Here is a 213,949-nt window from a genome sequence, read left to right as displayed (position 1 = left end):
TATAATACATACTTGGCAGATGCAGAAACCACAGTAAGCTTGTCTATTGGTAGCTAGAGTCAAGGAGGAAATACAGCCTCTTCTGGAGAAGCCCTCCAAGAAGAGAGAGCGAAAAGAAGAGAGAGAGAGGGAGAACTATGCTGGCTTCTCCCTTCCTCACACCCTCCTGTCTCCTGAGGTTCCCATTCACTGAACCCAGCCAGAAGTCCTCTGACACAGCAGCCTGAGAACCGTAGTCCACAGGCTGCCATGCCCCTGCACAAGGAGAGGAAAGGTAAACTGGGTAGGATGGCAATGTGGTAGTTTGTATTGAAGTTTGAGATACCCACTGCCCATCCTTTTCGGTGGGAGGATTTTACATTTCTGCCCCATTGGTTTTATGCTTGGGCAAATTGACTTGCCTTGGCCAATTAAATGTGAGTAAAAATGAAGTGTGCTACTTCTGAGGAGAAAGAGGAGTGAGAGGATGGTCACTAATCTTTCTCCTTCTGCCACAAGACTGGCAATCTCACAGGACTCTTCCTGCAACCTGGATACTAAGGAGAAGATATGGAACAGAACTGCAATTAATCAAGGATGGATGAGTAGAGTACATGAAAAATAAATCTTTGTTTCTATATGCCAGTGGTATTTGGTCCAGGAGTTTCTTACCACAGCATAATTTAGTCCAAGCTGACTGATACATATGAGCCCAAGACTAGTATGTCAAGTCACCCAGTTATACCTTTTACCTCTCTTATCAAGTACTCTTAGGTTCTGGGGATACAAAGATGAATAAGACCCAGTTTTCACCATTGAGTTCCTCCTGGTCTCCTGGAGGAGATGGACGTGTGATTAGTAACTCTGTACATAACTATTGGAATTAATCACTGAATTATTATTGAGATAACAGAAGTAGTGACTCTTTTGGCTAGCCAAAAAGAGACCAAGGAGAAACTAATATTTGAGCTGAGAAGTTGGGCAAGAAGGTACCCAAGCAGAAGGAACGGTACAAACTCAGAAATATAAGCATGTATTGCTAAATGGAGGCCAAAGCAGTGTAAGGCAGAACTGGAGAGATACAGGTAAGATGGAATTATATTGGGAAGAGCCTAGTCTTAACTTTGTAGTAGACAGTGCATAGTCTGTCCCAGAAAGTGACATCATCGGATTTGTATGATAAAAATGTAACCCTGGTACAGATCTGAACTTCAACAAACCTAGAAGGCCTCCCATGGAGAGATTATATCTCATGACTCATCATGCCTTCATTCTTGGGCCATGTACCCTGACAGAGGAGTAAGATTTCCTGATAAGGAAGAATCAGGGAGACATTAAAGAATGGCCTATATCCAGATCAGTCAGGGCAGACCAACCGCTCTTTGCATTAATGGCCCAGAAACACGGAGCCCTTTACGTCCACTGACTTTCATATGTACCAACCATCCTAGGTGCCCTGACCGTATCAAACAGATTACTGTGGACATATTGACCATCCCGACATAGCAACCACCCTGGACACACTGATCATGTGCTTTCATTACAATATAGAAGTCTTCTATCCAACAATCTCAAGGAGAAGAGAGGCAGGCTAAAATTGCTTTGGAACCTGAACCATTTTCTGTATTTTCTCTGTATAAAATACTTCTTTAAAAAATTTATTTTTTGATTTTTTAAAAAAAATATTTTCCTTTTCATTTCTCCTCCCTCCTCCAACTGCCCCCCCCCCCCCCCCCCCCGTTGTCCACGCTCTGTGTCCATTCGCTGTGTGTTCCTCTTTCTGTTGTATTCTCATTAGGTGACTCTGGGAACCCATGCTGGGACCTTCTGTAGTAGGGGAAAGGTAATCATTCTCTTGCTCCACCTCAGCTCCCTAGTTCACTGCATCTCATATTGTCTCTTCCCTGGGTCTCTTTTTTGTTGCGTCATCTTGCTGCATCAGCTCTCCATGTGGGTGGCACCACTCCTGAGCGGTCTGCATTCCTGTGTGTGGGCTGCACTCCTTGCTTGGGGGCCACTCCTTGCATGCGGCAGCACTCTATGTGGGCCAGCTTGCCACACAAGCCAGGAAGCCATGGGTATTGAACCCTGGACCTCCTATATGGTAGGCAAAAGCTCTACCATATATTTGTCTATTTGTTGAGCCATATCCACTTCCCTGTAAAAATACTTTGATGGGTTTCCCTAGTGTGCAGCCAATAAAACAGCCCTATTATATATAGCGCTCTTATGAAAGCCATACCTAAAATCCCTAAGTCTTGACATTTATAAAATGAGGCTAGACATAGAATACTCCTTGAAGATAATAACTGGTGATGCCTAAATATCAGTCTTTTCCCCACATCCTCCAAAACCATTCAGATCAGCAATGATAGCACACGAAGTCACAATTGACTCATCCTTAGAGCATAACTGAGAAAGAATAAAGCAAACTTTCATTTTCATTTCAGTGGAGAGAGATCTGGAAGCAGCACTAGCTACAGAGCCAGTGCAAAAGTGCAGTCAGGCAGGAACTATTTGGAAAAAGAAGCATGCAGTGGGATCTCAGTCCCGTCTTAAGTGGAGAAATACTGAGAACAGCCGTGTGGTCATGTAAGATCAGAGCACTTGCTACTGGGAAATTAAAAATAAGGAGCTTCAAAGTGCATGGGCCTAGAAGCATAGGTTTTGAGAGGGCAAAGCTTCTGGGTGAGTGCAAGGGAACTTGGAAGGAGAAGGTATCTTTTTGAGATTTGGTGATGATAAAGTAAGAAAAGATGGTGAAAATTTAAAAGTCCTACAGAAACGAGTTTCATGATATCTAAGACTTCCTAAATTCTCCCCAGTGCGCCCTGCCCAAACCCTGTAAAAGTTGGTCTTCATTAAAGAAATTGCAATTCTCAGTACCAACTAAAGAGGATGCTTTTGATCGAAGAAAACTAGTAAACTGCTCAAATCCTTCCACCCCATCTGTAGTAATACCTGGTCCAGAAGAAAAAGTCTTGAAAGTGTACAGAAATACACAAACAACAGTGATACAAAGTTATTTAGAAAAGAAAAATTGAGAAAGTTCTTTAGCAGATGAAAACACTCAAGACAACATAGAAGCAGGGAAAACTAGCACAGTCCTCTAATACGAATCGAATATTATCAGACAAGCAATAGCAGATATGGGAAAACACAAATCAGAAATTCAAAAATGAAGAAGAGAAGTGAGCAAAAAACTGAACTGTGAAACGAGTGAACTGACCACAGAAAAGAAAGTGAAGGAAAAGATCATCTCTAAAATTAGGACTAATTACAAGGTGTACAAGTGGGAAGAGAATGAATAAAGAGACATAGAAAGGAGGAATGAAAATTTTCAAGAGAATTAAGTAAAATTAAGAAGCTCAGAAAGAATGTCTGAAAATATCTATAGAAGACAAAGAAGACGTAACACATATAATTGAATTCCCTGTAGAAGGAAAAGATAAAATTTCAAAACCATGTAAAACTATAATCCAATACAATTTACAAGTCTATCAATAAAAGAAATCCTGAATCTACGTATTTAAAGGGACCACTATGAAACTAAAAATTCACGCAGAATGGTCAACTTTAAGACATATTCTATTATGCTCGTGAAAACTCATCTGGGACTTAAGTAAAAAGACTGAGTGATTCAATATACAAATCAAAACAACAATGGAGTAACATTTTCAACTTAAGAAAATATGAACCAAGGATGGAGGCATGAACTTCCTTTATCGAAGTTATGGATAAACAGTTTTAAATTGTAAGAGTCTAGGTATGCTTCTACTTACTAATCCTTACTTAGAAATGTTTTGATACTAGAGGACAAGCTTCATTAAATCAAGCAATGACTGGGGGAAATATAGTAAAGGACTGTCATGAGAATGTACTTACTATATTTAATGGAAGAGACTAAAATAAAGCTTGTGACAAGATGTAAGAATAAGATGCAAGTGTTATAAGTTCAAAGGTAAAAACAGCACAGCTAAAAAAATTAAAAGTAGGAGAAAGGAGAGACGCAAGGGCAAAATAAGCTGCTTGATTGCCATATAGGTAATATGTAGAAATCAAAGGGGGATGCGGATTTGGCTCAACTGATAGAGTGTCTGCCTACCATATGGGAAGTCCAGGGTTCAAACCCAGGGCCTCCTGACCTGTGGTGAGATGGCCCATGCGTAGAGCTGATGTGTGCAAGGAGTGCCATGCCATGCAAGGAATGCCGTGCCATGCAAGGGTGTCCCTGCGTAGGAGAGCCACACACGCAAGGAGTGCACCCCGCAAGGAGAGACGCCCCACGTGAAAAAAGTGCAGCCTGCCCAGGAGTGGCGCTGCACACACGGAGAGCTGACGCAGCAAGATGGCGCAACAAAAAGATACAGATTCCCGGTGCCTCTGACAAGAATGCAAGTGGGGAAGCAGACTTGGTCCAATGGAGAGGGCATCTGCCTACCACATGGGAGGTCCGCAGTTCAAACCCTGGGCCTCCTTGACCGTGTGGAGCTGGCCCATGCGCAGTGCTGATGAGCGCAATGAGTGCCCTGCCATGCAAGGGTGTCCCCCGCGTAGGGAGGCCCCACGTGCAAGGAGTGCACCCCATAAGGAGAGCTGCCCAGCGCAAAAGAAAGTGCAGCCTGCCCAAGAACGGCGCTGCACACAAGGAGAGCTAATACAGCAAGATGACACAATAACAACAAAAAAGAAACAGATTCCTGGTGCCGCTGATAAGGATAGAAGCGGTCACAGAAGAACACGCAGCAAATGGATACAGAGAGCAGACAACTGGGGATAGAAGCGGTCACAGAAGAGCACAGCAAATGGAAAAAAGAGAGCAGACAACTGGGGGAGAGAAATAAATAAAATAAATAATAAGAATGCAAGTGGACACAGAAGAACACACAGTGAATGGGCACAGCAGACAACGGGGGGAGGGGAGAAGGGGAGAGAAATAAATTTAAAAAAAAAGGAATCAAAGGGCATCACTTAAAGCTGATGAACCAACAATTAGATGCTTAACTAAAGAAAAGGAGAAGTGGACTTAGCCCAATAGAGAGGGCGTCCACCTACCAAATGGGAGATCCAAAGTTCAAACCCTGGGCCTCCTTGACCCATGTGAAGCTGGCCCATGCACAGTGCTGATGTACGCAAGGAGTCCTGTGCCATGCAGGGGTGTCCCCCGCGTAGGTGAGCCCCACGCGCAAGGAGTGTGCCCCATATGGAGAGCTACCCCGTTCAATAAAAGTGCAGCCTGCCCAGGAGTGGTGCCACACACACAGCTGACGCAGCAAGATGATGCAACAAAAGAGACACAGATTCCTGGTGCCTCTGACTTGAATACAAGAAGACACAGAAGAACCTACAGCGAATGGACACAAAGCAGACAACTGAGGGGAGGGATAGGGGAGAGATAAAAAATAAATCTTAATAAGAGTTTCCCATATACCCCCCTTGCCACACCCCCTACTCCTCCCACATCGACAACTTTTTCATTACTGTGGCACATTCATTGCACTTGGTGAATACATTTGGAGCACTGCTGTACCGCATGGATTATACTTTACATTATAGTTGACACTCTCTCCCAGTCCATTCAGTGGGTTATGGCAGGATATATAATGTCCTGCATCTGTCCCTGCAATATCATTCAGGAGAACTCCAAGTCCCAAAAATGTTTCCATATCACACCTCTTTTTCCTTCTCCCTGCCATCAGTAACTCTTGTGGTCACTGTCTCCACATCAATGATACAATTTCTTCCATTGCTAGAGTCACAATAATGCAATAGTAGAATACCAGTAAGCCCACTGTAATCCATATTTTATTCTTCCATCCCGAGGACCCTGGGGTGGTGATGCTCACTCCACTTCTTATACCCATTAGACTGGCGCTATTAAAAAATCAGAGGACTACAAGTGTTGGAAAGGATGTGGAGGAATGGGAACCCTCATCCACTGCTGGTGGGAATGTAGAAGGATCCAGCCATTCTGGAGGACAGTTTGGCGGTGCCTCAAAAAACTAGCTATAGATCTGCCATATGATCCAGCAATTCCACTGCTGGGTATATACCCAGAAGAACTGAAAACAAGGACACAAACCGATGTATGCACACCAATGTTCATAGTGGCATTATCACTATTGCCAAAAGTTGGAATTAACGCAAATGCACGTTAACAGATGAATGGATAAACAAAATGTGGCATATACAAACAACAGAATACTACTCAGCTGTAAGAAGGAATACAGTACTAACACATGGGATAACATGGATGAATCTTGAGGCCTTATGTTGAGTGAATCAAGCCAGGCATTGAAAGACAAATACTACAAGACTGCTCTGATACGAATTAAGCAAATCAAGCTGTCTCAGCTCAAGACTGGAAGACAGGCTTACAGGAATGGGGGTTGGAGAAGAAGCTTGTGAGCTAATGCCCACATGGGTGAAATCTATACTTAACTTTTTGAGGAACCACAAAACTGTTTTTCATAGTGGCAGAACCATTTTACATTCCCACCAATAATGAACCAGTGTTCCTATTTCTCCACATCCTTTCCAAAACTTATTTTCTGTGTGTGTGTTTTTAATAGTAGCAATTTTAGTGGGTGTGAAATGGTATCTTACTGTGTTTTTGATTTGCATTTCTATAATGGCTAATGATTTTGAATTTATTTTCATGTGCTTATTGGCCAGGTGTATACCTTCTTTGTTCTTATTATATTCTAAATAAGTTCATTTTTGGATTGTTCATTGTTATTGTTTAGAAATACAAATGATTTTTGTATATTGATCTTGGTTCCTGACACCTTGCCAAACTCCTTTATTAGCTGTAATTATTATTCTTTTATTCATCTCCTTCAGATTGTTCTTGTTTCTTTTTTATATGGCTCCATCAGTCTTGGAGCGCTTCCTTGATTTATGGCATAAGATCTCACAGAGCCATCTTGTACTTTCCTGTCCAAATAAGAATTAACCATTTCTCCAAAGAGCCCTTGTTTCTTTAAGTGGGGAATGGTATTTTAAATCTCTGAGGTCTTGGCACAAATGAGGTGTGCTCATTAGAATTGTAGTGACATTGGATAGACTTTAGAAAGATATATTTTTAACTTAAGCTTATACTGATATTTTATTTTATTTTTTTAAAAAGATTTTATTTATTTCTCCCCCCCCACCCCAGCCCTCCACCCTAGTTGTCTGTTCTCTGTGTCTATTTGCTGCATCTTCTTTGTCCACTTCTGTTTTCAGTGGCACGGGAATCTGTGTTTCTTTTTGTTGCATCATGTTGTTGTGTCAGCTCTCCGTGTGTGTGGTGCCATTCTTGGGCAGGCTGCACTTTCGCACTGGGCAGCTCTCCTTGCGAGGTGCACTCCTTGCGTGTGGGGCTCTCCTACACGGGGGACACCCCTGCGTGGCAGGGCATTCCTTGTGCACATCAGCACTGCGCATGGGCCAGCTCCACACGGGTCAAGGAGGCCCAAGGTTTGAACCGTGGACCTCCCATGTGGTAGATGGACGCCCTAACCACTGGGCCAAGTCCACTGCCCTTGTACTGATATTCTAAATTCATCCTTAACACTACGTAACTTTTCCTTTCTTTCTTTTGCTTTATCATTCTTCTCACACTGAAAATCTTGGTTACTATTAACATGAATATACACTTATTTTCTTCATTCCTATGCTACTTCCAGTGTCAGAATGTAAATCAACTGACTGCTTTCTTCAGAAAGAAGGAATTCTTGCTTTTATAAAAATTATCAGTTTATCAGAGTGTATAGTGGTCTAGTTGATATACCTACTAGTACTAGCTTCTTACGTTCTTGAAGACCAGTAGCAGTTGCTGGCTGGCAGTTGGCTATTTATCTTTATAAGCCAGTTTTATTTTCTGCTATGTTATGGAATTCTTTTTTTATTTCTTTGTTATAGCATCAATTGGTTTTTCCATTTATAATATCTGTACATTGAAATAACTTTACTTATTTTCCACTTCTTGATTCTAATTGTTTTCTCTTGTCTGACTGCACTGCCTAATATTTCCAACACACTTTAAACAGCAGCAGAGACAATGGGCATCCTTCCCTCCTTCCTGACCTTAGAACAAATGTCCCTAATGTTTCTCCATTAAGTAAGAATTCTTAAATTTCCTCAGTTTCAAAAGTTTGCTATGACTCTTTCATTGATTTTTTTCTATGAAGTTAGGAAGAGTTTTTAGCAAAATGATAGTTTGGCCTATTCTGATCTATAGCACAGGGTCTGACACACAGTAGGTGTTCAGTGTACCTTTGTTCAATGAGAAAGAATAATCTATGAATATGAAACACAGTGAAAGAAGAATGGGCTTTGGAATAAAATGTACCTGGAACTCTTCCATTACAATTAAAGATCTTGATCTATGTGCCAAGGAGCATAAGGCGAAGAGCAGCGCTGTCCAATATGGTAGCCACTGGTCATATTTGACTATTAAGCACTTGAAATATGGCTAGTTCAACTGAGGAGATGGATTTTTAACTTAATTTAAATTTTATCTATTCAATTTAAATTTAAATAGCCGCAGAAGGCTGGTAGATTCTGTATTGGACAGCAAAGCTCTAGAGGCTTTGATCTTGCATTTCCTGCACATGACTGCAAAAAGGGTAACAAGCCTTGTTAACTGCATGAGGAGGACACACAAGGGTAATGACTGTGCTGATGGAGTTAGATATAGTCAGCTCACTCTGGGTTCATCTGGCAGATGTAGCAGGCTGGCCGACGGGTCAGAGACGGCATCAGCAAAATTCACGTGTGGGGGTTGCGGGAACGTTGAACTTGTAACCTCAGGGGGTCAGCAGGATGCCCAGGTCCTTCCTGAGGCAAGTTAGCTAGAAGGGGAATGGCTAAACTCCTTAGGGAACTACTTGGGGCTGTGAGACTGTGCAAGCTGTTAACAGTGCAAGACCACCTCTCCATAACCCAGTGGTCATGGCTTCCTAGAATTGCCAAGGTCATGTGAAGAAAACAGGTATCAAGAAGGCTTATGGAATTTTAGGAGGCTTACTGACTGTAGCAGTTTGGCATTGTTTATGAATTCCAAAAATAGATATTGTATTCTGTTTGTAAACTAGTCTGTTCTTCTGGGCTTGTTCCCCTTTGTATTCCATTCAGAGGTTCCACTTTTACTTGATTAAATTAAAATTAGGGATTTGATTCAGCCACATCAGTAGGACATTGAGTTTCTGCCCTCTCAGTGGACAGGGACTCACAAAGAAAACAGCACAGCAGAGGAGACAGTTGGAGTTTCGATGCTGAAGTAAACACATGGGAGAAGAACACAGAGGAATAGAGATGGCTCCATAGACACAGCAGAGGCTCTGGGAAAAGATCCTGATTGTCTACTGCTGACCTTGGGAAGAGAGCAGAGCTGCTGAGCCTGGAAAGAAACAAGCTTGGGGGAGAGACAAGCCTTACACCAGCCTACAACTGAGACCAGAAGAAGCTGGGACCACGGAGCCTGAAGAGGAAAAGGAAGGCTGAACCCTTGCGGAGACCAGCAGCCATCTTGCTCCAATATGTGGCAACAGACTTTGGTGAGGGAGAAAACTTATGCTTTATGGCCTTGTGACTGTAAGCTTCTATTCCAAATGAATACCCCTCATAAAAGCTAACAGTTTTTTGGAATTTTGTATCAGCACCCTTTAGCTGACTAATACACTGACTTGATATATGCCACAGCTTCCCCTCACCCTATCGATAAGAGGAGTCCCAAATCTGTGTCTTTCTTGCTTCACCTTGTGCCTCCTCCATTGCTCACCAAGCTCACCCATACAGCTCTTCTCTGTTCCTGCCTACAATTCACCAAATCTCAGGAGAACATTGTGACTAAGAGTATGAGTTCTGGACCCAGGTGGTGGGGGTTCTCATCCTTCCTCTGCCATTTATTAGCAACTTACTAACATTTCTATGCCTCCATTTCCTCACTTATAAAATAAGAATGACAATAGTATTTACCTCATAGGATTGCTAAAAAGATTAAATGCATTACTACATGTGAAGAACATAGAATAGTGCCTGATACATAATATGAAAGTGTTAGCTATTATTGGAAGTAGTCATACTAGTCCTTATTAAGCATTAGGATTTGTTTTCTCTATCTAGAATAATTTTCCCATGGATAACACCTTATCATCCTGCAGGTCTCAAAGTAAAATGTCATTTTCTCAGGGAGACTTTTCTGCCTCTCAGTGAACTTAGTCGTCACTCTCCCACTGCCCACCCTTCAGTTATGTTCTAACAGCACTCTGTGCTTTTCTTTCATAGCACTTAATGGGGAGATTGGTTATTTATGTCTTTCTCCTCCATTCAACTACAAGCTCCCAGAGTGAAAGGATCACAGTTGTTTATAATTGTTAAGAGTTGTATCCCAGGGACTGGTGGAGTATCTGTACGAAGTAGTTAATGAAAGAAAGAATTCATGCATCCCATGTCGGTATCATGGGATATTCAATACAGTATTTCCAGCCCAGCCCACAGAAGCAAGTTTTCTCAAATACCCTTATTCTCAAAATTTTTTTCCACGTTGTAACACACTTTACTTTATCTTCCCATTTCAGGTCTTTCCATCATCATTAGCAACCCACATTTGACCAGAAGAAGTGGCAGTATTTACTCATAGAAGTGGGAAGCATAAACCAGCAAATGTAATTCAGGGAAATTTGTCCTCAGATATCCTATCAAATACTCTTATTTGGTTTTGGGGGTCTTTCAGGACATGTTGATGGGCAGCTCCAGCTAGTCTTCCTTGAAGTGTCCATCTGAGCAGTTTCAGAAGCCAGGTCACAATTTCTCCTCCCTTTCTTTAACCAGGCACAGCCACATGGCCATGGTCAATTACAGAGTGGGCTGGGAAAGTGGTCTAGCTGTGTGTTTAGGAAGAAGAGCAGCATGGATATCATTGAGCACTACCTGTTTTTGACACAAAAGCAAATTAATTCCCTGATAACGAAGATACATAGCAAATGTGGGGGAAGTAAAAATTCCAATTTTCACTATAATTATATCTCAATCCAAAATGGAGTGTGTACACATTCTAAGATTTAAAAGCATGCAGGCTTTCCCTGAAGGAATGAAGGTTTTACACCATGATCCTAACTTTTGCAAAAGGCACAATCCGGTGGGACAAAAGAGGCAAGACCCATATGTCCAGGGGTGAAACCAGTGTGATATGGCCACCCCCACCTCTGTAGGGGAGCTGAGTCCATAATAGAGCCCACCCCATTTCCATTGAACTGTCACTGCTTATTTTAAGCTTCCCCCGTAAAGTTATCTTTTTGCACGGGCCTGATTCTTAACCCATAGTTTTATCTTTCTTATAAAGAAGTATTCACTCATCATACAATGTTTGAAAAATGTAGAAAGCCATGAAGAAAAAATTAATTTATAATCACACAACTGGGTTGTCATTTTCCAAAAGGACTCTGACAAGAGGAGAGACCCCCAAATCTCCTTCCCTCGGCCCCTCAGCTGTTCCCACAGCCCTTTCCTCGCGCCTCTTGAAAACCTCCCCCTAAACGTTTATAGATAACCATTCACCCGGTATTTCATTTCTTATCAAGCAAAGCGTACATTTAAATGATGAGTCAAGGGGCAAAACTTTCTCGAAGCCCTTTGATAGATTTTCTGGTCTCCACATAAACACACATCTCTAATAGAAAAGAGTTGAATACAGGGACCTTTTGTTAGAGCATGTTCTGTAACTACTAGGGTGGGGGTTAGTATGATTTGAACATGTAATTGAAGCCCGACAAGCTAGGTGCTTTGTAAATGTAATATCACATTTCATCTTCACAATAACACTGTAAGACAAATATTATCTCAATTTTACAGGAGAAAACTAAGACACAGAGAGGTAAAGTAACTTGCGCAAGTTTGCACAACTCAGAAGTGATCAAGTCTTTTCCTGTAATCACTACTCCACTGTCTCTAAGCTCTAGATATGATGGGGAAAATAGGGAAGGAGAATTTCTGGAAAGGCTTTTGGAAGTAAGGATGCATGGGCAATGTTGGGCTGTTCATTAAAAGTTATAGGTCAGAAAATATTTCTTGAACATCTCTGACAGAGATTGTGTCTTCTCTGAAAACCTACCCTAGCTTCACCTGGTGAGCCCAGCACCATACATTCTCCTTCTATTATTCCAGCCTAGGAATGCAAAGACTTTCTATTGCTGCTATTCTCTGGGCTATCTCATGACCACTGCTCTCCTGCAATAAAGTCCCTTTGTTCTGATGCAAAATGAAACTAGAATAAATATACTTTTCTTGAGAACCTTTTGTGTGCCAAACCTGAAGCTGACTGAGTGCAGAGAATTGTGTGATTATTATTAAGTATGCCAGGTGACAGATGCAAAAATGGGGATCTTAGTCAACAGAGGAAAAACAGGTTTTTAACACATATTTTCAATATATTATGGAAAGAGCTACAACAGAGCTCTCTTGGGAACACAAGATCAGGGTCCCTCGATAATGTAAAATGAAATGTGACATTTCAAAGAGCTAGATAAATTAGTGAACTAATATTTTCCAAATGATCAGTGCATGATGTTGCAAAATCACTCATGGGTAAAGATCCATTCAAAGTACAGGATAGCCCAATAGATTTTTTTTTGCAATTAGTCATAACCATTTTATTAATTTTAAAATAATTATTCTCATTATTTATCTTGAAAATTTTAAAGTTTTTATTGTGATAACATATAAACAACATATCATTCCCCATTTTAACCACTTTCAAGCATACATTTCAGTGGTGTTCATTTCTGTTTGGGGTGATGGAAAAGTTTTGAAAATGGATGATGGTGATGGAGGAATGACCAATATTCTTATTCAGTGCTGTGTTTACATATAATAACTCATTCAGTCCTTACAACATCCCTAAGAGGTGGGCACTTTTATCTTCAATTACACATGAGAATCTGAAGTGCAGACATGTTAATGCAATTTCCTAATACCTCTCTGCTAGTAAACTGTATAGCCAGGTTTGAACCCAGGTAGTGTGGCACCAGAATCTGCTTTGAACTACGCCAATACTGTCTCTCCCCATAAACATCATTTTTTTTAGGTCAATTAAAAATGAATCAGCAACACACACACACAAAAGATAAAAGCAAAACAACACAAAATGAATTGGCAATCAGCATTTTTGAAAAGCTGACTTGGTATTGTAACAAGGTTCTTTTATAATACCATTATATTGCATGATGTAGTCACATGAACTCCCTATTCGCCTTGCCACTTCTTCCATTTTCCCATCTTGCCCACCTTTGTTCCTGCCACCTGCCATGGCAAGTCTGCATTCCTGGTGATGGGCTCAGTCCAGCCCCGTTATCCCTTCCAGCTGGCTTCAGGCACAGATTTGGCAGAAGACGAGTGTCAGGAATTTTATTTCCTTTTAAGTTCTATGATCTTAAAAGTTACTGCATCATTTTTTAATAAAACATTTGCAAAGTAGTTTTTTGGATTATTGTCAACCAAATACATTCACACTTGCTTTTACTGGAATCTCTCTGCATTCTGTTAACAGGAGAAGGTAAATATTACTATTAACAACTTGCAGATGAGTGAAGTGAGGCTCAGAGAGATTACGTGACTTGTCCCAGGATATTAAAATGACAAGTAAACAAGACTCAATCTAGGTCTTTGATGCCAAGTCTGGTGCTCTTTTCATTTCATTCAGAGGGGGAGAGGGGCACACTGCTTAGTTTGAGCACAGTATATGCTCAAAAAATGTTTTTCACTTATGGTAGTATAATTCTACCTTTAAATGATTGTTCCCTTACTGTGTCTATTTTCGTGTTTAATGGGCTTCTTCTGGAATTCCTCTTTCCTTAGGACGAGGAATGTTCAGTGACAACAAAGTTCCTGCTCTTTAATTATGAAAATCTGGGCCTTTAACTGCTCTATTAGTTTATTTTTTATTTTTAAAGAAGCTTTAGGTTACAGAAATGTTACACAAAAAATGTAGGGGATTCCTATATGCCCCCCCCCTTCCCCACATTAACATCTTTCATTAGTGTGGTACATTTGTTACAATTGATGAACACATATTGAAGCATTGCTACTAACTGTGGGCTGTAGTTTACATTATAGTTTACTTTCTGTCCTTCACAGTTTTGTAAGTTATGGCAAAATATATAATGGCCTGTATTGGAGGTTGTTTTGTGACTGGTGGGTGCCTATGGCAACTAGTGTCTGAAAATGGTCCCAAACAATTCTGCTCTTCTTGCATGTGTATGCTGTTCCTGTGACTGAGAGGCTGAGCTTTTGACGTCTCCCTTGAACAGCAAGCCTATGACTGTTTTCACCAACGGAATGTGCAGGAAATAACTTTTGGGGACTTTTGAGCCAAGGTATTAAGAAAGCCTAGCAGCTTTAGCTTCTCCCTTTAGAACCAAGCCTCCAGTTGTGCACAGGTCCAGCAAATGCATGGAGAAAAATCAGGGCCCTTGGTGGATCTCCCAGCTGACAACCAGCACCACGTTGTTAGATGTGTACCTGAGCCATCTCTTGGAAGTGGATCTTCAAGCCCTTAGCCACCCCAGCTGATGTCATGTGGGACAGAAACGAACTATCCTTTCTGAGTTCTACCCAAATTGTAAATCATTAACAAATGATTGTTGTTTTAGGTCCTTAGGTTTTCAGGTGATTCATTGTGCAACCAGTAGATTATTGAAAGAGAAATCTCTTAGAAGACTTGAAAGCATTTTACACAGCACTCTTCCCTCCTCTCACACCAAGTACCACTTTTGAAAATGTCAGGGTTGGAGGCTTTAGGTAGGAATTGATCTTTAAATCTTGACTGTATCATAATTTTGTAAACTCGGAAAACTTCAGGTTGAAAAATAAGTTTAATGTGGAGACTGCTCTTATGGTATTCCTGTTCTACTATTGTCATTGCCATTGGGGCAACTGCTACATGAAACATTGTTATTGGTTCCAGTGGCTCCAAAATCTGACTTTATATTCTGGAACTGTCTGTATGGAAGGATGGATAATAGGGCATCTAAGGAATAACAGAACAGAGACACAAAAATAAATCATGATATTTGAAGGATACAACCATCTCCAAAAATCAGGACCTTCTCATTTCTCATTCTCTCTTCATTGCAAAAGATGTCAATCTTTTTATTTTTTACCTGCCATTGCCTCTCTATAAGGGCATAGTATTACAATAAGTGTCAATTTATTAAGTCTATTTGAACCTTTACATACAATAGTAAAACTTGCCTCAACCCTGTGAGATAGGTACTATTTACTATTTCCATTTTACAGATGTGTAAACTGAGGCTTAGAGAAGTTAGGCAAGTTGGCCAAGGTCACACAGCTATTAAGTGGCTGAGACAGACTCACGCAGCTCTACCTAGCTGTAAAGTTAAACATATTGGAGAACCTTGTATTTCCCTGGCTTTGAGGACTGTCATTTTCCTGTCTCTGGACTTAGCTTTGTAAATTCAATGACATGAATGGAATTCAGTGTTTTCTTTTTTCTTTTCTCTTATGCCCAATGAGCCAGATGTGCAAATAAGAGGGCTTATTTGTTTTGCATTTTTGAAATTTGAAAAGAAATTTCTTGTTGCTAATGCTTATAAATGTGCCCGAGGGCACTTGGGGCTTATTACTTTGGTGGAAGATCTTCTCTCAGGCTGCACTCTTTCTCCCTTGGACTCCAGAAATTGTAGCAAGGACTCCCAACTGGACCTGCTTAGAGCCAGCTGTGACTGAGGGAGGTAGAGGCTGTGGCCTTGTTATAGCTCCGAGCTGAAGGAGTGCCAAGAAATCACATGATGTTTGGAATAAAAGGGCAAGCCAAAGAATGTCCCTTTCATCCTGTCCTGACCAATGATGGGTAAGAGGTGAGCAAGTAGGCCCCTCAAAGGAGTTGTTTCAATCCACTGGCAGTGCCAGGACAATGGAAAGAAAGATGAGTCTCTAAACCAGCCCCTGGGGCTACTAATATTTAGCAATATTTTAAAACCAGTTAGTAGAGTCAGAACAAAACAGGGTGGTTGGAGACCTTGGAAAGGAATTTCTAGTTCCATTAATGGAGGCAGGGTGGGATGGGGTTGTGGTAGTAAAAAGAGTAAGCCCTGAGGGGAAGGGACATAAGCAGGACTTTGGAGATGTTTGGACGAAGACTAGATTCTATGTGTCTTAACTCCAAGGCCAAGTAAGAAGTCCTAGGAGCAGAGTACAGCTTTGTTAATTAGGGGTCAGTTTCTTCAGACTTAAGCCTGGATGCCCTAGAGCAGGCTTAAATTCTTTTATTCCACAGACCCCTTTGCCAGTCAGGTGAAAACCACAGACCCCTTACTAAATCCACACTGTACTGTGTATTGTTTAATAAATGATATCACACTTGCACAAGAACAAGGTTTTTTTAAAAATTTCCATTCAAGTTCACTGACTCCTTGTTAAGAACCCTTGCCCTAGAGAATGAAGGTTGGGTAGGAAAAAACTTGGCTTATTGCTCATACAGAAAGAGGACAACTCTCAATTTCTACCCCCTTTCCCACTTCTCTTCCTTGCTCCATACTTATGTCTCCTTATTCTTCTGAATTAGAAAAAGAATAAAATAGAGCTGTTCCATAATTATTTTTGGAGTGTAACTTTTCTAGACTACTAAGGGCCTTGTTCTAAACTGGGAGTTATTTAATGGGCTTTGGTGCTCTTGCAACTGTTAGCAGAATGCTCTGGGTTCTGGGTTCTAGGCTCTTGGCTATGTAGCATAAAAGAATTTAAGGACGTGCCATAGGGTAGGCAAGGGAGTAAAGAGTTTTTTGAGAGACAAGGAAAGAGATAAGTACACAATCCAAGTCATTGATTGCAGGCCTGCTGCAGGATGAGTGGCACCCGTGGGGTCCCAGGTTAGGCCTTTAAGACCTTTCCTCCTCCCCCTTCCTAATGTTGGGGAGGGACCCCAGCTGTTTGCTATTTTGATTGGTTGCCTTAGGTCCCCACCTGTTAGCTCTCAGGGGCCCAATGAGGAGGCCTTTTGTTTGGCGGTATCTGTTGAGTGATCAGTAGTTTGCTCCGGGAAGCAGACTTGGCCCAATGGATAGGGCATCCGCCTACCACATGGGAGGTCCGCAGTTCAAACCCCAGGCCTCCTTGACCCATGTGGAGCTAGCCCATGCGCAGTGCTGATGCGCAAGGAGTGCCCTGCCACGCAGGGGTGTCCCCGCGTGGGGGAGCCCCACATGCAAGGAGTGTGCCCCATAAGGAGAACCGCCCAGCGTGAAAGAAGGGGCAGCCTGCCCAGGAATGGTGCCGCACACATGGAGAGCTGACACAACAAGATGACGCAACAAAAAGAAACACAGATTCCAGGTGCCGCTGATAAAGATAGAAGTGGTCACAGAAGAACACACAGCGAATGGACACAGAGAGCAGACAACTGGGGGGGTGGGGGGAGAGAAATAAATAAAAAATAAGTCTTTAAAAAAAATAGTTTGGTCCTTTTTATTGGTGAGGAGTAGTGCATGGTATGGATATACCACAGTTTGTTTAACCATTCATCCATCCACCCATTTAAGGACATCTGCATTAGTTTTTGAATATAGTTTTTGAATATTACCAATAAAGCTGACATGAACAGGCTCTTGTGTCAACGTAAGTTTTAATTTCTCTAGGAAAACTGTGCAACAGTGTAATTGCTGGGCCATAGAGTAGTTAAATAAGAAACTGCTAAATTGTTTTTCAGAGTGACCATACTATTTTATATTTGCACCAGCAATGTATGAGTAATTCAGCTTTTCCTTATGTATCCTTGACAGCATTTGGTGTTGTCACTTTTTTTCACTTTAGCCATTCTGAGAGGTGAATAGTGATGTCTCATCGTGGATTTAATTTGTATTTCTCTAATGGCTAAGGATGTTGAACATCTTTTCATATGCTTCTTTGTGTTCTGTGTATACTCTTTGGTGAAATGTTTGTATCTCTTGCCCATTTTCTAATTGGGTTTTTCTTTTCTACCCTTTTTTTAATTCTTTATATATTCTAGATACTGGTTCTTATTCAGATATGTGGCTTGTACGTATTACTCCCAGTCTATATCTTTCTTTCCATCCTCTTAACAGAATCTTTTGCAGAGCAAGAGTTATTTTGATAAGGTCCAATTGATCAATTTTCCTCTAATGGATCGTGCTTCGGTGTCAAGTTTAAGAACTTTTTGCCTAGCCCTAGATCCTAGAATATTTTCTCCAAGTTTTTTCCCTAAAAGTTTTATAATTTTAGGTTTTACATTGAAGTCTGTAATCCATTTTGAATTAATTCTTGCATGAGGTACATTATTATTATTATTATTTTTCCTATGGATGTCCAGTTGCTCCAGCACCATTTGTTGAAGGAACCATTTGTCTATTGAATTGCTTCTGCACCCTTGTAAAAAATCAGTTGGGCATATTTATGTGGGTTTATGTCTGGGTGGGTCCTTTATTCTGCTCCATTGATCTGTCTATCCCTTTGCCAGTACCACAATATCTTGATCACTGTAGCTTTATTGTATGCCTTAAAATTGAATACAGTGATTCTTCTCACTTCATTCTTTCTTTTCACTTTATTCTTCTTTTTCTATGCAACCTAAATTTTTCTTTTTTATTCTACCTTTTTTCTTGTGTGTGGTGGTTGGTGTAATGTGTCAACTTGGTAAGGTAATGGTGCCCAGTTGTTTGGTCAAGCATGCACTGTACTAATAGTACTGCAAGGACATTTCGTGGACTTAAATAATGAATGAGTCAATTGCATCTATGGCTGATAACATCTACAATCAACTGAGGAGATTGTCATCAGCAATGAGTGATGTCTCATCCAACCAGTTGAAGGCCTTAAAGTGAGAAGTGATTTCAGTATTCAGAGGGAGAATTTCCACCTCTACTTCAGATAATCAGCTTCTCCTGGATAACTCATCCAGGACCTTCAGTAAAGTTTCTGGCTTGCAGCCTGCCCTATGGAATTTGGACTTGTGTACTGCCATGGTCACATGAGATAATTTTATAAAATCTCATAATATTTATAGATGTCCTCTGTTGGTTCTGTTCCCTAGAGACCCCTGACTAATACAACTTGGAAATAAATGTACAACTTTCAGAAAAGTGGCAAGAATAAGAATAGTATAAAGAAATATTCATTATGCTTTTTATCCAGATTCACCTATTGTTTACAGTTTGCTGCATTTGTTTTTGTCATTTTCCATATGTACATGCATTTTTTTCCTGAACTATTTGAAGGTAAGTTATATACATCATGGCCCCTTACTACTAAGTACCTCTATATGATTTCCTAAAAATAGGGATGTTTTATTACGTAAGCACAGTATAGTTATAAATTTCAGTACATTTTACATTCATATTTCAATGCTTTGGAAAATTGACCCAGGAATGTCCTTTAGAGCCTTTAAAAAAAAATACCTCTAAAATAGGATCCAGTCTAGAGTCAGTGCGTTTAGTTGCATGTCTCTTCGGCCTTCTTTAATCTAGAACATCTCCACAGCCATTCTTCATCTTTTATGGCATTGGTTCTGGAAGAATATAGTCCCCCTCCTCTTTAACAGTACAGCCGTCATTTTAGTTTATTCACTGTTTCTCCATGATTAGATTCAGTTTGTGCTTTTTTGACTCTAATACTACACAGGTGATATGTCTTTCTCTGGAGATCACATCTGGAGTTACTTCCATCTGCCTCCATTGGTATTTAAATTTGGTCACCCAGTCAAGTTCCTGCCTGATATTTGACTATTTCAACCTACAAAAATGGCAATGTTTTAAGTCACCTTAACATAGGCCTTGTATTGAGGTTTTACATGTGTAACCTGACCTCTCTGAGCTTTAGTCTCCCCGTCTGCTAAGCACGGGTATTAATAGGTTCTCCACCATGAGTGTCATTGAGAAGGTCAAATGAGGTAATTTATGTAAAATGCTTTGCACTGAATATACTATAGGAAAAGCACTCCATAAATATTAGCTATTATTATTATTGTAACCAGACAGTGTTAAGGGAACTTGGTTTTGATCTTCCTCTCAGTCTACCAATTACAAACAAAATTCTGACCAAGTGGTGGTAGTGGGGCAGCCTCAGCTCTGCCATTTCAGTTTCCTGATCTGGAAAACGGACCTGTGCTACCCACTCTGGCAGGGTTGCTGAGGTTTAGCCAAATGCGTATGTAAAAGTGCCTGGACACATAATAGGTCCTCAAAAAATCAAGGGTGATTCAGACTCTGTTGTAAGAGTAAAACAGGACGATCTGTCATACTCGTGTTTGTTTTTTAATTTCCAACATAAGTCGAATCAGTCTGAGACAGTAGCAAGGTATGAAAAAATACAGAGTCCAGGATTTAGGAATCTGTCCGATTTACTCTCTGTGTGATCTCTGGGCAGATTACTTAATCTCTCTGACCTTCAATTTTCTCATTTGTAATATGTAATATGGGGATAAAATTAGTACACACCTCGTAGGATTACTATGTTAATTAATGACGCCTAGCAGTACCGAGACACTCCGTAGACACCTCTGAATGAACGGAGGAATGAATGAATATAAAGTACTGATCCGCGGAGCCCGCCTGGCGCTGAGCGCTCGCTCCACCTTGCGCCTCCCAGCACCGTCCACCGCCTTGGCCCGCAGCACCCCGATGGCCCCGCCGAGCAGCATTTCCACCCCGGCCGCAAGCTCCTCCCCCGGTGCCCCGCGTCCACCCCGGCGGCGGGGCGCCTCGCAGACGCGCGGCGGCGGGGGAAGCGAGAGGCGACGGCGGGCCGAGGCGGGAGGCCGCGGGGAGGGGCGCGGGCGCACAGATGGGAGCGACTGAGAAAGGAGGCAAGAAGAGCCGGAGGTTGTTTTCTTCGCTGCGGCCGTGGAAGGCGACCCGGCGGCTGTGGAGGACGCGCTCGGCTTCCAAGGCGGCGCAGGGTGAGTGTGGGCGCGGCCGGCCGGGACCTGTTACCCGCCAGCGGCGGCGCCTCGGCGGCAGGGCGCGCAGAGCTGCAGGCGGGCGCCGCGGGGTCCGGCGAGGTAGGCTGCTCGTCGGGCCGTGCTCTCCGCCCCGGAGACCCGCAGGCGGGCTTGTCCGGGTCGAGCGCTGCGGGGACGGGGGACGGCGCGGCTTGGACGTGGGGCTGGCCTAGCCGACCCTCATCCTGGCCCGCGGGGATAAAACCGGTCCTTGGGCTCCTCCGGGCCCTCCCGGGGAAGCGCAGGCACAGTCGGCCCTCCCTCTCCGTACCGCGGCCCCAGGAGCATCACCTGTTGGGCTAGGTGTCTGCAGCTTATTTATTTTTCGCAAAAGCCCCTTCTTGTCCCTTTGGCTGTGGGCAGAGGGGATCCAGGTTGCCGCCGGGGCACAGTCTTACTTAGCTCTGCACACCCCCCACACCTGACCTGACACCTGCAATGCAGAACCCGTTGGGGAATTAATTTGGACCCAAGACTTCCTTCCAAGCCCCCCGCCCCCACCGGACCCACTCTGTCTGGCCCATCCGTCTTTCCAACCTGTCTGCTATGACTCCTCTTCACACTAAGCTCTACCTACGATAAACTCTTTTCCAGGCACCTTCTACCGTGGCCTAACCAGGGCTTTCACTCACATTCAACCATTGTCTCACTCCCTTCATTTATTCCACAATTCTTATTGAGCTCTTCTGTGTGTCAAGGCCTAGAGTGAACAAAATAGGCAAGTGCTCTGCTCTTGGAGACACACGTTACACACATAAAACAGGTAAATTGCTGTTTCACATTGCTGTGTGTGCTTTGAAGGACTCAGATCGTAAGCTGGAAGAGAGAGAGAGAGAAAAAAAAGGGAGTGGGCCCTAGTTTCCACGGCAGGTGGCCGGGGAAGGTCTCTGAGGCAATGCGGTGGAAGCTGGGACCTGAAGACTGACTAGGAGTTCCTCCAGCATGGGGTAGGGGAGAGCTCTCCTAGCAGAGGGAATGACAGTTGGGAAGCATGTGCTTGAAGCTTAGCAGGTGGGAAAGTGGTGACAGAAGAGGTGGGCAAGGGAAGCAGGGACCAGATCATGGTCTGGCCATGACAGGAGCTTCGATTGTATTCCAGGTGAGCTGAGAAGCCACTAAAAGAGTCTAAGCAGGGCCGTGACATGATCCGCTGGCTCACTGCATTCTCTGAGTGTGCAGTGCCCATGCTCTCATCTCTGAGCCCAGCCAATTCCTACCCATCCGTCAAGATTAGTACAGATGCCAGCTCCTCTGTGAGGCCTTTCCTGGAGTTTCTGCCACCTGTATCCTCTCCTTTATTAATTCTTCACCCGTAGGGCATTTGTCACTTTTCATCTGGTATTGTAGATTTCAGGTTCTCACCCACTTCATTTTTGCACCCCCCCCCCCCACCGGGGTAAGTGCGGGGTGTGGCTCTTTGTAGATACCCATTTGCTGCCTGAATGCATGATTTGCTGGCCCATGTGCCTCTGTGTGTCTTGTTCTTTTTTTCTGTTCCTCTCATTTGAAGATTTTTCTGAGAGGCTGACATGTCTTGATTTCTAAAATGGCTGACATGATCCAGAGAAGCTAGGGCCCTGTCATTGATACAGTTCCTCCCTCACAAGGCTGTCTTGAGAATTAAACCAGTGAATAATTATTAAGTGCTGGCACATAGTAAGCATTATAAAATTAAATTTGACAAAGAGCAACAATAATTATCTTTCAAATATGTATTTATTACATTAGAAACAAGCTTTTCTAGGTTGGCAGTTATGGAGACTATAGCTTGGCATTGATATATTGTTGGCTTTCAAATGAGGCATTACTGCTTTTAGTCCCTACATCAATAAATTCTTTCCCCACTGGCATCAAGAATTGTAGGTGCAAGGGACTGTAGGCTGAAGACTGACTGCCCATTTGCTTTGGTTGGCCTGAGCAGTTGAATGAGACTGGTGGTTGCAACAAGTATTCCTTGAGTGATATTTATGTGCGTAGTGTAATTCCAGGTGTTGTGTGAATATTTACAAAAGAGGAATAAATGCATATTGCCATTTTAGTAACTTGTGTTAGAATAAGTTTTCTAGCTTTATGATTTTTAAAACCAGGTCTGTGCTGGATACACCACCATCCTCTTCTCTCTTCTTGTCTCGTTTCGGCCCTGGAGTTCACCGGCTACTTCCTGGGGCCTGTTGCCATCCTACACCTTATCTTTGTAGGATCTTAGTGCTCACTACTTTTCTCTACTTCCCCTTCTCCCATATACCCCAGGGATTGGTCATTAATATCTTATGTGTTATGTGATACTTTAAATGATCCTTGACAGTTTATAGAACAGTAACTCACAAGATTTCCTCTCAGATTTTAACAATACCCCTTGAAGGAGGGAGGTGTTATTTATTTTCTCCATTTCATATATGAGGAAGGTGAAGCAAGAGACACTGAGTGACTTGCAACAGGTCATGTGACTGATGAGTGGCAGACTCAGGTCTGTCTCACAGTATAGCACCCATGGTATAGCACCCTTTCTGCCACATTCCCTGCAGCATTATATACATATCGATGTCTACACCTGTGGAAGGGAGAAGTAAAATTAAGTCATTCATTTAAGGAAATCCATATCCCAATTTAATTAATTAATTTATTTATTTTTAAAGATTTATTTTTTATTTATTTCTCTCCTTCCCCCCCCGCCCCGTTGTCTGCTCTCTGTGTCCATTTGCTGGGTGTTCTTCTGTGACCGATTCTATCCTTATCAGTGGCACCGGGAATCTGTGTCTCTTTTTGTTGCATCATCTGGTTGTGTCAGCTCTCTGTGTGTGCGGCACTATTCCTGGGCAGGCTGCCCTTTCTTTCGCGCTGGGCAGCTCTCCTTACAGGGCGCACTCCTTGCGCGTGGGGCTCCCCTACGCGGGGGACACACCTGCATGGTGCGGCACTCCTTGCGCACATCAGCACTGCACATGGGCCAGCTCCACACAAGTCAAGGAGGCCCGGGGTTTGAACTGCGGACCTCCCATGTGGTAGGCAGATGCCCTATCCATTGGGCCAAGTTCGCTTCCCCCAATGTTATTTGATTTTTTAAAATGTGGCCAGAATTTCTCAGAATGATGTCATCATCCCTTTGGGCATCTTGAATCAGAGGTTTTAGAATTAGACAAACTAGGATTTGAACCTGTTACTTGGGTGTGTGATCTTAAGCAAGGTGTTTACTCTTTATGAAACTCAGTTATATATTATCTATAAAATGGGGATGATAATTCTTATATCATAATGCTATTGTGAGGATTAAGTGAGTCTGTATGTAAAGTGCCTGGTACATAGTGGCTCATAATATTATTATTAATATTAGTCTAGTTAATAACCAGTTAATAACACCACCAGTTAATAACACCAGTTAATAACACCCCTAACAAGGTCCATCATGTGGCTGAAAAATTCAGTGAACTGTGGGAAAAAACCACGACTGGAGGCTCTTTCTGGGCAGCTGTCCCTTCTAGGTCAGCCAGAAGATCCTCCCTACCAGCACTTTTCTCATTCCCACCCTTTTCACCAGGAGACTGCAGGTGAGAAGCAGCCTAACTTATGGAGACTCCTGGCTTCTTTCCTGCCTAACACTGTTTCCTAAACATAGTGGACAGTCAATGAATATATTGAGAATGAATGAATTCTCTAGCATGTATTTAAATCCAATTAGGAAGTATCTGAATTTTACAGTCTGAATCCTTGTGTGAAAATAACCATAGGATAAATAAAGGACAATGAATTGGTCAAAGGGTGTGTGTGTGTGTGTGTGTGTGTGTATATTATATTATATTAATTTTGAAAGATATTGCCAAATTGACCTATATATTTGTGCTAATTTATACTCCTCCCCACCCCCCAGTAGTGTGAGAAGATTCCTGATTTCCAGCTTCCTTGCCAATACTTAATATGGTCAGACTTCTGGAAAATACCTGTTCATGTCTTTTCTCATTTTTTAAATTAATGGTTTGTCTTTTTCTTACCCATTTACAGGAGTTCTTAAATATTCTGATGCTAATTGTTTGTTAGTTATATGGCTTAACAACTTTTAAAAATATACCTAACTGCAGTTCTAGGCCTAGTTCATATTTCCAGCACACAGGCTTATAAGCATAGTCATCAGTATCAAGGGCTCATTGTTGGACCATCCTTCTTTATTGGTCTTTGCCATCACACTTGGGGGATTGTTGCTATTCCATTGGGGAAATGTGATAGAGCTCCCCTGGCTAGGAACTCAGCACTCCCTCAGTTGTCCTTTGTAACTGTAACTACTATGAAAATACACAGCATGTATCCAAACATTTTTATGTACCCTATATAGTGCTCTGGAGAACTCCCTCCCAACCATGTGCCCCTATCAATAACACCCCACACCAGTGTTCCTCCCCTGCCAAATTTGAATCTCTCTGTGGTCCAAAACTTCTTCAAAACAATGAAGCCTAATATATTGCCAAATTCAATTAATAGGAAAATGAAATATAGTGATGGGTTTAAAGATTAGAATTAGAATACATACTAATTTAAAAACCTTAAAGTAAAGTAAAAATAAATTAGGGTATTAAAAAGTGAAAAATATTATAAAGCTTTGTTTTTGACATTTTGCCTTTCATTACTGCAATAGGTATTGCCCTGTATGTACAGTGGCAAGGCAATTTCTTTCATTTCTTCCTCAATGTCTACATCCTTTCTTTTTTCTTTTTTTCTCTAATTTTTAATTTTGTCTTCACAAAAGTTTTAGATCATTGTAGTTCACATATGCAATATAGGGGACTCCCACATATTCAACATCAAACCCTTTTCCCCCTTCCCCAGCAATGATCTTTTTACATGTTCATGTTATATTTGCTGCAGCTGATGTACAGATATTGAAACATAGCTTTCAAACATAGTTCCATTTTGGTTTATGTTATGGTTTATATTTTAGACTGTACAGTGTTGCTCAAATGTGGCCACTCTCTAAGCCAAACTCAGCACGTAAGTGTATTACCTTCCCACCAGTGTGCGACATGACTCCTGGGGATAAGCCTCCCTGGTGCTGAGGGATTACTATCAAGCACCCGCTGGTGATGTAATTAGAAAAAGACCTTCATTAAAAGCATCAACTCAGACCATTAGAATATCTCAGCCTACATGTAGGATCATGTGTTAAAAACTACTTTTTACCTTGAATAAAAGGGGGAAATGGCAAAGACAAATGAGTTTATATGGCTGAGAGTCTTCAAAGACGTGTTGGGAGGTCATCAGAGGGGTTGCACTTATGCACGCCTCAGCAGGACCCCAGAGACAGCCAAAGTAGATACAACCCCAGGTACTGGTTCTCTTGAGGGCTGTGGAGACCCACAGGTTCTATGGTCATGGCACATGGCTCTGGAATTCAGTGCCATGTCAGTTGGCTCTACTTTGGAATTTGTGTTCCTGAGTTCCTGATAGAGTTGGACTCAAATGATATCTTTCTACACATGCCTCTTCTGTCACTTTTACTGAACCTGTGGTTGGCACTAGGGTTGGTGTATACCCAGAAGACTTGAAACTCTGGACTGGCCATGTGCCAGCTGGGCCCTGAGCCTCAGCAGAATTGCAACTCCTACCCTCTGGTGTGTTGGACTTACCCAGGTCAGCTAACAGGGAGGTGAAGATGGTCAACCACCACACCAGGGAACTGAGAATGCCTACAACTGCAAGTAGGAGAACTGCATCCATCATCCATGTGGAATCTAAGCCCCATCTCGATATAGAGGTGGAGTGGACATCACCATCCCAGGATCCACAGGATGGAGGAATAAAATATGGATTAGAGTGGACTTACTGATATTCTACTATGAAACTATTGTAACTAGTAATGGAAGAAATTGTAGCATTGATGTGGAGAAAGTGGCCATGGTTGTTGCTAAGGGCAGGGAGAAGGAAGAAGAGATGTGATGTGGGGGCATTTCTGGGACTTGGGGTTGTCCTAAATGATATTGCAGGGACAGATACTGGACATTGTATATCCTGCCATAACCCACTGAATGTACTGGGGGAGAGTGTAAATTACAATGTAAACTATTATCAAGTGGTGCAGCAGTGTTCCAAATTGTATTCACCAAATGCAATGAATGTGCCACAATGATAAAAGAGGTTGTTGATGTGGGAGGAGTGGGGTGAGGGGGGTGTAGGGTGTAGGGGAATCTCTTATATTATTTGAATGTAACGTTAAAAATAAATAAGGGGCATTACAGAAAAAAAAATATATATATATATATACCTGACTGTTCACATGGTTCTAAATGGGAATATGAATGAGCTGTACCGAGTAGAAATCACCCCCAAATGCTTCCATTCTTTCTGTTAATAGAACATCTATTTTAATAAAATATCAAAGCTTTCAGTTACAAAGGGAGCCCAGAGCTGGTAGAAGTATTTGGTGAACTTCTCTAGCCCTTGAAATTGTGGTTAAAAAAAAACTGGCCCTGATTTCCTCCCAACAGAAATAATCTCCCCACAGACTTGGTGAGGTCAGGAGCCCTTCCTGAGCTGTGGTATTTCCTGGGAAGCACAGGTTGGAACCAGAGTCAGACTCCATCAGTGGATGAAGCTTTCCAGGACAGATATTGGAGAAGAGGACAGAACATTTCACCGGTGATCTGTGTTCGAGTCCCAAATTGCCATTTCTAGTCATCTGCCTCCTAAAATCACTTTGAATGGAGATAATAATCACTATCTAGTCTATTCCTGGGGCTATTGAAAAGATCAAATGAGATCACAGATATGAGAGGGCTATGTTAATGCAAGGTATGTTAACTAGTCACTCTGAAGCAACTAACACTACGCCAGAGCGGGAAAACCTTATTAACCTACAGTCTTTTGCCCCTGTCCATTCTCCTGCCACCTGTTCTGCAAATGGGTGTGTGATCGTAGCTTAGTGGTTTTCCAAGTGTTGTCTCCAGACCAGCAGCACCATGTCACCCGGGAACTTGTTAGAAATACAAGTTACTGGTCCCTACACCAGAGCTACCAAATCAGAAACTCTGGGCTAGAAGCCCAGCAATCTGTTTTAATGATTCCTAGTAATTTTGGTGCACATTACAGATTGAGAATCACTGGTCTAGTGGGGTGAGCAGGGGCTTTAAAATCGGCATGTGTGGGTTCAAATCTCAGCTCACTCATTTGCCAGCCTGTGATGTGAGCTAGTTGTTAGATGCTTCTGGGGCTTCCAAGTGCCTATCAAGAAAAGGAGGATGATCTCACTTCCCTCCTGGGATTATTGTGAGGAGTAAGACATGAATTATCCTGACTTCACTACTAATTAGTGCTGTGCCCTTTGGAAAATCACCTTGCCTTTTTCTTCCTCATTTTTTCTCATCTAAAAAAAGGGGGGGGGGGGAATAAAAAAAAAAAAAGAAAATTTGGAACTGTTGCCAAAAAAAGTGAATGGCAAGGGTCAGCTCTTATATACTGCTTATTGTGTGCCTATTTTTATTTGATTTGATCTTTACAGTAAGCCTGTTTTACAATCTCCATTTAAAAACTAAAGCACAGAGAGGTTAAGAAATGTCTCCAAAATTATGCAACTAGTAAGCTGGGATTCAAATTCAGGTAGTAGTTCAAGTGGTTGAGCACCTGTTCCTGGGTTTAATCCCCAATACCTCCAAAAAAAATGGACTGACAACCATGTCATCTGGTTAACAATGCTTGGCAGGTAATACATACTCAATAAATGTATGATGCGAATGATATGAAAGCTGCCTGGCACACAGTAGGTACTTCATACATTAATTCCCGTCTCCTTTCCTGGTAGCTTGGCTTCATGGGAATTTACCCAGTTTTCCTTGTTTTCGTCATGTTGCTGTTTTCTGTGGTTGACTCTAATTACAAATCACCATCCCCAAAGTCATCAGTTTTTCTCTCTCCATCTTACTATTTTATGACCTCTTGGATGCTCTGAGCAAACCAAACAGAGGTGTGGCTGGATGGAGGAAACCCAGAGGTGCAGAGGAAGCCACCTTCTTCCCCATCCTGCTTTGGAAATGGCTATACTAGAAGAGGCTCTAGGCAAGTCACTGAAAGAGCTATAGGTCTGCCTAATTTGGGACGTATTCTCTGGAGTCTTTTTTTTGCTTCTCTATCTGTTAACCAAGAAATAAAACACCTCAAACAGTTCCAAGGAACGTAAAAGCAGTTTTTGTTCAGTTTTCCCTCAGGATAAAATTTATAACTGGAAAGTTTAACCTACAATGTTACAGCAGTGTTTTTTCTTTCATTTTTGTTTCATTAGAACAATAAAAAGCCTTACACCCTTTCAATTCTGGTCTCTTTTATTGTTCTTGAAAATTCTCTTCAGTTTTGCTGTCAAGATGGCCTCCCTAGCTGGGCATGACTCATTGGTCTAGTGACTCAGAAGTGGCATCTAACAAGACAAGGACTGTACAGAGTTGTGAAGGGACTTTCTGGCCAGTGGAACCTGCCAGAAGCTTTCTCTAAACCTATTTAGGTGGAGCATCATTTCCATTAACCGGTATTGAGAGTAGTCCTTGTCATTAGTTTATTTGAAGCTTTGGGTCTACCAGAATCTCTGCCTTGTTCTGAAAAGCTCCCAGGCTTGAGTCCATCCTTACTCCTCACCTGGATGTGGCTTTGAGGTTTACTGAAGGGCAAGAAGAGGCTTTGAAATTTCACCTGCTCCTGCTTGGAATGACTACAGAATCAGGTGGTCTAAGGGTTCTGTAAGGATTGTGTCAGGAGGGAACCTAAAGGCTCTTTTTATTTGATGAGGGCTTCAAACCTCTTTCAACTCAAATTTTTTTTAAAAGTTCACATAAGGGTGAATAGAGGAATGGCAAGATATGTGATGAAGCAAATACAGCAAAATGTACGTATAGATGTAGTTCACCATACGATTCTTTCAACTTTGTATATTTGCAAAATACTTTTCAAAATCAAATGCTGGGTAAAATGCAGATGCCCCAAGAAATCACCACACTCAAAAACAACAATAAGAACCACTTTCTTTTAAAATGGGCCTGGAGCTGGGCTGGCAGGTAGTTAGCTACTGCTCTATGCCAAGACCTTTACATTCTTCCTGATGTATAATTTTCACAATATCCCTTCAAGCTAGTTATTATTATCCACATTTTATAAGGAAATTGAGGCTTAGAGAGGTAAACTTGACTGAGGTCACAAGCTAATGATAATATATTATAGTATTTATGGAGCCATTACATAATGTGTTAAACTTTGTGCCATGCACTTCATATGTTTTAACTTGTTAGAGCCTCACCCAACCCTAGAAGGTAGGTACCATTATGATTTTCTTCTTACTGACTGGGTAACTAAGACTTGGAGGGATGCAGTAACTTGTCCCACGTTTCTCCAGGACCTAGTAATTGGCAGAGTCCCTGTTTGAACCTAGTCTCTCCTGCTTTTGAGTCTTTACTGTGTTGTTTGTCACCAGCATTCCTCTGCCTAACCCAGTAAATGGGCACACCTTGTGGAAATTGTTTCCGCTGATGACCTAAGCTCCTTGAAGCTAAGGACGGTTCTGTTCAGCACTGGGTCATTCCTGGTGTGTTCACAGCAACAGCTGGCACAGGGAATATTTGTGAATGAAGCATGAGTGAATGGTGGCTCCTTACAACCTACTCCCTCCCCTTCTCTACCAGGAGAAGTGCTCCTCATGCACACATGTTGGCTGTCCTGGACTGAGTCCTTGGGGCCAGAGAGGCCTGTCTCTTCAACATGGGTTATGGGCCAACGTGGTTTATTTGATGGTCAGTGAGGAGTTCTCAGGAAGGCAGATTTTCCTCCTTGGTCTTTCTTAAGTTATCAAAGAGGAGTAGAAAGATGTTATCTATTTCCAAGAAGAGCTGGAAAGAAAAACAAAGAAAAAGCCACAAATGCTTAAAAGTTTCCAAAACTTTCAGGGAGTCTCCAAATTATGGCAGTTAGAAATCAATCCAAAGCCAGAAACAAAAAACCAAAAAAGATAAAAGAAACAAAATCAAAACAAGACAAAGACAAAGTGGCCCAGACAGCTATCACTCACAGCCATACTTGATTCTTGGACTGTAGTAGTGAGCAGGTGAATAATGGTAATTAGTTTTCTAAATATATGTGTCCAAGCATGTTGATAATTATATAGCTCTTAGTTTTTTAGTACTAGATCTGTTCTCCCCTTTGATCTTCTATATAGCATATACAGGGCAGGTATGATTAGCCCCATTTTACAGATGAGGAAACTGATGCCAGAGAGGTATGAGTCATCTGCCTTATAGCACTTAGTTAATAAGCAGTAGAGATAGATCTACAGTCTTATTTCAATTCCGAGCCCAGATAATTTTCCATGTCAATATCCTATTTAATCTAATAAGTGCTGGGGATGATAGCAACAGGTAGCTTTGTTTCTTTTTATTGCTTTTCTCGAAGTGAGGTAGTGGGTTGGGTCAGTTAACCTTTCTGAGTGTCAGTTTATGCATATGTATAAGAGGGGGAAAAATACCAGTCAACAGTGCAGGTTGTAAGGGTTCAGGGCTTTAAAAACAGTCAGGTCTCTTTGCAATGCAATCTTTGAGTAAAGGTGTTTGGAAGTGACTGTGATGACTTTGACCTATTTTCCAGGATAGACCACTCTATTTTAAATGGCATTCCTGCTTCATTTTCCTTTGCAGCATCTTTTATATATTTATATTTGTTTGTTTCTTGCCTGTCAAAATCCTCCCATCATAATGTAATAACCATGAAAGCAGGGACTTAGTCTCTTTTCTGCACCCCTGAATCCTTAGCCAGTGGAATAGTGTCTAGCACAGATAACCATTTGTTGAATGAATGAGTGAATGAATGACTGATAAATGAATCTGAGATGTGTTATGATTGCAAATAAGCCAAGGTTTTCCTTGAGTGTTCCTTGTTCTCACTAACTCAGAGGGATTTCAGGGTCTGACTACCTCATATTCATTTCTGGCTCAGACACTGAATGACTTAAAACAAATCACTAAAGCCTCCTGGAATGGGTTAAATAACCTCTGTCGATGTTGCAGACAGGTTGTTGTAAGGATTGTAGGCCTTTGTATTGTAACAGCTTGTGAGTAGCTTGAGGACCCAGGCTAGTCCTGTTCACTGTTGTATCCCCAGCACTTAGTGAGAGCCTGGTACACAGAGAAGGTAAAAGAAATGTTTGTTGAGTGAACGAATGAATATGTAAGAGGAAACAGCACAGGATTCTTAATCTGCATCCAAAATTGAGGCCTCCATTTGAAATGAAGTGGACACATAGCACAGACATTTCCCTTTCAACTAGAACCAGATCTCTCCAGACACAAAGAGGAGTTAAAACCTTTGGTTCCCTAACCTAAAGGAAGGAAAGTCTTGCTTAGGCTCCAGATCCGGTTCCGTGCCATGTTTTGGAATTTGTGTTTACGTCTGCCTTCATCCCCATCCTTTCCGCTCCAGCATAAGCTCAGTTATAACCTCCGCACACCGACTTGCAGGCAGTTATCATAGCCTGCGTGCTCCTTGGTTGAGGGACTTCGCCCCCGACACAGCTGACTGTGAATGACAAATCAAAAGTCAGGGTTGCAGAATCAGTGGGACTTTCCTGCTCTTTTGCAGCAGAAGGAGGAAGGAGAGAATGAAAGATTCTGAAAATAAAGGTAAGGAGCCCACTGTAGAGGGGGAGGCTAAAAGATGCTAGGGATGAGATGTCACTTCACAAATACATTTAGTTTGTTTTAATGACTGATTTAAATTACTGTGCATATATTATCTTAAAATTCTAGTTATATAATAAATATGACTTTTAAAATAACTGGTGTTTGGTTTCTAAATATTGTGCCATTCAATTTTCCATTTTGTGGTACTAAATATAACAGTTTTTTTGCATTCCTCATTTTATCTTGGCAAAGTAACACTATTTCCATTTCACAGATCTCCTTGTAATAGCTTACAGAATTTTGGTAAATGGTTATATTTGGGGAATGTTAACAACAGTTAATTATTAATGTTAGGTTTTCGACGCATTATTGTAATTGGGATATCTGAATTTCTACAGCTTGGGTTCTCAAGACAAACGTTGACCGAGAAGCTTTTAATGAACATTTATCTTTTCGGGAGTGCCTGCTGGGGAACCGTCACTGACCTTCAGAACTGTTTATCTTGCAGAAAGAGATTCCGATGCAAACTCCCCCACCCCACCCCCACCCCCACCCCCCTCCACCAGCTTCCACCCCTAAACTCTCTGGTACATTAACATACCCCAAACAAACTCTCGAATTCTCTTGCAGAGATGGGGAGGAGAAAAAAGGGTTTTAATGAAAACTCAGGAAAGAGGGTCACTGAAATGAGCCAACAAAAATTTAAACCCAACAAGAAGGATTCTGGAGGATTCTGGGATTTCAAATTCCGAGGCTCTTTAAATTTTCTGCCGCATTTGGGGGAGGAGCGGTAGACCCCAAGTCTCGGGAGGCTACTCGGGTCCCAATCCTGCCTCCAGCTGGGAGCTCTTCCTTCCTACCGCATTGGTGGTGCGCCGAGTCCGGGTGCCCGCAGAAGGCGCGGAGGGGCCGGGCGCTCTGGGGAAGCGCTCTGCGCTCCGGCGTCCGCTCTCCCGAGCGTTAATTTTGGGGCTTGTCTGCCTCGTTTTCCCCGCAGCTCTCCACATTTTCGCGCCGGAGCCGCTGCGTAGCAGTTTGCACCCCACCCTTTCCTGCCGGTGCGCTCGGGCTTCAGGAGGCTCGGGCTCTTTGCCTTGGGGCGCGGGGGTTTGGGCGAGCAGGTGGAGGCTGGCACGCAGCGCCCGGAGCACTTTACACGCTGCTCGGTCGGCGCTTGGCGCCCTTCTGAACCTCCCCCGCGCCCAAGGGAAGTTGTTTGGAATCGGTGAGAAGGCACAGGCCCTAAGCCTTCTTCTTGCGCACAGGGCGCCGGATCTGGCCTATGGTGCCCAGGAGCCTGCCAGGCTTTCTGGCTTGTTATTAGATGCCCACCTTCTGATGGGCAATGGTATTTACTCGATATTAGAAAAAGAGGAAAAGGGGGAAAAATCACCCTCATCCAACAGGAGACGAGTGGAGAGACTGGTGTTTTAATCTACCAAAGCAGCTTGTAATGAAGGCCCTTAAACAAACCCACTCTATAGTTGAGGCGTTAAAAGGGTCATGGGGTAGCCGGTGTTGATAGTATTAGCATCTAATAGGCTCTGGATCATTCACATCTTCGGTATAGATCTATGTGGTTTTGATGTTTAAATTTTAATTAAGCAACCCTAGTGGGGAAGAAAACAGCTATGGAATGAGCCTAAGTGGAAATAGAACCTATCCACTGCTGTTTCTAAGCTAGTCTGTCATGTAAAAATAGTATCATTGTGCGGGTGTGTAATCAAATTATTTAAAATTAACTCTAAGGAGAATGTTGGCTTTTTCTGCATTGTTTTCAGTGACTGTAGAAAGGGTTTCTGGAATGAATAACAAAACAAAACAAACCATGCTTTATTTGCCAAGTCATGCTAGGCCATGGACATGATTTAGAAATAAAGCTGACTTAGGTTGAGGTTAATTTTCACCATTGTTTGGAATTGAAACACTCGCCAGTTCTCACTGTATAAGCATGTTGGAAGGATCAGATCCTAGTTGCTTTTTCAGGAGAGTCGGTATTTAGATTTTTTTTTTTTTTTTTTTTTTACTTTGTATTGTAAAGACCTTGGGACTGGAAGTCAGGATAACTGGGTTCTGGTTTGTTCATGCACTTACTCATTAGTAACCTGGAACAGGTCCCTTTATTTAATTTCTTTAAGTCTCAGTTTTCTTATCTCTAAAATGGAGAGATGTTAGACTAGGTCAGTTTCTGGGTGTTGCTAAAGAAATTTAGTAAGTTTCAACTAGCAGCTTAGTTGAAACAGGATAGAAAGTGTCAGAAATCATGCACACGGTAAGGTTAAGTATTGGTTCCTGAAACTTATGCTTTGGATACTTATGTTTATTTATGTATGTTGGTATGGATTAGATTGTAACTTCATATCTCTTTCTTACTGTGAGTCCTAATCAGAAAAGTTTGAGAAACACTGAAATAGATCATAGCTTCTTAATTTGGTCTTCAATGCATGCCCATTTATAGATATGTGGGAAAGTATTATTCCTCAGATTTTCACAGGGTTCTGAGACCCCAAGCAAGTTCTGAATTGCTGTTTGCTGTATTTCTAAGGTCCCCTAAGCCTATTACAAGCCAATTTTCTAGTCATCAAAGAATTCTTTCAGGGTTCGGAGATTGGTATGTGCTGACAGTGACCATCAGAGAGTGTGAAGTGAGGTGTGTGTGTGTTGATGTGTGTGTTGAAGACAGGGTGTGTCCATGGCAATCAGGCCATGAGAGTAATTTGTGAATACCAGTTGGTAACCTGAATGTGAGACATAAACTAAAAATTAGAGTCTGCGTGCTGAAAGGGTCCATAGAAAAACAGTTAAAATGTTGTCAATTGTTCTGAAGTCAACTATCTTTGCAAAAATTGAGATAGAGAACCAGGTAAAGTTTAAAGAGTTGGGGCAAATAAATCATTAGTATGCTGGGAAGCAGAAACTGAATTTTTATAAGCTACTATCACATGAGCCTTGTTCAGTAAATGTTGAACTGTGTTTTAATAACTGACTTCCTTTCTTTCCTTCTTTTTGTTACATCCTGTCTTAAGGCAGTCCGTTGAGGCTTTTAAATATGAAAAGGCATTGTATAACATTTACCCAGCATAACACAAAATGCTTTCCAGGCCAGAAAAAAAATAAATTATGTATGAGGCAACTAAGGAGAAAATAGTTGAATGAATAAATAAGTAGATTTTGACAAACATGACAGCTAATGATAATAATCACATCTATTTAATGAACAACTAGTATGTGGAAAGCGCTCTGCGAGGTGCTTTACATGTTGTCACAACACTGCAAGATAGGTGGTATTTACATGTAGTAAGGAAATGGAAAGTTGGATTAAGAATTTTGTACAGGGACACATAGCTAATAAGTGACAGAGCCAAAATTTAAACCCATGTCATTTTACCTTACAGACAATTACAGTGGTAGACAAGTGCTTGCGAATAATAAGGTAACATTTAAGAGTTTTAAGTAAAATTGGCAACGTCATTCACTGTTAGAATTAATTTACTTATTCTTTGGGAAATGTGAGCTTTAAAGAATGATGGCTTCTGACTACTTTCCTGAAGTTGCATTTATTTGGAAAACAGATATTTCAGTTCTTTTAGTTCAGTTTCAGATTTCCTTTTTATTTAGTCAGTTCTTTGAGTATTTTATGCAACAAGACCTTGGAGCTAAAGATATGAAGGGATAGCAATTGAGAATTTGAAATTTGGGTAGAAAAATTTTTTTTTTTTTGTCTACAAGAAGTCAGGGAAAATACTTCTACTCCTTCCAATTTTTTCTGTTATTTTTCTAGATTTTATCTCAGTAATAACATGATGTTTTGTGAGGACAGCTATGCATGATATATTTTAATGTGGCAAAACTAAAATTAGAACATTTTCTCTGCTGGTGGTTTCTGAAAGAATTTGATTTTTTACTGAAAGTTATCACAAAATCTGATTGGGGATTTGAACAGGGTCAGATCCAGACTTTTAGGCCCTAAATATTAAAAAGATCATGATGCCTATCCCTCAATTTTTGATTAAAAGCAAAATAAGTACCAGGAAATCCAAAAACATTGTGATAAAAAAAAAAACAACATGCCTAATTTTAGAGAAAATTAAAAGATGAGAATTTTTAAAGAAAAATTCTTTCAGGAGTTTTTGGCAATCATGCTTGTGACTGGTAGGGGAGCAATATTTTAGCTGGAATGGTTGGTAAATGGCTGAATAATCTCTTTAGGATTTCAGAGCTAGCATGTGGTAAAACTGGGGTTAAAACCTAGTCTATGCCAGTGGTTTGCAGTAGGCATGGTGCTGCTTCCTGGGGAAGATAGAAATTTGCAAAAGTGGCAAGAAACCAGAAATGCTAGATATCTTGCAGTGTTCTGGACTATTCTGCATGATTACAAACTATCTTGTGTCCTTTGTTAACTTTAAAATGTTTTGCTGAAGAGGTAGGTGAAGAATTTATACTTTTTTGAGGTTAGAGCATAAATTGGTTTTACATGTACATTGACATTTTCAGGGTTGAAAATACAATGTAAGTTGAGGTAAGATTATACTTCGTTTTGTTTAGGAAATCACTTATCCAAAGCAATACCACCGGTAGTTGAGACATTAATACAACACACCTGCTCATCCTTTCTGTGTACAGGTGCTGGCATCTGATTACTGTCTTTAATATGGTTATGCCTGAGCATTTACATATTACATCATATTTTATCATAAATAACTTTTTTCACTTCTCCTTTATATTACATTTGGAACATTATATAAATTGTTTTGAATAATTGTGCATTAGGTGACTTATTTTATCTATGAATTTCAGTTTTGGATACTAAACTGGGAAATACAAAGTAATTTTATAAAAAAGATACATTGGGTCTGACAGGGTTAAGAACCACTGGTCTGTGTTTCTTATGTTATACTATGTTACTCTCAGAGTTTATTAGATGACCTTATTTTGGCCCCCTTAATGTTTTAAAATAACTTGAGCCAACATTAAAAATTTTGGAGATTTTATATATGTATATGACTCTCTCTTTCTGGTTCCTTTAAAAATTTTAGAGCAATCTAGAACAATGGGATTGAGTTGAGCCCAAGCTACCTTCTTTAAAGAGCAGAGATACTAGGATAGGGGAGCTACAGATCCTCTAAAAAGCGATGTCACTGGTAATTGATACTTTTTATGCTATTGTAACTGGCATTTAAAATTTTCATTTTCTAATTGTTCTGTGATATAGAAATATTTTATATTGACCTTATTAATTTTAATAATTTTTAGATTCTATATTATTGAGCTTATTATGGAGGCAGTTAGGTGTTCTGGGAATAATGACCGCTTTATTTCTTCCTTCCCAATCCTTATACTTTATTTCCCCTGCCTTTTTGCACTAGGTAAGATCTCTCTTACAATGTTGAATGGAAATGGTCATGGTGGGTATCCTAATCTTTTTTCTGCTCTCAGGGAGAAAAGCAATCAGTCTTTCACCAGTAAGTATAATATTTGAGGTGGGATTTATACACAGACATTTAAAAAAAGAATCAGATGAAGAAAGTTACTGTGAATTGGTGCTTAGTGTTATCAAATGTTTTTCTGTATTATGTTGAACCATTTGATTGCTCTATATTTCTGTTAATACGGTGAATTACATTGATTTTTGAATGTTATATCAGCTTTGCATTTATGGAGTAAATTCAACTTGGTTTTTCTATGTCATCCTTTTATAGATGCTGGGTTTGCTAATATGCTGAAGAATTTTCTATCATGAGAGAGATTAACCTGTGATTTTCCTTTGTTGTGGTCTCCTTGTCAGGTTTTAGTATTAGGATTATTCGTTCTTTCCTTCTGGATCAAGTTAGGAAGTATTCTCTATTTTTCTATTTCCTGAAAGAATTTTGTAGAATTGGAGTTATTTTGAAATGACTGGAAGAATTCACTGGTGAAGCCATTTGGGCCTAGAAATTCTGTTGTTGGAAGGTTTTTAAAATATTGTTATAATAGAGAATTTTTCAGATTTTCTGTTTCTTGTGTTACTCTTGATAAGTTGTGTTTTTCTATGAACTTGTCCATGTCACCTGAATTTTCAAATTTATTGATATAAAGTTTTTAAAATATCTTATGATCTTTCTCATGTCTGTAGGTTGTGTGGTGGTGTCTCTATTTCTTATTTCTGATATTGATATTTTTCTTCATTTTTTAATATTAGTAATTCTCATTTTCTGGGTGAATATTGCCAAGGTTTTATCAGTTTTAGTAATCTTTGCAAATAACTAACTTTTATACGTGGTTCATTTCTGTAATATATATATTTGCTTTCTATTTCATGAGTGTCTGCTTTTATTATCATTATTTCCCTTTACATTCTTTAGTTGTAATTTTCCAAAAAAATTTCTAGCTTTTTGGGATGGAAGCTTATACCTTTGATGTTCAGCTTTTCAAAAAATTATTTTTATTTAGCCTATAACTTTCCTTTAAGCATAGTTCTAGTTGTGTCCTGCAAGTTTTGCTATGTCATATTCTCATCATTTAGTTAAAAATATTTTATAATTTCTGTGGTTTATCCTTTTTGACTCACAGAGTCACCAAGTGTACTTAATTTCTAAGCAATTGGGAGTTTTTAATTATCTATTTGCTACTGATTTCTAGCTTAATTTCACTGTGGTCGGAGTAATACTTTGCATGATTTTAGTTCTTTGAATTTTCTTGAGACTTGCTTTGTGACCCAGTATATGGTCAATTTTTATATGTGTATGTATGTCCTGTGTGTACTTTAAAAAATGTGCATAATGAGGTTATTTGGTTTCATGTTCTACATATGTCAATTATGATACGTTAATCTTGTAATATAGACCTTCTATATCCTTACTAATTAATTTTCTTATTCTGTTGATTATTCTGTTGACTTCTCCCATTATGATTTGGATATGCGAATTTCTCCTTTTATATCATGAAATTTTATTTACTTTTGAGGTAATTATTAGGTGCATAACATATTAGTTTAAGTTTTATCTTCATTATGAATGTATCACCTTATCTCTAGTAATGCTCCTTTCCTTAATGCCCATCTTTCTAATATTATTTTAAATATACCATCTTTCTTTGAGTTATTTTATGCATGGTGTATCTTTTTCCATCTTTATACTTCACTCTCTTCCTCTCTCCCTCCCTCCCTTCCTCATATACAACACAAACTTTCCCCTTTTAACCACTAACATATATACAATTAATGATATTACTTAACTTTCATGACAATATTGTCCTGTCATCACCTCCATTTATTACCAAAACTTGTTGTTACTCCAAACAGAAACTCTGTAGCCATTAAACAGTAACTCCCTATTCTCTATCTCATCTGCAGGCCCTGGTAACTTGTAATTTACTTTGTCTTTTTGAAGTTTCTTATTTTAGGTAGCTCATTTGAGTGAAGTCATACAACATTTTTCCTTTTGTGTCTGGTTTATTTCACTCAACATGATGTATTCAAGGCCCATCCATGCTGTAGGATGCATCAGGACTTCATTCCTTTTATGGGTGAAAAATATTCCATTATGTGGATATAACCATTTTGTTTAGCCATTTATCTATTGATGGATGTTTGGGTTTTCCCCATCTTTTTGCTGTTGTGAATAATGGTGCTGTGAACACCAGTGTACAAATATCCGTTCTAGTCCCTGTTTTCAACTTCCCTGGGTATGTACCTCAAAGTGGAATTGCTGGGTCATATGGTAATTATACATTTAACGCTCTGAGTAACTGTCAAACTATTTAACACAGCAGCTGCACTATTTTATGTTCCTATGAACATTGATTGTATGAGGGTTCCTATTTCTCCATATCTTCTCCAACCCTTGATATTTAAAAAAAATAGTAGCCATCATAGTGGGTGTGAAGTTTATCATTGTGGTTTTGATATGTACTTCCCTAATTGCTAATGATTTTGAGCATCTTTTCAATTGTTCTTTGGCCATTTGTATATCTTCTTTGGAGAAATGTCTATTCAGTTCCTTTGACCATTTTAAAATCGGATTGTTCATCTTTTTCTTATTGAGTTGTAGGATTTCTTTATATATTCTGACCAGATATATGATTTCCAAATATTTTTCGCATTTTGTAGGTTGTCTTTTCACTTTCTTGATAATGCCCTTTGATACACAAACATTTTTAATTTTGATAAAGTTTGTTTTATCTATTTTTTCTTTTGTTTCTTGTGATTTTGATGTAAAGTCTAAGACACCATTGCCTCAAACAAGGTCCTGAAGATGCCTCCCTATGCTTTTATTTAGGAGTTTTATAGTCCTGGTTCTTATATTTAAGATCTTTTATCCATCCTGTGTTCATTTTTTATATGGTGTATGGGCATTCACTTTCATTCTTTTTTTGTGTGGACATCCAGTTTTCCCACCACCATTTGTTGAAAAGACTGTTCTTTCCCCATTAAGTGGACTTGTCACCCTTGTCAAAAATCAATTGACCATAGATGTGCAGGTTTCTTTCTGACCTCTCAGTTCTATTCCATTGTCTGTTTGTCCTAATGCCAGTACCACAGTGTTTAGATTACAGTAGCTTTGTAGTAAATTTTGAAACCAGACAGATTGAGTCCTTCAAGTTTGTTCTTTTTTCAAGATGTTTTTGTCTGCTTGGTACCCCTGGACATTCCATAAGTATTTAATAATTGTTTTTTTCATTTCTGCCAACAACAACAACAACCACAAAAACAACAATGACAACATTGCTCGAATTTTGACCAGGATTGCATTGAAATTGTAAATCATTTTGGGTAGTATTGACATTTTAACAATATTAAATCTTCCAATTCATGAGCATGGGATGTATTTCCATTTATTTCAGTCTTCTGTAATTTCTTTCAGCAATGTTTTGTAGTTTCCCATGTACAAGTCTTTTCTATCCTTGGTTATTTATTCCTAGGTATTGTGTTCTTTTTGATGCTACTATAATTTGAATACTTTTATTTTCTTTTTCGTATTGTTCCTTGCTGCTTTATAGAAACAGAACAGATTTTTGAATGTTGATCTTATACCTTGCCACTTAGCTGAATTAGTTTCTTATGGTTTCTTTGGAATTTTCTATATATAGGATCATGTCACCTGTGAAAAGATGTGCCCTTATATTTAATCTGTGTTTTATTTTTTTTAAAGATTTATCTTTTATTTATTTTCTTTCCTCCCTCCCAACCCCGTTGTCTGCTCTCTGTGTCCATTAGCTGTGTGTTCTTTTGTGTCCACTTGCATTCTTGTCAGCAGCACAGGGAATCTGTGTCTCTTTTTGTTGTGTCAGCTTTCTGTGTGTGTGGCGTCACTCCTGGGCAGGCTGTGCTTTTTTTTTTTGCATGGGGCAACTCTCCTTGCAGGGCACACTCCTTGTGTGTGGGACTCCCCTACACGGGGGACACCTCTGCGTGGTACAGTACTCAGCACTGTGCATGGGCCAGCTCATCACACAGGGCAGGAGGCCCTGGATTTGAACCCTGAACCTCCTATATGGTAGGCAGAAGCTCTATCAGTTGAGCCAAATCTGCTTTCCTGATCTGTGTGTTTTATAAGCAGAATATAAAAATGAGGTTTCTTTTAAAATTCAGTCTGATAATTTGATCTTTAGATGGATTATTTAAGCCATTCAATTGTAATTTTTCATATAGTTAGGCCTATAGCTGCCATCTTACTATTTCCTCTTTGTGTTTCACCTGTTTTGTCTACATCTTTCTTTTAATAAAGAATTATTTATTTTCCCTTTTTCCTGTCTTTTAACATGTTATAAATTTGTTTTCTTTTTACTTTTCTTTCTTTTTTGTTGCCATGTGATTACTCCTGCTACTTTTACTTAATCATGGCCCAGACAATGTTAAGATTTTAGAATACTTTTAAATTCCATTTGCCCTATCTTCTCCTCTACCTTTACCTTCTGCCTTTTGTGTTATTATTGTAATTTATTTTAAGTATACACACACATAGCCCTCCCCATAAGACATTGACACTATTGTTTTGTAGAATCAGTATTCAATTTAGTTTTACACACATATTTACCCTATTCATTCCTTCTCATTTCTTACCGAATTTCTGTGTTTCCCATCTGGGATCTTTTCTTCTGCATTTAAAAACTCCCATTAGTATTTCTTGTAGTGCATATCTACTAGAAAAGAGTATTCCCAGTTTTTCTGGCATGGAAATGAATTAATTTTGCCTTTGTTTTTCTCTTTTTTTAAAAAAATATTTTATTAGAGAAGTTTTGAATTTACGAAACTGTCACGCGTAACGTGCAGAATTCCTATAAATCACCCCTCCACCAATGCTTTGCATTATTGTGGAATATTTATTACAATTGATAAAAGTACATCCAAATATTACTATTACCTATAGTCTATAGTTTACATTAGGTGTATTTTTCCCATTAACTACTCCATCATTAACACCTTGTATTAATGTTATACATTTGTTATAGTTCATGAGAGAATGCACTCGTATTTGAACTGTTAATCATAGTCCATCGTCCAGAACATGGAAAAGAAAAAATCTCATACCTCCTATTATTGATCATTAGAGTTGATATATTAATCATACCTTCTTTGACATTGATGCAAGAATACTACAATATTACTGTCAACTAAAGTTCATAAGTTACATTAATTGTATTTTTCCAATGTATCACCATATCCCACCGTCTTATAATAGTGATGTACATTTGTTCTATTTCATAGAAGAACATTCTTGTATTTGTACTATTAACCACAATCCTCATCCATTACCAGGTTCACTATGTTATTCAGTCCCTAGATTATTCTCTAGCTTTCCTTCATTTGACATTTATATCCCTAGACTACCCCTCTGCCTTTGTTTTTCGAGGATATTTTCAAGGATATAGAGTTTTGGATAGGCAGACAGTTTTCCCCGTACTTTAAGATGCTATTCTACTTTTTTCTGGCTTTCATCCTTTCTTTGTGAAGTTAGCCATCATTTTTATTGTTGCTATTTGTTGTTGCATCTTTTTTCTTTGGCTGCTTTAAGAATTTTTCTTTATATATTTGTTTTTTAGTGACTTTGTATGTATGATTTTCCTTGTAGTTATCCTGCTTGGGGTTTGTAGCCTTTTTTGAACCTGTGTAAGGCTGTTGTTATTTATCATTCTTAAAATTCTCTGCCATTATCTCTTCAAATTTTGTTTCTGCTCCTTTCTCTCCTTTCTTTCTAGGACTTCAGTTATTTTTACATTAGAAATTTTTACCTTTTTTATGTCTCTTCAGTCCTGAATACTCTTTTTTTCTCTGCTGACCCATAGAGTGTCTAAAGTTCTCCAGGTTTATTTGCTTCTTTGCAGTTCCCATCCGCTTGACTTTTTGGCTTCTTGCCCCATGCCAAGAACAGGCAAATGCCCTACAGGGAAAAATGGATGTGCAGAAAATTCGACTAACCTCAGTGAGCCTCCTTTCTCCACAATCTGGCTTCTCAAATCCTGGCCAGTCAGTAGATCTCTTAAACTTCAATTAGATGTTTTTGTATGTTATCTAGCTTTTCTCATTGTTCTCAGCAGAACTGTTGGTCTGCTACAAGCTACTCTATAATAGCTAGAAGTAGAACTAGTTCATGTGTTATTTTAATATGGACCAGAGTAAAAAATAAAAGTAGCCGACCAAGAAAACTGACATAGCCAGATGTTTTAAGCATCTTATGTTAAGGGTATATACTGTTGATTTCTATCTAGTTCTACTCCCTTGCTTATTAAAAGTTTGTTGGTGTCTTATTTCCCCACACTTTCTCTAAAATGCTTAGAAATTTGTATTGTTTTGTTTCAGAGAATATGCATGCTAAAGGACACTCATTTTCCTGAGTCTCCATCTTAAGGTTTAATACTGTTACAATTTTATGATTTGGAGTTGTCAACTCTTATCTCCTAAGTTCAATATGATTTTAAAATTTACAAAATAATTTGAATGATTGAATTTTAAGAAGTTTTTTGAAAACTTGATCCAAACTCTATACAGTAGATGAGTAGGTGTTTTTTCAGTACCCTTCCCAGGACGCATGGTGATGTGTAGTGCTGATCGCATCCATGGACCTCCCGCCACTGCCCATGTCCTCGGCTTGTTGAACACAAGCAAGTTCTTTTGCTAATTCATCTTATTTTTTGAACACTTATATACTAGGCTCTCCTTCCTTCCCAGATACACCTTAGGGTTGTTCTAGGGATTGGTCTAGGTATTAAATAGCTCCCCTCAAATATGAAGAGCTGAAGAGTCACCAAATAGTGGTAGGTTACCCAATTGTGGGAATGCATTTTATGTTTTCCCAGGTTTCTGTTAAACAAACTGATGCTTATTTTTCAATCCTTTCAGATGTGTTTTCCCACCCCAATTCTAGTATTAAAAATATGCTAAGCAAGGGACTCTGGGAAGCTGGTAATGTCATGTTTTTTAATCTGGTTTCTAGTTTTTTGGGCACATTCAGTTTATGAAAATTCATTGAGCTGAACGCATGATTTTGTTCACTTTTCTGTATGTCTGTTACACTTCAATAATAGTAAAAAAGGAGTTAACTTTTTAATGTTAAAAAACAAATGCCAGAAAAACAAACAAAATACAAATACTGGGAGTGACTGTGGCTCAAGCAGTTGAGGGCCTGCCTCCCACACGGGAGGTCCTGGGTTCAGTTTCCTGTGCCTCCTGAAGGGACAAAAAGCAAACAACAAGTGCAGCAAACAAAAGGGCCAACTCAGGGAAGCCAGTGTGGCTTAGTGGTTGAGTACCAGCTTCCCACATACGAGGTCCCAGTTCAATCCCCGGCCTTGGTACCTAAAAAACAAAACAAAACAAATGCCAAGGACAAAAAGAGCTTGAGAACCACTGATCTAGTTCAGCCCCCTCTTTTTAACAGATGATGAAACTGAAGGGGCTGGGGAGTGTCTCATATAACCGGGACTGGCAGTCAGACCTTCTCATTCCCAGTTCTGTCTTAGTTTTCAAACTCATTCACTCAGAAAGGAGATGAGGAAAAGTCCAGCATGCATTAACATTGGAGCTGGATGACATTCTCAGAACCCTTGCTGCATCTTGCATGAGTCAGCACTTAACTCCTTACTCTTTTACTGCCCTCCTCCAACTTCTTTCCTGGGAATTTTAAAAACAGACACTTTCATCTCATGTGGTCTTGGAGATAGTTGTTTTATCACCTAAGAATCATTTGACCACATATGCTTGCATAAATGGATAATTCGTGCCTGTGAAATCTAACAAGAGCCCAGCTATAAGTTATGTTCATTCCCCTTTCTAAGCCATTTTTAGTTTTGGTGCTGTGTGGTTTAAATTTAGAGTCCTTTTTTCAGCTTGGTGTGGGGATGGGGGCAGAGATTGAATCCAGCTGTGACTCCTGCTACTGTGACATAAATGGGAAACTCTGGGAACCAGTTTTAAAAGGAGAAGACTCTCAAGAGAGGTCTGCAGGGAGGGGACTTACCTGATGGGGGGTGGGTAGGAAGACAAGCAGTTGGAGCTACCTCCTTTTCTTTCCTGCCTCTGCAGAATTGGCCCACTGGGGATATGGTGAGAGTATTTCTGATTTGGTTTGGGAATCCAGAACTTAAATATTAAGGTAAACATACATAGATGTTATACATATATAGTATACATGCATATATATGCATGTGTATGTGTATACCCACATACTCAAATAGAGCCTGGAATTTGTAGTAAGTCATCCTGGATTTCCCTTCTTCAAAGGCCAGATTTTAAGTTGCCAATTTGCTCTTCCTTCTGCCTGGAATTTACATACGCCTTCTTGCCTGGCTCAGTTCTACTCTGGTCTCACATAGTAGCTTCACCTGGAAGACTTTCTCCAACTCCAGGTCCTTCTCTGTAAACTCCATTACACACTCCCAGAGCATCTGTGTTTTCCCTTTCATGTCACTTCCAATACTTATATTTACTAGATTAAATTCTGGCATGTTGTAGGCCCTCAATACATAAGCTTACATGTACAAGGGAAGGAGAAGAGAAAAAAGGAAGGAAGGAAGGGAGGGAGGGAAAGAGGAAAGGAGAGAGGGAAAACAAAAGAAAGTCAAATTTGGATTCTGACTCTTAAACTTACTAAGGCAGACAGATTCTCTACCTTCTGTAAACCTTGTTTCCTCATTTTCAAAATGGAAATAGTAATTCTAACTCATAGTTATTTTCTGAGATTAGAAATAATTCATAAAAAGCACTTAGCATAGGGCTTCACATATAATAGGAACTCAGTACAATGTAGTAAAAAATGTATATATGTTCCCAACAGGAAATTATGAAAATTCAGGAAAGCACAGAGAATACTAGAGATAATTGCTTTTAAAAATTTGAGTATATCCCCTATCTGTGCATATCTTTATATATCTATATATGAACTTAGTTGAGATATTTTTTCACTTAACATGACAGTCCAAACGTTTTTCTTATTTTGACTGTCAGTATAATACTGTTAAATTCATACTAACTCACAATAATAATTCTACCTTCAGTTATTAAAAGAAGTGTTAGAAATTGACACTTTAACCATTCAACCTTTACTTAAAAAAATTTTTTTTAATTGTATTTTTTTGGAAGATACATAGATCACAAAAATGTGACATTATCAAACTCTGCTTTAAACCTAGCAATATGTTTATGAGTTAGGATGATTTAAATTCCTGGGTAAATAAATGATACAGTGGAGAAGTTGCAAATTGATTAAAAAAAAAAACAACCTGCACTGCTACTTTCTGCAGATTGAAGAGCTGTTTTAGATTAAAAAAAAAATGGGTTAGCCAGGTAGAATGAAAAAAATCATTGAGTGGCGCCTGTATCCAGCTTCTGTACCAAGCAATGGTGGTATAGTTGCAACAAAACACAGTCTGCCCTCAAGAAGTTTGTAACTTGGGTAGGGAGACTGACAAAAAGCAGAAGTGATATAGTGCATTGTTGTTCTTTTCAGTCTTTTAAGTATTAGAGAATTCAGCCTTCACAGGTGTAAACAGCATTCCCTGCAAACTGCAGCTGTCCCCTTTACACCCTTAGGAATACCAGAAGACAGATGGGGGAAGGGATGAGGTCACCACAGCCCAGCAGATAAAGCCCAGCTCCATTATGTATACCTGACATCTGTTGTTTCCAGCTGCTTACCAACCATTGTTACCCTTTTTTCTTGTGACATAGTAACACTTTGGTTTTTCCACTGAGGACCTAACAATCCCCCCATCCCCAGTCCCCCACATCATCCCCCTCATCCAGTGGAGGACTGATCCAAATCCACCGGTCCAGAGGAGGAAAAGACGACTGGTAATCAGTATGTTAGTCTCCTGATTTTAAGGAATGGCAGCTTAAAAAGTTTTCACCTGCGGAAGCGGGTGTGGTTCGAGAAGTTGACTGCCTGCTTCCCCCATGGGAGGTCCCAGATGCAGTTTCTTGTGCCTCCTAAAAAAACACACAACAAAAACAACAAGTAAGCAAACAGAAAAACCAACTTAGGGGAGCCAATGTGGCTCAGCGGTTGATCGCCGCATGTGGGAAACCACATGCGAGGTCATGAGTTAAAAAAAAGTTTTCACATTCAGTAAACAGAATCTTTTATTTAAAAGCTTTGTCTGCTCCAGGTGTTTCCAACTATCTTTGGCTTGTCTCAACCTTCATAGCACTCCCCCCCCATGCCTTGTGATATTTACCTTATTCTGTGCTCTATTTTAAGTTTTTGTAGGGAATTTGTCTCATTCAGAGCCTAGCAGTAAGCCTATTACAAAGTCGATGCCCAGGATGCAGTTATGGAGTAACTTAATGTATCCTCTCCTTGCTTCTCCAGCTGTGTGGGGGAGATCAGTGAACATGTCCTGAATTAAACTGGCTCATAACTGTGTTTGCATTCTTCTCTCTTACAACTAACTGTTTGCTTTGTTAACTTGTGTTCTGAATTTGTCATTTGAATAGCAGAATTCCAAGTTATACAGAACAGTGTCCATTGTTTCCCCTTCCCCCAAGTCTACAGATCATTTTTTAGGGTTTAAAAGTCCTTGGGCTGTCTCTTTCATCTTGTTTGATAAATGCAGAAAACCACATCAAAGTGATCAGAGGATTGTATGTGTCATTGTGTTACTCAGGTGATGCATGCAGTTTAAATTCTTAGACCAAGAAAGTAGATTATTAATACATTTAAGAAACAAAGTTGCTGTTAACCTGACCATTTATTATGTGCTAGCACTATTCTAAGTGCTTAGCATATATTTTCTCTTTTAAACCTGGCAATCACCATGAGAAGTAGGTATTAATCTGCCCCTTTTATAGACTGAAGATTAAAATTATAAAAGGCCGGTGGGTGGTGGGTCCAGGATTGCAATGTAGTCTATGTTCTCTATGCTGTTCTGCCTCCCTAGAGAAAAGCAGACACTGTCACACTGCAAGGATTAATGCCCACCTGAAAAGTCATGTTTTGAAAGTTATCTTTAAATTATTCCTGGCCCATGTAAAAATGCATAAATGAATGAGTGAGTGAGTGAAAGAGTGAAAAAAAGAATGAGGTAGAGTGAAGGTATCATATGTATTTTTCTGCCAGATACACTCTTTTATTTGAAATCAGATAGTCATGATGGTAGATTTGCAGGGAGAGCATCTTTAAAAGAATTAAAAGCCTTTTTAGAAAATGCAAGCAGGGAAACGGACTTGGCCCAGTGGTTAGGGCGTCTGTCTACCACATGGGAGGTCCGCGGTTCAAACCCAGGGCCTCCTTGACCCGTGTGGAGCTGGCCCATGCGCAGTGCTGATGTGCGCAAGGAGTGCCTTGCCACGCAGGGTGTCCCCCGTGTAGGGGAGCCCCACGCGCAAGGAGTGCGCCCCGTAAGGAGAGCCGCCCAGCGCGAAAGAAAGTGCAGCCTGCCCAAGAATGGCGCCACCCACACTTCCCATGCCGCTGATGACAACAGAAGCGGACAAACAAGACGCAGCAAATAGACACAGAGAACAGACAACCGGGGAGGGGGGGGGGGAATTAAACAAATAAATCTTTAAAAAAAAAAAGAAAATGCAAGCAAATGGGGGAGTGTGATGTAAAATATGGAGAAGTTGATAAGTCTATATGCAAAATACTTAAAGATTGATGTAACGTTGGCAAGGATGCCAGAAATGGGAACCATTGTACATTGTGGGAATATAAAACAAGGCAACCACTGTGATAAACATTTTGGCGATTCCTCAAAAAGTTAAACATAGAATTATCACATGACCTGGCAATTCCACTTCTAGGCACATATACCCAGAAAAAATGAAAATAAAGACTTGAACGGCTATTTGTACACAAGTGTTCATAGCACCATTTTCACAACCAAAAGGCAGAAACGACTGAAGTGTCTATCAACAGATGAATGAGTAAACAAAATGTAGTATATCCATATAATGGAGTATTATTCAGCCATGAAAGGAATGAAGTTCTGATACCATGCTATGACATGGATGAACCTTAAAGACATTAGGCTGTGTGAAAGAAGCACACACAAAAGACCACATATTGTATAATTCCATTTATATGAAATAACTGGAATATGCAAATTTAGAGACATAAGGTAGATTCCAGCTTAGGTGGGGATGGGGGAGGGGAAATGGGCGCAGAGTTTCTCTTTGGAGTGATGGTAATGTTTTTGTGATGCATGGTGGTGATGGTAGCATGACACTGTGAGTGTAATTAATGCCACAGCATGTTTGAAACTGGTTAAAATGGAAAGTTTTAGGTTTTATATATGTTACCAAAATTTTAAAAATAAAAAAAATTGATACAGTAAGTCCATGAATGAGTTAGGGTAGTGAGATATAGTTGCAGTTGATTTTAGACTCACTTCCCCTATGTTTTTAAAGGTCCTCAGTGACTCTTGAATGGTGGTTATTTATTCTGATTACAGTGTATTTTGTTTCATTCCTTTTATCTTGTTAGTCTTTGGAGAAGAGGCTCATTTTATTAAGCTTCATAGATTGAATGAAGGATAATCACTTCCCATTTGCTTGCCTCCATTTGTTCTACCATTTAATTTCTTCTTGGTGGATGTGAGTACATTCCATGCGGTGTTGGGAGGGGGGTGGGTTAGCATTCAGAATGTAAATGTTTATTTTATCTCCCTATTTTCAGCACAGTACCTCAGCCTTTAACTTGCTTAGTGTTTCCCCAATCCAGTAACCCTATCTAAAGCCCTCTGCAGAGAATAAACCTATAGTTGTCTTCTGGGGTTGGAGAATGGCAGCTGCCCAGCTACATGAAATGAGGGAAGGGATGAGGAATAGTCTGTTTCTTAAAAAGACTTTTCAGTCAATCCTTCTTTTGTTTTTTTAAAAATATATTTTTATTGAAGTGTATCATTCATACATGAGCATGCATAAACACTAAGTGTATAGTAAAGATTGCGAACTTAAAAAATAAACATGTATAATATCATACAGGGGTCTCATATATCACCCTTTCACCAACACTTGCATTGTTGTGAAACATTTGTTACAAACTATGCAAGAGCATCATCAAAATATTACTACTAACTATAGTCCCTATCTTACATTTGGTGTATTTTCACCCTAACTCACCCTATTTTAAAAAAATATACTTTTATTACAGAGGTTGTGAACTTGCAAAACAATCATATATGTGTGTAAAATTCTCATCCAACACCCCTTCACCAACACATCACACGGTGGTGGAACACTTGTTACAGATTATGAGATAATATCATCAGACCACCAAGCATACATTTGGCACACTTTCCCACATACCTCCATAATCAACATAGTACATCTTTGGCAATGATGCAAGAATATTACAGTATTGCTGTTAACCACAGTCTATAGGTCATACAAATCATAGTTTTCCCATGCTTCTCCACATTCCCACCACCCTGCAATAGTGATGGACATCTGCTCTACTCACTTAACGTCACACTTGCATTTGTACCCTCAACTACAATTCTCATCCACCTCTGGGGTCACTGTATTATTCAGTCACTAGGTATTCTTTAGCTTTCTTTAAATTGACATTTACTTCCCCAGATTACCCTTTTTCAGCCACAGTCCTATTTATAAACCAGTTTCTCCTCCCTTTGTTACCATCAACTCTATTCAGTTTCACACTTTTACAGTCAAGTTAAACTTCTGCATACATTAAGCATCAGGAGTTCTTCTCAACCCTCCTTTTATCTCCTAATAACCTATACTCTAGGTTTTAACTTCATGTGTTTATTCTTCATATTTAGTTTATTAATGAGACCATGCAATATTTGTCCTTTTGTGTCAGGCTTACTTCGCTTGGATTAATGTCATCAAGATTCATCCATGTTATCATATGTGTCCCAAATTCATTTCTTCTTACTGTAGCATAGTATTCCATTGTATGTATATACCACATTTTGTTTATTGGTTGATAGACACTTGGATTGTTTCCATCTTTTGGCAATTGTGAACAATGCTGCTATGAACATTGGTGTGCAGATATTTGTTTTTTTTTTATTTTTTTTTATTTTTTTATTTTTTATTGACTTTGTAATAATATTACATTAAAAATATATATGTGAGGTCCCATTCAACCCCACCCCCCCACCCCCCCTCTCCCCCCCCCCCAACAACACTCGTTCCCATCATCATGACACATCCATTGGATTTGGTAAGTACATCTTTGGGCACCTCTGCACCTCATATACATTGGTTCACATCATGGCCCATACTCTCCTCTATTCCATCATGTAGGCCCTGTGAGGATTTACAATGTCCGGTGATTACCTCTGAAGCACCATCCAGGGCAGCTCCATGTCCCGAAGACGCCTCCACCTCTCATCTCTTCCTGCCTTTCCCCATACCCTTTGTCCATTATGTCCACTTTTCCCAATCCAATGCCACCTCTTCTATGTGGACACTGGATTGGTTGTGTCCATTGCACCTTTATGTCAAGAGGAGGCTCAGATTCCACCTGGATGCTGGATGCAATCCTCCCATTTTCAGTTGTAATCACTCTAGGCTCCATGGTGTGGTGGTTGTCCTTCTTCACCTCCATCTTAGCTGAGTGTGGTAAGTCCAATAAATCAGATTGTAGGTGCTGGAGTCTGTTGAGGCTCAGGATCTGGCTATCACATTGTCAGTCCAGAGATTCAAATCCCCTAAATATATCTTAAACCCCAACATTAACTGCACCTCCAGCACAATAGCATGAAAGTCTTATGAAGGGAGATCCCATCTGAGTCCAGATTCATCACACATAAACACCATTTCCAAAGAGGGGCCATCTGCCCTGGTAGTTAACCCCATCGGCCATGACCATAACTCCCATGGGTCTCTTTAGCCCTCAAAGGAACCAATATCTGGGGGTTGTATCTGCTTTATCTGTCTCTCTGACTCTGCTCAGTTGTGCATGAGGGCAAACCTTCTGCCAGGCTCCAGACTCTTTTTTAGAAACTCGTAGCCATATAAACTCATTTCTCCTTTCCATTTCCCCCTTACTTTAGGTCAAACAGCATTTTAAAGTCATGGTATTTTATGTAGACATGGATATTCTGCTGATCCGCATTGAACCTTCCGTATAAGGTCATTTTCCAGTTGCATCATCAGTTGGTAGTTGATAGTGGTCCCTCGTTGCCAGGGAGGCTCATCCCCGGGTGTCATGTCCCACGCTGGGGGGAAGGCATTGCATTTACATGCTGAGTTTGGCTTCGAGACTGGCCACATTTGAGTAACATGAAGGCTGACAGAAGGAAATTCCCAGGCACAAAGTTGCTCTAGGCCTTGTTATTATTTTGGGTTTATCAGCTCACAAGCATAGTCATTAGTATCAGGGGCTCACTGTTGAATCCTCACTCCCTCCCGGTCCCCACCACTGTACCTGGGAGACTGTCGCTGCTCCCCTAGGGACCACGACAGAGCACCACTGGCCAGGAACCCAGTACCCCCCCTACTGTGGTTTTTAATTGTTGCCACTATGAGTATATCCAAACATTACCATGCACCCTGGACATATGTTCTGTACAGCTCCCTGTCAGTCATATATCACCTGTCATTGGTATCCCATACCAGTATCCCTCCATTGCCATTGTTGAAACACTCTATGATCCAGAACTCCCCGAAATTTGAAGCCCAATATAATGTCATGGTCCCTTACTAGGGAATGGCATATAGCGATGAGTTTAAAGGATAGATAAAGAACTTGGATAAAGTTAGATAAAGAACTTAGATAAAGAATGTTGACTTGAAAAAATTCCACATCCTATTTTTTTCTTTTCTTTTTTTTTTTTCCCCCCCCCCCCTAATTATTCAGCTTTTCTTCACAGGAGTCCTAGACCACAGCAATGTATATATATAATATACAGCACTCCCACACATCCACCAGAAAACCTTTTCCCTTCCACAGTGATACTCTTACGCCCTATTCATATCATATTTACTTAAAGTGATGTACAGAGTCTGAGACATTAGCTTTCTAACAAGGTGACATCTGTGTTTACATTATGGTGCATACTTTAGGATACACAGTTCTTTACATTTTTAGTTATCCTATGTTTTACATTATGGTTTACATTATCAGTCTGTCATCTCCTATATGTTATGGTGTAATATTACATGTTTTATATCCATCCTTGTGTACTCTCAAGAAACTCCTCTCTTACCCCCCATTTACTTTGGTTCCACACATTTAACGTCCATTTTCCCTTCCACCTTGGTGCCCTCAGTGATAGCCAACCTCCGTTTCCTGAGGAGCCACTTCCAGAGATAGATGGAATAGTGTTCAGGGCCTAACTTGCTCAACTGCCCCAATGCCCTGGGAGCCACCCTTTCTCTCGAGGGATACAGTTCCCTCTATTGGATGGCATTAGTCCTCCCCAGGATGTGGGTCCACCCCCACTCTCACTACTTGGGTTTCTACCCCATGGTGTCACCCACTCTGGCAGAATGAGCATTTAGACATTCCCCAGGAGCCCGTCCTGCATCAGACCCTCCCCTCCGAGCATTCTAAACAGGTAACCCTCTTTATTATATTTTGATATGATTTTCTCGGCATTTTACTCTCCACCAACACCTGACCCTCTCCTGGTTCGTATGCTACCCCTCCCTCCCCCCACTTTTGGGCAACGTTACCCACCCGTCCCTCCCCAGCCACCCTCAAACCCGCAAAGCCCCAAGCAAAGGCAACCCCTTGCCCCCCTTTTATCTCTTCTTTGTGTTCATACTTACCACCATCTCGTCTTAAATTCCACCCCTGCAGACATCGGCTCATATCCTTCCTCCACCCTCCGATTTCCTGCAAGCCTATCGTTCAGTCTCTTGCTATCTAGGGCAGCTTGTTTATTTCATATCATTGAGGTCATGTAGTATTTGTCCTTCAATGTCTGGGTTGCTTCACTCAACATAAGGTTCTCAAGATTCATCCATGTTATCACATGTGTTTGTAGTGTGTTTGTTCTTACAGCCGAGTAGTATTCCATTGTGTGTATATACCACATTTTATTGATCCACTCGTCTGTTGATGGGCATTTGGGTTGATTCCAACCTTTGGCAATAGTGAACAATGCTGCTATGAACATTGGTGTACATATATTGGTTTGTGTTCTTGTTTTCAGTTCTGCTGGGTATATTCCCAGCAGTGGTATTGCTGGGTCATATGGCAAATCTATGGCTAGTTTTTTGAGAAACCGCCATACTGTTCTCCAGAATGGTTGGATCCTTCTGCATTCCCACCAGCAGTGGATGAGTGTTCCCCTTCCTTCACATCCTCTCCAGCACTTGTATTCTTCTGTTTTTTTCATAGCTGCCAATCTTATGGGTGTAAGATGGTATCTCATTGTGGTTTTGATTTGCATTTCCCTGATAGCTAGAGATTTGGAACATTTTTTCATGTGCTTTCTTGCCATTTGTATTTCTTCTTCGGAGAAGTGTCTGTTTAAGTCTTTTTCCCATTTTTTAAATGGATTGTTTATCTTTTTATTTTCAAGATGTAGGAGTTCTTTATATATGCAAGTTATAAGTTTCTTATCAGATATATGATTGCCAAATATTTTCTCCCACTGTGTGGGCTCCCTTTTTACTTTCTTGACAAACTCCTTTGAGGTGCAGAAGGCTTTAATTTTGAGGAAGTCCCATTTATCTATTAGTTCTTTTGCTGCTCGTGCTTTTGGTGAGATATTCATAAATCCATTTCCTATTACAAGGTCCTGTAGATGTTTCCCTACACTGCTTTCTAAGGTTTTTATGGTCTTGGCTCTTATATTTAGGTCTTTGATCCATCTTGAGTTGATCTTTGTATAAGGTGTGAGATGGTAATCCTCTTTCATTCTTCTACATATGGCTATCCAGTTCTCCAGACACCATTTGTTGAATAGGCCACTCTCTCCCAGTTGAGAGGGTTTGGTGGCTTTATCGAATATTATGTGGTTGTATATGTGAGGTTCTATATCAGAGCTTTCAATTCGATTCCATTGGTCTATATGTCTCTCCTTATGCCAATACCATGCTGTTTTCACCACCGTAGCTTTATAGTATGTTTTGAAGTCAGGTAGTGTGATTCCTCCAATTTCGTTTTTCTTTTTCAGTATGTCTTTGGCTATTCGGGGTCTCTTTCCTTTCCAAATAAATTTCATAGTTAGTTTTTCTAGTTCCTTAAAGAAGGCTGCATTGATTTTTATTGGGATTGCATTGAATGTGTAGATCAATTTTGGTAGGATAGACATCTTAATAATGTTCAGTCTTCCTATCCATGAACAAGGAATAGTCTTCCATTTATTTAGGTCTTCTTTGATTTCCTTGAACAATCTTGTATAGTTCTCAGTGTATAAGTTCTTTACCTCTTTAGTTAAATTTATTCCTAAGTATTTGATTTTTTTATTTACTATTGTGAATGGTATTTGTTTCTTGATTTCCTCCTGATCTTGCTCATTATTGGTGTACAGAAATGCTACTGATTTTTGCGCATTGATCTTATAACCTGCGACTTTACTAAACTCATTTATGAGTTCTAGAATCTTCGTTGTAGATCTCTCAGGGTTTTCTATGTATAGGATCATGTCATCTGCAAATAATGAAATTTTGACTTCTTCCTTTCCAATTTGAATGCCTTTTATTTCTGGTTCTTGCCTCAGTGCTCGAGCAAGTACTTCTAAGACAATGTTAAATAGGAGCGGCGACAGTGGGCATCCTTGTCTTGTTCCTGAGTTTAGAGGGAAGGAGTCTAGGATTTCTCCATTGTAAACAATATTGGCTTTAGGTTTTTCATATATACTCTTTATCATGTTCAAAAAATTTCCTTGTATTCCAATCATTTGGAGTGTTTTTATCAAGAAAGGGTGCTGTATTTTGTCAAATGCTTTTTCTGCATCAATAGATATAATCATGTGATTTTTTTCCTTCAATCTGTTTATATGGTGTATTACGCTGATTGATTTTCTTATGTTGAACCATCCTTGCATACCTGGGATGAATCCCACTTGGTCGTGGTGTATAATTCGTTTAATGTGTTGTTGAATACGATTAGCAAGTATTTTGTTAAGTATTTTTGCGTCTAGGTTCATTAGAGAAATTGGTCTGTAATTTTCCTTTCTTGTGATGTCTTTGTTTGGCTTTGGTACTAGGGTAATGTTGGCATCATAGAAGGAGTTGGGTAATGTTCTTTCTGTTTCGATGGTTTGGAATAGTTTCAGCAGGATTGGTGTCAGTTCTTTCCGGAATGTTTTATAGAATTCACCTGTGAAGCCATCTGGCCCTGGGCTCTTCTTAGTTGGGAGATTTTTAATAACTGATTCTATCTCTCTGCTTGTGATTGGTTTGTTAAGATCATCAATTTCTTCTTTTGTCAATATGGGCTGTTTATGTGTTTCTAGGAATTTGTCCATTTCCTCTAGATTGTCATTTTTGTTGGAATATAGTTTTTCAAAATATCCTCTTATGATAGTCTTTATTTCTGTGGGGTCAGTGGTGATACCGCCTTTCTCATTTCTTATTTTGTGTATTTGCATCTTCTCTCTTTTTTTCTTTGTTAGTGTTGCTAAAGGTTTGTCAATTTTGTTAATCTTCTCAAAAAACCAGCTCTTGGTCTTGTTTATCTGTTCAAGTGCTTTCTTATTTTCTATTTCATTTAGTTCTGCTCTTATCTTTGTTATTTCCTTCCTTCTTCTTCCTGTTGGGTTACTTTGTTGTTGTTTTTCTAATTCCTTCAAATGTGCAGTTAGTTCTTCAATTTTTGCTCTTTCTTCTTTTTTGATATATGAATTTATGGCTATAAACTTCCCTCTCAGTACTGCTTTTGCTGCATCCCATAAATTTTGGTATGTTGTGTTATCATTATCATTTGTTTCAAGGTAGTCATTGATTTCTTTTGAGATTTCCTCTTTGACCCACTGTTTTTCTAAGAGTGTGTTGTTTAATTTCCAAATCGTGGTGTGAAATCTGGGCTTCTTTCCCTTGCAAATCTCCAGCTTGACTCCACTGTGGTCAGAGATAATGTTTTGTATGATTTCAATCTTTCTGAATTCGTTCAGCCTTTCTTTGTGGCCTAGCATATGATCTATCTTGGAGAATGATCCATGTGCACTTGAGAAAAATGTATATCCTGCTGTGTTTGGGTGTAGCGATCTATATATGTCTATTAGATCGAGCTCCTCTAATATACTATTCAGATGTTTTGTTTCTTTGGTGATTCTCTTTTGAGATGTTCTGTCCAGAGTTGATAGTGGTGTATTAAAATCCCCCACTATAATTGTAGATGTATCTATTCTTTCACTTAGTTTTTCCAGCGTTTGCCTGACGTATTTAGAGGCACCCTTGTTAGGGGCATAGATATTTATGATTGTTCGATCTTCTTGACAGATTTTCCCTTTGACTAAAATGTAGTATCCTTCTTTGTCTCTCACAATTGTTTCACATTTAAAGTCTATTTTGTCTGATATTAATATAGCTACTCCTGCCTTTTTTTGGTTATTGTTAGCTTGTATGATTGTTTTCCAGCCTTTCACTTTCAATCTCCATGCGTCTCTGGGTCTAAGATGTGTCTCTTGTAGACAGCATATGGATGGGTCATATTTCCTTATCCAGTGTCCCAGTCTGAATCTTTTGATAGGTGAGTTTAATCCATTGACATTCAGTGTTATTACTATCAAGGAATTATTTGTGTTAGCCATATTTTGATTGGATTTGTGTTTGTCATATTTTGTTTGTATATTTTTTTTTTGTCTTTTTTGTTGTTGTTGTTGGTCTTATACTCTCCTCCAACTTTGCCTTTCCTGTTTTTTCCTTTCTTCCTGCAGCACTCCCTTTAGAATTTCTTGAAGGGGAGGTTTCTTGTTGGTATACTCTTTCAGTTTCTGTTTGTCTGCGAATATTTTGAACTCTCCATCATGTTTGAATGCTAGTTTAGCTGGATAGAGTATTCTTGGTTGGAAATTTTTTTCCTTTAGTACCTTGACTATATCATACCACTGTCTTCTTGCCTCCATGGTTTCAGAAGAGAAATCAGCACTTAATCTAATTGAGCTTCCCTTGTATGTGATGGTTTTCTTTTCTCTTGCTGCTTTTAGGATTTTCTCTTTGTCTTGAGCATTGGATAATTTGACAAGTATATGTCTTGGGGTGGGCCTGTTGGGGTTTATGACTTGTGGAGTGCGCTGTGCTTCTTGGATATGTACATCTGTCTCTTTCAGTAGATTTGGGAAGTTTTCAGCCATTATTTCCTGCAACACTCTTTCTGACCCCTTTCCCTTCTCTTCACCTTCTGGAATGCCTATAATACATATGTTTGAGCGTTTTGCATTGTCATTCAGGTCCCTAAATCCTAATTGGATTTTTTCTATCTTCTTATTGACCCCTTCTACTATCTGTTTGATTTCTGATGTACTGTCTTCCACATCACTAATTCTCTGCTCTGTCTCTTCTAGTCTGCTGATATTTGCTGCAAGTGTATTTTTGATTTCTTGAACTGTGGTGTTCATTCCCATCATATCTGTTATGTTTTTGCGTATGTCTGCAATTTCCCCTCCAAGTGATGTCTTCATGTTGTTAACCTCTTTCATTACTGCATCAAATTTGTCGGTGATAAATGTTCTGAGATCTTTCATTGCTTGTGCCAAGTTTTGCTCCCCTTCGTGATTATTGGTTTGTTGATTGGATTCAGCCATGTTTTCCTGATTATTGGTTTGGTTCATAGATTTTTGTTGCTTTCTGGTCATCTCTTTATTTTGACGAATTTAATCAGTTCCTTAGCTTCTTTGTCTGCTCTTGGAGGTTAATTAGTTGTTATTTTTGCACAGGTGTTATATCTTCTCTTTGTCACTTTTTTCTTCTTATTCTAGTTACTTGTTGTTGGTTAAGTTCACTTTAGAGGAAAGTATTAGTGTTGGGGAAAGGCAATTGTGTAAGCAAGGGAAAAGTGTAAAGTTGTATTGGTGATGTATGTTAATAAAGCAGGAATATGAGATCTGGAAGGATGGAGGTTAGATTCATGTAGATTGTATAGAGTTATAGCTGTAGGTAGAGTACCTTTTATGAAGTTGATGACTGAATTTGGGAGGAATATGGTATGAACTACACAGCTATTGTTTTCATGAGAGAGGGAAAAAGAAAAGAAAGGTAATAGTTTCAAGAGTGGATAATAGACAGAAAACAGAACAAAGGTATTAGAAATTAAGAGTTAGACACTTTGTGGATCAAAGAACGGGAGGTGGGGGGTGGAATATAGGAGAGACAGTAGATGATAGTGGATATCAAGATGCAGGGGAAGGGGGATAGTGTAGGTAGCCTAAATCAGTTCACACAGAAATGAGGCAGTGGAGGATGGGAAAACCCAGCAAATGTGAGGTGTTCCCTGTAGCACCTATTGTATACTTGAATTAAAGTAAAAATAAGTGGAAGATGAGGGACAAGAGGGAAAGAGAAAACCGGAAAAAAAAAAAAAAAAACAAACTAATTATAATAAAGAAAAAAGAAAGGCAAGAAGAAAGGAAGAAAGAAAAAGAGGATGGGCAAACGGTGGGGAACGGATAGGGAGAAGAGAGATACAGGTACACACGTGTCACAATTGCAACACTATCTAAAACAACAACTTCCCCCCGCTTTGCCCTAAAACCCCCCCGTCTGTCTGCCCAAATGGGTCTGCAAGCACCTCCCTTCCCACAAACCCCCAATAGGCCGCCCAGGGCCCACGAACTCCCCAGTACTGCAGATGCTCAAAAAAAAAAAAAAAAAAAAAATTAAGTAAAATTAAAACAAACAAACAAACAAACAAACAAACAAACAAACAAACAAACAAAAAAAACCAGAAACCCCTCCGCAGGCCCGGCTCCGCCCGCCGCTGAGACTTGGACCGGCTCTGCCCGGCTCCTCACGCCGCCTTGGCCTGGCCTGGCTCCGCCCAGCTCCGCTCGCTACAGCGGCCCAGCCGGCTCCGGCGTCCACCTCCCGCCACCGCGGCCTGGACCGGCCCTGCCCGGCTCCGTACCCGCCGCGGCCTGACCCGGGCCCGCCCGGCTCCAAACGCTACCGCGGCTCGCAGCCGGGGCCTGCACTGGCCCCGCCCGGCTCCAAGCGCTACCGCGGCCCGCAGCCGGGGCCTGCACCGGCCCCGCCCGGCTCCAAACGCTACCGCGGCCCGCAGCCGGGGCCTGCACCGGCCCCGCCCGGCTCCAAACGCTACCGCGGCCCGCAGCCGGGGCCTGCACCGGCCCCGCCCGGCTCCAAACGCTACCGCGGCCCGCAGCCGGGGCCTGCACCGGCCCCGCCCGGCTCCAAACGCTACCGCGGCCCGGCTCGGCCTGGCTCGGCCCCGCCCGGCCCCGCTCACCGCCGGCGCAGCGCGGCCCGGCTCCGGCGTCCGCCGCTGCGGCCCGGCCTGGCTCAGCCCCACCGAGCGGGGCTAGATGCCTCGTCTCCGCCTACCCAAGAAGGGAATCCTCTACAGGTAGCTGGGATCTCCGTGTATATTTCACAGACGAATCCTCTCTGTTACCTTCCCTCCAAATCGATGTCCAGACACCTCCGGACCAGCAAAAATCCCAAAACAATCCGGTCCCAAAGAGTCTCCAATGCCGCCCAGCCGATTCCCTGCAGAAGACTCTAACAGGGATGTTCACTCAGCCGCCATCTTGCCCCCTCCTTCCAGATATTTGTTCATGTCATAGTTTTTAGTTCTTCTGGATATATTCCTAGTAAAGGAATTGCTGGATCATATGGCAGTTCTATATTTAGCTTCCTGATGAACTGCCAAACTGTCTTCCACAGAGGCTGCACCATTTTACACTCCCACCAACAGTGAAGGAGTGTTCCTGTTTCTCCACATCCTCTCCAGCACTTATTGTTGTCTGTTTTTTAAATAATGGCCATTCTGTGTGGTGTTAGATGATATCTCATTGTTTTAATTTGCATTTCCATAATAGCTAGTGATATGGAACTTTTTTCATGTGCTTTTTGACCGTTTGTATTTTCTCTTTGGAGAAATGTCTATATAAAACTTTTGCCCGTGTTTAATTGGATTGCTTGCTCTTTTATTGTTGAATTGTATGTTCTCTTTATATAGAATGGAAATCAAACCCTTATTGGATATGTGATTTCCAAATATTTTCTCCCATTGAATGGGAGTTTGAGGAGGTCCCATTTATCCATATTTTCTTCCAAGGCTAGTGCTTTTGTTGTAAGGTTTAAGAATCTAGTACCTACCACCGAGTCTTGAAGATGTTTCCCTACATTTTCTTCTAGGAGCTTCATGGTACTTGCTTTTATATTTAGGTCTTTGATCCATTTTGAGGTAATTTTTGTATAATGTGTGAGATAGGGGTCTTCTTTCTTTTGCCTATGGATATTCAGTTCTCTCAGCACCATTTGTTGACTAGACTATTCTGTCCCAGCTGGGTGGGTTTGACAGGCTTGTCAAAAATCACTTGACCATAGATGTGAGGGTCTGTTTCTGAACCATCAATTTGGCTCCATTGGTCTATGTGTCTATTTTTATGCCAATACCATGCTGTTTTTACCACTGTAGCTAGGTACATATGATTTAGTTTGAAAGTGAAAATCCTTCAAATTCACTTTTCCTTTTTAAGATGTTTCTGGCTATTTGGGGCCTCTTACCCTTCCAGATAAATTTGATAATTGTATTTCCATTTGTTTAAAAAATTCTGGTGGAATTTTTATTGGGATTGTATTGAATCTGTAGAATTGACATCTTAATAATATATAGTCTCCCAATCCATGAGCATGGAATATTCTTCCAATTATTTAGGTCTTTTTAAATTTCTTTTAGCAATGCATTAAAGTTTTCTGAATATAAGTGCTTTACACCCTTGGTTATGTTTATTCCTAAATATTTGATTCTTTTAGTTGCTATTGTAAATGGAATTTTTCCCTGACTTCTTCCTCAAATTGCACATTACTATTGTATAGAAACATCACTGATTTTTGCATATTGATCTTGCATCCTGACACTACTGAAATCATTTATTAGCTCTAGCAGTTTTGTTGTTGATTTTTCAGGACTTTTTAGATGTAGGATCGTATCATCTGTGAGTAGTGAAAGTTTTACTTCTTCTTTTCCAATTTGGATGCCTTTTATTTCTTTTTCTTGCCTAGTGCTCTAGCTAGAACCTCTGGCACTGTATTGAACAACAGTGGTGACAATGAGCATCCTTGTCTTGTCCCTAATCTCAGGTAGAAAAGATTTCAGTCTTTCACTATTAAGTACAATGTTAGATGTGGGTTTTTCAAAAATGGCCTTTATCATGTTGAGAAAGTTTCCTTCAATTCCTATCTTTTGTAGTATTTTTACCAAAAAAGGATGCTGTACCTACAATCTGTTTTATTGGACTTACCACACTCAGCTAAGATGGAGGTGAAGAAGGACAACCACCACACCATGGAGCCTAGAGTGATTACAACTGAAAATGGGAGGATTGCATCCAGCATCCAGGTGGAATCTGAGCCTCCTCTTGACATAAAGGTGCAATGGACACAACCAATCCAGTGTCCACATAGAAGAGGTGGCATTGGATTGGGAAAAGTGGACATAATGGACAAAGGGTATGGGGAAAGGCAGGAAGAGATGAGAGGTGGAGGCGTCTTCGGGACATGGAGCTGCCCTGGATGGTGCTTCAGAGGTAATCACCGGACATTGTAAATCCTCACAGGGCCTACATGATGGAATAGAGGAGAGTATGGGCCATGATGTGAACCAATGTATATGAGGTGCAGAGGTGCCCAAAGATGTACTTACCAAATCCAATGGATGTGTCATGATGATGGGAACGAGTGTTGTTGGGGGGGGGGAGAGGGGGGGGTGGGGGGGTGGGGTTGAATGGGACCTCACATATATATTTTTAATGTAATATTATTACAACGTCAATAAAAAAAAAAAAAAAAAAAAAGGATGCTGTATTTTGTCAAATGCCTTTTCTGTGTCAATTGATAAAATCATATGATTTTTCTTCTTTGATTTATTAATGTGGTGTATTATGCTCATTGATTTTCTTGTGTTGAATCAGCCTTGCATGCCTGGTATAAAACCAGTTGATCATGATGAATATTTCTTTTAATGTATTGTTGGATTCAATTAGCAAGTATTTTATTGAGGATTTTTGCATCTGTATTCATTAGAGAAATGGGTCTCTAATGAAATGGGTAATTTTCTTTTTTGTTAATATCTTTATCTAGCTTTGGTATTAGGGTGATATTGGCTTCATAGAATGAGTTTGGTAAGATTCCTTCTTGTTCAGTTTTTTGGAAGAGCTTGAGTAAGATTGGTATTAAATCTTCTTTGAATACTTGATAGAACTCACCTGTGAAACCATCTGGTCCTAGGCTTTCATTCTGGGGAGCTCTTTGATGACTGTTTCAATCTCTTTACTTGTGATTATTTTGCTGAGGTTTTGGCGTTAAGTTGTTCATAGTATCCTCTTATGAGTTCTCTTATTTCTGTGGGGTCAGTAGTAATGTTCCCCTTTTCATTTTTTATTTCATTTATTTGCATCTTCTCTCTTTTTTCTTAGTTGGTCTAGATAAGGGTTTGTTGATTTCGTTAATCTTCTCGAAGAACCAACTTTGGGTTTTGTTAATACTGTCTATTGTTTTTTGTTCTCAATTTCTTTTATTTCTGCTCTGATCTTTGTTATTTCATTCCTTGTACTTGCCTTGGGATTAGTTCGCTGTTCTTTTTCTAATTCCTCCAGCTGTGTAGTTAGGTTATTGATTTTAGCTCTTCTTTTTTAATGTAAGCATTGAGGGCTATAAATTTTCCTCTCAAAACTGCCTTTGCTGCACCCCATAGGTTCTGATACGTTGTATTCTCATTTTCATTTGAGATATTTATTGATTTCTCTTGAAATTTCTTCTTTGACCTACTATTATTTAAGAATGTATTGTTTAATCTACATATATATATTTGAATTTTCCCTTTTCTGCAACTTGCTGATTTCCAACTTTATTCCATTATGATCAGAGAGAGTAATTGTATAATTTCAGTTTTGTTGAATTTATTGAGATCTACTTTGTGACCCAACATATGGTCTATCTTGGAGAAAGATACGTGAGCCCTTGAAAAGAGTGTATATCCTGCTGTTTTGGGGTGCAGTGTTCTGTATATGTCCAGTAGGTTTTGTCCATTTATCAAATTATTCATGCTCTCTGTTTCTTTATTGATCCTCTGCCCAGATGTTCTATCCAATGCTGACAGTGGTGTATTGAAGTCTCCAACTATTATTGTAGAGGTGTCTCTTTCTCCCTTTAGTTTTGCCAGTGTTTGCCTCATGTATCTTGGGGCATCCTTGTTAGGTGCATATACATATATAACTGTTATTTCTTCCTGGTGATTAATCCCTTTTATTAATACATAATATCCTTTCTAGTTTCTAATAACAGTTTTGCTTTTAAAATCTATATCATCTGATATAACTATAGCTACCCCAGCTTTTTTATTTTATTTTTTATTACTGCATGCATGGAATATCTTTTTCCATCCTTTCACTTTCAGTCTATTGGTATCCTTGGGTCTAAGGTGAGTCTCTTGCAGACAGCATATATGTGGCCCATATTCTCTTAACCATTCTGCCAGTCTGTGTCTTTTGATTGGAGAGTTTAATCCATTAACATTCAATATTATTACTGTAAAGAATGTTCTTATTTCATCCATTTTGATCTTTGTGTTTTATGTCTCATTTTATTTTTGACACTTTCAGTTACTCTTACTGATACAGTCATAATTTCTAGACTCTCTTCCAAGTCTCTCTCTCCTGTCTTTTCTTTTCAGACTGTAATACTCCCTTTAGTATTTCCTGCAAAGCTGGTCTTTTTGTTATAAACTCTCTCAGTTTCTGTTTACCTGCGAATATTCTAATTTTGCCCTCATTTTTGAAAGATAATCTTGCTGAATATAAAATTCTTGGCTGGCAATTGTTCTCTTGTAGTATCTTAAATATATCATATCACTGCCTTCTTGCCTCCATGGTTTCTGGTGAGAAATTGGCACTTAATATTATTGGGTATCCCTTATATGTTATGCATTGCTTTTCTCTTGCTGCTCTCAGAATTCTCTCTTTGTCTTTGGCATTTGACATTCTGATTAGTATCTGTCTTAGAGTTGGTCTATTCAGATTTATTCAGAAGGGAGTACGTTGTGCTTCTTTGATGTGGAGATCTATGTCCTTCAATAGGGTTGGGAAATTTTCCACCATTATTTCTTCAGATATTCCTTCTGCCCCTTTTCCCTTCTCTTGTCCTTCTGGTACACCCATGACACATATGTTTCTACATCTTGTCCTGTCGTTTAGTTCCCTGAGACCCTGTTCAACTTTTTTCCGTTCTTTTTTTCATCTGTTCTTTTGTATGTTTGCTTTTGGAGGCCATGTCTTTGAGCTCACTGATCCATTCTTCTCCTTCCTTAAATCTGCTGTTATATGCCTCCAGTGTATTTTAAATTTCATTTATTGCAACTTTTATTCCCATAAGTTCTGCTATTTTTCTATTTATGCTTTCAAATTCTTCTTTGTGCTCTCCCATTGTCTTCTTAATATCCTTAATCTCTTTAGCCATTACACTGAGTTTATTAAGGAGATTTGTTTGAACATCTCTGATTAGTTGTCTCAACTCCTTTATGTCATCTGGAGGATTATCTTGTTCCTTCAACTCGTCCATCTCTTTCTGTTTCTTGGTATGAATTGTAATTTTTTGTTGGTGTTTTCACGTTTGGCTTGCTAAATGTATTTAGTATAGGTGCAGTTTCTCCCTTTAGTTTAGGGCTTTATTGTCTTTCCTCCCTTGCTCATTGTGTAGTAAGAATCAAGGATGTAGTTGGTGCTGTAAGCTGTGGAGACTGAAGATGTCCATGTTGCTCCAGGAATTGATGAAGCTTCTCCCACCTTTCTCCTCTGTGGTATGGACAGAGCTGTAGCTGTGTATAATAATCCAAGTTGGGCAGGACAAGACTATCTGTAGTTGCCTGGAGAGACTGATGAAGCTTCACGTCCCTTCCTTCCCTACCTTGGGTGGGGATGGAGCTATAGTTGTAGCAAGCAATCTATGCCATGTGTTTCAAAATGACCACTGTTGTCTAGGGAACAGACAACAGTGTTGTCTGACATAGCACGAGACCCCCTCCCTGTTGGGTTTGAGAAAGGTCCCTCTGGAGTGCCCAAAATCTAATCCATGTGGGCTGAATATGCCTGCAGTTGCCCTGAGAGGCTGAGGGAGTACTGTTCCTTCTGCTCTTTAGGGGATAGGAACAAAACCACCAATGCCCAACAGTTCAGTCCCTGTAGGTAGGCTGAAAGTACCCACTGATGCCAAGAGAGGCTGAGGAAGCATCAGCCCCCTCCTATCCTATTGGGGCATGAAGTTGGATCCACAGACACCCGACAGTTCAATCCCTGTAGGCCGAATGTACCTGCCATTGTCTGGAAAGGCTGTGGAGACACTGGACCCTCCTATTGTGTTGGGGGTGGGGGTCGATCCATCAGTATCTGACATTCCAGGCCATGCAAGCCGAAAGTGTGTGCCGCTGCCTGGAAAGGCTGTAGAAACACCAGCCCACTTGTTCCTCTTGTGGGGTGAGGGTAGATCCACAAGTACCTGCCAGTCCAGCCTTTGTGAGCCAGAAGCACCTGCACTTACCCAGAGAGGCTGGGCAAACACAGTCCATCTCTTGTCCTATTGGGGATGGAGGTGGAGCCACAGGTGCCTAAGGGTCAGGGTTTTGCAGGCCAAAAGCACCTGTAGTTGCCTTGAGATGCTGAGGGAACACCAGCTCCCTCCTATCTTTTGAAAGAGGGGCAAAGGTGAAGATGGATGTGAAGGCTCTCAACAAACCAGTTCATGTGGGCTGAAAACTCCTGCCATTGCCTGGAGAGGCCAAGGATACCCAGCACCTCTCCTATCCTATTGGGGTGTGAGGATGCAGCCCCAGGTGTTCGAGGATTCAGTCTGTGCCTGCAGAGAGCACTTGCAGTTTCCTGGAGAGCCTGGAGAGCTGCCAGCTTCCTCTCTGCTGGAGGTGGTGCTGGAGCCTAGGCTAGGGCTGCATTCAGAGCTTGGTGGAAAGAAGCCAGGCCCTAACTTCATTGGATTTTCAGTCAGCCAGGCTTCCCCTCATGCTGGGGGCAGAGTCACAATGGTGGCTACTGGACTCTTGGACCCTTTCCTACTTGGACAGGCTCAGATCCTAGCTGTTTCTAGGATTAAACTTTAGCCGACTGACTCCACTAATCTGTAGTTGAGGGTTGGTGGACAAATGTCTCTTCCTCCACTGTTTATGGGAAATAGAGCTTCTAACTCCAGCCACAGAATAGCTTCTGAGGCAGTTTGTGCCGCTAGAGTAGAATGGGCACTGGCCTCTGTGGTATGGCTTGTAGTTCCCAGAGAGGTGGTGCAGGTCCCCCCAGCTTCCTCCCTGTCAGAGGTGGGGCTGGGATTTAGGCTAAGCTGCAATCCGATCTGGGTGGAAGGAAGCCGATCCTTACCAGCACTGTGATTTTCAGTCAGCCCTGCTTTCCCTCTTGCCAGTGGTAGAGTCAAAATGACAGCTACCAGCCTCCTTCTGACCTGGTCAGGCTCAAAGTTTAGCTGTTCCTGGGATTATACTTTAGCCAGCTGAATTTACTAATCAGTAGCTGAAGTTAGTGCCACACCATGTCTTTCTTTCCCTTTTTTTTGAAATGGAGTTTCCAACTTCAGCCACAGAATAGTGGAATAGCTCCAGAGGCAGCTTGCGGGCACTGACTTCTGTGGCATCGAGGGCTGTACTCACGAATCCTCTCTGTAGATGGGCAGTCTTCTCCTTCAGCACTCTCAAGGATGTTGCAGGATGCTCTTCTGGTCTCCTGGGTCCTCCAAACACGTGCTTTAGGTAGCTCTGGGTGATGAGTAACGCCCTGTAGGACTAGCTGGCTCCAGGAGCTCCTTATTCTGCTGCCATCTTGGCTTCCCCCTCCTTCTATTTTTCAGTCTTGTCTTTACTCTTCCCTACACTGCTCAGAAGTGGATGTGCTGTCAAGTCCTGTATCTTTTGGGGATTCAATTTTTGTAATTCATCTAGCCAGATTAAGATTTTGCTTTCTTAATTTTGCCAAATCTGTTTTCATCTTCCAAATTTTTGATACTGGATTCCTTTGAATTCATAAGAAAGGGTTAAAAGTTTGAAGGAAAAGAACATCAAGGAGCTTAACTCTAAAGCAAAAAAAATTTAAAATAATGACAGCTTTGGGAAAAGATCAAATTTACAGTATATGAAAGTAAATAAGAACATTTTACAAATAAAAATATGCAGAGTTATCTCAAGAGATGAACTGGTATGTATACTTTGGCCTCAGAAATCTTTGTATTGATTTGAAAGTATGTTTATGCCCAGAGAATACTGAACTTTTAAATTGAATTAAATTGAAGTGTATAGAAAAGTACATATTTCTTCTACATGTACAGGTGGATGAATTTTTATGTGAATACACTTGTGTAACAGAACATTACCAACAACTCAGAAGCCCACTCATAGTCACTACCCATTGCCCATCTCTGCCAAAAGTAACTACTAATCTGAGATTGAACACTGTAGATTAGTTTTGCTTGTCTGAATTTTCCTGTAAAAGGAATCTTTCAATATATAATCTTTTGTTCTGGCTTCTTTTGCTTAGTGTTATGTTTGTGAGAGCCATCCATGGCTGTGTGGTTGTTGTAGTGCCTTCATTTTCTTTGCTGGATAGTATTCCATTGATTGTATATCTTGCTTTAATTTTTTTCATTGAAATTTTGAAAGACATTTAGGTAATTTCGAGTTTTAGTCTATTACGAAAAGTGCTGCTGTGAAGATTTTCATGTGTGACTTTTGGTTACCTAAGAGTGAAATTACTAGGTCATGGGGTATATGTATATTAAGCTTTAGTAGGTATTGTCAAACAATTTTCTGAAGTGTTTGTACTAATTTTTATTCTCATCAGCAGAATATGAGATTTCTCATTCTACAGCTTTAATCAACATTTGATACTGTCAGTCTTTTTAATTTAAAAAATTCTGGTTGGTGATAGTGGTATATCACTGCTGTTTTAATATGAATTTCTTTGATGGCCATGAGTTTACTATCTTTTCATAAGATAATTGGCCATTTTATATAGTCCTTTGTGAAAGGCCTGTTTATGACTTTTGTCAAATTTTCTATTGGGTGCTCTGCCTTTTCTTAAAGATTTACTTATTTATTTTCCCCCCCTGCTCCCCCAATTATCTGCTCTCTGTGTCCATTTGCTGTGTGTTCTTCTGTGCCAGCTTGGATTCTTGTCAGTGGCACCAGGAATCTATGTCTTTTTGTTGCATCATCTTGCTGTGTCAGCTTTCTGAGTGTGCAGTGCCACTCCTGGGCAGACTGTGCTTTTTTCATGTGGGACACACTCCTTGCACATGGGGCTCCCCTATGCAGGGGACACCCCTGCATGGCATGGCACTACTTGCGTGCATCAGCATTGCACATGGGCTAGCTCACCACATGGGCAAGAAGGCCCTGAGTTTGAACCTTGGACCTCCCATGTGGTAGGTGGATGCTTTATCAGTTGAGCCAAATCTGCTTCCCTCTTACTGATTTGTTAAGTTCTTTATATATTCTGGATATAAGCCTTTCAGATATATGTATTACAAAAATATTTTTTTACGATGTAGCTTTCCTTTCTACTCTCTTAATGATTTCTTTGGTGAATGGAAATTCTTAATTTTAATATATCTACTTTATCAATTTTTGCTTTATGGGTACTACTGTTTAAGAAATCTTTGTTTGTACCAAGGTTATGAAGATGTTGTCTTATGTTTTCTTCAAAAAGACATTGTTTTACGGTATACGGACTTTAAACATTTTTAATGCATTTTTTTAGATATCATCCTGATCTATTAAAATTAACTAAACACTTTAAAAAAGGTTTAAATAGTGACTTTGCCAAAAATTTCCTTCCCATGCAATTTTTGCCAAACCAGTTAACATTCTGAACTCAATTTCCTCTCAACTATAAAATAGGAATAATAAAATCTACCTTAAAGTATTGTGACCATCACATCAATTTCTATATAAACTATTATTGAAAAGTCGGCCATAAAAAAGACTCTTCTGGGACATTTGTGGATATTTGAATATAGACTGGATATTAAATGACATTAAGGAAGTATTATTATTTTGTGGTTGTGTAAGAAAATGCCCTTATTAGGAGATGCATGCACAAGAATTGAAGGGTGTAGTAACATGATGTCTCAGTTCATTTACAGGAAATTCTGCAAAAAGAACAAAATAAATAGGTACTCATAAAATTCTTTCAACTTTTTGGCATGTTGAATTGAAATAGTCATAATAAAATGATCAGTGAACAGGTAGCTATTAATAAAGGTAGAGCCTTCCTATTAATCAGTGTTTTCTCCAGAGCTAAAGGTGTATAAGGACAAAATTAAGTGAATTTTGTGTCACTGTCTTGCTCTATCTGGAAAAAGATATGAATTAAGAATAAAAAATGGAATTAAGAATAAAGTGGAGTTGCATAGTTGAATGGGCTAAGGCTGAGCCATTTCCATAAATATGTAGACATTGCTGAAAATATGAAAGAATATAAAGAAGGAATCTGGGATGAGCTGACTGCCTATTAGGTATCAGATCCTCTGCTAGATATTCAAACTGTTATCACCTTTAACTTAAAAAAAAAACCAACTCTATGAGGTAGGTAATGTTAGAAAAGACTGATGACTTTTGTATAACTTGACTAACATAGCTACTGGATGCTGGAGGTAGGATTTGAACCCAGATCTGTCATACTTAAGGCCTGTGTTAACTTTTTCTCCCTTCCTTCATGCTTGTTTCCTTCCCTCCTTCCTTCTTTCTATTTTTTCCCCTCCCCATACCCCTCCCCCCAACACTGCTGGGGTTTTTTTTTGGCTGTCTATGTGATCTTCCCTATGTGATCTGTATCTATTTCTCTTTTTGTCTTCTCTTCTCATTTTCTCCTTTAGGATTCACCAGGTCAATGCTGGGGACCTCTGATGTGGAGAGGGGTACCCTGTCACTTGTGCCACCTCCATTCCTGGTTTCTGGTGCACCTCTCCTTGACTCTCCCTTTGTCTCTCTTTTGTTGTGTCATCATCTTGCTACATGACTCACTTGTGCAGGCACTGCCTCACTGCTCAGGGCACTCGGCTTGCCACGTGCGAGTACTTGGCTTGCTGCGTGGGCACTCGCACAGGCACTGGCTTGCCGTGTGGGCACTGGACTCGCTGCATGGGCACTGGGTTGCCTCATGGGCATGCTTTTTTTCATCATGAGGCCCCAGGTATCAAACCCGGGTCCTCCCACATGTTAGGCAGAAGCCCAGTCACTTGAGTCAAATCATTTCCCCCTTCTTTATAAAGAAGATTGTTTCTTTTTGCTTTTAAAATGAATGTTGTGATTTTCATTGTAAAACTCTAGAAAACACATATGTATCAGTTAGCTTTTGCTCCATAACAAACCATTCCAAGATTCAGTGGCTTAAGACAACATGCACTTCTTTAGCTCACAATTCTGCAAGTCAGCAGTTTAAGCTGGGTTCAGCTGGGCAGTTCTCATCTAGGTTAAGCTCTACTGTTGTCAGTGGGCACCAGATGGGGTGACTGGGCAACTCTTCCATGTCATCTTTCATCCTGTGGCCAGCCAGCTTGGGTTCATTCTCCTGATGATGGCAAAAGAACCAAAAGAGCAAGCAGAAGGCCATAAGGCCTAATGGGTCTAGGCGTGGAACTTGTACAGCATCACTTCCTGTCTGTTGTCACAAAGAAATCACTAGGCAAGCCCAGATTCAAGGACTTGGTGGCTTCTTGGTGGGAGGCAATGCAAAGTAATATAACAAAGTCACTTGCATTAGCGAGAAAGTGGGGGAAGAGAAGTTAGGGGTGAATGATTGCAGTCTTTTTTACAGTCTTCCAGAACATACAAATGTAAACATCATTTAAACCATTCCTAATACCACCTTAATATGTTTGTGTATTTCCTTCCTTTTATTTTTTTTTACAGAGAAGATTCACATTTTAGAATTTTTAGAATTGTATTCTGTTGATAACCTTTAACGTTATGTTGTGAGTATTTTCCCAAGGCTTTAAATATTCCTTGAATATATGCTTTTCCCTAAGATGCAAAGGAAACTAACATTAATTGAGTTCCTGCTATGTTCCAGGCACTGTGCTAAGTAAGCACTTTCACACTAGTCTCTTGACTAAATGCAGGTTTTTTGTTAATTTGCAGGGTTGACATTCTGCTACCAAAACAAGGAATTCATTTGCTGCTGCAAAGAAAAAGCAAGGGATTTTGTGTGAAAAGATCCAGAAAAGATTGCAATGGTTAAGATATATCAGCAAGCCAGTTTTTCCTCTTAGAAGCCTCACCTGTGAATTCTAACTGCTTAGGAAAGGGCAGGCTCAGTTTTGTAAATGGTGGGAGGGTTGACGCATTGGCTATAATAGACAAGGGTGTGTGCTGTCTATTTCGCCCTGTTTTGTAGAGAAACCATTGTGTGGAGATAGCTCACATATTAAAGTTATATCGAAGGCCATTGAAGACTGTTCCAGTGAGCAGTTTTATCCCTAAAAACTTAAATTTTGGTTTCCTGAGCAACGTAATAGCTTATTACAGAAGAAGGTGTGGTGGAGGGAACACATAACGTTTGTGACAGTGGGAGATTAATTACATTTGTGAATTGATAGAGAAGTGTGAATTTTCTGGGATTGTTCCAATTTGAGCTATTCTGTCCAATTGGCAGATTCTGTACCCTGAGTGGTCAATCAGAAAACAAACCTTCTCATTTCATAGCTGATACCGTGTCATTTTTAATTTATTTGATTGATCTGGCTGCAATTCTGGATCATGATGAACATCAGTTCTTACTGTACAAAGACAGATTGTATGATAAGGAGCATTAAATCTGGAGGCAGAATACTGAAGTTTGAGCCTGGGCTTTGTACTGACTAGCTGTTGATTGTGAACAAATCTCTTAATTTCTTTGGGTTTCGATTTTCTCATCTAGAATAATAAAAGCATCAATCTTCTCAGCATTGTCGTAAAGGTTGACTGAGGCATTTTATATCTGAGCTATCTAATGTGGTATAGCCACTAGCTATAAGTGACTCCTGAACACCTGAAATGTGGCTAATCCAAATGGAAATGTGCTGTGAAGTGTAAAATACACAATGGGTTTTGAGACAGTATGAAAGAAATATAAAATGTCTTATTGATTACTTTTATGCTCATTACATGTTGAAATGACAATATTTTGGATCCATTGAGTTAATAAAATCTATTAAAATTAATTTCACTTGTTTATTTTTAAAAATATGTCCACTTGAAAATTAAAAATTACATATATGCCCACATTTGTTGCTTGCATTATATTTCTGTTGGACAATGCTACTCTGCATGGAAATTTTCTGTAGACCATAGGGTACAGCCAGAAAAAATGTAGATTTAGTTGAATGGGTACGGGTCCTAGGTGATTGTTTTTACTAACATTTCTAAAGCAAGCTTTTATTTTGGCATCTTATGTTTTCCTCCTTATGTGTAGTAGGGAAGTAAAGATGGGAGTCATAATCCAATGATGGGAGCAAATAACTTAAGTGCATCAAGCTACAGTGATACAGGCATTGTGCTAAGTACTGTATGTTATGTAAGATTCCATCGGTTACAAGTGACAGAGACCAATCTGAATTAACTGAATTGAAAAAGGAGGCTCTTGTAGCCATGGGGGGAGTAGCTGAGCCTCGGTGAATTCCTGGGCCATGAGTGCTACACTTCTCCTTTTTTCCTCTCTCAGGTTTGCATCTTTCCCCCATGGCAACATTATTCTCTAAGATCAGTTATCTCCAAACGTCAGAAAGCAAGGCTCCTACAGTTCCTGAGTGTCAGCTTGGCTCAGATTTGCTCTCTGATTTGCTCTCTCAGGCTTCAAGTTTTAAAATCCTGAGGAAAGGCCATGGTTGACCCAACTTGGTTTGAGGTACCTAGCACTGGGCTATGGTAGTTTTGATTCCAGTCTTAAGAGGAGAATTTCCCAGAATAAGGGGGGTGCTGTTCTCAGCTGGTGAAAGAATAAGTGTCCCCTCTACCTGCCTTACCTAAATTAATGGACAGCCAAACATTGAGGTAATGCCACAGTTTAGAGATGAGGAAACTAAGCCTCAAAGAGGTTATGTATTTTGCCCAGAGTCCAAACATCCAGGCTGCAAGCTTAGGTCTGTTTGTTTCCAAAGCCCATGTTCATCACCACCACACCGAGAGAGTTCCAGGAAATTGGTGTGTGCTGACTTAAGTTTACTGAATTGGCTCTTTGCTGTTTTTTTTCTTGCCAGATTACTCCCATTGAAACTAATGATGGCAATGAGGGTAAGAGAACTGGCCCCATAAATCTTTCTTGCATTGAAAACCAACACTACTATTCTCTCCAATCCTGCAGCCAAGATTTTAAAGGTTATAACAAACTTCTGCCATATCATCTTTATATTAATAAGCTTAAAGCATATTTCCTATCACTTGAGTGTTTTGTTTTGCAATTTGTAATTTTATACCTTCTTTTGAAAACTTCACTGCCTTATTTTTCTTCAACAACACACAGCTCTCTATTGTTCATACCACATGGGCATAGTGATATCAGAGGCAAAGATGAAAGAGTTGTCTGTTATTCATAAACAATAGCCTTCCCAAAGGAAATATTCTTTAAAAATGATCATTCTTAAGTCTTATAGGAAAATGGTCTGAGGTGTGTGAATCTCTTCTGTAGGAAAAAATGAAGTCAAACATTTGAGACTAAAATGACTTCAAAAGGCCACAAATCTAACCTTGTTTTCTTTAATCTAGTGGAAATGGTTTTATTTAAATAGGAAATAGCAGTAAGTGACAACTGTGTTGGCTGAATTGCTAAGTGCTTGACTAGTGAGAAAAGCATACCCCAGTGTGACTTTGTGGCCATAAGCAATATTAAATGAAATGACTCAGCTTTGTTGAGTTCTAAACATTATTAAAAATATTTTCCCTTATGCCTCTCATTGACTCTTCTCAGTGGTAGTAGTCATTCATTCATTTAAAAGTATTTATTAGGGTCTATCCTATGCCATGTATGGAGCAGGTACCACACATGACCCTGCGCTCTGGTTGGAAGTCACACACACATACAGGCAATTTTAATGGAGGGTGTTATAGCTATATTAGAAGAGGTGTAGGGATCTGTGGGACCACATGAAATTTTATCTAACCTGACTTTGAGGAATTTCCTGAGGAAATTGCTGTCAATGCAGGGATCTTAAGGGCAAGGCAAGAATTGGCCAGCCTGGGGATCTGAAAGAAACTCTCTGTCTTAATGTAGAGTGAGGGTGGGAAAAGGGGAAGCAGTGAGGGCTGAGGCTGGAGAGGGAAGTAGCTGGTCCTAGAATATGAAGGGTCCATTATGTTAAACACCTTAGACTGAGATTGATAGGAAACCCTGGAATAGTTTAAAGCAGTTGAGTCACATAATTGGATCTGCATTTTAGTGAGCTCAAATGTGAATAAATTTGCTAATCCTCTGTCTCAATTTTATCTATAAATTGAAAGGAATAGTCTACATCTTACTGCTCTTTCCAACTTTAACATTCCATAAATTTATCTTTTTCTGATAAGACTTAATTCCATGCTGATTTCCAGTTCTTTTGGGTAGCAAGGCCTAAGATGATAATTAGTGCTTGAAGAGGCAATTTGATGTGGGATGGGGGCTGGGGGAAAGTAAGCTGAATAGATGGTGTATCAGGGTGTATCATTTCCCCTGGGAGAAAAGGAAAGGGGAAGATTATGCAGGTTTTTCTGACAGTCTCCTGAAAGGTACTGGCAGATGACTTAATCTCTCCTGCAAGCAGGTGGAATGGATCTTTGCCCTGTTTCTAGTACAGATGAAATCTTATAGTTGTTTTCCCAAGATTAAAGTGCTACATACTGAAATTTTTACTGATGAAATTAGTGGCTTTAAAGTAATTAGGGGTCTATACCTATGAAATAAGATTGGCCATGACTTATTATTGATGCTGAATGATTGGTACAAAGGGATCCATTATATAATTTTATCTACTTCAGTATATGTTTGAAAATTTCCATAATACCAAGTTAGAAGACAAAATAATTAAAAAATGCTCACTTAGCACTCAAGTTCCTCATTTACTTTTGGCACAAATAGAGAATGAATCAGATTCTCTCCTTTGGCTATACTGAAACAAAGACTCAGAACTTGTGCCATAAACATTGATAACTTCTTTAAGATCTTTATCAACTTTGATGGTTTAAAATGTTTCTGACTGCATTGAGATTATGTGGGCAGATTAAAGAAAGAGAAATACCCCTAAAGGAAGGGACACCTCTACTAGGGAGTTCACCGATGACAGGCAGGGCTCTGCAGATCTTGGGCTGGGTCTCTCCGATGTCATTTCTTGGCACCAAGGGGAGTGGAGAGAGCACTGACTTTGGTGTCAGCGATAATAGACTCAGCTGTTATTGGCTGAAGGATGCTAACAAGAAATAACAAAAATAGGTAACAGTCACTGAACCCTCACTATGTGCCAGGCATTATGTTAAGCTCTTTATATACTTTATATCATATAATTTTTAAAAAAAGATTTATTTATTTATTTCTCTCCCCCCCCCAGTTGTTTGTTCTCTGTGTCTATTTGCTGCGTCTTCTTTGTCCGCTTCTGATGTTGTCAGCGGCACGGGAATCTGTGTTTCTTTTTGTTGCGTCAACTTGTTGTGTCAGTTCTCCGTGTGTGTGGTGCCATTCCTGAGCAGGCTGCACTTTCTTTCGAGCTGGGCGGCTCTCCTTACGGGGCGCACTCCTTGCGCGTGGGGCTCCCCTACGCGGGGGACACCCCTGCGTGGTAGGGCACTCCTTGCTCACATCAGCACTGCGCATGGGCCAGCTCCACACGGGTCAAGGAGGCCCGGGGTTTGAACCGCAGACCTCCCATCTGGTAGATGGATGCCCTAACCACTGGGCCAAGTCCCCCGCCATATCATATAATTTTAATAGCTGCCCTATTAGTAAGATGCTTCCATTTACAGATGAGGAAACAGAGGTTTAGGGAAGTTATCAAATTTGTTCAGGATCACAGAATTTCACGTAATTTATAATAAATCTTGTGGTAAAATAATATCTGAAGTCCAGTGGTTAGATTGTAGTTTGTATCCCAGTTGGGATTAGGTTTGGATTCATGTAACAGAAAAAAGCAAAACAGCAGTGGCTTCGAACAAAAATGTTTGTTTCTCTCTTAACATTGAGAAGTGTAGAGACAATCATTAGTCCAGGGCTGATATGGCTGTTTTGGGGACTCAGGATACCGGGGGAGTTCCATATTCCAACCAACAGACAGGAAGAAGGAGTGAATGAAGGGCATACAACCCCTTCTTGCCTTTTAAGGATGTATGCAAGAAGTTGCCCATATCATTTCTACTTTTATTTCAGTGGTCAGAACTTAGACCTATGTTCACACCTAGAAGATTATAGAAAACTTGCATGTGGCAGCTCCAAGACACAAGAGAGGACTTTATACTGTGTGACCATGTGTCCAGCTAAAGATCAGAGGTTCTCCTAAGTATGGGAGAAGAAGAGGAATATTGCAGATCACTAGCAGTCACTGCCTAACTCATCCTCAGCTGCATTTCCAAGTGCTAGTCTCCTTGGATAGGAAGTGGGCATGATAATTTTTCTCATAGAGACCTTTTATGTTTAAATGGATAAATACACAAAAATCCCAGGTACTTATAGTGTTCAGAAAATGCTAGTTCCTTCCCTCCACTTAGATATGGTCAGGTGGGCAGCAGTGGCTTGGTGCCCCGTAAATTCTGTAGACCTAGCACTCTGAGAATTGGTACTGCTTGCTTCTGGTGTGGTCACTGCCTTCATCACCATTCCAGAGGGTTTGCCACATGCTCTAGGGCCCAGCACCATGTTAGGTACAATGGATGGAGTTACTGAGAACAGACATCCACATTTTAAGGATCTTGAGCATAATATTATATATAAAGAGCTTAGGAACAAACATCGTGATATCTAGGACTTAGGGTAATCTGTTTGTTTGCACTTGACTTTTTTTTTTAAAAAAGATTTATTTATTTATTTAATTCCTCCCCCTCCCCCAGTTGTCTGTTCTCTGTGTCTATTTGCTGCATCTTGTTTCTTTGTCCACTTCTGTTGTCGTCAGCAGCACGGAAAGTGTGGGCGGCGCCATTCCTGGGCAGGCTGCACTTTTTCTTTCGAGCTGGGTGGCTCTCCTTACGGGGTGCACTCCTTGCGCGTGGGGCTCCCCTATGCGGGGGACACCCCTACGTAGCAGGGCACTCCTTGTGTGCATCAGCACTGCGCATGGGCCAGCTCCACACGGGTCAAGGAGGCCTGGGGTTTGAACCGCGGGCCTCCCATGTGGTAGACGGATGCCCTAACCACTGGGCCAAGTCCATTTCCCTGCACTTGACTTTTGGGAACTATTTACTATGCAACATTTTTAGTAGTCTCTTCTTCCCAGTCTGAAAACCACTGAGCATAGGGCCACTTTCTGGTAGTCAGTCAAGCGTCTGTCAGTTTGAGCAGCTGAACTTTCTCTGCTTGTAAAATGATAGTGCTTCCATGAGTTGCTCTTAACCATGGTATTGTAAGTATAGCATATTTATACTGCAAGCATGTCAAGGGTAAGCTGAATGCTTACACATGGAATTGTGGTTTGAATAGACTCATAAAGGAAATCCAGGCTGAGCTTTTAGGTGACCTATATTTTTGTGGAATTTGAGAGAGGTTCGATTATTTGCGTATAGAGAGGCCAGGACTCAGGAATGATTTTGAGAAGGAAAAATGGTTTATTGATGGCCGGCTGGACTCAGGAGCTTTCTGTTTTAATCCTGAGCCTGGAACAAGACTTTCGAGTTTCTTTTATACAGGGAGGAAAGGTTAAATGGTCCCTTTGTTTTTGTTCTCAATAGGCTTGAATTAGCATATATATCTTCCACATCTTAGGTAAGCTTTTAGCATATTTGGTTTGCATTTCCCCTGAATACTTAAAAGTTTATGGACCTTGCATTGTTAAACTGTTTCCTGGGACTGGAGTCGTTGCCTTGGTCACCAAGGGCAGGACTGCAGCCTCTTACCTCTCACACCCACAAGTCAGATAGCTTAGGTTATCACTGAAGAGACAAAGAGCCTCCCACCCACAGCCCACATCAATATAGATTTCCCAAATAATTTTTTACATTTTCATTCAATTAACAGATACTTATTGAGACCTACTACATGGCAAGTACTGTGCCAGGCCTGGCAGTATATGGTGAACATTGCCTTTACCAGCTAGAGTTGCTCAAATATGTGTGAACCATAAATTGTCAAATATATTCTCAGGCCAACATATAGTCAAATAATAATAATAACATTTGTTATATCAATTCTAAGATATTTCTGAAAAAGCGTGTTAACATTTCTGAAATCTGAAGCCATGTTAAAATGATAGTATGCCAAGTATGTCATATTTTTATCAGTAGCAATTTCTTTTTAATGTGGTGAATTGGACTTACTGTTCTCTTGTATTTGATGAAATGCAGTATTTGAGTAGGACTTTAGTGTTTATCAAATGTTTTCATGTATATTATTTCATTTAATTCTTCCTGTGAGGGAGGACAGGGTGTTCCTCCACTTTATAGAAAGAAAATCTGGCTGTGAATGATTAAACAAATTATAGAAGACTGACATGTGGCAGGTTCTGGGCTCAGAAATAGTTGTATTTTTTTTTTTTCCTGCAGTGCTACTGCACCATGCTTTAATGCCTCATTAATCTTCAAACACAGATGTGAACACAATAGAGGTCACACTTCTTTCACATCTAGGAACTTGTTTTTAATATAAATAAAGATATTTTTCCTCTAGTGATTTCAACCTAGGCCAAAGATTAGCTAAGTGTCAGTTTTCAGGAGTACAGCATAGAAGTTCTCTAAGCTAGAAGACTGCAAAACAAGATTGCTTATTGGGAAGCCACATGAACTGAAAACCTTCAGGTTTTGCTGAGCAGAACCTGCCATGTGAGTAGTAAAGCAAACTGCTACACTCCACCCTCTGAATTCCAAAAAAGATATTAAACTATTCCAAAAAACCTTAAATCAGTAACAATGCTAAGTGCAAAATCACATCACAATCAGTTTAAAGAAAACCATTTTTTCTTGGGGCAAATCCATCCCCTCACCTCCCCTGGCTGTGTACCTGTGTAACTTACAGAACAATATTATCCAATATACACAGGGACAGATACAGGATAAACATCTGCACTACCGTAAGGAGAATTTGGAAGGGAAACCTGAGTCACAGGTCTGCTACAGTTTTAAAAACCTGCAGGGCATACTCCATTAGATTTCAAAGTCTGAGAATCATTCTCAAGATGATGGTTTCTTCTCCTTGGGGCCTCATGGGGGCCCACCCTTTCCACAGGCTTGTGCACTGGTGGTTTTCTTGGTTCTACCCTCATCAAGCATCTGGGTGGCAACTGAGCTAGAGACCTCACCCTCCAAAAACTTTGGCCACACTTTATCCAATCTCTGGGGTAGAATCTCAACCCACTTAGTACAGTGAGGTGGAGACAACATTCTCCCTAACCTATGGCATACAGGTCCAGCCCTCTCAGAGCAATGAGTTGGTGACCTCACTCTTCCCAACCCTTCGGGTGTGCTCCACCCTCTCTGTAGCCTGGGCAGCAAAACTATCCCAGAAGAGCGGGTGGGAACAGCTACCCTCTTCAACTGCCAGGGCAAAGTCACCATCTCTGTACATGTGGGTGGAATTTCTCTCTTGGCTCAAGGAGATGTCTTAATTCCAGACCTCAGCTTCCATGATTTTCCTCTTAAAGCTGTTTTCCCTTCCATCTCTCCCCTCCATGTCTTGTTTCGTCCAGATGTCAGTGACTTTGTTTGTACAGCGCTCTCAAGAAGCTTGTTGGTTTAGCATGCAGGAAGCAGGGGTCCAAGCCATGAGACAATAAGACTTTCCACAAGTCCTTCTTGGATAACTGCATCTTCAATCCTGACTTACAAGTTCCAAGTTTAGTTTATTCCTCAAATGGTACACTATTATCTGGGGGTTTGATTTCCAGAGACTTGATATTTCCAGTATCAGTTTCTGGTTTCTTTGTGTGCAGAAATTCAGTTCTCAGCTTACAGCTTTCATCTAGCATTTTAATGTAAGCTGTAAGGAGAAGGCAGGCTGCATTTTCCACATTTAGTTTGGAGATCTTCTTGGCTAAATGTCCAAGTCATAATTTTCAAATTCTGCCTTCCATATAACATCAAGAGTCAATCTTGTTATGTTCTCTACAACTTTAAAACACGGATTGCCTTTCCTCCAGTTTCCAATAATAGTTTAATTATTTACTTCTAAGGCCTCATAAAAAGTCTCTTTAGCACCCATATTTCCATCATGAGTCTCTTCAAAGTCATCTGGGCCTTTTCTATCAAGCATTTTACAGTTCCTCAAAAAAATACCCCATTTATAAACTGTTCCCGCATTTTTAGTAATTGCAAAAGCACCATCCCACTTCTGGTACCAAATCCTAATTAGTCAGCCAAAGGAGTGCTGATACAAAATGCTAGAAATCTGTTGGCTTTTATAAAGGTATTTATTTGGGGTAAAAGCTTACAGTTATAAGGCCCTAAGAGTCCAACTTAAGGTTACTTCCTCACCAAACTGTGTTGCCGCTTGTTGATTTAAGATGGTGGGTGACATCTGTAAGTGTTCAGCCTTCCTCTTTCCTCTTAAGGCTCCATGGGCCCGGCTTCTTCCGATCTCAGTTGTAGGCTGGCATAGGGCTCAGCTGCTCTATTCTCTTCAGCTGCAAACTATCAGGCAACTGGCTCATCTCTCTCCAGGGCCCCAGTGTCAAAGTTCTCTCCACTTCTGTGTCTATGAAGAGCTCTCACTATTCCTCTGTGTATCTTCTCCTTGAGTGAATGTCTGTTTATATAGCCTACCAAGAGGGTGGGGACTCAACCCTGAGTCACAGCCTACTGACATGGCCAAATCAAAGCCCTAATCTTAATTTAGTCAAGTAAACATAAAACCTTTGAATTTAACACAATCGAAGGGTATCATACCTAGAGAAACAGGCCAGTTTACAAACATAATCAATATCTCTTTTTTGGAATTCATAAATAATATCAAACTGCTACAGCACCCAAACCAGTTTTCACCAACCACACTTAGTAAGACAGGTCAGATCCAAATGTCCTCCAACTTACACTTTGATTACCAGAAATTGCCAAAGAATGGAATTGTATCAGAAATATGGGAGGTTGAATTTTGAGAGCAAATTGGGCAAATTACTTAAACTCTCCAAGTTTGCTTTAAAATGAGGATACACATTTGTGGGGTTTGTTTGGAAGGTGAGCATTAAGGTACGTAAGGCACCTGATCAATGGTAAATATTCAATAAATGGCAGTGTTATTTTTCTTACCTCTAGAACTTCAAGGAGGCATGGGTTTCAGGGTACTGAATTATCTTAAATAACATGCCCTTCCTGGAAAATTTGTTCCATTCTTCTGGGATACTCAACACTCCATCAGTCATCAAGAGTAGGCACCCCTGTTTCCAGGGGCAACATATTTCTAAACAACACTATAGGAATAGTTCAGATTTTCTTCATTTATATATTACCAATTCAGTTTTTCCCCCCAGCATATATCCTCGTCTTTCTTGTGTATTGCTATATGTGTAGCTCTTGCAGTTGCTGCTATTTATGCAAGCAAACTTTTATTAACTTGGACTTAACAAACTGGAATCCTTAATTGTCTATGTTTTTTTTTTCCTTCTGTGCTTCATTTGGAGGAGAAAGGGGGAAATGACAACTAAAGTTTCAAGAAGGATAGGAAAATTTGAGAACTAAAGAAAATCATGTAATTCAACACTTTCATTTTACTACTAAGAAAAGGGGGAGTGACTCCAGGTCAACCTCTTGGTTAACAGTTAAGTCTGGAAAGGATTCCCAGTCTGTTGTCCTTTCTTCTGGACTATGGCCTAAAGATGTGCTTTTTTGTGTGTGAGAATATATTTTTTTAATGTTTTTATTATTATTATTTTTAATTGTGTTTTTAAAAAGATACATAGATCACCAAAAAATCTTATATTAAAAATATAAGAGGCTCTTGTATACCCTACCCACCCCCCCACTCCTCCCACATCAACAACCTCTTTCATCATTGTGGCACATTCATTGCATTTGGTGAATACATTTTGGAGCACTGCTGCACTGCATGGATTATAGTTTTCATAGTAGTTTACACTTTCCCCCAGTACATTCAGTGGATTATGGCAGGGTATATAATGTCCAGCATCTGTCCCTGCAATATCATTTAGGACAATTCCAAGTCCCAAAAATGCCCCCACATTACACCTCTTCTTCCCTCTCCCTGCCCTCATCAACTACTGTGGCCACTGTCTCCACATTGATGATACAGTTTCTTCCATTGCTAGAGTCACAATACTTCTATAGTAGAATACCAGTAAGTCCACTCTAATCCATATTTTATTCTTCCACCCTGTGGACCCTGGGATGGTGATGTCCACCCCTCTCTAAATTGAGAGGGGCCTTAGATCCCACATTGCTGATGGATGTGATTCTCCTGCTTGCAGTTGTAGGCATTCTTGGTACCCTGGTGTGGTGGTTGACCATCTTCACCTCCCTGTTAGCTGACCAACGAATCAGAGAATAGGTGTTGCAACTCTGTTGAGGTTCAAGGCCCAGCTGGCACATGGCCAGTCCAGAGATTCAAGTCTCCTGAATATACACCAACCCCAGCGCCAACCACAGGTTCAATAAAAGTGACAGAAGAGGCATGTGTAGAAAGGTCACATCTGAGTCCAACCTCATCATACTCAGGAGCACAAATTCCAAAGTAGGGCCCACTGACAAGGCACTGAACTCCAGAGCCATCTGCTATGATTGTAGAACCTGTGTGTCTCCATAGCCCTCAGAAGCACCAGTACCTGGGGTTGTATCTACTTGGCTGTCTCTGGGATCCGACTGAGATGTGTGTAAGTGCGACCCCTCTGATGACCTCCCAACTCATTTTGAAGTCTCTTATCCATATAAACTCATTTGTCTTTGCCCTTTCCCCCTTTTATTCAAGGTCTTTTTCTAGTTGCATCACCAGCTGGAGATTGGTAGTAATTCCTCAGCACCAGGGAGTCTCATCCCTGGGAGTCATGTCCCATGCTGGGGGGGAAGGTAATGCTGAGTTTGGCTTATGGAGTGGCCACATTTGAGCAACATGGAGGCTCTTAGGACATAACTCTTAGGCACCTTGCAGTTCTAGGCCTAGTTGAAATTTCAAGGACACAGGCTCATAAGCATAGTCATCAGTATCAAGGGCTCATCGTTGGATCATCCTTCATCACTGGTCTTTGCCCTTACACTTGTGGGGACTGTTGCTGTTCCACTGGGGAATGTGACAGAGCTTCCCTGGCTAGGATCTCAGTACTCCCTCAGTTGTCATTTGTAACTCTTATCTACTATGACAATACCCAATGAATATCTGAACATTTTTATATACCCTATATACATGTCCTGGAGCACTCCCTCCCAACCATGTGCCCCCCATCAATAACACCCTACACCAGTGTTCCTCTTGCCATAATTGAACCCCTCTGTCATCCAAAACTTCTTCAAAAATGAAGCCTAATACATTGCCAAATTCAATTAGTAGGAGAATGAAATAGTAATGATGGGTTTAAAGATTAGAAATAGAATAAATACTAATTTAGAAAAACTAAACTAAAATAAATAAATTGGGATATTAAAAATGAAAAATATCATAAAACTTTGTTTTTGACGTTTTGCCTTTCATCACTGTAATAGGTGTTGCCATATATGTACAGTGACAAGGCAGTCTCTTTCCTTCCTCAGTATCTACATCGTTTTTTTTTTTTTAATTTTTGATTTTGTCTTTAAAAAAGTTTTAGATCACATATAGGGAACTCCCATATATCCAACATCAAATCCTTTCCCCCTTCCCCAGCAATGATTTTTTTACATGTTCATGTTATATTTGTTACAGCTGATGTACAGATACTGAAACTTAGCTACTAACCATGTTCCATTTTGGTTTACATTATGGTTTATATTTTAGAATGTATACTTTTCTAAATTTTCAGTAACTTTATGGTTTACATTTTAGACTATACACTTTTATAAATTTCTGGTGAAATTTAACATGTCTTATATCCATCATTGCACTATCTTGTGGCACACTTCAATTGTCCCCTAGTTACCTCTCTTCCATCTATTCTATTCCCCTCAGGGCCCACAGTGACAACCAAGTTGCACTGCTTAAAGGACCAGATTCATACATACTTGCAACAATGCTGAGGGTTTGGCACAATAGACTGTCCTCCCCCATTGGGAGCCACCTATGCTCTCAAGAGACACCCTTCCCTCTGTTACAGAACATCAGGCTTCCCCAGGATGGGGGTACACCTTCCTACTCATTATATGGGTCTCCACCCAATGATGTAACACACTATGACACAATGAGCACTCATACACTCCCTAGAAGCCTGTCTCTGTGCCAGAGACCCCTCTTTAACACCTTAAACAAGTAACCCTTCCTTATTATATTTTCTAAAGAGTTTTCTCAACATTGTAGTTTCAACCACACACCCAGCAATCTCCCATGTTCATCTGCTCCCCCCAGCCCTCCCCCCAATTCCTTGGATCATCTGACCCTTCCTCCCAACTCTAATGCCCCTCAATCCTACAAAACTCCACCCAATAATATCCCTATGCCCCCGTCTTATCTCTTCTCTGCACCACTATTTACCTCCATTTTATCATAGATTTTGCCCCTGTAGGCGTCAACTCACAACCTCCTCTCCCCCCCAATTTTCTGTGAGCCTATCATCGAGTCTCCAGCTCTCTGAGGCAGCTTGTTTGCTTATTTCATATGAAAGAGATCATGTGTTTGTCCTAGATGTGCTTTTTAAAAAGATTTATTTTATTTATTTCTTCCCATCACCTTTCACCTTGTTTGTATTTGCTGTGTCTGTTTATTGTGTGCTTATCTTCCTTTTTAGGAGGCACCAGGAACCCAACCCAGGACCTCCCATGTGGGAGGGAGGCACCTAATCACTTAGAGCTACTCCACTCACTGCTTTGTTTGTCTTTCATTATGTTTTCCTCCCTTTGTCTCTTATTAGATCATCTGGTTGCGTCAGCTCACTGTGCCAGCTGTCCGCCTCAACTCTCTGTTTTGCTATCATCTTCTTTAGGAGGCACTGGAAACTGAACTTGGGACCTCCCATGTCATAGGTGGGAGCTCAATTGCTTTAGCCACATCCTCTTCCCAAGATGGGCTTTTGACATCTGTCTTTGTGTGTTACTCCTCCAGTTCTTGCCACTACACTATAGCTCTTAAATTCAAATGCATGCAAGTACTGACTGATGATATGAATGAGAAGAACAGGTTGGGTATCATAATTAGGAAGTGGTGGTGAACTATGGCAAACCGAAACCCATGTAACTTCTATAAAAGCATTTAAACTAAAAAAAAAAAAAAAAAAATAGTACAGCACCAACAAAACATGCCTGGAGACTAGACATGAACTTTTGGTCCTCAGTTTGAGTCCTTGCACTATCTATACCCACCGACATTATTCAGTAAGAGATGATCCAAATTATGCACCTGAGGCTCATTTTCAAAGAAAGTTTAATATAATACATTGATTTATATTAGCTAGAGCAGAATATTGAAGAAGTGCATTTTAGAAACATGATCAAAAAGAGAACAGAACAGAAGCTCAGTCCTCAATTTCTGTCTGGTGATCCAGAACTCTTTGTTGTCCAGTTACCCAAATTAACTCATATGTCACAGTGTATAGGCGACTCACAACTGGGGAACACTAGGACCTCTCAGTTCTGGAGGTTCTGCCATATGCCAATATTCAAATGTTTAAATCATTCTTGAGTGCAAGCATGCATGTGTGCACATGCACTCACATATGCACACCACACACAAACCCAAACCAATATTTTATGAAACAACGACTTAAATGATGTGCCATAATTCTATTTTCTCATCTATTTTTATAAAAATAATAGTCATGAATTGTTACATTGATTTTATAATTTACTAATAATGTTACAACATGTAGTTAAAAATTACTAGAATTGGTGATACTATGATATTTTTATTCATTTATTAACTTAGTAGCTATTTACACAATGTCTAATGAGAGGGAGGTGCTGTTTTGAGTGTCATGGGGGATACAAACATAAGCAAAACATGGATTTTTATCATTAAGGAGTTCAAAATTCTGTAGCATAGACATGCATGCAAATATCTAAAAATTCAAGGATGAGCAATCACTTTACTTATGAAAAGTGCTAATATATTATCATATAATATAATGATATATCATACAATATAATGAAAACAAATCCTTAGGTAGGTAGGGAATATTTTGGCCTAACTTTACAGTTGAGAAAATTGAGTTTTTGAGAAACCTATCCAAGGCATAATATAAAAATAGTAGAACACTAATAGTAGTAACATAACATTTGTTAAGCACATGCTATATGTTAGGTGCTAATTTAATTCTCACTACAATATTATTTTGATGGTATAGAGGAGAAAAATGAGGTCCTCATGGATAAGTAAACTCTTCATGAATTTGGTCTTTAGGATAGTAAAGAAAATTTTAGTAGTGAACATTCATGTATATTCTAATATAAGCCTCAAACTCTACTTTCTAGACTGTTGTAAGTTACTCTAGTTATTATATTATTCTGCCTTAAATGCATTCTTTAAATCTTTATTAGCAGTTATTATGATTAATTTCACATGTATTAAATTAAATGTAAAGATAAAAGAAAAATGGTCCATGTAGCCCATTCATTTTTTCTTTAAATTTCAAACTTAGGAGATATCCAAAAATACAAAGGCATATGTTTCATCTATAATTTATTCCAGCAATATATCTGCAGCTATGAAAACATTTGAGCAAAAATAACTAGGAGCGCTCTTTTTGAAAAGAACAGTTTTCACTTTTCAAAAGTGATCCTCTCTAAATTCTCTTAGTCAATGAATATAAATCCAGCATTTGTGAAGGCAAATGACAGACACTTAAGTATTCACTCCCCCTGTGGCTAAGCAAATGAATTGAAAGAAAAAGAGCAGAAAAAGATGCTTTAAAATGTTATTGGAAAAGATTTCTTTCACTAGACTTTACAGAGTATTATTTCAGATAAGTAGCTAAAATAGCCCAATCTGACACACACAGCAAATTGAAAATATAGAGCTGGTGTTTAAAATTTTATTACAGATTTTCCTCCTCCTACCCAAGTTGTTGAGCTTGTAAAACAGTATAATCTCTGATTTGTGAATCAGATCAGACCGTGTCTTGTTCAGAGATAATACACTTAGGAAAGCAACTAGTCAGTGAGTTTAGGGTCTCCCAAAAGGACTGGTGGGACAGCGCTCTTTACATCTGCTTTTGATTTTCCTTCTCCTACAAGAATCTGCTTTGAGTGATCCTTGATCAGGAGAATGTCTCACAATCCAATTAACTTGTTTTATGTAGACCTCTAGGGTAGAGTTCCCAGGAAACTCTTGGGGTTCCTAATGATCTGGTCTGACACCTCTTAGTTGCTATTGTCTGGTTTTGTGCCTTAGGTGGTTGGAATAAAACAGCAAGAGAAAGCCATGAAAGGAGAGAAGGCAAAATTGGCTAATGGGCATGGCCTCAAAGGAAAATTTATATATGTGCACTTTTTTGTTTTAGTTAGGATTCTTTATCAAGCGACTTTGGAGAAGCTCCTTACTTAATCACTCCAAATCCTGGTCTAGAAAGTGATCATTTTTAACCAAAATTTTCACTTGGTCTTCACCTTAAATGATGAGAATTAGGAAGCATTCTGCAATTTTATCAATTCAGGTGAAAATGAATATTTGGTCATTGTATTTTGATAGCTATGTTCAGAGTTTGTGAGCCTGAAACTTACACAGTGTTGAGGTCCTTTTTAAGAACAGGAATACATATTCCAACAAAATCAAGCAAATAAAATTATGTACTCAGCTTTGGAGAGGGGCTTCAGCAAGAAAGGGCCATTGATGTCTAAGCTTCATTAACTTAGTGATAAATTCCCCTCTGATAATGGGTGACTACTTTCTTTGCCCAGGATTATAAAAGGGGTCGGCGCTAGAGGACAGAAAGAAAATTCTGTTTGTCTTGCTTCCCAACCGTTCTCCTTAAGCCAGCTCAATGGTATAGTCCTTTCTCCTGGTCCCAAGATAAATAGATCTGAAATTTCACCTGACTCAACCTTGGTCCCGCCTCCATTTATTCGTTCAACAAGTAGTTACTAAGCAGTCACTTCCCTTCACTAGGAGGAATGGACTGTAACTGCCTTGAAGAGTTATAGCAGCCAACTCTTTGAGATCTAATTTAGGGATCATCCCTGTACTATAGAAAGCATAAAATAACGCTTTTTCTTTCTATGCAAGTGTACATAGCCTGGCACTTAACATGCATTCTTTATTTGTTCCATTGCGTTACAAGTCATTCTTCCAGGATGGTTACCGTCAGGGTGGATTTGACTTGCTGATCTTCCAGCAAATATAGGCTAAGTTATACAAAATGGGCGTGTTCCTGATCTTACCAAGAGACCCCTCGCCCCCAAAGCATACCCGGCAGGGAAACCCAACCCTTTTCTTCCTTATCACTCGCGCGCGAAAACACCGCCTTTCCCTGGTGGTAGTAGACCCCTCCCCCTCCCACGCCCCATTTTCCGCCTTCAGTAAAGCGCCCCCCCATCTTTTCGAATCTCTCCTCCATTACTCCCTCCTTTTCTTCTTCCCCGTGGGCCAGTTACTCTTGGAGCGGCCTTGCGGTGCGGCGGGCGACGCGGCGACACCTATAGGATTGCTTCCGGGCACTCCCCAGCCAGAGGGTGGCTGGCCGGCGGCCTGGAGCTCCGCAGGGCCGGAGGCTGCTCAGAGGCGGCGGCGGCACCGAGGACGCGCACACCCGCCCGCCCGCGCCCGCCCGCCCTACTCGCTCCCAGGGCCCCTAGCCGCGCTCTGCCCAGGGCGGTGGCTTCGCCTCGCCCTGCAAAGCTCCTCTCCGGTGGCTGCTCCTTTCCCTCCTCTTTGCGTTATGTCGAGCACTTGATTTCTGTTTTAGTGTTTATTGTATTCCTCCTTGATCGCTTTCCATCTTCCACCTCCCCCTTCCTCTCCCAGGTTGATTTTTTTTCCTCCTCTTTGGCTTTGCCCATGAGCCTCCTCGGGAGCTACCGGAAAAAGACCAGCAACGATGGTTATGAATCCTTGCAGCTGGTGGACAGTAACGGGGACCTAAGTGCGGGGAGCGGTGGGGGTGGCGGCAAGCAGAGAGTCAACGCCGGGGCCTCGGCAGCAGCGCGGAGTCCCGCCCGGTACCCTCCGGACCGCGCCAGCACCATGGACAGCTCAGGTAGCGAGCCCGCGGCGGGCGCGCGGAAAGCCCGGCGCGCGGAAAGCCGGCGCGGCCCTCCGGGTGGGGCCCAGCCAGCTAGCCCGAGGCTCGCACCCCAGTCTCGGCCTGGGTGGGGTCGGGATGGGAGCGAGGGCATCTAATAGCACGAGGCTGTCACCTCTCTAATTTCTCTGGTTCAGGGAGCTGAGAAATAGATTAGTCCGGCAGGCACCGCAGAGAGCTCCACTTAATCTCTCAAGACTGGTGAATACGCCGGCTGGGGGCGGGGAGGGGGAGGGAAAAAGGAGGCGAGAGGTGGAGAGGAAAGGGGGGTGGGTGGCGCGAAGAGCGGCTTGGAAGGAGGGTGGGGAGCAGTAGCTGCTTTCACCACGCAGCCAGATGAAGTAGAGCGGTGAAGGAGTGTGTTGTTTTTGCAGCCAGCCGTCGGTATTTATTCTAAATGCAAACTCGTACTATTGATATTACTTGCAATCTATGAAGCTCTGCCATATCTTTACTCTCCTACCTGCTTGGGTAATGTTACCTTCTCGAGCAGTTTTCACTTGGGATCTAAAGCTCTTTTATACAGCCTTTATGATTTACACATGAAATTTCTTATATTGCTGACTTTGATTTTGTTTTTCTTTATCCCTTTGCATTGAGTGTATTAATATTTCATAATCCTTTACATGTAGGGAAAATGGAAATGCTTCTAAACTTTTTATCTAGGTTCCCAACCATCTTTTAGAAAGCATTTTAGCAAGTTGGGTTTTATAAATGTACTTTTAGTGATTTCCATAGCAAAACAGTCATTTAATATATCCATGTTGGGCCAGGAGTATTATTATAATTGTTTCTTACCTTTTCAAGGAACTAGGATTAGAAGATTGTTTATTTAGAAGTAATTTATAATTGAAGTGCTGAGTGGTTTGTTCTACATTGGTAACTTTAGTATTGAACAACTCAGGACTTCAGAAGAAAGATTCCTGTTGGATTATTTAGGCAGTGATGAAAACAAACGGAATTTAATTCCTGTACTTAACAAGCACTTGTTTCTTTAAATCATGTAATGGCTCTCCCTGGAAACCATTTTCTATTTTCCTCATCCCATAAAAGTGGTAAAATATTGCCCACAGATGTTCAGATGTCCTGGGCTGAAAATGGATTTTACCCATACAAGTTCTTACTGAATTTAAGTAAGGTATTGGAGGATCCTTCCCTAGGACCGTTTTTGAATAAAGCAAAAATTATCCCCAAGGAGATGATGGTTTCAGGGCTTTGGTATTTATGTTGTATGTGGTTATTTGATTTATGTTTTTGCAAATCTGTGGTATATCAAAGTATAGCCATCTTTTGACTGGATATGGTCTCCCTTTAGATCTTAAAAAAGATTCATGTATTCTGAATGATGCCACTGTAATCCTTTTTGGAAGCTAGTGGGCATTTAAACAAATAATTGAAACAAAAATGAGCAAATTCCAAATGAATGTGACATTGCCCCACTTCAGGGAAATGAAAGAAATGTGAAATTTTGTTTTTTCATTCTCTGAGATTGTCATTTTAAGAGTTGGGTTTTTAAAAGAAAGTTTGTTACATTCTAGAATAAATTTAACACATTTCCTGAGCCCCATGCTGTGGGGAATACAGTGGTAAATGAGAAAATTCTGGCCCCTGGGAGTCCACTCAGTAGGAGCAGTAACTAACACGGGGCAGTTTATGGTAAGTCCTGATTTTTGAGGGTTGCCGATTAAACTATATTAGACTTTTTCAGTAGGTTTGGAGAACAAAAATGTACCATCAGTAAACTATTTATGATGGGAAACTTTTTATTAAGAATACTGTTATCTCCAAAATACTACTATGGGGAGTTGACTCTTCAACTTGAGACTAGCACTATATGAAGAGGTTGCAGGGATTCCCCTCCACTCCCCACTCTTTCTGCTAAGGGAAATAGTGTGAGTTTGTTGCAGGAGTAGCCTGACCTTATGACTATTTTGATGCATATTTGCAATTGAAAATGCAGTTTGGAAGGACGTTGTTTGGTTTGGATGAGAGATTGGGCTAGGTAGTAAATACTGAAACTGCATCTATCTTGTCTAATTATAGTTCTTTCTTCTAACATCTTCAGAGTATGGCCTTGTTCATTGTAAAGATATCCATTTATTTAGGATATTTAATTAAAATCACAGATCATTTCTAAAGCACGCATAATCTTCCCATTTAGTCACCTGATTGTACTGTGATATGCTGGATAAAATAGGTGTTTAATGGGTGCTTTTGCTCTGACAGGAATGTTTGTGCATGGAAAAATATGTCAGAGTATCTCTAGGGAATTTAAAGCTTAGTCTAAATAATACCTTATACTTGTACAGCAATTTATAATAGATAGAACACTTGCATACTTACCTTATTTCTTTTTCTGAGAATTCTTTTAAATAGGTTGGGTAAGCAGCAAGTGCCTATGACTGGAGACTTGGGATCGAACCTCCACACTATTGTTATTAACGGGAAAACCCTAGTTAACTATATTAAGCATGTTCCCCATTTATTAAAAGGAAAGATGTTATAGCAACTCTAACCATAGAGCTTTGGTCTGAGGCTTAGACCAAATGTGAGAATACATTTGCAGTTTTCCTTCACTTTGCTATCTGTGCCAATTTTTTTTTTAAGATTAATTAATTTATTTTTTTATTTCCCCTTCCCCACCCCACCCCCCCTCCAGTTGTCTGCTGTCTGTGTCCATTCGCTGTGTGTTCTCCTATGTCTGCTTGTATTCTTGTCAGCAGCACCTGGAATCTGTCTTGTTTTGTTGTGTCATCTTGCTGTGTCAGTTCTCTGTGTGTGCGGCGCCACTCCTGGGCAGGCTGCACTTTTTTTGCACTGGGCGGCTGTCTTTACAGGGCGCACTCCTTGCGTGTGGGGCTCCCCTATGCAGGGGACACCCCTGTGTGGCACGGCCCTTCTTGCACGCATCAGCACTGTGCGTGGGCCAGCTCACCTGCATGGGTCAAGAGGCCCTGGGTTTGAACCTTGGACCTCCCATATAGTAGGCGGATGCCCTATCTGTTGGGCCAGATCTGCTTCCCTGTCTGTGCCATTTTGATTTATGGGAAGAGGAAACTTATTCTTTGAGAGGTTAGGAGACTTGTCCAAGGTAAAACAGCTAGTTGGTGACAACATACTCTTGTCTTCTGACTCTAGGATTTGAGTTTTCTCCCATTGAAATAAAGTCTTTCTGTGTAGACATTATGTCAATTGATTGTTGAAATGGAAACAGTATTGTCTACTTTGATTTCCCCCTTTGTTTTTAGATGAAAGAGTGGCAAATGTTCAGAGAAATGTAATGGTTTTCTAAGTGAGCAGATTAGTGGCAGGCTCCAGAGCCATTGCCTAGCTGGATGTGTTTTGCTCTGGTTCACTTTCTCTTCATACAAATTGTTCTCTAGAAAAGATCATTATTTAGTGGTGGTTGTGTCATATCACAAAAGGCACTGTAACTATTCCAATTCATTAGGTCAGAAGACATGTGTTTCTCTTGTGTGCATTCTACCTTCCTGGGAAGTAGAATCTATACAAGTAAATCCCCAACTTTGAGGCACTGAAGTATTCTAAATTAGGCTTAATTTACAAGTTCATAATGATAGGCCATAAAAAAATAGTCCAGTTTGGAAACAGATTTTTTTTGGAGTTTAACAGAATTAATGTAATAAAGAATGCTAAAATACTTTCATGTATATGTGTTTGGAAACAAAAATTGCCCTTAAAACATTGCATCCAAATTTTGAACTGAGCTTTAACATTATCCAATATTTATTTGGATAATTTCATACTTCATTGAAATATTGAAAATATATATGCACTAATAATTCTTATGTAGAACTAACTGCCCATTTAAGGGTCTTCTAGGTTTAGGGCAGAGTTGATTTATCTGACTTATTTCATGTGTGGCTGTTATTTGAAGGTCTCTGGATTACCATTTAGGATGCACTAGCTACTGGATAACAGAGGAAGAGATGCCCATTTAATTGTAAACTTTGATATCCTTGGAGACTGCCAAGGTGTAAATGGACTTTGAAGGGTAATTCCAGGAACCAGATCTCTGAAAGATGGCCATGTAGCCTGGGATCAGTACCTTTGGTGCCGGGGCTCTTACCCCCCCCCCCCCCCCCCCGATAGCTCCCTCATCTGTTTGCTTGTTGTTTTCGCTCATTGCTTATTGTCTGCTCATTGTTTTCTGCTTCTTGTCTGCTTGCTTTTTCTATAGGAGGCCCTGGGCACCAAAACTGGGGCCTCCCATGTGGGAGGTGGGTGCTTAACTGCTTGAGCCTCATCAGCTACCTGCTCGTTTATTTTTGCTCATTGTCTGCTCGTTGTCTACTTGTCTGCTTTTTTTTTTTTAGGAGGCACTGGGAACCAAACCTGGGGCCTTCCAGGTGGGAGGCAGGTTCTCAACTGCTTGAGCAACATTCACTTCTCTTACCACATTTTGAGTCAGTCTCTTTGAACTTCTCATTACAGAACTTTTCCTTTTATTTAGTCAAAGTTGGTCTTTCTGTTACTTTACCCCTAGGGCCTACTTCTGTCCTCTACATACAAAATAAGTCTAATCTTCCATATGGCAACACTAGAAAATGTTCAGAACAGATATTGTTTCTCCTTCTAGCCCAGTTCTCTTCTTTTCCAAATTCTTCACCTTTTTTTTCCCCTACATAAAGTGATTTCCATATAATAACCCTAAGTTTTTATAATAATTTTAGTTTTTGGTTTTGCAAAGCAGGATTTTACATCAATTTTTATTAAAAATTTCCCATTCTCTTGGTTAAATTTAAAATGACCAAAAGAAATAAAATGAAAAATTTAAAAATGTACCCTCTCCCCTTCCTGTTTCTCTAGGCACTTGCCTCAGAAATAACTTTTACTAAAAATTTCTGGAGGACACACACACACATATACGTATGTGTATGTATGAGCATATATATGTATGTGGGTAAGATTAAATTTGTAATAAAATACAAATTCAAAGTTGTAACCATGTATGTCTAAGTATATTATTCAATAATGCTTAATGATAACAATCCAGGCACTAGACTAAGCACATCTATATTGTATCTTATTCTTATTTCACAGGAATTCTATAAGGTAGGTGATAGTTATCTTCTTCTTAGAGTTGACTGAATTGAGGCACAGATAGGTTAAGCAAGTTGCCTAAAGTCACACAGGCCCTGTTCATTCTATATTGTGTAAAATGCTGTCATATGTTAAATGATTTTTATGTATGTTGAATTAAAAAAAATTTTAAGTTTCCCAAGAAAAATAAAAACATTAATGATATTGGAATATGTTAGTAGTCTAGCTGTGTGCCTACAAGTCCTTGCACAGCAGACGTGGAGAACTGTATGTCAAGAAAGTATAACAGTTATTTCTTTGTAGTTTAGGGTCTTTAACCAGGACATCCTCTAGTTGGTGTTAGGGAGGTTTGCTTAATTTCCAGACTTGTTAAGCTCATCATGGGTTTTCCGAGGCTCCCACCTGGTTGATGCATGGTCAGCTATGAACTAAGGCTGACGAGTCTCAGGCTGAGGTGTTTGTGTTTCGTTTTGTTTTTTAAAATCATGTAGTTGCTACAAAGTATTGTACTTGTCTCAGTGGGAATGGTGTAAAAACTGAAAAGGCCTTATGTAACCTGTATCATAGTTAATAAATCAATCTTGTAAAAAACAAACAAAATTGTTCTAGAAAAATACCGGTAAGTGAAGAACCTAGTGGCGAATTTTTCCATGTGCTTCTTTCTCTGAGATAAGAGGGAAATATGAGTGAAGCTGTTTTTCACTTTGAATTTTGTGGAAAAATAGCTCCTCCTGACTTAAAAATAATATAAATAATTTTTAAATGCTGGAAATGAAGGAAAGAGAGCAACACCAGCATTGAATAAGGCGAGTTAAACCCCGATGAGACGCAGAGAGCAATAAAATTTGTACAGCTTGATCAATTTATGGAACAATATTTTGCCAATGAAAATGAGTCCAACTGCTCTCAGGATAAAGTCCATGGTGTTCTGAACTGGACATCAGAAGCCTTTTGTGCATCCCTCCACAAGCCAGCCAACAGAATCTCCAGCAGTTTCCGCTCTAGTGGGTTCCCCTCCTGCCACTCCCGGTCCGGTATCTGTGCTTTTTCCCCTCAGCTTAGACCAGCGTAACCCACAGCCATCTAGATGTCCACTTCTCCAGGTTATCTCCTACTTGTTCTTTAGGACTTTAAGTGTTCCTTAAACCCTTCAGCCTGCTCTGTGCTGCTCTGGCAGCCTCTATTTCCCTGTCACAGCTCTCATCACATTGAGCTGTGATTATGTTGCCTGGCTCCTCGCTCCTACTAGACTGTAAGTAAAGTTCAGAGCAAGGCTTTATCTTATTCACCATTATATTCTCATCACTGCTTGGCATTTATTAGATACCTGATAAATACTTGCTGAATGTATGGAAGCATGAACAAATTTTGATTTTTTAAAAAGGGCATTTATAATGAAATTTTTTCCATCCAAACTTAAAAAATAAGCATGGAGCTAGATTTTAACAGAAATGAGGCCAGACTTGAAAGAAATGAATTGTTGGCAGAATGTTAGACCAATTCACTAATAAGCATTTTTCATATACAAGGACGCCAGAGGGGAGAGAAAGATGATTAATACTTGTCCCAGACCCCCAAGAAATTTCTGTCAAATGAGTGAAGGTAAAGAAATAATTAGCCTAAGAAAAGGCTATGGTTTCTTGACCAAAAAATGCAATTTATTGTTTGATTCATCTTCATGGTACTTTTCTTCAGCAGAAAAAAAACTTCTAAATGCATACTTTTTTATTTTTGCAAACTAACAGTAGACAGTTTTTATCTGTACATCTGTGTGTTTCTTCATCATTATCACAAAGTTCGAGTCAGCTATTTTCAGAGTTTGGATCAGCTGTTTTCAGTTAATGTTAAACATTCTTTGAATCACCTTTGGCCATCTGCAATTGTTTGTAAGCTTTATGGTGACACTGCTTTTTATAACCTGTGCTCCATCTTGAACTCCTTTTGGAAAGAACCTATACTTTTGAAGTAGATTGAAGAATCCTGGAGTTTAATTTGTGCATTTCCTTGTTGGCAAAACTTTTTAACTCTTGACACAACTAAATTATAGTTATTGAATATTAAATAGCTTCTCTTGAAAGTTACTTGGAGGCTTTTGACAGAGCAGCTCAGCATTTGAGGAATAAGTCCTTTATTGTCCAAGGAATTAGGACATTTCTTGACACATGCGAGGAGATCTGGTGATTTCTATTACCCTTTAATTGCATTGCCTGATAGGTCCAAATTATCCTTTAATTTCAGTAATGCATCAGAGGATACTTTGAAAAGATATTAAGGAATTTAAAATTATAAAGAAATTTAAAATTACTGTTTAACTGTAGTGGTGTTAGCCATGCAAATACTACTACTTAGGAAGCAAATAGATGACACATTACCTTCTCTGCTGTGTTGGGTTTGCATATGCAGAAAATTTTGGCATCAGGTTTACCCAGGCCTTCAGCTTTTTGGTGGGCTGCCCGGGAGACTAGGTAGATCTTCAGGGAAGGGCCTGGGAGGGCAAGGAAGGCAGGAAGGAGCAGGCTCAGTGTTTGCCTGGGGGAAGGGTACGGTATTGGTGTAAATGCTAGAACATTGGGCTGAGTCCAGGGCCAAGCCTGGAGGGTGTAGGGTGACCAGCTAGCCCTTCTACCCTTTCTCACTGGGTGAGCCCTGGGCTCCAGTTCCTTGCTATGATGGAGGCATAGCAAGGAAGTTCAGACACCAGAGAAACTTGGAAGATCATTATTGAGAGCAGGAATTCTCCGTCTCTATGGAAACACACTCAAGAGCCTGAAAAAAGCCCTGACCTCAGGAATTCTGAAGGACAGCATTTGGCCACTAGAGCATTGCAGCAGAAATTCTAGCTGGATAGCAGTCCTCATTTCTCTCTGCCCCTTCTTTCAGTTTCTCCCTACCCCTTAGTCCTGCTTTCCTCTCTTCTCTTCTTTCTTCGCCCTTTTTTCTTCCCCTCTCTCTTTATCCCTCTCTAGTCTCCTTTGCCTCTCCTGCACTTTTCTCTCCTCCCCCTTTTCCCGTCTGATTTGCTGTTCCCATCTCCCCACGAGTGAGTCAGCATATCTGGGAGACTTGGAGCCCAATGTCACAGAAAGGTGTATTGATGACTGTAGTGTGTGTGTGTGTGACTTAGATCCCAGCATGCTCATGTGGTCTAGTAGATGTGAACACCGGTGTCACTTTCCAGCTGGGGTAATTGCATCTGACCTACCTAAAATTTCACTTGCTGTTTCAATTAGCAAAGTGTTCCACACTGTGACTTGGTGATGAGAGGTTTCATAAAATCTCTATCCCAGAGGTAGCTGCATTTCATTCAGATGAATTAAAGAAGTTTACTTACTCATTCGTACCTAGGGAAGGCAAGACAATAGCTCACTATTTTTATTTCCTCCCTATCTCTTCTACCTTCCCCCCCATAGGAAAGCAGGTCTTTCTCTTCCCTCCCCCTGTTGTTGAAGCCAAGAAAAATTGCTCTTTACCAGATAACACTTCCAAGTCCAAATTTTGTGGATGACATTGATCAGTGGGAATACCAGGGAATCATGAGTCAGAAATCTCAAATATTAGCTCTGACTTTGTCATTTACAAGCTATGACCTTGGGCAGGTCATTCATATGAGAAAAATCATATTCACCCTGCCTGTCTCACAGGTGAGATGAAATTTGAGGATGTATGTGAAAACACTTTGCAGTCTATCACCCTTCAATAATTCGTTTTGCCAACGTCTCCTGACTGCCTACTATGTGCTGGCACTCTTCTAGGCATGGGGGATACAGGGAGTACAAGACAGATGAGGCCTGGGCACTTCTGAACTTACATTTTAGTGTGGGAGACATACCATAAGTCAGTAAACAAAGATTCTGTGGTATGCTAAATGCTATGGAAAGAATAGAACAAGGAAAGAATAATTCACAGTGGTGGTGTAAACAGGAGAGGCCAATTTTACAGAGTGTGGTCTGGAAAGGCCTTGCTGTGGGGGTAACATTTGAACTGACACCTGAAGGAACAGAGACAAACAGAAAGAAAGGAGCTGGATGGAGAGCATTTCAGGTGTCAGATACAAGAGCAGCAAAGACTTAAAGGTGGGGAAAAGCTTCGCAGAAGGGAGTGTGTAACTGGTGCCACTGGTACTTAATGAGCCGGGAGAAGAGAATGTCAGCAAATGATGTCTGAGTTGTGTTTTTAAGAGACCGTTTTGGTTGCTTGTGTCGAAAAAGAATTTGAGGTGACGTCATAGGTGGTACAGATTATAGGCAAGATTTATGCACCATAAACAAGGTCAGCACCTGTACTGTTCAACATTCAGGGTCAGCCATTATTATAATTATTATTATTAGTTCAAATGAACTAACATTTTCACAGCGTCTTAGTATTGGCTACATGCTTTTTTATACCTTATCATATTTAGTTCTTAGGATTATCAAGTGCAGTAGGTGGCATTAGCAAAATGTTTTAGAGATGAGAAGCTTTGTAAGGGTAAATGCCCTTACATGCAGCCAAGCAGCACCAGAGGTCAGGTCTTCTGATATATTGGGATGTGACAGGGACAGTGACAGAGATTTGCCAGGGAGAGAGTTGAGATCTTGGGCACTCTGGCTAAGATGTATCAGCTACTTTAGGAAGGCAGTAAATTGGGGGAATAGAACAGGAAAATTGGGTTTTAACTTCTAGGGAAATGGGTTTAGGTTGCCTCTAACTATTGGTCTTCCAATCTAGTCATTAAAAATCCCCTAGCAGGATAGTACCCTGGCTTTGTCTCTGAGTGTGCCAGGAGAGAGCTGTCTCCATTATTCCTCTCACTGGCACAAAGAGTCTGGGAAGCTTTCACACAGTCTTGTTTTGTGAGCATTTGCAGTTGTAACAGAAGACAGTTCTGTTTCATATGTTGCTTTGTTTTCAAGCCATTTCATGAGAGCAGGGATTCTTGTCTCTTAAAAAACAAAAACAAAAACAAAAGCAAAAAAACCTGTTTCTGTTTATAGCAGTGATATGTGTTCATGGTAAAGGAAATTTTAAACAATTCAGAAGGTGGTATAAAAATGAAAATAAAATTCCATTTCTTTCTTGTTATCTTCTTGTCCTGCTCTCCAGATATAATAATTAATATTAATTGTTTCCAGTATACACTTACAAAATTTTCTATGCATGTACAAGTTTATACGCAAAAACAGACATGTAGTTTCCTGTGCACACACACACACACACATATGCATTTATATATCTGCATGCTTGTATATCTTGGAGTCCTATAAATGTTGTTACATAACTTGATTTTTTAGTTAACATTCTATCTTGGGTAACTTTCTATATTAGTATAAGATATGTACCTCATTTTTTCTAATGACAACTTTTGATCCCACTGTCCCAATTTCTCTATCGATACGTAGTAAATACCTTTCAACATTATTTTTGTATATTCTGTACATGGTATATATATATATATATGTGGGATAAATTCCTGCATACGAAATTGCAAGGAGAAAGAGCATATACACCAGACATTATGATAGATCATGCCCGATTTCTATCTCAGAACCTTATACCAACTTAAATTTCCAATAACAGTGTATGATACTACCTGTTTCTCACATCCCTGTCAACACTGGATATTATCAAATTTTGTAATCTTTGCCAATCTTATAGGTGAGAAATTGGGGTTCTTGTTTGCTTGAGACTGTCGTTGAATGCTGATACTTTAGTGAATTATTTTTCTTGTTGGAAATGGGTTTTCATTACATTTTACTATGTAAGTAATGCATATTCAAGGCAAAGCAATTTAGAGAAAAGCACAAAGTAAAAATAAAGATAACTGCTAAATATGTTTCCCATGCATGGTTGCTGATAATTTTTGGAGTATATCCTTTTTTCTCTATCTATGCATAAGGTATGAATGAAAAGATTTTCTGTTACTTTTTCCTCTTGATTGCTTTTGACTAGTTTTCTTTTAGAAATACAGTATGGCAGTGAAGAGAGCACTGGGGTCAGAGCTGGAGATTGTAGAGTCAAGGTTTTGATATCACTTACAAGCTTTGTGAACTTGGGGAAGTAATTTTATCTTCCTGAGCTTCATTTTCCCCCTCTGTAAAACAAATAATGCCTTTCTCCTCAGATTGTTAGCAAAATCTAATGGGATATGGTATAGAAAAGTGCCTACAGCATTCCCTGCCCATAGTAAATGCTTTGGGAAATGTTGGCTGCCTCAAGAGGTTGAAATGAAGACAGCGTTGGAAGTATTTTATTACCTCGATGTTTCTTCAAGGTAGATCATTTTACGTTCTTCATTAGCAAGACTCTGAGCATTCTTTTATGCTCATTCTGGGATTTTTCATAAGCCTTAAAGCAATTTGTGGTCATCTTATAGTCCTCATAAAATTACATCCAAAACTCTTGTTTGAGGCAGTCAACGGGTTTGATACGTAATGGGGTGCTCAGGTTGGTCCCGTTTAAGAAGAATTTTGAGGATGGAGGATGAAGCCCAAGAACTTTCTAAAGATGAAAGGAAACTGTCATTTATGTTCTAAGCATGATTAGACATTGCTTGTTTTTCTCTCTTCCCTCCCCCCCCCCCCCCCCCCGTTTCTACAAGAGCTAGTTTATGTAGGCAATAGTTCTCAGTGAGGGACTGTTTCACCCACCAAGCCCTGTCCCCCATCTCCCTGGGCAATATTTGGAAACATTTTTGGTTCACAGCAGGGAGATTGCTCCTGGTTTCTAGTGAGTAGAAGGAAGTTAGGGGTGCTGCTAAACATTTAGCAATGCACAGGATAGCTCTACACAACAAAGATTATTTGGCTCAAAATTTCAGTAGTGCTAAGGGTCTGATGTAAGGGGTCTATACTTTTTTTGGTTTTTATAAAGGGCATTTATTTGGGGTAGGAGCTTACAGATACTAGGCTATAAAGCATAAGTTACTCCCCTCATCAAAGTCTATTTGGAGCAAGGTGGCTGCTGACATCTGCGAAGGTTCAGGCTTCCTGGGTTCCTACGTTCCTGGGGCTTGCTTTACTCTGGCTTCAAGGTTCCTTCCTTCCTGGGGCTGTCTTCTCTTTCCTCTGCTTGCTGATTTCCCAGGTCTTCAGCATCAAATTCTAACATCAGAAGTCCCTGGGTCCATACTTTTTATGAGTTGAAGATAGCAAACTTGATGAAGTATGTGTCCATGGATCCATCAGGCTGATGGTACTGGTCTGTGTTACAAATTAAGCTATACATGAAAGGAATTTTTCCCAGGCTCCAGGGAGGTTCTTTGATTTTCAGGAAGATGATGTGGAAAAGGCCTAAATTGTAAAATAGTCTGCTTGCTAGAGCAATTACCTGGAGGTAGCAGAGATCCAGAAAGACTCAATTTTAGGTCTCTGTTTCCACAGAATCCAAGATAGAGTTCCTTTGTTCTTTCAAGAATTTATTCATTCAGCCAACACCTTTGAGTGACTGTCAGCCCAAGTGCTGTACTCTGGGGGTTAAAAAAAAACAAAAAAGAAGGAAAAGCCAAGGTATCTGCACTAAAGCAATTTAGAAGACAATGTTGTGACTAAGAACTCAGATCTTTGCTGTCTGGGTTCAAATATTAGCCACATCTAAATTATATGATTTGGTTCTTTATTTTAAGATGGAATAGTCATTTGAAGCTGTGTGTATCCCAGAAAAATATGTTTTTAAAGTTAATCCATTCCTGTGGGTGTAAACCTATTACTGTATGTGGGACCTTTTGGTGAGACTTCTTCAGTTAAAGTGTGACTCACCTCATTCAGGTTAGGTCTTACCCCTCTTACTGGAGTCCTTTATAAATGGAAGCAAGACAAAGAGAGAAAGGCAGGGAAGCAAGAAGCTGAGATCAGTGAAATCCGGAAAAATAGAGAGAGAGATCTGCAGATGCCGCCATGTGGCCGAGGAGCCAGGATCACTGGCAGCTGGTCTTAGGAAGAAAGCATCACCTTGATGTTGCCTCAGTTTGGGCATTTTCCCAGACTCTAACCATGAATGAATAAAATTCTCATTGTCTAAGCCAAACCATTTCATGGTATATGCTTTGAGTAGTCTAGGAAACTAAAACAGATGAGATTAAGAATATTTACCTCATGGGATTGTTGTGATGATTTAATGTTGATAGAATTGTTTAGAACAGTGTCTAACTCAGTAAAATTTCATTCTAGTATTTGTTGTTCTTAAAGCCTTATGGATAGGTTATTTAGTTTTAGGGGTTTTCAGATTTTATTAGTACTAGATTCCTTTTCTTAAGAATCTTCTCAAGCCTTACCAAGAATCTTAGCATATGAAATATATATAAACAGAGCAACACTGGTTAAAGTAAGGGTGGGAGGCTGGCATCTTGCTTTCTTGGGACCACTTCCCTCTCTCCTCCCTTCTCATAAAAACCTGGGACTGGTAGATTCAGTTTGACAACCACTGGTCTAGTCCAGTACACTCATTTTATGAGTGAGGAAACTGAGACTAGGAGAGAGGATGTGATTTAAAGTGTGTGTGAGAAGTACAGGAATATCTCTGATTCACATATGCCAAGCACAAGATACAGTGCCCTGCAAGGAAGTTCAGAGAATGCAGAGACAGCCCTGTTCTAGTTTCCTCATTGCTAAAGCAAATGCAATGCAATGAGTTGGTTTAAACAATGGGAATTTACGGGCTCATGGTTTTGAAGCTAGAAGTCCAAATCAAAGTATCATCAAGGTGATGCTTTCCTCCCAAAGATTGGCATTCTGGGGCTGACTCCTGGCGATCTTTGGCCCTTGGCTCCTCTGCCACATGGAAATGCATATGGTGTCCTCTTCTGACTACTCTCTTCTCTTCTGGATTCTTTTGACTTTCAGCTTCTGGCTGCTCCCTCTGTGGCTTTTTTCTCTCTCTATGCTTCCCTCTAGACCTTCAGTAATAGGATCAAGACCCATCCTGGGCCACACCTTATCTGAAGTAGCTTCATCAAAAGGACCTATTTATAAGGATTCACAGCCACAGGAATGGATTAAGAACATGTTTTTCTGGGGCACTTAGCTCTAAACCACCACAACTCCCTTCCTTGTTGGATTGTGTTTAGGGTCGGTCTTGAAGGATGATATGAACATTTCAGAAAAGGTAGGAAAGAGTATTTTTTCAGAAGAAGCAAAGGGATCAAGGAAAAAGAATTGGGGTCTTAATAAATTATCTCTGGTTGAAATCAACAAATCCTAATTTAAAGTATTTTAATTAAAACCCCAAGGGTGGATGGTGGAGAACTAACAAAAAGGGAATTGCTATAAAATCACAGGATAACTTCTCTATCCTGGGGGTGAGCAGTGGAACCCAGCCTAGTATGGACCTGGAATTCAGAACTGGAGACTTCTTGCCATCCCCTTCCTCTTGAGGGCTTCTTGGTTCTTATTTTTCCCTGTACTGTGCATTCACTTTATCCTTCATTCTCTCTCAGCAGACCAACTTTCTTGTCTTCTCCGTGCACATGGTGCTCCAAAGCTCTCAAGTTTACATGTCATTAGTTCTAGCAAGTAACCTTCAGCAATCACCTGTCTCTGAATCCAAAATTCTAAATTCCAGAAGGAGAGAATCCTGTTGGCTTATTAGGTGTTATCTGTATACCTCTTGTCCAGTGGCTGTGGTTGAGTGGGAATGTGAGGAACTTGTCTTAACATGTCATCATGACTGGCAGGGCCCTACTATTGACTGAGAAATTAAAGGAGGAAAAAGGAATAGAACTGACCCTCAAGTTGCTCCTTTATCTGCAGTGGAGACAGGTGTCTGTGTAGCTGTAAAATAATGTATGATGTAGATAATATGGACTAGAAGTAAGTATATTGGTGAAGGCTTCTCTGAAGAGGGACATTAAAACTGACCCTGAAGGGTAGCCAGAATTTCCTCAGGTGGAGAAGGGTGTGTGAGGGGGGACATTCCAAACAAGAGCTGACTAAAGTCATGGAAACACATTGAATGTTTGAGTAACAGTGAGCATTTTAGTACCTACTATATGCCAGTAACTTTATTCATTCATAGAACAAATGTTTGAGTCAAATTTGCTTCCCCAAGGGAATGGTAAGATGTACTATATCTCTAAATGCTCCAAAGTGTTTTTTCTTTTCTCCGTAATTTCATTCATTTATGCTTTCTGCTTTATTCCACAAGGTAAAAAATGACTTAATTCAAGGTTGGTGGTTCATGCTTTTTTTTTTTTAAACAAGGAGTTTTTGAAATCATGCATTATTGTTATTTCCTAAGGCAAGAATAGTCACATAGTTTCCATAGCTATAAAGTGATTTGTTGGTATGTTTGTGTTTGTACGTTTGTTTTAGGGAGATTGGTCAGATGATTTCTAACTCTCTCTCTATCGTTTTACTATTCAGAGACCTATTTTGTTCTTTTACCCCAGTGATGTCAACAACCAGTTAGATTTAATGTATTGCAGCATTATTTATAATAGAAAAAATTCTAAATCCAAATAGGGGATTCAGAAAATTTTGATATACTTATATGGCTTATTAGTCAGCCAAAAGGGGTGCTGATGCAAAGTACCAGAAATCTCTTTAATAAAGAGTATTTATTTGGGGTAGAACCTTAAGGCCCTAAAGAGTCCAACTCAAGGTACCACAAGAGGTACTTTCTTACCCAGTCTATTGTCACGTGTTGATGCAAGGTGGCGGGCGATGTCTGCGAGGGTTCAGTCTTCCTCTTTCCTTTTCAAGGCTCTGTAGTCCCAGTTTCTTCCGATCTCAGCTGTATGCTGGCACAGGGCTCGTCCCTCCTCCCCTGGGGCTTGTTTCTTTCTGGGCTCAGCTGTTCTAGTCTCTTCACAAGGTTAGCTGTAAACTCTCAGGCTCTGGGGCCTCAGGTTCCTCTGTATATCTACTTCTCCTTCTCTTGCCTTCTTTTTTTTTTTTTCAATTCCCCCCCCCCCCCCCCCCGCCCACCATTGACTGCTGTCTGTGTCCATTCGCTGTGTGTTCTTCTGTGTCCACTTGCATTCTTGTCAGCAGCACCTGGAATCTGTGTCTCTTTCTGTTGTGTCATCTTGCTGTGTCAGCTCTCCATGTGTGCAGTGCCACTCCTGGGCGGGCTGAGGTTTTTTCGTGTGGGGAGGCTCTCTTTGCAGGGTGCACTCCTTGCGCGTGGGGCTCCCCTGTGCGGGGGACACCCCTGCATGGCACGGCACTTCTTGCACGCATCAGCACTGCACGTGGGCCTGCTCACCACATGGGCCAGAAGGCCCTGGGTTTGAACCCTGGACCTCCCATATGGTAGGTGGGCACTCTAGCAGTTGAGCCAAATCTGCTTCCCACTTTTGCCTTCTTGATTGATTATCCCTTTATATAGCCCACCAAGGAGGTGGGGAATCAACCCTGCACACCCTAATGACATGGCCAAATCAAAACCTTAATCTTAATATAATTTAATCAAAGCCATCTCAGCTGAATTTAGTACAGTCAAGGGTATCATGCCCAGAGAAACAGACCAGTTTATAAACATAATCAATATCTCTTTTTGGAATTCATAAATAATATCAAACTGCCACATATGGTATTACTAAATAACCATGAAAATAATTGTTCAGGAAATTTTTAATATGAGAAAGCCTTTAAAATATAAAATCAGTGAAAAAGAGCAAGAGACAAACTATATACATTGAGTTAAATCATATATTTATATACACATATGTACACAACCATATGCACACACACATATAGACAAAGATAGGAAAATTACCATAAGGATATATATACTAACCTAAAACTGGAGGAATTATAGACAAATATTACAAAAGGATATTTGGTTATTGTATATTTTGCTAAATTTTAAACAAATGTATTTGTCATAACAAAGACTTAATACATCCATAGTCTTTTTTTTTTTATAGCTACTTTTTTAGTTGAAATTTTAATGGAAAGATTTGGAGGTTCACATGCAGTTGTAAGAAACAGTATAGAAGGATCCTTTGTGTCCCTTGCCCAGTTTACCTCAACGGTTTAACTTTTGTAAAGCTATATGATAATATCATGATCAGGATATTGACATTGCTACAATCCAATGATCTTATTCAGACTTTCCCAGTGTTGCTTCTTCTTCTTGTGTGTGTGTGTGTTAAGTTATGTACAATTTTGATCACCAGTGTAGGCTTGTGAATCCACCACAGCAGTCAAGATACTGAACCATTCCAACAACCATTCCCTTGCATTGCCTTTTTATAACCACACCTCCCTACCTCCCATCTTAAGTATCTTTTTCTAAAATAGACTTAACCTAAAAATGTGTAGGACTTTTACTTTTTCTTGCTTTTTCTGCTAAAGCCATAACTATAGAGCCTTGGACTTCATGGTCTTAGTGGTCGCTCAGAATGTGAGAATTTTTTGGGAAAAGTGGGAGAAGTTTGATGATAATCTGCCATCCTCCAAGTACATCATCAGCCTGATCTCCTTACCCTTCACCACCAGACACCTTTGCCTTGGAAATGCAGGCCTTGAGGTAGATCTCATTTCCTCTGGAAACCCTTATCTGACCCTCTAAGTCTGCGTAGAGATTTCTCCTCTGTCCTCTGATCATATTCTGAATTTTCCTTATTATGGCACCTTTTTCATTTTATAATTACTAATAGATAGTAAATATTAGATGGGTAGATGGAGGTCTGAATGAGAATCTTTCCCCAGGTCCTTCCGGGGGCCTTTTGGTCCTGCCTGCACTTGACCCCACAGCATTTATCTGGTAAAGCCAGTCTGTTTTGGCAATGCAACTATTTGTGTAGTTCGCAAATGTCAACCCTGTCTCTGCTGATGCTTCCACCAGGATGACTAATTCTATCATCTGAATCCCTCACATTTTTCCCTTTTCTTCTTCATTTTCTCAATTAATATGATGAAGATGACTGTACGCAGCTATGAGCCTGCCTAGCACTGTGCTATGTTCTTGACGTGCATTACCTCTTTTTAATACACTGTCCTTTGAGTTATGTTTTACTATACCCGTTTTTAAAACAAGGAAGCCAAGACTCAGAAAGGTGAATAACTTGTTCAGGATCATGTAGCCAAGTGCAGAACTTGGATTTGAATCCAGGGTTGTCTACTGCAGAGCTCAGTTTCCTGAACAGTCTATTAGAAGGAGCTGAGTTTCTAGGGTTCTGTTTTAACTCCACGGTCCTCCCAAAACTCAGCACTTCCTCTAGGACCCTTTGTATGCAGTGCTGACCCCTGATTGACTCCTTCCAGTTAGGTAGGTCTGAACATTGGAAGAGGCCATTCTATTGCTGGACAAGAAACATTGTTGGGTAGTTCTTTTTCAATGTTCAGTGGAATCTGCTCTTGACTATCTTTGTTTTTTTTTTTAAATATTTATTTTTATTTATTTCTCTCCCCTTCCCTACCTGCCCTCCCAGTTGTTTGCTCTCTGTGTCCATTCGCTGTGTGTTCTTCTGTGTCCACTTGCATTCTTGTCAGTGGCACTGGAAATCTGTGTCTCTTTTTGTTGTATCATCTTGCTGCGTTAGCTCTCTGTGTGTGCAGAGCCATTCCTGGGCAAGCTCCACTTTTTTTCACACTGGGCAGCTCTCCTTACAGGAGAGCTCCTTGCACTCCTTGCACTCCTTGCGCTCCTTGCACTCCTTGCACATGGGGCTCCCTATGCGGGGTCACTCCTGCGTGGCACGGCATTCCTTGTGTGCATCAGCACTGCGTATGGGCCAGCTCATCACACAGGTCAGGAGGCCCGAGGTTTGAACCTTGGACCTCCCATGTGGTAGGTGGACGCCTGTCCGTTGGGCCAAATCTGCTTCCCTTGACTATCTTTCAGGGCTCTCTCTATGTGGGTCGTAGTTCTGTCTGTTGTTGTAACATAAATTCCTCTGAATCTATAGTAGATCCCTTATGGTACAGCTAAAGTGAAATTAATGATTCTCTCTTCTATTTATTTTACAAATGAGGACACTAGGTTGCAAAGAGAGGAGGCTTGTTCATCTTACCACCCTTGAGTTACTTGAAGCATAATCTTGTGGATTAAAGGATTTTCTCCTTTAATCATTTCCAGTCTTAGTTCATGTCTTCATTCTCTTTCTCATTGTCCAAGCTGGCTAAAGAACACATTGGTTTTTCAAGCCATTGTGAAGGGGAAGGGCATATCTGTTTCCTTTATGGAACTGTCTGGAAGTAGCACTCTCCCATTCACATCCCATTGGTTAGAACTTAACTACATGACCACACCTAGATGAAGAGAAGCCTGGGAAATATAGTTTGTATTCTGAGAGGCTACCTGACTAGTTAAAAATTATATTCCTAAGGAAGGAGGAGAGAATGAATATTGGGAAACAAATAGCGGTTTTTGCCCTATCCCTCCTTTTGTTCGGCTCCGAGAAACAGACTCCACATTGGTACTGTATAGCCACTAGCTTCTCATGCTTATTATATTCCATTTCTAGGAAAGATGGCAAAGCAGGACCTCCCTGTGGAGACCGGAAAAATTGTCAGGATTTCATGAAAGATTGAAATTCAGAATCTTTGATGAGGAAGTCACTTAGTGCTTACTCTTTGTTTTGCTGGGCACATGTTAAATGCTTAATATGCATTATCTCATTTGATTCTCTGAGGATGCCTAAGAGGCAGGTAAATTAATCCCCAATTTACAGATCAAGTTTTCCAGAGAGATGAAGTAGCTTTTTCAAGGTCACACAGCAAGTACACACACTGACATTGCCACCCGTTTAGTCTTAGTGCACTGGTGGCCTGAGGTCATTGCCATCTTCACTTCATTAACACTTTATAAATCCCTCTCTCATGTTCCTTATAATAATCAGACACTTTTAATTATAACCTGAGCAGGAAGTGTTGTTTTAAGTAGGTTATGAGGCCCAAGTTGAAAGGCTGTGTGCTGAGCACGAGTGTAGGTTAGAAAAAAATACCTGGTGACCAAATTTGCAACAGCTGTTGTCCCTGCATTCCACCTTGCCATTGGTTGTGCTCCTTGGGATATTTTCTTTTGCATATGGAAACCAAGGCACAGCGATTAAACAGGACTCATTTGTGGCAAAGTTAGAATTTGACTCCATGTTGGTTTGATTCCAAGGTTTGCGGTTGTTTTTTTTAACTTTTTATTTTGAAATAATTTCAAACATATAGGACAGTTGCAAAACCAGTATAAATCCATCCGGAGAGCTTCAGCATACCCATCCCCCCAGATATTTCCACCAAGAGGCAAGAAATAAACTAATATCATGTTTGACCCTTATGTATTTTAGAGTTGACGACGTAAGGGCAGACAATTTCATTTTCAGGGGTGTTCCCGTACCCAGTGAATCAATGGCTGTTTTGGACAAGCCTCAATGATGCTAAGGGTAAATGCCTTCATGCTTGTTAAATTCTCCTTTACTTAGGAATCTTTGAAGGAATGATCAACATCTTCTTGATGAAGTGTTGTTCAGCTTTGCTTCTTTAAACTTACCTTTGGAAGTGGTTGAATTGACAATACCCCTTTCAGAATTTTTCTGAGGTATCCCAGGGGCTTTGAACATAAGAAATCAGTAAAATGTTTTATATTAATAGTGCTTTATAAAAATATTTAGATCACCCTTTCCTTTTAAAATCCATTCAAGCCCTTAAATTGTTGGAACTTAACTGTTGATTACATCAGAGTCCCAAATCTGGAATTTATAGAAAATTAGAGGTTTACTCAAAGGGTATTCTGTTGGCAGCGGGGTTGAGCTGCTCTGAAAACAATGACAGATTCTTTTTTTTTTTTTTTAAAGTGTCCAGAATCTCACAGATGTGCATCAACTGGCTGCAGTCCATCAGTTACTAGCAGATTTATACATTGTTCCAGTTGGGAGCATTTTGATTTTTAATCTAATGTTAATTCAGCTGTTCATATTAAGGATTCTAACATACCAAGAGGTTATTATTTTTTTTAAAAAGCAAACCAAAAGAACCAAAGTCCAATAATTGTGAAGATTTAATAGTCCATTGTGGAGTTACTTGCTGCTTCTTTAGGTTCAGCAGAGATCTTTTTGATGTGTTTCCAATAACAATAAAAATAACCACTGGTGAGATAAACAGACTCTTAGGTAAAGAAGTGACTTTCTAGGAAGACCTTTATTTTCTAATCGCATTGTTCTTTGGCACTGACCTTGAATTAAAAACCATCACTGGCGGTGGACTTGGCCCAGTGGTTAGGGCGTCCTTCTACCAAATGGGAGGTCCGCGGTTCAAACCCCGGACCTCCTCGACCCATGTGGAGCTGACCCATGCGCAGTGCTGATGCGCACAAGAAGTGCTGTACCACCCAGGGGTGTCCCCCGCATAGGGGAGCCCCACACGCAAGGAGTGCGCCCCTAAGGAGAGCCGCCCAGCGCGAAAGAAAGTGCAGCCTGCCCAGGAATGGCGCCGCCCACACTTCCCGTGCTGCTGACGACAACAGAAGCGGCCAAAGAAACAAGACGCAGCAAAATAGACACAGAGAACAGACAACGGGGGGTGGGGGATTAAATAAATAAATAAATCTTTAAAAAAACATCACTGTCTTAATTTTAGTTTATAGAGTACTTTCATGGACAAAATTTTACTTCATTTTTACAACTGCCTTTTTGCTAGGCATAACAATCTTCATTTTCCAGCTGAGGAGAGAAGACTGAGGCTCAAAAAGTTAAAGTGACACCCATTGTCACAGCATGGGTAGCAGGTGACAGATTGAGAACGTCATCCCAGATTTTTAGACTCTAAATGCCAGGTCCTTTTCATCTTATTGTACTAATATTCATAACTCTGGAAAACCATATTAACTAAAAAGTCCTAAAAAGTATCAATGCCATCTTTAGGATAATGGCTTAGGGTTTTTTCTTCCATGCATGGGTATTGGTTTAAAATTTTCAAGGAAATAGCTGCAAATTCTGTTCCATTCTAACCCTAATAATACTTTTCAACAGTGTCCCTAGGTACAGAGTTCCTCGTGATTATTTGATTCCTGCTCCCCCAAGCTTCAGGTTTTAATATTACCTTGTGTTTGTGTAGATTATGTTGATGGCAGAGGCTGGAAAATCATTATTATTAAGGATTTCTAGGTTGTTTGCCTGACATTTTTAAATAAGAAGCATAGATATAAATAGAAATAAATAGAACTGTTTTCCAAAATTACCAAGACTTCAGCTGTGTCTGTATCTGATTCACTCGTTATAAATTCTATAGAAGGTATATTTTGAATCTCTTGGTAATTGAGAAAAAGATGGCAATTTTATTATTAGGTTAATTTAACAATTCCTGCTTTGGGAGGCGGCTATAACAAAACTGAGTCAAAAAAAAAAAAAAACCACTCCCAGATGAGATTATACTTGCAAACTTTTCTGGTAGACTAGGTGAAAACTGCTAATGTAAGATGTAACCACGTTTGACACCAAGAACTGGGAGAACATAGAGCTAGAAGAACTCCTAAACCAGAATGCCTCTTGCAAAGTGGTAAAATAATGTGAGGTCTTTTAGAATGCTTTTTCTTGGGGTAAAGCACAAAATGTAGCACAATGCAGAATTGTTGCTAGAGAAGAGAGAGGGTGAAATTATTCTCGAGACAGCAGTGGATACCAAGGACAGCATGTGCAAAATGCCAGAAGAGAGCAAGAATTGTGTTTATGGGGGAACTGCCAAGTGCTGGTGAATGGGAGAGAAATCCTGGAGATGAAACTGGAGAAGTAAGCTGCTCTCAGATGTTGTAGGGCTTTGCAAACTTTGTTCAAATTTGCATTTTAATGAGAGTCTTCTAGGTCCAGTGCAGAGAGTGGCTTGGAGGGATCCAAGGCTGGAAACTGGGAGATCTGTTAGCTGAATAATTAAGAAGCAAGAGGTGAAAGTGGTCTGAACAAAGGTACTGAGCAGCAGCAGTATGTGGGTAGCAAAGTGGGATGAGCATCTTAGAGGTCAGAGTAATAGGACAAACAGTGTTCAGCTGTGGGAGCTAGAACACAAGGTGACTCCCAGATTTCTTTGCATTTACTCGTTCTTACCTGTAACCTTCCATGCCATAAAACTTCTCACCACTAGGGTCAGAAAATGAGTCCAGTCAACAAGAGGGTTTACATAGTTTTGCCTAATAACTGTCCCCACCCTAAGTTGCTTATGACCTAGGGAACTTTTCTATTCAAAGAACCTTGTGGGAAAATGATTGCCTTTTATTGCATCTGTCCATATCTCTTTATGAGGGGACATTTTATTCTGTTCCAAGAAGAAACAGCTGTCTTGAGTGGTTTATCAGAAGTAGAACAGTAAGTAGAGATTCTTTAATTAGAAAATGATAAGCCTTCTGATGTATATACCATATAAACATTAAAAAGTATGTGCTTGGGAAGCGGATGTGGCTCAGGCAATCGGGCCCCCATCTACCATATGGGAGGTCCTGGGTTCGAGTCCTGGGGCCTCCTGGTGAAGGCAGACTAGCCTGTGTGGTGAGCTGGCCTGTGCAGAGAGCTGATGCAACAAGATGATGCAACGGAAAAGAGACACAGAGGAAAAGACAATGAGAGACATGACAAACCAGGGAGCTGAGGTTGCTCAAGCAATTATGTGCCACTCTCTTGTGTTGGAAGGTCCCAGGATTGGTTCCCAGTGCCTCTTAAAGAGAAGACAAAGAGAAGATAAGCAGACCCAGAAGAACACACAGCGAATGGACATAGGGAGCAAACAGCGAGTACAAGTGTTGTGTGTGTGAATAAATAAAATTAACTGTGAAAAAAAAACGTGCTTCTTTTGATATAATAAAGATGGTGGTAATGACTAAAATGTAGGAGCCTGTTATATAACTTGAGAGCGGTGTTATGGGAAGAGGGATTAATCGATGGAGCACAGGGCATTTTTAGGGCAGTGAAACTTCTGTATGATATTGTAATGGTGAATACATGAAATTACACATCTGTCAAAACCCATAGAACTGTGCAACCCAAAGAGTGAACCCTAATGTAAACTATGAACTTCAGTTAATAATAATATATCAATACTAGTTCATCAATGTAGCATTAATGTGGAGAAAGTGGCCATGGTAGCTGCTGAGGGCAGGGAGAGGGAAGAAGACAGATGATGTGGGTGCATTTTCAGGACTTGGAGTTGTCCTGGGTGGTACTGCAGGGACAGTTGCTGGACATTGTATGTCCTGCCATGGCCCACTGGGTGGACTACAATGTGTAGAGTGTAGACTACAATGTAGACTACAATGTAGATCACTATCCCTGTGGTGCAGCAGTGCTCCAAAATGTATTCACCAAATGCAGTGAATGTGCCACGATGATGAAAGAGTTTGTTGATGTGGGAGGAGTGGGGTGAGGGGGTTGGGGGCTATATGGGACCTCATATTTTTTGAATGTAGCATTAAAAAAAAGGGCCAAAAAAAAATACTAGTTTGTCAATTGTGACAACTGTACCGCATGAATTCAAGATGTTAATAGAAGAAACTGAGTGTTGGTGGTAGGGTATATCTGAATTTTCTGTATAATTTTTCTGTAAATATAAACTGCTCCAAAAATTAACTCTATTAAAGACAAATTAATTGACATGAAGATAAATAAACTAGAGTAAGGAGACTGGAAGTATTATTTAAAATAGTGTGATCTGGGAAGCTGCCTTCACAAGGAAATATTTACCCAGAGAACTATGGAAAATGAGGGAGCAAGCCATGTGGTTATTTGGGGAAAGAGTAGCACATTATGTGCAAAGGCCCTGTGGTAGGTATAGGTTTAGTACAACAGAGGAGTTCAGTGTGGCTGTAGCACTGAGACCAGGAGAGAGAGGCAGGAGATAAAGTCAGAGAGATACATAGTGGCCACCTCCTATAGAGTCTTGTAGCCACAAGAAACTTGGTTTTTACTGTGAGATGGAAAGCCATTAGAAGATTTTAAGCAGAAGCAACATGATTTCCCTTATTTCTTAAAAGAACACTCTTGTTGCTATTAGCAAGGCTGTAGGGAGACAAGGGTGGAGGCAGAGGGACCAGATACTGCAATAATCCAGGTAAAAATAGATGGTGGCTTAGATCAGGTTGGTAGCTTCTAGGTAGTGAGAAAAGGTGTATTATATCTCTGTGTGTGTATATATAAATACAATATATTTTATATACTATGACATATAAAAATAGATAACATTTTTCATTTCAAATACATGTAAAAATAGCAGGGGGAAGAAATAAAAAATAGAAAGCAGAGCCCTGTGTCCCCATTATCCAGCTTCAACAATTATCAACTAGTACTATTTTTTTTTTAAGATTTATTTTTTAAATTTATTTCTCTCCTCTCCCCCGTCCTCCCCCACTGTGCTGCTCTCTGTATTCATTCACTGTGTGTTTTTCTGTGTCCGCTTGCATTCTTGTCTGCAGCACCGGGAATCTGTGTCTCTTTCTGTTGTGTAATCTTGCTGCATCAGCTCTCTGTCTGCACAACGCCACTCCAGGTCAGGCTGTGCTTTTTTTTGTGGGTGGTTCTCCTTATAGGGCACACTCCTTGCACGTGGGGCACTCCTGCATGGGGGACACCCCTGGTGGCCCAGCACTCCTTGCGTGTGGGCAGCTCACCACACAGGTCAGGAGGCCCTAGGTTTGAACCTTGGACCTCCCATGTGGTAGGTGGATGCTCTATCAGTTGAAACAAACCTGCTTCCCTAGTACTATTATTTTATTAGGGATTGCAAAATGATGATTTCTTTGATTCCTTCCTGATTTGTTAGCTGGAATGCTTATATGGCAAGAGACTTCCTCTTTAGCGTAACAGATAGTTACACTGAAGTACAGTTCACATAGCCAAGGCAAGAAAAGGCCATTGTTCTTTCCTTTTATGTATCAGCTTTAAAAGAAATTGTTTTCCTAGCCTCCTCAGGGGTGACCAATGAACTCTCTGTCTATTTTGTTTTTATGAACCCATGAATTTATGTTTCAGTCCATAGCAGTTAATGTTCTTACTGATGCTCACGTGGACCCATCTTTGGTCAGTGGGAGCCGCTTCAAGTTGGCTCCTGAGTCCTGTTTTTTTTGTGTTTTTTTTTTTACCTCATTGTAATAACATATAGTTTGCCACTTTATATAATTTAGTTGCACTAATTACATTCACAATGTTGTGCAACCTTCACCACCTTTATTTTATTTTATTTTTTAAAGATTTATTTTTATTTATTTAATTCCCCTCCCCTCCCCCGGTTGTCTGTTTTTTGTGTCTTTTTGCTGCGTCTTGTTCTTTTGTCCGCTTCTGTTGTCGTCAGCGGCACGGGAAGTGTGGGCGGCGCCATTCCTCGGCAGGCTGCTCCCTCCTTCGCGCTGGGCGGCTCTCCTTATGGGCGCACTCCTTGCGCGTGGGGCTCCCCTACGCGGGGGACACCCTGCGTGGCGCGGCACTCCTTGTGTGCATCAGCACTGCGCATGGGCCAGCTCCACACGGGTCAAGGAGGCCCAGGGCTTGAACCGCGGACCTCCCATGTGGTAGAAGGACGCCCTAACCACTGGGCCAAAGTCCGTTTCCCTTCACCACCTTTAATTGCTAAAACCTTTTCGTTATCCCAGACGGAAACCCTATACTCAACTGAGCAGTATCTCCCTATTCCCACTTTCCTTATCCCCTGGTAACTGCTAATTTACTTTTTGTCTCTTGTCTATTTGCCTATTCCAGATAGTTCATTTAAGTGGAATCATGTAATATTTGTCCTTCTGTGTCTGGCTTATTTCACTTAGCATAAAGTTTTTAAAGTTTGCCTTGTTGGAACATGTATCAGAACTTCATTCCTTTTTATGACCAAATAATATATTCCTTTGTATGGATACACCACATTTTATTTGTTCATTGGTTAATGGGCACTTGGATTGTTTCCACTTCTGGGCTTTTGTGAAAAATGCTATGAACACTGGTGTACAAGTATCTGTTTGAGTCCCTGCTTAAATTCTTTGAGGTATATATATCTAGAAATGGAGTTGCTAGGTCATATGGTAATTCTATGTTTAACTTTTTAAGGGTCTGCCAATGTTTTCCTGAGTCCTTTAGATACAACCTCAGTAGTCATTGAGTCTTTCCTTGCTTTTTGGTGTCATAAGATGTTCCAGGTTCATCTTGTACATTTCCTGTCCCAGTCTTAGAATCAAGCCACTTCTTCAAATGCCTTAGTTTCCTCTAGAGGGAAGTAGTGTTTCAAGCCCAGTATCTTAGTGTGAGGGGGTGCTCACTTTTACCATGTTGGCCTTGTTCTAGGCATTTTCAGTGGGCTGAGCTAGGAAATTGTTTTGAACGAATTCATACTGATAAACTTCCAATTTGAACTCAGGAACTTGGGGTTTTCACTTCACCTCAATAATCTTTTATATCTGTATTTATCATATCTCTTTTTTCTCCCATGCCCAAATTCTTGGTTCTCAATCACACCAATATAATTACTTATTTGCTTTGTCCCATAATTCACAGTTACAGAATAGCAATACCAACTCTTACCACCAAAATAGTTTAAGATTTTAAAATTTGGTCTAGGTGTAATTCACTTTAAGGCAATTACTTTGTGTTTTAAAATCATTCGAGAAAGTTTTTTTCTTTCTGTGTGGTAATGTCATCAACTTGGTACTTACTTGGGTTCATTTACTTCACTTTCAGTTTTCTTTTAGATTTTTTTGTTTTTATTTTTTAGGAAGTATTGGGAATTGAACTCAGGACATTGTACATGGGTAGCAGGCACTAAACCACTGAACTGCATTTGCCCCAATGAGAGCTGGTTTTTCATTTGTTTTTAGGAAGTATCAGAACTTGAACCCAGGACTTCATATATGGGAAGGAGGCCACTTGAACTATAACTGCTCCCCTAGACTTTTTTTTATAATTATTTACAATATTTACATAGTTCCAAAGTCAAATCTATTTAACAAATTAAAGAAATCCAGCAAATATCCCTGTTACCCCTACCCTGTTCCTTCTCTCAAATTTTGGGTTTATCTTTTCATTTTGTAAATACGAGCATATATCCATATATTTTTTTTTTTGTCACCTTCACCTTCATTAGATACATGGGAACTCTAGGCAGATTTTGGATTCTGGGCAAAATTAGAAGGTGGCACAGGATATTTTTTGGAAGATTGGATGTGAGGTCTGAGTATGGGGTCAAGGGTGACACCCAGGAATATGGCCTGAGCAACTGGTAGAATGGACCTACCACTTACACATTTTCCTGGATGCCCTTTCCCCATCACCCATGTGGGCCAGTTTAGCCTCACTCATCCTTGCCAACTCTATTTAGCTTTCCTTGCCTCCAGGTGTTTCCTTTTGCTCCCAGGAAACCCTGTGCATACCATACCACTGTCCATCTCACATGGTATTCTATGTTTTTTGTTTGTGTATGACCTGGTCAGTAGACGCTCATCAGCTTGAGGACAGGGATCATGCCTTCAGCCTTCTGTTTTCCTACCACCTAGCGGAGAGCCTTGAATTTAAAGTAGGAGCTCTGTAAAAACATGGGCAAATAAACAGGGAAGTCTCGACACTAGATTCTTTTCCATGCATTTATCGCTCATCCTCAGTATAACCCCTGCAGGAAGATATTGTTAGCCCCATTTTAAGGATGAAGAAGCTAAGGCACAGAAATGTTTAAGCAGCTTATCTAAAGAAATAGCTTACATATTGCTGAGTCTGGCACCAAAGCCACACAGTCCCAGCTCTTCTCTAGGTTTACTCATTCAACTTATGGTTGTGTGTGACTGTCCAGGTTCTGCCTTCATTAACTGTGTGATCTCAGCCAGGGGGCCTCCGTGCCTGGTAACACATCTTCAAAATACAGACGGTAATAGTACCTCACAGGGTTGTTGTGAAACACTCAAAACAGTGCCTGGCACATAGTAGGCACTCAAATGTTAGCTGATTTTAGTTATTTGTTATTAGTAGCAGAATACTAAAATACTGTTTCCTTCACTGTGTAGACAGCACTGTGCGATGCATTCTGTATGCACTCTTGCCTAACCATCCATCTTGCCTTCTGGGAGTTTACAGTTAGTTAAAAAGGCAAGATGCACATGTTAAAAGGTTATGAAAAAAAGCAGCCAGCGAGTGGTCAGTGAACAGGCTGTCATTTGAGATGAAGCCAAGTCAGGACAGAAGGAGCTTGCAACTGGCCAGTCTGTTATATAATAATCCTTGCCAAGCCTTCGAGGACAGAGGAAGATTTTAGAAGTCAGGATGGAGATTTGAAAGCTTTTGTTCCATTGATGACACTAAGAGTGGCAATTAAAATTTTGCCTCCCTGTTTGATGGGGCTCCTACCAATACTTTACCTGTTAGCAAGTTTCATAAATCACATTTTTAATATTCAAATTGTAGAGAGTCTGTGAATTGAGGAGTTATCCCGTGTTAGTAGGACCTTAGAAAGCAGCTAATGCTACCTCTTCATTTTACATATTAAGAACTTGCCCAGAGAGAGAAAGCCATATGCTTAAGGGCACACTGATACTTGGAAACTGAAGTCAGATAATGCAGATTCCCAAATGTGTGGACTCAAACATGTTAGAGAGTTGGGAGAAGGAGTGATGGCTCCAGTGTACTTTCTACTCTTATCAGAAGCACAGCCAAAGGCACTGCTGAAGGAGGGCACAGCCGTCCCCAGGGCTCAGCCATTTCTCTGAGCTCTCCCAAGGTACAGCTGTCCGTGCACTGCTGGTTATCCCACCAAGCCCTCTACTCTTCTCTCAGTGACACAGGGGAAAGGAAGAATGTAGTAGTGAAAGGGCACAGATCCGGTTCATCTTCTGACTGCTGTTTGTTAGATATGTGCCCTTAACTTTACCGAGCCTGTTTCATCCTCTGCAAAATGGGCATAATATCCACCTCAGTAGGTTGCTGTGAGGATGAATTGAGATAACATCTATGAAGCACCTTGCAGATAAAAAGCACCTAATAAAGGGTAGCTCCTTCCTTTCCTTTTCTCCCTCTCCCATTCTCTCTGCCCACGTGACTTTCATTTAAGATCGCCTGTCCTCAGTGAGATAGTATGACGTAATGCTGTGTTCTTATGTTTCCTGTCTGTCAGAAGTTCCTGAGGGCTGTGTTAAGTTGCATTCTTTAGCCCTGCATTCAGAGAGACAGATTCAGAAAAAAACCTGGAAATCTGCATTTTTAAACAGGGATCCTGGGTGGTTTTGATGCACTGGCCTGCAGCCCACGCTGTCTGGAGTCAGACCTGATGGTTAATCCTGGTAACCCCTTGTTCCCCCTCTTCCAGGCCTCTTAGCTTGGGCATGTTGTGCAACCTCTCTGAGGCTCATTTCAGCATCTGTAAGATGGGACCGACTCTGCCTTTCTCTCAGTATCCTTGTAAGGGTGAAATGAAATGGCATCTCGCTTGGGCCTGGCACATAGTGGGAGCCCTGGGAGGGGCAAGCTCTCCGCCCCCATCCCAGACTGCCACCTTTGCATGTGCAGTAATGTCCAGTACACGGGTGGGCTTATTCAAGGGGGCAAGTGGGATCTGAGATCAGACACTGAAGGGCTGCATGGCCCTTTTCCAAATTGCACCAAGGTTCTGTTCAGCTGTAGCTGCGTTTCCTCCTTTTAAAGAAGGAAACTAAACCTTTATTTACAGTGAAGTCTCCGACCCACTCTTACTGTTCTTTGGATTTTGCAGAGGCACATTGTTCAAATGGAAGGACACTGTTTTCAGCCTCGCCTGTCTCCCCCTTTACTGAGAGACCGTTTCTGTGGTCACCAGTGCCTTTCTTTGAAATCTCAGAACTTGTGAGCTCCGATCGTGTTATTGGGGACCTAAAAGGCACCAGGGGAGACCAGATGCTGCTAATGAATTATTAGCTCTCAGGTGGAAGTGGAGAGCATGTTTGTAGTTTGGTTCTTTTGAATTTTGCTCTTTTCCCCTCTCCTGTGCACTGTTGTCACCACTGGGGATGCTTGTGCATGTGACTGGCAAATGAGAGAATCAAAGTCTGAGAGCGGTGACCCTAGAGACTTTGTGTCTGTGGAATTCTAGGGGTTGGACAGCAGGAAGAGGCTAATTTAGGAAAGAGCATCTTCAGCCACTGCCACTACCCCTTGTGAGATGCCACATCGGTGTGAGGGCGTAGGCGCATGCTGAGCCTTTGTTTCTCTCTCCTGCCTATTCAAATCTCAGAAGGTAGTTTTCATTAATTGCAACCTTCCCAGCAAATGCGGTTTAGTGGTTTTCCTTCTTGGAAGTCTGATCTAAAATATATCTTTAGAACATAGAGTACACATCAGGCCCAGGGACTGGCTCTTTGGTTCTTCAGCAGTGCTTTGTGATCTGGCAGTTTCTCTTATGTTTTAAGCTTTTAACAAATATGTTGGATGTGGGCTCTTGACACAGATTTGTGCCTTGGGTCCTTGGTCTGCTCATCTCTGAAATGGAGATAAGAAAGCTTACCTGGCAACATAATTGTGAAGATTAAATGAGATAGTGTATGTAAAGCTCTCAGTCCTAGTTCCCAGCAATCAGATGATTGCTAAATGATAGCTGCTCCTATTATTATTATCTGGCAACACTTCTATGCAGTTGCAGTTGGTTTAAGGTAAAATGGAGCTCTTGGTTTCTGACAGATTCAATTCAGGCCAATTCCCTGACCTTTTTTGGACTTTTCCCCCTGATAGGCATTGTGCTTGAGTGCGTGGTACAGATATGAATTAAGCATTGTCTGTTTTCACTGAGCTCTTCTTGCACATTCCCAATTAATTTTGCCTTGTTGCAGCTTCCAACAAAAACAGTCTCACTCCCCTCCCAGTCATTCTATAGAACTTTATCTACTCCCTTGAAGGTTAGCTTGACCTTTACATCTTCTGGGGTCTGAGGACCTTCCCAGCTTACCTCCCACCACTTTCTAAAGCACCCTCTATGTCCTCCTAATTCCCCGAGGAAACAGCATGCTGTCCTGGCTCCAGTATATTGTATAGTTGGTGCCTTGGACAAATGACTTAACATCTCAGAGTCCCCCTCCTTCCTCCTCTGTGTAGTGGAGATTGCAATATTCCTCTCTGAGTGTTCGGTGAAGATTTATGCATGTATATCTTTGTCCAATAGCAGAAAGACCCACACAGACCAGATTGCAGGAAATAGAAGAAACATATTAGAATCTGCATCTTCCAAATGACAAGTGCAGTTGGACACTGTGTTGAACTCAGGCAGGAAGGCCTTGATGTATCCAGTGATTTTTTTTGTGCTTTTCCTGCAGCCAATCTGGGTACAACCTGCAGAAGAGAAGGCACACAGCTTGTTCCTGTTCCCCTACTCCCCTTCAGGCTCCTTATAATAATATATTATGGGAAGTGGATGTGGCTCAAGCGATTGGGCTCCCATCTACCATATAGGAAGTCCCATCTACCATATAGGAAGTTCGATTCCTGGGACCTCCTGGTGAAGGGAAGCTGGCCCACGAGGCAAGCTGGACTGAGTGGAAAGCTGGCCCACATGGAGTGCTGGCCTGTGTGGCATGCTAACCTTCGTGGCATGCTGGCCTGTGCAGGAGTGTTGGCCTGCACACGAGTGCTGGCCCATGCAGGAGTGCTGGCCTGCATGGAGTACTGGCCCATGTGAAGAGCTGGTGCAATAAGATGGCACAACCAAAAAAGAGACACTGAAGAGAGACAATAAGAGACGTAGCAGACCAGCGAGCTGCGGTGGCGCAAGAGATTGAGCACCTCCCTCCCACTCCCAGGATTGGTTCCTGGTGCCACCTAAAGAGAAGGCAAGCAGACACAGAAAAACACACAGTGAATGGACCCAAAGAGCAGACAGTGAGAGCAAAGCAAGGTGGGGGGGCAGGGATAAATAAATAAATAAATCTTAAAAGAAAAATAGTTATGACATTATGACAGAGGTGGATGATAATGACTACTTCTTGAGCACTTCATATACATATATATATACACATGCACACATTCACATGCAGATACACACAACGTATCACTATTTATTTGTTTTACTTAAGTATTATCTCATGGATCCCTTCTACTCTTATTATGTCCAGTTACAGATGACGAAACTAAGTTCAGAGTGGTATTACACAACACTCTTGAGCATGTAGAAGGCAGGGAGGATAGCTGAAGTGGTGGTGATGGCCGTTGCAATGCACTGACCTCAGGCTCTTCTGGTAGTTGTGCAACCAGTATGACAAAGAAATAATTGAGTATCTGTCTGTTGGCAGCACCTGATATTTGGCTTAGGGCTCTTTGGTGCATTTAAGTTATTTTCATGAGGGTGAAGAAATGATCCTTAGAAAATTTAATCCAGCTGGCAGCACTATGTCCAGAATTAATTTAAGCCTATTACTTCCAATTAATGGGCCTTCAAGCCAAGATGGAGGTCATATGATTAATCTTACTTTTATTTTAGGATTTCCACTGTCATGATTTACAGTGACACCCTGCCAGTCTTGTCAGGATTACTGGAGCATAATTAAGTCAGGAAGACAGCTAGAGCAGTTAACATGAGAGCTGGGGGTCGGGGGGGCACATTCCTTTTCTTGGTAAGCCCGCTTTAGGCAGGATGGGGCCACTTGTGAAGATTTCCATCTCAGGACCATTTCTTGGAAATCAGATCCCCACGCAATAAAAATCTGAAAAGGAAAACGTTTCAGAGTCCATTGCAAGCAAGGTTCTGGTCAATTCAGTGCTGTCCCCTCTTCAGGTTACCTTTCACTGAATTGTGAACATAGCCAGACATTGGATTTAATTTTTGCAATGGTTCTATGAGGAAGATACAGACTTTTGATGGAAGAATGTGGCAGTTTCTTGCTGCAGGTCATTCTCAAGTGCCTGCTTCTTTCCCTTTCCATTTCTCTTGGTTGTTTTGCTCAGTAGGATCTTCACTGTCCCATTTGAGAATAAAAAGGTAGGAATGCATAGGCAAGTGATATTTATTGCCTTCTCGATCTCAGATGAATATCCTTCATGATCTCATTTGTACGGAGGAGGATACCATCTGCCCACATTTTAAAGTTGAGGGAACTGAAGCTTAAAGAAATGAATTAACCTGCTCACTTTTACAAAGGTAGTAAGAGGGGTATAGGGCCATGAATCCAGGTTTGTTGGTTTCCAAAGTCTTTGTTCTTTCTACCATGTCATACTGGTCCCAAATACTTTTTTTTCTTTTCCTTGTTCTCCAAGAGTAGGTATTGTTGGGTCAAGGACTAGTACTACATGAAGGGTAATTTTTTGGGTGACAGGGGTCTGAAGAGAATCTAGGAACCAACCTGCTACTCACCAGGCAAGGGTTGTGCCTGTGATCCTTGGGATTTAGCCCACATGTACTGTGTGCAGAGTCCAGGCCCGGGGACTCTCCCAGGTCGGAACCCTGAAAGCAACCCCTGCCAAAACAGTGACTGAATTTGCTTCGCTTTTGGTTTCCACACACAATAGGGGAGTGGTGAGACCATTATGAGAATGTTTTCAACAGCCGAGTCCACGCCAAAAGCTGTGACCACAAACAGCAGTGGTTCTCTTTGCCCTTGAGATCTGTGAAACAGGGGAGTTGCAGGTTATCTTTGCACTTAGGTAGCAGATTTTTCTCTGCATGCTTGCTATGGTTTTTTTTTTTTTGGTGAATCACCTTCAGAGTATTTCTGCTTTCTCTGTTCAGTTAGCATTTAGATGTGCCCTCACTCCCAGTTTGCTTAGCCTCATTGAACATTTTTATGTTCAATGAGATAGAAAATAAAAACCACAGAGACTAGCCTAATAGCAGTTGCTACAAATATATTTATCTGATAATTAAATGCTGAAGGTACTGCCTTGAAATTTCCTTCAGGGCTCTGGGATGAAATTCTGGCTTTTGAAATATGCCCCAAAGAGTGTGTTGTCCCTGGGGAAATCCTTGTTTCTGAAGTAATATTAATCAAGTCTGCTAACAGCCTCTTGAGAATCTGCTGATAACCTCTTTTGCCATTTGGTACGTTTGTGTGATTACCAAATCCAACAAGCAGTTATACCTAGAGATGGGTAAAAATTCAAGCTCTTTAGCTTAACCTTCAAGCTTCTGGAATTGCCCCAGTCTCACCTCCCATATCTTTCACATCCTCCCAGTTCCCTGAATAAGTGGTACAATGGTTTGACTCTAGTCTGTGTTAGTCTGTGCCTTAGACAAATTACTTCCCGTTTCTGAGTTCCCTTCCTTCCTCATCACTGGAGACTGTAATTTCAATTGCTCAATATTGGGCGAGGATTTATGAATGTAAAGACCTTAGCACTTACATCCAGTGCTCAGGTATGATTCTTTTCCTCTTTATATATGTCCTTGACTTGATGGTCTCTTGGCCTTTGCTTGCTCTTCCCTCAACCCAAAATCCTCTTCAGTTCATTTCCACCCACACCTCAATTCAAATACCACCTCTTCTAGAAATCTTTCCCCTGTGTCCCCAGCAATCCACGGCCCCCATCCCCAAGATATAAGTAAACTCTGATTCCTCTGAACTCTTATGCCACTTTATATGCACTTTATAATAATCGGCATGTCTGAACAACAGGGAATCAATTAATAATTATGGTGCAGCTTTATAAGAGGATGTTTGAAAGCCACTGTAGGTGAAGGGAAAAAAATATTAATGGCTTAGAGACTCCTTTTCAGTGTTAAGTGGAAAATTGGCAGTTCCAAAACTGTATACAATGTGATCCTGAGTGTATATGTGTACACGTACATGCAAACACAGAATTACAAATGCAAAGATAATGTCCAAAATGTTTATAGTGGTTACCCTTGATTGTAGATTCTGAGTAGGCTAATTTTCTTTGCCCTAATTCCTTTTTCTTTTGTTTTAATGGACCTTTGGTGCAGAGAAGTAAATTAATCATATTGCTTTGTGGTCTTTTTACTGCACAAGGCATCTTTTTTTTTTTTTTAAAGATTTATTGATTGATTTATTTCTCTCCCCTCCTCCCCAGTTGTCTGCTCTCTGTGTCCATTCACTGTGTGTTCTTCTGTGACCGCTTCTATCCTTATCATCGGCACTGGGAATCTGTGTTTCTTTTTGTTGCGTCATCTTGTGTCAGTTCTCCGTGTGTGCGGCGCCATTCTTGGGCAGGCTGCACTTTCTTTCGCACTGGGTGGCTTTCCTTATGGGGCTCATTCCTTGCATGTGGGGCTCCCCTAGTTGGCGGACACTCCTGCGTGGCAGGACACTCCTTGTGCACATCAGTACTACCCATGGGCCAGCTCCACACAGGTCAAGGAGGCCCGGGGTTTGAACCTTGGACCTCCCATGTGGTATGCGGACACCCTATCCATTGGGCTGAGTCCACTTCCCACAGGGCATCTTATTAGTTTTATTTTAGATTTTTTTTTCCCTTCATCCCCTATCCCCATCCTTTTTTCTCAATCATTCACTTTCTTTCTAATGTTCTTGATATGTGATCTTGAATGTGTCCTATTTTCCACAATGAATGTGAATGACCTCTGTAATAGCTATGTGTATACATATATATGTTTTTAAAAATCTGAACGAAACCTTTTTTTTTAAAGTAGAAACTAGAATTCACATCTGTCTTTTACTTCCATATTCCCTGCTCTTCCCCTTCTCCCAATCCCTCCACCACACTCAGACAAATGTAACTTCTCTAGACCAGTTGCATATCCAGCTCTAAAATCCCAGCTTGCCTACATTGACTGATCCCTCCCTGGAGTGCTGAGACATGTTATGTGGAGTTCTTTCACTCTGACTTGTCCCAAATAACTGAACATAGCTCCTACTTTTTAACGTGGCACGCAAATATAGCCAAGAATGGCTGTGACAAGGTAGAGAGCCTGCTATTGAGTTTTCTTATGGGACCAAGGATAGTATTTGGTGCTGACTCACGTGTTTGTCATATCTTCCTCCAAACAGGACTATTTGAAGTTAGGGCAAGAAGAACATGGGCTTTGGAATCAGAACGGTGTTCATTTCCTTGCCCTGATAGTTACTAACAAGCTAGGTGACTTGAGCCTCAGTTTTCTCATTTGCCCCCCAGACATTGGGATTCAGTGGCTCTGGATTGAGGCACAGGTATGTGCATTTTTTCAACCTCTTGAAATTTATTGAAACTTATTTTATGTCCCAGCATGTGTAAACTCTTGAAAACAATTGTGTATTCATCATTGGTGGGCGCAACATTCTATAAATGCCAACTAGGTCAATGTGGTTGATAGTATTGTTCAAATATTCCATGTCTTTATTGATGTTTATTTTACTTATTTTTATCAAATATTGAGAGACTGTTGAAAATCTTCATCTCTGATTGTGAATTTGTCTCATTCTCCCTGTTGTTCTGCTAGAGTTTTCTTCATTTATTTTGAAACTTTTATTAGGTACATACATTTTTAAGATTATTTTGTCTTCTGGAAGAATTGACCTTTAATGAATATGTTAACTAATATGGAAATTCTTCTTTTTAACTGAAATTCGTGTTTTGTAATTAATATTTATATAGGGACACAAGCCTATTTTGCATGCTATATGTTTTCTAAACCTTGTACTTTCAACCTGTATAATTTCATTTTATAATTAAGTATATTTCTTGTAGACACACTTTATTTTTGCTTTTTATCCAGTTGGATGAGTCTGTCTTAATAATTAATGTAATTATTACTAAGAGTGTGATTAAATCTGCTATCTTGATATTTCTCCCCCCCCCCCGTTATCCCTTCTATCATTTGTTCCTCTATTCTTCCTTTTCCACCTTGTTTGTATTAATCAAATACTAATCAGAAATTTTAATTCTTCTACAGGCTTTTAACTAAATCTCTTGTATATTTAATATATAGTTGTTTTGGGGATTACACTGCATTCTTCACTTATCACTGCTGACTTAGAGTAAAATGAAAGGATATTGCAGAAGTAAAATTTTATTTACTTCTTATTCTTTGTATTACTTTTATCATATATTTTACATTTCTACATGCAACAACCCTGTACTACAGTGTTATTTATGTGCAAAAAAGTTGTCTTTCAAATAAAGAGAATAAAAATAGCCTGTTATATTTATTTACACATTTTCCATTTCTGATGCTCTTTATTCCTTCTGTAGAGCCAGGTTCCCATCAGATGACATTTCTTTTAACTTTGAAGAACTTCCTTTAGTATTCGTTTGTAGGGCAGACCAGCTGGTAACAAATTTTCTCTATTTATATAAATATTAATCTTTTTTTACACTTTTTAAATTAAATTTAATAGATCACAAAGAACGTCACATTAAAAAACATTTTAAAAAAACATAAAAAATGTAAGAGGTTCCCATATACCCCACTCCCCACCCCCCGACCCCATCACTTTTGTAAATTGTATTTTTTTGAAGATACATACATCACACACAAAAAAGTTACATTAAAAAATACAAGAGGGATTTTTTGCTGTCTGTAAAATCCTTTATACAGCTTTTGTCAGCACTATAAAGATGTCATGCTTTTGTTTTCTGACCTCTGAAGATTCTGATGAGAAGTTAGCCGTCATTCATATTGTAATTTCCTTTTATGTAATGTATCTTTTTTTCCTAGCCACTTTTAAGATTTTCTCTTTATCTTGGGTTTTTAGCAGTTTGACTCTGATGTGCCTAAAGTGGTTCTTTTTGTTTTTATCCTGCTTGGGGATTGCTGAGTTACTTAGATCTATAACATTGGTTCTCAACCAGGGACAATCTTGCCTCCCCAGGGAACATTTGTCCATGTCTGGAGATATTTTGCTTGATTCACCTGGGAGTTAGGGGGAGATGGGATACTACTGGTATCTGGTAGGTAGAGGCCACAGATACTGTTAAAACATCCTGAAATGTCCAGGACATTCTCCCACAATAAAGAATTACTGGCTCCAAGTGTCAATAGTATCAAGTGCCAAAGTTGAGAAAACCTTATCATTGAGTTGATTTTTTTCAGCAAATTTTAGAAGTTATGCATTTTTTTTCTGGCCTGTTTCCTGACTCTTTTCCATGAGGAACTTTACTTACTTGGTGATATACAAGTTGATATTGACTCACAGGTCAATTTTCAATTTTTCAATTTTATTTTTTCTCTGTCTGTTATTGGAAAATTTCCATCACTCTGTTATCAAGTTCAGTAACTTTTTCTTTTGACATTTTCAATTTGTTCTCTTTCTTTTTTTGTAACAATGAACTTTATTTTTAGAGAAGTTTTAGATTTACAGAAAAATTACTCAGCATAGGGAATGCCCATATAACACCTTCCCCAAACCCACACATATAATTTCCCCTATTATTAATATTGTACATTAGTGTGGAACATTGTTGCAATTGATGAACCAATATTGAAGCACTAACCAAAGTCTATAGTTTACATTATGGTTTACATTTTGTGCTGTACACTTTTATAGGCTTCAACAAATATATAATGTTATGTGTCTATCATAGCAGTGTTATACCAAACAATTTCACTGCCCTAAAAATGCTCTTTGTTCCACCTAATCATCCCTCTACCTTCCTCTGGCAACCACTACCTTTATATCATATTCTTCCATTAACCCAAGAAAAAAACTACAATTATAGTCAATCAATTTGGTCTGTGGTTATTCTCCGCTCTTATGTTTTTCCATTCCTCAATCTTGAGGGATTTGGGATGATGTCCACTCTCTTGAGGCTCCCTTGTATGTGCCACGCTGCTTTTCTCTTGTGATTTTCAGAATTCTACCTTTGGCATTTGATAGTCTGATTATAACATAGTGTGGTGTGGGTCTATTTGGGTTTATCTTGGATGTGTATATTCATGTGAAATTTGGAAAATTTTCAGCCATTTTTTCTTTGAATATTCTTCCTGCCCCTTTCTTTCTTCCTTTGTGTTTCTTCTGGAACTCCCACAATGCTTATATTGGTATACTTGATGGTGTCCCACAGATTCCTCAGGCTTTGTTCACTTTTCTTTATTCTTTTCTCTTTCTGCTCCTCACACTGGATGATTTGAATTGTATTCCAATCTTCAAGTTCACTGATTCTTTCTTCTGCCAGCTCCATCCTCTGTTGAGCCCCTCTAGAGAATTTTTCATTTCAGTTACTGTGGTATTTCATTGTTTCGTTCTTTTTCATAGTCCATGTCTCTATTGATATTCTCTTTTTGTTAATCTATTGTTTTTCTAATTTCCTTTAATTCCTTGTGCATCTTTTCTTTTAGTTCTTTGAGCATATTTATGACCATTTTAAGCATTTGTTTTGTATGTCCCAGGTCTTGTACTCCTTATTGATGGTTTCTAATGCTTTAATTTTCTTGTTTGCTTGGACTTTTATTTACTGTTTCTTTGTAGGTTTTGTAATCTTTTGTTGAAACCTTGATATTTTGATATTTTAATATGTTATTTCTGGAATTTAGACTCTGAGGTGTCTGTTCCTTATGTTATGCATATTCCTTAAGTTATTGTTATGACAGAGCTTTTGTTAATGGCAGGAGCTAACCAAAGGAAGGAAATAAAGAAGGGAGGGAGGGAGGGAAGGAGGGTGGGAAGGAGGAAGGTTTTATTCTTTGTAAAAGTGGGTCTTCTGGGTTTTAAACGTATTCTTAAGACATGGTCCTTATTGCAGGGTATATGTGCCCTTTTTGATATAGAAACTCTGAATGTTCAACTTAAAGTTTCCATTCTGATTAGGCCAGAAATTCAATATTTCCCAGGACTGCCTAACTTTGCTATCTCATTTCAACCCTCAGCCCTGCAACAGGCAATCTCTGCTGGCCTTTGTGAAGTCACTCTGTGTATTCAGTCTAGTTCTTAGCCAGAAACTCACAGTGAATTCCCAGTCAACTGCCCCCTCCCTCTCCACTATACTGTGCAGCTTCCTATTTTCTTTTACATTATTCTGCACATCCCAGCTTCTTTTCTGTTTTTGTGACTTTGTGATCCCAACTCATCACTTCAGCAAGTCTTCAGCTCTGCCTGGTTTCACCCATGGTAGCAGGAAAGTGCCTCCAGAAAGAAAGCTGGAGCAATTGTGGAGCTTACCCTGTGTGTTTCCTTTTTTTTCAAAAATCACAGTCTCTTTGGCTTGTTGTTCAATTCCTAAAAACAAGCCCCATATCTTTTGTCCAGTTTATCATAGGAGGGGAAGTCTGGTACCATTTATTCTATCATGTCCAGAAGTGGAAATCATGAATATGCATTTAAAATAATCTCCCAAGATGGTTATGAAGGTAATGGATGGTGGATCGCATTTAGGAAATACTGATATAAACAGTGCAAGTAGCCCTTGCTTTGTGAGGGTTGATCAGAGGGGATGTGACTCTCCAGAAGGTCTAGGTATTTAATAGTTAGTGAAGAATAAAGGATTTTTTTTCTGAAATATTTCCTGCTATGAATTTATGTGTGAATTTGCAATAATGCTAAGTCACACTCTGTATTTTTGCAATTTTTGTATATAGGCAGAATGCACAGACAAAATTGATCTGCAGCAGAATCGTTGATCAAATACATTTGAAGATTTAACCTTATATATTCATATATGTGCAAATATCTGTGTGGGATACTTCTCAAATATTTACATTTTATATATGTGCAGCTTATTGTATGTTAACTATATCTTAATAAGGCTGATTTTTTACAGTTGTTACAGATTATGAGATAATATCATCAGACTATTACCACCAATCATGGTCCATAGCATACATTTTGCACACTCTTTCCATACACCTCCATTATCAACACAGTATAGCTTGGCATTGATGCAAGAATATTATAGTATTGCTGTTAACCACAGTCTATAGGTCACACCAATTGTAGTTTTCCCATGTTTCTCCATATTCCTATCACCCTGCAATAGTGATGTACATTTGCTCTAGCTAACAGAAGGATTCTCTTGCATTTGTACCTTGATCACAATTCTCAACTGCCTCTGGGTTCACTGAGTAATTCAGTCCCTAGATTATTCATTAGCTTTCTTTCTGTTGACATTTACTTCCCCAGACTACCTTTTTCAGTCACAATCCCATGTATAAACCAGCTGTTACTCACTATAATGTTACTATCAACTCTATCCATCTCCACACTTTTACAGTCAAGTTAATTAAAACTTCTATGCACATTAAGCATCCATAGTTCCTCTCAACCCTCCTCGTATCTCCTTATAACCTATACTCTAGGTTCTAATTCCATGTGTTTGTTATTTGTATTTAGTTCATGTTAATGAGACCATGCAATATTTGTCCTTTTGTGTCTGGCTTACTTTGCTTAGTACGTCTTCAAGCCTCATCCATGTTATCACATATGCCCCAATTTCATTTCTTCTTATTGCAGCATAGTATTCCATCATACCACATTTTGTTTATCAGTTCATTGGTGTATGGACACTTGAGTTGTTTCCATCTTTTGGCAATTGTGAACAACGCTGCTATGAACATTGATGTGCAGGTGTCTGTTCGTGTCATAGTTTTTAGTTCTTCTGGATATATTCCTAGTAGAGGAATTGCTGGATCATATGGCAGTTCTATATTTAGCTTCTTGATGAACTGCCAAACTGTCTTCCACAGAGGCTGCACTATTTTACACTCCCACCAACAGTGAAGGAGTGTTCCTGTTTCTCCACATCCTCTCCAGCACTTATTGTTGTCTGTTTTTTAAATAATGACCATTCTATGTGGTGTTAGATGATATCTCATTGTTTTAGTTTGCATTTCCTTAATAGCTAGTGATATGGAACATTTTTTCATGTGCTTTTTGGCCATTTGTATTTCCTCTTTGGAGACATGTCTGTTTAAATCTTTTGCCCATTTTTAAATTGGATTGCTTGCTCTTTTATTGTTGAGTTTATGATCTCTTTATATAGAATGGAAATCAAACCCTTATCAGATAAGTGGTTTCCAAATATTTTCTCCCATTGACTGGGCTGCCTATTTACCTTCTTGATGAAGTCCTTTGAATCACAGAAATGTTTAAGTTTGAGGAGGTCCCATTTATCCATGTTTTCTTTTGTTGCTTGTGCTTTTGGTGTAAGGTTTAAGAATCCAGTACCTACCACCAGGTCTTGAAGATATTTCCCTACCTTTTCTTCTAGGAACGTTATTGTACTTCAATAAGGCTGATTTTTTTAAAAAGAGTTAATCATTGCAATGATATGAGGCAAATCGTTTCTCCTTGCTGGATCTTATCTTTGTGGTATATTCATTTGAGTCATGCTTATACTTTTCTAATATTCCACTTAGTTCTGAAATGTTGTGTTTCTGGTTGTTTCCTCTCATGGCTGGGGAGGGCTTCCACTTCTGTGGTTGTGTGTTCTTGTCCATGCCTGATGAAGTGAAAAAAGCATGGGTCTTGACATCAGACAGATCCTTGTATATCCTAGCTGTTTAACCCTGGTGAAGAATTTGCCTTTTCAAGATACTATTTCCTTGTCTGAAAAACAAGACAAAAAACATATTTCTCCCTTTATAAAAGCCAACAGATTTTTGGTACTTTGCATCAGTACCCCCTTTGGCTGACTAATAGAGGTGGGAACTCCAAGATGGCTTCACTTCCAAGTCTATTATTTGGTGCTAGCTAATGAATCAGCCTTTCTTTCCATGTTTTTTTTCATCCTGGGCAAACTCAGACAAGTGTTCCAAATTATTGAAGATTGAAGATCACAATGCCAGGCCTCAGAAATTACACGTTGTCACTTCTTCCACATTTTATTCATAAAAACAAGTTATGGAGTCACCCCAAGTCAGAAAAATGGAAAGAAATTCTGCTTCTGAATGGGAAAAGCAAAAGATGATGCAGAATGTAAGGACTTGGTATAGCTAGCTTTGCAAATAATTAACCACAATTTAGACCATCATAATTTAGATCCTTTTTACATGCAAAATATACTGTAGCAGTTTGATATTATTGATGAATTCCAAAAAGAAATATTGGATTTTGTTTGTAAACTGATCTTTTCCTCTGGGCATATTAAATTATATTGGATTCATAGGTTTATTTAAGTAATTATGTAAACCTTGTGTGCCAGTAGGGCATTGAGTCCCCACCCTTTGGTGACTGGAGACTCACAGATTAAAAGGCATGGCAAAGGACAGAGTTGAGGGTTTTTGAGGTTGGGGCTTTTCATGTTGGAGTTTTGATGTTGGAGTTTGATGCTGAAGCCTTAGGAGCCCTAGGAAGTAAGCCCACAGAGGAAAGAGAAGCAAGCCCCAGGAAGGGAGGAACCCAGGAAGCCTGAACCCTTGCAGATGTCAGCAGCCATCTTGCTCCAACACGTGGAAATAGACTTTGGTAAGGGAAGTAACTATGCTTTATGGCCTGGTATCTGTAAGCTCCTACCACGAATAAATACCCTTTATAAAAAACAAAAACAAAAACAAAAACAAAAACAACGTATTTCTGGTTTTGTGTCAGATAATGTACATTCCCAGAATAGATCCTAGCATGCAGTAATAGTCCTACCACATAGTATATGTCCATTTTTTTTCTGATTTTGCAAACAACAAACAATATCTGTCCACATTGCTGCTCCCCTGGAGGGCAACAGTGGGACCTTTCTGCTGCATTGTCAGCTCCAGAATTTCTGTCCGGGAGAAGCTAAAGAAGGCAATCTTGTTGGAAGGAAGATAGGGTTGTTAGGGGTTATTTGGGAGAACTGATGAGGCTGTTAGTCACCCTTTGGGTCCTCTTTTTATCTTTTGTTTCCCTTCTCCCCACTAAGTGGAACTGAAATGTTGAAAAGATTTTTGTCTTTTTTTTTTCAATGTTCTTTAAACAAGCTATCAGTCTTCTGTTCCTTTGCTTCTCAATCATGGGCAGGGTCAAATAATAATGAATAATATTTGTGGTTGTCTAGGCAACAGAACTGGTAATTAAGAGGGAAATGTTTTCGTCCATTTTATGCAATTTAAAAACTGATTGTTTGGTTAGAGAAGGGAGAAGAAAAGTTGATGGCTCCTCACTTCCTGGAGTGAAGAGTCCTCGTGGTGGGCAGAACCCTTTCTGCTTCTTCAGATTTCTGTTGGGGGTTCCTACCTGGTAAAATAGATTAGCCCAGGTATTGGAGAATAAAGATCTCTTATCTATTTCTGTGTCCCTGGAACACCACAGGTACTCAGTATATTTGTTGAATCAAATTAATCAATATCCATGCCACAGTTTTATGTGGGAGTTTATTGTACAGGATTTGGTTTGGCAAATGTGACCTAATTCCAATGATCCATGAAGAAACAAAATGTGTTCTCTCCATTTGATTGAAGTTTCCCTAGAAGCCTGTTCATGGCCATTGTGCTTTGTGTTTCTATACAGTCAGTTATGGTCTCAATGTGGTCTTCCCTCTGACAGCATTTCTCATCTTTTACTCTTATCATTCTTTTTATAGCTCTGATATTTTTATGAAGGAGGAGTTTGTTACTCAATCAGTTCCTCTTACCAGGAATTTCTTCCTGGTCTTATCAAGTACTAGTCTTCTGTACAATAAGATTCTTCGTTGAGTTTCATGAAATCCGCATTTCTTGGACTAAGGGAAGCATGCTCAGTGTGTGCTAGGAGACGTAGTGCTGCCATTAGAAATTCCAAGTCTGATGAGACACTGAAGGAATATGATCCTATCTCTGCCAAGGTTGATCTGTTTGGATGTCCTTGCTGCCCCTGGCATCTCCCCTCTGATGCCCACATTCTATAGCACCCCAATTTCTCATGCTTTGATTGAGTGCTTATTGTTTGTCAGGTGCTGTCCTAAGACCTTAGGGTTGTGTGAAGAAGGATGAAGCATGGTCCCTATTATTGAAGCCTCAGCATCCCTGGGGTTGAGGGAGGTATAGACCCATTCACTAATAATTCTAATAAAAGTCAGTCTTAAAGTGGAGGTGAAAAGTCAGGTGGGAGAATAGGGACTTGACAGACAAAGTCCCTTATAACTGAGGCAGTTGAGAAGGTGGATAAGAGCAAGGACTTTACAACCAGCCAAATCTGAGTTCAGATCTCCCTTCTGCAGTGACTAACTGTTACCAGACTTCACCAAACCCCAGTTTCCTTTGTGGAACTTCCTCCTGCCACTTGTTACTGTGAGGATGGTCCAATTTAATACTTTTTGGAAACTGCGTAGCATAAAAGATCTGTTTTTTAGATGGACGTTTTACAGTAATGATAGCATCAAAGAATTCTAGAACTGAAAGTGACTTAAGGAATCATCTAATTTATCACCTTTGTTTTATATTCTTTAAGACTCTGAGTTTGTGATTCATCTATGAACTGGGGCTTCTGACTCATAACCCAGTGCTCCTCCCATGGGTGCAGATATACTCTCTGTGCTGATTTCATGGTATAAGGAGTGATAATAAAATATTTAATAACTTATATAATACAACATAAGTCATCAATATGTAAAAGAAAATTTAAATATTGCTCTTTTTATTCCCAGCACAAATGTATGTTTATATGTTTCGGAGTGATATATTATTTAATGTTCTTATCACCTGCTAACTGATCCCCATTTCTGGGCCATGGTTGGACATAAGGAATACCACTAGACCCTTTCAGCTACTTCTCTATTAATTTGATGTTTATAAGATCCCTGCCTCCTGTTCCAATTCAAGGATGGCTATTTAGTTGTGCTACTGAGCTATCAGGGCTGGGATGCCCTTTGATGCCAGTGTGTCCTGATTCCAGAAAGCCTCAACCATGGGCACCACCTGCTCTGTGGCCTGCCCCTCTGGGGCTGTTGGTGGATGCAGCATTCAAGGCATCTGCCCCCTTGGTCTGTGCAGCAGCTGCCAAACTTGCCCATGGCCAGGGCCACTGCTATACAGTGTCATCCAGTGACTTGTAGTTTTAATAGCCCATACTACTTGCCAAGCAGTACAGAGATATTTTAATATTTTTAAAAACTGGTACCACTGAATCTGTATGAACTTGTATATTAGGGCTGTAGACAGCACATAAGTCCCCATACCATGCATCATGTCACTTCAGATTGGAAAGGGAAAACCCTAGAGCTATAAAGAGGTTCACCTCTGCTAAACATTGTGATGCTGAGCCATGCAGACTTTACATGTGCTGTAACTGAAAGCTCCAGGAAGAGATTCTGTTCTTATTCCACACACCCAAGCCTTTCTGGCTTCATCAACCCTGAAACTGAACAGCATGGCCTTTTTGCTAAGGCTGCTTCACTTTGTGGGAGGCATCTTTTTTCCAGGGCTTTATCCTTTCCATCACCACAGCCACATGGCAGTTGTCTTAGTTTACCAGACTGCTATGACACATTTCACACAGTGGGTTGGCTTCAACAAAAAGTATTTTTAGGCTCACAGTTTCACAGGAGCCAGAGCTGGAAGTCAGCAGAGAGCTATTTTCTAAGAATTAAAGTAAAAATCCCTAATTGCTTTAGAAAATCTCACTACTTAAAAATCACTTTGAAACACATGGTCCCATTTGTTCCTGTTGACTCTAAGAGCACATGAGGCACGCAGAAGAGTTTTGTTCTTAATTAGTTCCAGTTGACTTGAGAGGGTGTGTGTGGGGGGATGACAGAGGAGGCCTAGAAGTGTTAAATGACTGGCCCGTGGCCATGCAGCTTTTATGCTCACAAGCCAAGTTCAAATCCAGGGTCTTTTCCCCAAAGCCCATTCCTCCTTTCTCTAAGCTTCCCTGGAGTAGGTTGAACAGGGAATGATGACAATGTAGTCTTTGATTCTGCATCAATTTCTATAATATATCTTGGTGTTATTCCCATGTGATCCATTTTTCTAACTGCTGAAAGCCAAGAGCTGAAAAATCTGTTATAAACAAGGATGAGGAATGACTAGCCAAGTGTTTTAGAGAAGGAATAGCATTTTCCTAGGACAGGAGCTAATCACGCATCTCTGTAGGGTCCCTGCCATTTCTGGGATTTGTATCTTACAATTGTCAACTTTGTAAAAGCCATAACAGAATATTGATGGCATAATGACACTTAAATAACCCTAGAGGCAAATGCCCAATTGGTGAAAAGGGACATAAAATGATTAGACTGAAATGTTGAAATTCAGTTTGTTAGTCATCCCTCAAACAGGCCAATCCTGAACCCTGTGGGATGACAGCACACAAATTACGAGGTCTGGATGACAAGAGACTTCCTGGGCAGGGGAAAGGTGATGCATTGTGGAGGCCCAGAAAAGCCACTGTCCCAAGAATTGTGATTGCTGCCTGATTCCTCTGCTATATCCTGCTTGTTTTTTATAGTTATACCAGGGCTGGAACAGTTATTACCATGATGAAGCAGAATTTAGAAAGAGTCACCTTGACTTTTATCTTTATTTCATATAACTTATTTTTTTTAAATAAATCAGTTTTATTGATATGTATTAGTAAAGCATACAATTTATCCGAAGTGTTTAATCAATGGTATTTGGTATAATCACATACTTGTGCATTTATCACTTCAATCATTATTAAAGCATTTTCATTACTCCAATAATAATAACATTACTACAATAATAATAACATTACTACAATAATAATAACATTACTCCAATAATAATAACAAAAACTAGACAAACAAAAAAGAAAATTCCTCACCTCCCAATCTCTCTGTTCCCTCTGCTGTACATACCTGCTATTTCTGGCTATTTTTGCATAATTATTTATTGGTTTATTAAGCAGTTTTATTGAGATATATCCACATACCAAATGATCTATTCAAAGTATATAATTAGTGGCTTTTTTTAGCTGTTAAAAAGTCCTTTATTCAGAGTTGGACTCATTTGTGGTTTCCCTACATATGGCTCTTCTGCTCCTTCTCTTTAAACCTATAGTAGGTACTAAACTTGGTAGATGTATGTCCAAGAGACTTAAATCTTTGGGCTGTTTATACGCCAGTTGGACCCTGAATCAAAAGAGTTGCAACACCTACTCTCCAGTTTGTTAGACTCAACCAGAACAACTAATAAGGAGATGGTAATGCACAATGCCCATCCCAAGGAACAGAAAGAGCCTGCAACTTCAAGCAAGGGAGTCCCATCCATTTGCCCCATGGGACCTAAGCCCCCTCTCAATTAGAGGTGGAGTGGGCATCACCATCCCAGAATTCTCAGGATTGGGGAATGAACGATGGACTAGAGTAGACTTATTGTTATTTTGCTATAGACATTGTTATTCTAGCAATGGAAGAACTGTTATTCTTGATGTGGAGGCAGTGGCCACCGGAGGTTCTGAGGGGAGGGAAAGGGAAAAACAGGTGCAATACGGGAACATTTTTGGAATTGTCCTGAATGACATTGCAATGATGGATACAGGTCATTATATATTTTGTCATAACTTACAAAATTGTGTGGGACAGAATGTAAACTATAATCCACACTTAGTGGCAATGATCCAATAGTAACAAATGTACCACACTAAAGAAGGATGTTGTTAATGTGGGAGAATACAGGAGGGATAGGGAGTGGGGTATATGGGAATCTCCTATATTTTTTATATAATGTTTATGTAATCTAAAGCATTTAAAAATTTTTAAAAAAGTATTAAAATAGAAGTCCTTTATTGTAAAATTATAAGATAAACAGAAAAATAGATTGAAAGAAATCACAAATTTTAAATGAGATTGCAAGGCCAGGTTAGATATCATCAATTATAAAAAATAGATAGCATAGCAATAAGTATTTATAAATGTAAATAATAATTCAAATGTAATATAATTTAGTTATAAAATAATTCTGATTCTTATAGCTCCAACTTTTGGACATAATTATCTCTTAAGAATGAAATTAATTATTCATTTAGTTTTTAAATTTCTATTTAGGCCATAATTTTTTCTAGATAACCAAATTCCTATTTGGGAATTCTTCATATCTTACTGGAATGAATTACAGCAGATAACAATTTGCCAAATTATAATTTTATGAGACAGAAAAACTCAAAATCTTGTTCAGCAGTAGTTGTGCTAAATCATTATTGATCTAGATAGATTATTTTAAGTGTATGAATAAGAAGAGTAAAGAAAAATGAAGTATCCAAAAGTTTCTCTATTCTCCAGTCCTCCTCAGTTAAAAGAAAGTGTTTATTTTGTATGAAAAAAATTATAGAATACTGATCACAGAAACAATTTGCCAGTTGCACTGAGTAATTATTGTTATTTTACATTTATCTGGTCTACTCCAGTTCTTTTTTGTTACTATTTGTATGGAATACCTTTTTCCATCCTTTCAATTTTTACCTGGTTGTGTCCTTACATCTGAGGTGGGTATATTGTAGACAACATATAGATGGCTCATATTTTTAAAATCCGTTATACCATCTATGTCTTTTCATTGAGGAGTTCAACCCATTAACATTCAGCGTTATTACTGCAAAGGCATTACTTACTTCATCCAATTTGTCCTTAGGCTCTCTGTTATCATATTGTTCTATTATCTGTCTTCTTATCCTTTATATTCTTCCTAATAATCTTCTCCAAATCTCTTCCCCTTGTTTTTTACTTTCAGGCTGCAGCACCCCTTTTAGTATCTGTTAAAAATCTGGTCTTTTGGTAACATATTCTTACCAGTTTTACTTGTTTGTGAAGACTTTAAACTCATCCACATTTTTTAAAGGACAGCTTTGCCAGATACAGAATTCTTGGCTGTTGGTTTTTCTCTTTCAGTTCCCTAAATACATCATACCACTTGCTTTTCTATTCCATGGTTTCTTATGAAAGGTCGGCACTTAATCTTTTCTTTAGTTTTCCTTGTATGAGATGTTTTGCTCTTCTCTTGCTGCTTTCAGAATCCTCTCTTAATCTCTGATATTTGTCATTCTGAAGAGTAGGTGTCTTGGGTAGGTCTATTCAGATTTTTAAAAAATTTATTGAAGTATATCAGTCATACATAAACATACATAAACAGTAAGTGTACAGTAATAATTGTGAATTTATAAAACAAACATATGTAACATCATACAGGACTCTCTCACCTCACCCTACCACTAATACCTTGCATTGTTGTTAAACCTTTTTAACTAATAATTGAAGATTGTTGTCAAAATATTACTACTAACCAAAGTATTTTTCCCCAACCCCCCATTATTATTATCTTTATATCATTTATATATGAACATACATAAACAATAAGTGTATAGTAAAAGTTGCGAACTTAACAAAGCAAACATGCATAACATCATACAGGGGTCCCATACATCAACCCTTCACCAGTACCTTGCATTGTGGTGAGATGTTTGTTACAACTTATGAAAGAATATTGTCAAAATCTTACTACTGATCATAGTCCTTATCTTATATTTGGTGTGTTTTCCCCCAATCCACCCTATTATTATTTTTTAAATATAATTTTTATGGCAGAAGTTGTAAACTTATAAAACAATCATGCACATGTGCAGAGTTCCCAAACAACACCCCTCTATCAACACACCACACTGTGGTGGAACATTTGTTACAAATATAATATAGTATCATCCAGTTGTTACCACATCCATAGTGTACATTTGGCACACATTTTCCATACTGCCCCATTATCAGCACAGTACATCTTTGGCATAGATGCAAGAATATAATAATATTACTGTTAACCACAGTCCATGATCACTCCATTTGTATCTTTCCCATGCTTCTCCACATTCCCACCACCCTGCAATAATGATGTACATTTGCTGTAGCTAACAAAGGACACTCTTGCGTCTGTACTATCAACCACAATACTCATCCACTTCTTGGTTTACTGTGCTATTCAGTTCCTGGATTATTTTCTAACATTCTGTCAGTTGGCATTTACATACCTAGACTACCATTTTCAGCCACATACCCATTTATAAAGTATATTTTACCATCCACTCTATATATTTCCACACTTTTACAGTAAAGCTAATTAAAACTTCTACATACATTAAACATCAGTAGTCCCTCTCAGTCCTCCTCTTATCTCCTTTAAGAAACTACCACCTATCACAGGTCTTGAAGCTATTTTACTACAATTTCTTCTAGAAGCTTTATGGTTATTACTTTTATTTTTAGGTTTTTCAACCATTTTGAATTAATTTTTTGATAAGGTGTGAGATAGGGGTCCTCTTTCCTTCTTTTAGCTATGGATATCCAGTTCTTTCAGCACCATTTGTTGAGTGTACTGTTCTGCCTGAGCTATGTGGGTTTGAGAGGCTAGTCAAAAATCACTTGACCATACACACATGTGTGTACAGATCTGTCTCTGAACCATCAATTTGGTTCCATTGGTCTATGTGTCTGTCTTTATGCCAGCACCATGCTGTTTTTACCACTATAGCTATATACTTTAAAGTCTAGAGAGGAGAGTTTGCTTTTCCTTTTTAAGATGTTTCTGGCTATTCAGGACCACTTATCCTTCCAAATAAATTTGATAATCATGTGTTCCATTAAAAAAAAATGCTGGTGGACTTTTTCTTGGTATTGCATTGAATCTGTATATCAGTTTGAGTAGAATTGGCATCTTAATGATATTTAGTCTTCCAATCCGTAAGCATGGAATGTTCTTCCAGTTATTTAGAACTTTTTTGATTTCTTTTAACATTGATTTGCAGTTTTCTGAATACAAATGCTTTACATCATTGGTTAAGTTTATTCCTCACTATTTGAGCTTTATCTGTCATTTTTTATTTTTGCCACTCTTTTGACACTTTTAGTTACTTTTATTGATATAATCTTCACTTCTAAACTCTCTTCTAGAACTTTTTCTCCTTTCTTTTCTTTTCAGGCTCTAGCACACCCTTTAGAATTTCCTGAAAATCTGGTTTCTTGGTTAGAAATTGTCTCAGTTTCTGTTTATCTGTGAACATTCTGAATTCGCCCTTATTTCTGAAAGTCAGTCTTGCTGGATATAAGATTTTTGGCTGGAAGTTTTTCTCATGTGTATCTTAAATATATCACACCACCTTCTTCTTGTATTCATGGTTTCCTGTGAGACATTGGCACTTAATCTTATTGGGTATCCCTTATATGCTATGCATTGCTTTTCTCTTGCTGTTCTCAGAATTCTCTCTTTGTCTTTGGCATTTGACATTCTGATTAGTATGTGTCTTAGAGTTGGTCTGTTCGGATTTTTTTTTCAAATGGGAGTATGTTGTGCTTCTTGAATATGGATATCTATGTCCTTCAATAGGGTTGGGAAATTTTCTACCATTATTTTTTCAAATATTCCTTCTGCCCCTTTTCCCTTCTCTTCTTCTGTGACACCCATGACACTTAGGTTTGCATATCTTTTGCTGTCATTTAGTTCCCAGAAACCTTGTTCAAGTTTTTCCATTCTTTTCTTCATCTGTTGTTTTGTATGTTCACTTTCAGAGGCCATTTCTTTGAGCTCACCAATCCTTTCTTAGGCGTCTTCAAATCTGCTATTTTATGCTTCCAATGTTTTTTAAATTTCATGTATCATGTGTTTCATTTTCATAAGATGTGCTATTTTTCTATGTATGCTTTCACATTCTTCCTTATGCTCATCCAATGTCTTTCTTTTTTTAAAAGATTTTTAAAATTTTTTATTTCTCTCTCCTTCCCTCCACCCGCCCCCCTCCCCCCCCCCAGTTGTCTGCTCTCTGTGTCCATTCACTGTTTGTTCTTCTATGTTTGCTTGCATTCTTGTAAGCAGCATCAGGAATCTGTGCCCATTTTTGTTGCATCATCTTGCTGGGTCAGCTCTCCGTGTGTGCAGTGCCATTCCTGGGCAGGCTGCACTTTTTTTGTGCTGGGCAGCTCTCCTTCCGAGGTGCACTCCTTGCATAGGTGGTTCCCCTACGCGGGGGACACCCCAGCGTGGCACAGCACTCCTCACACGCATCAGCACTGCACGTGGGCCAGCTCACTACATGGGTCAGGAGGCCCTGAGTTTAAACTCTGGACCTCCTATATGGTAGGCAGATGCTTTATCATTTGAGCCAAATCCACTTCCCCCAATGTCTTCTTAATATCCTTAATCTCTTTAGCCATCTCATTGAATTTATTAAGGAGATTTGTTTGAACATCTATGATTAGCTGTCTCAACTCCTTTATGTCATCTGGAGGCTTATCTTGTACCTTTAACTGGGCCATATCTTCCTGTTTCTTGGTGTGGATTGTAATTTTTTGTTGGTGTCTTGGCACCTGGCTTACGAGAGTATTTATTCTGGGTGCAGTTTTTTCTTTAGTTTAAGGCTTCCTGCCATTTCTCCTTTGCTGGTTATGCAGTGGGAACTAAGGATGTAGTTGGTGTCATATGCTGTGAGGGCTCAAGCTGCCCTCATTACCCCAGGGACTAATGAAGCTTCTCCCAACATTCTCCTTTTACCAGGGGTTGGGACAGAGTCACAGCTGTGTGGAGTAATCCACATTGTGCAGGCCTAGGCTCTAGTTGCCCAGAGAGACTGATGAAACTTCAAGCCCCTTTCTCCCCTGCCTGGGATGGGGATGGAGCTGCAGGTGTGGGCAGCAATCTATGAAATGCGGGGACAAGATGACCACAGTTGCCCTGGTAGACTTCCGATTATTCAGTCTGTGCCAGCCAAATGTACCTATAGTTACCTGGATAGGCTGGTGCAGGGCCTGCCAGCCTCCTCCCTGCCAGAGGTAGGGCTGACACCTAGGCTGGAGCTGCAGGCCGATCTAGGTGAAAGAAACTGGTTCCTACAATCACTGTGATTTTTGGTCAGGCTGTCTTCCCCTCAGGCTGGGGGCAGAGCCAAAATGGCAGCCATTGGCCTCTTTCCAATGTGGACAAATTCAAACTTTAGCTGTTCTTAGGGTTATACTCTAGCCAGACATATCTACCAATCAGTAGCTGAAATCAGTGGTCAACAAGTCTCCTCCTCTCCTGTTTTTGGGAAATGGAGCTTCAAATTCCAGCCACAGAATAGCTTCTAGGGCAGCTTGTACTATCAAAATAGGATGATCACCAGCCTCTGTGGCTTGGCCAGTAATTTCCCGGTGCAGGTCCCCCAGCTTCCTCCCTGCTGGAGTGGCATTCGGGCTTATGCTAGAGCTGCAGTCTGATCTGGATGGAAAGCAGCTGGTCCCCACCAGCACTGTGACTTTCAGTCCACCCCAATTCTCCTTGTGCCAGGAGTGGAGTTAAGATAGCAGCCACTGGCCTTTTTCTGGCTTGGACAAGTTCAAATTTTAGCTGTTCTCAGGATCATACTTAAGCCTGCTGAATTTACTCATCAGTCGCTGAAGTTGGTGCCCAACCATTTCTTCCTCCCCCGTTTTTGGAAAGTGGAGCTTTCAATTCCAGCTGCGAAACAGCTTGTGCCTCCAGTGGAGGATGGGCACTGGCCTCCGGGGTGTGGAGCGCTCTACTTATGAGTCTTCTCTGCAGATAGCAGTCTCCTCCTTCCATTCCTTCAAGGATGTGGCAGGATGCTCTTCTGGTCTTCTGGAACCCCCAAACAGGTGCTTCCGCTAGCTCCAGATAGCTCTGGGTGTTTACTAACTGCCCTGTTGCAGAAGCTGATTCTAAGAGCTCCTTATTCCCCTGCTATCTTGCTGGTTGTCCTGGATTTATTTTTTAACGGCAAAATGAATATAAATTTAGTTGTAATTTTACATGTAAAAAGTTTTAAAAAGTGTCAAATAAAAAGTAAATCACTCATCATTCTCCCACATAGATATAATTACTGTAAATATTTTTAAAATGTCGTGGATAAGAGTTTGAACTATGGACCAGCCAACTTTGGTGCAAATCCTGGTTTACCAACTGTGGGACCTTGAATGAGTCACTGACTTGTCTTTGCTTAAGTTTCCTAGTGTGTAAACTAGAGATAGCAATTGTATCTCCTTCATAGGGTGGGTGTGAAGAGCAAATGTATTAACACATATCAATAATTTAGAATAGTGCCTGTTACATGGCAGACATTCAGTCATGGTAGACATTTAGTAAGTTGCAGTTATTATTATTTTAGATATATTATACCCCCTGAATCCTTACTTTAAGTGGAAATATTTTTATTTTACAAAAATGGGTTGTACTCTGCATCATGTTTTGTGTATCCTGCTTAGTTTTCACTTAGCCCTTTGTCATTAGCATCTGTACTGTTCTACAGTGTGCTTTCCATTTTTTTGTAAGTTTACAACTTCTATCATAAAAAATATATATTTAAAAAATAATAATAGAGGGAAGTGGACTTGGCCCAGTGGTTAGGGCATCCGTCTATCACATGGGAGGTCCGTGGTTCAAACCCCGGACCTCCTTGACCCACGTGGAGCCGGCCCATGCGCAGTGCTGATGTGCGGAAGGAGTGCCGTGCCACGCAGGGGTATCCCCTGTGCAGGGGAGCCCTACGCGCAAGGAGTGTGCCCCATAAGAAAGAAAGTGCAGCCTGCCCAGGAATGGCGCTGCACACACGTAGAGCTGACACAACAAGATGACGCAACGAAAGGAAACATAGATTCCCATGCTGCTGACAAGAACAGAAGCGGACAAAGAAGAACACGCAGCAAATAGACACAGAGAACAGACAACTGGGGTGGGGGGAGGGGAGAAAGGGAGAGAAATAAAAAAATAATAATAATCTTTAAAAAAAATAATAAAAATAATAGGGTGGGTTGGGGGAAATACACACCAAATGTAAGATAAGGACTATGATTAGTTGTAAGATTTTGACAATATTCTTTCATAATTTGTAACAAACGTCTCATGACAAGGCAAGGTGTTGGTGGAGGGTTGATGTATGGGACCCCTGTATGATGTTATTCACGTTTGCTTTGTAAGTTCACAACTTTTAATATACACTTAATTGTTTATGTATGTTTATATATAAATGATATAAAGATAATAATAGGGTTGGTTAGAGGAAAACTACTTTATTTAGTAGTAATATTTTGACAGTGCTCTTTAATTATTAGTTAAAAAGGTTTAAAAACAATGCAAGTTATTGGTGATAGGGTAAGATGTTATATATGTTTTTTTGATGTTAGATATGTTTGCTTTGTAACCTCACGACTATTATACACTAATTGTTTATGTATGTTTATGTATGAGTGATATATTTCAATAAATTTTAAAAAATTGAAAACAAAACAAAAAAATAGCTAATTATATGTCATCATTAAGAATAATCAAACAATTCTCTTACTGTGGACTAATATCACTCACAGCCTTTGCCATCTTTTTCTTATGACCACAATACTTTTGGGGGAAATATCCATTCATATGAGTCACCAAGTGGAATTATATGCAGCCCAGAGTATCATGGGCACATATATTGTACAGAGCTTGGGCGCATATATGGGGAATGATCACATTACATTATGGACTCTCCAGGGCAAGGCTTTTGTAGACATTTTCATCCACTCCCATAGCACTTCTCACAGTATTTTGCCCATGGCTGATGAATTAATAAAAGGTTTCTGATAATACTGATGACCAAACTTAGTTTCCCTATATTTCTAGTTATATTAAGATAGTTAAGATCAGATCTTAAGTGCTTGAGGGGTTGATGGTGGAGAAGGAGGAGTCTCCACGGTATATTAGGTGGGAAACAGTTGTGCTGGTCTTCCTTAAAATACGTTGTCTTTCAAATCACTGTTAAATCACCTCAAATCCTTACTGGAGTGAAGCTTAATATAAATAAACAAGTAAAAGGTAAAAAACAACAACAATATGGGGTTTAGTTTTATGAAGTATGAATAAGATTAAGCATTTTTTTCTTCATTTTCTTCATTGTCAAGGACACCTTGGTCATGCCGTTAAACCAAACTGTGTTCATTTATGTATCTTTTCTGAACACTAGAGAAACAATTGAGTTTGCTTTTAGGATTAAGTGGGATAAATGCACCTGGACAGAATTTTCTAAAGTAATACTTCCACATAATTTGTTCAGCTGCCTTTTGTCTGCTATTTTATTTTTTGAAGTTGAAATAAAGTTTACTTAAAATAAATAAATAAATGAGCAAACCGTTAACTAATGGTCCAGTGGGAGGCAGGATCCTCTTCCAGGAGACACAGCTTTTGCGCCACTCTGCGTGGGATCTGGTCAGGTTATACATGTGGTGAGTTTTCATAACCTGGGAGGGTTTGCTGCTTTGACGCTCCTAAACATTAGAAATCCCAAGGAAAATGTGTTTATTGCATCCTTAGAACTCAGAGGGACAGGGTGGATTTCTCTGACATTGGTCTTTGGTGGGCCAAAGACTTTAAAACGACAAGACTCTGTGGAACCAGAATCTACCAGGAGCCTTAGAAACTGAGACCTGGCTCTTTGTCTTTGGATGGTGCTCTCATGCTCTTTCAACTCTGACTCCCTCCACTCCCCACCCTAAGACATTCACGTCCCTGAAGACCTTTTACTAAGCCCAGGGAACATTCTTCCCGTTAAGGGCCATTTTGGTTAGAGCTTTCAGGGAGGTGTCAGAGATGGCAAGTTGTGGGTTTCTAAGAATTCAGGTATCGTCCTGAATAATGTTGCAATGACAGATAGGGACTGCTATATATCTTGTCATAACTTAGAAAATTGTGCAGGAGAGAATTTAAACTATAATGTAAATTCTAATCCACACTTGGTCGCAATGCTCCAATATATGTTCATCAATTGTAACAAATGTACCACACTAATGAAGGATGTTGTTAATGTGGGAAAGTGTGGGAGAGGTAGGGAGTGGGACATATGGCAATCCCCTACATTTTTTATGTAACATTTATGCAATCTAAATTCTTTTAAAAAATTAAACAACAACCACAAAAATAAGAATGCAAGTGCTTTCAACTTTCTAGTGCAGGGGTCAGCAAAATTTTTCTGTAAAGGGTGAGAAAGAAAATATTTAGGCTTTGTGGACCATTAGGTCTCTGACACAACTACCCAACTCTGCCCTTGTAGCATAAGAGCAGCCATGGACCGTACATGAATGAGTGTGGCTGCATTCTGATAAAATTTTATTTATGGACATTGAAATTTGACTTTCATAGAATTTTCATGTTACAAAATATTATTATTCTTTTGATTTTTTTCAGTCATTAAAAAATGTAAAAATCATTCTTATTTCACAGATGGTTCAAAATAGGCAGCAGGCTGGATTTGGCTCATGGGCCATAGCTGATCAACCCTTGATCGTGTGTAGTTTTTGTTTTTCTTCCGCATATCATTTTCTGACTGTATCATTTTCCTCTTTGTTGTAAGAAAACCTCTCTCAACTAGCGGAGGCTCAAATAACCTTTGCAGAATCTTTTCTTCTGGCAAAGTCATCTGATGTCACTCTTCTCTTTTTTGTGTCCTGATTTGTTTGACATATAATTTGGGTAAATGAAGGTTAAAGAGGGACCCTGGCAAGTTGTTCTGGTTTCCACAGCATTCTAGTGCTCTAATGGAGAGAGGATGCAACTTGAGTGATGGTAAGGATCTGATTTTTAGATAACCAAGGGATATTTATATCTTTTAATAGGTTAGTGCCCCAGAGTTCTGTTTCAGCATGAAATTGACAGTCAGAAAGAAGTCTAGATAATCAATTTGGTGTCATCTCTTAGGACAGTGATACATCAGAAGGGTGTTCAGGCTTGAGCAGTAACCTGGGTTGGAAATGAGGGAACTGTAAGCGTTTTGTGCCTCTCCTTGCTGTAATTAAAATGAAGACACAATACAGATTTTTATTTGAGGGGTGTGATTAAAGGGAAGTAATATACCCTATGTCATATGGAAACAAAGCAAGAGAATATTCTTAGATTTATGACTCTAACCTTGGTTTGCAGAACTGTCCATCAAATAAGTTCTTGGCATTTTATTCAGGGCCATGAAGCAGTGGGGTTACAGAGGTTCAGGCTGCCTACCTAATGAAATTGGTTTGGCTGGACTGACAGATGCAGTAATTTATGAGAGTGCTTGTTGCAGGGACATTTGCTGCTCAGAGCAGCCAGATCACAGGCATATAGGTGGGAGGTAGAGGAGAGTAAAGGATTGGAGAGGTGTGGTTGTGTATAAGGGAGGTAAAGACCATCCTGCTTACAGCTGTTATTAGTAGAATGGTAAGACAGTAAGGAGCTATGGGAACAGTATAGAATATACTTGGCTTTGGGATTGCACAGATCTGGTCTTGAATCCCTGGCTCTTCCACTTGTCAGCTGTCAGATCTTAGGAGAGTTGCTCCCCTTCTTTGGCCTTTTATTATCTGTAAAATGAGGATAATAAACATTTTCTCACTTGCCTGCAATGTGAAGTTGCACTATCATAAAGGTCCAAGAACTGGTGCACAGGAGAACTCTGTCAGTGGCAGATGTTATTAATGTTCCATGTGCCCATTCATTTGTTAATTCGCCAGCATCAATTACTCTTTGCAATTTTGGATGGAGCCTCATGTTCAAATAGATGCTTTATGGTAACTAAGGTATCGGTAGCTCTTATGACTAGGATAGAAGTAAATGATAGTCAACATATATTTGTAGGTATATATATGAGCATCTAAATGGCATTTAGGCATGTAGTAGGTACCTGAAATATAATTTATGTCCAAAAAGCATCATAAAAGTACTCTACCTCCCTACTAATCAAAGAAAACACAAAATAAGACCAAAATGAGAGATCATTTCTTACTCATAAGATGGGCAAAATTTGAAGTTTGACATACCAAGTGCTAAGGAGAATATAGAGTAAGGGTCCTCATGTGCATTACTGGCTTGGGTTTAAACTGATACAACTACTTCTTTGGAAAATTATTTGTCAGTACCTAGAAATTGGAAGATGTGCCTACCCTACCTACTAGCAAATTCTACTGCTTGGTATAACCTAGAGAAGGTTTCCCATGTATGATCAAGGAGATAATGTTCATAGTAGCATTGTTTGTTATAGCCAGCAACCTAAGTGTTTATCAGTGGGCTAATCAGTGCATACAGTAAGTGAGCTAGAATTCCATGTGGGCACTAACAGAACTGAATTTTAAACAGAGGTGAGCAAAAAAATAAAGTTGCAGAAGAATGCAAAAAGAAAACCATTTAACACAGTTTGAAATAATAGAAAACAATATTATATATATTGCTTAGGGATACCTACATATAAAATTTAAATAAATTAATTGAAATGATAAATATCAAATTTAGGATGGGAGTAGAAGAAGGACTTTGTATTCTTAGACAAGTTTCTTAACCACTGTGCTTCAGCTTCCCATTTGTAAAATGTGGAAATCCTCATAGGGATGCTATGAGGATTAAATGAGTGACTGTAGGTAAAATGCTTAGAACAGGACCTAACAGATAGTAAGTACTATATAAGTGTTAGCAATTATGGTGCTTATTCTTTTTATTATTCATTAAAAATCTTAGAAACTGCATTTTTAATAACAAGAATAGATGCCACACTTGCCTTTTGTCATCATGTAATTAAAAAGTGAACAAAGATAAAAAAAATACCGTCAGCATAGGAATTTCGGGTTTGGCACATTATAATAGGTATGCTAAGAGCTTTACATGCACTCAGTTAATCATCTTCTCTGAGGTAGACATTAGTTTTATCCCTATTTTATAGATGGGGAAGATAGAGGCTTAGAAAAACTGTGACTCCCAGAGTCATATAGCTAGGGAGTAGCAAAAGCTGGGTCAGGAACCAGATGAGAATGACTCAGCCTCTTGATTGGTAGGCTGTATAACCTACCTGTCTGTCTTTTTTTTTTTTTTAAAGATTTATTTATTTATTTAATTCCCCCCCCTCCCCTGGTTGTCTGTTCTTGGTGTCTATTTGCTGCGTCTTGTTTCTTTGTCCGCTTCTGTTGTCGTCAGCGACTCGGGAAGTGTGGGTGGCGCCATTCCTGGGCAGGCTGCACTTTCTTTTCACGCTGGGCGGCTTTCCTCACGGGCGCACTCCTTGCGCGTGGGGCTCCCCCACGCGGGGGACACCCTTGTGTGGCAGGGCACTCCTTGCGCGCATCAGCGCTGCACATGGCCAGCTCCACACGGGTCAAGGAGGCCCGGGGTTTGAACCGCGGACCTCCCATGTGGTAGACGGATGCCCTAACCACTGGGCCAAAGTCCGTTTCCCCTTGTCTGTCTTTAATATTAGCTTCCCCTGCCCAGATTCCTGCCTCCTTCCTATATCAGTCTTTATAGGCTAGTTTGTGCTATGGTAATGAACATTCCCAAAATATTGATAACTTCTAATAACAAAGCATTATTCCTCATATTCATCAAAGCTTAGCCTTCTTCAGTTTCTTCATTGACAAGGAGATCTGGGTATGTCATTTAACCAATCTGTGCTCACTTTTCTATTTCTCTGAACACTGGAGAAACAGTTGAGTTTGTTTTTAGGATTAAATGGGAAAAATGTACCTGGACATAATTTTCTAAAGTAATGCTTCCATAATTTGTTAAGTGTCTTTTATCTGTGATTTTATAAAGTTTACTTTAAAAAAAAAAAAACTCAGCTGGGAGCTCACTGCACCCCATCTCCTTCAACCTGGATTGAGCAATTACAGTCCCAAATCTTGTCAGTTGCCATGGCTAAGGAACAGAGAAACTGAGCAGGAAAGGGAGAGAGAGCTATTGAGAACCACATACTCACAAGTAAATGCTTTGTCTGGAAGTGACACTCAACACTTTAACTCACACCTCATACGCTAGACCTATGGTTCTTAACCGGGGTTGATTTTGTCCCCCAGGTGACAGTTGGTAATGTCTACAAACAATTTTGATTGTCACAAATGGGTGGGCACTGTTGGCACCTATTGGAGAGAGGCCAGGGATGCTGCTAAGCACCCTGCAACATACAAGACAGGCCCGACTCCCATAACAAAGTCATGTCTGACTCAAATGTCAGTAGTCTCAAGGTTGAGAAATTCTGGACTACACCTATTCATATGGCCCCACCTAAACACAAGTGACCAGAAAGTACAATTTTATGATGCCATAAAGACAGAGAACCTAAAATTTTGGCAAATAACACTAATGACCACCATGAATCCTCAAGTCTAAAAGTTCTTACAAAGACCCTTCAGAAGATATGTTCCATGATGGAAGCAGATATTGCTTGGAGGGGCAGGCATGGAATGGGTCTTCCAACACAGTCAAATCCATTAAGGGGCAGAAGAGGCTCCTGGACTCACTTCTAACTGGCTGTCGTTCTTCCTTGGCAGTCTCTCTGGAGCAGCACTGTCCAAAAGAAGTATAATGTAGGCCAAATATGTAATTTTAAATTTTCTAGTAGTTACATTAAATATGTAAAAGTTTAACAAGTGAAATTAATTTTAATAATGTAGTTTATTAAACTTAATGTATCTAAAATATTATTTCAACATGTAATCAATATAAAAATGATTGAAAAAATTTACTTTTTTTTTTACTAGGTCTTTGAATTTTGGTGTGAATTTTATACTTACAGCACATTGCAATTCAGACTAGTCACATTTCAAGTGCTCAGTTGCCACATGTGGCTAGTGACTACTACATTGGACAGGGTAGCTCTGAAGGTTTCTGTTCCTGGGACTTAGTGAGGGACTTACCTTGGTCCCCTGAGGGCCAGCAGCACTACTCTAACTAGAGTTGGTGAGTTCAGAGAGCAAGGCATAACTTCCAGGAATGACTGTCCACGACTTGCACAGATGGTCATTCCTTTAGGAATGAAGACGAAAGGGTTTTAAATATAGCCTATGCCATCTGAACTGACCTCTTTTTCTGTTTTTCCTTGGCAGGTGCCTCTTCTCCAGACATGGAGCCTAGTTATGGGGGAGGTCTCTTTGACATGGTGAAAGGAGGTGCAGGGCGGCTCTTTAGTAACCTAAAGGACAACTTGAAAGACACCCTCAAAGACACATCTTCTAGAGTTATACAATCTGTTACCAGGTACGTACATTCTTTGCAGTTAAGCAAAGGGAACCCTCTACTACCAAAGGATCTGGTTACTTGCCCACTGCTTATCTGGAATAAAGGCTGTCAATTTTGTGATATAGTTGTATGGGACCTGATCCTGATCAGTAGAATGTCATTGAAACCATAAAGTTGAGTCCTTCAGAAGCTACAAGCACAGGCTGGGAGGACTCAGCAACTTGGTCTATTGGAATATAGTGGCTGTCATCACTGACTTTAGAATCAAGCATCTTAGGTCTAATGTTGTATTTGCCCTTGTTAGCTATGTGACCTAAGGCAATTTAATTAACTTCTCTGAGCTTTATTTTTTTCCCCCTGATATGACTTATGTCTTCGGGTGGTTTTGAAGATTAAATGAGATAATGCACATGCAATCAGAATAAGCAATACTCATGGATTGTAACCAAAACGGACCTTTGCTTTTGTATCCTTCTGGCACTTTAAAATTTATTTAGTGGGAGAAGTTTTCTACCCATCCACTGAATGACAATTCTGGCAAGCAGGCTATATAAATTCATTTTCACTCTGAGGTATTAGAAAGTTCTAGGGTCACTTTAATTTACAGATATACAGCTTTGAATCAGAAATTTAAATGTCAAGTCCATATATTAATATTTCAGTCTTTACTCAAAAGTAAAATTTATCCCTTGCCTCCAATCCCCGGCTAGAGCCTGGGAAGCAGAAAACGGGTGCCCTTTGTTCTTTCTCAATCACTTCTTCTCTTCCTTATTTGCTCACATTTCTTAAAGCAATTTCCATATAGGCAGAGAGGCTGGTCCAACCAGTGCTAATAAATAAAGTGTTTTCTTTTCTGAGATTGAATCTGTTCATGAATTGGCATCTAAAGATGACCTTGAGGTGCACCTGTAGATGTGACAGATTATGCTTCTGAGGGTGTGGAACTGTCTTATCTTAATGACGCTTCCTTGACCGAGAAGGGATTCAGGGCAGTCAGTGTATGCCTGTTGGATGGAAGTGACTGCAGTCATGATGTGCAAGTGATCAAGAGAGAAATCTTGGTATATTTGGATTATTTCATTGAATGACCTTTCCTGTCTTGCTTTTAGTTATACAAAGGGAGATTTAGACTTCACTTATGTTACCTCGAGAATTATTGGTAAGTTTCTCATATTTATATATTGCTCAGTAGCTCAGCTTTCAATTGATGCCCATTGTGACAGCAGATCTGTTTAACTTTTTTCTTTCTTTGTGACTCCTCCTAGTGATGTCCTTTCCTCTGGACAATGTTGACATAGGATTCAGGAATCAGGTTGATGACATTCGAAGCTTTTTGGATTCCAGACATCTTGATCACTACACAGTGTACAATCTGTCTCCCAAGTCTTATCGAACTGCCAAATTTCACAGCAGGGTAAGGAATTTTAGCCCTGGGATTACAACTTTGAAGATACTACAAGATATTTTCCCACTTTAAAGTTAGCCGCAAAGCTTTTGCCCTTAGTAAGTAGAAACTATAAACCCTGGATACTTCTAGCTTAGGGTGAACAAGAGATCCTGAAAGTTTCCCTTAGGTGAGGATATATGCAGGAAAGCTTACCTGTAAATTTAATTTGGACAAGTTAATACCGTCTGATTTGGGGCTGCAAATCAGTTGGTGGTGGCTACTCGGTTGTTAGGGCAGTTTACTCATGAGGCTCAAGTTGGAGATGGAGCAGCTAGGTAGGACAGTTGACTGTGTTTTTACTGGAACACTAATTATTCACTTGATTCTTATTTCACTTACCACTTGGGTATCGAGATGAGGCAGTGTGGCTAGATCAGTGTAGACCTCAGTGTTAATGGAAATATAGTTCTGCCATTTTGCTAAAGGATGTACATAAACAGCTCGTACAGTAAGTTTGGTTAGCACTGCTACTAATATTAATTGCAGTGAGAGCAGCTGCCAGCCTTTACAGAGCATTTACACTGTGCCAAGAACTTCACGTGCAGCATCTAAGTCTGTCAGTAGTCCTCAGAGATGGATGAAGAAACTGAGGCACAGATAGATAAGGTAATTTGCCCAAGAACACAATTAGTAAATGGCCTAAGGCTTGTATTCTTAACTATTGTCTTGGGCCAACAGTAGTACTTGGAAAGATGGATTATCTATTTAAGGAGTTCTTGAACTAAGCAGAGAAATATTCCTAATTTCAGATTGGTTAAGGAGCTATGAAACCTGTTTAGTTTCTTTTCTTCTTCTTTTTCTTTATTAGAGAAGTTGTGGATTTACAGAACTGTCATGCATAAAATACAGGATTCCCATATACCATCCTATTATTAACTTGCATTGGTATGGAACGTTTGTTACAATTGATGATAGCACATTTTCATAATTGTATATTCACTATAGTCCATGGTTTATCTTAAGGGTTACTGTTTGTGTAGTGGAGTTCCATGGATTTTTGAAAATTTTTATTTTGTTACAATTTATGTAATCTAACATTTCCCCTTTTAATCATATTCAGATATATATTTTAGTGTTGTTAATTATGTTCACAATATTCAGCTACCATCACCACCATCCTTTACCTAAACATTCCTATCATTCCAAATAGGAACCCTGTACATGTTAAGCCTTTATTTCCCATTCCCTATTTGCACCTATCCCTGGTAACCTTTATTCTAGATTCTGACTATATGTTTCCTTATTCTAATTATTTCAAATCAGTGAGATCATACAATGTTTGTCCTTTCGTTTCTGGCTTATTCCACTCAACCTTCCTGACTCAACCTGATGTCTTCCAGGTTCATCCATATTGTCTCATGTATCAGGACTTCATTTCCTTTTTATGACTGAATAATATTCCAGTGTCTATCTATTTATCTATCTATACAACATTTTATTTATCCATTCATCGATTGAAGGACATTGGGGTTGCTAACATCTTTTTTTACACTTTATTTTTAAAGAAGTTTCAGATTGTAGAAAAGTTACATCAGAAATATAGGGGATTTCCATATACCCTCCCCTCCCCCACTCACATTTTCCCCTATTAATAACTTCTTACATTAGTGTGTACATTAGTTACAATTGATGAACAGAAATTGAAGCCTTGCTACTAATCACAGTCTATGGTTTACAAAATGGTTTACACCTTGCATCATATAATTTTATATGTTTTGACAAAATGTATAATGGCTTGAATCCGTCATTGCAATATCATGCAAACAATTTCAGTGTCTTAAAAATGCCTGGTGTTCCACCTATTCTTCCCTCTCCCTCCCCTCAGAACCTCTGGTAACCACTATCTTCATATCAATGTTACAAGTTCTTCCCTTACTATAATAGAAATAAGCCTGTTTTGGTCCATGGTTGTGTCCCCCCTTATGTTTGTTCTTTCCTCAATCTTGAGGATTTTGGGATGGTGACACCTGCTCGGCTTTAGATTGAGAAGGAGGCTTAGAGCTTATGGGGTAGATTGAAGGAACTGTTTGCCTGCATTTATAGATACTCTTGCTTTGGGGGTGGGCATTGTCCATCATCATCATTTTATTAGTTACCCTGGGCGAGTATGATGACCTGACAGTAGGTATTGGCTGGAACTCTGTTGAGATTCAGGGTTCAACCAGAATATGAAGAGTTCAAAGATTTAGTCTCTGAGATATATATTTACTGGGCATAGTGATAATTATAGATTCAAATAAAAAGGGGTAGAAGAATCACATGTAGGGAAATTATAAATTAGTTTAACTCTGTTACATTGGGAAAAGAGATGATCATATATTCCGAGCTTAGGTCCACCAGCAGGGTATTGATTTCATGGGGTTGTGTACTTTGCCTATAGCGTCCAGATACCTCTAGAGTCCTAGGCAACACCCCTATTTTGTTTACAATGGCAGTTAGTGAGGTCTGCCTGAGACATGCATAAGTGTAACCTCTGGAATGACCTCCTGACTGACTTTGAAATTTCTTAGCCATAAAAACTTGTATGTATTTAATGTTTTCCCCTCTTGGTCAAGGTCTTTTTCCAAATGCATCCCTCGTTGGCACTGGGTATTAATCCCTCAGTGCCAGGGATGCTCATCCCCGGGACTCATGTCCCACCCCAGATGGAAGGTAGTGAGTCTATTTGCTGAATTTGGCTTAGAGAGAGATCATATTTGAGTAACAAAGAGGTTTTCAGGAGGTAACTCTTACGCAATAGATATTATTAGGCTAAGTTTCAATTTTACAAGGATATGTTTCATAAATGCAAACTTTAATATTGAAGGGTTGGCATATTCAATTGTTTTCTTTTATTAGGCACTGTTTATATACTGTAGATATTCTTGCCACTCTATTTGAGATGTAGCAGGAATCCCAGGATGGGAATTTAATATTTTGTTGGTTATTATGTGGGTCTCTACCCACTGAGATAACACCCTATTAATTTTTGAATAGGGCATAAGATGGCGTTCCTCTCTCATTCTTTTGGAAATTGATATCCAGTTCTCTAAGCACTATTTGTTGAAGAGACTATTTGGTCCCTGTTCAGTGGGCCTGATAGCCTTGTCAAATATCGGTTAACTGAATATGCACAGGGCTATATTAGAACTCTCAATTCAGTTCCTTTGTTCTTTATGTCTATTTTTGTGCCAATATTGTGCAGTTTTGACTACTATAGCTTTGTAGTATGCTTTAAAGTCAGGTAGCATGATTCCTCCAATTTCACATTCTTTCTCCACAGAGGCATGTCCCAAGTCTACCCTTCCCCCCATATCCCACCATTACCAAAACTCTGCACCAGTCACCCTCCCCTGCCATAGTTGCCAAAAGAACACTCCCACCATTGTAGTCTCAACTACAACCCTCTACCACCCCAGAGTTCACCTGTTCCTTCCTCTGCCCCCCCCCAACTCTATGGGTAACCCCCAACCCCACTCCCACTCCCACTCCACTCTCATCGACTCCAATTACATTGCTGTACCACCATCAATCCCAACCACTGCAAACCGCCCCCCCCCCACCCCCCATTTGAGCATCGGCTCACCACTCTCTACTCCCGTAATATCTCCTGGTAACATATCTTCCAGACTCTACTTTTGTGAATCTGCTCAGTATCCTTAGTTTATATCAGTGAGATCATACAGATTTGTCCTTTAATGACTAGCTTACTTCACTCAACATAAGGTCTTTGAGATTCATCCATTTTGTTACATATGTCAATACTTCATTCCTTCTTACAGCTGAGTGATATTCCATCATATATATGTACCACATTTTGTTTATCAGTTCATCTGTTGATGTATACTTGGATTGCTTCTCAACTTTTGGTAATTGTGAATAATGCTGTGTTGAACATTGATGTGCAAATATCTGTTTGAGTCCCTGCTTTCAATTCTTCTGGGTATATTCCCATAACGGGATTGCCAGATTATACGGCAGTTCTACACTTAGCTTCCTGAGGAACTGCCAAACAATCATCCACAGTGGCTGCACCATTCTACATCCCACCAGCAGTGGAAGAGTGTTCCTATTCCTTCACATCCTCTCCAACATTAGTAATTTTGTTTTTTTAATAGCAGCCAGTCTAATAGGTATAAAATGATATCTCATTGTAGTATTGATTTGCATTTCCCTAATAGCTACTTATGTTCAGCATTTTTATCTTTTCATGTGCTTTTTAGTCATTTGTAGTTCCTTTTTGGAAAAGTATTCAAATCAATTGCCCATTTTTAAATGGGTTGTTCGTCTTTTTATTTTTAAGATACAAGATTTCTTTATATATGCTGGATATTAGGCCTTTATCAGATAGGTGCTTCCCAAGTATTTTCCCCCGTTGAGTAAGCTGCCTTTTCACTTTCTTGACAAACTCCTTTGAATCACAAAAGTTTTTGATTGTGAGGTGGTCCCATTTATCTATTTTTTCTTTTGTTGCTTATACTTTGGGTGTAAAGTTTATGAAAGTTTTTCCTTCTGCAAGATCTCATAGATGATTCCCTACTTTATATTTTAGGATTTTTATTGTCTTAGAACTTATATTTAAGTCTTTGGTCCATCTTGAGTTAATTTTTGAATAGCGCATAAGATGGTGTTCCTTTCTCATTCTTTCGGAAATTGATATCCAGTTCTCTAAGCACCATTTGTTGAAGAGACTATTTGGTCCCTGTTCAGTGGGCCTGATAGCCTTGTCAAATATCAGTTAACTGAATATTCACAGGGCTATATTAGAACTCTCAATTCAGTTCCATTGTTCTTTATGTCTGTTTTTGTGCCAATATTGTGCAGTTTTGACTACTATAGCTTTGTAGTCAGGTAGCATGATTCCTCCAATTTCATTTTCTTTTTCCAAATACTTTTGGCTATTTGGGGCACCTACCCTTCCAAATGAATTTGGTGATTGGTTTTTCTAGTTCAGTAAAAAGATGCTATTGAACTTTTGGGGGGATTGCTTTGAATCTGTAATTGAATTTGGATAGGATTGACATCTTAATGAAATTTAGTCTTTTAATCCATGCACATGGACTATTCTTCCCTTTATTTAGGTCTTCTTTGATTTTCTTTGACAATGTTGTGTAGTTTGCTGTGCGTAAGTCCTTTACATACTTAGTTAAGTTTATTCCTAGATATTTTAATTGCTATGTAAATAGAATTTTTTCTTAATTTCCTCCTCAGAATGCTCATTATTAGAGTATAGAAATGCTACTGATTTTGTGTGTTGACCTTATATCCCGCCTGTATTAGTCAGCCAAAGGAGTGCTGATGCAAATTACCAGAACTCTGTTGGCTTTTATAAAGGTTGCTTATTTGGTGTAGAAGCTTACAGTCACAAGGCCCTAAAAAGTCCAAATCAGGGTACCATAAGAGGTGCTTTCTTACACAAAGTCTTTTGCCATGTGTTCAAGCAAGATGGTGGGTGGTGTCTGTGAGGGTTCAGCCTTCCTTCCTCCTTTTCAGGCTCCGTGGTTCCAGCATCTTCTGATCTCAACTGTAGGCTGGCATAAGGCTTGTCTCTCTCCCTGGGGCTAGTTTCTTTCTGGACTCAGCTGCTCATGTCTCTTTACAAGATCAGCTCTAAACTATTAGGCTCATCTCTCTTCCCAGGGTCTCCGCCATGTCTAATGAGCTGTCTCTCTTCCTCTGTGTTCTTCTGTGTGTTTACTTGTGTGTGAGAGTCTATTTTATCAGCTGTCAAAGGACTGTGGAGACTCGACCCTGCATGCTTTAATGATGTGGTCAAATCAAAGCTCTAATCTTATAATTTAGTCAAAGCCGTCTCAGCTGAATCTAATATAATCAAAGAGTAGCTTGCCCTGAGGAAAAAGCCAGTTTACAAACATAATCACATATCTTTTTTGGAATTAATAAATAATATCAAACTGCTACACTGCCACTTTACTGAACTTGTTTATCAGCTCTATGAGCTTTGTTGTAGATTTTTTGGAACTTTCTACATATAGGATCTGCAAATAGTGAAAGTTTATATATAGGATCATGTCATCTGCAAATAGTGAAAGTTTTATTTCTTTCAAGGTGAAAGAAACAAGAAAAAAAACAGTAAAATACAATGTAAGTGAGAAGAGAAGAAAGATAAAAAAGGAAAAGGCAGAAAGGAGGATAGAAAAGAAGGGAGAATAAAAGAAAAAAAGGAAAAGAAGGGAAGAGAAAAAAGAAAAAGGGTGAAATAATAAATAACAAAAAGGGAGGAAGAAAGAAAAAGAAAACCAGGAAAAAAAATAAAAGGCAAGAGAATTGTGACGAGAAGAGACAAAAGAAGAACACCAGGAGAGGAAGGAAAGAAAATAAGGAAGAGGAGAAGAAAAATAAAACAAAACAAAAGAACACAAAAAACTGGGTCTTGGGCTACCTGGACGGGCTCGGCTCCTTCTTGCCCAGCTGCCTGTTTTGCTCAGTCGATCATCCCACAGCCCCCGTCTCTCAGGTATCTGGGTGAAGGTATCTGGGTGAAGAGCAAGAAAGGGGGGAAAAAAAACAACAAAAGAGGCCCCCCTCTCAGGCCACCAGCAACTGACCAGGCTACTCCTCTCCAGCTGCTTGTACCTGCCAGTCAATTACCCCACAGCCAGCCTTTCCACCAGTACCTGGATGAAGAAAAACACAAAAAAGGAAAAGAGAAATAGGAAAAAAAAGAGAGAGAGAGAGAGACAGACAGACAGAGAAAACCTCCAGCTAATTTCCTGCAGCTCTCCCCTGGCTCTCTTGCTCCTCCTACCCTAGCAGTCTAGGCACAGGCTCACCTGTGGGGTCTTAGCTGCTCTCCTCTTCCCGAAAGCCAGCTTGTGGCTCCCCCTTCAGTAAAAGGTAAGGGATAGTTATGTTGTGATTTCTCAGTGTTCCCAGAACAGGCAATGCCTAACCCATCATTCTCCAACTTTAGAGGGTATAAGAATCCCCTGGAAGGCTGTTAAACACAGATTGCTGGCCCAAGGCCCAGTGTTTCTGATCCCTAGGACAGGAGTGGAGTGAGAATGTGCACTTCCACCAAGCTTCCAGGGGCTGCTGCTGCTTCCCTGGGATCCAGCCTTGGAGAAGGGTGTAGCCATTCTTAAGCAGTTTCCTCGAAACTGCCATTCAATAATGGAGATTATTAATGTAGCTCTTTAAAATCCCTTATAATAAACTACCCTTCTGACTCGTATTCCATCAGTTACCTAATTAAGAGCAAGTAAATTAACATCGAACAAAAATGTGGGTAGATACTCTATTTCTAACTCCAATGCAAATATTTTTTCAACTTATTTTGAAATAGTTTCACACTTACAGATCACTTACAAAAATAATACAAAAACAATACAAAGAACTCCAATGTTCTACCTAACCAAATACCTGGATTTACCAATTTTAACATTTTGCCATATTGTTATATCATTCTATCTAATCTGTATATCATCAGTACCTTTATCTCTTATCTATCTTTCTGTATCTATATTTACTATCTACCTACCAACGTATCTATCCACTTGTCCATTTCTGATGCAAATCTTTTGAATTGATTTTTCTTGTTTAGAGATTTGGCCAGTACCATCATTTTCCTAGTTGAGGGACTATGGGACAGCATGCACAGTATTTCATAGAAATTGTATTTGATCTTGAAAGATCTATGATAGTCTGGCATGTTTCTACCTTAAAGGAAATAAAAGTATAATGTCATTACAGAAGTGTTCAGGCATATGAAGATGTCTGTCTGTATAATATATATAAAACAAGATCTCTATAAAGAGATCCTTAAATAAAGATATCTATTAGTGTAAATAAAGATTTTGTGACCTGCCTTAATAGTCTTATTAAAGGAACCAGGAGTTCATATTGAACATCTACCCTGGTTTATTTGCCCCAGAAGAGCAAGGTTTATTTTGTTTGCTGCCTGGAACAATGCCTGGCATTGATAAATGTTTCTCAAAAGAACCAATTTGAACCTGTATCTAATACTAGAGTTGATAGGTGTATGTCCGAGAGACTTAAATCTTTGGGCTGTCTATGTGCCAGTTGGGCTGTGAATCTTAACAGATTTGCAACACCTACTCTCCATTTCACTGGACTCATCAAGGACAACTAACAAGGAGATGATGATGGGCAATGACCATCTCAAGAAACAGAGTCTGCAACTGTAAGCAAGATAGTTCCATCCATCTGTCCCATGGGATCTAAGCGCCCTCAATTAGAGGTGGAGTGGGCATCACCATCCCAGAATCCTCAGGATTAGGGAATGAACGATGGACTAGAGTAGACATACTGTTATTCTACTATAGACTTATTGTGATTTTAGCAATGGAAGAACTTTTATCGTTGATGTAGAGGCAGTGGCCACTGGAAGTTCTGAGGGGAGGGAGAGGGAAAAATAGTTGTTAATTTGGGAACATTTTCAGGACTTGAAATTTGTCCTGAATGATATTGCAATGACAGATATAGGCCATTAAATATCTCATAGTAACTTACAAAAATGTGCAGGAAAGAGTGTAAACTATCAATTGTAATGAATGTACCACACTAATAAAGATTGTTGTTAATGTGGGAAATGTGGGAGGGCTAGGGAGCGGGGCATATATTTTTTATGTTACAGTTATGTAATCTAAGTATCTTAAAAAAATTAAAAAGTGTATTTAAAAAAAGAATCAACATGCTGAGAATTGTTAGACATTGTAGATAAATAATAAATATTTGCTTCTTGTTCTCAGGTCACTTAAGCTTAGTTAGGGAGAGACTCCAAGGCTTTCTGAAGGCAAGCAAAATAACATTTTTAATTCTTTCTGATGGCGCTTAGCAAAGGGAGACAGCAGCGAGAGCTGGGCCTTGAAACATGAGTAAGACCTGTATAGGTGAAAAGAATGGGGTTGTTTCTTGTCCATGCAAATTGTAGAATGTTTCTTACAAGTGTCTTCATAATTTGGCCCCTCTCTGCCTCTCTAACCTCATCATTCAGTGTTCTCTGTTACCCAAACACCCCATGCCCCAGCCAGGGTGCACATACACACGTATAAACACACCCATTACACAATACACACTGTCTCTTTTCATGAACTTCCTCTTTCCCTAAAATCTACCCATACCACACCCCTACCTCCACCTCTTCTTCGTTGGCCTAACTTCGCTAAGGAGAGGATTTCCATATGTTACAACGCTTTTCCAGTTCTTTTCCCTAAAACAGTGTTGCACTACATCTTTTGGCCACCCCCCAGGATTGTCCCAGAACTTGGCAGCATGGAACTGGTTCTTTGATCTGGCTCCCTCAACCCTCATTTGTACATCAAAAAACAACCCCAAAGCCTTAGTATTTTCATCTTAGCCCTTATTTTGACTTGGTTACATCTGTTTTCAGGCCTCTAGTCCTTTCTCTTAGCAATAATTGCGAGTTGATTTGTATCCATCATTACGTTACTTAGAACATTCTTCTTGGTTCTCACCTTCTAGTCCATGTGGACTAGAACCATTTCTTCTCCCTTTTGGTTTAGTGGAGTGCTGGGTCTGTAGTTAAACCGTATTTCAGTAAATGTAGGCAGGCAGAGGCTTCCGTAATAGCCAGTGTTGGAAAAGACCAAACATCAAGCTGGTTTTGGATACAGACTGACAAGAAGCCAACTCTGTCTCCATATTGTATCTGTGGCCTTGAAACCTGAACTCACTTTACATTTTGATTATGTGATTGTGTTTTTCAGGGTATGGGAGATGGTAGAGGCAAGCTGTTTCCAGGAAGAATGTATTAATATCTTGCTAAATGTTGTTCAGTCTGTATTTTTATTATGTTTAGATGCCAAATGTGTTGACAGGAATAATATGAAATAAACATGTAGTGGTTTTCTTAGTACTTGCTTATGAGACAGGGTATAAAATATATTGGTCTCGGTTTTGCAGAGGATCAGCTCAATACAATATGTGGTAAATAGCCATATTCAGTGTGAGGTGCTAAGACTATAAAAAAACTTGAAAGTCAGTTTTTTTTACTATTTTTAGCCCAATATTCACCTTGAGGAAATAAAAGTACCGATGTTGACAATGAAGGTCTGAAAACCAGCAAGGCAATCTAAATCAGATCGACTTTTTAATCTAGATCTATTGGTGGGCTTCATAGAGTTTAACCATCTGCTTCTACATGAGTTGCATTTATGTTTACTGGTTCAGTTTCTGCATGGAAGGTTTATTGCTAAATTCCAGAATATCAGGAAACCTTTCTTTGCACATTTCATGTGTTGCTGTTGGCAATAAATGGATCACTGGTTCTAACGTGGCTCTAAAGTTCTTAAGTTCTGTTTATGCTATTCCAGTGCCTCTTTCAGCCTCCTCCTCTCTCTGCCCAATCAGGAAGGACAGATTCTTTTGACTATGTCTAAACCACGTTAGCTTTAGGATTTCTTCCCCTGTTGGAATAACTTGATTTTGGTACAAAAGTATTATCAACTAGGGCTTTGTAAAGGCCTCATGAGTGGAAGATGACTTGGTTGAAAGTCAATCTTATTTTTTTTCCTTTTCCTTCTAGAGTTTCCATAGCTCCAGGTTCTTTTGCTTTGGTTCCTTGATTATCAAGAGGGGTTAACTGTAAAAGAGTGACACTTCAGCTCCCCCTCTGCTCTCATGTGTCAGTATTAGGGCAGGAAAAAATGGGGTAGAAAAGAATCACTGACCTGAGAGCCAGAGAAGCCACAGTCTATTGGCAGTTTCCCACATTCTTGTTCTGTGGACTTGGATGAATTGAGTCTTAACCCTGCAGATACAGCCATGATAATTCACTTCCAAAACCATTCCACAAATGCAAGATGGAATATGGTATAAGGGAAAGTACCCAAATTTTAAACTTTACAAAATACCCTAAGTTTACATCTCAGTTTTTCCTCTTCTTGAGCTAGTCACTTCACGTCTTCTGAGCCTTAATGTTCTTGTATGTAAAACTATGCTTATTGCATGAAAGTGTGAACCCAGAGAGCTACAAAAATAGTTTGCCATGATTGAATTTCTGTTTTTATTTTTATTTTTTGGTTTGTTTATTCCTTACTGTTTTCTTCTCCCTTTAGACAATATGAATACCTATCTTACAGTACTCTTAGAATATTTTTTCTGTAGGTTGTTGTAAGGAAAAGAAATTGATAACATATAACTTTTTCCCAGTGTCTGGCTTAGAGTAAACATTCAGTAAGTGGTAATTATTATTAACATTGATAATAATAAAAATAAGTGTTTGACTGCAATACCCTGTCCTCCAAAAATAGTGTCTTAAAGCACTAGGCTGTGGCACTTCAGTCTGGTTCTCTGTAGCACCTTTTATTATTATGCTCAGCAAGTAGGATGCTTCTACCATCCAGATAATCTCCTGCCTGGATGATGAACAGATGAGAACTGAATGGCATCCAGCCCTGGTAATGTGTGCCCTCTTTTCCCACTGGGCTGTATCATGGCAGCTTTGTAGTCATAAAGTGTTCTCTGATGCGCAGCGGCTAGAGGTTCAAAGAGAATGAAGGCAGTATCCTGAAGTGTCACATACCTGTGGACTGTGCTTATTGCATGAAGCCGTGAACCCCAGAGAGCTACAAAAATAGTTTGCTGTGATTGCATTTCTGTTCTTATTTTTTTTCAGTTTGCTTATTCTGTAATGTTTTCTTCTCCCTTTAGACAGAGCACATGCTTTTAAAAAATTCTAATTGTATGTTTGCTTAATGGTGTATAATTATATATCAAGTAAATATGTAATTATGGAGTACTTTAAATTAATATTATTTACTTGATTGATTTAATGATTCTGGAGCTATTAGCCTATTGTGCTAAGAACAACTTAGCCAACATTTAGCTGAGAATCGTTAAACATTGACATTTGGTGTGTGTGTGGGAGGGGATAGCATATGGTTTTTAAAACATTAAAAATATCTTCCTTTGGAAAACAAATTTTATATACTTTCATACCATTGAAATCTAGAAAACAATGAAATTGAGCCACCTTTTCTTCCTTAAGACTTTGCATAGGTAGACAAATCTTATTACAAGAAAACATTGCCAAATGGGGATCATTCCCTGGTTCTTTCATTAATGCATTCATTCAGCAAATACCAACTGAGCATCTACTGTATAACCAACACATGGACACTGGACACTGGGGTTACAAAAATAAATGTATGGCCTCCCTTCTCATGATGCTCAGTGCCTAGAGGGGCAGGCAGACATTAGAAGTTATTTGAACACAGCAGATAATAAAACTAGCACTTACTGTGTTTGCATTGAATGAAATTCTCATAACAATCCTACTGTCGATTTTCACTTTCTACACAAGAGGATTGAAGCTTGGAGAGTTAGTAACTTGCCTAAGTTTAATCAGGTAGTAAGTGGTAAAGTCAAGGTGAGAACCCAATCTGTCGTCTTAACCTTGTTACTCTATTGGTAAAAACTGTAATAGATGTAAATAGACAAGTGCCTGGGTACAGGATGAGTAAGCCTTTCTACTTGCGGGTGTTAGAGAAACTGTTAGAGACAAGAAAGCAATTGAACTTGGGTTTTGAAGAATGAGTAGGAGTTTGCCAAGGAAAGAAGAGAATAAAAGAAAACATTGCAGACAAAGCACATTTTGCAGTTCTTCTTACAGCAGTTTTTAAAAAATCTTTCCAATTATCCTTTTTTAAAAAAATCAATAAATCATTTATATATGTATATATTTTTAAAGGTTTATTTATTTATTTCTCTCCCTCCCCAGTTGTCTGCTCTCTGTGTCCATTCCCTGTGTGTTCTTCTGTGACTGCTTCCATCCTTATCAGTGGCACCGGGAATCTGTGTTTCTTTTTGTTGTGTCAGCTCTCCGTGTGTGCAGCACCATTCCTGGGCAGGCTGCACTTTCTTTCATGCTAGGCAGCTCTCCTTATGGGGCACAGTCCTTGCACATGGGGCTCCCTACACGGGGGACACCCCTGCATAGCATCAGCACTGCGCATGGGCCAGCTCCATATGGATCAAGGAGACCTGTGTTTGAACCGTGGACCTGCCATGTGGTAGGCAGACGCCCTATCCACTGGGCCAAGTCCGCTTCCCTTATATTCTTTGAGAACACATCAGTGGTGATCTCTTTAGGAGTAAGGAGTGGGCCCAACATGAGTTGGAGACAAGGAGCAAGCTGTTATGGAATTTAAATCAATAGAGGCCCAGTACCTGGTTACCAAGCATTTTAACTATTAATATCTTGTTTAGTAAACCATATCTGTCATTCCCAAAGATGTAAGGAAATGGGTAACTTGGAAGGCTCCCTGCCACCACCCCACAATCATTTTGTAGGAAAAAAATTACAAATTTAGCTAAGGGAATGGACTTTTTGTCATCCCCTAGGAGAAATTCCATGTTTGCTTTGATATGCCACCTCTGCAGAGTCCATAGGTAATTTCCCTTTTAGATTTTGACTGGTTATTATTTGATTAAAGAGCCAGCCAACCAGACTCTTCTTGCCTCTGTTTTCTTGTTGTTAGATGTAAGGAATTTGAGACAGTTAGGTTTCTGAAACCAGTGGTGTTAGTGTTGTAGAGCACTTTCTCATGATGCAAGCCAAATAAAACCCATTTTTGTCCAGAACTCTTTGCCTCAAAAACTGCTGCTCCTTCCATCCTTCTATACAGCTATTCAAGCTGGAAACTTAGGAATCATCCCTGTCTCTTGCCTCCCCCCATCTCCCTCTTCAGTTCACCCCTACACACACACACACACACACACACACACACACACGCACGCTCCCATCATGTAACCAATCACCAAGACCTGTGCCCGGTTTTTCCACCTCCTTTTTGTCTCTTGAATTCCTCAAGTCTTTTTACACCCTATTGCCACTTATCTAATATAAGCCACCATTATCCCTGACTTAGATTCCTCAGCAGCCTCCTAACTGGCCTTTTGTCTTAGTCTCATGCCATCTATATCCATTCCCCATACTGGAGATTGAGAGATCTTTAGAAAATGTGGATCTAATTGTCACTCTCCTTAAATGATTCTCCCAGCTCCCTACTAGGCCTTGTATATCTGGCTCCTCAGTCTACTGTCATAGTACAGGGCTTCATTCATTTTTTCCAAACATATCCAACTCAATCTGACTTCAGGGCTTTGCATTGTCAGTTATCTAATAAAATAATAAAGTTAATAATATCTAACATTTGTTTAACGTTACATGTATGCCTAGCACTTAGTTAACCCTTTAAGTGCATTCTCATTTAATACACTCACCCTTGCAAGAAAGTAGGTAAGTATTGTTCACCACATTTTATGATGAAAGGCTCAGAACTTCTCCATATAGCTTATTAGTTAAAAAAATATCTACTTGTTTGGGGCTCCTGCCTAGTATTTGAGGCAAAGGATAATCCCAACCATTTGGCTGTGGTAGCACAATGAAAGAATTTAGAAAAGATTCAAACCTGCATTGCAGTGCTGGTACTGACCAGTGGTGTGGCTTTGGACAAAACAACCTCTGAGAGTCAGTTTTCTCATCTACAAAATGGAGCACAAATCTCTCTTACATGATTATTGTACAGATCGGAGCCAAGCAGCATTCCTAGAACATAGCTGATGTTCTGTAATGCATACGTGAATGAAGATGTTGTTTGGTGTGATCCTTGCTTATGGAGAGGAAGTTGCTGGAGGAATCAATTTCCTTTTGCTGTATTTCTTTAGGTCTCAGAATGCAGTTGGCCCATCAGACAGGCCCCCAGTCTGCACAACCTCTTTGCCGTGTGCCGGAATATGTATAACTGGCTACTACAGAACCCCAAAAATGTCTGTGTTGTGCACTGCTTGGTGAGTAACATTTTTATTATTGGGCCATTGAGGTTTGTGTGAATAAAGTTGACATAAACTCCTTGATATCTTTATTTTTTCTTACTGTTTGTGCTGGAATGAAAATGAAGTAAAAAGACATTTGTGCTCTTGTAAGTAGTCATATAGATTGATTGTAGTTTAGAGCAATTCCCAGTGGGGTTGATGATTTTTGACCATTGACTTCCTAGAATCCCTTTCCCTAGCGCTTCCTCTGGAGGCCCCTTACCTGTCCAAAACTCAGTTCTCAGTAAAATCTTTCTGATTCCTTTGTGTATTTTCCTAGCATGGACATTCCCACCATATGTCTAAATGTTTTCTGTGTCATTTAATATACACTTCATCACCATAACCTGGTCACCTGCCTGCTTTCCTACCAGACCATGACTATGTTCAGGGTAAGAACTGTGCCTCTTCCACCTTTGTACCCAGGCAAGAGATGTTTGAATAAGTGATTGAGTTCATGAATGTTTAAGAAATAAATAGAATCTGAACATAAATGCTAGGGATATTCATTACTTCTTTAAATTTCAATGTATACATTTTTTGCTGCAATATTGTTTGATGTTGGCTCTTCTTGAGAGCCAGTTGTCTAAAACAGGGAAGAAACTTGAAGAACATTTCTCCTTTCCACGTCTCATCCCCAAACTTTTGGCAACAGAGGAAAATGACATGTGGTATTGGTAAGATTGTGATGTTAATGGCCAATGGGTTTTCCTTTTGGAGGCACAATTGACTGTGTAATAAAACAACTTATTTTTAGGGACTAAACAGCCTGTAGACACCTTGACGATTTTCCCTTCACTTAAAAAACTTTTCCAAAAGTTCAGAGAGCCTAGACTGACTACTTTGCAAGGGAATATAGCTCAAGAGAGACCAGAGTCTCTTAGTTCTAATGCTGCAATCATAAATAGACACAAAGATGAAGAAAAAGGAAGGATTATGGCTTTACAGCATGATCTCTTGGTTCACTAAAAAAGGACATACTTTAGTTGGAAGTCCTAAGTCTTTGGAAAATGGAATTGAAACTGGGGGGAATGAGGAGGAAAAAAGGGGCTTTCATTTTTATCCTATGTATGCTGCTATTTCATTAATAATAAGCAAATGCTACTTTTTAATAAAAAAACAACAACTTAAAGAACCTCATGGCAGATAAAAGGAGGGAACACATATTCAAGAGCCATAGACATCTTAAAAGAGTGTCGGGAAGGCTAAATTTTCAAAAATAATAGAAATTGAGAAAAATGTTTTTGTCTGCAGAATAAGGACAAATGCTTGACGCATATGGTATAGTCTTAACTCTATTCTGTTTCCTTTATCAAGATGAACAAATGTCAAGCTAGCAAGAGGTAATAATGATAATTAAGAGGCTGATAGATGATGAGATAGAGGAAGGGATTTCAAATGAGGAGGAATTGAAGAGATTGGACATGTTTTAACCTGGCAAATAGAAGCATTAATGGAAAGGGAAGGTATTTTAGCTACATGAAGGGCTGTCAAAGGGAGAAAGGAGTAGGTTTAATATTTGTTCTAACAGAAGGAAGAATGAGGATCATTGGGTAGAAGCTATGGAGGAATAGGCATCAAATCAACAAACACAGTATAAGGAAAACTTGGAAAACTGGATTGGACTACTTCAAGTAGCAGTCAGCTACTTCAAGTTTTCTGGAAGAGGCCAGGTCATCATCGGTCAGGAATATTACTCGATATATTCTAGCATTGGATGAGGTTTGGATTGATGAAGCTTCCTTATTTTTTATGACTCTATAAGCATACATTTGGTGAAATATATACAGAGCATATTCCAAAAAGCAGCATATATCTAACCTGTGAGCTAATTACCTCCTGTCCTAAACCTATCTCTAAACTTAATAGTTCTGATGCTATAAGACCAAGGTCACTTTAATGATTAGATTATTACTTAGTAAGTATATGCAAAATATGGGGGAGGGGAGTTTCCTAAAGGATCAAAATTATATTCTATACATTTATCATAAGAATAAGTCTTTGTCTCTTTGTGATTAACACAGCTGGACCAGATTTTTATTTTCAAGGAAACCAACTTTGAACTGAAAGACAACCCCAGTAGAGGATTTCTCAAAGACCCCTCTATCTCTTTTCTGTTTTAATTGCAAGTGCAGCCATTCTTCATGGAGAATGGGTGACTGGAATGTGTTCATGATGAGTTTATGCATTTTCTTTGGCAGGATGGACGAGCAGCATCATCAATTCTGGTTGGTGCTATGTTCATTTTCTGTAATCTCTACTCTACTCCTGGCCCAGCTGTTCGATTGCTGTATGCAAAGCGACCAGGAATTGGACTTTCACCATCCCATAGAAGGTAGAGTAAGCTATATGCAGGGTACCCACGTCTAATTGGTATCATGTCCTGTTTGCATAACTTGCTTTTTTTTGATATGTTTCCTGGCATTATTCTGAACTATGGAAATAATTGAGTTGGATTAGGGTACTTGTTTTCATACAGTTTCAGAATCCCCATATTAGAATTTGTGATTTTAGAATTAGAATCTTTAAAGAATACTTATGTCAACCTCTCTCATTTTACAGGTGAGGAAACTGAGACTCAGATGGGTTGTGATTTTCCCCAGGTCTAAAAATCCATAATGGACAGAGCCAGAACATGATCCTCAATCCAAGGCTCTTTCTGTTTCACTGTACTGGTCGATGTTGAAATATAGCACTACCTAGGATATTGCCAGGGTGAATAAGCAGGCTTAAAATTTGCTTTTTCTTGTGACTCTGATAGCGGAATAAGGAAATAGATTATAAAAGATAATCTAAATATTTGATTAAAAAAACAAAACTTTTTAGATATCCGATACATTTTCTTCCTTTGACTCACAATTTCTTCCTTTCTCATATTTAAATTGCATCTCCTTACATTTTTGGATTAAAAGTACTTGTGATGATAAAATTCTAAAATTTATACAAACTTAGCTATTAGCTGATAAATTCCATCTATTAGATGGAATCAAATAGAATTTGATCTATTAGATCAAATAAGAATAAATGTTTAAATACTGACCTAGTATAAATTTCCCAAAGGTTTTTAATTTAATAAATAACCATGTTATCAGTTATTTGGGGGAAATATAACAGTGTCATTGGATTAAAGCTTTCCTAAATTTTTGGTTACATTCTTTTGCTAGTTAGTGTTTAAGAAATTAATTAATTTTTATTGTAACAATAATTTGCAAGGACAAACTACATACCAAAAGTTGGGCCCTACCAGAATGGCACTCTTCTGTTTCAGATACCTGGGCTATATGTGTGACCTACTAGCAGACAAACCCTACCGCCCTCATTTCAAGCCTCTCACAATTAAGTCGATCACCGTCAGTCCAATCCCTTTTTTTAACAAACAGAGAAATGGATGTCGCCCTTACTGTGATGTCCTGATTGGAGAAACCAAAATATATACAACCTGCACAGATTTTGAACGAATGAAGTAAGTCATGATACTTTGCTTCTTGTGACCTGCTCAGTTCTTGTATAAGTTAGATCGTAGTCTTCCTGTGAGGTCTACCCCTACATCCTTATGAAAATGGCTGAAATAAAAGAAATGTTCAACATCACTGGTAATCATAGGGAGGCACAACTAAACCAAGGGATGCCATGGCCATTTACCAAATGATGATATGGGCTGAGGGACTAGCATGAACTACAATAAGAGCTAGTAGGAGTTTGAGAGCCTGGGCATTTATGAAAGCGATATCCTTGATAGGGCATCTGATGAAGGTAATGGAGGGATCAGAGATGAATGACATTTTTAGGTGGAGCAACCAGGTGGATGGGGATGTAATTTAAAAAGACAGAGTCCAGAATCAAGAGCAGGTTGTCAGTGGGAGGTGGTAGAGGGTGTGGAGTCAAGAGAGTACATGGTAACACAAAATTAAACTAGTCAGAGTAAGTTAAATAATTCCAAATTATTTCAGAATAAGTTAAATTTGGAGATTGGTGTCCTAGACCCTCACAGAGCATGACATTGTTGTTTCTCTATTGATTTGGACTGGATTTTCTGTCCCATTTATCTCTGCTTTTACTATTAATTTAAAGTTAGAGAAAGGCAAAGTGAGGAGGGCAATTGAATTATCTGGAAATCCAATGGAATGGAGGGAGAGAGCCTGGCATCAACCCATTGCCATCTTATTATTATTTTTTTTAATATAATAACTTTAAATTTTTTTAAAATTAAATTTTCTTTTTTTTTTTTAAAGATACATAGATCACAAAAAATGTTACATTAAAAAATATAGGAGGTTTCCACATACCCTCTCCCTACCCTCCCACTCCTTCCACATCTACAACCTCTTTCATCAAAGGTTTTAGATTATAGAAAGTTACATTGAAAAGATGAGGAATTCCCATATCCCCCCCCCACATCATCCCCTATTTTTTAAAAAATGTAGCAGTGCAATTTATTATGATGTATTTGTAAAAACCACTCATTAAAAAAATGCACATTTAAAAAATGACTTACTTGTGGTTAGGACTATCCTATCTACAGTAATAATCTAAAAAAAAACAAACCAAAAACATCAGCCATCCCATTTTTGAAGCAGCTTGTACCCAGTTGGCTCTGGCTGTGCTCCTGACTTTGCTCAAGATAGAAACTAGTTCCCAGGTCCAGGCCTCGACAAGGAGAGCCAAGAGGGCTATACCCATGTGATTACAAAAGTGGAATCTCTTTAAACGTATGTTTTCATCTCTCTTTAAAGAGAATACCGTGTCCAGGATGGAAAAATCTTCATTCCCTTGAGCATCACTGTGCAAGGAGATGTGGTTGTTTCCATGTATCACTTGCGCTCAACCATTGGGAGCCGGCTGCAGGCTAAGGTATGGTAAAGGAACAATTATGGCATCAGCTCCTCTCAGCTTTTGATGAGAGTATTTCTCCAAGTCATTTTGAGCCTCAGTAACTTATGATTTTAGAATTAGAAAGAACCTTTAGAGATTGTTTATGTCCACCTGTTTCATTTTGCAGATGAGGAAACTGAGACTCAGAGAGGTTGTGACTTGCGCAAAGTCCTTGACATGATGACTCTGCCAGAGTTGGCAGCCCTAAAACTTCCAGCAACCATGTTCTTTAGAAGCGTGTACATTTTAAGTGTTCCATTTGGATCAGTGTAAGGGGAGAGATTTCTATTAAGGATGTGGGACTAAGTAATTGTATTTTCTTCAATTTTTTATTGAGCTAAAGTTCACATGACATATAATTAACTCTTTAAAGTGTGCAAGTCAATGGTTTTCAGTATATTCACAACACTGTGCAACCATTACCATGATCTGATTCCAGAACATTTTCCTTAGCTAAAAAGGAACCCCGTACCCATCAGCAGTTACTCTCCATTCCTTCTTCCCCCTATCTACTGATCTACTTCTTGTCTCTAACATTTGCCTATTCTGGAGATTTCATATACATGTGTTCATACAATACATGGCCTTTTGTGGCTGACTTCTTTCATTTAGTTAAATGTTTATGAGTTTTATCTATGTTGTATCATGTTTCAGTGCTTCTTTCCTTTTAATGGCTGAGTAATATTCCATTATGTGGATATATCACATTTTATTTATTCATTCATCAGTTGGTGGACATTTCTACTTTTTGGCTATAATGAATAATGCTGCAAGTAATTGTATTTTAATGCATCACATATTTGCTGAATGCATGCCGTGCCATTGCCTAGGTGTTTGGGATACGTAGGAATAAGGTAATATCCCTGGCTTTAAGGAAATCAGCCTGCGAGCAGTTTTAGCTCAAGTGGTTGAGTTCCTCCTTTCCATATACAAGGTCTCACGTTTGATCCCTAGTACCTCCTAAAGACAAACAAACAAATGAAAAAACGAGCTTTCATTGGAGAGTGGATGTAACTCAGTGGTTGAGCTCCTGCTTCCCTGTATGAGGTCCTGGGTTCAATCCCCAGTACCTCCTTTAAAAAAAAAAGGAACTCAGCCAGGAAGGGAAGATTCACACAGGTATGAATATCGATCATGCCATAATAGGGGTAGGTATGAGGTGTTATGATGGGAGCAGCTTCCTTTAGCCAGTGCTGGTCCAGAGGGGCTGCAGATAGGATATGACCTTGCAAGGTAGCCTTTGAAGGGTGAAGTTCACCAGGGTGCAGCAGAACATCCTGAATAGAAGGAACAGCATGAGTTGATGTATGACAGTGTATAAGAACCTGGACATTACAGGTAAGGAAATGGCTTACTAAGGCAGAGTCCATGGAGAGGAGAGGCTAAAAATGAAATTGGTCCAGTTCAAGAAGGGAAGGCCATGTAATATGCATAGAAGCAGGTAAAGGTAAAAGGTACATGGTTGCCCCAAATACAGCCTTTTGATCAAAATCCTTTTTCATTGTTCAGTTGCATTGTACATCTCTCATGTATTTGTAGGTAACCAACACACAGATGTTCCAGCTTCAATTTCATACGGGATTCATCCCATTGGATACAACAGTTTTAAAGTTCACTAAGTAAGTACGCTTGGGCTGCAATCAGTACAGCTGGGAAATACTTGGAGGCACATGCTGGAGGGCTCTGTAGCGGTGTGCTGCATTACCCACCCCTCTTCATCCTCTGCCCCTGGACCATTGAGTGCAGCTCAGCAACAGTGTGGGCTAGTGCCATTTTCCGTATTTCAGTTGGATATGATTTGTCTTCAAAAGTACAAATGGTTCAAAGACTTTCAAAGGGAAATGTCTAAAATTCCATGTGAGGGAACCAGAGTGAACAAAGAGGGAACAAAGTTTGAACACTATGAAATATGCCTCTGCATATCTGTTTGTATTTTTCAGCAGAGATGGCAGTCAAAATGTTTAATCAGTTGTGTGGTACGAGCCGTAACCACCAGAATGGATGCCAGGCCATAGGACTGAAGCTGGGTCTGGAGGCCCCTCTGCCTCAGACATTAACCCTTGTCATAGTGAGGTCTAAGGAGCTGAGGGGGGTAGCTGGGACTGGGGTGGCAGTAGACATTCAGGGGCACAAGACAGTGGCTTTGGGCCTGGTTTACTATTTTAACAATTGGTATAGCCGTACCAGCGCATGCTGGCTGGATATATCAGCTCTGCTTTCCAGAATGCTTTCACATGCAGTGGTATCCAAATCCTTTGAGTCCTCATTATTTCCCCTTTTTAAACATCTAGATGAAGCAGCTAAAGCTCAGTAAAGTATAGTAACTTATCTGATTAATGATTGAGTCTTCCCCAGAAAGGCAGCCTAAGCTGGCTCCTTTCTGTTTCCATTGGTCTTCATTGGTCTTGTTCTTTTAAATTCTTGTTTAGGCCTGAGTTGGATGCATGTGATGTACCAGAAAAATATCCTCAGCTATTTCAGGTGACACTGGATGTAGAACTCCAGCCTCATGACAAAGTGATAGACTTAACCCCACCGTGGGAACATTACTGCACAAAAGATGTCAATCCCAGCATTCTCTTCTCTTCTCACCAGGAGCATCAAGATACTCTGGCCCTAGGGGGTAAGAGTCACCTGGGGGTTTTATTCTTTAGAATGAGGCCTCTGGGTTATTCATCACATTGCCTGATCTCCTGTGTTTTATTAATGCTGCATGACCTTTTGTCTTACAGGACAGGCTGCAATAGATGTCCCTCCGGACAACTCCAGGCATTTTGGGCAAGGTGGCTTCTTTTCCTCTCTCTGCTGGCAAGGTACTTTCAAGCACTTCCTTAAGTCACATGGTTCTTCTAAAAGATGGTTAGACCCCAAAGCAGCTTGAAGGAATGTAGCACTTAAAAACATCCAGATTCCTCCTTATTTCCCAACCTCCCTGATGAATCCTTTTTTAATTCAGGTGCCTTCCTGCTTTTCAACTCCATGGTTGACTCATGTAAAATGCCATTTTAAGCTGAATTTTGCCTTCTCTCTCTCTCTACTATGTTTTGGATCACATATTTCCCAGACTGACAAAAAAAAGTGAAATTTTCAACATCTCCCTTTAGATTAGATTAACAAAGGACTCTAATTCCTATTCTTAACTAGTCAAAAACTGTAAAATCTGGGATAGCCCCAAGAGGACTATAAACCTCTAACCAGGCAGAGCTGAACTTACCATGGTGCAGGGATGGCAAACACCTGGTGCATAATCTTTGCTGTTTTCTTTAACAACCAGGGCAGCAAGTGGGGCTTATTCACAGCATTCTTTTCTTCAGAAGTTGGAGATGTTGTCAGAATCTTTCTCAACATAATGCTTCAGACTGCTGCCATAGTAGCACTGGCATTCTAATCAATACCCATTTATGATCCCTGCTTGAGAGTTTGCTGAGTTTAACTATAAGGCTCAGTGTAGAGCTGAATAGTAAGGACTGTCTTAGTGTGGGAAATGGCTTTGGTGGTACAGTTCTCTTGATTGACCTTCCTTTGATGTGTGAACATAAGACAGTATTCCCATTGTCTGCAGAAATGTTCAGTGTTAGGTGAAAAGTGTTGCTCATAGAATTCCTAACTTATTTGCACAATTTTCTTCTGAGAAACAGAACCAGAAATTTCTTAAGCTTGGGAAGTCCAGTGAAACCTAGAAAGTGGACAGATTTTCCAGCCCCTGCTTGGTTTTCACTGCATCTTATCTTCCTTACATAAGGGCTTTTAGTAGACCTGTACTTTTGCCTTTCCATTCCCACTGTCATAGGTGATTTAGAAATCATATTCCTGTTAAGCTCTGAAATAGATTTTAATACAGATGAGCAATCTCTTATCTGAAACTCTAAGAACCTGATGTGTTTAGGAAAGCAGAATTTTTTTTGATTTTCGAAAGTGAATAAATTGTATATTACTTAACATCCCCAGTGGCATCTCAGCCAATACCCTTTAACCAAATACATTAATTAATGTTTCTGCAGTGAAACATATAAATAATAACTCTGAGTGACATAAATAAATACTTTCATATCAGTCACAGTCAGGTTTTTCTACCACATGAGTTTGCACCAAACTTGGGAAAACCTTTCTCTTTTCATAGCCTTTTGCATTTCAGAATTAGGGACAAGGGCCCGTGGATCTGTACTTGATTTGAAATGTGGCTCTATGTAACTGAAATTTTAAAAAAAATAACAAAGTTTCATGGGAAAATCTGCCTCAAGGAAGGCCTGGAAAGTCACTCTCCAGCCTTCATACTCCTTTCCCTGACGATCTCTTTCTTGCTGCCCATTTTATGTTGAAAGTATCCCCTTTCACATTGGGGTAAGAACCATCCTAAGCAGAGGCAGTCTCTCTATTAACGTATGAGGTCTAGACTGGGAGACAGGCCTTGATTTTGACTGCTGGCCACATGGAGGCTAAAAGACAGTGAGTGGTGGCAGCCAAGGTTTAGGAGGTAATGTTTTTCAAAGCACCTAGCATAGTGCCCGGAAAATAATGATAATAATAATAGTAGTGGTAATAATTTAAGTACCACTTCTATTTATCTGCATATTTTATATATATTCATATACATTTCATGTCATGTTTTTCTCACAACAGCCCCATTAGTTAGGTACTGTTTATTATCTCCATTTTACCAAAGAGGAAACCAAGGCACAGAGAAGTAAAGTAACTTGCCTAGTGTTACAAAACCACAGTTAGTGGAACTGGGCTTCAAAACCAGACCATCTGGCTCCAGAGTTCCTGCCTCTGAGGTGCTGCACAAATGGCAGCTGGATGTAACGTGAAATACATCAACTCCTCCGCTGGAAAGGGTCTGAAAGCATGGCTTACTCAGGGCTGAATCCTTTCCTCTTTCTGGAGTTGGGTATATGTAACATAACAAAAGCGAGCAATGCTGTGGTCAGCCACTAACCATTTATTGGCCCACTGGCTTTCCCTAGATCAGAAATCAGAGAAATCCTTCTGTGAGGAGGACCACGCTGCTCTGGTGAAGCAGGAGAGTGAGCAGTCGGACGACGAACTTCTGACCCTTTCCAGTCCACACGGTAATGCCAACGGTGACAGACATCACGGAGCCAAAAAGCCCAGCAAAAAGCAGCAGGAGGCAGCTGCCCCTCCTCCTCCCGAGGACGTGGACCTCCTGGGCCTGGAAGGGTCTGTAGTGAGTAAAAACTTCTCTCCGCCAGCGGCTCCTCCCACCAATTCTGAACTTCTGAGTGACCTGTTTGGGGGTGGAGGCACGGCTGGCCCTGCCCAGCCTGGACAGTCAGGGGTGGACGACGTGTTTCATCCTAGTGGACCTGCATCTGCCCAGTCAACACCACGCCGTTCAGCCACCTCCACCTCTGCATCTCCAACTCTGAGATTGGGAGAAGGTAATTTCCTCCACATCGTACTGGCCTCTCAGCTCTGAATTATATCCTTTGAGCCAAGGAGGTAGAATTAAATCTCCTTAAACTATACATTTTCCAAGGTTCTGCAGAAAGCTCCTGTATTAGTTTGCTTGGGCTTTTCTAACAGATTACCACAAACTTGATGGCTTGGTTAAAATAACAGAAATTTGTTGTGTCGTCATTCTGGAAACTAGAAGTCCAAAATCAAGATGTCGGCAGGGTCCTGCTCCCTCCGAAACCTGTAAGGGAGAGTCCCTCCTTGCTCATCCTTATCCTAGCTTCTGGACTTTGCCGGTGGCCCTTGCATTCTTTGGTTTGGAGAGGCATCACTCCAATCCCGGCCTCCGTCTTCATGGGGTTTTTTCTAGCCTGTCTGTGTCTCTTCTCTCCTTTTATAAGGACACTGGTCAAACTGGATTAAGGGCCCACCCTATTTCAGTATGACCTCATCTTAGTCTAACTACTTGTTTTTGCACCCTATAACCTACTTGCAAATAAGGTCATACTCTGAGGTACTGGGAGTGAGGACTTCAACATATCATTTGGGGGGGCACAGTTCAACCCATAACAATCCTTTAAGGTCTAAATCTTCATTTAAATGGTGAATACAAGAAGAAATAGAAATATTGTGCATTTTGATAGGACAGTGAAAGAATGAGTATTTGAGCCCTCACCCTTACTTTTAATTTTTTTCTAGGATGTCAGTCCCTGAGTTGCTTCAGTTACTTCTGCTGGGGGATACAGATAGAGGAATAATTATTAATAATAGCAGCTAATATTTATGGGTACTTATTATTTGCCGGGCATAGAATTTAACACTGAACACTAATTCAGTCCTTTAAAATTAAGGAAAGTATGTGCTATTATTATAGTTGAAGAAACTGAGATTTAGGGTTAAGTTAGTAATGTAAGTTTATGCAGCTAGTAATTGATAGGCTCAGCATCCAAGACTAGGTCATTTATTCTTCCAGAATCTTCCATTGGTTTTCCTGTAATGCCTTCCTGGAATCTTAGTTTTTGAATACATTTTGACTATATGGAGAAGTATTTAGTTATTTCAAGAATATTGAAGGGACTCATCCTAACACAGCTAACTGAACTGGAGCAAAGCATTTGGTTCCAAGTAGAGTTTGAGCCTCCTCTTGCTCAATTATTTTCACTCTGTTCATTGCCACAGACTCAAATCCTTCTGTGACAGGTCACCCACAAATTTTTGACATTTGCAAGATAGTGTGGCTGGGTAAACAAGATCTATTACCACCTCGGACCAACTCAAATTAGCTGTCTTTGTTACTGTTCCCATTAACCAGGGTAACACTAGGAAGAACAAAGAGAAATGTCCCAGCTCTCCAGGCTTATAGTATTCTGTAGGAACTTCCTCCCCCGCTCCCCACAAATCTGTCCTTTGTTTCTCAGGAAGCTTTGGGCTGATCTTGATTTATGATAGTTAAGTTGGAGCCATTCTGATGAGAACAGGTCTAAGAATCATTGAATGTAAGTACTGAGGTTCAAGCTCCTACAAGCCATTTACTGGTGGAGCCAGGATGCAAGCTCGAGTTCCCTGAATTCCAGGCCATGACTATTTTTTTTTTTTTAAGAATTTATTTATTTTATTTTATTTTTAAAATATACTTAAATTTTTTTTGGAAAAGATTCTTAGATTACATAAATGTTACATTAAAATGTGGGGTATTCTCTGGGAAGCGGACTTGGCCCAATGGATAGGGCGTCCGCCTACCACACGGGAGGTCCGCAGTTCAAACCCTGGGCCTCCTTGACCCGTGTGGAGCTGGCCCATGCACAGTGCTGATGCGCACAAGGAGTGCCGTGCCATGCAGGGGTGTCCCCCGCGTAGGGGAGCCCCACGCGCAAGGAGTGCGCCCTGTAAGGAGAGCTGCCCAGCACGAAAGAAAGTGCAGCCTGCCCAAGAATGGCGCTGCACACACGGAAAGCTGACATAACAACATGATGCAGCAAAAAGAAACACAGATTCCCGGTGCCTCTGATAAGGATAGAAGCGGTCACAGAAGAACATGCAGCAAGTGGACACAGAAAGCAGAAACTGGGGGGGTGGGGGAAGGGAGAGAAGTAATCCCATACCCCACTCCCTACCCCTCCCACACTTTCCCACATGAACAACAGCCTTCTTTAGTGTGGTACCCTTGTTACAATACTCATCCACTTCTAAATCATCAAAGTGAATAAAAGATTTGTCAGGAAAAAAATCCCCAAGATTCAAGATCACATAGTACACCATGGTTGCACTTTAGGACCATGGACCTTGTGTGACTCCTGCTGATTTAATTCATCACAGACCAATGGACATAGTCAAGTTCCAGTGTCAGAGCCAGAAGAGGCCTTAGACAGTCAATTAATTCTGTGCCTTGGGTTATAGCAACGAAATAGAGGCTAGGATATCCAAGGATACCCAGTTGACTAGTGGCAGACTCCGGTTTAGAACACAAGTATTCTTATTCCCAAGAGGAAGTAGAAGGATCACTTGGTCTAGAGTCTAAGGCCTGGATTTGAATCTCAGGACCAGCTCTTCATTATCTATGTAGACTTATTAAAAAATCTTAACCTCTGAAGTTGTAAAATGGGGATAATCCCTACCTATCAGCATTGTTGTAAAGGATCAATTTTGAGCTCTTGTTTTTGGTGTTGGGTAGTTTACTTTTGGTTTATTGGAGAATGCCTATAATTTAACATAAGTTGATATTAAAGGTGAGAAGATTTTAGCAGCCTCCGCTGTTTGCTTTGGTTGGTCAAACCTAGATGTAGAAGGCTTAATCCAGTGTTATCTTACAGCTATTCCAGAAATCTCTGCATTCTTGTTTTATATTATATGAGGTAAGAGGTATATACTGTATAGCAGAGTGCCTGATCCAAAGTCAGTATCATTACTTCTATACAAGACTACTCTGCTTCCAGCAGATATCAGGGAAGAGTTATTCCAGTGCAGTGATATCTGCAAACATATTAAACCATATATCCTACCTGGGTTTTGAGAGTTAAATTTTTTCATTAACTTATTTGATTCTAGCTGTCTGTTCTTAGAATGGGTCAATCCAAAACAGCCCATTAGCTACTCAGAGATTAGGAAGTAACACCTTGCTAGAGGGAGCTAAAGAGAATTTTGTTCCTTACCCAATAATAAGGAATTAAAGACCAATTATATATATGCAACTCTGTTATTTTCCTCACATTCATTTTATTTCCCTGAAAAATTTAAGTTCCCTTTGGGAAATTCCTGGAATTTGGAGTCAGAAGACCTGAGCATGAGTTCCAACCCTATTATTTACATGTCCTTGGGCAAGAAACTTTGCCTTTCTGAATCTAAGTTTCACAATCTGCAAAATGAAGACAATAATGCCACTTTTGTCTGATGGGGAGAAACTGAGACTCACCTGAGACACTGAGGATCACCTTGTGAAAGACAGTTTAGGTGTAAACCCTAAGAAACTATTCAATAGTAGCTGTTGCTGCGCTGTTGGTGAAAACCTTAGCTTTTCACTTTATCTAGCCTTCTTCATTCACTACCTGTTCTTCCCTTCACTAAACCTGAATCAGTTTTACCAAGTTGTTGAGAGACAGTGTTTTGGAAACAATGTTTGAGTGCCGAAGGTTGTACGCTTGTGATGAGAATCTGTTTTTTGTCACTATATTCGTTTTATTCACTTTCACCTTTTAAGTGAGCCAGAGACAACTAAGAAATAAAACAAAAGAAATCCTTGTCAGTGGGGTTTTCAACAGCTCATCTTAATAGCAGAGCCCTGCTGCCTGGTATTTGTCTACTAATATCTTTATTCAACTTGTCTTTATTGAGTACCCCCTATGCCCCAGAAGTGGTTTTGCCATGTATTGATTCATCTGTGTTGACCTCATCTTCCCAACTAGTCTGTAAGCTTGGTTGACCAAATTCCTATTATTTGGATGACCAAAGGCGAAACGAGCCCCTATTTATTACACATTGGGTTTTTGTTTTTGTTTTTGTTTTTTAGGAGGTATGGGGAATTGAACCTGGGGCCTCGTGTATGGGAAGCAGGCGCTCAACCACTGAACTATAGCCATTCCCCATATTTAAAGATTCTTTATGGTTCATCCAATAGATAAAGCCAGGCTCCTCCTTTGTTTACAAAGATGAACTTATTCATATGTGGTTAAAAAATCTTTGGGAGCCATTGTTATGCCTGTAAATTTTTAGGATATGATGAGCCTGTGGTCCGGCCAGGGAGGAAGATGGCGTCCTGATTTTTCAAATTTTTGGCCTAAGGCATGGTGATAATGCTGACTTTTCAATATTTATTGAATGGATTAACTCACAGGACAAAGAAATACATTTTTTCCCAATGAATTCTAGGTGCCACCTTTGACCCATTTGGAGCACCTTCTAAACCATCAGGACAAGATTTGCTGGGTTCTTTTCTGAACACATCCAGTGCTTCCAGTGACCCCTTTCTTCAGCCCACAAGAAGTCCTTCACCAACAGTGCATGGTAAGGAAGTATTTTATATTGTGTGCGGTGGAACATAGTTTACTGTAAGTTATCAGTAGGTAGTCAAAAGCTGCAGATTGCATACCTCTTTTGGAAATTAACAATTCACATAAATGTATTTAAAGCTCTGGCATGTCTTACAGGAAAGAAACTTTCCTTACAGGAAAGTTTTATTCAACTTTCCTAAAACTTATTTGACTGTGGAATTCTTTTTTTCTTTTTTGCTCTAGAGCTATGTGAACTGCATCATAAGGCACCATTGATTGTAGGAAGTATTGTTATTTTATGTGTAATAAAAAAGGAAAAATTGCCACCACTTTCATCTGATTGGAAGATGTATCTTGGTTGAAGAAATCTTTGAAATGTGGGAAAATTGGGAGGCTTATAATTAATAAAATGTGATATTGGCATTCTAAAAATTGACATTCCACTGAACAAAGCTTGGACTACACCACCCTAATGTTAGAGATGTTCTGTCCAATACTGTCCAATATGCTAGCCTCTAGCCACATGTGACCTTTGAGTACTTGCAACGTGGCTAGTCTGCCTTGAGACATGCTCAAAGTATAAAGTACTTACTGCATTTCAAAACTTAGTATGAAAAGAGAAGGTAAAGTATCTGAATATATTTTATATTGATCACTTGTTCAAAGAAAATTTTGAATATACTGGGTTAAATAAATATATTATTAAAACTAATTTCACCTCTTTCTTTTCATTTTTTAAAATGTGGCAACTAGAAAATTGAAAAATTCATATGTGCCCCTCATTATATTTCTATGTTAGGGACTTACATTTTGTGGAAAGAATAATCGCATTCATTTGTAAATGTGGAAAGGTATCAGGTATGTAACTGATTAAAACTGGAGCTCTTCAGTGAAGTGGAAATGGCTTGGAGCTGGAGGATTGTAGCTCATTCCTGATTTTGAAGGCTATCGAACATTATTGGCCCTCAACTGAGAGGGCAATGTATTGTTGAAGACACCTTTTCCTGGAGAATGCAGTCCAGTCACCAGCTTGACTTCTTGGAAGCCATGAAAATGCAAAAGGAAGATAAATTGTACAACATTGGTCAAAGTATAATTGGCTAGAAAAGAGAAATCAGTCTAGGAACCACCATTATGGGTGATTTCCAATTGGTTCTTAATCCCAGATTCTTCTAAGTGGGTCCACAGGACAATATAAAAGAAATCCACTTCTCACTCTTGACTGAATGCTTATTACCCATTGGGAAGAAAAATACAGTGATGTAGGCTAAAGCTTTATTTCTGCTCACTCATTTAAAACGTAAGTCACATCATTCCTCTGCTCAGAATGGCTCCCTATTTCACACAGTGTGAAAGCCACAGTCCTCACAAGCACTTGGGAGGCCCTGTGTACTCTAGCACCCCAATGCCTACGACCTCATTTCCTCTTCTCTTCCTTCTCGCCCTTGCTCTCTCCACTCCAGCCACACTGGCCTATTTGCTGTTCCACTGGTTGTTTCTTCTACTAAAAATAGTCTTCCCCAGACATCTGCCTGACTAACTCCTTCACCTCCTTTGAGTTTTTGTTTAAATGTCACTTTCTCAATGACGTCTACTCTGTCCATTCCTTTTCAATTTTCAATGAATCCCTCTACCCCAAACTAGAAAATTTTCTTACCTCATTTTACTTCTTCTCTACAGTACTTATTAACTTCCAGTACAATGAATGATTTACTTATGGGTTATGTTTATTTTTTGTTGTCTGCCCCTCCCCATTAGAACAAGCACTCCACAGAACCAGAGATTTTTATTTTGTAATTTAATTCATCCCCTAATGCCTGGAAGAATTATTGTCACAAAGTAGATTCCTTCCTCTCTCCATCCCTCCCTCTGTTCTTCCTTCCTTGCCTCCTTTCCTCCCTCCCTCCTTCCATTCCTTCCTCTTCATCTGTATCATCTAGGTATTTAATATATAAATATAAAATTAATTTACTCATGTTTTCTTATCAAAGTTTCTTTGATGCATAGTGATAGTGTCTATAAGGTTATACATGATTCTGAATTCCATAGTTTGAATTTATCATTTTGATAAAAGTAATTCCTTTTATGTCCCATGGCCCTGGTTTTGTGTTTTTTGTGAGTTGGTTAGAACATGTATTTTATCATCCAGTTTAGACCTGCTAGCATCCTGTTGTTTGTGGCCACACTTCTTTTGGCCTGAGTCATGCCAATGAGTAAAGAGAATTTTTCACTATCCTTGCTAGGAAAGCAATTATCATTCCACTGTTAGTGGGTCAATTGTATTATTTATATGTAGGACAGTATATAGTTAAAAACTCAGATGTCAATTCACGGAGAATTTTGAGAGGGGTTGGAATGCTCTGTTTTGAAGCTGTAATGAATTTTTTTGAGTAACAATAGTTATATTCCTGGCACCAACATGGTACATGGTATATAGTTGGTGCCCAATACTTGTTCTGGATGATTTATAATTCTCTACTCATGTCACAACAGACAAGAAAACATGCCTCTGGTACACTTGTTAATACCCATCTAAGTTTTTTCCCCCTTTTCTTACAACCCACCAACTCTGTGTCAAGTGTAGAGGTGGACACTCAAAGATTAATAAAATAGTTATTACCTTCAAGAAACTCACAATTTAATGTAGACTGAAATATGCACAGTTCTGATTGAAACTGTGTGGACTGAGCAAATGTTAAATGGTAGATATGGAGGTAAATAAAACACAGGTCAGTAAAGGTGGGAAGAAGACAAGTGATATATGGCTTCTACCAACCCTCATGTGAATAACAATAGTTGAAAGCAGGAAATATCAAGTGTTCAGAGTGTGGTAACAACATGGAAAAATGATTGAATCCCTTGGGAGGTAATGGAGCCTTCATGGAGGGGATGGCATTTTCTTGTGTGAATTCAGAAAAGTGGATGCTGAGCTATCTCATTCTCATCCTTTTTCTTCTCCCTGTTTGCAGCTTCTAGTACACCTGCTGTGAACATTCAGCCAGATGTTTCAGGAGGCTGGGACTGGCATACTAAACCAGGTAAAGGTCAGCATGTTATTTTTCGTATACATTTAACCAATTGCTAAAGCATAATCCTTCACACAAGATGAAGTGAATACTTATAGAGTATTATAGCACACTCATTAATTTGTGTTGATTTTTCCAAAGGCTCATATTCTGGTCGAGCTTTTCCAGTTGCATTTGTTGACATGCTAATGCTATATATTGTACGTTATTTAACTTTTCCAAGTGTCATGATGTCTGTCTTGACAGTAGAATCAGACAGAGCTACATGTGTATATACCTCTACCACTCAGAAGCTCTTGGAATTTTTGACAAGGCTGAGCCTCAGATTTTTTACCTGTAATGGGGATCATAATTCTTGCCGCACACAGTTGTGTAAGTGTAAATAAAATAAACTACTTGAAAATTCCTTGCATATAGTAGATATTGAATAAATGCAAGTATTCTTCCTTCTCTAGAAAGTGCTTGTTTCCAGGGTTGGATTTGCCTGTAATAAATAAGGTCTCTTTCTTATGGCTACTACAGTATTTATTAAGAACTGTTTTATGTGACAATGTTCCCAATTCTGTGAAAACTGCAGACATACATAGACACACACCAGAGATCCATACACTGTGTGTTCATCACAGCAATTCTCTGTAGCAACTGCTCTTTCTTCCTTTTTACCAATGAGAAAATGCTGACATTCAGAGATATTAAGCAAATGGTCACACCACTCTCAAGTGGCAGAGCCAGAATTCAGATCCAGGTCTGACTCCAAAGCCCATAGGAAAGAATGAAGTTAGGTGACATGAAAGATAAACTGCAATAATAATTTGCAGGTGAGACCAGAAAGTAGCATGTGCCTTTTCTGTGTCCTGTCCCTGCCTACATCACCATTCACCTAAGTCAGAGAAACAGAGTCTGGTGACTTCTTACTTATTTCCAAACCCTGTCTGAGATTGTTCTAGAGACAAAGATGGGCAATAGCTCTGGAATTCTAAATTTCAAAATTCAACCTTGGACATTGGCTTCAATTTTAATGATTTCATTTTCTTTTCAGGAGGTTTTGGAATGGGAAGCAAATCAGCTGCCACCAGTCCAACAGGATCCTCACATGGCACTCCTACCCATCTACAGAAGCCCCACACTCTGGATCCTTTTGCCGACCTTGGGGCACTTGGTACAAACTTAGCAGGTTAAGATATAAATAACATTTGCTTATGGTTACAAAGCCCCCAATTATTTTTATTATCTTTTTTTTTTTAAAGATAATAGATCACACAAAATGTTACATTAAAAAATATAAGAGGTTCTCATATACCCCCACTTTCTACCCCCACCCGCCATTTCTCCCATATCAACAACCTTTCTCATCATTGTGGCACATTCATTGCATTTGATGAATACATTTTGGAGCACTGCTACATAGCTGGATTATAGTTTACATTTTAATTTACTTTCTCTCTCAGTCCATTCAGTAAGTTATGGCAGGATATATAATGTCCTGCATCTGTCCCTGGAATATCATTTGGAACAACTCTCAGTCCTGAAAATGCCCCCATATCACACTTCTTCTTGCCTCTCCCTGCCCTCAGCAGCTCCTGTGGCCACTGTCTCCACATTAATAATACAAAAACCTCAAATCTAAATCTTGAGTACTAGAATGAACTGGTTGTGTCACCTGGGACCCAAAATAAAATAGTGTATTCTTAAACTCTACTCTGAAACCCGAGATTAGGTTTGTAAAAAACCAAACACAGAATGAAACAGGCACCACATATTGGGTTGGAAATAACCCCTATAATCCATTTCTTCAACGCATAATTTTGGGCTAATAGTATGAATAAAGTTAGAGCCCCTAGTGACATCTGACAACAGAGTTTGGCTGCAACAAAGGTCTTGAGTAGTGAACCAGTGAGAGATAAGGCCAGTTAGATTGATTTGTGCCACATGGTACCAGCCTTATTGTGATGTTACCAGGGAGATCCTTATACTGTTACCACTCTTCTCCCCATTAACTACAGTGCCCTCTGCTCAGTTTGTAAAATTCTAAACAGATAGCATACTCTTTGTATAATATTTCTAAAGTTGTGCTCCATCTTGTTAATAGTTGTTACAGGAGAAGTGTTCCATGAGCAAGTGAGTTTGGGAAACAGTGGGTTTAGTGAATTTTGATTCCTGCAGAAACATCTGAGCATCAGTGTTCATGTTGATGCTCTCTGACCAGGATACTGTCTGTAGGGTTTTCAAACCTATTTCACCAACGAATCTTTGTTAAGGAGTAGTTCGTTGGTCTAAGATGTTCTGAAACCTTTTCTTCCTTCTTTTTTCTTCCTCTTTTAGGTCAGTGGAGAGTTTTTAAATAAAAATAGGGTAGCCCTGAAACACGGTTTAAATTGGCCATGTCTAGGTTCTCAGAAAGCCCTCCTGCAGCATTTAAAACCAAATTGAACCAAGGAAATAAGAGCATATTTACCATATTGCTAGTAATTGTGTCAGATTCTTCAGACCTCATTCTATACTCTAAAGACATTATTTTTCCCTTTAAGAACTCTCAGATTTATTGTACAGAGTTATCTTCTTTATATCTTAATACAGATAATTTTCACATTTTAAGGTAATAACATCAGGTAAAATTTAACTTAATAAAATCTCATTTGTTGCTCATTTTTCACCAATTTATTCATTCCACAGATATTGACTAAGTGCCTCCTATGTGCTATCACTGTTCTAACAAAAACCAAAGAAACAAAAACAAAACAGAAAACAAAACTCCTGCCTTTCTAAAGCTTATTTTCTAGATGAGGAAGCAAGCAGTAAAGGATATATAACATAATGTCCAGTAACAAAAATAAAAGTGAGTGTTCATTAGGGGATGTACTATTTGTTAGGCATTATTTTAAGTGCTTTATATATATCGTTTCGTTTAGTCTTCCCAATAATTTTTTGAAATAGGGACTATTATAATCTCCATTTTGCAGATGAGTAAAGGAAACACACAAAACTTTTAAGAAATATGCCCAAATCACAGGGATTCAACACCAAGATCTCTACTCTGGAGCTTGTACCATAACCAACATGCTAAGTATGAAGAAAAATAAGGCAGGGAAGGGGTGATGAGTGATAGATGGGATGGAGTGTTAATTTAGATACCCAGTGGCTAGGAACTGCCTCTCTAAGAAGGTGGCCTTTATGGGAAGTTCTTTTTTTTTTTTTTTACAACCCAACATCACATCTTTCTTTTAATTGCCATTTCTCTTTAGACTCCTTTAATCTGGGACCACTCTTCAGCCTTTCTTGGTCTTTCATGACCTTGATATTTAAAGGGTACAAGCCAGTAGAGAAAGTCAATTTGGATTTGATGCCATCTTTAATTATTTGATTAAGGTTGACTGACTGCCAGTTTCTTCCACTGTAGTTACTAGTTTTCATTCTGTAAACACTACATAATCTGGAGGAGATATTTTGAGACTATCCTATTTGAGATAATCCTAATTGAGAATATCCTATTTTCTATCAGACTTTTACCCACTGGTTTTAGTATTCATGAATGATTCTTGCCTGAATTAATTACTACTATGATAGTTGCAAAATTTTGGTTTTCTAATTTTGTTCTTTCTTCTATGTATATTAGTTGACATTTTACTGAGGCATTTTACTTATTTTACTGTAAGTCTTCTCTTTTTTCCCTTATCTAGCTATCTTTCTAATTTTACATCTACTAATAGATCATCTATAGCTATCATCTATCTTTCCATCTGTATCAATCTGTCATCAGCGTTGACTGATGGATTCCTTTTGATATAGTGAGATATCATCCATTACTGTCATTATTCATTTTGATGTTCAGTTTGTCCCAGATTTGTTTTCTGGAAGCCTTTTTGTTCTTGCTTTCACTGCCTTTGTGGAACTTAGTAAATGTTAAATGACTTTCCCAAAGCCACATAGGGAACAGAAATCTGAGTGAGTGTTAGAAGCTCTCCTAGGCTAGTACTCTGAGAGTAAAAATTAAACTTCCAGATTATATAACTGCAGTTCAGAAAAAGGTGAAAGTGTCCTTTTCCTCAAGATATTGTCACATTAAACAGTTCAGATACAAACACACTTTAGTCCTTCCCATAGAAATTCTGATTTAAATTATCTGGTCTGGGACTTGGGTATAAGACACTCCTTAGGTGGAGAATTTTGAGAAGATGGCAGAGTAGGAAGCTGTAGGAATCAGTCTCTCCACTGGAACAACTATTAAACTGTCAAGAACTGTCTGAATTAACTATTTTGACACTCCATAGTTCAGGGAAGAATGGGAAGAAGAGGCAGTAAATTGTTCTCTCCACACGGCAGTCAACATGCCTCATCTCCCAGTCTCATGGCAGGCAGCAGTGGGGTCCAGCATGGCGTCCAGCCCATGGCATAGCTAGCTGGTGCCAGAGAAGGACATAAAAACCTAGTCACCCAAGATCTGGAGGGAGGGTGCCCATGGTTCCAGCATACCCCTGACAAAAGCAGTAGAAAAGACTTTAAAAAAGTATGCTCCCTCAGAGCTACAGAGGACAGTTGAAGGGTTGCATATGCTGAACAGGTACTGAGTCAAGAAAGACCAGATTTCAGAAGCCATGGGAAAAGCTCCTGGCACCCTTCCTGGCCCCTTCCTCATTCCTTACCTATGGCATTTTGGAGCTGGTCGGAACTCCCTTTGTGGGCCCCTGGCCTTGTTATGGCTGCAAAAGACTGGCTTGGGAAACTCCTCTATAACAAGTATCTCCTCCCAGAATTTGCTGTCCAGGCAAAAGCAGCTTGATACAACAAAAGCAGTGTAAGCAACAATTGAAGTGGGCAGTCTGGGGCAAAGGCTTACCTGCTTTAAGTCCTGCAATGGAAGGAACACCCAGGAGAGGAAGAAAGTCAGTTTCTTGGGAAATAGAGGGGGGACATTCAAACTCCTATAAACAGGGGAACTTGTAAGGCCACTAGCAAGCACAAGCCCAGGCAAGACACGGGCCCAGAAAAGACAGGGTAAACCCTATACTTTGCATTTGCACTGGAGCGATCTGCTTGATAGGAGGGCTGAACTCTGAAGGAGAGCATCAGCCATTGAAAAGCCAATTGGCAACAATGCAAATTGCTTAGATTTCCTTGGTTTTGTTAGCTCCTGACACTCAAGAAAATCTCTATCATATCACTCGCTGTATATAAAGTTAACAATTAGATATTTCAGGGAATAAATCCAAGAGTTAACATTTAAAAATATTAAAATGTACAATGTACAACAAAAGACTGCAAGACAAAGAAAGAAAGAGAAATAATGGCCTAACCAAAGGAAGAAGATAAAAATCCAGAACACATAAATGAAGAAGATTAGATTGTGGACATACAGGACTGGAAGATGAAGTAAAATAGAAAGAGCTAGAGGATGTCAGGAAAATAGTATGCTCAAAGAGATTAAGGAAAATACAGAGAAAGAACTAAAAGATATCAGAAAACAATGAATGAACAATATTTCTAAAGAAATAGAAATTTTAGAAAGGAACAAAACAGAAGTACTCAAGTTGAAGTCCACAAAAACTGAAATAAAAAATTCCCATGAGGATTCCAAGAGTAGAGTGGACTGGCAGAAGAAAGAATCAGTGAACTTAAAAACAAGATTATTGAAGTGAGTCAGGCTGAGGAACAGAAAGAAAAAGGAATTTTAAAAAGCAAAAATAGCTTAATAGACTACATTATAGAAGTCCCAGAAGGAGAAGAAAATGGCAGAAGGACTAGTTAAAGAGGTAATAATAGAAAACTTCCCAAATGTAACAAAAGATGTGAATATGCTCATCCAAGAAAGGACACCAAATAGGATAAACTTGAAAAGAAGTATGCCTTGTCACACACTGATCATGTTATTGAATGCAAAAGACGAAGAGAAAATTCTGAAAGTTGCAAAAGAAAAGCAATGTTGCTTGTGACTCAAGTGAGTCCCAATTAAGTTTAGTGCTGATTTCTTATCAGAAACCATGGAGACAAGAAGGCAGTGGGTTGAAATACTTAAAGGGCTGAGAGAAAGCAGTTTCCAACCAAGAATTTTATATACAGTGAGATTTACTTTAAAAAATGGGGTGATGAAAACATTCCAAGATAAATAAAAGCTGAGGGAGTTTATTAGCAATAGACCAGCCCAACAAGCAATGCTAATCACATTCCTCAGACTGAAAAGAAAGGACAATAGACAGTTTGAAAGCAGCATAAAGAAATAACCTCCAGTAAAGGTATCCATTTAGGTAATTATAAATACCAGTATTATTGAATTGTATTTTTTTGGTATGTAACTCCACTTCTTACTTCATACAAGTCATAAAATTCAAATGTATAGAAAGTAATGATAAATCTATTGTTTTGGACATAAAATTTACAAAGATATAATTTGTTACAAGTATGGAAAAGGGCATGCAGAGTTATACAGTCTATGCATGCTACTAAAGTCAAGTTAGTATCAAATATATATTTGGGGTATTCAATTTTATTCTCATGTTAACAAGGGAAAGTAATATAGATCCAGACAGAAATGAGAAGGGAGTTAAAATGGTATAATACAAAAAAATCAAATAAATATGAAACTGGGCATTAACAGAAGAATTGAGGGACAAAAAAAGGTATAGGACTTACAAATATTAAATGGCAACATGCCAGTAGAAAGTCCTGCATTATTGGTAGTTATTTTAAATACAAATGGATTAAACTCTCCAGTCAAAGGCAGACATTGGCAGAATATATAGACAAGAATGACCCAACATATGTTGTTTAGGAGACTTACCTTACATTCAAAGACATAAGTAGGTTGAAAGTGAAAGGTTGGAAAAAATATACCATGCAAGTAGTAACCAAAAGAGAGCTGGGGTAGCTATATAGTATCAAATAAAATAGACTTTAAGTTATGAGGGACAAAGACGGTCATTATATACTGATAAAGGGGTCAGTTTAACAGGAAGACATAACAATTATATATAAAATATATATGAACCTAACATCAGAGCCCCAAAATATATGAAGCAAATATTGACAGATTTGTAAGGAGAAATAGATGGATCTAGATTAATAATAGGAGATTTTAATATACCACTTTCAATAATGGATAGAACATCTAGACAGAAGATCAATAAGGAAATAGAAGACTTGGATAATACTCTAAACCAACTATACCTCCCAGGCATGGCATTAGTCAGCCAAAGGGTGCTGATGAAAAATACCAGAAATCTGTTGGCTTTTATAAAGGGTATTTATTTGGGATAGAAGCTTATAGTCACAAGGCCATAAAGAGTAAATTACTTCCCTCACCAAAGTCTGTTGCCACATGTAGGAGTAAGATGCCTTCCAGTCTCTTGCAAGAGTCAGCCTTCCCCTTCCTCTTAAGGCTCTGTGGTCCCAGCTTCTTCTGATCTCAGCTGAAGGCTAGTATAAGACTCGTCTCTCTCTCCTTGGGGCTTATTTCTTTCCAGGCTTTCTCAGTTGTTTAGGGCTCTGGCGTCTTCAGTTGCAAACTCTCAGGTAGATGGCTCAGCTCTCTCCCCCTCCCCAGAGTTCCAGCTTCCAAAACTAAACTCTCTGTGTTCTCCTTCTCTGTGTATTTACTTCCCTGTCTTTGAGCATCTGTTTATATAGCCCAAAAAGCAGGGTGGGTGAGGACTCAAACTAAGTCACCTAATGATGTGGTCATATAAAAGCCCTAATCTTGATTTAATAAAGTAAAACCTCTGAATCTAATACAATCTAATACACCCAGAGGAGCAGAGTAATTTACAAATTATCCAGTATCTATTTTTGGAATTCATAAACAATACCAAACTGCCACAGGCATATATAGAACACTTTACCCAATAGAAAAAGAATACACATTCTTATCAAGTACACATGTACCATTCTCCAGGATAGAGCATATATTAGGTCACAAAACAAGTCTCAATAAATTAAAAAATATTGAAATCATACAAAAAAATCTTCTCTGACCACAGTGGAATGAAGGTAGACATCAGAAACAGAGAAAGAAATGGAAAAGCCACAAATATGGAGAAATTAATCTATTTTTAAACAACCAATGGTTAAAGGGGAAATCACAAGAGAAATAAGGAAATAGCTTGAGGCAAATGAAAATGAAGATACAACATACCAAAACTTATGGAGGCAGCAAGGGCAGTGCTGAGAGGGAAATTTGTAGTTCTAAATGCTTACATTAAGAAAGAAGAAAGATTTCAAGTGAGAGACCTAACTTCAAAACTGGAAGAACTAGAAAAAGAAGAGCAAACTAAACTATAAGTGAGCAGAAGAAAGGAAATAACAAAGATTAGAGTGGAGAAAAATGAAGAAGAGAATTAAAAATGTTAGAATCAGGGAAGCAACTGTGGATCAATCACTTGGGCTCCCGTCTACCATATGGGAGGCTCTGGGTTCGCATCCCAGGGCCACCTTGTGAAGGCAGAGCTGGCCTGTGCGCTGCAGAGAGATGATGGCCCATGTGCCACAGAGAGCTGACGGCCCGTGGCCCACGCACCAGGGAGAGCTGGCACAGCAAAATAACGCAATGAAAGGGAGACAAACAGATATAGAAAAAAATGCACAGTGAATGGACACAAAGAAGAGACAGCAAAAGAAAAGGAACAAGCCACAAGGGGGAGGGGATAAATAAATAAATCTAAAAAATAAAAATAAAAAAAAGAATCAACAAAACCAACTGTTGGTTTTTTTAAAAAGATCAATAAAATGGACAAATCTTTAGCTAGACTAATGAAGAAAAAGAGAGAACACAAATAAAATCTGAAACGTAAGGGGTGACATTATTACTGACCTCACAGAAAGAAAAAGGACTGTAAGAGGATACTATGAACAACTGTACACCAACAAATTAGATAATCTAGAAGAAATGGACAACTTCCTGGAAACACACAAATTACTTACACTGACCCAAGAAGAAGGAGAAAATCTCAACAAACCAAAAATTAGTAAAAAGTTTGAATCGGTAATCAAAAATCTTCCAACAAGTAAAGCCCAGAACCAGATGGCTTCAGAGGGGAATTTTACCAAACATTCCAAGAAGAATTAACATCAAAGCTGCTCAAACCCCTCCAAAAAATTGAAGAGAACATTCACAGAAACAAAACAAAAAAACAATACAGATCTCTTATGGATATAGTTGCAAAAATCCTCAACAAAATACTAACAAACTAAATTCAACAGCACATTGAAAGAATTATGTACCACAATCAAGTGGGATTTATCCCAGGTATGCAAGAGTGATTCAGGATAAGAAAATCAATCCCTATAATATAGCACATTAACTGTGTGGAGGAATAAACCCTCGTGATGATCTCAATTGATGCAGAGAAGACATTTGAGAAAATATAGCACTCCTTGATAAAAACTCTTGTAAAACTAAGAATACAAGACAACTTCCTCAACATGATAAAGAGCATATATGAAAATTCCACCAATAACATCATGCGTTATGATGAAGACAGAAAGCTTTCCCTCTAAGACTAGGAACAAAACAAGGCAGCCCATAGTCACCACTGTTATTCAGCATTATACTGGAAGTTCTTGACATAGTCATTAGGCATAAAAAAGAAATAAAAGGTATCCAAATTGGAAAGGAAGAGCCCAAAATTTCCCTATTAGCAGATGACATTATCCTATATCAAAAAAGTCCTAAAAGGTCCACAACAAAGATTCTAGAACTAATAAATAAATTCAGCAAGTAGAAGGGTATAGATCAACATCCCAAAATCAGTACTGTTTCTGTACACCAGTAATGAACAATCAGAAGGAAAAAAAAAAAACAAGAAAAAATTCCATTGACAATAGTAAGTATATGAATCAAATATCTAGGAATGAATCTAAACAAGGATCTAAATGACTTGGACACAGAAGACTACAAAACATTGCTGAAAAACATTAAAGAAGGCCTAAAAGAAATGGAAGAATATTCCTTGTTCATGGACGGGAAGACTAAATATTGTTAAGGTATCAATTCTACCCAAAGAGATTTGCAGATTCAAGAAATCGTAATAAAAATTCCAACAGCTTTGTTTGCAGCAATGGAAAAGTCAATCATCACATTTATAGGGAAGTGTAAGGGGCCCTGAATAACCAAAGCCATCTTGAAAAAGAAGAAAGAAGTTGGAAGACTCACAGTTCACGATCTTAAAACTTTAACAAGGCTACAGTAATCAAAATTAAACAGGGTACTAGCAAAAGTATAGATATATAGACCAATGGAATAGAATTGAGAGGTCACAAATCAACCCTCACATTTTTGGCCAACTGAAGTTTGACAGGGGGGTAAAGACCACTCAACTGGGCATGAACAATCTCTTCAACAAATGGTGTTGGGAAAACTGAATTTCCATATGCAAAATAATGAAGGTGGATCCCTACCTCACACGATATACAAAAATAAGCTAAAAATGGGTCAAAGACCTAATTGTAACAGCCAGAAATATAAAATTTCTAGAAGAAAATGATATCGTCTTCAGAACCTTGTGATAGGCAGTAGTTTCTTGGACTTTGCACAATGGGAGACAATATTTGGAAGTCACATAACTGATAAGGGCTTAATATCCAGACGTATAAAAAAATCCTTTAATGTAACAATGAAATGACCAGCTACCTAATTTTTCGAAAGAGGCAAAAGACTTCAATAGACATTTCTCAAAGAAAATATACAAATCACCGAAGAACACATGAAAAGATGCTCAATTTCATTAGCCATTAAGGAAATACAAATCAAAACCACAATGACATGCCTTTTTACACCCACTAAAATAGCTATTATTAAAAGATGGACAGTTACAAGTGTTGGGGAGGATGTGAAGAAATAGGAATACTCATTCATTGCTGGTGGGAATATAAAATGGTGCAACCACTGTGGGAGACAATTTGGCAGTTTCTCAAAAACTTAAATATAGAATTATGATTTGACCTGCCAATCCCATTTCTAGGTATATACGCAAAACAATTGAAAGCAAAAAAAAAAAAGAATTGAAAGCAAGGACTTAAGCACCTATTTGCATACTGATGTTCATAGCAGTATTATTCACAATTGCCAAACATGGAAGCAACCCAAGTGCCCATCAACTGATGAATGGATAAACAAAATGTAGTATATATAATATATACAGTGGAATATTATTCAGCCATTAAAAGGAATGAAGTTCTGATACATGTGACAACATGGATGAACCTTGAAGATATAATGTTAGTGAAATAAGATGGACACAAGACTACAAATATTATATTTTATATAATCTCACTGATATGAAATAACTAGAATAAGCGAGCTCATAGTGTCAGAATCTACATTATAGGTTACCAGGGATGGGATGGGGTAGAGAATAGGGAATTAATGCTTAAAATGTACAAAGTTTCTATTTGGGATGATGGAAAACTTTTGGTAGCAAAGCACTGTGAACATAATAACAACAAATTATTTATTTGGAACTGGTTCAAAGGGGGATATTTTAAGTTTATATATGTTATTAGAATAAAAAATTTTAAAAATACATGAAACTGCACAACACATTGAACTGTACATTAAACCATGGACTAGAGTTAACAATATACAATTATAAAAATGTGTTTCATCAATTGTAACAAAGGTACTGTCCCATGCAATGTGTTATTTATACAGTAGTATATGGGAACTCTGTATTTTATATATGATTTTTCTGTAAGTCTGCAGCTTCTTTTAATTTTTAAAAGCTCTGTAGGTGATTCTAATGTGCAGCTAAGATTGAGAACCAGTGCTTTAAGTGTCAGTGGAGATAGCAGTGGCCTCTAAGTTTGGATACTGCTTTGCATTTCTGTCAGTTCTGTGCTTCAGTAGCATTAACACTTAGAATTGATGACATGGGTAGGAACTATCCTGGAAGGGTAGGAAGACATCAGAAAGTCGTACATTGTTGATGCCTGTGAGAGCAGGGCCAGCATCCGCCTTTTCACCATTGTATCTGCAATGTGGCACATAGAAGACAGTCAATACTGTTTCATAAATGAACAAATGAATTAAAGTAAGGTGGGAATGCAGAGTTTTCCCTTTCTTAGTTTTTTCATTTTCCATATTAATCAGACTGTTAAGTAATAAGTAGAAATATTCAGAAAAAAGACAGTAAACATTCTTGAAATGATGAAATGAAACCCCAGTGCAGAATGAATACCAACCTTAGCTACATGTTGATGTGCTGTTGGCAGAGTGGCCCCGGGGTCCATGAGGAGAGGCCTCTTGCTCTGAGTTATAGACTGAAAGGGGCAACACCAAGCTTCCAAGTGCAAGCCCCATCATTACCTTTTCCTGTTATCAATTAGTTATGGAGCACTCATGATGTACCAGGCATGTGTCGGGCACAGGAACTTGCATTGTTTTATCATATATAATGCCTCTTAGTTTGGGGTTTTCAAATGATTTTCGTATAACTGTTGTCTTTTTACAGCAGACCTGTGATGTAAACACAGTTGTGATTTCACAGAACTTCAAGAGGTGAAAGTTTTCATTAGGTGTCAAAAGAGCAAAGATTCGCTATAGCCTGCTTTTGTCTATATTCCTAGTGCCCAGCGTAGTACCTGGCACATAGTAGGTGCTCACCAAATAATGGTTGAATGAATGCATGAATGAGGGATAGAGCTGAGACTCAAACTCAAAATTAACTCCACGCTCACTGGCCATTATACACATTATTCACAGTGTGGAAGGAAAGAAGAGTCTCAGGATAAGAAAAGAGGAAATATCTATGGAAGAAGAGACAGTTGGGATTTGATGTAACAAAAGGCTCAAAAATTTGGGGAGGAATTAGGGATTGGGGAAATAAGCAGGAAATGAGCCTGTGATTTGTAGTTAGAAAGCCTGTGGTCAGGTCCCAGCCCCATTAACTGGCTATGTGTTAATGAGCATGTTAATAAACCTCTCTGAGCCTTGATTTTCTCATCTTTAAAGTGGAGACAGTAGTATTACTTACCTCCTGGGGGAGTTATGTAGATTAAAGGCAGCAATGAACATATATACATTTTATAAACTCTGAAGAGCTTTATAGATGTTAATTGCTTTACTGTCATTAGTACTTTGAGCTCTGCATGAAAACGACTTTGGTGATCACTTCATTTTAATTTCTTATTTTACCTCTTTAAACACAAGTCATAGCTGGTCTTCATATTTTGGAAACAGCCCAGCATGTGTGCAGCGAGTGCTTAAAAGTTAGGAGATTACAGCATCAGAATTCTACTTAAATTCGTGGCACAATTTAATATCATTTTCCAAAGCTTGAGTAAGATCCTTTGTCCCCATCAAAGTTGTCAGAGTGTTGACTGAGCTTGCTCTCCTGCAGTGAAATGTGTGAAATTGAAACCTACTTGTGAAAGTTCAAAACAACTTCATTTACTCTTGGGCACTAACCATGCTTGTCCTTATAACAAACAAATGATTAAGCCTGATAATTGAAGCTTAATTAGCACCTTAGTGGGTGAGTTTACCCTGTTTTATTCCTGGCCAATGTCATTTGGTAGTTTTTACTCTAAGAAAAAATGGAATCTGCTTAGAACGGGGTCTTAAGGATGTGGTGGTGGGTGGTTCAGAAGAGCCAGGGCTCTTCTGGTTTGGAATCAAAGACATGTGCTCAAGCCCCAGTTCTGTCACTTGCTGGCCGTGTCACTTTGAGGAAATCACTTAACTGTCCAGAGCTGCAGTTTTTCAACTGAATAAAACAAATGGGGCTGATGCTACAAATCTACAATGTCATTGTTGGGCTTAAATGAAATAATATATGTGCCCACACTTTAACTATTAAAGTGATTCATTATTTTATCAGTCAAGGAACTTTCCACTAACATCAAGGCAAACAAATCTCAGGCACAAGAATTAGAGCTACTCAAAGTAGCATTACCTCTTTTTCCTTTTTTCCATAGGCAGTTCTTCATTTGCCAGCAAACCTACCACACCGACTGGACTGGGTGGAGGATTTCCACCTCTCAGCTCACCACAGAAAGCATCTCCGCAGCCTCTGGGTGGAGGGTGGCAGCAGGGGGTTGGCTATACCTGGCAGCAGTCACAATCCAAGCCACAGCCCAGCATGCCCCATTCCTCTCCCCAGAATCGTCCCAACTACAACGTGAGCTTCTCAGCCATGCCTGGGGGCCAGAACGAGCGTGGGAAAGGATCAACTAATTTGGGTAAGAATGATGGTATAGGGCTTGGGTATAGGGTGATCTGAGTTGTCATAATGCCTGGGTGTGTACATCTGAGGAAGAAAACAGAGAACAATTCCAGTCGTTTCTGAGGCATTCTTACAGTTTTAGAGTGGTAGCCTCATCCCAACCTCCAAGGCTGTGCCTGGAGCACCCCAGGTTTACCAAGCTCCTAATACTGAACAAACCATTTTTTCATTGCCGGCTCTTTCCCTGTCTCTCTCCACACAGAAACCATGTCAAGGGCAGGGCCTGTGTCTTATTTACTTATCACTGTCACCTAGCATAGTGCGTGACACATGATAGGCACTAAAGGACTTGAAGGAATGGAGGTGAGTGGATAGGTTGAAGCTGTTATTTTTTTGGTAGGGGTAGTTTGGAAAGGGAAAGGTCTGGAACCTTTCAAGCATTGTGTTCAGGTTTACCCTTGGGTCCTACTTAGAGGATTGTGTGTCTCTTGGACATTTGGTGCTTCTTATGCTCTGGTTGGTGAGTATCCTGAGATCAGCAGATCTCCTGGGGTGGTTGTTCCTCTCTTCTGAGAAGAAAGATGGAAGAACACGAAATGGGCCAACAGGTAAGTCTAGATGATGCTCTGGACAAAGGGTGAAAAATAACACATTGTGCACAGCAGGGATGGTTAAATTCAACTTTATTAAAAGTCCTATTATTAAGGAATGGGGAGTTAATGCTTAAGTAGCACATAATTTCTTTTAGATTGATTGTAAAGTTTTAGGAATTAATGGTGATGGTAGCACAATACTGTGAGTGTATTTAACAGCACAGATTATATATGTAAATGTGATTAAAAATGGAAGTTTATATTGTGTATATGCTGGTAGAATAAAAATTAAAGGATAAAACAGGACTGTACAACACAGTGAACTCTAGTGTAAATGGGCTATAGTTAATAGTGCAATTATAAAAATATTCTTTCATGAATTATAACAAATATGCCACACTAATGCAAGGTGTTAATAATAGAGTGGTACGTGGGAAAAAAGAGACCCTAATGTAATATACAGAATGTTTTAATTTGCCAAAGGGCTGCCGATGCAAAGTACCAGAAATGGGTTGGTTTTTCTGAAGGGGATTTATCTGGGGTAAAAGCTTACAGTTTCAAGGCCATGAAAAGTCCAAACTGAGGCACCATCAGAGATGCTTTCTCACCAAAGTCAGCTGCCATGTGGCAAAGATGGCCGCCGACCTCTGCCAAGGTCTCTGCCTTCTCCTCCAGAATCTGCCATTTCTCAGAGCCCAGCTATCGGAGCTCAGTTGTCAGCTGTCAGGCACAGGGTATGTCTCTTTTCGAGCTGCTCCGTGGGCTCAGTCTTTTGGGGGCTTCATGCTTAAGCGATCCTCTAGTCCTCTCTCCTGTGGCAGAATCAAATATGGCACCTTCCCTTTTCCTGTGTCTGTCTGTCTGTGTATCCATTTACATTAGACCCAAAAGAGGGCAGAGACTCCACCTGAGTCATGCCTCACTGATGTAATCCAATCAAAAGCCCTAAATCTATTTTATCAAGTAATCTAGCCAAAGGGCCCTCAACAGATTTAATTCAATCAAATGTTATCACACCCAGAGGAATAGATTAGTTTAAAAACATAATCTTTCTCTTTTTGGGATTCATAAAATAATCTCAAACTGCCACATGGCCTTTAGTTGGTAGTGCAATTTTAATGATCTTTCATCAGTTGTAACAAGGTACCACACTACTTCAAAGTGTTAACTGGGGGGTATATGGAAATGCTGAATTTTTTTACAAGATTTTTCTGTAAACCTAAAACTTAAAAAAAAAAAATTAAAGGGCCTATTATGATACATTTTACATTTTAGTTGACTAGAGCATACTCCAGAATGAGGTGTGTAGGGACATGAGGAGGGAACAAGCCTTCTTCTCTATGGAACATGAGGCAATTCTTTTGCTCTTCCTCGTAATAGGAGCTGACATTTATTGAGTGTTGAATATGTGCAAGGTGCTATTCTAAGCATTTTTTCATGTGTTATTTCATATGATCTCTCAAAAACAGCACCATATCAAAGATGTGGAATCAAGACACAGAATATGCAATAATTTCCCAAGTTCCTAAAGCTTATGTAAGTGACAGAGCCAGGACTTGGACCCAGACAATATGGATCTAGAACTCTGGCTCTTAGTTGTCACACTGTACTGGCCACGGCACAGATGTCATCCTTCCTGCCTCACAGTACTAACCTGGTAGAAATTCTTTTGTTAGGAACAGGTAATGCCACGTTTGTTTTTTGGTTAGTACAGGATATTCCTTGGACAATTCCATAGATTCAGGGGGCTTCCCCTCCATTCCTCTTCAGTATGTGTTGGGAAAATATCTTTAATTAGCCAAAATTTACAGAGCATCTTCAGCATAGAAAGCACCAGAGATAGAGCAGTGGACAATACAGACTAAATCCCTAGCTACATTTTAGTTTGTGCACATGCGAGTGTGTAAGAACATCTTACAGTATAGAGGTAACAAATGGATTTCAACTCAGACACAACTTTGGTTGATGTGATTTGGTTGGAATGCTGTATTTTGGTTCTGTTCTGTTTTAATTTAACAAACATTTAAATATCCAAGCTCCATTCTAAGCACTCTAAAATGTTAATGCATTAATTCTTACAGCAACCCTATGAGATAGGTAATGTTATCATCATCCAGTTTTACAGATGAGGACATTGAAGCATAAAGATGTTAAGTAACTTGCCCAAGGTCACGTCTCCCATAGGTGGCAGAGTTGGAATTCAGGACTGATGAGTCTGGCTCTATAGCCTTTGCTATCATGCTAGGCTGCCTTTCCAAATAGACTGAAATAGGTACATGGAAATAAAGAACACTGTGGTCATCTAGAAATGTGGGCAGGGAAGCAGTAGCATACATTTCAGGTGTCGCTCACCCCTTGTACAGTCCCATCACCAGTACCTAACTAGTTATATGGCCTGGGGAAAATCATGAGTAGCCTAATTTATAAAAAGATGGTATAGTGGAAAGGGAACTGAATGTAGTCTAATAACCATCGACCCTCAAATGCTAGCTTTGCTGTGGATGTGATATACAATTCTGGACAGATCTCTTAAGTTCTCCAGACTTCATTTTCCTCATCTGTAAAATGGGTATGGCAGTATCTTACTCTGCTCACAAAGTAACTGTGAGTATTACCAGGCTCAATGCATATGAAGGCCCCTTGAAAACTGTAAGTGCTGTGTGATAATGATACAGTAGTATTTGTAAATAAAAACTCTGATAATTTTCAAAAATTGTATTGTAGAAGGGAAACAAAAAGCTGCTGACTTTGAAGACCTGCTTTCTGGTCAAGGTTTCAATGCACACAAGGACAAAAAGGGGCCTCGAACAATAGCTGAGATGAGAAAGGAAGAAATGGCAAAGGAAATGGATCCTGAAAAATTAAAGGTGAGTGAAAACCTGACCTGTGTAATTATCCTGTATGACAAGGTCTCATGCATGGAGATGTCAGCATGGAAACTAACATACAGAACACACCCTGTTGGGTTTCTGGTGAGCTCAGTGTTTCAGGTGGTCCCTGTAGCTGTGGCCTGAGTGCAGCCTTACTCTTAATACAGAGGAGCTTTGGGAGGGTTGTACAAGCTGTTGAATTTCTCTAATGAAATACATTTTATATCATGGTATGGTATAGAGATTTTCTTTGTTTAACTGTTCAGATGAATAAATGGCTTTCTTTAAGAGATTATTTTGTTATTCAGATGGCATTCAGATTCTAAAGATAAATGATTAGAATTTGGTAATAAGAATTATGCATTATTTATGTCCTCTCTTGCTGCCTTGAGAGCTTTATATTAGACCCGATTAACTGAAGCCCCCAGGATCTGTAAGATTGAGGATCTGACCTGTTACTGCATTCAAGCATCTCCAAAACCGGGACTGGCAAAGCAATCCAGTCTTACACATTTGAAAAAGCATACTACAGTTCTCTATAATTTCCTGCTTTTCACATCTCACATCACAGAGGGTTTATATTCCTTCATAAAACCTTGTGCTGAAAACCTTTGTTACCTGAAAACATTTGTTAGGAAAACTCTAACAGTTTGGCAATGATTTTTTATAAAAGAAAGTTGTTTCTTTTAAACCAGGCTCGGTTATTTAATGGGTACAAGGTGTTTACTTTGTGTGGGGAAGTAGCCATCACCAACCATGACTAAACCATTCATTGTGTTCTAAGTGCTGACGCATTGTTGCCAACCCTTCAATTTAATCATCTCATTTGTCCAGACTATGAATGTTCCCAATTTGAATGAATGACTAAAAATAACAAACATTTTTGAGTTGTACTCTTTGCCAGGCATATTAATTGGGTCCTGATTTACAATGCCATGTAAGAAGCTTTACCTTTCCTCAAGGAGAGCTGTCTAATGGTAGGGAAAGACAAATACACAGATAATTACTATAAAGGTAGACTAGCACAGAGAAGTTCGTTCTTTTTTCAAGAGATGTTTATTGAGGGTATATGTGCCAGATACTACATTAGATAGGAGCACATGGTAGGAAGTAAAATAGATGTGATGTTTATACTTTCAGAAGGAGTTTATATTTTAGGAATGAGGAGCGTATGTAGACTCTCAGAGGCTAAGGGTATGAAGTACTTGAGCAAGCTTTTGAAGGATGAGTTAACCAGATTGGCAAGGCAGGAGGCAGAAGGCAGAAAAGCATTCCAGGTGGAGGCAACAGCTTTTGGTATCAAGAAGCCCAGAGTACCTTGATGGTGCTAGAACAGGGCTTTCCAGAATCCTAGGGGAGAGAGCAATTTGAATTCCTAAATTTCCCCTGTGCTTACAGATCCTGGAGTGGATTGAAGGTAAAGAGAGAAACATCAGAGCACTTCTCTCCACCATGCACACTGTGCTATGGGCTGGGGAGACCAAGTGGAAACCTGTCGGCATGGCAGACTTAGTGACGCCAGAACAGGTGAAGAAGGTATACAGGAAGGCTGTCCTGGTGGTGCACCCAGATAAAGTGAGTACTACCTGCCTTGTCCTATCATTTTTCCTGTCCTCCTACATCCACTATTCTGTGAACATGTTTAAAACAGCAGACTTTTAGTTGGCTGGTTGATTAGGCTATTTAATTAAGATAATAAACTCTATAAGCCAAAATCAGACATTTAAACAAAGTGTTATGGTTCATGAAGTGGGTGAAAATAGATCAAATTAGAAATGACAAGTAACGGAAGGGGGGCCTTACTTAGAGAGGGTAAGATTCACCAGTGACTAAATTTTAGGGATCAGATGTAAATGATATCCAGGCTTCTTATAGTAGTAAGGATAGGCTAAGAGCTGGACAAAGGAAAACTTTTCTGCTTTGGACATACAGAGATATGTTTAGCCAGGATTGTAGCTACAGAGGCTTAGAATGCATTTGTTGAAACTAGAGAGTATCAGCAGGATGTCCAAAATGGAACCAAATCCATCAGTATGTTATTCATACCGGTTTATGTTTCCATCGAGCCATATACACATGAAAGTGTTCTGCATGATCAGAAATTTCCAATATTTCATGGCCCCGTTGAAATCATTATAATACCCAGAAACATTCCCAGATAGAAATGAGTCATCTTACTGTCAAATGGACTATACTTGTCCTATGATGTATGGTTGTGATTGAAGTGTCACTTAGGAACACATGCTTGGATTTGATGTATTTGCTTTTCATTTCTCTGCACTTTTGTACTTTGAGTTTTGATGAATAAACAGAGAAAGAAGAATGGGAGCCCAGACAAATACACAAACTGAATGCCCCTATTATGGGTCTCAAAAAACTTACTTTTTTTAGAAATGGGAAAACGGGAGTTTAGAAATACAGACAGTCAGTTGCAGATAGACTGCCGTTTAGTTGATACTTCTGCGCTTTTTGTTGCCTGTAAGTCCTCTGCTATCTACTCATTCGTTCCTTACCACCACTGTATGTGAGGGTTTTTCTGGGGAGGTCATAGTAATTGGTCACATATATTGGGAGCGTAAAATCTGGAATGGCATAATGAAAAAAATCAATTACTTAGAGCACACGCATCAGCAATAAAAATTTTAATTTAAATAAAATTTGATCTGTGGCATCTAATACATGTTTTTGTTCTTTCTATAGGCTACTGGGCAACCCTATGAACAATATGCAAAGATGATTTTCATGGAGCTAAATGATGCCTGGTCTGAATTTGAAAATCAAGGACAAAAACCCTTGTATTAATTTACAAGCTTTTTCATCTCTGTTGCAGACCTGTGCTAATGCTTAGTATATATCACAATTCTGAGGTTTTCACAGTTGAACCAAAACTTCCAGTGACTTGTTTCCAGTACTAAATTGTAAATCACTAGTGAATTAATTCCTTATTGGTAAAGAATGTGGGTGTTTGGTTTCTCAAAATGTCCAAAGCAAGAGAAAACCTTTTGTCAGGTTGACCTTGCACAGTTACAACATTCCGGCCTTCCTTTGGGAAGCCTGCTCAGAATTTTGCCTGGGGGAAATGGAAAATAAAGACCATAGAAAGCTTAACACTCATCTCATTGATTAAAGAGCAAAAGTTATGATAAGATTCTATAATGGTTTTAAATAATGGTTTTTAGATTTTTCTGAAAAGATGTAATTTGAGTAATACTTTACACAAACTTGAGGAACGCAGCCACCAAGTTTGTTTGTTTGTTTTAAAAAATGGAAATTTAGTGTCGCTCTTAGCATAATACTGTATACTTATTTTAGTCAGAAGGATTAGCAAATGTAAAAGAACGTGAATTGTGATTAATGATTATACTACAATCTAGTAATTATCAATGTCTCCTCCTGGATAAGCTAAAAATTAATAGAAACTCTGGCTGAAGAAAATGGGGCCTCTGAAGATGTAGAAAATTTATATCCTGGTCAGGGGGTTGGGCTCCTCCTTCCCTTTTCAGAAAATTGTGGTCTCTTAAAGAAAAAGAAGTCTTAATAACATAACTCTAAACTGTATTTGAAAGAAATATCTAATTTTGCCATAAAGCTTATAGTTCTTTTGCTTAGCCAAGGATGTTCTTACCTGGAAACAGTATGGCCCACTCACAATTTATCAGGACCAATATCTAGTATGGACTCAGTATTCTCTAGATTTGTGAGTGGTTGTGGTATGAGACTAGAAGACAAAACTGAATATTTGTCAGGAGAAACAGGCAGATGCAGGAAAAGAAATGTGTTTGCCTTCTGATGGAATCAGATGGCATGTGTCAGTATTTTGCTTTGAGGAGGCAGGTCCCCTATCCCCACCTGGCAAATCTGGACCCCTCAGCCGAGTTTATTGTTTTCAAAGTAGTTGGGGGTCCAAAAGGACAGCATTGGTTCTGAGACATCTGTGAAAGCAAAGCAAGAATGAAACCTTTCCAGACTTCACATTAATTGGATTTCAGTTCATTGTTTTGACACTTACTCATTTAGAAGATTAAGCAGTTGTCATCCTTTGACTTTTGTAGACCAGTTTTTGGTATGCATACACACAGTGTGCATATTATATTTGTGCAAAGCAGATGGGCAAAAAGATTTCCATGCTAATCCTAAAAGTTTCCTATTCAATATTGTGTAAAGCTTTCAGAAGTTCTTTTTAAAAGACAATCATTTTTTTGTTTTTTTGTTTGTTTCTATTTTAGTTTTCTTGTGGCAAACTGTACTGGAAAACCAGCATGTCAGAAATTCTTTATGTTCTATATAGATCACTCTCTCCTCTTTTTGTTCTGGTTTTAAAGGTTCATTATTTATTTTACCTTTTACTGACAATGTGAAACTTGCAGAAAATGTTCTCTTTTAAAATATACAGCTGTAAACTGTTCAAGGTAACCATAACAAACTAGGTGTTATTTATTAACATATTATGAAATAACGTTTGATCCAGTATGTGCTTGTCTTATTTAAAATTGGAATGTGAGACATGTTGCCGTGACCTGTTTTTTTTTCCCTCATTCACATTTGTAGATATTGTGTGAACTACAAAATATAACGATAATAACTAAAAGGATATTATGTGACTGTCATGTACATTTTGAAATAATAGAACTATATTAGCTGTGTATCATGTTTGGATGATTCATCAATGTTCACAGTTTAAAACATCTTTAAATGTTATATAATTAGCAATGAGAAAGAATCTTACCTAACTTAAATTGGGGAATTTTCCCCCATATCTCTTTTCTGGATACATAATAATTCAGGACCCCTATTTATCTCAAAACTCTTAAAATATACAGACCAACAGGTTTTTGAATTCCTTTTAAATATCTGGTTGTGACAGAGCTTGTTGTTAATCAGCTTCATAGTTTCATTCATATTTATTGTAATATATTTTTGTTTTGTAAATATCTTGCACACAACAAAATGTGATTGGTCTAAAATATTTGTAATGTATATTAAAGGCTCAAAAACATTTGTAGAAACCTAAGTTATTTTTGCACTTGTAGGAATATGATGACAAGCTTGAATTCCAACTTCCAACATGATCTACTTTTAAGGAAAGTTATGGGGACTGATTATGAAAAGCATAAAATACATTTGTGCCAAATGTACCAAATCCTGATAGGATTTCTGGATTTATACTTTAATCACTCCCACCTTCATACACATATGTACACTTTGGTGAGCTTGCTAATGTGATCATCTCTCAATCATGTTACATGAATATATACATATTTAAAAATAATTAGCATAGAAATCCTGTCCTCCTAGCTATGATAGTAATGATATTCAAAGTGCATTCATATATGGACATGAAAGAATTGATCTTGGGAGGTGGGACTTTGTCTAAGAAATAAAATCCCAGATATTTTAATCCTTTCAGGACAAAAGCAGCATGTTAATTTGGAAACAAATGCTGCAAAACTAAAGCACTTAAACCATTGTTGTACCGTCTACTTCAGGAAGAATGTTCACGTTGTGTCCTAGTGCCTAATGCCACTGATGAAACACCGATGTATATGAATGAACACAGAAGTCAAATTTCAGAAACAGTTATAACAGCAACATGATGGTTTCACTGCTGGAAACACCTACCAAGAAATTTAGGTCAAGTTTTGATTGTTCGGAAAATAAACCATGCTGCTTGGGCAGAGAGGTAAAGTGTTGGTTTGAGACCATAAGCACTGAGTTTGTTTTTTGTGTTTTTTTAAAATATTCAAACTTTATTTCAAATTCAAAAAAATAAAATAACAGAAAAAAGAAGCTCAACAAGTTATGGAAGCATTACTCCTAAAATGTTCTGTCCAGGCTCTTTTATCTCATTTAATTCCAACTGCTTACTTAATTGTTCCTCTAATCTAGATGAACACAAATTAGTTAAATGACATGATCAAGGTCTCCTTATTAATGAAAAAAAAAAGGGAAAAAATGCTTAATCATATTCATATCTCACAAAATCAAACCCCATATTCTTTTTTTGACTATTAGCATTAATACAGTACCTGCTTTGCATTTGCTACAACAACATTACAATGTTGTTAACTATAGTCTATAAATTACTTTTGTTATATTTTTCCCAGGTATCACCCATTCTTAACACCTTGTAGTAGAAGAACATTTCTGTATTTATCTTATTAACCACAATTCTCATCTACTGCCAAAATAATTGTTGCGTATTTCCTGTATTATCCTCCAGCTGTCCTTCACTAACATTAATCTCCCTAGACTGCTCACATCAGCCACAATCAAACCCATAGATCAGCAGTGTTTGTTACTCATTATGTGTTACCACAAAGTCCATCCATTACCACATATTTACAACTGACCTTATTAAACATTCTACATAAATCCTGCATCATCTCCCCCTTCTCCTCCCACATTTTGTCTCCCACCAACCTACACCTCATAGTCCAACTCTATAATTCTACTCATTGTATTCAGTTCATATCAGCGAGTGTCCTACGTGTCTCCTGATGAATGGCTAAACAGGATGTGGTATATTCATATGATGGAATACTATTCAGTTGTAAGAAGAAATCAGTTGGGGAGGCCTATTACAACATGGAGGAAACTTGAGGATATTATGATGAGTGTAATAAGCCAGACACAAAAAGATGAATATTTATGTCTAACTGATATGAAAAGAACTGAATTTGAATTCTCGTTTTGCCACTGACATACTGTCATATTGGGCAAATTTCTTAAACTCTGTGAATCTTAATTTTATCAACTGTAAAATAGAGATAATCCTAACTACCCTGCCATAAAGGAATTAGGGATTGTATATGTAAACTACCTCTTATTAAGTGGGTATTAAGTAAATAGTAGCTATTACTGTTACTGGTAGTAGGTAGGACATAGTGTTTCAATGTTGGTCAATGCTGGGGCTAGAATACATTGGAACCTCAGGTTGTGGGGAGTGGGTAATAGGAGCAGGAAAAGGCAACCAAAGTAACCAGTGCCTTAGCTCTTATTCTTCCCTCCTTGGGCTGACAGATCTGTCTATGTAAAATGGCAAAGACACTTCACATGGTAGGTTCTGTAAAGGGACTGGCTGTGTAAACAAAAATCAGTGGTTGAGAGGAAGGAAAAACATTTACTGATTTCAACAGTGTTGTATCATACTTACATTTAACTTAGGCACTAACTTGGGAGCTTCCCCCAGTGACAGATGTCTA

At 39.5% G+C, this 213,949-nt stretch overlaps 1 protein-coding gene across 13 annotated transcripts; it reads left to right on the top strand.

The window, feature by feature from the left end:
• The first annotated feature begins 20,700 nt into the window (after positions 1-20,700).
• On the top strand, positions 20,701-211,743 carry DNAJC6 (DnaJ heat shock protein family (Hsp40) member C6). 13 transcript variants are annotated; one of them, XM_058303430.2, is made up of 19 exons: positions 20,701-20,890; positions 154,962-155,112; positions 156,204-156,253; positions 156,360-156,508; positions 171,194-171,316; positions 173,542-173,675; positions 174,609-174,803; positions 176,074-176,191; positions 177,752-177,831; positions 178,642-178,835; positions 178,945-179,025; positions 181,177-181,611; positions 185,990-186,124; positions 189,081-189,149; positions 190,177-190,296; positions 203,037-203,300; positions 206,602-206,744; positions 208,146-208,322; positions 209,448-211,743. In XM_058303430.2, the coding sequence occupies exons 1-19, from the start codon at positions 20,776-20,778 to the stop codon at positions 209,547-209,549; spliced, it is 2,835 nt and encodes a 944-aa protein (XP_058159413.1). In that variant the 5' UTR covers positions 20,701-20,775; the 3' UTR covers positions 209,550-211,743. The 13 variants fall into 13 exon arrangements, with proteins under 13 accessions (XP_058159413.1, XP_058159414.1, XP_058159415.1 ...); XM_058303431.1 differs by lacking the exon at positions 20,701-20,890 and adding an exon at positions 32,295-32,559 and having other exon boundaries at positions 190,177-190,311; XM_058303432.1 differs by lacking the exon at positions 20,701-20,890 and adding an exon at positions 32,303-32,559.
• The last annotated feature ends 2,206 nt before the right edge of the window (positions 211,744-213,949 follow it).

Source organism: Dasypus novemcinctus, chromosome 9, assembly GCF_030445035.2.
Source record: "Dasypus novemcinctus isolate mDasNov1 chromosome 9, mDasNov1.1.hap2, whole genome shotgun sequence".
Taxonomy (NCBI): Eukaryota; Metazoa; Chordata; class Mammalia; order Cingulata; family Dasypodidae; genus Dasypus; species Dasypus novemcinctus.
Note: the sequence above shows the minus strand (reverse complement) of the source record. Positions and strands in the feature narration are given on the sequence as shown.

What these genes read in the sequence shown, in the direction of transcription:
- DNAJC6 (XM_058303428.1), top strand. Translation starts at nt 91,282, where the DNA reads ATGAGCCTCCTCGGGAGCTACCGGAAAAAGACCAGCAACGATGGTTAT. An exon ending in ACAGTTTTAAAGTTCACTAA is followed by an intron (nt 177,832 to 178,641) that starts GTAAGTACGCTT and finishes ATTCTTGTTTAG; the next exon opens with GCCTGAGTTGGATGCATGTG. An exon ending in GGACTGGCATACTAAACCAG is followed by an intron (nt 189,150 to 190,176) that starts GTAAAGGTCAGC and finishes TTTTCTTTTCAG; the next exon opens with GAGGTTTTGGAATGGGAAGC.